A 288,358-nucleotide genomic window follows, 5' to 3' on the forward strand; every position below is an offset into this window, starting at 1 on the left:
TCCACCTTGGTTGAGGTCTCCATGCACGCAGACACACCCTAAATCTCATTCTAACCCATGGGCCAGAGGACAAGCCTTGAATCAACATTTTAATATCTTTTAAAGCATGATTGAAGTCATTGAAACAATAAGGATCTTATTTTCCATAATCCAACTTTTATGTCCAAGTAAAGAAATGCACAATATACTTACGCAATAACTTGTAAAGGAAAACATGAACATTTTAATTAAGCAATATTCCTCAAACAAAGAACAAACACAATTAAAGAGAAAGTTAGGCATATAACTTAAAAGTTAAAACATTGATTACCTTGACATGAGAGAATAGTAATGCAAGACTATAAGTATTGGAAACTGCCTCAAAATTTGCTAGTGTATTTTTAGGGTATATTGCCTAAGTAAATAGTGAGAAAAGTAAAAGTGTCATTTGATGTCCACTCAACCTTAGAGAGCTTGTTTCTTGAAAAATCCTGGACAAGAGAGATCCTATGTCTTGAGAATCCTTGTGCCTCAAATGCTAAAAAAATAAAAGCCTAAAAATTGAGTAATTATCTAGTGATGCTAGCAATAACTAGGAATATAAGGAACAAAGACATGCCTTATTATAATATGAATGATTTGGTATAGATGATATGATATGTGCAATAAGATATGTTGTAATTTTTTTTTGGCTATGATAGTGGTTGTAGAAAGATTCTCCAATGAGACAGCCATCATGTCAAGAATTGGACCAGCATCATCAACCTGAAAACCCAAAAGTTATTGTGATGAAACTCCTTTACTATCTAACGTCTATGTTTTTCTAGGAAAAATTGCACTTTCCTTGTCTAAGGGCATTTCTTATTCTTTCAAACAATTTCTTGGCACCTTTTTAGGATTGTATATAAACAAGTTGAACTTTACAATTATATTGACCAAATCTACATATTAGTGGATATTAAGTGGATGTTTAATACTAATTTCATATGTGTCTAACAACATGTGCATTCAAGAAAGGAAAAGGACTATTAAATTTATCACCTTTTTTTACAAATTGCACTAGACACTCTCCAATTGCAGCCTTAAAAGACTTGTTCCAATTGTTTACATCATCACTGATATTGGAAGCCTCGTAAGTACAATGCATGATCTTGTGCAAATGTCTTGCTAGATCAAACATGACAGTAACCATTGCTAAAAAAGCTTGTGATTTTGATTATTGTGCAAGGATATTAGAAATTTCAATGATATTAATTTGCATTTGAGGTTGTTGTACCACATTCTTGTGATCAAGATGTTTAATGAGTATAGACCTAGAGATGTAAAATTCAAAATTCAAATTAGTCGATATAATATATAAACCTAGAGATGTAACCCATGAATTTTGACTTTTGCATATTGTAATTTGCAACAAGGATTATAAATTGTGAAATTATAAATGTTACCTTCTTTCTCCATTAAGAGTTACCTGTCATATAGAACACATAGTGCGAGTCCATTCTAAAGAGACCACTGTTTCCCACTATCAAAAAAATGAAACATAGGTTCAAGTACACGACGTATTATGGTGACCTACTTTGCTTAATTGGCCATGTTTTGAAGACAAATCTTTGACTAGACTTTAGGATCCTCTTCTTCCTCCCTGTAATATTGTTCAACATATCACCACATTCAAAAGAAATAATGAGAATAGTTCATGAGAACACTGTGAAACAATAGAATGCATAAGCACATGAATTATGGTGTATTCATATACCCTAGAAGATTTGTTCTGCCCTTTAAGTATACTACCTCCCAACATATCAAGTCAATTTGTATGACAAGATTCATTTAAAAATTATAAAAATATATCATGAATCAATGTGTACTTTGATCCAAGACGTTGATGCAAAAATAACAACGCAACCAAACATGATAGTAGATAAATGGAAACAATAGAATGCCTTAGAGATGAATAATTTAAGGCAATCTCATAGAAAGCCATTCTTTCAAATACTTCATACACTGTAACTAAATTTCATAAATCAATGAGTTTGACTATGGCGTCCTTTTGCATTGCTGAAACTAAGAGATTCACACAGTTAGTTGTCATGCAATCATAGGTTAATGTTGAGCTTCACTTGGTTTCAAGAATAGTTTAATATTCTCTACTAATCAGGGCCAACCACGTGAAGGTGGAAGCTCCTTTACGCCACCCCCCCCCCCCCCCCCCCCCCCCCGCCAACCCCCAAAAAAAGAATCTAAATTTCCCATTAACATCTAAACTTCGTTCATTCTATTAATAAAATGTAACATAAGAACATTCAATAGAACATAAAAATATTCATTCATTCATTAGAACATGCACATTAACATTAAAACATAAGATTCATTAGAACATTCACACGAACATTCAATAGAAATAAAACATCTAGACATAAACATCAATCATTATCAAATAAGTTACATAAGTTCACATGAATCATTTTTTTTCTTTTTTTTTTTTTTTATAAATTTTGTCTTTCATTATATTGTTGTAGAGGCATATCCATGTTGTCATAGATATTTCTTCTCACCGTGGACATGCACTCGTTGTCCTTTGCAAAGGTGGTCCTCTGCAATAACAAATAAAAGGGTTAAATTATAAAAAGTTGTGACTTTAAAGATTTTAAAGAACATTGTAGTGCTCTTTACCTTGTCCAACCACAACATCTTGTCCGCCAGCTTGAACCTCAACACACTCTTCAGGAACAACCTCTGCATCCCCTACAACTGCAAAACAAGATGTTTTCTTAATCCTAACACATAATATAGTTAAATTTGTATTACTACACCAAATTCAATTTAAAATGTTTACTTGTATTAATAATTCAGAAATAAAAAATCAAATAAAAAATATATACCTTGAGTATTAGGATCCACATTTGAATTGTTGCCTCCATGGTGCTCGGCTGATGTATCAAGATTGGCAGGCTATAATCCAATGTAAATAATTAGTGCATGTACCAACAATATATACATATAAATACAAGACAAATACTGAGAAATCTTAATCTTTTATTTTAGTACATATAAATATATTCACTTTAAAGTTTTAAAAAAATATACAATAATTATTTCCTTACTTAAAACAAATATAACGACTTATATTTTTTGAACTTAATATCAAATACAGTAATTGCTAAAGTATTCAATTTGAAATAAAAGTCATTTGACTTATTTACCTCATTGATAGATCTAGTAGAAGAACCTTGCGTACTCATTGCTTGGAATCGTTCAGCCATAGCTCTATAGCCCTTTGTGTAGCCTAATTTCTCGTCCTCTTGAGAACGGTTTTTTAAAATCTCCATGGCCTACATTTTTGCTTGGTATCATGAATTGTTTTTGTGATCAATTTTAGTAAAGACCAAATTTTTTACAATTTATAAATATTTCCATATAATTTTTCATTTACTTATACTTACAATTCATGCATAAAGTTTTGAATATCCACCCAAGTTAAGCTTGTGCTACCCATGCTTTTCTTTTCTTGCTTTGGTTACCTTTGATGTGTCAGGCAACCTATGTGAAGTTTGAAATATGTTAGATCATCATAAGTATTAAGAGTAGTTATTACATAATTTCATTCTTAATATTATGACATACCTTCTTTCCTCAGGTGGTAACATCTCTCCATCATCTATTGCTTTTATCTCAATGACATCCTTTATAAGATTCTCCCACTCAATAATAGGAATATTGGGGGGTTTCTCATAAAAAGGGTTTTTTTGTTCATTTGAGTCATGTAGTTGTACCTAATATACTTCAAAGCTTGGCCTGATTTCTCAAGGAGCCTAAGTCTTTGAAAGACGTTGGGTCCAAAAAGTATTGTCATGACATCAACGAGTTGGTCCTTTAACTCTTTCACTTGCAAATTCCACCTTTTAAGAAAAGAAAAAAATTGTTAGATTCATAAATGAACTGAAGCTACCTTTTAATTTACTCGAAGAAATTGATTAAATTAAGGAAAATGATCTATCAAATGAAATCAAAATATGATACTCAGTGCGTATGGTTGGCCCAAATATACACAAACATTCATTATTAAGTTTTTCATAAAATATATTATTCTTTGCAAAATAGTAATGAGATTAGTAGTTATTGTAAGGAATTGCATGGGAGGTTAGTGCACTTGATTATGAGTATAAGATTGTATAGTAAAAGAAAGGATCAATCTTTAAAGTACCTGGAAGTTGGGCTACTTTCAAGGGAAGACCATCTTTATTGCTAACGAGCAATTGATCACAATTCTTCATTATTATCATACATCTAACACAAGAACACCCAAGAAGGTCCTCATCCCCTTCTGCATAAAATGAATCCAATATTACAAAATGCCCCCTAAGAAATAATAGATCAAGTGAAATAAACACATGAGAAATGAGAGAGAGAGAGAGAGAGAGAGAGAGAGAGAGAGAGAGAGAGAGAGAGAGAGAGAGAGAGAGAGAGAGAAGAAGAATCTACTTACCAATAGGTGGTACCCTAGCATCTGTTGTCGAGCTACGTGTTGATGAATTTGTAGTCAGCAATGCCTCTTTAGTTTTGTTCCTTGTGATAGGTGGTGTAGTGAATAGAGGATCAATGGTAGGAGCTAAAAAATAAGATTGTTAGAGCACAATAAAACAAGATTGTTAGAGCTCTTAAAAAAATATTGTTCGAGAAAAACACAAGTGTAGGACTAGAAAATAGGTTAAACATCTAGCATACTATGAGAAATCACTAAACTCAATCAACATACACTAAAAACCATCTAGCCTACCATGAAATCCAACCAAAATAAAGAAAGAAACATAAAGTAAAACTCCCTCTTAAATTGTAACTCCCATGTCCTTTCTTCTCCATATGATATAGCTCCAATTGTCTATAATGCACACAATTGAAAAGAAAAATCCTATGATATTATAATGCTATGTGAGTACAAGAAGAGTGATTTTAATCTTATATGCCCAGGGTCTCCAAAAGATTAAGGATGAAGGGATCAGAAATGAGAGCAATGTGGCTCATTTATAGCCAACATGCAAGAGGAGAGCATTGAACTTGTCACCTTGAATGTGCAACTTGGCAAGAGATTCCTTTAGGAAATCCATGACACAAGATGCCAAATGTAAGATTGTATAATGCATGGAAGTCAACATGCCTATAAATGGAAGAAGATCTATGATGCATCATGTGACACCTCAAAGCCACTTATAACCAAGAATCTATGATGATGAAGGCTAAATAAAGATATGTGTAAGAAATAAGAATATATGGATTATGACATATCTTAACCAAGTGTAAATGGAGAATATATGATGTGTCATGTCCACATATCACGATGATTTCAAGATTATGTCAAGATTACATGGAATGTCTGAATTAAAAACTCATTATTCCACACAAATGGAAATTAGAGTTGGAAAGTGGAACTTAAGAAATTGTGAATTCACATAGTTTGAAAAGAAAAATCAATTAACTAATGAATATCAATTAATTGACCATGTTAGTTAGGAAGAATGATTAGCAATGCGAGATGAAAAATGATTGAAACAACATAGGATTAAATCATGGGTTATTTAATTTTATAGAGAAAATTACTAGATGATTGGTCAAATTTATTAATAAATGCGACAATATCCTTTGATGAAATGTGATGATTATGTAGATCGGCTAGGATGATGATGGGTAGACCAAAGCCATGGTCAAATTGAATGACTGATTTAGATTGATAACATGCCAAGGACACACGACATGGATTAAGTACATGGAACATTTAACTGACATTGTAAATGCCATAGGATCGAGATTGATTGATAAGGTTGATCATAATAACGTTGACAAAAACTGTCAATTTTATTAAATTGATATGATAATGCCATGATCTGACATTGAGAGACTCAACAATGTCAAAGATCAGATGATGTGAATTACAGTTTGACCTAACACTGAGAGCCATGATAGTACTAAGATCAAATTGACAGGTTTGATATATTGATAGATTTCCAAGGCATTGAGAGACGCGACAATGCCTAGGGTTGGACAAATGATGATAGGTTTGGGATGTTTGGCACATTTTGAGTTGATTAGGACTAATTCTGAGTGATTCCAAGTAGATTTTGGGTGATTCCAAGTTGATTTGATATAATTCTAATGATGTTGAAATGGTTTTGGGTTGAGTAGATGAGATTTTAAAATGATTTGCAAATGATGTCAAAGGGGATAAGAATGATGATGGACATTGTTGAGATATAATCAAGTTGGCCAAAAGATCAAAATTAGTGAAATGAGAAAATGGGATGAGTTAGTATGAAAATGTGATTAAATTGTAGATGCAAACCATTTTTGAGTACTTGAACCACCTGAAGTATCACCCTCTAGGGGATCACCCCTGTACATCCTCAGCATCCTTTGAAAAAATAACACATGAATTTTATTTAATGACATAAATAAAACACTATACTATAAAAATCATTATTGAACTTTTGTTATAATTAAAAACTACATTAATACTTATTGTATATGTGTGAACTAGGTTCATCAACCTATCCTTCGTCTTTTGTAATACAAGAGTCTAGGGTTGAGTTGATGCCAATTATGATATCCTTCTTCTTATATTACAAATCAACTTTTTTAATGTAGTCACAAGATCAGGGGCTAACTCAAAATAAATAATAAATTCATCTAGCTTGTCGTGTGACTCCTCGTCCTCGTGGACTAGTTTTTTCTTTTCCTAATCAGTAGCAATATTATTAGCTCTATATTTAAAATCAATCCAAAATAGTAGTGAAGAATAAAACATAATTAAAAAAATACATTAACATATTTCTTGTATCTAATTTGCACAACAACAATGAGTTTTACCTATCAGAAAGAAGAACCATCACCGTCATGCATATCCTATGGCCGTTGATCCATAGTGTAGCCCTGCATTTCAAAAAAATAATCATTGAGACATGTTAAAATACATGTGTTATTATTCTAAGTTAGCAAAAAAAAAATACAAATTTAATGGTGTGTTGGATTTATTCATTGGAGTTGATTTTAAATGTACATAGTATGAACCACCTCACCCATGATAGTGGCTTTATTTGTATCTATGTGATTCAAATTGTAATAAAAAAGAAGCTCTTTGCCTCCATGTATTGATTTTATCACACATAAAAATACATGATTTTACTCGCATGCCTCAAATATGCAATTCGGTCACTTCTTAGTTGACACAGGTTATGTACTATTTATAAAACCTACAATATTCCCTGATGCTTTTGGCCTTTCGTAAATGTATATAGCTATTTTTTTTCTTTGTTCACTAATTTTTTATTGTATATAATTTTCCACAAGTGCATACCTACACATACTTTTTTTATATCTAACAATCTGCATCCAACTACTGTAATCATAGCAAGGTCTGACATACTCCATCAATTCAACAACCTTGTTGTAAGAGACCTTTATGCCATCCATGGAAAATAGACCCAAACCATGTAATGAGGATGGTGTTATGCGATATATCCTCTCTCCAACACAAAAATTAGTGTTTATTGGAGGAAGTTCATTGGGGAACCATTTTTTCTATAGATGTGTGTACCTAAACGTAACATTGGAGTTGCCTACACTCTCATCATCATAAGAACATGACCCCCCTTGAGAAAGGAAAAATTTAATGTTCTTATTTAATTTATTTATGATATTTTGACCTTGAGTCAATCTCCTTGATTTAGACATGTACTAAATGTCTCACTTTCTTCTTCCATTCCTACATTTTCCTCGCTTGAGAAGGACAAATCTGACAAATACCTATTCACCAATACCCTATTTTGATCAAATTCCCTTGTATCATCTGCCATAATCCTTCTTCACAGGAATAAATTATTCTTGTATGCTTATTGAGTTGGTTGTGTATATCTACAAAAATATTGGACATGTTTTACTTAATGTTTATATTTGCACATATGGTTTTGAAAGAAAAAATTGGTGTAATTAATGTGTATCTGCAAAAATATTAGACATGTTATACTTAATGTTTGTATTTGTACATATGGTTTTGAAAGAGAACTTTGGTGTATTTATGCATCTTCATTTTGATTTTATCCAAGGGAAGCCTATCAATGGTAATAGAAAACAAGAATGCATTTTCTAAGAGTTTACAATTGTTCAACAAAATTAATGTTTTACAAGAAAATGCACCTGAAGAACTATTAACTTAGAAGCAAGAAAATGATGTTGAAATAGTATAGAAAGTGCTTGTTATGAAAGGTCCACAAGTGAGGGTGTTGATCAATCTTGAAAACTTGAATGCTGAAATAAAAGCTATCGAGGATCAAATAGCTATGCCAAAGTTCATTTGGTTCTTTTGCATCTTTCATTAGTTCATATTTCAATGGAATTATTTTTTCCTTCAACTTAGCCATATATAGGTTTATCCATGTGTGAGTGAATGGTGTTAAACATGAATAATTATTGTGTTAAAACTTCATCTTTGTTTGAAATAGTAGATGATCGCCTTGGAATTTATCATGTAATGCATCTGCATTGTCTTTGTCATTGCTTAGAAGAGTGTTTCAAGGTTGGGAACCACTTCAACATCCTTTACATGGTTTAGAGGTAATTTCATTGTGGCAGAGGCTTCTTCAAGGGAATGAGCCTCATGATTATGGCATTTACACAAAAGCAGAACTTACTTCTTCAACTCCTTTCATTCAACTCTTCGTTGAAGTTATTCTTCCAGTAGTGAGAATAACTACTTCAAATTCCTGGGAGCCAAGAGACCCTCAACCTATGCTACATTTTCTAGAGACATGGGAGAAGTTACTATTATATTCAGTACTTTGTAACATTGTGGATCATATAGGATGCCCAACTTAATAGCGATAATAGATACTTGGGATCCTCATAGGGAGATTGTACCAATACATAAATGGTTACATCCTTGGATTCCATTGTTGGGCTAGCATATGGAGCCTTTATATCCAATCATTCATTATAAATTGGGGAATGCACTTCATGCCTGGCATGAAAGTGATGCATCTGCATATGCCATTTTATCACCTTTAAAAACTGCATTTGATCCTGCTAGCTAGGAATAGTTGATTGTTCATTTTATTGTACCTAATCTGATGATAGTTCTATAGGAATTTGTAATCAACCCAACTAATCAACAACTAGACCAATTTAACTAGGTTATGGCTTGTTTCTTTCTAAAAATATTTGCTATGATATGTTCTTGTAAAATTTCTTGCGAACTCTACTCATTTTTCGTGGTCTACATTATTTTTGTGTAGGATCTTGAGCTAAGTCACTTAGCATGGGTTGAGTGAGTTTTATTGTTTTATTACTAAGATTTTGGAATATGTATATAGCTGTATCATTTTTTATGTTGTGCTAGTATGTAATAACCACCTTCAAAAAGATCACTTTGTATATATAAAGACTAGGTTATGACTTATTTCTTTCTAAAAATATCTACTATGATATGTTTTTGTAAGATTTCTTGCAAACTCTGCCCATTTTTTGTGGTCTACATTATTTTTGTGTAGGATCTTGAGGTAAGTCATTTAGCACAAGTTGAGTGAGGTTTATTGTTTTATTATTTGGATTCTGGAATGTGTATACAACTGGATCAATTTTTTGTTGTGAGATAATATGTAATAAGCACATTTAAAAAGATCTCTTGGAATATATAAAGAGATACATGTTTATAAGGAAATATAAAGACATACATATTTAGAAGGAAAAGAAAAGAACATTTACATAGGTACCTTTTCTTGCCCTTGAAGAAAATCACAAAGCAAGGGCACGTAGATCACAAGGGTATGACATGAAAATGAAATCACAGAGGTGCAAAGGCATGACAATAAAATACAAAGATCACAAGGGCACATCAATGAAATGCACTAATCACAAGGGCATGACAACATTCACAACTCTCCACCCTTGTTTAGAGCTCTCCACCTCTTTCACATGCAACTCTCCACAATCATAACAAATGGGGAATTATTTATGTCATTTTTTTTAATGATCACGCAGGTGTTGCAATTACAACGTCAACATCGATATTGCGATGACTTCAGGCTCAATTGTAAAAAAACACATTCAAATGACTACAAATTACACTGTCATCGCAATTTGACCCCAAATGTACTAGTGTGTTATGTGTCTAATTAGGAGAAAATGAGATCTAAATATTGTATGCAAGATGACTATAGATCTGGAGTATACACAAACAACCTAATTTAGATCTAAAAATAAGTAAACAATGAAAGACAAAATCAGAGATAAAGGACTCACCTTGAAATATACTTAAAAGAGTATCTTTTTGCTCAGAAAATAATAGATTATATTCGATCGTGAATCCCCAAATGGAAAGAAAAACCTCGGAAGTGATTCTTTTAAAAAGCAATAGAGAATAGGTCAACCTAGTTGTAACTATTCAAAACAATTCACATAAGGTCACTATGTTCCATAGGAACTATAATGAGGTCAAACCAAGTTATCCAAAAATCTCTCAGAAAAGAGTTTCTAGGTCCCCAATCACCATTTTGATATCTTGTTATCCCTTAATATATTTGGTGTGTATTGGTGATTATAAAGAGGTTTGTCTTAGTCAACCCCCACTTTTGGTGATATCCACCTCCATAAATAGTCATGAGGAAAGACATTGTGTGTGTATGTATATCCTAGATTTGTAGGTCTAGAATGTAAATATGATAAAATGCTAAAAATATACTCTATGAGTGAAACCCTAGCATGCCAATGTAAATGTAAATGTATGAAGGTGAAAATAATCGGATATGAATATATTATAGAAATCATACCAATCCCCCAAGGCTAAAGCACTCTAACCACCTTCAAGTCCCCCTTGCATCTCCTCGATAATATATCTTGCTTGAATGCTTGATCTAGAATGATAAACTCACTTTGCAATGAAGAGTAAGAAACTAACCCTTTTCTCCCACCTCATAGTTTCTTTATGTCAGATTGGGATCTCCGCACATACTTTCCTCTTACTGTCCTTCACCATTCATGTGCAAAATGAGGGGTTTGATGTCCTTTTATAGTGAGTTTTCTAAAATCACCCTATACAAGCTAACTCCAATGAGACAAGATTTTACCAGAAGAGTAAATAGCACTAGGGATAGAATCATAGGATTCTCCCATAACATGTTAGCCTAGGTCAACCTGGATAGAATAGGTCAACCTAGGTTGACCTAGTCTTGGAGGTTAGCCTTCTAAATCTCATTGTTCTAGTTTTCAGCTTTTCAAAAGTTACACATGTGATGAATGTCAAATTTTGATAATCTAAGACCAAATATGAGATATAAGGTGATGTAGGAATATCCAAGACTTGCTTGAAATCTTGCATGGTTGGAGGTATTTTGGCTAAGAGTTGTGGACTTGGTCACCAAATAGTGGTGCTCGATCGCTGAAGGGTGTAATTATGGCCGAGGAGCTCAGTCATTAAAGGGGCTCGGTCATTGAAGGAGCTTGATAGATACAATTTTCTTGGCACTCTCTGTGGTTCTCAACTTGTATTGGGTTGCTCAAAATTCACTATAGTGCTCAACATTTGTTGGTCGCTCGACATGCACTAGCAACTCGACAATGTTGGCATTTTCGCTGATATTCAACTTGGTTTTCCTGACGTTCGATTTGCTCTTGGTTTCTATAGGTGTTGAGTTGTCTGTGAGCCAACTTTGGGTATTTAATTTGTGTTGTGGTTGACTTGTGGCTCAACATAGATTTAATGTATGGGTTTTAATTTAATTTTTAATGAACTGGGTCGACTTGTGGCTTAGTTGGGTATAAGTAAGGGGTCTTGTGGAGTCTTTAGGGATTATTTTGATCCATCTTGGAGAAGAGGATGTAAAATTTTAAGGGTTAGTAGCTATGGCATGAGAACCAAGGAATAGCTTGGTAGACCTCAAGGTACAAGTGTAGATTCTTCTTGGTGTTCTTATCGAGTTGTGGATCTAGACTAGTTGGGATTATTATTTGTAAGTTGGATCTTATTGGATCTTGTAGAACTGTTATTATAATTGGTCTTTTATTTTTCCCTCACCTAAAAGGCCTTAGAGTTGGGCCTATTGCATGTAAATAGTTATTTATGAATCAAGAGTTGCATTTGGTATTAGATCTTGCATTGTTGTTGCTTTATTATTGTGTTTTCGTTGTGTGATTATTTGCAGGGATCTAGTTTACCTCCAATAGGGGTACCCTCATATTCTTGTTGCATCAGGTGGTATCAGAGAAAAGGTTTTCCTAAGTGTGTAGACAGATCACCGAAGTTGAGGCAGTTTTCACCAGGACTTAGGTGAAGGCTAGAAGAGAAGGTTGATGTAGTAGAGTTGATCAATCTTCTGGATTTATGGATGTATTGTTTAGGGTTTTCAAAAATCTTGAAAGATGCCTCCAAGAAGATTGGACCCTAGGTTAATTGATGATCTTAGTGATGTTGTGGAGGAAAGGATCTTAGAGAAGATTAGAGCAGAATTTAAATCTAAGATTGCATTGATGAAGAGTGACGTGATTGTTGAAATTGTGAGTGCTTTAGGTGGTGTCCCTAGGTATGTGGGTACTAAAGATGTTTATGAGGAAGTTATTGAAAACTACTAGATCTAGCGATGAGGACATAAATAATTGTGTGGAGAGACCTATTGGAACTAGGGTTGGCCAGTTTGCTAGACCTAGATCTTAGTTAAAGATGAAGCATAAGATGGAGGTTTCTAATTTCTTAGGTACTTTGACTCCTAAAGACCTGATTGATTGGATTGGTGGATTGGAAGACTACTTTGAGCTTGAGGATATTGAGGATCCACTTAGAGTGAGGGTGGCACAAACTAAGTTGAAAGGACATATTGCTCTTTGGTGGAAAGAAAAACAAAGAGACATAGAGGAGGAAGGTGAAATGAAGATCACTAGATGGAGATTGATGGTGTCTAAGTTAAAGGCTAAGTTCATTCTTGTTGATTATGAACTTGATTTTTTTAAAAGGTTTAAAAATCTAAAACATAAGGATATGTTTCTGAAAGATTATGCCGAGGAGTTCTACAAGTTGACTATTTGATCTAGGTGTAGAGAATCATCAAAGGAGAAGGTAGCTCAGTACATTAAAAGTTTGAGATTAAATATTTGTCATGTCCCCTATTCAAATAATTTTAAAAAAAAAAAAAACTTTGTTAAGGCAGGCAGGCTCCAAAAAGGTGAAATTTTGGAAAAAGAGGCTAATCTTTGGAAACCAATGGACTAATAAATAAAAATTATTATTATATTATATTTTATTAACCCCTCTTGGACGTGAGTTAGGGTTATGCCCTCTTTAAAAGGGGTTTGGAGGCATTTTGGGCTCATTCTACATCTTGATTCTTGCTAATTTTCTTGTTGTTCTTCAGAGGTTGCCAAACCTGTGGAGAAGAAGACCTAAGAACGGGAGTTTGCAGGTTTCCAGGAAGGCTAAGGATGGGAGTTGGAAGCCATTCCATGTGCATGCTCATACGGAGTTTGCCTTTGTGCTGAATAGTGTCAGTTTGGGTGTTTTCGGGGTTGTTTTTGGTTTGAGTTTGGGTTTTCAGTTGAGTGTTTCATATCAGTTTGGTTTGCTGCTGTATTTCAGACTTTATGATGTTAAAATAGAGCTGAATATATGTATTGGGTCGTGATTAAACTTCTGAGATAGTTTATGAGTGTTTTGTGGTGTTTCTGGGCATTTTTGTGTTAATTTCGGGAGCCCAGTTGAGCATAGTTTTGCCCTACATTTGTGAGTTGTTGTGTAAAGGCTATACAAATATGGAAATGTCATTTTGTAGGCTGTTATGCTGCTGAAATTTCTGTAAAAATGTCCATTTTTAGATTTATTAATAATTTGTGAAGTTGTGAAGTTTTTGGCACTAATTTGGACATACCCGATTTGGGTTTTATTGGGAAATTGGCAGATCTTTGTAATATTGGTTGTTTGATTTTAAAGTTCTGATTTGAGGCTGAAAATATCATAAAAAATTAGTAAAGGGACATTTCAGTGGTATCAGAGCCGTGATCTTGCCAGCCTGAGGGTTTGTAGAAGTTGCATGTCAGTTTTAACAACTACCCAGATCTTGCATGTCAAGTTTTGATAACTACCCAGATCTTGCATGTCATATTTTATGATTGCATGCAACTAAGTGAAAGAGAAAAAAGATATTTACAGCGAGAAAAGAATAAAGAAATTTTGATCAAAACCCCAGTTGAAAGCATAAGTACAAAATCCAAGGAAGAAAAAAGTATGGCTGATCCAGATGAGATGGCAAAGAAATTCTTCCAAGACATCCAAAATACTCAGAAGCAAACAGTGGATGGGTTGGCGGAAACTAGAGAGGCTTTGCGAATATTGACAGAAAAATTACAAGGAATTGCATCTATTAATGAGAAAGGGAGCACTTCAGAGGAGCCACCAGTACCAAATCCAGCCATTAATCCAGTGGAAGAGGTTACAGGTAATTTGATTACATTAAGAGCTACTTACAATGGCTTAGATGATGACTTTCGTAGTTCAGTTCCTTTTAGAGAATATGTGGATATGATGAATGCTTTGATGCCCAAGAAAGAGAACAGGAGGGAGCATGACACAAGTGGAAGAGAGCTCAAAAATAAAATAAGCAAGTTTACAGCACCTACTTTTGATGGAACAAATAAAATTTCAGCTAGAGCATGGCTACAAAAATTACAAACTTTCTTCACACTTAACCCCATGACAGAGAGTGATGCTATTCAATTTGCAAGTCTACACTTGGAAGATGCAGCCTATGATTGGTGGTATCATGGAATGACTACTCAAGGTCACGATCAGGTAACTATATTTGAAGATTTCAGTCAAAGGGTGATAGATAGATTTGACCTCAAGGATGATGAAGAGTACTTTAAAGAATTGTCAAAGTTGAAGCAAACCAAATCAGTTAATGAGTATATAGAAGAATTTCAAAAAGTGGCTGTTATGGTACCTGATATGAGTGAAAAGAGGATCATTTATCTATTTCTTGATGGTTTAGAAGATTCTGTTAAGGGTTTGGTTAAGGCTTTCTCACCCTCAACCTTACAGGAAGCTATCAAAAGAAGCTTGCAACTTGAAACTTGCGTGCCTATGAAATCAATCACTAATCAAAAACCCCCAAATCTTTGGCAACATAAGGGAAATTTTCAGAAAAAGACTTTCCCAACACTACCACCAAAAGATGTGACAAATGTGGCAAAAAAGAAGGTAGATGAAGAGACTAGGAGTGAATTACGAAGGAAAAAGCTTTGTTTTACTTGTAGAGAACCATGGGTTCCAGGACACAGATGTTTGGGGAAAGGTCAAGTGCACTATATTGAAGTTGCTTCAGAATCTGATTCAGATGAGCATGAGGAATTTCATGATACTAGGGAGGAGGTAGAAGAAGAGAAAGTAAAAGAAATCAGCAAAGATGGCACTTTAGCAGCATTATCCGGAGTCCCAAGATACCATCCCTTCCGAATTCGAGGGGTACTAGCAGGGAAAAGGTTGACTGTTCTTCTTGATAGTGGGGCAACTCACAATTTTATTGATGAGGGATTTGTCATGAAAAGAGGTCTTAAAGCAGAAGATTTTGAGGGATTCAATGTTACTGTAGCTGATGGATTCACTATGCCTTGCACACGGGTGGTGAAACAACTCAAGATGACCTTAGGAGATTATGAGTTATGTGATGACTTCTATGTGGTTGGTATTGGGGAGACAGATCTTGTATTGGGTGTTCAATGGTTGCACTCTATCGGAGGCTATTACATGAACCATCAAACTATGGAGTTTAAATTTCATTCCAATGGGAAAGAAGTTATATTGAGAGGGTTATCAAATGGAGCACCTAAGGCAGTCTCTGCAAAGAGGATGGAGAGGACTTTTCGAAGAGGACAAGTAACATGGGCAGCAGGAGTCATAATCCAACCAACAAGCTCTCCAAAGAATCAAGGTAATTTCCATTTTGAAATTCAAAATATTCTTGATAAGCATAGTATAGTTTTCAATGATTTGCCTCCAGGATTACCACCAGATAGAGGTTTTGAGCATGTTATAGAGTTAGAACAGGGTGCCAAACCAGTTATAACAACCCCATACCGCCATCCAAGAGGTTATAAGGAAGAAATTGAAAAAACTATTAAAGAACTCCTGGACATGGGATTCATAAGGCCTAGCTCTAGTCCATTTGCATCATCTGTGGTACTTGTCAAGAAAAAGGATGGTACAATGAGAATGTGTATAGACTACAGGGCTCTAAACAAGAAGACCATAAAAAATAGGTATCCCATACCACGCATAGATGAACTCATTGATGAGTTACATGGTGTTGTATACTTCTCAAAAATTGACTTAAGATCAGGCTACCATCAAATCCGAATGAGGAGTGAAGATGTGGAAAAGACTGCTTTCAGATGTCACTATGGGCACTTTGAATTTCTTGTTATGCCATTTGGACTCACTAATGCACCTGCAACATTCCAATCTTGTATGAATAAGGTATTCAGTCAGCATCTTCGAAAATTTGTTTTGGTATTTTTTGATGATATCTTGATATACAGTAAAACATGGGAAGAGCATCTAAAGCACATAGACACTGTTTTGGGAATCTTGGAGCAGCAATCCTTCTATGCTAAGCTATCTAAATGTGAGTTTGGTTTGACAGAGATCCTATATTTGGGACATATTATAAGCTCTAAAGGAGTACAGGTTGATCAACAAAAAATCCAGGCAATTTTGGATTGGCCTCCACCCACTAATCTTACACAGTTGAGAGGTTTCTTCGGGTTGTGTAGCTACTATAGGAGATTTGCCAAGGGATTTTCTCAGCTTGCTGCCCCCTTAACTGATTTGACAAAGAAAGGAGCTTTTGTTTGGACAGAAGAGGCACAAAAAACATTTGATAAGCTTAAGGAGGTAATGAGTTCATGCCCTGTGCTTGCAATTCCAGATTTCTCTTTACCTTTTGTTGTTGAATGTGATGCTTCTAGAGAAGGTATAGGGGTTGTCCTAACTCAAAGGGGACATCCAATAGCATTTGAGAGTCAAAAATTAAATCAATCAGAGAAAGGGTACTCCATCTATGATAAGGAAATGTTGGCAATCATGCATGCACTTCATAAGTTTAGACAATATTTGGTATGTGGGAGATTCATTGTAAAGACAGACCATAATAGCCTCAGGTTCTTCTTGAACCAAAGGGATTTGAATGATCGTCAACAAAAATGGGTAAGCAAATTGCAAGCTTATGATTTTGATATTGAATACATGAAAGGAAAGAATAATGTGGTTGTTGATGCTCTCTCAAGAAAGCCCACTTTGTGTTCCTTATCATCTATCTCTGCTTATTGGAAAGTCTCCATAATTTTAGAGTATGCTAAAGATTCATTTGCCACCAAGATTTTGGATAAGTTAGTGGATGATAACAGGTACAAGGTTGTTGATGAATTGATTTATTACAAGAACAGGATCTTCTTAGTGCCAGGGTCAAAAACTAAGGAGAGGATATTGAGGGCCTTTCATGACACACCTTTGATTGGTCACCAGGGATACTTCAAGACATACAGGCAAATTCGAGAGCGGTTTTCATGGAAGGGTATGAAGGAGGATGTCCTTAAACACATTAAGGAATGTATGGTATGCCAACAAAGCAAGAGTGAGCAAAATTTTCCTGCAGGGTTGTTGCAGCCACTTCCTATTCCCGAACAAAAATGGGAAAGTATTTCCATGGATTTCATCACTGGGTTGCCCAAGGTTCAAGGTAAGGATTGCATATATGTGGTGGTAGATAGACTAACTAAGTATGCACATTTCTTTCCTATCACATCTGATTTCAAGGCATCACAAATGGCCGAATTGTTCTTCAAGGAAATTTTTAAATTACATGGTTTGCCTAGAAACATTGTTAGTGACCGAGATAGTAGATTCCTCAGCTCTTTTTGGAAGGAGCTCTTTCATTTGGCAGGAACTGAACTCACTCCCAGTACTAGCTATCACCCTCAAACAGATGGACAAACAGAGATAGTTAATAAATGGATAGAAGGATATTTGAGGAACTATGTTTCAAATCAACAACATGCTTGGGTGAAATGGTTACACCTAAGGGAGTACTGTTACAATACATCTCATCACATGTCTATTGGTATGCCTCCTTTTCGTGCTCTTTATGGTTATGATGCCCTTTCCTTTGTTGATCTAATACTTTTCGATAGCAGAGTACCCGCAGCAAGTGATTTCATCAAGCAAAGCCAAGACATAATAAGGTCCCTCAAGGATAATCTACAACATGCACAAAACCAACAAAAGATATATGCTGACAGGAAAAGGATTGAAAGATCTTTTGAGGTGGGAGATTTGGTATTTGTTAGGTTGCAGCCATATAAGCAAAGCACCTTGAAGAGAAGTGGGGCAGAGAAACTCAAGCCAAGGTTCTATGGGCCTTATAAAATCATCAAGAAGGTAGGAGAGGTAGCTTATGAATTGGAGCTCCCACCAAACAGCAAAACACATAATATTTTTCATGTATCTTGCTTAAAGAAGGTTCTAGGCCAGCAAACCATAGTATCTACAGAATTACCACCTCTTGATGATGAAGGGAAATTAGTTTTGATACCAGAAGAGATTTTGGATACAAGAGAGAAAAGGTTGAGAAATAGGAGCGTCATAGAGCATTTGGTCAAATGGAAAGGATTACCACTAGAGGATGCAACTTGGGAAGGAGCACATATTCTTAAAAATTCCAACCTTCATTGCTTGAGGACAAGCAATATTTGGGAGGGAAGGACTTGTCATGTCCCCTATTCAAATAATTTTAAAAAAAAAAAAAAAACTTTGTTAAGGCAGGCAGGCTCCAAAAAGGTGAAATTTTGGAAAAAGAGGCTAATCTTCGGAAACCAATGGACTAATAAATAAAAATTATTATTATATTATATTTTATTAACCCCTCTTGGACGTGAGTCTGGGTTATGCCCTCTTTAAAAGGGGTTTGGAGGCATTTTGGGCTCATTCTACATCTTGATTCTTGCTAATTTTCTTGTTGTTCTTCAGAGGCTGCCAAACCTGTGGAGAAGGAGACCCAAGAACGGGAGTTTGCAGGTTTCCAGGAAGGCTAAGGATAGGAGTTTGAAGCCATTCCATGTGCATGCTCATATGGAGTTTGCCTTTGTGCTGAATAGTGCCAGTTTGGGTGTTTTCGAGGTTGTTTTTTGTTTGAGTTTGGGTTTTCAGTTGAGTGTTTCATATCAGTTTGGTTTGCTGCTGTATTTCAGACTTTATGATGTTAAAATAGAGCTGAATATATGTATTGGGTTGTGATTAAACTTTTGAGATAGTTTATGAGTGTTTTGTGGTGTTTTCGGGCATTTTTGTGTTAATTTCGGGAGCCCGGTTGAGCATAGTTTTGCCCTACATTTGTGAGTTGTTGTGTAAAGGCTATACAAATCTGGAAATGTCATTTTGTAGGCTTTTATTCTGCTGAAATTTCTGTAAAAATGTCCATTTTCAGATTTATTAATAATTTGTGAAGTTGTGAAGTTTTTGGCACTAATTTGGACATACCCGATTTGGGTTTTATTGGGAAATTGGCAGATCTTTGTAATATTGGTTGTTTGATTTTAAAGTTCTGATTTGAGGCTGAAAATATCATAAAAAATCAGTAAAGGGACATTTCAATATTTAAGATGAGGATGACATGTTGAAGATTGATTTGGTTAAGGATGCTTATCAGTATGACCTGAAGCAGAAGATAAGTTGAAGAGGAAAAGTTAAGGTAATGCTAGAGGAAAAGAGAAGCAAAATAGCTCGACAAAGGCTAAAATGAGTGCAGAAGGTGAACCAAAACCCATTGATCAGAAAAGGACAGGTGGAGGTGGGTTTAGTGGCAATTGTTTCAATGTGGTGAAGAAGGGCATAGATCATTTGAATGTCCTCATGGTAGGAAAGTTGCTATTGTGAATGAGGTTGTAGTCCAAGAAAGTCCACCTAAGCAAGGAGATAGTTTACTAGCTCGACAAGTACTAGTTGGTCAGAGGACAATGGATTCTTGTTAGAGGACTAGTTTGTTGAAGACTTGTTGTCAGTTTGGTGGTAAAGTCTACAAGGTGATTGTAGATGGTGGTAGTACTGATAACCTTGTTGCTAAGGAGATGGTTCAGAAACTTGGTTTGAAGAGAGTAAGAGATCCTTATCCTTATAGGATTGGTTGGTTGCAAGGTGAGCATGCTTTGGAAGTGAGGGAGCAATGCCTTACTTATTTTCAGATTGGGCAGTATAAGGATCAAGTGTTGTGTCATATTATGGACATGAATAGTTGTCATGTGTTGCTTGGTAGACTTTGGCAGTATGATTGCAGGTTGTGCATGTTTGTGTCAAGAATGTGTTTACTATTGTGAAAGGTGGTAGGAAGTATTCCCTGATTCCTTTGTAGAATGAAGAATTTGGTAGAAGGAACCTAAGTATTGGTAGCCAAGTTGAGTTGAGGGATTTTAAGAGGATTGGCGATCAGCATGGAAGCAAACCTGTAACACACCTAGGATTGATGTGAAGAAGAAAAAGAACAAGGGAAAGAGTGTGCAAGTTGATGACTTGGAGGACATGTATGTGAAGAACCAATTTGGGATTTATGTGCTAAATCCTAGAATATGTTTTTCTAGCTATTGAGAACATCTTTTCAAACTTGGAGTGTTTGATGCAAGAGCATCCTAGGCTTTCTTGAAATACTACATGATTAGAGGTATTTTGGCTAAGAGTTGTGGACTTGGTCACCAAATAGTAGTGCTTGGTCATTGAAGGGTGCATTTATTGCTGAGGACCTCGATTATTGAAGGGGAATGGTCACTAAAGGAGTTGGACATATACAATTTTCTTAGCACTCTCTATGGTGCTTGACTTGTATTGGGTTGCTCCACATTCACTGCAATGCTCAGAATGTGTTGTTTGCTCAGCATGCACTGGGAGCCTGGAAATGCTAGTGTTTTGGCTAATGCTTGGCTTGGTTTTCCTAACACTTGGTCTAGTCTTGGTTCCTATAGGTGTCAAGTTATCTATGAGCTAAATTTGGGTATTTAATTCATGTTTTAGATGACTTAGGGTATTTAATATGTGTTGTAGCCGATTTGTGGCTCAAAATATATTTATTGTATGGGTTTTAATTGAATTTGGAATGAATTGGGCCGACTTCTGGCTTAGTTGGGTATAAGTAGGGGGTCTCATAGAGTCTTTAGGGATTATTGTGATCCATCTTGGAGAAGAGGATGTGAAATTTGAAGGGCTAGTAGCTATGGTTTGAGAACCAAGGAATAGCTCGGTGGATATGAGGGTACAAGTGTAGATTCTTCTTGGTGTTCTTATCTAGTTGTGGATCTGGACTAGCTGAGATTAATGTTTGTAAGTTGGATCTTATCGGATCTTGCAAAATTGTTATTGTAATTACTATTTTGTTTGGCCCTAACCCAGAAGGCCTTATAGCTAGGCATATTGCATGTAAACAATTATTTATGAATCAAGAGTTGCATTGGGTATCAAATCTTGCATTGTTGTTGCTTTTTTATTGTGTTTCTGCTATGTGGTTATTGTAGATGCTTAAAATCGTCCCTAAAGACTATATTAATTTATTAACATTGCCCGTGACATTGTAATTAATTATTAATTAATTAATTATATTGCTCACATTCTTCTACTTATTTTATTTAATTAATTAATTAATTAAGTTCATTCTCTTAAGTATTTAAATCTAATTTAAATACTTCTAGCTCTAATGTGTTAAATTAATTTAACACATGATCCTCCATGTCTCCCCCTTTTTAAATAAATTTTATTTATTTAAACCCTCACATCCCATTAATTCCTCTAAACCCATGATTAAATTAAATTTTATTTTATTTAATCTTAAGCCTAACCTAGAGCCTAGCCTATAACCATCATTTTCATCCTCTTAAGCCTATTTCTTCTCTAATCCCACTTAATCATTCCTAATCATCTCCCTAATCCCCCTCGTTAGCTTAAGAGTGTGCTCACACATGTGTGGGATGGCATGCCTACACACTCGTCTCCCACTCTTCTTCTTAAGTTTGCTCACATGTGTGAGAAAACTTTGAATTCTTGACCATTTGCATGGCTTGCATGTCACCTTATGTGGCGTCTACATGGATGCCACCTCACCAAGCCCTCCCTCAAGCCTATAAATGGAGGGCTTGTCTCAAGCATTTGCATCTCCTATTATTGCATCGTTACCATGCCATTTTGAGTTTTGAGTTCTCATGCTAAGAGTTTGCATTGTAGTTTGATTTTCATAGAGATTTCTAGGATCATACTAACAATTTGGTAGCTGATTTAGTTTGCTTCATGCATTGTTAGTCTAGTTTCTTCATGTATTAGCATATCTATTTCATTTACATCTTAGGTTAGCTTGCGAATCTCATTAGTTTCTTAGTTGCATTCCATAGTTTCATATTTGAATAGCTTCAAGTATGGCTTTCTCCATAGTCATTTCTTGAGGTGTTCTTCATTTCATCTAGCCTAGGTTTATATTTCATTTTCACTCACACTTGCACATCCACTCAAGAGATTCACTCCATTGTTGTGTTTGGGAGAGCACACCAAACATACCCCCCCATCTTAACACACCAACATGGTCTCTTATGAGTGTCCTTGTTGAGTTGTAGAGATGGCCGGAAGATTGGGTTTGTTAGCTGCTCAGGGTTGCAAAACCCAAGCAAGTATTAGTTAGTGTTTGTTCCTTTCATTTTGATGAATCTTTGATGCACTTTTAAGGTTTTTAGCTAATGTTTGTTTGTTGACTCATGCTACTAATAGGTCACATTTTCTAGCACACATTTTGGCACGCCCAATGGGACCCACGTATCTGGTTTCATTTCAAAAATTTGCAAACAACTATGGTTTAATTGTAAAACATCGCATTGTCATCTTCAACGACCATAACGTCGTTTGGGATTGTCGTCTGTGCAGACCAGCATCTTCGCAGACTAGCATCTGTGCCATTCAATGTCTCCGTAGTGGTCCAAAACCATACTAGTTTGTATTTCTGCTTAAGCCATTCTATCATCTCCGAAGTATCTTCTGTCGTCTCCGAAGTTTAATCTGTCATCTTTGAACTTAGTTCTGTCGTCTGCAAAGTTCAATATGTCGTCTCCAAGGTATACTTTTTCGTCTATGAATTCATTTTGTCGTCTGCGTTGTGTGTGGCCCTTAGTTTGTCATCTCCAACTTTTGGCGTCTCTACACTTCACATTGTCGTCTTTGTCTGAAAACCACATAGTTTGCCTTAATACCGTACATAGTGTTTGTTGTCATCTCCGATTTTGTCGTCTGCATATTTTGGCGTCTACACATTTTGTCATCTGCGCTGATTAGTGTCTGTGCCTGTATTCTAGTGTCTTCGCATTTTAGTAGAATTGTGCAATTTTTAACAATAATTTTAGCTAACTAGTTCACTTGCAGGTTTTTGCTAATAGTTTTGATGCAGAGAATTAACCTTAAAAACCTAAAAAACAAAATCAATTGTGATTTTTATCACTAAAGGAGATTTGTAGTGATTTTTATCACTTAACCTTAAGGGGCTAATGAACTTGTATGGATTAAACACTTTCATTTGAATGCATGAATGTTTAGATTAGCCAACATTTGGACTTGGTGCTTAAAATTGACATGAATGTGTAGAGTAGCAAACATTTGGACTTGGTGCTTAAAACTGACATGAATGTGTAGAGTAGCAAACATTTGGACTTGGTGCTTAAAATTGACATGAATGTGTAGAGTAGAAAACATTTGGACTTTGGTGCTTAAAATGGACATGAATGTCTAGGGTAGAAGACACATTTGGATTTGGTGCTTAAAAAGAATTCATAGTATCTTGAATGCTTTAAAGGATAATGGACATGTATGCCTAGGCTAGACAATATTTAGAATTGGTGCTTAAAATGGACATGTATGCCTAGGCTAGATCACATTTGGGTTTGGTGCTTAAAATGAAGTCATACACTCTTGAATGCCCTAAGGTAAATTGACTTTATTTCTTGCATTTTTATTTTCAGCATTTTATTTTCATGCACACGCTTTACTTTCTTGTTGACGAACCCACGTTTTCATTTACGTTGGCACTATTTCAAGTTGAAAAGAACCTTATATGTTTTAATCATGAGTGTCTTCAAGTAGATAGAAAACTTAAAGCTTCATTGGGAAAGAACAAGTGTCTTTTAAACCCCAAGACCATTTATGTATTCTCTCTCCTCATGCCTTCGGGCGATCTTGGGTGCACAAGAAATAAGTGGTTTTGCTTTTCTTTTTTTTAAGAGGCCTGCTTAGGGATTTCATCACCCCTTGGGATGACTTCAACTCCAGTGTTCTAGCGGAGTATAAAAATTGGGATGTGAATCGAAAGACACCTCTCTTGGAAGTGGAATATTGTCACTCTTGGCTAAGCCCCAAAGAATTTTATACCTTTGGAAAGTGAAGGAGGAGATTTGGGTTACCATCTCCCCCTGGCTATGTGGCAGTATTTCCTTTCATCTACAAATTTGGGCCTCACGTACCTTGTGTATATCAAGGATGCCCTTTAGATAAGCCTTGTCCATCCTAGAGATAGCCTTATTAGGGTTGTTGGTGTGTTCAGCGTGCTTGTTCAAACATTCCAAAACATCAAACAAGCTCTAAAACGAGTGAAATTGTGAGGTAGCCTTTCATTGAGTGAGATAGGTTAAGTGAAGTTTTCTTGACTCACGGTTACTTTTGGTAGTTTGCATTTTGAAATTGGTTGAGTCTAGTCACTTGAAATTTGGGTCTTGTTTTATTCCTACCATGATTGATAAAGTCAACCAAGTCAAGCATAAGAAAGTGAAGTTGTCCAAACCACCCGTCTACAAGGAAAGGAAGAACCTAGCACACGGTGATAAGCAGTTTTGATACGCTATCAAAGACATTCAAAAGGAAGAAGCTAGACAAGATCGTTATGATAGAATTGAATACAATGGAAAAGTTTGACACTGGTCTACTTTCCGAGGAGTGAACCCAACGTTTTTTTTTCCAGTGAACGAGGATTGAGTTAACTGCATTAGTGACCACAACACTCTCACCTTTTCATATCTACCTCCATCTTTCCAAACTCTTAGTCTTCCATTTTCAAATTTTCTTCTAGAGAGCTTAAACCTTAAAACGTCTTTTGACATTGCAACATTAGACCTTTCATCTATAAGCAAACATTTATCCTAATTATACTTACTTATTTGGGATCACAAGGCCATCTCCAAATAGTGAGTAATCAACTTGGTGTCCTATATTGCCTACAAGATCACTTGGCTATCTTTGGTAGGAGAAAGATACTACTATCCTCTAATCACACTTTGTTTGCTAAACCCAAGGTCTTTTGTTCACACTTGGGTAGTTGACCCTTTAATTACATAAGGTCAATAGCTCTCATCCTCGCTTTCTTTTTCTTCCATAATCTTCCACCCATTGGCTTGGTCACTCTTGTATGGTAAACACACGATCAGGAAGGTTCACGTTTAATCCCATTTCACATTTGTGGGAATCATTGAGGCAATCAGAGATGGAGAATCCTTTTCCTCCACTCACAACTTCATTAGGGAACAAAATTCCCTCTAGTTCAAACCTTGGCATGCCTAACTCAACATCCACACAAGAACTAGAAGATCCCTTCCATAACACAACTTTGGGGGATAATGACGAAGAAATATACCAAGATGAAGATCCTATTGACCCTAATGATGTACCTAGTGATGTCAGGACATTCCTTGCAGACCCCTACAATGTGGAAATGATGGAAAAATCCATTAGGGCAAACAAAACTAAGATATTCCTAAATTTGGTCAAGGATGGTGTTAATGTTCCCCCAAGCTTTGATGAGAATACTTTGTTTAGACAAAGTACAAAAGGTGGTGCACCCGTGTTGCCCACTTCAAATGCAGCTTCAACTTCTAGCAAAGGGAAAGAAACCATGGTAACAACTAGTGCTATGACTACATCTAGCACTTCAACACAACCCACATTTCAATTGAGTGCAGAACATATTCAACAAATCATTAGTGCCATGCCCAATGTTACCACACATGCTAGTATTCCACAATCTACCTTGACAACTTCAACTGTAGGATGCTTAGGCATTGGACAAGTGCCTACTCAACCAATGGCAATTCTAACACAACCAATGAACTCCTCTTATTTACAAGTGCCAACCACTATGGCAAAGACATCCGTGCCAATTCCAACAACTGCATATCAATACATTGGCCAAAGTGGAGTACCTCCACCACCTCACACTACATTTGGGACTCCCTACAATTTAGGAGGTGGATTTGTGAACTCCCAACAATCACAAGTGCAACCTAATCAAGATTTGGCTCAACAATTCCAAGAATTGCAAAATTTGGTCCTTAACATGAACAACAAAGGGGTGAAGGATGTCTCTTTTGAGGAAATTTGTCCTTTTCCATTTGATAAATCCATTAATATGGTGCCATTTCCAACCAATTTTGAAATACCTAAATTTGACAAGTATACGGGAGAGGCATGCCCCGTCACCCATCTCAAGGAATTTTCCATTTTGTGCCAAGAAGTAGCCTACAGTGATGCCTATCTTAAGAGGCTCTTTGCACGAAGTCTTGGAGGCCCTGCACTTGAGTGGTTAATGAATTTACCTAAGGGATCCTTTACTTCTTTCAATGATTTGACAAGCAAGTTTATAGCACAATACTCTTACAACATTGAACATCATGCCTCATTGAGTGACTTGTGCAACACAAAATAATGAAATGGAGAAACTTTTGCCAACTTCCTACAAAGATGGAGACATCTTGCTAATCATATGCCATATAAAATTGAAGATTCCCATCTTGTGGATATATTTATCAAGAACTTGATACCCAAAATGTCTTTCCACATGAAAATGGCTAGCCCCGAAGACTTTTCCACTTTAGTCAAAAAGGGCAAGAATATTGAAAATGGACTTTTGGAAAAAGGTACCATCAAACATTATAATTCATCATCCTCCAACAATGAGTCAAACAACAATAGCACACCCAAATTCTGGTCCAAGAATAAGGTTGTTACACATGATGGTGTTATTGACGTCAAAAATCTTCAAGGGGGGAACAACAACAACTACCACAATCGAAACAACAACAATTCAAATCACGACAATCAAGGCAATCAACAATCTCGTAATCAAACACAATTCTTTCCACGCAACAACAACTATAATTGTGACTATGATCAAAATAGAAAGTTCACTAACTTTCATGAACCTTTGGGGGCCATCTTTCAAAAATTAGTGGATCACAACTTGATGGTATTTCCTAACACACGTCCTTTTGATGAAAATCAACCAAAGTAAAAGTGGTACAGGGAAAATGTATATTGTAAATACCAATGTATCAAAGGACATGACACTAACAAATGTATCAAGCTCAAAGTTTTTATCCAAAATCTTGTTGATGATGGGGAAATTGAAGTAGAGGGAGGTCGAACCTCTAAAAATGCTAAATTGAAGATATTTCAAAAACCATTTCTTGATCACAACAATGATAATAACAATACCAACAATGTGAATCAAGTGTCCACATCAAATGCATTATCTTATGATTACTCTACTAACCACATATCAGGGTTTGACTCATTGTGTGGTCACGTTGAAGAAGTAGATGCTCATGTGAATACCCTTGTCTTACAAGCAGCTGATTATGATGCCACCACTTGACGGGGAAGACTCACTTTGCAAGCTGCCACTCCCAGTAACACTAATCCACCAATGCCACATACGCCTACTACACCATCCACCTCACAAAGGCCCACCTCTCGCTATGATGTGTTGTCCCAACGAGGTAAGACTTTTGCACAAATCTCCATTCTTGAGCTTCTTACCAGATCACCCATCCATAAAGAGATCTTGGAAAAGGCTCTCTTAGAGTCTCGTGTTCTTGAAAATATTAATGCATCCCAATTCGCTGCCATGATTGGAAACCTTGCTACCCAACAACACCCTATCTTCATCGATAAAGATTTCCAAGGTCCTGATCCCCACCATAATTTGTTGCTCCACATTGAAGTCCTTATACAACGACATAAGATTAAAAGATTCCTTATAGACAATGGATCCGATTTGAACCTTTGTAAATTGAAAATGATTCGTTTCTTGGGACTTCCAAAAGACCTCCTAGATGTCAATAAGAGGATCACAATAAAAGCATATGATGAAAGGGAAAGAGAATCAAAAGGAGTCATCATGTTGCCTTTAAAAGTTGGATCGATCATCATAAATAATGAATGTCATGTCCTAGACTTGGATTTTCCCTATAACATCTTGCTTGGTAGACCATGGATACATACACTAAAGGCGGTCCCATCTACCTATCATCAATTCTTGAAATTCCCCCACCAAGGACGAGAGGTCACAATCCCAGGGGATCCCACTCCTTTTGCATTTTGTAAAAGATTAGAAGGTGCACCAACAAATTTTTGTCCAATCAGTGAGTTTGCCAAAGTTATACCTAAGTCTCTCACCATAACGAAACCACCTTCCACAATAGTACCAGAATTAGCTAATGAGGATTCAAATGCCCACAAAGGAAAAGAGAAGGTTGAAGATACTAAAATTAACACCACAAGGAAGAATGTTACTTTTGTTGATTTAGGAATGGGAGAGTATAAGTTTGAAAATGCCTTGTGTGTTGGACAACTACCACTCTCCCCTCGTTCCTTTGGAAAACCTTCTCAATTATCACCTTCTACTAATAAGGAAACCATGCAAGTTAGCAAGACAACATTTGAGCATTGGGGTTCACTTAGTGATGAGCACATGGAAGATAATATCCTAGATTGGTTATATTATGATGGAAAAGATGAACCTGTGGAGTTTCCTAAGGATAAATATGTTAAGCACCTCCAATTATTGAAAACATGGGATATCATGGTACCGACCTTGGGTCGAAAGAAGATGGAATTAGACAACCCTTAGAAGCTAATAGCTATCCTAAAGGACGTGGATTGGGCTCCATTAAACCTAAGGTATCTTTTGCTAACAACTATTGTACAGTTGAACTTGATTCTGAGACTGAAGAGGAGGAATTCTTTGAAGTACCTTTCCAATACATTGAAGATGACCTAGATAACTATGTCCATGTCATTACCATAGATGAACTTTCATCCAGTAACCTACGTCTCACCAATCCTGACATGATAGACTGGGACCTTCAAGATACACCACTAGCTCTTGACATTTGTAAGACTAATGAAGCAATGATGGCACTTTTTGGCCTTAAGAATCTCTGAGATTACAAACATGAGATCCAATACAATGAGGAAGCCTACTTTGGTAGCCAAGTCAACTCTCTTAGTCGCAAAAGTGAAAAAGAAAATAAAAATGAAAAAATAAAAGAAACATCCTCTAGTGAAAACTCCTCTGGGGCACTTTTGGATGATGAAAAAGATAAAATAAAGGATGCATCTTCTGGTGAAAATCTCTTAGAGGTGCTAGAAGAGGGAGAGATTGACTTGCCATTCAGATCTTTTCCACCAAAAAAGTCACCTATTTTGAATGAAGACACAATTCCAGTCAATTTGGGAACAGAGGATAATCCAAGAATCACCTACATTTCTGCTACCTTAAGTCTTTAGGAACAAAAAGCCATGATTGAATTTTTGTTGACAATAATCCATTTTTAATTAGGTGTAGATTCACTAAACTTTCTCCCTATTATTTGTTTAATTTTTGAGATTATGTGTGTTCACATTACATAATATTATTTATATTGCATTATTTTATTTTATTACATAATATTTCCCATAGGATAACCTAGATGGACGTGCAACATGTAGAGATTCTCATGGAATATCTTTGACGAGTTGTATTAAAACATTGTGATAATATTTGATGTAATTATTTAACATTGAAAAAAAATTCAATTCAATGACCACTATTAAATGTGTGTCAATAGGGGTTAGGTAGCACATGGTTTATGTAATACCACATGGTGGTTTTATGGGAGCTTTCTACTATAAAAGCAACCACAAGGGTAGTAGTTGATGAGCAAGATAAAGTGAGTCAAGTTAGCCAAGGGAGTATTTGTGGAGTTTGGAAGCATGGTATGGGATGTGCAGATTCATGCTTGTTCACATGGATTGCTTGGTTATGGCTATGGCTTTGAAGGCTTCCATGGTTCTATTGCAATGGTATTTTACGGATGGATGCTTTTAGAGGTTGGGTTTTTTCCCTCAATGAGGGGTTTTGAGGATATATCTTATGTCACATTTTGTGAATATGTTGTCTATTCTCTTGCATGTAGATTCTAAGTATTTATTTATTTTAGATTTATATGGGCTATATGAAAAATTTGATATTTTTATTGCAAATTTCCTTACAAGTGGCATTAGAGCTATTGTTTTGTTATTGCAACCCTTGATTGAATCCATGTGAATGCATAAACTAATGAAAGAGAGGACAAGATATATGAATTTTGTAGGTTCTTTATTGCATATCTAAGGGTTTCTGGTTTGTTGTTATGATGGGTTGTTGATCAATTTTGGGCATGTGAAATAATTGGTCAATAGGTTTTTTTGGATGTTTCATTTAAATCAGGGGTTTTAGGGGAGAGTTTGCATAAATGACCTCCCAGGTAAAAATAGACCTCGCCATTGGATCCATGTAGGATTTTCCATAAAGTTTGTTGTATGATTTGCCCTAGTTTGGCCATGTTGAGAGAAAATGCAAAAGGTTTTTTAGTTATAGGTCATGACAACTATCATATTTAATCTTGTCAAAAAAAAAAAAATGATTTATATGAACAAATAGTCTCTCTTGTTCAAATGACCATAACTTTTACTCAGGATGTCAGATTCTAGACTTCTTATAGTCATTAGAAAGCTAATTCAAAGCACTACAATTTGGTATATGTTTGATTCTATGATTTTGATATTTTGTTAAGTTTTATGGACCTAAAAGTTATATGTTGTTTATTTTTAACACAATTTTGGGCATAACTTGGGCATATGGAGTCAGATTTTGGACTTTGAATAGTCAACACAAATCTCTTGGAGAGCTCTACGCATTGGTTCAATTTGGTGCAAGTTTGACATGGTTTATTTTGTGGTATATTGATCTAAATAATTTATGATTTATATTAACTATGGTGGCATTGTGAGTATATGACATTGTATATTCTTTATATTTGTATTTTGATGACATTGTATTCTCAAGATGTATTATAGATTGGTCTCTTGTTGAAATAGTTATCAATATTTGGTTTAGATATGTATGATAAAGTCTACAAGTTATCTAGTGTTGTAAGTGGTCTATACTTATAGGTTACATTTTTTACATGGATATGGGTTGTCTTTACCCATTTATCTTTTTATTATTGATGCATATTCAGATTGGTGGCTTGAATTTGGGTTGTATATGCCATTAATCATATAATTTTTTGATTTCTCTTCATGTAGAGGGGATGAGATAATGTTACCAGGTAAAATTATGGTGGAGGATTGTGTTTGACTATTTTTCTAACAAGTTGGACACTTTAAGAGTTAGATTTTTGGTTCATGGATGTGATCATGGTGTTATGGGTTTGGTATGACATGATTGGATATACACGTACTTCATTGATGTTCATTAGTTTAGATTTTTTATTTGGTTATGGTGTTATATCTTCTTGGTTGAGGATCATGATTATTTTATTTCTTTTGAGGAGCTCATGATGTGTACTTTGAGTTCTTTGATGATTTGATGCCTCGATTATTCTTGTGGGTACAAGATGTTTTTTCATCATAATGTCATTGATAACTTGGATATACAGTTTAGTGGGAGCTTCTGATAGTGATGATGTGGTAGTGTAGGATTAGTTCTTAGTTTTTTTTATATCTTCTTGGTTTAGATATCTTGTTTTTACTACTGACACTTTGGTTGTGTGTGTGTGTGTAGAACTAGAGGATCTTCATGTAGGAGTTGGATATCGTAGGTGACTCAATACCACAATTGAGTGAAGTTTTTGGCATTGGCATATATTTATTGAGTGTTTGTAGATGTTGGAGGATGTCTTAGATCTTGTTGTTGCATAAGAGTCTTTGACATTTACATGGTGCACTTGTTGGTGGTGGTTATCTTCATGGTTTGTGGAGATATTTCCATCTTGAGGACTCAAGGGGTTCTTGGTAGAGGTGTTGTTTATGTTTTCATTTGACATGTTAGCCTTGGTATTAGGATAGTTTCATTATTATATCACAGTATACTCTTGATACACATTTAGAGTTTTGACATTTTATGGTATGTTCATATGGAGCATGGTATCTCTCTTGATTGAGATGATTAGATCATGTTGTCATGTTTATGTTCCCGAGGCCACGATTGGAACTTTGACATTGATTTTGGTTTAGTTTCTTAGTATTGAGTACATTGATCATTTGTCAGATACTTCATGATATTGCTATGATGCATTTCGAGTTAGCATGTATTGATTAGTTATGGGTTCTCATGGATACTTAGAGATGGTGATGATGTTGATTTCTCTTGTGATTAGAGATGTATTTTTTGGGACAGTTGATGGTTTCAACACAAATTCCAAGGGGCATTCACCTAGTATGGACTTGAGAGGAGATTGTTCTTATATTAGTCTTGGTTGGAGACTTGGATATCTTGATGAGCTTTCACATTTCCCACTCTTGGTTTACTTGGTGGTTTACTACTTGAGAGGCAACAAAGAATATGTCGACTTGGTTGTAGTTGTTTAGAATAATTCCTGTGAGGTCACTGTATTCCAGGGGAGATGTAATGAGGTTGAACCAAGTTCTAGATAGAAAGCTCTCAGAAAGAAGTTTCTAGATCCACAATTGCCAATTCTGTATCTTGAAATCCCTTAACATATTTTGTGTGTTGGCTATAAAGGGTTTTTTTCTTAGTCAACCCCTTACTTTGGTGATTTCCACCTCCATGAATAGCTATTAGGAAAGATGTTGTATGTGTATGTAGTGTACGTGTATCTTAGATTTGTAGGTCTAAAATGTAAATATGCTAGAATACTAAGAATCCACTCTGTGGGTGGAATCCTAGCATGTTAATAGCCCATTGTTTCTCTTAGGTGCATTAAGTTGATGCTTGTCCTTCATAGATATGGATCTTGAGTTATGATACATGAGTTAGTTCTAGAGGGTTCATTTGAGAGATGGTAAAAGCATTGGTTATTTCCTTGTGCATATGTTGTTATGTTGGTTGAGTTTGGGGGATGGTTTATATTGGGCATATTCCTTGGATTAGGAATGATCATTCCTTGGTTTAGGAATGACTTATGAGTTTGATCTTCTTGTGAGAGGCTTATATCCATGATTAGTTATATAGTATGGTCTATGTATTTTTGTGGCTTCTTGGTTGAGATTCTATGGAGATCTTATTTCGAACAATTTATATCTAGAGGCGTGTGTAGAAGGACATGATAAATGTTATGATTTGCATGGTTTATTTTGGGTAATGGTTATCTTCATGGATACTTGGTTTCACTTGCATTGAATTTGGGATTGGTTAGATCTTTTGATCACTGGTTTGTGTTCATGTATGTCATGTGAGAGATGAAATGGTTGTTCTTTATCTCTTTCCTTTGTTGGTTATGGAAAACTTGGGAGAGTGTTCAAGACTTGTTATGAGATTTATTCTTGTAGTTTATTGATTTATGTGTTGTTAATGTCCTTAATACTACATGGATTCACTACTATGAGACATTGCGAGTGGATTGGTTACATATTTGACATTATCTTTGCAGTGGAAGCTTCTTGGTGTATATGTGGTAGGTATTGCTCTTGTGGCTTGTGATTACAAGTTACATATTGGATTTGTTGATGCTGTGAGATTCACTTGATATACCTTTGGAGCTATGGATTTTGATAGCTAGAGATACATGTGATTACCTTTGGATCATGTGGTTGTGCTTAGCATTTTAGTTGGTGCTTTTTAAATTCTTATGTGATAGGTTGGGTGGCTTTATCTTTGGATGACTTCTATGTATGTCCAGTGGCATTGGTATAATAGGAGGTGTGATCATTCATGTTTAAGATGGTGGATACTTTGATTTTGTTATAGGTACCTAGATGGAGCACATGGTGTACTTTGATCTATGATGGTGGTTTTGTTGGGAGTGATTGTTTCCTTGTTCATTTATGTGGCTACAAATTGACCCTATGAGTAGACAAAAATAAAGAGAGAACTAGGTATAATCAATTTTGAACTGATGACTTTCACCATGTTAAGGTGACATTCTACCACTAAGTTGTATCCCTTTTCTATCCTTATCTAGGAGGGAAATTGTAAGAACTTCCAATTCCCAAAGAATTGAGAAATTCAACAAAACTATATCATGATTCCTCAGAGGTTATAACTTGTTCTAACACCATTTCAAAACAACAAGTGGGAGATTGTTGATATTTTTTGTGTCATTCATATTGCATAGTAGAGTATTATTTTATTTTATTATGTAATGTTGCACCTAGGAGAACCTAGATGGACGTACAACATGTAGAGATTCCCATGGAATATCCTTGATGAGTTGTATTGGAACATTGTGATAATATTTGATGTAATTATTTAATATTGGGGAAAAATAAATTAAATCCCCAATATTAAATGTGGGTCAATAGGTGTTAGGTAGCACATGATTTATGTAATACCACTTGGTGGTTTTGTGGGAGCTTGCTACTATAAAAGCAACCATAAAGGTAGTTGTTGATGAGCAAGATAAGGCACGATAGGTTAGTTAAGGGAGCATGACATGAGATGTGTAGATTCATGCTTGTTCACATGGATTGCTTGGTTGTGGCTATGGCTTTGAAGGTTTCCATGGTTGTATTACAATGATGTTTTGTTGAATAATACATGGTGATGGATGCTTTTGGAGGATGGGATTTTTCCCTCATGAGGGTTTCCCAAGATATATTATGTGCCACATTTTGTGGGTATGTTGTCTATTCTCTTGCATGTAGATTATAAGTATTTATTTGTTTTAGATTTATATGGCTTATGTGGAAACGATGATATTTTTGGTTGCAAGTTTCCTTACAACATCCCCCCTAATAATCCATTTTTAAAACCAGGTGTAGATTCATGAAATATTTTGCACAAACCACTAAACTTTCTCCCTTTCATTTCTTTAAATATGACCATAGATATTTGAGATGACTATCTTAAAACTCTCATAGGTGTCATTGACTCTCACATGCAATACGTTCTAGGATAAATTGACCAAACTAATGAAAAAACATTAACTATCAAAGCATAGAACTAAACACCTTACATAACTAGTTAAGTCAACCATCCCTCACACTTGAGAAAATTATCTATTATCATTGCTTTCGTGTCTTCACAATTTACTCAGTCTCCTATAAAAAAAATCTATTAAAATTATGAATCTCCACAAGAAATTTGATCAGTTGACCCTTTTTAGGGGACTTTAATCTCTCAATGCTCCATTTGATTATTCTCATGGTTTCTTTACAGAGTGATGTGCACCTTCATTATGATAAAACTTAGCTATGGGTGATTATATCAACTTTTGTACCTCTTGTAAGGTCATTACCATGCCTTTTCTTACCTTTGTCTTCCTACTCCTTTTCCTCCCCCAACCCATGTTTACTAAAGGGGTGAATAGGTTACGAATAATAGTCTCAAAATAATCTTTCTTCCCTTTGAAAGGAGAAATGGTCCAATGTTTTCTTCTAGCCACCTTATAAGTTTACTTCACTATTTCCTCCTCACTACCTTCTTCATTATGCAAGCTATCATTTCAATCACAAGTTTCTATCAATCCCATCTTGCTATCTTACTAGGTTTTAAGGGGCATTCTTATCCTCCTCACCACCCCAAGCACTTAATATTATTGTGTTGTTGAATTCACTTTTTCTTACTAGGAAATGTCCCTAACTAAAATTTGAGTTCAAACAGTTTCTAGGCTCCTTTCCTCCCACACCCATCTATTTAGATACTAGGGTCTAAGCAAGATCTTTTCACCTATGTTATGGTTTTTAGCTATGACCTATTTGCCATCAAGAAAAGTATTGAATATATAGACATTCATAATCCAATTCTCACATCTAAATCTCAAATAAAGAGGGTCAAATTAGCTTACTTCAATTCTATATTGACATTAATCCACACATATGTTACTATTTTTATAGACTATAAAATTGAAGTTATACACATATTGTGTAACATCATTAATTATCTTAAGCCTTATAAGACCATGGTTCTAATAAAAAATTATACATTTAAATCCAAAATCATCTTTCTTCACCATAAAATTGAAACCAGACATCCAAACTTCCAAGCACAAATGAGCACTCCCTCAAAAACCAAAAACTCCCTTTCAAATTATTAAAATATTTAATTTATTCTCCCTCTACCAAGTCATAATGTACCTAGTTCAAGGAAAACTAGTTAATGTCGTAGGTGTTTCCTTATATGAAATGCTTAACCCAAGTTGGAGGACAAATAATTGATAGTGTTGGATAAGAGTGGACGACCATTGAAATTATCTTGGTTGTTCAAATTATCACCTGTTCAGATATTATTTTTTAAGGGAAGCTTGGGTTGGCAGCTGTCGCCATCAATCTCCCCACCCAAAATATTTTGAAGCCAAAGTGTGAAAGGAGAAACATAAGCAATGTGCCTCCTCCTACCTCAATACACAACATTCTCACTATTCTTGTGCAACATGAGGCCAACAACAACGTGAGACCTGTGACAGTGGGTGAATCAAACACCCAACACACACATTTAAATTCTATCCATGGCAATCAATCATAGCAACTTCTATTTGAGCCAAATTCAACATCTATTGAAGTGTAGCCTGTGCCTCCACTCCCTCACTGTCTCCCCTACTCATAGTTAGACATCCTCAACAACCATGATCCCTTCCATCAAGACTCCAAATTTTTTACAAAATGATTGTTGTAGCTTTCACAGGTTGATCCATGTATTTTAATTATATGATGTTTATATCATATAAACATTGTGAGATGTTGTTCAAATATACAATGCAACAGTTAAGCCAGTCGCTAGAATTTTGAGTTATAAATCACAAGAGTGGAAAAAAGAGCAGGTGGAGGACATGTAAAAGTGGCTCAAATGCCATTAAGAAGGAATGGATAGCACATCTGCCATCACAACATTGACTGGACAATTTCATTATTTTTTAAAATAAAAATCTATATGTACACATTCTCGATCGTTAATCACAATTTCCCTCTGTAATAGAGAGTCTGACAACATTTATATGGAATTAAAAGAGGTAAGCAGTTAGTGAGGTGGTGGTTGTAACAAAATAAGAAGAGACTTATAAGAAAATTGTGGTTTGATTTACTTATTGAAGAGGGGAAATATAATTATACAAATGGATAGTTACAATGTTAAGTAGTATTATTTACATAATAATCTACTAAAAGATATATATTATTAGAATGTTAAAAATTATAATTATAGGTTCATAATATTTATAAAAGATATAACTATTTTGATTATATATATTAGGAGTATAAAATTTAAAATGATCTTTTATTCTAAATTTCATGGTTAATAGTAACTATTATGGCATTGTTAATAATTTTAATAATCTTATTGGATAACTACCAAATTATCACAAACAAATATATTGTATAAAGCTTGACTCACACTCCTTAGAAATATAGAATTGATTAAACTAAGATATAATATAACTTGGGCATATTTAATTGTAATGAAGATTACAAAAATTATTGGGGTCTCTTGGAGAGATTAGGTGTAAGGAGAGGTAAGATAAGATATTTGGAGAAATAAGGAATTGTTGGAATGATAAGGGTTGTATATAGAGTGATAAGGAGAGTTGGGAAGATTAGGGGTAACGATAGATGGTGGGAGACATAAGGAGACTTGAAGTGCTAGAGTAATAAGGGGAGTGTGGAGTGATAAGATGTTTGGATCACATGAGCTTAAAGTGCATGTACATACATTATTTTGTCAATGTTTCTGACATTAAATTTCCTCTAACTATAGCCTATCCGGTACACCATGTTTAATACAAAATCCTCTAAGAAATTGAGTACTTTTTAAAGTTAGGGACATATGAAAATATTTCTCTCTCTTCTTTGATTTTCAAACCTAATATCAACAAATCAAAGTAGAGATAAAGATCTGAAGGACGGATTCCCCACCATGGAACTTAAGGATATATGTAGCTTGTTATGTAAGGGTTTGATTTTCCACGCAAATATCCTCTATATTTAGGAGACTCTCTTCTCATCATCACATTTGGTGACTCTTTTATCTATCCATTCCTTCAAGGACTACTTCAAATGTTGTTACCCATACCCCTTATTGTTGCTTCTTCTATTGTAGTTTATATGAATATTTAATTCCTTCATTTCATTTTCATTTAGCTTTGAATTTCTAAATACTCAATATTGGGAAGTTTTGGGCACCTATTTTGAAGGTTTTGAAGGAAAAATATGATTGCAAGAATGGTGAGCATGTTTTTTGCGTATGTAGTTAGTCACAATACCATTGACAAATGCATCATTTGTAGGCACAAAAGAAGATGTGGGTCTTGTTTTAGTGGCTTGCACATGCGCTTCCTTATATGTAGTTACAACTCATTAAAAATATTTATGGTGTGTTCTATTGATTGAGATAGAGAAGGGGAAAGAATATGAGACGAGGTAAGGAGATAGTGATAGAGAGGAAGACAAATATAGATTTAGATGGATATGTAGGAAGGGATGTGTAGAGAAGAGTAAGGGATGGAAAGAGATAAGAGGGGAAAATTATAGATATAAATGGTAGAGACAACTATATTTAGAGGAAACATAAGGAAAGAGTGAGAGAAGGATGAATAGAAAAATTAAGATTAAAAAAAAAAAAAAATTACAAAGAGAGAGAGAGAGAGGAATGATGTATAGGAAGGGGTTGATGGAGAGAGAGAGAGGGGAATGATGTATAAGAAGGGGTTGATGGAGAGAGATTGATAGATAGAGAGGGGAAGATATGTCTAAATATGGAGGGGTGTGGAAGATAGAGGTAGAGATAAATAGAGAGTGGAATGATGGTAAAAGAAGATAAAGAGATACAATAGATTTTGAGATAAAGATAGAAGGAGAAATAGATTTCTAGAGATATATTTAATTGAGGGGCCAAGAAAGAGAGAGGGAGAAAAATAGTTAATTGAACTTCCATACCTCTATAGTGTACCTATTGCACACTAAAGTACAATCACTAGTTGCTAGGAAGTCAATGTCTAGCCAGAATCGGTCCATGCTAGTTTTCACGAATGGATATGGGATAACATATATGCACCACTCCCAAGTACAAAATAGTGGAAGTCTTTTATACTTCTATTGAATAATAGTACATAATTGTTGCCCGTAGACAGCAACCAAGTTTTCATCTTATCCGTTGATGGCCCGATCATAATAAACTTCGATATTAACATTAAGAACCAAAATTAATTTGCATTGAATTTCTTATCAATTCCCCGTACTCGTTATTTAGCCCAGCTTCTTCAGGGATTTAACCGATACCTGGGGTGTATTTCGCTGCACATACCCAACTCTTGGCTCATTTGCTTCTGCTTGAAAATTGATTGTTTATGCTCTCCGACTTGATATTGGAAATGGTAGAGGTGTCGAATATCTCTGGCCATGCGAGGGCTTTAACTACGTATTGAAAATCGGATTATGACAGTAAGGTTGACCGTTGAATTTTCGCCCGGTGCAAATTAGATATATTATGATCTATTTTTCTTCCAATTAAAATACGATTTCATTTGAAACAAATTCGTAATCGACAAGTCCGATACTTTTCTCGTCTTAAAATGCAAGGGAAGTTCCCCAGAGCGTACCTGTCAAACACCAACCAAAAATGAAATTAATATTTCAGGGTTTACTCAAAACGGGTGGAATATGATCTATCTCTTAAAATGGCGGGCTGGCTCTCTTCAAAGCTCAAAGTTGCCGAGGATTTCCTTCAACAGGTAATAGATCAGATCAGATCAGATCTACTTATTTCATAATGATAAGCAACCTTTTCTTTTAAATTTTAAACATCAATACCCACCGTGCAAAAACCATTATCGACTATGATCTAGGTTACAATTGCAATTATGCGATTTTATACAATTATTCGAATTTCGACGCATTGCATTCAATGAATGTGTATGCTTCATTCAACTTAACCAGCCAGTCCAAGGCAAGTGAAAGTGAGAATCAATTATGAATGAGGTCAATTTTGAGGCTTTGCATGCTTCTTTTTAAACTCGAACAACCTGTCCACGGCGAGTGAAAACCAGATTCGATTATGAATTAGGTTTGTTTAGAATTGCCCAAAAATTTAAACACAGTCGGAATTTAATTTGACCTTGATCCGTGTCTCCTTCAAAAAATAAGAATTCTTAAATAGTCTCCTTTTCAACAATTGCGAGGGATTATCTTTGTCTTAGATGTTACGAACCAGCGGTTTTTCCAAGTTATGTACCTCCATTGCAGTGACTTACCTAATATGTCTTATGGCTACTTCAATGTGGGTTTTGTTCAGGAAATCCTGTTGTTTTTCCACTTGAGCTATTCCCAATTGTCAGCTGCTTCATTTAAGAATTATCTGTTTAGTTACTAAACAGTGTTCAACTTGTCATTTTGGCTAAACTTTTAGAAATTTTCCCAGAAATGCTTTTACTCCCATGTTTATTATATATGTACGGTATTGTGACTTTTGCTGAACTTAAAAGAGTTGTGGCACAACATGACAGATTGATCAACAAGCTGCAGAATCCCTGGGCAAGCAAGAAAAACCTGGATTTCATGATTTAAGTGGTTCTGCATCTGAAGACCAACGGTTTAAACCAAAAGGGTCACATGAGAGCCTTGAATTTTCAAAAAACAATAGTTCAGTGATAAATGCTGAGACAGACAAACCTTCACAGGCCAAATATCTACAAGGTGTCAAGAAATCCAGAACATCAATTACCCCCATTCGGCAGCAGGCACTGGCATCGGTTAAGTCCTCTAGCATTAGGACAAGGGTTGCAAAGCCTTTGCCAGATGACTGGACGGAACTTTTGGCATCTCCCGAACTTTCTACACGTGGGAACAATGATGGAACCTCAAGTAAAGATGCATACAGTAACAGTAATGGTATTTCAAATGGGTCACACTTCTCTACTTCTTCCAAGCATACTTCATCCAATTCTAAGCTTGTGAGAACTTCTCATCAGTCAGATGCCTCTTCTTCATCTATTAGATCTCAAGATTCCAAGAAAAATGTGACTCGTGATGGTAAATTGAGACAGCATTCAGAATTAGATTACAGAAACAAAACAGATCATCCACAAGGTGAAACAAGTCTCAAACATAACAATGAGGAGGACCCAATTCTTGATAGTAGCTCTTCCACTCCACCAAATGGATATGATTCTTCTTCATTTGAAGTTTCTGCAAATAGGTGGAATGGAAGACACAAAGTACACAGGAAATCTTATGAGAATTTAGAATCTAATCGAGATGCTAAGGGAAGTAATGAAGTGCTCTCTACTTTTAGCAGCAGCATTTCTGCTTCAGATGTGGAGGATCATGGCTTGAGAAGAGTGCAATCTTTAGAGAACTCTAGGGAATCTTCTTCAGAACTTGCTTCTGATTGTTATGATAAGAATTCAGATATGTTTTCCTATAATCAAAATAGATGCTTTGAACAGAAAGATGCAGAGTTAATTGGAATTGATGAGAATGATACACTCAAGGGAAAGAGTGACGAGTCCCCTCCATCACCCGAGGAAACTAAGACAGATGTGGCTAGCTTGGTGAGAGATGGTAAGTATGATCAATATCAGCATGATACCAAATCGGATGGAGTTAACACAGATGCTTCAGAGGTGCAAATTGATGACGTGCAAAGTCCCCATAAGCAAATGCAAGAAATGCCTACTGTTAAACTAGATGGTGTCCATTATAGTTCATCAGAAAGCGATGAGAGGTCAGAGACAGAGACAGACTCAGCTTCAGCATCTGATTCAGAGGGTGATGAAATTGAAAGGCACAGGCAATCACAGATGAAAAAAAAGGCAGCACAAGAAGCTGCAGAGGCAGCAGCTCTTGAGGCTGCTAAAGCTGCTATAAAAGAGAGAGAAGAGTTTGTGATGAGACTGGAAAGGGAGAAGGAAAAACTGGAGCAAATATTGGCTGAACGTGAAGAAAAGCAGGCTAGAGAAGTTAGTTCTCTTCATCCTTCTTTTTGATAGTATCTCATTGCTTTGATAAAAAGAGCTGTTTATTAAAGTTCATCAGTTATTTTTACGAACATATGTACTTATGAGAACCTTTTGTTGGGGAGAGATTAAAAAGAAATACTTTTTTCCTTCTGCTGATTGGTGTGCTATGAAGAATCTTGATTTATTTTATCCATTTGTTTCTGCTGCATATATGGACAAGGATGTTGTATGCAAGGCACCTTTTATTTTGCTGTTTTGTATAGCTTTTACCTTTTTGATAGGTAGTGGGTGTATAAGTCTTTTCTTTGACATTAGGTCAGGGCATTCTTAAGTTCGAACTATCTTTTGAAGTGCTTTATCATATATATTGTTATTTTTGTTCAGTTCTGAAAATATTTTAAATCAAAGCAACACATATAGATAAGATAGCATGGGTTTCTACTGGCACCCCACCCTTCATGTTTATAGAGTCAAACCACACCTCACTACACTACTAGCCTTAGACTCCTCAGGTGCAATCTGTAATGCCCCGCCCAGAGATCCTTGGAATTAAGGATAAACATAAGTCAATATTTTTCTTTAAAGGATAAGATGCAACAAGCAAGCACCCCACAAAGATTGCAATGGGTAACTAACACAAAACCAACATCCCCAAAGATCTCCAAACGTTCATAACTTACTAATGTGTTCTTTTAAAGTCCAAATCCAAAGTTCCCAAGTGTTTAGTCTGTACAAGTCAATTTTCCAATTACAATGTAAGCAAGAAGAGGAAACACAAAGAACAATCACCAGAAGGCATAGATATCCGAACTGTTATAGATTAGGAAGGTGTAATGCCGAAAAGGGTATTTGAAACACTAGTTTCCACATTCGGAAAGTGTCGGGAAGTACCCACTGTTTCTGTACGAAACTTCACATCAGAGGGGTCTTATACAAGGGTTCCCATTGTGCCATACGAGTAAATTCAAGTCCTATACGAGATTTCACATCAGAAGTGTTTCCTCGTACAGGATTTCAGAGGCAGCACAAAAATTGCCTTCATTCCGGAGGCCATACCTTTTGTGTCTGGACTCCAATTGACTTTGTTCAAAATGTGTTGGAAAGCTCTCGACGAGCTCTTTAACATGAAGGAGATAAAACTCCCCTAGGCTATGCACATAATTAATGCCATGCAAAGGAATACAACCTAGGTAAAACAGGTAATCCTAGTCACCAAGATATGCAACAGGAAGGTTCCCTGAACAATAAATGAACATACAACATGAAATGAAAGCGAACTCCACACCAGGGAGTACCAGATCCACACATAAAGACATTAATAAGAAACCATAACTCTAACATATGAACCAGTAAGATCCACACTACATTAATCCATAATAATCATTGATACAATAATGTAAGCATAAGCAACATGGCAAGGAAGGGAAAGATGCAAGCGAGATACAACCAAACTAAATTATCCATGCTCATTTCCTCCCAACCTTAATGGCATCATGAGACCTCAAGGATCCTAACCATACCCCCAAGCAAGGGGTTTCATTTCACCAAAAAGGTTATTGGGACTACACCCTCTTTTTATGAAAATACAGCTCGATGTGGATAGAGATCCTGCAACCATGGCAGTTTAACTTTTTTTGTTTTAATATGGAAGGAATTTATGTATAATTGTAGTATCAACAAATTTTGAGCACAAAAATTGTTGTTCTGTTTCAAGTTCGTTTTTTGATACTGATTGCTTCAAAGACTGTTGTTCAAATGAATGGTCACGTTTTTGTATATATAGGCTTTTTGCGAGGCTAAAAAGGGGATATCAAGGAAGGAGGAAAATGATAGGATATAGCTATGTAGAAAAAATCCTGGGATATAGCTTGTTTTTTGTTACTAAGATATATCAAGCTTTGGGCCATTTTGTTTTGGCATCTATAAAACCTGAATACATATTTCAAAACTGTGCATTTGTTATATTCTTTCTGGACTGTAAATTAACCTTTGAGTTTTGACAGTTGATCTAATGATGTTTCTCTGTTTAAATTTGTTATAAATGTGTTTACCTTGGGAACTTTGGGTTCTGAAGTACTTATTCTTTTGGGATTAAATTGTCACATCTTTTTCTATTTCATGTGCTGTATTAATGGAATGAAATTTGTGTCATATCTTTCCTTTTTCCCTGTTTGCACAATCCAATTCACATCTGAAGCATGTTTATGCTCATGCTAGTTAATTTTTTCTGCCATCTGCTTAAAAGCAAATACCCAAAAACCCCAATTACATCATAGGAGGTGTTCCTCAAAAACTCAATGGTGATTTCTTCAACTGAATGTCTTTAGTTTTGAGCATAAGAAGCTCTTTAGAGATTATTTCTTAGTTGCCGATTCGTGACACGAATCCGATTCGGGCACGTGAATCGGATCCGTGGATTCGGAATTTTTTTTTTTTCCAATTATGATTCGTGGAGGATTCGTGCATATATATATATATACACACTAAAAAAAAGAGAAATATACATAATTCTAAAACTAAATCATTTCATAGTATGAATCTATGATTCTAGTATGCATCTATGAATCTAGTATACTTGATCAATGACATTGATAATTAATCTATTTTCACGATTATAAAGAAAATCAACACATTCACATTGAATTACTGAAAGTGAAAGTTTGTAACATTCAAAATATAGATCATTAAACTTAAAGTTTATAACATGATTTACTCATAAAAGAGTCAAGAGTCAACACTAAAGTTTTTATTTAATCATCAAATGGATTTTCAAGAAAATCCGCATCAGAGGGGTATTGGTGAGTTGCAAGAGCTGCATTTGTATCAGTAGAGGAACCCAAACCACTAGTAGTAGAGGGGATTGTTAACTCATAATCCTCCTCCTCATCATCCACATCAATCAAAGTGGATCTAGCAAGATCCCGGATGGTCATATCTAAATCAGGAGTCTCGGGTGCTACATCCCAAAGCTTTTTGAGCCCCTTCTTGTACTTAGGATCCTTCCGTGACAACAAGCGCAAATTGTTGTGAATGAACACAAGGTCTTCTGATTTTTTTTGGAGCCAACCGGTTGCGTTTGACTGAGTGGATAAAGGAGTAAGTACTCCAATTCCGCTTAGCTGCAGAAGAGCTGGCAACCTAAAGAGAAATTAAAAATTATCAATACAACAATCAAGATAAATAAATTAAATAATAAATTCAAGGAATTGAGAATGTTAAGCTTAATTTTACAAACTTACTTGGGATGGGACCTTTATGGCAAGAGGTTGAAGGTACGCGAAGGCTTGCCCATGAAGGTACCACCATTTGATGGCACCCATCCTGCTTTGGTCTGCTATGGCAATAGGGTGGAAATCCTCACTTGAGTTGAAAGCAGCAAATTCACTCCTCACAATTGCCCCAATCTCTGGATCTTGGAATATCTTAGCTAGTGCCCTCTTATACCCATCTGCAACCTCTGCATCTCTAAATGGTGGCACTCTACCTGGAATGCGAAGTACATCTGCACTATAGTACCTGGGGATAATAGAAGACAATTGAACACTATCAAATATCAATAGCACAAACATTGGATTATCAAATAAGCACAAACATTTGATAAGAACTACAGTACCTCGGGGATAGAGCATATGCAAGGAGGTGCAAAGGTGTGGTCATCTTGTTCCATTGATGATGAACAATTTTTTCCACCTTCTTGTAAAGGGTGTCCTCAGGATCATTCTCCCTCCTCTGTATGACCTAATATATGAAATATGAATAATAATTATAATTAGTGAATATGTCAATTTAAACTTTAGAATCTAGATATCTCTCAAATAAAAAATTGTTGTAATAGAGCGTAAAACTTACCATTTTAATTTTTTCCAGCATACTATCCATGGAATCATAAATATCCCCAAGGCATGGCTCATCACTATCTGCGAAGCGAAGCATTGCCATTATTGGATTGGTGATTTCCAACACATAACTCACAAGACCCTACCAATCCTCATCTAGTATCATTCTTCTCACATTTAAAGCCCTTGCTGTATTGGAATTCTTCCAAACGCCCCATTGGGGGCTAATGACCATATGCTTCAATGCTTCTTTTACCTTCACAAGTCGTCTCAAGACGATTGTGTGAGAGGCAAAGCGGGTTTCAGCAACCTAAGAGCATGTTAAACTCAAGTTAGTAAAACATTTAAAAATTAAAACATGTTAATGTAAACAACAACAAAAATTAATAATTGTGGAATCCAATAATATTCAATTATATATTAAATATAAAAATTTACCTTCAATAACTCCAAGTCCGAGAAACTCCTAAAAATTGCTTGTGACATGTGGTGATTTGTCACAAACATTTGAATCTCTTCAGCTTCCTCATATATCCTTTTCACCCAATCTATTTCGGTGCCAATTGCTTTCATCACTAAATTGAGAGAGTGGACGGTGCATGGTGGCCAAAAGATATGATCATATCTAGACTCTACAATTATCCCTGCAGCCCTGCAAACTTTTGCATTGTCCGTGACTACTTGGACAACATTATCAGGACCCACTGACTCTATGGCATCAATGAGAATGCGTGAAATAAATTCTGCATCTTTCACTTGCCCTTCACAATCAACTGCCTTCAAGAACATTGCCCCCTTAGGGCATACAGCAATAACATTGATCAATGGACGGTTTCTACAATCTTTCCACCCATTCGAAATAATAGACACACCCGATTGAACCCAAAAATCTCTTATTGGTTGAAGTTGAGCCTCTACATTTTCCCTCTCATCATGTAATATGGTAGTGCACAACTTCTCATAACCAGGCGGTTTGTAACCATGGGGTGCATCATTTATTGCTTCCACCATCTCCCTAAAATAAGGTGATCTAGCAAAATTAAATGAAACACCATTTGCAATTAAACAACGTCCAACTTTGTGATCAGCAATGTCTCTCTTTTCAATTTGGAATGCCCTATCTAGTGGGCCTCTCTTGCGGGTGAGTGGAGATGGGTCTTCATCTTCATCATTTGTAGTTGGCATAGGCAAAAAAGGATGTGTTCTTGTGTTTGTTTGATTGGATGATGGTGTTGGTATATTTGTTTTTTTTGAAGCACCATGTTTTGCTTTTGCAACTGCTCTATCACCATCCTCTTGCTCTTTTGCTAACGCTGCTATTTGTGCAGCTGGTAATCCCTTCTTATCACTACCTTGACACATGTGAATTCCTTCACCCGCAGGGCCCAAAAAATGTAGTTTCACTCGAGAATAGGAGCTTCTATGTTGTATGTTGCAAAAATTACATTTCCATATGTATGCCCCACCCCCAGGACATTGTGCAACTCTTGTTGTGTGTCTCCATAAAGGAGACCCCTTATCAATTTTGAAGCTTGGTGATGCAGCCCCACCCCCACCCACTAAGCCTTGACTACTCATTGTTCTATTCTTGCAATCTAGAAAAAAAAAGTGAAAGAAAACCATTCTTCACACTTGCACAAAAACTTGAAAATTTGGAAAACTAAAAATAAATCAATAATCTTATGAAAGAACTCAAGAATATGGTTGAAATGCATACCTTAAACACTTCTTGCAAGGTATTTGAAGCTCCACAACCGTTCTCCTTCGAATCCAAGCACTTTACTTCAAACTAGCAAGTATGAGAGAGCAAAATAGAGAGCAAATGAACTTGCATTGTGATTTAGAGGGTCATTTTTAGGGTTTAGGGCCTTTAGGGAAAAAAAAAAACATAAAAAAATTGAAATTGGGCCCACGTTTTTGCTTCCTTACTATGTTATTGCTGCGGATTCACGCGGATCCGCGCGTGGATCCTCGAGGATCCGGGTAGGATTCGTAATCCTGCCCGGATCCGCTCGGATCCATACGTGGATCCGGATCCGAATTGGACCCGAGTCCGGATCCGACCATTTTCAGGCGAATCCAGTAACTAAGGATTATTTTAGAAAGGCAAATTTTACAACCAACAGATTTTTGGCGATTTTGTTGGGGATCGAAAGACTAGTACTTTCCTGTTTCAGATATGATTTTGTGTCATTTTATCTTTCCATATTCCCTGTTCGCAAAATCCAATTTTCACCTGAATCATGTTCATGCTCATATGTAAATTAATCTTTTCTGCTTTTTGGTTAAAAGCAGACACCCAAAAACCCTAGTTGCATCATAGGAGGGAGCTGTGCTAGAGGAGGTGTTCCTTAAAAATTCAATGGCGAGTTCTCCAACTGTCGATCTATCAATTTGTCTTTAGTTTTGGGCATAACGAGTTCTTTAGAGATTATTTTAGAAAGGCAAATTTTAAAACCAACAGATAATTGAAGACTTTGCTGGGGACCGAAAGACCGGCACTTTCCTGTTCCAGATATGAAATGGTGCCTTCCCAGAAATGAAGGCTGGTGACTCTGTTCAAATTAAAGACCTTAGAGAAATGGTTCGGCATTGTGCCAAGCTAGAAAATTAATCCCAATCTAGAAGATGACCTATGCCCACCTTCCAAGAAATATTAGCTGAAGATGATAAAGTTTTCCATTCATTTTTGAGTGCCTCTGAAGTATCTTTGAACTTGAGAGGAAGAAATTATGTCCATCTAACCACAAATTTGCATTGTTGTTGAGAAGCATGCATGATAAATACTATTTACTCAAGAACCTGGAACAAAAGGTTCAGCAGTTGCAAACCTTATTAGAAAAATTAAGGTCGTTGAAGGGGAATACAGGAATTGAAGAATTGGTTTCTTATAATTTATCTATTCCTGGTGAATGAAATTCTGTTCATAAATTTACTGAGCTTAATGAGTCATCAATGCTATGGAATGATGATAGTCAACAGCAAGAAGGAACATTGCACCTAGCTGAAGATAAAGAGCCAAAACCCTTCTTGACATGCATGCAAATAGGAAGAGAATTGAACAGCATTTAAAGAGAGGCATTGCCAGAGGAACGCAAGGGTGTATTTATCCCAAATTGGTGTCTAAATGGTTCAGATGGTCGCTTTTGGTGTGGAATGTAGACAAAAATGGCCGCATCACTAAGTGGGAATTGATGCATTCATCAGTGACTTCGCTAATGAAAAGGAAGGTGCGAATCGTATAATGTCTGTACTCTGGCTTTCTTCTGATTTTGAAACCTTCACTTTTGAGATTAAGAAGAGGGATCAAGAAGGGGACAATATCCTAATAAGGCTGCTAAGAACCTTTTAAACCATGACCTAGAAGTGGAAGTTTTTGTTTTTGATGACACTGATTTGTTCAAAGGGGAATTCAATATCTAATGATTGTAAAAGAAGTCAATCAGTTGAAGTCCATGATACGACTTGAACCCTTATCATTCAGATTTTTTGACCAAGAAGGAAGAAAAAGGGGGGCACAAGAGGAGGTGATGAGTTAGTTTACTCCTAGGAACCTTTTCCTTCGAAAGGAAGTTGTACAAATTCAAAGAGGCCCATTTCTTGGATCCTATGGTGATGGCTTGAGTAATAAAAATAAAGACAAAGGATTTGATGATCCTATCTATATAAGAAGAGAGTATCTTTTAGCAATCAAATTCGACCCCATGATTGTGCAATACCGCATTCTAGAATTACAATCAACAATCATGAGTATAAAGACTTATTTATCTTGCCTATTGAAAGAGGTATGCTTGTTCCTTGATATTCCTTTCCTATGGTTTGATAAATTTGATAATGTTGAACCAAGACCACTTTATCAAGGCCATACACAAGTCAAGAAGGTAGCCTATTGCGACTCAAAGGTTTTTGCCAATCTTTACATCTGCACAAACAAAATTACAAAAATGATTATCTTGTTTTGTACATTGGCAATTTGTTTAGTATACAAGGATTGCCATAGACAAAGTTGGCATACTATTGAATACAAGTCATAGCTGGTAGGAAATGCTAGTTTACTTTTTTTAGTAATGCAAAAATGTATCGATTATACCCATTATAGACAACTCAAAGAACATAACCAATTACTTTGTTACTCTTAGCCTTTCCTCTTTGTTAATGAGTTTTACAAGTCTTCTGGAATTTTTTAATAATAAATCCCTCACTTGAATATGCATGTCTATGTGTGTGTTTGTCTATATATTTATATGAGGCTTTGTTTTGGTTCCTTTGGATTTTATCCCTCTTACTAAAGTAATTTTATACTTTTTATTGGTTTTATGCTTTTTTCTTGGAATTTATTGGTTTTATATATTTTTTTGTTCCTTTTTTAGTTTTCAACCTTTGTTTGTTTATTTCTTTTTTTGTTTTGTTTACCCTTTAGTTCCTTCCCTCTCTTTTATTGTACTTGAATCTTCCTCCCCTGCTTCTATTTAATCTCAAGTTTGTAGCTACCTTCTGAGTTCTTCTCTCGATCTTCTTTCATCCTGATGATAGATCATGTAGTATAATTAGAAATATTATTGATGTTAAAAACACCACACACAATAGAAACCAAAAGTACATAGGAACTAATAAGCATGACATAGGCATGTCTTCATTAAGTCATGGTCATGTTTATATATAAAGAAGATTATAATTCCTATTCAATTACCCATGCTCACAAAGGTTCTATAATGTCTATGATGAATGCTTTTTTATGATTGTTATCATACAAATATTAGAAATTTCCATATAGTTTTGAAAAATGATTTTTAATTTAAATAGGCATCTCTTGTAGTGCCCTAAAAAATTCCAAAAAAATCTTGTTCTGGGAACACATCCGACATCCCTTGCCATCGTTGTCTTGGAAACTTGGGGGAGCACAATTTGTTTCTTGCCACTAAATAGTGTTCATGCAAGATTTTCTAGCTTTGATTGCTCCCATATCCATAAAAAATATAAGCCCGTCAAAACCTACAACAAGAGAGGCAAAGAGCCAAAGCCACATTTCCAAAGAATGGACTCTACACTATATACTAATACCTTGAGAAACACAAACATTCAGCCACTATACCCCACATGCTAAGTTACAACATTCAGCAAATATGAAGCATAAAGTTCAGATTTTTCAAAATTTCAAATATTTATTAAAAAATGATAGTTCACCATTTAATTCGTTTGAAAAAATGGGCAGTTTTTTCATCAGAGTAAACATGTAAAAAATGTTTTCCAAATTTCTGCCCATTATTTTCTACAACAGCTGTTCTCAGGCCCCTTGTACACACAGATTTCTTGAAGTTGATGGCAATTTCTGGGTGATTTACTTACAAATTTGCTTCATTTGGTAATTTGAGTGTTGAGTGGCTGAGTTAGAGAGAAATCTTTGGCGGATTGTGGTTTCTTTGGCAACCTGAATGTTGAGCATGTTTTGGAAAGGTCAATTCCAAAGGCTAAATGTAATCCTTGCTACTCCTATTGCATAATTACCTCTTCCCAAATGAGGCTGAATCTCTTCTTCTCTACCTCTGTGGAGTGCCCAAGCTCTGTTATGTCATGAAGCTCTGGGCTATTAATTGTGATTTTTATATGACTTCTATAGTTCATTTCGTATTATATTAATATATATGTATTAACGGTTGTGTAATCTATAAATCAAATATTTTAAATCTTATATTAAATTTGTAATAATAGAAAGATACAAATTTTAAAAATTTATAGATTTTCATTTCAATTAATTATGTATATAATTATATTATTATTTTAAAAAGTGTTAAATTAAGAAGTAAATATTACTACAATTGTTTTGTAAGCTGACTTTTAAGTGTATTTAATAATAGGCTTAAATTAATATTCCTAAACTTTTTAAAATATTTAATTTAATTATTAAAATGAAATATTCTTATATAAATATTAAAGTTAATATCATTTAACTTCAATAATTTTTATCATGATTTAATAAATTGAAATATCATATTGAAGCAATCAATTTGGATTTGAAGCTAGTATTCAACAAATAAATAAATTTAACAATTATACTAAACATTAATTTGTAATTTGAATTTAACAAAGAAAATATGATTATTTGTTGTTATATTATTTATTTAAAATTAATATATTTAAGTCATTTTTATACTTTATTGATTTGTTTTGTTTGTAGAGTTAAAAATAAAAGTGAAACTAAAAATAAAAATAAAAATGAATATGAATTAATAATGCTGACTATTTTGATAATTTATAGGATATATTGCTTATTTTTAAAAATAAATTCAAAAACCCCAATTTTCTTAGTTAGGAGATGAAAAATGGAGCTTTGAGGAGCAGCGAAGGGCAACTATGGTGGGTTAATATAGTTCTTGTTCCCTGTCGAAACCAAATCTAATTCCACTGAATCGAAGGAGGGTCAGGGAAGAAAGTTGCTGCGTATCTTAGCGACACTAGTGAATCCAAGTCATGAGCTATCCAGACTCAACACCAAAGATGACAGTTGCAAAGATGATGTAAATACACAAAATTTTGACTTGACAGATGTTGAGTGATTACCCCAACCATGTCCTCTCCGTTGGGCATTGGATGATCAAACGAAAGCAACCTCTTGTGATTAGGATTTATTTGATGAATTGTATTCGGATGATGGGCTGGAGATTAATCTCACTGTAGAAGTTGGAGAAGATATTGATTACATGGAAAAACTAGGGCGGAGATTGGCAAGTACAAAGACTTATAGATCTAAGATAATCTCGATTATGTTGATTTAGAGGGAGTAAACCTTGTTAAGATGGATTCTTCAGTGATCAATAAATTGTAGTTGACAAGAGGACTTTGATTCATGAATATACCTTGTGATTATGATTTTAATGGGCCTACACCTTGTGTACATCATGAGGAAGTGACAACTTCCAAATGATGTCACTTATATTTGTAGAGCTTATTGAAAGGTGATGATCTTACAATAACTTAATTTTCTACTATGATGGATATCTTACAATGTTTGCATGGTGGATGTTTATATGGTAAGCATTATGAGAATGCGTGTGTAGATACCTTATAAACATTTTTTGAGTACATAGTGAATGTTATGCATATTGATATTTTGGAAGGCCATTACATAGAGTACTGAGTACTTCATGAATATCACGCGTCTTGATGTTCTGGAAGGCCATTACTCACAGAGTATTTGGCGAATATCATGCAACTTGATGTTCTGGAAGGCCATTATTTACAATATTTGGTGAATATCTTGCATCTCAACATTCTGGAAGACTATTACTCAAAGAATATTTGGTGAATATCATTGATATTCTGGGAGGTCAATACTCATGATATCAGATGTGATATCAAACACTTTTGAGTAATTGGTGAATATCTATTCTGGGAGACCAATACTCATGATATCAAACCTTATTTGAGTATTTGGTGAATATCATGTGTTAATAAACTGGAAGACCAATACTCTTGATATCAAATGTGGTATCAAAATGTTGAATATCTTTTGATTAAAGATATTCATATATTACATTGAGGTAATATATGGTCATGTGTTTATCCTCTCTAGGTAAGAGGGAGTGTTGATGTTTTGTAGCTTTACTTGGATAAATTACATCAAGATATATATATATATATATATATATATATATATATATATATATGAAACTAAAGGATTTTAATTATGTTAATGAATAGACATGTCCCATGAAGGGACATGTCCATTCTCTGACTCTTTTATAAATATAAGAGGTGGCTTCAATTGGAAAACACATGCCAAACATTATGGCAATGCTTAGCACGTTTGCAGGGATCCCAGAAAACCAACAATCGTCCTCTTCATTGTCCTAACGAAATTTGATATCTTCTTCCACTTTAAATCTTCTCTATTCAAAAGGTTATAACTTTCAATATCTGATAACATACAATCTATAACATTTGAATATTAATATCCGATGGGATTATTTCTTTCTATTATAGTATTATTTTTTTTGATAGGTAACATTTTTTTATTTTCATTGATAATAAAAAGAGGAATTACATTAGAATGCCAAATGCAAAAGTTGGCCAAAAGCATTACAAACATATCATCCCTACCCCACAAACATATATAGCCGTTAAACGTTAAAAGGGCATTAACACCCTACCAAAATACCATAGCAACCCAACCCCCAAAAGATTACAAAAAAGAACGTTTAAATGCCCAAGGCATTGCCACCGTCCACCTCTGCCATCCACCTGTGCTTAGTCTTTAAACCACTGTGCCATCTCTTCCCTCGTGAAGTTGGGAATGGTCCTGTCATCCTGAATTGACCTTGGTTTGTCGAGAGGGTGAGTTCCATGGCTTTGCTTACTGCCCATATCACTTGTGCCCACCTCTTTAACCATGGAGATGTCCAGCCACGTCCCATGCATCGTGGACTTGCCAACATTCTTCTCCTCTCTCCTCTCAATTTGGTGTCACAACGGCTGTCCTAGAGTTGTCACACTCTTGCGTGGCGTCGCCTTCATAAATCCCCGCCTCTCCTCACTTGACACCCATATCTTCTCTTGCAGGAAATCCACAACCTTCTTCCACCCTTTCTCTGCTTGCGAAATATGCACACCTTGTGGATTTGCCAATGACCAAACAACCAGGGTTTAAACCCCCTCCCCGATTAGTCTCCATGGCTCTTGACCCATCTCCAACTCCACACCCAAAATGACACTGTTCACAATTTCATCCAGCCCCTGTAACCATTGTGGGTCAACACATGCCGCCACAACCCTTCGAACTTCCTCCTTGGTCTCACCCACAATCAGTGCCAGTGCAACAAAGAGCAAAACCACAACCAAGTTGGAGCGTCTCCTCCAATAGGAGTCCAAATACTCCATTCCATACATTTGTTGGATGCCTTCCAGGAACTCCGTCTCATCAAATATGAAAACGTTCTTCAGATGCCTAATCGTGATCTTTCCTTCATATGCTTGCGTATGATTATCCGACTCAAGCGCAAAATTGGCCTTCGCTTCCTCCTTGCTGTTGAAAACCCTGTGAAGTGCTCTGCCTTTTCTCCTTGGAAACACACACTTTGAACAATCTAGAAGCCTTTGCTATGCGGGGTGTCAATAAATAATTGCAAATTCTGTCACACGCGAGGGATTGATATTCCTTGAGTGCCGTTGGGAGTATTGATTGATAATTGTGTTGTACTCCCTTCATTAATCAACAAAAATGCTTTTTTGGCTTCTTCATTATGTTTTCCAATCTTTATTCCAGGTCAAGAAGTCTAAGGTCTTTAGATATTTCGTTCTGAATTCCCAAAGCTGCATTTGAATCCATATTCGCCAGCTTGTCCGCCACCTTATTAGCTTCTCTGTAGACATGGGAAACCTTAAAATCCTCAAATTCCATTAATAGACTTCTAATCTTCTTTATGTGTTTGTCAAGATGCCACGCTTCCAACTTCCCTTTCTTTATTCCATTAGTGATTATCTTTGAGTCACCTTCAAGGTGCACTCTTTGGATACCCAATTTAGCCCCTAAGACTATAGTCGTTTTAGCCGCTACACATTTTGCCACGTTATTCGTTCCATCCTTTAGTCGTTTGGCCACAAAAGCAAAAGAGTTGCTCTGATGATCTCTTGCTATACAACTAGATCCAGAGACCCTCGGATTCCCTCGAACAGCCCCATCAAAGTTAATTTTCACCCATCCTTCCTCTGGTGGTAGCCAAAACACCTTCTTCCTTTTCTATTTAGGGTTAACCCTTAAGGGCCCATTAATGGGCCTCTATTATAGTATTATTATTCCTCATCAAATCTTCTTATTTAATTATTGCAGCATTATTATTATATGTTATTATATTAGTAAGATTCAATATGTGTCTTATAAATCGTTATTTATTATTATTCATTATGTTTTATATATATAATGTGCATTTTAATATATAATATAAAAATCAATTATTTACGATCATTTTTCAATTATAATTTTTTTAATATTTCAATTATAATTATATTCTTATTATTTATTTAATTATCATTTTTATTATTGTTTATCTAATATACAAATATATTATTTATTTTATTTCTATACTATTTTCCTGCACTATATTAATTAACTAATTAATTATTTACTTATTATTAAATCGTTGTTTCCATGGGGACATTACATTTAATTATTCTTTAAAAAAAATCTTGTACGAATGAACCCGAACCCAACCCATAATTTTTTTGAGCGAATTTTGAATTTGAATGTCGAACCCGCATACAAACCACCAACGTCCGAATCGACAACTTAGATCTAGTAGCATTCTCAAAAGCTTATGCACGAACATCATTTTTCTATCAAAAGAGGTGATTGCTATATAATTACTCAAATTTAACCATGCACACTACATTAGAGATGTACTCAACTGTGATTGGGTCTTGATCTTAGCCTATATTTGCTAGATAATATTCAGCTCTATTAGTTATCCTTTGACAATGACTCGAGCTCATTTTGATAGTGCAATAAATAATACAAATTTAAATCTTATAAGTTTCAACCTAATATGAAAAATTTGAAAATAAATTTTTAAATCTCATTGACAATGTGAACAATGAACAATGAGCATTGCAATGAATTGATGAATACACAACCATGTCTATGGAATTATTATCAAAATTAAAATTTGGAAAAGGAAGTTGAAACTTACATAAAACAAATTGTTTCTTAAAAATAAGTCTTAGAATCCTACCTTGTGTTTGATAAATCCTTCCAACTTGGTGTAGTATCCTTCTCTTCCTCTTCTTGCTCCTTCTCACCCCTTTCGCACTCGCAACACCTGAATCACATTCCTCACCTCTCTTGCACTTGCAACTCCTATTCAACTTGGCTGATGAAATCAAATTGTGAGTGGATGTGATGATTCTTGAGGGTTTAATAGAACTTAGAGGGCATGAAGGCTGACCACGTGCTATTAGGGTTTGACTTTTGCCACAAGAATCAATAAAAAAGATTTTAAAAAAATCGTAATGGCTTTTTCTTTGCTTAGGGATAGTCGACACTTGGGCATCTTGTTGATATTAGTTTTGTGAGTATGTCAACATTCAAGCATCCCAAATTGAAACACCAAATATCAAATCCTCTCTTGAATAAGGAAGCTTAGATGCTAACATATGACAATGTGTGATCAACTAAGATAACCTTAAGGTTCCTTCTAACGCTAGAGTAAACTCAGTTTTGTGATGTGATTTGCAGATAATCGCTTGGGGACTTATGCTATTCCTATTCATTCGGATATCAACTATGCAAATGCAAATAATTTAACGATGTAAGCTCTTCAATTACTTCTTTCAAACAAAGTACAAAAACAAAAAGGTTTAGGAAGCGAGGCGAACTCTATGTATGTAAGACAATGTTGATGGTGAGGTGAGACTCTAACCAACCCTGCTTTGCCTAATCAACTATTCTGTGGAGGGTGCTTGCTTGTAAGGGTGCGTTTTTCATATTGTTAAATACTCATTCAAACACCCAATGATGGTGCAATCCAAATGAACATTTCCAATTGAAGCTAAATGCTTGCAATAAGGCCTAGACTAACCTTACTTTGCTACTTGCAATTGACAAGTACCAAAAGGTATATACACTAGTTTCACCATGATTCACCAACAACAATATCTTTCATTCATCTACTTATACTATTTAACATAAATGAAAATCCTTCCTTAAGCAAGGAAATGTAGAAACCATGTAATACTCCAAAACTACACAAACATTCACCATGATAACAATAGTGAAGAATGCATAATTTGGTAGCATTACAACAACAATCTCTCAAAGTCTCCATCTTTACTTTACTCTAATCTAATGAATTGCAAATGAGGAGGCTTGGCCTTTTAGAGAGTTTCAAGTACAATGAAGGGCCCTAATTGATTTGGAATCAATGGCCAATATTAAACTAACAAAACCTTGATCCAACTACCAGTTACAAGCATTAAATGTCTATTTGGGGGCCAATGAGAAAATTACATGGCATTGAAAACCAATGAGTAAATAGGATAGGTAGAAGAATTAAGTGGACTTTGCATGTACACTTGGAAGAATTTGATTGAATGAACTTGGACATGTGGAATTGGGATCCTTCGAATGGTTGAAGATGAATGGGTGCCATCTTTGTTAATGTTTTGCCCAGAAATAAATGGTAAACAACAATAAAAGAGATAACAAGATAGGTACAAATGACACAAGAGATTATCCTAGGAAAACCCTTCAACTTGAAGGGAAAAACCTAACCACACCCAAATATAACACTTTTATTGATCAATAAAATGTTTAAATGCCTTTATTACATAGCTGAAGGTCTCTTCATTTTCCAAATAAAACTCTTTATTTTCCATATGCATGCCTCTTACCATGTGTCTTTATATAATATTATTTCAAATATTATTACAAATGACTCTTTCACTTGAAGACGACCATAACAATTATAATAGTCATATATCTATTTTATAAAATTGAGATAAAGATCTCTACCACAGCTATAATCTTTAACACTCCCTCTTAGCAAGAGAGAGATCTTTACTATGGTAGGCACTCATAGCCGCAACAAAAAAGATGTTCATCACATAGATTCTCACTTAGAACATTTTATCTTAGCATAACATTATTCACCAAATAAGCACATAAAATTAAAGTCATGAAGTCACACACATGACTTCCACCATACCTACTCGCAGAGGGTGGAATGAGGGTTCTCACGTCAGACTTCTCCCAGAGAAGAAAATGTTTCCACCATGCCTACTTGCAGTGGGTGGTCCACCATACCTACTCACAGAAGGTGGAAAGAGGTCTCTCACCTCAGACTTTTACTAGAGAAGAATGCATTTCCACCATACCTACTTGCAGAGGGTGGAACGAGGGCTATCACCTCAAACTTCTCCCAAAGAAGAATGCATTTCCAACATGTATAAGGATGGTTAAGATTCCACAGGGACTCCCTCTCAGCAGGGACAATTTTGATTGTCACAAAAGGACAGATGATGCAACCTCCCTTTGAAGCTGAAAACGTCTCCCTCTATTACGTAACATCCCTTTGAAACTGAAAAAATCTTCCTTTGAATATCAATATCTTCCTTAAACAATCAACTTAGTCCCATGACTGCAAGTCCTCATGTTCATAATCTCACCTCATCTCTTTGCTTCTTGTTTCATCCTATAACCAATAGAGATTAATATAATCAACCTACGATAAGAAGATATATGAGATCAATGCTAAAAGGTAAACAATATTTCCAGTTATATGGTCATAGAATACTTTCTTTCATATAGACAGTGCTTGATTAACATATGAAATAAACTTCAATTTTTGATGGAGAGAAAGCAAATTTGTGCGACTCCAATTTAATTCCTAGATCTGTCCAACAGATCTGCGTTTATAAGTCTCATTGAGGTTTATAATTTGTCAACCTGAGAGCAAGCCTCCACTATCTTCCAGTTATTTTGTCCTAGAGATCGCATGGGTGCAACCAAAGCCCCTATGACTGCACAAGAAATTGATGGGCATCATCATCAAGAGCAGCAACTGAAACAAATCCCTTCAAAACACTGGTTGTCTTTTACCAGATGAGAGCCTGCACCTTGCAGTGCCCACACCAGGGTGCATAAAACTCTACCAACACAAGTTTTTCTGCACTCAATAACTTAGAGTTAAAATTGGAGGGAGATAACTGAAGCACATTGGATGAGGGCCCATACAGAGATTCTGCTATGCAGACATGTGACACTAACACAGTCACCCAAATCCATCTCAACTCCATTTTGCTTTGCGACAACAATTCTTAGTTTAATTACTTTTATTACTGAGGATCTGCGCTTAAATTCCTCTCTTTCCTGTAACACTTGCTTCGCCTCTCGCATTTGCCCTTTGCTAACAAGCCACCTTGGAGACTCAGGCACGTAAGAAAGGTTAAAACCACATATGCTATTGATGGAATGAACAAGACAGCTAACATTAATCAATGACATTCCAGAAACTTTATAGTATGACAAGAATATTCATTCCACTGGAACCGGCCATTTCCGGAAGAGTATTCAACTTTCCACAGATATCTGAAGGCGTAATGTCAGATATATGAGCGGGCACAAGGGTAAGGGCCAATCCAATCCCAAAGCCATTCATGAGCTGGGCCAGAAGTAATACATATACATTTGGAGACCTAAACATCATCAGTGCACTTGCATAGATGATACAATCAACAAGGTTCTTCATCCAATCTAATACTATTCTAGCGAACGTGGAAAAGATTGTGGCCGCAGTGTGTGCTTCTGCCAAGAAACAAGAAACAAATCCTGATAATGCATGCATATTATAACCATGAACTGAAAAGTATATGCGCTTCTTGTGAGCGTGAAAATGTATAAGCATGAAGTAAAAACAACTCTGTTAACAATGGCTATGTTGTAGATGATCCATATCCACTGTTGAAAGACCTGAATTCTTTGAAAAGATCCAATGAGTAAAGGAAAAAAAAATCAATGGAAAAAACAAGTTGGCATCTGTAACGGTGAAGAAAGACTCTTTTCTCTTCGAAAATAATGTATCACTTCCATCGTCAATAAAAAATGCATATAAGAATTCAATAGTCGTCATTTGCAGTAAATAATAGATTAGAAGATCAGCCCAACCAGAATAAAGAGAGCTACCGTGAACTGAAGCTTAAAGTCTCCGCCCAGATAACTTCTTCATCATGTTCCTGCTTGGTCTCGTTCTCATGCTATTTCACACGCTCATGCTCCACAAGCTCTAGACATTTGTCATCATCAGGTCAAGACTCTTGAATCAAACCATTATTTCAATTTCTGGTTCTTCCTGACCTGGGTGGAGATTTTTCTGAGAGAGTAGAGGAATTTCAATCCGTTTGGATGAGTTAGGTCTCAGATGCATTTGCACGACAGCTCATGAATATTAGGAAGAGCACGCTCAATTGAAAAGGTCCAAAGTTCAAATGTAATCAAAATACTTGAACCAATTTGAACCAGATATGCAAACTCTTTTATTACTGATATCCAACTTGGCTCTAAAATGTTCAAGTACAATGCTTTTTCCCTTGATGCAACATACATAAAGAATAGATAGGCTCTTCACTTTACAACTGAAGGTCTCTTCATTTTCCAAATAAAACTCTTCATATTTCCATATGCATGCCTCTTTGCATGACGCATGACACGTCTCTTTATATAATATATTAATATTATTACAAATGACTCTTTCAGCTGAAGATGACCATAACGGTTATACTGGTCATATATCCGTTTCATAAAACAAAGATGAAGATCTCTATCCAAGTTACAATCTTTAACCTCAACATACTTATCTTGTGGACTTGATCAATACCTTATATCTCTTGATACCTAGTGTACAGCCTGAGTTGGCCTAGTGGTGGAGAACTTGTACTCTTGAAAGAGAGGTCACAAGTTCAAATCCCATTGGGGGGTAGGGTATGTACATCTCGTTTGTAGCGCCAAGCGCCTCTCGAAAAAGAGTACGAGGTAGTCCCATATCACTGTCACCATACGTAAACCCAAAAACTATGGCATAGTGTCGTGGACTATAAAACCCCCTTTCCTTTCCTTTCCTTTTTACCCAACATTATTATGTCTTCCATTGATTGTGATGGCCCATATTCCCAAACTTCTTCATCTTTATGCAATCTTTCATCCTTCGAAATTCCTCACCTTGAAACCTTCTCATTGTCATGACCTTCAATCTGCTTGTATTAGTATTATACTTTCATCTTGCTCTTATGGAAGTGACCTAGCTGCCGCACGTAGTTGAACCATTCTTATTGAACTTAGATTTTTGAAAAATTCAAGACTGATAATTTTTCTTCACTTGTAAACTTGGTCATGATGTGGCACAACTTGTTCTTCGAATTCCATCTTTGCAATCTTGAACTCGAATTTGGGTTAAAATCTTGATCTTCAACTTTGATCCTCAGCTGGCCTGTCCTCTTGGTGAACGACTTAGGTCTAGATGTTGTTCTCGGTGTTGAAGTCATTCTCACACTTAAACCACTTAGCTCCTTGCCACCGCCATGTTGAAAGTCACCTCTATTTCTTCTTGCATAAACAAGAAAATACTCATGTTAAATTCATCAGATGGTAAGTATAAAAAAAATCAAAACATTCTGATAATAAAAGTTCACACGGTTTTAGCTTGACTTTAAGGCTGCACTTGTATGAATCCATGCAAAACAATATCCCATTATGATCTGAATTCTTATTAGTATTTTATGAGTACTTTTAGGTGAAATCAGGGTTAGCAATGGCCTAGATCTAATGAAGCTCGCCCTAAGTCTAAAATCCACACTTGTCTTCCAATTGTTGCCCCTGATTCTTACTTGATTTTCTCCTTCTGATTTTGGTCCGTCCAAGCTGTGCATTTGTGTTTATGTTGTCTTGAGTTGGAATTAAATTGGTGATTGAAAGGGGTTGGTAACTCATATATGTAAGCATGCAATCAATAGACAACATTTTTCAACAAGTTTCAAGTACTCAAACATCCTTTTTGGAAACTAACCCTTTCTTGGGCTCATAAGACTTTCGAATTTTACAAGCCCCTTAGGCTCGTTCTATTTGGGCTTGGGCAGAGAATACATTCCTCTTGGGTGCCTTTAAAATACAAAGGTGAGGTTTTCCGTTGTTGGGTGAACATTGAGCATGGAGCAGATAATGTATATGTTTAGGGCTCCATGCCTTAGTGCAATTTGGAGTTTGACATGAACTTGGGCTCTACACCTTGGCAAATCAGAAAATGCTCTCTTGTTGGGCGCATATTTTTGGTGGAATATGACTAGTCCTTGGGCTCTAACTTAATGTTTTTGAGTGAATTTTGTCATTATTTTCTTCACCAAAATCAGAATACTTATCGTCTTATCAATCTGTACTTCTTTGTTTCAAGATTTTGAATCACCATACTCAGAATTCATTTTACAAATCTCAACTTTTACCCATAACATGTTCTGATTTTGTCTTGAATGCTGGGGGAAAGTGTGCTTGGATGTAGAGCGCCAAGGAGGTCGGAATTCTGACATGGGCTTGCCTTGGTTAGACTCATTGAAAATATACTTAGTTCTAGTTAAACCTTTATGATCCCAACTGACTTTTCCTCCATTCCACAATCCTTTCATCAGTGAATTGACTTCATTTTTCCCATAATTATGTCTTTAGCAAGCTGGTTGATCTTTGTTTCATCATCACAAATTGGTTGATACTTCCTCTCCTTACTTCGTAAGGGTCTTTGTTTCACTCTTGTTGATTGGAGTTTTGTTCCACTACAACATACATAATCGAACACTCAATATCTCAGAATGAAACACCAAATATTCTATCCTCGCTTGATATAAAGTCATCTTTCATGCTAAGCTTGCAGAGTAAGATCATGAAATGACTTCAAGGTTCCTTTGATTTGTGGACACTTGCTCAGTGAAATAATGCGATTTGCTGGAAACCAATTAGGGGACTTATGCTATTCATTCAAGGGATATCAACTATTTGCGGTTCTCAAGATTTGGCTTCACAATGTGCAATGAAAATATAGTTTTGGTTTTCCAACTTCCTCTTAAAATCTAAACTTGCTAACTTTGACTACTTCTACTCCTAACTATGAATACAAGGAATCATGGATGGACTTGAATTCTACTAGATGCGATCTTGTCTGCAACTCCACCCATCTAGTGCAAGCTTCTAAGGAATACTCTTATGGTTTTCACATCAATATCTCCTCTTCATTCCCATCAAATGGACACACAGTAAATATTGAATATCAATTGAAGCTAAGTGCTTTCAATTATCAGTTAACCACAAGGCACACTTACAATCAGCAAGAGGCTAGTGACCCAGTTTTGTTTGAGTCAAGCAAGTAAACATCCTCAATTGCTTTCATTCAACTAGGCTACTTTTAAATAACATGAAAAGAAACCTACTCCAAGTGAAAGATTAAGGAAACCACGCAGCACTTAAAAGGAACATTAAGTAATTCACCATGAGAATTATCAATCACTTTGATAGCATTATAGCAACAATTTGATCAGGTCTCTCCCTTAGCTAACCTAGTTTAGTCTAGCCCTTTAATCTAATGCTTCTACAATCTCCAACTATTAACTCCTCTGTTAACTCTTACAAATGAGATGGCCTTGTTCTTTTATAGATGTTCAATTACAATGGAGGGCCAAGATCGATTCAAGATCAAGTGCTGGAATTAATTCCTACAAAACTTAATTGGAGTTGTTAAATTGTTAATCAATTACATGAAGGCACCATCCTGTGGCCTATGAGAAAATTACGGTGCCTTTGATAGCCAATGATGAAATTGTACACTTGGCACAATGTGATTGACTGTTCTTGAAATTGGAATTTTCTGATTGGAGCAGGCAACTAGGTGCCACCTTAGCATCCTCATCTTGTAGACCAGATCAATCTTCTTGGTGACGAGAAAATATCTCTTGATACTCAACATTACAAAGCTCTCCAACATGATGGCGTATTCCTAAAGTGCTTCATCCTTTCAAATCTTCTTCATCTCTTCCCTGAAACTTTCTCGTTTACATGATTTGAATCACTCACATCTTCATGAACTTGGTCTTCTTCCCCAACTTTGTCTTTGGCAACTTGAGTACATTTTGCTGCTAAAACACGGGGAAAAGTTGCTATCTACTTGCAGGAGCAGATTTGTCCTTATGCAACATTTAAAATGAATCCATCTTGCCTCTATTATATAGGTGGTGAGGCCTTGAAAACACAAATCTTCAATGCTGGCTAACTTGGCTATAATTAGCCAATTATTTTAATTGATTTGTTTTTTACTTAACAATGCAGGCTGGGTCGCTCGTGGTTAAAAAAACGATTTCGCAGACTTTAAATTTTTCCCCCAAATTTGCTGCTATCATACATCTGAAGGATCTTCATAAGAGGGCAGAAATAAGGCGCTTCCAATGAGGAATTTTCATTTGTTTTTCTTAATTACTCATCAACTCAATTCATTCATGTTTTTTTTTCCATATTCAATTGTTTTCGCCTCTACTTACTCTTCACATTTAGACCTCCAAAACAAATTTCCATCATTAATACTGTGGCAGAAACTTGGGGGGGGGGGGGGGGGGTGTGTAGAGAATCTGTTTGGGAGGCTGGGCGGAAATTACGGTGCAAGGAGGATAAAATCCTTGGGTTGGGGGTGTAGAGAATCAGGGCAGGCTGGGCAGAAATCGCAGTGCAAGGAGGATAAAATCTGGGGTAGAGGGTGGGTTCCACCCCTACCCAAGGATTTCTTTCATCTTTGCTTTATAAATTTACTTGCTTATCCTCCTTTGCTTCATCATTGAGTGCCCAACTTCATTCTAATCACTTTAACTTGTGCAATATCATTGCCTAAAGGTTGAATTGAGAAAGATTTGAAGGGCAAAAAATGATGTTTGGCATGACAAAATGCTCATGGGAGGGCAGATTCCACCTTGCACTGAGGATTGTCTCATTTTCCCCTTTTTATTTTCAATTTACTACTTGCTTCACTTCTCCATCAGTCTTCTTCATCTTGCAGGGAGTTGGGTAGAATTCAGCTAGTAGAGAATTTTGCATTTCCCTAGTTAGGTGGAATTCATGATGGTTTGGGGATTTTCAATCCACGTTACACACCACTTTCCATTCATCTCCAAGCTACCCCAAACTCTAAGGCTTAGCTCTCAAGTCGCTCAACTTCATCATGCCTATCAAGACTTTTCCCTTCACTTGACTCCATTATGTCATCACATAAAAGGTAAAAATGTATGGTTCTAGAGGTCGAAAACATGGCCCCTTAGAGGATTTTTCCTCTTTCCACCCACTTTTCCGCCAGTGCACATGTTGTCCTCCAAATTTGTTCAATCATTCTCTTTATATTACAAGGTCTTGGTTTCATTCTTCCGCTCCTTCATTGATCTAGTTGTCTCTACCCAAATTGACATTCTCAATTTTGCATATGAGTGAAGGTCCTACATGAAGGAGGGAGGAATCCTTCTTAGATAGTAGAATCCTCTACCCTTAGAGAATTTTCCGCTTCCTTGCTAAATTTCCACCTAATAAAATTGGCTACTAGACCATGCTGGACCAATGAATGTCTCATTTTACTAAGTCATTTTGTAGGTTGGTAGGGGAGAGAATCATGTTTCAAGCCTTATGTTCGTTAATGTGCATTATATGACCACCAACAGTGCAACAAAATGTCGAGATATGTTATTCTCTCTTGATCAAAGTCCCTTGTATGCTAAGATTGCAAAAAGATCATAAAGGTGGCTCCAAGGTTCCTTTTGTGTCAGGTCTTGAGGGTGGATAAGCTCAATTGTTGATGTGATTGCTGTTAAGCAAGAGGGGCCTTATGTATGCATAGTGAAGTTGATTTCAGATCATGTTGAATGTGGGAGTGGGAGTTGTCGAAAGGTGTCGCAATTGAGTACTCTTTTTGGATTTACGATTATTCAAAAAGCGAAGGGAATAGGGTTTAGGAATTATACTCAAAACCTAAGGGTATTGACACCTATGGATATTGCTTCGATGTACATATTCTAAAATAATTGAGCTTCATTTCGCCAAGTCAAACTATAACTATGTGAGGATTGGTGCAATCTTTAAGGGCTTGTGCAAATGATTTTCATATAATGACAAACTCCATCAAAATGAGTAATGTATAGCGAATGATAGAGGTTGAGCATACATAGAGGTGAGGTTTAGGCTAACATTGTACAATGACTTACAATTAGTAAATCGCCAAAAGTATGAACTATGAAATTAATCTAAACTAGGGACAACTTTAGGAAACCCCCCTTTGGAAAAATGTATAAAATCGTGGCGAATCCAACATTATTTTAGCGGCAAACCCCCCTTTGGTAAAATGTATAAAATCGTGGCGAATCCAAACATTATGTTAGGGGCACAAAATTAATTTGTATTGGCGATTTGTTTTTTCGAAATAGGAAAAAAAAATTTTACTGGCAATTTTTTTTCCATTGTATGACAATTTTGTAAAACCCCGACGAATCTTTAATTATTTCAGAAAATTGCAACCAGAAGTACAAATAGCTAGAAACCATAATTTTATATCATCCAAAATACAATAACCTTTTTTAGTAACTATTAGATGATCCTAAATCAATGGTATAAATCCTATTTAAGGCTAAAATGTTAAAGAACAACAAGTTTCAGAGAAAGTTTCGGAATAATGACACTTGTCCACAATAAAATCTATTTCGGGCCAGAGATTAGAAGGATAAAAAATTCCTTGGAAAGTTGTTGGAATAGAGACTTGTCAAGTCTATGTACTTTACATATAACCTGACTTAAATTCTTACCATAGATTGGCGAATGTGATCATCGAATAAGACACGCATCAGAAATTGTAGGCAAAAATATTTAATTTATCATGTGGAAAGATTAGATTACATTGGCAAAGTCATCACCAAAATAAAAATAATTATGTATTGTTATTGGCGATTGGCCTAAGCATGGGACCCAATTTTCATAAAGTGTGGGTGACATGGCCACCCCGAAAGTGCAATTGTTTTTTTACCAAATTCAAGCTCCTCGATGAGAAAAATTCGCCATTTGGTGAATATTCGCCACTAAAGTTATCCTTGATCTAAACACCATCACATTCTCCTTTGATATCAAACACTTGATCTAACAATCTAATCTAAATGAGGGAACTATGAAACCAAGCAAGCCCTAAGACACTTCAAATGATCACCAAGCTTCAACGATTTTTTTTTGGTCTCAATAGCTCTTAGCAACAATCTTAGAATTCCATTGCTTACAAAAGAGAAACAAGGCCTTTATATGGACCCCCAATTACAGCGGGTGGCCTGAATCAAAATAATAACTGATGGACTAAAATATCCACCTCAACTCTAATTAGGGTTAGGGCAAGAAAATCTACATTAATTTGCGTGTCCACACAGACCAATCAAGAAGAAACTACCATCTTAGTGGGGTAATAAATGCCTATTATGCATGTTTGTTCAGTAGGTGAGTGGGGAAAAATAAAGGCCCACTATACATTAAATGCTTTGTCGTCCTTGAATAGATTATTCTTGATTCTCTCCCTTAAATGCATTGATCTTTGACTTGGGTATCTTTTACTAGCAGGTGGAGTTGATGGAGTGCCATGTCAAAATTCTAGGTGCAGTGTAAGTTCCTGCCTTTGCATTATTTTTTAACTCAAATCCAAATTTGACTACTTATGAAATTAGCTCTTTTCAACCATTTTCTTCCTTCCATGTGCCTGCTTGGGATTTCAACTTCTTGAGATGGATTGGGCTCCCTTGTCAGTGATTTTGTCATTGTAATTTCTTCACATAGGCCTTCGCCTTGGGCTTGGATTTTCAGATTGAGCTTAGATCTGTATAAGGTTTTGAACCTCGAATGCTTTGAACTGGGTCACTTGAAACTTAGATGTCTTCAACACTACAATTGGAGCTTTGGAACTTGAATGTCATCCTTGATCATGCGGAACCAAAATCCTTCCTCTTGAAAATGAAATAAAATGACATAACAACATTGGAAGAATAAAAACATATTAATCTTGTTACTACAAGTTTTGCTTGTGGAGAAGAATAAACTTGAAAATTAATTGAAATTTCTCCACTCTCTCATCAGAAAGAGACTTTCTTTCTCCTCAAGAAATCCATGTCTTCTCTCTAATTTGTTTTTAAATTCTCTACAAATTCATTTTCTTGGAGACATTTTTTCTTTCTCCAACATTCTCTCTCATCAAATTTCTCGGTCTTCTATTTTCTTTTCAAAATTTTCGTACCTTAATCCTGTTTCTCTCAAAGCCATTCGTCTACCTTTTTCCTTATTCAAGCATTCTTTCTCAACATTTATCTTCACCACTATATTTCCATCACGAGTACAAACTTAAAGGGGGGTCAAAATTTGAATATGCCGCAATTAAATATTTGGAACACTTGAATAATTAAATATTAAAGTATTTTCCAAAACTGATCAAAATGTCTCATAATTTCCAAGTTTGAACTTGATATGGACTTATTTAATTCAATGAGTTTTAAATTTGTCATTGCAACCTCTCCATGGGCCCAAGTTATTTGTAATATTTAATCCATTGGAATTAACATCAACATTTATCAAGCCTCAACCTTGATGGAACCCAGAAATTCGTTATTCTATTCATGTGAACGAATGTTGTGGAGAGGTTTCTTTCTTATATTTTGATGAGGAAATGATGTGTAGAAGAAGCACGCTATGATATTTGGTCACCCACTTAAATGGGCATTACTTAATTCAGTTTGCAGCAGGGGCACCTACATTATTAGTCTGAGAGGTTTTAAGTGTATTGTTCATATATTTCTCTTCAAAGGAAATATTCAGTTAAAGAATAATCATGAAGAAGCTTCTTCTCAGCTTTCAAATCTGTTGTTGCAAAAGTTGGGTCAAATCTGAATCACCTTGAAAGGATGTAAAGATACTCTCATACAAGAACCTGCAGGAGTTAGGAATCATCAGTCAATTAATACACTGGATTATTTATGATTAAGTTAGCATGTTGATGTTGGGTTGACTAGATTTCGATTGGTCAAAGGAATAGTCTGGCTAGGCCTCTTATTGTTGATAAAGTTCATCTTAGAAGGTAATATAGCACGTACAGAATTATCCATGGTCTGAGAGAGCACTTTGTAATTGTAGTTCAGTACAAGATGGCACTACGGAGTTAATGAAAACAGAGAAAATGTGTGCAAAATCCCAGTTTCTTATCTCAAGTTTCAATTATGAAATAGATCTACTTTCCCACTTTGGTGGTTTTATGCGCCAGCAGCAGTGGAAGAGGTATTCTTCTTTCCTGAAAGTTAAAGGACCATGCGTAACATTGCTAACAGGAGTCGGGAAAAGATGATTACTGTTTTGCTAAAAAGCCTGGAATTACTGCCCAGAAAATAGTTATATACAGTACCGTTAAAGATTGAGATTAACAATATTTAAGGAGCTATCATCGAGAGGGGTGCCAATATGTGTTTTCAGAATCGCACAGTGATTATAAATGGTGAATGACTGCAAAGTCAGAAATTTAAGCATTGACAGCATCAGATATATCTGCGATAGAAAGACACCCGAGTCTGAAAACATATGGTTGAGGGGAGATCTTTATTGAAGATTGAGGAATTTTGATTAATATTTTGCGTGCTTATTTATGTGTTGTTTGATCGCAGGTCTGTGCACTGCAAGGGCAACAGCAGATTGCGATTGGAACTAATTGCCGGCAGCTTCAGTTTGATCGCAATTGTTTGAAAAGGGATGAAGGCCTCCTTGCGTATGAGAAACGTCATAGTTCTGGTCGCACATGAGGGGTTTCGAGGCATGAGCAGAATGTATGCACGTTTGGGTGAAGGATGCCATCTGTGCAGATAATGGTGAAAGTGCTCACATAATGTTGAGCGATTCAGAATGCAGTGCGAATATCAATGGCAGAGGCAAGCGTTGGAGTTTATCGGCATGGATGGAAATGTCCATATTCGAATTTTGATGATTTAATTAGCAGGCAGGCAGTTGTGAAATATTAGTGTTTTAATAAAAATTTATTACAATGGGCGGTTAGTCGTTAGTTTTGAATAGCTATGTTATTAAAACATGACTTTTCAAAGAGACGTAACCTTTCAAAGTATGACTCTTCGTAGTCTATATATATGTGAAATGTAAATCAAGTAAGATATCATAAAAAGGGAGGAATTGGTCATTATTCAGCAAAAATGTATTGAAATTTTTATCTTCTAAAGGAGAAATTAGAGTTACGAACTAAGCAGAGAGAATTGTAAATTTTCTGAGCATTAATTCAAGCATTGTGTGGTTTGAACTGTGCTGAATAGAGCATCAGAAAGTTGAGTGTCTTCAGCACGATTTGTCCAGCAATTAAATCAGTAAGAAATTCTATTTATTTTAGAGTTGAAAATATATAGAACTCGTCCTTTATGGTTTTATTGTCCATTTGTTTCTAATTTATCAATTTGATAAGTACATTAAATTGTTTGCTGTTATTCAGATTTGATCAATACAAATAGTGCAGGATATAATTTCAATCCCATTGTTTGTAGCTATTGTGTCCGCATAATGGTTAAACCATAATAGACTAGTCTGAATACGTTACAGTGTGACAATTTGTGGCATTAAGTTGATTAAGTTATTGACAAATACTTTATCATCAATACTATAAAGTTGTATGTAAGTAATATATGTTTGACTCTATCACCCAATTAGAATTCAGCACTGATCATAAACTTGCTCATTAATTTTGAATCTAATGCTGGCGTATCTCTATCCTTTTTCTTTGAAGATCTGATTTCATATAGTAATTTGTTTTAATTTTTCTATTTTCAGCATACAACTCTCATAAATAATCAAAGTCTGAAGTTATTAATCGCAATTAGAAGTCTTCCTTGATGCTTGCCAATTGAGGAGTCTATTTGATTTCAATAATCTGCTATAAATCATCTTGGAATTGAGTTTTGCCATCCAGGATTTAGGTAAACAGGCCTTGGTCCAGCAGAACCAAAAGCGCAGAGGATTGAAGTCAATCCTGTCAAGTTGGCCAAAATCAGTTAGATACCTAGCATCGAGCAGGCAAGGCTCGTAGGTTTCTAACCAGTGATTTTGATTACCAACAGATTGGCGACTCTGCTGGGGAACGTCGCAAGTAAGGTTTACTTACTCCAAGATCAGTTTAGAGTTTCATTTAGGCAAAAGCCTAGAGGTGAGATTTCCAATTTCGTCTTCTTTCACTTAGATATAGATACATTAATAAGTTTTCTTTTGTTTCCATTTCTCGTTTATAATTTCCAGATTCCAACATTCAGACTTTTAATCATCATTGTGATAAAATCTACAAATCATTTCTAAAATTTCAAAGCTATGCTTAAAAGTCTTAAAGTTTTAGCTAAAATTTTCATTTTATAAATCAGCAACTAAAAGGAGATCTCTTTTCTTACTTTCAGCAAATTGTTTTTCAAGTTATTGGCATAAAGCTCTGCTGGATATAGAACCCAAATTTTTATTTCTTTGTGTTTAAAAGAAATTGGCGACTCTGTTGTTTAAATTTTGCAAGTGTATGTGGGGTAGAAGATCGGTAAACCCCCAGCCTAAAAGACTTGCGCAACTCACTTTTGAAAAGAAGCCAAAGAATAAGAAAGGCAATAATCAAAAGGCAAAGATGTTTTATACAGGACATAGAAATTTTCAGGAAAGAGCTAATAAACAACCTGAAATTTGTGAATCAAGCCATAATAACCCAAAAAATGAAGAAGAAAACCCATTCTTTCATATTCCTAGAATTGATGAAGAGCCTCAATGTGAAGTAACTCGTATAGAAGACGATGAAGAACAAGAACAAATAATGCAATGGGACATGATAATAAAGAAAATGGCTGAAACTACAAGTGGAAATAGCGCAATATTGGCAAAAGCATTAAAAATGCAGCCGGATGATATCCTAGCAAAAATAGGAATGTCTAAAGACCTTATTATTTCCCCACCTAAAACTCCTAATGAACAAAGATCAGATAGGTGGAGGGAAGAAAAATCAGATCAAAATACTCCGCCTAGGTATAATCCGCCTCACAGAAAAAATTTGGAGACACAATATGCTACTAATCATGATAATCCGCTATTTGAGAATAGAAGAGAGAGAAATCAAGATAACAATTTTAATAGATATAATAATCAGCGAACATGGAACAATGGACAAAATAATAGGGGAATTCAGCAAAATATTGGGAATACTAGACAGCCTTATGGTGCAAATCAAAATAACAATAATCAAAACTGTCAGGGATATGTGGCTCAAAATCAAGGCAATAGAAACCAAGTGATACGGCAACCTATGGCAATCGAACGATATAGGCAGCTTGATTTTATTGGGATCCAAGGATATCCGAATCCTATTTCAAATGATTTGAGGAATGCCATCCCAAAATTTTCAGGAAATGGAACAGAATCAGCTGAAAGACATGTTATCAACCTGAAAAATGTCATTGAAGATTTTGAAGAAGAACATGAAGATGTGTTCATGAAATTGTTTGTTCAATCATTAACTGATGACGCTGCGGAATGGTATAGAAGCTTGCCAGACAGATCAATTTCTGGTTGGTGTAATTTCACAGATCAATTTATTGAGCAATTTGGGGATCACACTGATACATCTTTCGCATCACATGAATTGACTAGCATTAAGAAGAACTCAAATGAATCAGTATCAGAGTTTAACAAAAGATTTAATAAAGTCCTCAACAGAATTCCAAGGGAAACTAGGCCCGTAGATTCATTCTTGATTGATTTTTATTTAAGTGCCTTTGATAGCAAAACCCACTATGAAATAAGATCTCATAGACCTTCCTCGCTACCCCAAGCTTTCAAAGTTGCCATGACCATTGAAAATGATAGGAAAGCGGCAGGAAGAGTTGATAAGAGGGATGATTCAAAATTGTATAATCCAAAAAATCCTAAGAAGGATGAGCTCAAAGAAATAATGGATATGTTGAAAAAGATAAAAGTCAAACAAGGTAGAAATGAGAGGCCACCTTTTAATAGAAATGACAGAGTTAGATTACATGATATGCCTTATAACACAAATTGGAAGGATGGAAAACCGGAGAGACCAACTCATGCTAAAAATACACCTGATCCCTTGAAGAAAGTGAATATTGTTGATGATGACCCATGGTGTGATGTGTGTAGGCTGCCCCACGATCCTAATCATTGTATTGTTGCGCAAGCTATTTTTGAAAAAGGAAATCAGGAAAGTGAAGAACAACCCGTGGTCAACGCAATATCGTCTGAACCAATATGGGGAGGAGATGAAGATGATTCTGGGGATGAAGATCAGAATGCTGATTATTATTACAGAGGCTCTAACCAACAGCGATGTACTCAACAAATCTTTTCAGATGAAGAAGATAATCCTACTCTTCGTAGATTAACACCAGAAGAAAGAAGAGCTTATACTATTGCAGTAGTTGAGCACGCTAAACATACATACCAAAGAAGGAACAAAGATAATAATACTGACCTAGGAACTCCTGCTGGTATATTTGTAAGGAATCAGCAGCATATTGAAACATCTAAGAAGCCTGAGAATCAAGCTCAAACCAAACAGAAGGAAGGTAACCAAACTTATAGAATGACCAAGCAACCAATTGTGCAAACTCATGGTAAGAAAATATCCGATTGTCATAGTTTTATGAGTCATGCTTTATCTCAATTAAAGATTACTGTGCCACTAATGGATATGATGAAATTTGCTGATTACAGGCATGAAACGGTGAAGATATTGTCTAATGTGCAAGATATTAACAATAAGGATGATGATAAGAGTAATGAAGAAACGCCCATTGTATATCTAGGAACAACATTAAATAAAAGGGCAAATCAAGTAGATCCATTCTATTTAACATTGTTGATAAATAATAAATTGGTAAAAAATTGTATGATTGATTCTGGCGCAGCAGTCAATATTATGTCTGCTGATGTAATGAAGGAAGTAGGACTAAAAGTTGATACCCCTTATGGGAGGTGTTATGCCATGGACAACAGATCTGTACCTGTAGTTGGAGTAATTAAAAATATTGAATTTCGTTTTCCATCATTTCCACATATATCATACAGAACTGACATTACAGTAGTTGAAATATCAGCAAATTATGGTATGTTGTTATCTAGGCAATGGTCAAATTTGGTTGGAGGTCACGTGCAGTTAGATATGTCTTATGCTACTATTCCTGTCGGAGGCAAGGAAATACGAATCGAAAGGGAACCCCAATCGTATTATTTGGTTGAAGACTACATTTTGGATCCCGAAGTCAACTTTTGTCATTCGGACATGGACAACTTTCAAGTAAGCATAACCAAACCTACTTCTAAGATTGTTGATCCAATTTCAATTTATGCAAAAGAAGATTATAATGATATTTGGCAAATGTTTTTTGATGGCGCTTGTAGTAAAGAAGGAAATGGGGCTGGTATTATTTTTATTTCACCGTCAGGTAAAATTTTTAAATTTTCTTTTTTACTAAACTTTGAATGTACTAATAACATTGCTGAATATGAGGCATTAATTATTGGTCTTGAGATCGCAAAAGCTTATGGGATTAAACTTCTTACTGTCTCAGGTGATTCGGATTTAATTGTTTCACAGATTAGGCATAAATTTTCAACTAGGAACCCTAGGTTAAAACAATACCGAAATTATGTGTGGGATTTGCTAGAAATTTTTGATGCCTTTTCAATTAAATGGGTTGATAGGTCAATTAATTACCTAGCTGATATAATGGCTAACATGGCTATTAGGCAAATAGATATCCCTTTTGATGAGGTCATTCAGGTGGAAATGAAAAATCGACCTTCGATACCAGACAATGTGCAAAATTGGCAAGTTTTCGAAGATGACAAGGATATTATTAAATTTTTAACTTGTCAAGAAGATTATGAAAATCAATTCATTGATTGGAATGGGTGTGTAGAGGAGAAAGATGATAAGGAAACATTGTTTGGAAAAGAAATAGTGCAATTGAAAACAAATAAAATACCAAAGGGTTTAGTCGCTTTAGAACAAATTTTTGATGAAAAGGAAAGTCCAAAAAACAGCAAATCTACTAAGATCCAAAATGAAATTGAGGAAATAAATTTAGGAAGTGAAAGTTCTCCCAAAAGGATTTACATAGGAAAGAAATTGTCATCAAAAATAAGGGCTGACTTAATTGCTTTGTTGAGAAAATATAGGCACGTCTTTGCTTGGAGTTATGATGAGCTTAAAGCATATAGGGAAGATTTGTTTCAGCATGAAATACCTCTAAAACCTGATGCCAAACCATTTAGACAAAGACAACGTCCTATAAATCCAACCTTAGCTCCAAAAATGAAGGATGAACTCATCAAATTAAGAGATGCTGGAATTATAAAACCTATAAGGCACTCCACGTGGGTTTCGAATTTAGTCCCAGTTAGAAAGAAGAATGGAGACATACGGTTATGTATAGATTTTAGAAACTTGAATATATCTTCCCTTAAAGACAATTATGCATTACCTAACATGGAGATTTTATTACAAAAGGTAACCGGAAATGAATTACTATCTATGATGGATGGATTCTCGGGTTATAATCAAGTCAAAGTAAAGGAATCCGAACAATACAAGACTGCTTTTACCACACCCTGGGGTACCTATGTCTATGCTAGGATGCCTTTTGGGTTAACAAATGCAGGGGCTACCTTTCAAAGGGCAATGGATGTTGCTTTCGATGGATTGATTGACTTGATCATGGTTGTCTACCAAGATGACCTTACTGCTTATTCAAAGAAAGCAGATGACCATTGTAAGCATTTAGAAAAGATCTTCATAAGGGCTCTTGAATTTGGAATCTCCTTGAATCCTAAAAAATGTCAATTTGGGGTGACTGAAGGGAAATTGTTGGGTCATATCGTCTCCAAGGATGGGGTTAGAATTGACCCCGAACGGGTAGCAGCCATTGATAACATTCAGATACCTAAAACAACTAAGGGAATCCAATCTTTCTTTGGGCAAATAAATTTTGTGAGAAGGTTCGTCTCTAATTTTGCTGAAATTGTTAAACCTATTTCTAAGATGCTTAAGAAGGGTGCTAAAATTGCTTGGGATAACGAAGCTGTAGGGGTTTCGAGGCATGAGTAGAATGTATGCACGTTTGGGTGAAGGATGCCATCTGTGCAGATAATGGTGAAAGTGCTCACATAATGTTGAGCGATTCAGAATGCAGTGCGAATATCAATGGTAGAGGCAAGCGTTGGAGTTTATCGGCATGGATGGAAATGTCCATATTCGAATTTTGATGATTTAATTAGCAGGCAGGCAGTTGTGAAATATTAGTGTTTTAATAAAAATTTATTACAATGGGCGGTTAGTTGTTAGTTTTGAATAGCTATGTTATTAAAACATGACTTTTCAAAGAGACGTAACCTTTCAAAGTATGACTCTTCGTAGTCTATATATATGTGAAATGTAAATCAAGTAAGATATCATAAAAAGGGAGGAATTGGTCATTATTGAGCAAAAATGTATTGAAATTTTTATCTTCTAAAGGAGAAATTAGAGTTACGAACTAAGCAGAGAGAATTGTAAATTTTCTGAGCATTAATTCAAGCATTGTGTGGTTCGAACTGTGCTGAATAGAGCATCAGAAAGTTGAGTGTCTTCAGCACGATTTGTCCAGCAATTAAATCAGTAAGAAATTCTATTTATTTTAGAGTTGAAAATATATAGAACTCGTCCTTTATGGTTTTATTGTCCATTTGTTTCTAATTTATCAATTTGATAAGTACATTAAATTGTTTGCTGTTATTCAGATTTGATCAATACAAATAGTGCAGGATATAATTTCAATCCCATTGTTTGTAGCTATTGTGTCCGCATAATGGTTAAACCATAATAGACTAGTCTGAATACGTTACAGTGTGACAATTTGTGGCATTAAGTTGATTAAGTTATTGACAAATACTTTATCATCAATACTATAAAGTTGTATGTAAGTAATATATGTTTGACTCTATCACCCAATTAGAATTCAACACTGATCATAAACTTGCTCATTAATTTTGAATCTAATGCTGGCGTATCTCTATCCTTTTTCTTTGAAGATCTGATTTCATATAGTAATTTGTTTTAACTTTTCTATTTTCAGCATACAACTCTCATAAATAATCAAAGTCTGAAGTTATTAATCGCAATTAGAAGTCTTCCTTGATGCTTGCCAATTGAGGAGTCTATTTGATTTCAATAATCTGCTATAAATCATCTTGGAATTGAGTTTTGCCATCCAGGATTTAGGTAAACAGGCCTTGGTCCAGCAGAACCAAAAGCGCAGAGGATTGAAGTCAATCCTGTCAAGTTGGCCAAAATCAGTTAGATACCCAGCATCGAGCAGGCAAGGCTCGTAGGTTTCTAACCAGTGATTTTGATTACCAACAAACCTTGCATAGGAGAAATAATAATATTGCTACCATTTAGTTTCATCAAGACCTTATTTCTCCTCACTCGATCATATTCGTTGAGCTTCAAGTTATATTTTTGTGTAATATCCTTTTGAAGATGTGGGAACTTAACTTTTGTGAGTAGCTTATATTGTTAGAAGGATCTCCCACTTGGACTTATATTGAAAGACTCTTAATGTTCAATTTTTTTCACAGCCTGCGCTCTTTGCGTTGGAGCAAGCATAAACCTTAATAAAGGACATTTCAAATCTTCAAATTTTGAATGAGTGTACATTTGCTAACATGAGATACTTTCAAGTTCTGCCATCTTTCCCTAACATTTCCAGAGTTGCACTCTATGCGTGATAAGAGCTTGCTTGTGGATTTTTCTATTTTGAACTTTCTTGCACATGGGTCGATTCACGTTGGGGTGCGATTTGAGCATCATGGAAGATTTTTTTTCTTTTCATTTCTCTACATTTCTTGAGCAAAGTGGAAACACATTGGAGTGCATTTTTTGTGCCGTTGTGGACTTATTTTTCTTGGCAACATTTTTTGACTATGCTCTTTTCATGCTTGAGCACGTTTATTTCAGTTCCCTTATTTCTTGACTGTGTGTTTTAGACAAAGTGACAGTTTTTTATATTTTTAAAAAATTTTCTTCATTATACTAGAATCGCACTGAAATGCATTTGGTCTTCCTTTATAGACTTGGACACTTTGTTATCTCCCATAGTTAGACTTTGTATTCTGGGGTTCTTTGGTTTCCAAAGTTGATGGTTTCCTTCACCATATGCTAAGGCATGATTGAAACCACGATCAATGTGCATTTGAGGGCATTGGATAGATTATCCTCCAAAACTCTCCCTTCTTTGTTTGCTTTCAAGGGTATTTTAACAACCATGGTCATCTTTCCCTTACTCATATCATTCTCAATACAATGCATTCAGCATTTTGATATTGGAAGTGGACATTTGAAGTCTTCCCATGGACTCATTCTTCTGAGTAAGTCCTCCAGATGCTAAGTTTTGCACTTGAGCGCATGTTTGCATCTATGGAGGACAATACCTCCTTTTGAATGCTTCCTTCAATATCTTATTTTGAACGTAATTTCCAATTACTCACAAACTAATATTTATTGTTTCCTTTGTTCATTGAAATATCTCTTTTTCGACTTAGTAGCATGTGTGGTGGGTGTGTTCTGGAATGCATTGTACTCTTTCATTTTGAAACAGTTCTTTCATCGCTTGGTATTTGAAACAAAATCCATGATCAATGGTTTTAACGACTCATGCTTTCTTAGCATTTCATGATTCTTTATTTTCAACACAACTGAGTGTATGTGCAGATTGTTGAGAAAATCCTGTAGCGCTGACAAGGCCCTAGGTGTGATTTAGTATCTTGTGTTGCTTTTTTTTATTGCAACATTCCTGCATATTTGTTGAAATGCGCTTGGTGCACTTAGAGTCTGCGATTGTTTTTTACCGTATTTGGCAATCCTCAATGCTTTGGATGGGACTTGGGAGCTTTTTGTATGTGTGAGTTCTTGTGCTATTTCAGGGATCACTAATTGATTTCCTTATGCATTTTATGCTCAAAATGCCTTTCACCATATACAACTTGTGTTTGAATGTGCATGACTCAATGAAGAGTGAGAATTCTCCTTTGGTGAAATTAGCTCTTACCTTTGTGTGAGTCTCCATAGATGACGACCTCTTTTTTGCAATGAACCTATGGCAACTTCATACCAATAATCAAAGGGTTACATTACTACGATATGAGGATTTCAAGGATTCATTGCACATAATGAGTTCTCTCTACTTTTGAATCTCTTCTACTTCTCATCGTTCCTTGGCTGTAATGGGAGAGCTGTGTGAGGACTAATTTTCTTCTTTGACTGTACTATTTTAGCGTTCATGGTGCATTCCCAGCCACATGGTGGAATACAACTTCCTTCACTTTCATAAAATCGAGCCCAAGCGTGATTTGTAGCAATAGGCCAGGAATTTCCTTTTAATTTTGAGATTCCTTGACTCAATCATTTATGTGTTTGAGGATTATTCACTTTCCAAATTTCCTTGACGAGCGTTGAAACGCACTTGGGTGCGATTTGGGAGTTTTAGCATAATTTTTTTGGTTTGAAAATTTCCTTTATTTTGCCATTTCCGTGTTGGGCACTTTGGAGGAGAGGTGTTGGAAAATTTCTCCTTTATACCAGTCCTTCGTTTTATTCAAAACATGTTGGACTAATTATGATAGACCTATGGGCGAGCACTATTTTGGCACAGTATGGGAACTTGGTTACTACAATCACCTCCTTGGTCATGCCTACAAATATCAACTTAGAAGATGCTTACCCATGTTGATTGTGAATGATCGGGATTGTAGTGTAATCCCCCTTTAGGCTTGACTTAAGGCTTGTAGTGGGTTTTCAATACCTTGCACTCTGAAATTTGGTGTATTTGTTGCTCTTAAATGTGGATTCTTCAAGTCCTGAACTATTTCCATGGCATAATGAAATTGGCCCTCAAGATCATTTCATTTATAGAACTTTCAGCCCCCTCTTATTTTGATTAAACCCTTAACCACATTCCAATTATCCGATACCCTCTGACTCAGATGAATTGGGCCCTTACAAGAGGTTTTGGGAATCTCCGACCAATGCTTCATTCAAATTCATAAGTTTGAATGGGAAATACTCGAAAAGTAGAGACTTTATTTGCAAGGAAAGAACTCAAGATTTTGGACCTGATTTAAAACACCACATCCCACTAAAACAAGAGGAGCTTCCAAAGACTGGAACTAGAGCTACTGAGAGAACGCAACCCAAAACATACCAAGAGGACAAAAAGAGATAGGGGTCCCATCTATCTTTGATGGGCGATTGTGAAAATGTGACAACAATGTCCAAGGCTAAAATTAGAGGTGCAAGAGAATTACAAAAAACATAAACAAAAAAACCTCTCTTCATTTGGTTTACATAAATTTTCACTACCCTATCTCACTTCACTTCTCAGATATGATTTCTACTTTCTCATATAGTTCGGACTTTGCATACCTATCAAAATTACCCCAAACTGGCCCAAGATCTCACTCATTGTTGAATTGAATGGTGGGCAAAAATCTGAGATAGGCGAGGATTTTGAATCTTTAAGGGTTGGTGGATTCTGCCCTACCTTGAGAATTATTCCTTAGGTTTCTTGCTACCTTAGATTTAGTAATTTTTTTCTCTTTCAATGCCCCTTCAAGCCTAAAGTGTGGATCCTCCTAGATTTGCCTTTTCATTTCCGTATCCCTATACTTAGTCAACTTTTAGCTTTCCTTAAGCTTCCACTAGGTGGAATTGCAAGGGCTGTCTCATTTATTGGTCATACGTGATCTGACTTGAGCACTATCACCTCTAATCATCCTTGCTCGAATTGAAGCTTAGGACCCGAAGACTCAAAATTGTTTCTATCTAAGACCCTAGAGACTAACTAAGAGTGATCACTCCTCTTGGTAAACAAAAAAAATGAGGGCATTCCCATTTGCAATGGTGCAATGGTGTGAAAACTTGACAACTCTCAATCTTGTCCTATGCCTTGGTGTAGTCTCTTCATTTTCCCAATGGTTTGAGTATCAAGTGGTGTCATTGGAGATGCAAGAAGGGGGTCAAAGTGGTGGCCAGGCTATGAAGCCTCGAGTAGGTTGAAATTTCGAATTGGTTTGGGCTCCTTGAGCCCTAAGGAGGTCTTAATACACACCTGCCTTGGGCTTAGCCTAAGGGTCAAAATCTTGTAAGTATTTACCCTCAAACTTGAACATGCTCTTACCTTGACCTTCAAATTTGTAATTTGATTGCCCTTAGCAAGTTGATTTCTCAATTTCTTCACTTGCAACTCTAGACCAAAGGATTACAATTTAATTTTCCTTATTAAACTCAAACTTGTCTTCTTTTTTGCTTAGATTTCCATTTTTCTCACATCAAATCTCTTGGCACTTTAAAGGTTCTAATTGGAACCTTCCTTCTCTTTACACTATACTTCATCCTTTCAAAGATTAACACTCAAGTCCCTATTTGCCTCCTAGTTTATTTTCTTTCCATCCTTTAACTAAGGCTTGTTCAAATCATGGAGGGGCTAAGTATTAGATGCTTTGATCTAACCGTCCTCTATGACGTTGACTCTCAAATGAACAAAGGGATGGCATCTAAGGCTTCTCAAACCTAGCTTGAGGGCTTGAAGACTTCGAAATTGCCACCAAATTAAGGTTACTTGAGACAACTACCCTATAGCAAAAAGAGGGAGTCCTTATTTGCAATGGGGTGATGGTGGGAAAACCTCAACACATCTGTTGGATGGTTGAGGGACACTTGGGCATACTTGAGACATTTTGACATCACTATGCCATTCTTGACATCCTCATAACGGTGGCAGTTTAGTGGAGGAACATCCCCATTCCCGTTTGGCATCCTTGGGGTGTCCTTGTCCCCAAAACGACATGAAAAAGGGGGGTTCCAAATACAATATCATAATTAACATGTATCTCTTACAATGATAATCTCTGTCAGTTATGGATACATCCTCTTAAATATAATGGAAGGGTAAACCCTAATGAAGACATGCTCAACTATTAATATAATTAATTAGACTAATTATTCATATGCCCAATATAAATAATTTAGAAGATCTGTGCCATATGTTGGCATCTCTATCCATCCAAATACCTTATAATATCATATTCCTAGTTGCATAACAAATTAGCACTACTTGTGACCCCGTTTGTGAGGTCCTACTATTGCGACATCATATGTGTTATCCTTACTCGTGCAATAATTGAAGTTAGAGACTTGAACCTACAACCATTGTTTATGTATTTCAATGGTTTAATCATTCAATCTACACCTCATGGTGTTTTTAACTACTATTTTTGTTCTTGCTTTATTCTCCAAACAATGACTTAAGCATTACTTGAGAGGCTTCTCATTGTGGCCTAAAATGTCCGACAAATGCCATTTGATGTGGTAAATGCATGTATTGCATACAAGGCCAAAATAATTGCATTTTACTTTGTTTGTATTAGGGATAGGTATATAATATATCCATATAAAATGTCTCATGTAGCATGTTGGCCAAATTTAAACAAGAATTAATGTGTAAGGTTTTAAACATTTATCACTCAATAGGAAATCTCTATTGCTTGAACCTTATCCCTCATCCCTTTAGATATACCCATCTCTTTGAGAAGACAAACTACCATATACACCACAATTCCCTATATACTCGAAAGTATGCAGAAGAGTGATGGTGCAAAAGAGCCATACTTAATATATCAAACCTTTTGATATAGCTTGTGATACATGAAAATAGAATGGCAGAAGAAAGTAGAGTGGCATTGAAAGAGATCTATTGATGCTATTCGAGGCTTAGATGTCAAAGTATCACCCTCACTTGCCTTATAGGGAATCTAGCTTAGCCAATAATGATAGATCACCATAAGAAGAAATAGAGAGAGGAGAGATAAGAATATTTGAAGAACATATCTGCAAGCCAACATTTCTGCAATCTCCTCAACCCTCAATTTCTATAGCCTTCAAACATGCCTTAAGATCATTTACTTCTTGGGATATGAGAGGGTAGTCTTGTGACATGTTTTTGATACACTACGAAGGGGCTCAAGAACTAGGAATACATAATATTTTAGATACCTTGAAATATTTTTAGGGTAGAGTGTTGTGGATTTTATTTTGACTTAATATGCCTTAGTCCTAATTTCAAACCTTGAAAAACTTAAGGTTTAGTGTTAGTGTTACGATACATCAAAGCTTAAAACCAAGTCCTAAACCCTAATTTTTTGGTTTAGAGTTAGGTCATGTGTTCTAAATCCAAAAAAGCCAAAATCAACTCCTCAACTTGGAAAAGAATTCCAGGAGTTGGAGTAGTGTGCACTTACTAAGAGAAGAAAAGCCTAATCCTTACCCTCTATAGGGTATAATGTTTGAGTGTACTTATAGAAAATCCTAAGAATAATTCTAAGCAACAACTTTTTTCAACATTTAGGTTTAGGTTATGGCATACTAATAAAATTAAAAAACTCTATCCCCAAATCATGTAAAGTAACCAAAGTTTTATTGAAGGTTTAGTGATAGAGGTAGGGTGTGGTAAAAATAATATTATGGCCTAAGCCTAAAGCAAAATTGTCTTTTGTAAAATATAAAAAGAAAATTTTAAACCCTAAATTCAAACCTTAAAAAAATAATGGCTTAACATTAGGGTTAGGCTGCAGTACAAACTAAAGCAAAGCTTAGAAATTAATTTCAATTATATAATAAAAATCAACCCTTACCAAAGGCTGAAAATATGGGTAGATTCATAGAATATGCAAAGTTGTTTTGATTTGATGGAAAAAACCAAGTTTGCATGATCCAATGTTGTTTTATTTGAAATTCAGTTTAAAAAATGCTGTCAAAATTTTGAAAGTTGAAATCAGAATTAGAAAAAAGTAGAAACTTTGTTGATTTTTTTGGCATTAACATCATCATGATCATTAAAATTTGTTATTTCTGCTTCTTTGGTTCATACTAGTACTGTCACCGTAAGTGAAATTGGATCCCATATGTCTCGTAAATTTCTTGGAAATAGCCATATAAAAACATAGTAATAATTTCCGTCTTTGGGTGTTGCAGAAATGGATGAGAGACTCATAATTACTTTTAAAAATTAAAATACTAGGATCATAGAAATTGAAAAATTTGAGTAATACAAGTGTATCTAATTGAGTTGTTTCATTGTTGGAGTAAACCTAGAAGAATACACAAAATATGAGTAAACCTAGAAGAATACACAAAATATATACATTGTTGGAAAGCTATTTTTTAAATGAGTGCTCAACAAGTAAATTTGTGGTTTAGAGGTGCTGAGTTTTTGGTGGGTTGTTACAAAGAAAGTCAGTGATTTCTCGCTGAAACTCGGTGACTACTTACTGAAGTTCATTGAGTCTATGAAAAGAACTTGTTAGACATTGAACAATCCTCTGGAAAAGATGTGTTGAAAATTAGGCCTTTCTAAAAACTGTGAAATAGTGTGCACCATGAAGGTCTATGTGGTTTTGAAGGTCTTAATTTGGGTTTGGTGGAGTTTTTGCTTCTTAACCTCACCTTGTATTGTAAATTTGTAATAGAGGGTGCACTATTGGTGTTGCATAAGGACCTTGTGGCAGGCACTGCCTCCCAACCTTGCTTTGTGTGCTACTCTTACAGCCTAGTGAGTGGCCTTACCTGTGAACTCTGCTGTGGCCTTACTTGGCAGAAATGGAACAATCGTCTGTGGAAAAGACATGTTGAAAATTCAGCATTTTTAAAAATCTGTGAAAATAATGTGCACCATGAAGGTCTTTGCATTTGGTGGTGGGGATTTTGCTCCTTAGCCTCACTTTGTATTGCTATCGAGGATGCACTATTGGTGTTGCCCTAGGACCTTGTGAATGGCTCTACTCCTCAACCTTGCTGGGTGTCAGCTCTTAGACCACTCATGGAATTAGGTCATTGCAGATGACACGTCCTACTCCATTTCTAAAATCCCACAAAATAATAAAAATATCCAAATGATGCTCCTATAATTGCTTCATTAAATCAAACTATGAAACATACAGGGTTTGATTTCTCCACATTGAGGCAAGGCAGGCTTATGAGGTATTCTATGCACCAAAAGCTTTGCTAGTATTGAAGTAGGCATTGGGATGGAAGTCCCTGGGTAGATGTGCTTGCATCCTCTTCTTGGAACTAATATTGTTTAGAGGTTCTTCTATGCTTTGTGGGTCTCCATGCGTTGTGAATTTTGTTTGATGGACATGAGAAATGGTCAGAAAAGATTTATGTAAATTATTTCTTGTGGATGATTTGTATCTTATGGTTAAAATCTCTCAAAATTTAAAATAGTAAAATATGCTGGATCATGATAATTTGACATGATAATAATTTTTAGACAAGACAGTTGTATAAGGCATTTGATGCAGCAGAACCTTTGCCATGTCAGAAGCAGGCTTTGGAGTGAGTCCTTGGGTTGATGTGTTAGCATTCTCCTCCTCTTGAGTACCAACATTGGTTGGATATGTTTTTTTTCTTTTTAGGCCCCCTTGCATTCTGACCTTTGCTGATGATCGTGAGTCACAGAACATATAAGAAATGGCAAAATTGATGCAAATTTGTTATTGCAGCTGAATTGTGTTGCGTGGTTGAAATCCTAAAAGACTACAGATATTTAAATGTGTGAAAAAATCAACTATTGCAGTCACTGATTATTAATCTCCTATCACAAACGATTATTAAACTGCTGAAAATAAATTCCCAGCTAATATCGAAAAATAACACAACTGCAATTTCGCTTATAATACGGAAAGAAATGAACAACACAATGAACACAATATTTTCGGACAAATTGTCCCTGGAAAAACCCCTAAGGGAAAACCAGTTCTACAGATGAGGAATTATATTAAACTTCAGCAAATCAAGAGATACAAAATTCCTTGCCTCTCACTGGCAGAACTCCGACAACCTCCTAATTTCTTCCGCTGATATTCCCCACTGCTATCCCCACGCTAACACTGCGCCCTTGCTAACACTGCAAGATTGTTTGCTAACATTGCAAACTGCTTCTTCAAAGCTTCTTCCTTTGCTCTCCAAATGCCCCCTAGACCCCTTTTTATACTACTCTCGTTGGTAAACCAACGACCGAGATTAAATCAAACCAACGGCTGAGATTAAGACAACTCAACAGCCAATAATAGAATTGGTTGCAAGGTGTCCAAAAGGGAATCTCTAAAATTAGTAAATAATAACCATTTACTAATTCTTGGCAAGTGGACAAACAGCTGTCCAAACTACCCATAAATAGTGCTGCTATACATAGATAAGGACGAACAGCTGTCCAAGCTACTCATAAATACAACTGCTATTTCCGGGTCAGAAATAACAGCTGTCCAACTAACAATAATTAACAAAATGTTGATTATCACTCAAGAATCTGCTTTTGTATTTATTCCTATGACACCTTTTTCATGATTGGTTTGGTGTTTCCTGAAGATGCCGAGGTAGTGAAGTACCATGAAGTCCTCAAGGCATTGTTATTTTTATGTTCCGCAAGCAAGTAGCCTGTTATAGTGAATCCTAGAGGCGGTGTTGGATAAATCATCCAACAGCAAGAGGCATCAATTACATGAAGCTTTTGATCCCAAGAGGCATTATTATTTGTGAAATTCTATTCTCGACTGGACATTGATATGTCATTATATCTCCTAGGCATGTGATAGTGATGTATTGCTATCGATAAAGTCCTTAGTTCATGGAAGTCATTGAGTCCCTCAAGCTTTAGAATTTTAATATTATTGGTTTTATGCTACACAATGGAGACAAGATGGTCAGACTCCTCATATAGTGTTATTTTAAAGAGTAAGTGTCATGGGACACAACTTTGGATGCTGTGTGGTGACGGTTTCCCTCTGTACTAGATCTATTATATTTTCATTCTTGAGTGTTAGTTGTTTTGTATCTTTCCTCATTTGCAGGTATTTGGGTGAGTAGGATACAGCTTGTCATTATTTGCTATCATTGAGGGTGCCAAGGGTGAACATAGAGAAGTCTATCGCTTTTGGATTTCTGTTAAGACTTTTGATACAAATTTCCAAACACTTGTTCCAAAGGATTCCATTCTTGATGTTATATGAATGTGCTACTGAGCTGGTCCACACTTCTTCAAGCAACATAGAGGGCATTCATCTCAGTAGTATCATCTTAGCAGGCTCTGCATTCTCACTCACTAATCTCTAAGATAGCTGGTTGCCTTCCTTGTAGTTTACTGACCACTATTGTGGTTTAGGCGAATGATGTTATTGCGATGGGTCATAGAGTTGCATGTGTTTGGTGCTAGCTAGATTTTCTATACTTTTAGATATTGTTTTGTTGTCATTTGCAACTTGCAATGCTTGTATCAGAATACATGTTCAAGTGTTCCTGTGCATCAACATAGTTAAATAATTTGATGTATTCTTTTATTCTGATTTATTTATTTCAAATCTTCTTTTATCCCAATGAACATGAATAATATTCACATTTATTTGGTATGTTCAGGCTGTGGAACTTCAGATGAATATGAAGGAGACAATGCAAGCTGTGGACTTGGAGAAGCAAAACCATAATATTACCAGAATGGAAGCACTTGCACGAGTGGCTACACTAGAGGTTTTGCTCTTTACTTAAGACGTGTGTTGTGGTTTGTTATTTCTGTCTAATCTGTCACATTCAAATTTCAGACCATCTAAACTGCAACGTTTTGACTGAAGCTGTGGTAATTGCAGACAGAAAATGCAGATCTTGCCATGTCCCTTGCTGCAGTACAACGGAATCTTGAACTAGAGGTATGCAATACTCCATTGTTTAATTGTAGAACTATCCTGGCATAACACAGTACTTGTATTTAATATTTTTCTTAGAATAACTGCATCATTACAATATGACTAAGACCACCATTATTATTCTATAGTGGAAAGAAACTAACAGGCTAATTGCATTTTATAATATCAAAGGGAGAAGAGTATTTAGGTGGCAACTCAACTCATTGAACTTTTTGGTCCTTGTCAATCCCTATCAAGATATCTTTCTTTTCTGTTGTTGGATCAAGGGGCAGTGTCGTTGACCCTTCTTGGGGGCCATTTAGGGGAACCGGGAAAGTGATATACCAATATATGGATTTGAATGTTCACTTGGTATATTGAATCCTTACTACATTAGAGGCATTTAAACTCAGAAACAGATTCCCTAGGTAAGGGCATATATTTTGAAGATGACTATGTACCTTTGAGATGAGGAGACTGGAATGATGTGTATTCTCAATGCAGGAGCTGTATTAATTAAGGACTTCGGCTTAGACATATGCATGATTATGCTGCAATATAGGGCCTCACCAACTTTTGGGGCACAATGTATGGATTATCTAGATTACATATCGAAAGGCTTAATGGTTTATGGATGCTAGAGCAGATCTGGGGTCCGTGTAATCAATGAAAACTAAGCTGACTAATGATGCAGACTAAATGAACTTTCTATATGACTAATTAATCAAAGTCAAGTTTTTCTGACTTTTAAAAGCAAGAAAACTACTTTGCAATTTGGGCAGTGGGCTCAGCTTGTATTTTGTATTGTAATTACAATTCCTAACAGGGTTGTGTGCTTGAATTGTCTGCAGATCTGGTTTAATCAATGAAAACTAAGTTGACTAATGATGCAAACTAAATGAACTTTCTAGATGACTAATCAATCAAAATCAAGTTTTCCTGACTTTTGAAAGCAAGAAAACAACTTCGCAATGTGTACTTGGTGTGCTTGAATTGTCTTGATGTAGGAAGGAGTGACAGTGGCTCTTAGATAGCTTGTATCTATCCATAGTATTGTGAGGTTGCTTGTCTTTCAATGCCATCTCAGTATCTTCGACTTGACAAGTGAAAGTTGGCCTCTAGTGTGAGAGGGCACTCTAAGAAGCTTAAAAGAAACCAGAGAGAGACCATGTGCTGGGCCTAAGAAGACTACTATTAATCCTTGATCAAGGCAGATGTTGATAGAAAATAATAGATGAATTATGTTGGTTAGTGAAGATTTATTTTTACTATATAACCCTTTTAAGGTGTTTCTAATAGAGAAATATTGACGAAGGTGGATATTGAAACAAACCGTTTGCTCAGCACTTGTGTGTTTAATAAGGATAATTGTTGATTGTAAATTGTTTTTTTAATGCATACTATATTTATGCTAAAGGGTGGGTTTAAGGACAAGTTTTTGAAAGGCAATAAGTTTCTTTTGGTGCATGGGCACCACATAAGAAAGTGTAACAACCATCTTCTCTACCCCTTAATTTCCCTATATTTTAACATTCAAAAATAAGTTATTTACATATTTACATGCACGGATGAACAGTTATGACAGATTAACTGATTTCCATGAAATGCCTTAAACAAAAGGAGATTTCCTTCATTTATTCAATTAAACTAAAGATTAAATTTCAGGAAAGAGAGAGATCTTTAAATAGCTGATACATTTAAATATTACTCCATATAACTGACAGGAAATAGATGCAACTGCAACATTTGTATCAGGCTAAAAATGCAGACCCATTCTGTCTTGTGCAAGTCTTGGCTTTGGCGGAGAGGAGAAGCATTGTTAGAGGCTTAACCACCCAACTATGGACCTAGTGTATCCCCCTCTTGCTCTCAACTGAGATTGGCCCTACTTTGCACGAGATAAGGCACAGGAACACCATCTCATCATGCCACTTGTAGAGTGTCTATCCATCCGACTGCAAGTTATCCCGACCTCTAGTGATCACAACAACATCATTTGCCACTATTCCTACCTTGGCCAGGGATTTAAATGGACACTATGCGCCCGATCACCCACCACCCGACTTGATAAATAAGACTACACCCAATTGCCCACCATGAGCTGACTCGATTTACAAGTTCAGTCTTAAGTTTCCTTGTCTAATGTTTAATTTGTTACTGGTCCAATCTCTTAATTTGCAAGTATATTCCCACAATCCATTGTTCACGGTCTACACCGTTCGTCTCGACCATACCCGGCCTTCCTCAATGATTTTTTATGTGATGTCCATTATTCATGGAATTTGCAGGCTGTTTATACATTAATAAGGTTCCCTGCCCATGAGGGATTTTATAATGACATCAAGAGTATAACATGGTTTTCAAAGAGTTCATTATTATACTTCAAAGGGCTCCCCTGCTTGTCTCGGAGGCATATGTAACTTAATGCCCCTGTACAAGGGCGTACAACTTATACAGATTTCCTTTTTTCAATTTTGGAAAATATAACCTCATTTGTATTAAAAGACTAGTTTAAAAAAACATGTCACAGCTCTGAGCTAGGCCAATGTATTCATTCCTCATCCATTTGTGCTTGGCCACTAGAATTCGTCGATGGTTTGCTCACATAGGCAAAAGAAATACAGACACAATGTTTGAATACCAACTGGCAGAGATTCAAGATATAAACTTACTTTGACATCAAACTGACAACTTGGTTATCATGCTATATGAATTTGAGAATTGAAAAGGAATAATAAAAGATATTTATAGGATACGACTTGACGGGCTGTTTATGCAAGCAATTTGTATCCTAAGATCCAAGCTGCGAGCTTCCAATGTCGAGCGTGTGCCCTATGATGGCACCACTTAATATGATGAAATTTTACTGAGATGAATATAGCAGACGTAAGTATAGAGTTACATGCGTATTTTTGTGAGCAAGCCTTTGAGTGGCTGCGATCTTGCTCTTAATAAAGCAATGCTCGGTTACAAGGGAATTATGCCCGAGGAGAGTTACGTGCATGAGAGAATTTGCAAGGTGGCGAGCATGAGTTACATTCTTGAATAAAAAATGCAAAGGGCCAAAATAATAAGGAATAGATGAGAGGTTGATAGACTTCATGCAATAATTTAATTTGACACAAGGAAAAAGGAAAAGAATAAAATCCTTTCCATGATTTATTATAATATTACCTGTAATATTTACACATGTTTGTATGTGTTATTTATACATATACATACATGTTATATTCAAATATATGTATTCTTACACATATGTTATATTTAAATATACACATACATACATATACATATATGTAACACGTACAAATGTACACAAATGCTATGTGTATAATCATAATAAATCATGTTTGACATCACAAGAAGTATTGCAGAGCATCCAAATTCTTATATCAAGGTAACAATTGGTTTTACTTTGTTTAATGTTCAAGTGAATATATATTTATGTATCTTTTTAGACTTGATGACCTAGTTAGCTCATGGTGGACACTTAGCATAATCTAGTTTTCCCAGCTTGCTTTCCCTTGACTATGGTGGTTTAGAGTCATACATGTTAGCTTAGTGGCATGTTGGTGCCCTCGTGCCCTATTCCCTCTCTACCAATGCTTCCCCCCATTGCTGCACTTCATGCTAAAGGAATTAACTTGGTGAAATCATACTTCAACATCATTCAAATGAAAATTAGTTATCATAGCTATTAACCATATCAACTAACTATTTTCCATTCATGTAATAGCTTATAATTAACCAACATTTTCCATTCCATATGACAAATAATGAATAACCAATATTCCCATTCATATGAACTCAAAATGAGTAACTAATTTAACTCAACATTTTCGGATTAGCTTGAAATATCAACGTCTAAGTAAATTTTCAAGAATTAACAAAATTAGCATGTAACATAAATCCTGGAAATGTGGAGAGCCCCTTTGGGGATGCCAAGAGTTACACATGGATGGTCCCGTGACTCTTGGGTTTCATGGCTTCGGGAAACCATTGTTGGTTTCTTGTTTGCTCCTTACTGGGATGCAAAGTGCTTTGGTTAGGGCTTGACATAAGTAGAGTGCATATTGTTATGACAAGATTTAGAGGCATGACATTGGATTTATGGTTATATGACATTGTAATAAGTCTCCATATGCTTTTGGACTGACTAGATGAAGGAGAGCAATACAACATTTATTGAGAAGATGTTCTTTGAGAGTGTGGGTCTTCTTTGAGGATAAGTTTTTTAGAGGTGCATATTGTGGGATTTAATAGTAGTGAAACATGGGCGCAAGGGTTACTTTGGGATGAGTTTTGGGTGCGGGAAAAAAAGGCCCAAATTTTGGAACGTCGGTTGGGGGGGGGGGGGGGGAGTGCATACTATACATATATAACATGAAATGCTAATTATGAAAATATGTTTTAATATAACTTACTAAATACAATATACTTGAACATAGCAGAATTGCAACACAAACAAGAACCATTGAACATAGTAACATTTAAACATACTAAGTTACATTTAAGCATTTGAATCATGTTCTAAACTTCTATCAAAGATTAAAAACTCATTGTTCAAATATGAAATATGATATATCATAAAGAAGATCATGATTAAAATGAGCAGAGTAGCATGATATGATATAAATTTATGTTGAATCATGATCAATATCAAAATGAGTAGAAAATGTCAAAATCTGAAATCATGTCAAAATGTAAGAATGAGAGGTCTCTAATCATTCCTCAAGTTAAGGTCCTCATCACTAGAACTATTGGACTCAAAATCCTCATTGTTAAGGTCCGCCAAAGGAACACCAACTAGCCTGACATCGACTTTTGCTGCAGTTTTGTCCTCATTGATCTGAACTGGATCCTTTGGCTCTACATCTCGTCATGCTACTGGACTCTACCCACGTGTCTTAATATCTGTGATACACAAGAAACTGTGTACAACAACTAGCTTCTCTGCTCTTTTAGATGTAAGTTTGTTCCTCTTAACAAAGTGAATGAAGCTATAAGTAGACCATTTCCTCTTTATAGCCAAGTAACTAGAAACTTGAGATAGCAAATAAATGGTCATTGTGAGAAAATCAGAAAACTATAACTCTAAATTTTATAAAATAATAAATATTAAAATTTAGAATTTTAAAAATTGAATAGGTTTTGAAGATGAGGAACTAAGAACGTGAGAAAGCAATCAGATGGCTAGTGTGGTAATCTTTGCCCCTGTGCAATCCATGACATTTCCATCACAATGTCAGATGTTTTTGTGCCATAGTTCTAATGTCCATCTTTGCCAAATCTCCTTTCTTCAAATCACCACAAGAATGAACAATCATGCTTCTTTCTCCTTGCTTGCTTGATCATGAGGGCCACAAGATCTTCCACCATAGGCTTCACATATCCATAATGATTCTTTATGCATACATTAAATGCATCATCTGAGAAGGTGTGCACTTAATCTTGATGATCAATCTCCCCAACTACAACAATATCTTTGCTGTGCAAATCCTGATAAAAATGACCGAATTTGAGGTGAACTCAAAATTGTTCCTTGTCCACCATTGTAATCTAATAGAAAAAAAGAATATTGGTTGACAATTGTGGAACACAAAGAACATAATTAAACCATGTTTCATAGACATAATTAAATGATATTAGTTCTTTTCCCACAAACATGCATAAATGCGTTATAGCCATCAGGATGTGTGATGATGAACAAGATTCAAATTAAGAGAACATATTTTGTGATGAAGCCATATTATGAGAAACACCAAAACCAAGTATCCACCTCTCAGACTTCAAATTTATAATTGCAAGAAGGCCTTGCCCTTTTGTTTCTTTGACTTTGAAAAAGAAGATGTTGTACCCCTTGACTTAGTTGAATGCAAATTGATTTGATTCTCCTTGGGAAGATGCTTAAACTCATCAATTTGTTTGAATAACATTGATGTTCATTATGCCTTGATTTCTTGCAATATGTACATTTGGGCTTCCTGTTCTTAAAGGACTCCCCTTGAAAGGGAGAGGATTCAAAACCTTTGTGCAACTTTGTTCTTTTTCTTCTTCTGTTTCATTTTAGGTTCCCAATTATTTTTGTACCTTAGACTCATTGTCACTAATGCTTGTGAGGTCCATTTGAATTAACATTGCTTATTCTTGGATTAGACAATTTGAAAAGTCAACGAAACTAGGTTCAATAAATGTAGCTTACATAGAAAGCTAATGGGTGTGAAAGATGAAAACAAATACCGAATACTAATTACCAATGTTGGATGAAACATTTAGAATCAATTGTAAGCTCTACTTATTTATTTTACAATTTTTTGGCTGGGTTCATAGTTGCTTAATCTTGGAGATAGTCTTGGATTTGGTGAAAACCTTTAGGATCAATATTTTTAAGATCATCGTCAATTTGATATCCCATAATGTTGTTACTTTTACCATATAATATTTCAAAAGCCTTTCAAGCCTCCTTAGGTGTTTTGTATGATTTAAGGTGAAAATGTAAATCAATAGAGATTAATGAACAAATGCATCCAATTTTTTTTTTTTTCACAATTGATCTCTATATTGTCTTTGCACTAACATTAGTAGGTTTGAAAATGTTTTCTTTTAGATATCCTAGATGATCTTTTCCTTGTTGAAGATTGTAGTTGCAATCGAGATCTTTATCTCTGTTTTTTAGAAATATGATTGTTATAATTGTTATGGTCATCTTCAATTGAAGAAGACAATTGTGATAATAATTGAGATAATATTAAAAATAGAGACGTGTCATGCGTCATGCGTAGCGGCATGCATTTGGAATATGAAGAGACTTGTTTTAGGAAATTGAAGAGACCTTTGGTTGTGATGAGAAGAGTCTCTTTATTTGTTATATATTGTATCAAATGAAAAACATTGTACGCTTGAACATTTTCTTTATCAATAAAACTGATATTTTTGTTGTGTGGTTGGGTTTTCCCTTTCAAGTGGAAGGGTTTTACCAGGGTAATCTTGTGTGTCTCTTGTATCTATTTTTGCTCTTATTGCTATTTATCTTTATTTCTGGGCTAAATTTAACGTAGTATCAGAGCTAGGTTCAGATAACAAAAAATAAGGGAGTCTTCGTGTTCGTTCTACTCTGAATGTATGTTTGGCTTCTGTTATTTCTCACCATAGTTTCAGAGTGTTGAATTCTGGTGTGCAAACTTTGTTTCATTAAAGTTTGATTATAATGGATGTGGAAAAAGGTTGTGGAACTCTGGCTTCATGCCTTTGAACATTTTGGCAAAAGATTTTTGGGTGCTATTCATTCAATGAGATGTTTTTTTTCTTGCTCTCTGTTAAATTTTTCTAGCAGACTGTGAAAGATTTCTCATCATTTTTGATCGCTTAAATTGCATTATCTGTAGTTCTCATTTCACATGTTTATTAATTAGTGGATCTCGTGTTCAATTTTTTTGTCAAAAGATTTGGCACGGGCAGACATTATTTTGGCAAAGTGAATACTCTGCGACCATGGAAATGGGTGAAGCCATTTTACCTTTGCCTGAAGCCTCTTCGAGGAAAGTCTATATAATCTCATTGCTTGTTTGGTGTCGATCAAGCTTGAAGACTCATGCTCATGCTAGTTGATCTCCTTTGGGTTAGGATCCTTTGTGTTTTCCCGACTTGGAAGTCTCAGCACCTTGTTTTGTTTATTCACAGAATGGACTGTTTCCATCTTATTGCTGCCACCTTATATTCTCATCAGTCATTGATGGTATAATTAATGTCGTGTATCACTTTCATCCGCTCATGTTACTTGTCCATTTATGTTATGAAGGTGTTGATAGTTCTTGGTAACCGTCGATCTCTTATCTTTCATGCAACCTCTTAGGTCTAATGCGTTGTGGAGTAGAAATAAATATTCATGCTTGCGTCCCCTTTTTTTTCTTTAGTTGGTTTAGTCGTATTTTCTATCGTGTGCTTTTGGTAAATGTATGGGTGTAACAACAAACTGTTCTTTTTCCTTTTCTTTATACCGTGGCTTCATGGTATCATAATTATTGATTGGACTCCTTATTATCAAATGGTGTTGGTATTACTGGAATCATGCCTATTCATTCTTAGCATACATTTTGTAATTAATCTCTGACAGTTTGGAGTTGTTTGCATGAAATTTTGTGTAATTTTGAAAGTGGAAAAATTGTTGTGTAACAGGGCTTTGGTTTATTCAATCAGGGTGCTCGCTTAGGCCATACAAGGTAGAGTAGAGCTGCGTGCAGCTTTTCGTGACAAACTTTTTTTGGGAATAACTTTGATCCGACAACTTCCTTCTCAACAAAAACTTGGAAACAATGTTTGTCGCTCGTTTGCAACATCATTGTTTATTGAACGTATTCCCGAATTCAACAAGAAGCCTCCCCAGGAGACCATTTTGCAAGATGGTTGCGACTACAAGCATTGGCTCATCGTTGTTGAGCTTCCCCAGGAAAACATGACCAGAGATGAAATCGTCGATCTCTATTTGAAGACTTTGGCCCAAGTTGTTGGAAGAAAATGCTCATGGGCTACTAAAATTGGGTGATCTTCTTTGATAATGTTAAAGTTTCAAGGCGTTGAATACTCAGTGATTGAGACAAGGCGATGAATTCTTAGTGACTGAGACAAGGTGATGAATTCTTGGCACAAAAATTCACAGAAATTCAACTTATCGAACTTTATTGCAGACATTGTTTAAGGACCTAAGCATTCCTTAACAAGTTATAAGCATCATTAATATTGTAGGTTGATTCTATCACTTCCTGAAAATCAATAACTACAAAAGAGGTGTAAGGAACGAAGGCCGTTCTAACTATCAAACACTAATTGCAGTGTTGTAATACACAAATTAAGAGCTATTATATCAATTTTGAGATTAGAGATAAGTATTATTGATAATGAATTGTTATCATATCACTGAGAATTATTTATGCTTTTAGCATTAATCTATATAATGGGTTGATTTTATGATCTCTCTTTGTTACAAGATGAAGTAATGAGATGAATATTGCTTTGCATTCAGAGGGAGATGTTTCAGCTGTAGAGGGAGGTTACATTAGCTATCTTATTATGGTGATCAAAGCCGTCCCTACTGAGAGGGAGTTTCTGTTGAGAGAGAATCTCAGTCATTGTACATCAACTATCTTATTCTGGTGTTATTCTTTCTTATTGATTATGAGTTCTTATTCGTGTGAAAAAAAGAGTTGTCAGGACAGCTATGATAACTCTTTCACTTACGAGGGAAATCATAGTGAATATCATGTAGAGAGAGTCCATTATGTCATCACGTTGAGTGAACCTTCCAGGCTTTGCATCAAAGTGTGACTGCTATACTAAAGATCTCTCTCTTGCTAAGAGGGAGTGTTGAAGATTGTAGCTGCGATAGAGATCTTTATCTCTATTTTTAGAAATATGACCGTTATAACTGTAACGGTCATCCTTAGTTGAAGATGACATTTGTGTTAATAATTGAGATAATATTAAATATAGAGACATGTGTCATGCGTAGAGGCATGCATGCATTTGGAATATGAAGAGATTTGTTTTGGGAAATTGAAGAAACCTTCGGTTCTGATGAGAAGAGTCTCTCTATTTGTTATATATTGTATCAAGCAAAAATAATTGTACGCTTGAACATTTTCTTTATCAATAAAAGTGATATATTTGTTATGTGGTTGGGTTTTTTCCTTTCAATTGGAAGGGTTTTCCTAGGATAATCCTGTGTCTCTTGTGTGTATTTCTGCTCTTCCTTATGGCTGTTTATCTTTATTTCTGGGCTAAATTTAACATTCCCATTTGAGAGTTCCATATTGATTGTTTCTATGAAACATGATTATATGGAGTTGGATATTCAATTTGATTCTACCATGTTGCAAGAATACACTTAAAAGTAATGAAAGCAATCAACCATTGTAAGGTTACGCTCCTGATTTCACTCAATACAGGATCCTGCCAACACTATATGATCTTAGCATTTTATGCTTGGTGTGATTAAATGGGCCACTTGTGAAAACAACAAAGTGGTCTTGATCTTAGTACATGCCAATGTTTGGGCTAAAATTGAAAGTACATTTTTTTCTATAAAATGATACACAACTGCAAATGACACGAAAAGTTAAGCAGTTCTAAAAGAAATGTACAATTTTTTTTACCATGGGAGTCCAAATGGAGGCCTTAAAATTCCTAAAATGAGAACTGCTTAGTAACACCTATGGGAATCTACAATCTCTATAAGAAATATATACCAACATCAAAAATCCTCTATGTGACTACACAACTTGTTAAATAATGCTCTAAATTAAAAAGATGCTTACAAAAAGGAACCTCTGTGGTTGAGAATAGTTTAGGTATACAAAAAACATAAATAGAGAGGGGGACAGGTTAAGGGAAGGGGTTGATGATGTCATGTTGACATCAACTTACATAGAAAATAGAAATTTTTCTAGGTGACAAATTACTCTTTTTGAAATCCAAAACCATTGTTTGGTGTATGAAACCATTGTTGATTGTTGAATACAATTTTTTTTTGGGAGGAAACTACCTTGAACCCATACACTTAATTTGAAGTACTCAAAATGGTTTTTGTTGGGCTAATTGCTAATGTCTCTAGGTTGTATCGGTCATTAATAGGCCGATCTTTTGGTGCAACGAGAACCACCACTCTAACAAGTGGTATTAGGGCTTGGTCACATGTTCAAATCTCCTTGGGTGATATTGAGGGAGGGATTGTTGGATTAGTTGCCAAAGTACTCCTTCGGGATTCGTGACATGGTTTAACAACCTTCTGTAAAGACTTGTGGTTGTATTGGTCATTATTAGGTCGATCTTTTGGCGCAACGACAACCACCAGTCTAACAATTTTGTGTAGACCAAGTTGCTATTTTGCATCAAGCTTCTCTTGGTGGTAGCTTATGTTGGTGTTTGTGGCCGACATGAGCGGAAGGCAACATGGGGCCTCTTGTAGGGCCCTAGGATAGGGTACTTAGCAATTGGAAGGGGTTGATGATGTCACGTTGACATCAATCTATGTAGAAAACAAGATTTTCCCTTGGAGGAGCATTCTTTTTACAATCCAAATCCATTTTTGGGTGTATGAAACTATTGTTGATTGTTGAGTACTATTGTTTCTGAGAGAAAACTTCCTTGAACCTGCACAAAAATGTTTTTCAGCACTCAGACTGCTTTTGAATATAGGAAGTGCTATTAGGCAGCAAGCTTCTTGTGATGGTGGCTTATGTTCGTGTTTTTGGTCGACATGGAGGGAAAGACAATGTGACACCTCTTACAAGGCCCATGACTTATTGTGTGGGTATAGGGTACTTAGCCTACAACTCATGGATATGCAAACTGCAAATTTTTAATTAAATCTTGAATTTTGAAACATTTAATAAAACACAAGATTTTTTAAATTTGTAATATGAATCTTGTACAAGTGCGAAGGATGATGCCAATGGAATATTTTGTGAAGATTATTACAGTATGATGCATAGGTTTAAAGCGGGGAAATCTTGCTCAAATTGCTTGGGGAAGGGGGATTTTGATGAAATGAAAGTCAATCCTAGGTTCTTGGGCCTTTTCTATGTGATGGAAGGGTTAGATTTGATCCAAAATGCTTTTACATTGTGGCTACGTTTTGAATTTGGCAACCACCTCCAATATTTAAATAATTGTACGTTTGGTTTCACTTGTCCAATTTGGACAAATCAAAAGGCTAAACTGATTTTCTTGGACATCTTGAACTCAATGGCGAGTTTAGATTTGGACCAGCATGCTGTAGAATGAACTACATCACAAATCCGCAAAGAGGAATCCACCTAAAATCTGGTATTTCTATCAAAATATTTTTGATTTTCTAGGTCATCATACGATGCTAGAGAAGAACATACTCAACTTTCAAGATCTATCTAGATTGCTCAATAAAGTGATTCGAGAAATGCTATTACCACATAAGAGTTGGTATAGAATTCTCTTTACCGCACAAGATTTGGCTGAAGATGTAGCTACCCAATATCTAGGAGCTTCAAAAGTAGGAGAGAGATCAAATATGAGAGAACATTGCTATTCTATGTAATGCCCATTCTAGGCATATTTTGATTTTTTTCCCCAAAACAACAATTCCAATTTAAGTTGAAGAATGCTATTTACAAATGTAACTTTTATAATGATTTTACCAATCATAATGCACTATATAAGATATTTCTGGTTTAGGTCCTACGAACAGTAGAGATTGATTCTGAAAAATCATAAAGTATTGAAAATTCTTGATAACATCTAAATCCACAAAATATTAGGTACCAAGAATCAATAATAACTTTTAAAGCAATATATTTCATCACTAGTATCTAATTTAATGCAACATATATATATATATTTTGATCAAGGCATATTCCTATAGTCATTTGCATTAGGAGTTTATTAGGAAGCCCTTGTTTCATGAAGGGCTTGTGTTAAGGAATCCTTGGATCAAGTGGAACCCATTTGCTCAAGGGGAGCCTTGAAAGTACATGGGAGATTGGTGAATTTTGATGTTGGAGAGGGTTTGGGAAAACCCAAATCCACAGCTAGAAAGGATGAGAAAGTGATTGTTGAGGATGGGAAGGATTTTGAAAATGAGTTTTAGGATGAAGAGGAAGTCATCTTTAAACGTAAGCACAAGGAAAAGGGTAAAATTGTGAAGCGAGGACACAAGTGGTGATGTTGTTTTCTAGAGGTAGAGGGGATAAGCCTTGGCCTCTTCCTTGCTTCTACAGACAACTCTTGCCTTTCCTCCTCAATAGACGATGTAGGTCTTATTGTGACAATGCTAGTTGAGAAGTTTGTTGATATGCATAAAGAATTTGTGTCATCAATGCAAAATGCTGAAACAGCTTCACTCTAAAATCCATGTATAGTGAATATTAGGAGCTCTCTATTGGCCAAGGAAGTTGGGGGTAAAGTGCTTCCCATTGGAATGTGTTGGAGGAAATGAACAGACTAAAAATTGTTAATACTGTGCACCATGCTGGATGAAAAGATATTTATTTTGGAAAAGGACATCTAGGAAGTTAAGGTCAACTTAAGGAGGGTAGTTTATGTCAACAGAAACACCATAAAAACCAGTACCAATGATATCAAAATGTTACAATGAAAATAAGATCCCACTTTATTCAGGGAATGAAAGCCCAAGGTCTAGAGCCAAAATCCACAAGGTAGAGACATTGAAGTTCTGGAATAGGAAGTGACTGTGGCTCTTAATCAACTCTAATCTCTGTGGGATCTTGTGGTAATTATATCTGTTGGTTGTTTTGTTAATTGTTTTTTTTGGCCTCCTTGTTTTTGAGGCTGTCTCTTTGCTTTTCTGTTTGCTATTCTCTTGCTGTACTTTGGCTGTTATTTTTCTGTTTGTCTCTTTAGCTTGTAAAAGGGTGGCAGCCCTTCAAATTCACTTATTAAAAAGAGACTAAGGCAATGGAAATGGTATTACTTCATTGAATGCCCTATCAACATCAGCATGAACATATTATTATTTCTTTCTGTTTTCAGTATGCTTATAACAATTATGAACTTTGTTAGCCGTGGGCACTAAATATTATGTAGAATATCTGAGTACTCTGCATTTTTGTCAGTCTTAATTTGTTATTAATAGGAAACTTGTTAATAGCTTGACTTATTAAAAAAGGATTTCAGAAAGCTAATGAAATACTTTGGGCTATTCCTGCTGTAAACCTATTGTGAATACAATTTGCTCTACATAGATATGGCTCACATATGCAATGTTATATGTGGATCTTATCCAGATAGGAATATTCATATCTGGGCTGTATCCACTTCAATAGTGAGAATCTTATTTCTACAGTGGATAAAGTGATTTGGATTTTGAAAACAGGTTACTGATAAGTAGATATGTTTATCAGAAAGTCAAATTGTGATATTGCTATCAGGATTCAACTGTGTGGTGATATTGCTATGGGGTAGCAAGCTCAGAGGGCTTAACCTTGGAGGAAACTCTATGGTTGAGCGCACTTGAGTTAGATCAATACTGGGATGGGTGACCGCCCTGGAAGGCCCATTGCTTCACCCCCCTGAACATCACCTAGATGCAATGAGTGTGAAGTGTTCCATACATTCTCATGAGAGATGGGTTCTTGTGAATCACTACTCATGAAACATGGGTCAATGAGTTTGACTTGAAAAATCCATAGTTGAATATTGATAGCAATATCACAAATAGATTACTATCATCTGAAGAATTTCTCATTTCCTAGGCATATTTAAATAACTTAATCAGAAAAAAGTATCTGAATTGTTTTGAGTAGTATCACTGTATTGTAGAATATTCAATTCATAGAGTGCATATCATTTAAGCAGTTATTCTTTGATTCACTTTAGACATGCATGACCTAGGCAATTTATTGCAAATAATATTATCTTCATCTTGAACTATTCTGTAGAATGACTTTTATATGAGAGAAATAACTAATATGTAGTTGTTATAGTGAGATGTTCATCTTTTAGTAACAAGCATTTTGATGAACTGGAAACAGAATGTTTGCTATAGTTTGGTTAATATATTTTGTTTTTATCAATGCTAATGGTTTTAAATTTGGATGGTTTGGGGAAAAATGAAGCTAATTTCATGCAATTAGTTCAGGTGCCTTTTTTGAGATGTATTTTAATGTAAATTGCAGTCAGATCATGTTGCACATCTACGGCAAGAGATAGAGTCAGAAGAGGTAGCTCAGGCAGGTATACATTCCATTTCATCTTAAAAAGTTGTCATCGCATTTTCAAAAGATGAAACTATGCCAACCTAATGCATCAGATTATTTTTTGGTTTCATTTGTAGTTTTCAATAGTCTAGTGATGATTAATATACAACCTGGGACTAAGCCTTTATGTGGATTTTCGGAAGAGTGTTCGAAAGATGACTATTCAATTCGATAATTCTGTATATTCTATCTTAGATGTTTAAATGTATAATTTTTGATGTTGAGAGGTATCTGGCTTGAGGTGCATATTTTATATTGAGATGTTTGAAAGACATGTTTGATAATCAGTTCTACATTTGTTTAGTCGCCATAATTGATTATTTAACTACTAACTAGTCTTCAACTTTCTAATATAGTTTGCTTAATTGGTTCTTTATTTAGACTACTTTGCTTTTTTGTTCCCACTATTATTAGCATTTGTAAACTCTATTTAAGAGTTCATTGTTAATACAATTATCATCCCTTTTTTTTATAATTTCACCTTATCCCTCCACCCCACATCATTGTACTGATTTGACATCTAAAATAATGGGATGGTAGGGGTTCCCCCCATGTATTTCTTTGTCCATGGGAAAATTAGAGACATGGATTGGAAACACTAGCGTTTGGGACTTGACATCTTAAGGATACTTGTCACATTCTACCAGCCCAGGATGGTTAGCTATCCTTTTGTTGTTAAATAAGAAAGGAGCTTTAAAAAATCATTAGTAATGGGAATTGGGATATAGGTGGCGCATATAACATGTTAGACACCACAAACCTCCCTTGCCCCCCTATGAAACTCTAATTGAACTTTTCAGAACTTTTTAATGGATTTTGTGCTTGGTCTAAAGCAATAAAAAATTGAAAAATGATGTACCATGAGGATCATGTGCCCACAAAGGTGTTTACCTTGGACTTCATAAGGGGCGCAATCCCCCAAACCTATTGAGGGCTACCGCCCCCAAAATTGTTTTGGGTCTTACCAGATGGAAAATCAACAGGTTTGGTATAGAGTTTTTTCCATTTAAACTCAAAGTAATTAAATTTAATTCTTTTGATTTTCCAAGTCAATCAGTTTTGATATTGATAGTTTAGGGGCATATCTATGTTAATGTTTATATACCAGAAAAGAAATAAGCTGCACAAAACAAAATAGTGAATCCTTTAGATTAATGAAAGATCAGAAAATCTTGAATCCAACAAAACATATATATGCTTGTGTTTGACCCTTCATTGTCTTGATAGTGAAGAGTCAGGCAATTACAACAGAGAGTGAATTTTTAGATTACAAATAAAATGAAGAGATACCAACGATAAGATAACTCCTGATGCTATAGCATCAACACTCCTTTTTTTGTGAGGTACCTTTTCAGATATACATGTCATGGAAATTCTCAACATGACGTCCACCATGGCTACTTCCATGTGTCAGAAAGCAACATGTATCTCACATTTCTTCCTCCTAGAGAAAAATGCATTACAAGGGCTTTCACCTCAAATTGCTCGCTCTCAGAGCAAAATGCATTACAAGGGCTTTCACCTCAAATTTCTCCCTCTCAAAGAAAAATGCATTACAAGTGCTTTCACCTCAAATCTCTCCCTCTAGAGAAAAATGCACTTTAGCATATAATAAGAACAATTGATGCCAAGACTTCCTCTCAGCAAGGGCAACATTCTCTGCAATGCCAAGCTTGTCTTAAAACTCTCTCCAAAATAATGTAAAGACTAACTGTCAAGTGATCTGGCAACAAGCTCATTTTTCAAAGGATACATCCACAAGGTTGACTCTGGTTCTCCAGCCTTCAGACACATATAGTGAAGCACACAACATGCAACACCTGTCTAAGGTGCATGACAATAAAAGGCAACAGTGAAAACCAGTCACATCTTTCTAACACAAGCATAAAATTCAATTGCAGAAGCTGTATTCATATTTGTAAGCCACCAATGAATGCACAAATGAAGTGGATGTAGACAGATCTTAGCTCTTCCAAAAATATTTCTCGCAAAGCTTCTCCCTTTTTGAACTGAGCAGAAATTGCTCTGCTTCACTGTCAAGTCAAACTCAAATCAGAAAACTAAACCATCCCATCACATCAGAAATATAATTTTAAGTAGACTGAATTATAAGCTTGGATTTGCATAAACAAGACAGAATTAGAAAACAAAAAAACTTCTCTCTGAGGTGTTATAACAATGAGGAGGTCTCGAATCTAACAAAGGCTGTCAATAGGATTGCAGCTGGTATCATAGTCTGCTTGATAATCTGTTTGAAGACTGGAATCCCAGTGAGCAGTAATATAAGTGAGCCACAAACCAGATAGATGGCTCTGATCTTTACGCAACCACTAACAAATTGCTAGCTACCTACGAGAAGGGGCGATGCAGGTAACCAACTAGGCTATCGCTGATCTCTGTAATATCTGCTATGTATGTGATCATCACTCCCAATAAAGAAATAGCTAGCTTAGTTACTGGTTTGAGCTTGATTCGAGTTCAAAACCGGCAAAATTCTGGAAAGGTTTTTGGGTTCACTTGGGTTCATTCGTACAAAAACATGTAAAAATTATAAAAAATTATATATATATATATATATATATATATATATATATATATATATATATATATATATATATATTTATGAAGCCTAGAAGCATAGAGTATCATAACATCATATGATTTAATAATTTAAACAACAAAAACACCATGTGCATAAACTTTAAACATGTAAGTTGTAATCATAGTGTTAAAGTGTAGCTTCAGTAGAAGTGAAGTACACAATATACTTACTAATTACTATTATACTAATTGTCATATACTTACATTGCAATATTGTGTTGGTTATCAGTTTAACAAACCATCGGCACTCTAATATGAGTTCATGGGCCCGTAGGGCCACTACTCCCTACGGGCACATGACTCTCCATCTTTATACATATTACTGATCGCTGGTGGTTGAGTAACATCAATACTCTTCTGAATATAATACAGTCCTTACATATACAGTTCAGTTTGGTAGTAGGAAATAATAAAAAATACTTGAAATCACAAGTATATATATTCAAGGTCATCATTGTTGTAGAACTGTAATCTAAATCAGATTCAGTAGCATATAATTATACTGATAATTCTATATCAGTATATTGCAATTACTAACCAGAAGTTTAAGGAAGATATCTGTATTTCTTTATCAGAGATCCTATAATCTTTTACATGGTATCAGAGCCACCTTGATAGAGAAAGTCAAATTTCATAATTGTTAAATATTAGACTTTTAATATCTTCAATTCAAAATGGTGAATCACGTAAGGTTAGAAGATAGACTTGAAGGGGCTGCAAACTTTTCTTCATGGAAGATTCGAGTAACGATTAATCTATGAGAGATGGAATTAGAAGAATATATAGAGACAAATAAATCGATACCAAAAAATGATCCAGACAAAACAACATGGAAAAAATACAACAATAAAGTCATGAAGATTATCATAGATTTTGTGAAGGATCACATTCTGCCCTCTATATCAAGTCTTAAAACAGCTTTGAGATGTTTTCCACAATTAAGAATACTTTCGAAATTAATAACACTAGTAGATCGCTAATATTGAAGCAAGATCTACTATACATCAAAATGAACAATGGAGAGTCAATTACATCAATTTTATTAAGAATTTTAGAATTGAAAGATCAACTTGCGACTATTGAAAATCAAGTAGATGACAAAGAACTTAGCATTCTAGCTTTAAAAGGACTACCACTATCTTGGGAAACTTTTATTCGCGGTCCAAGTTCTCAACTTGATCTTCCTAAATTTGAACTACTTAAAAATGAATGTACTCAAGAAGAGTCAAGATTAGATTTCTAGAGGAATCAATTTAAATCAAGAGAGAGACATTCAATCTCTTCAAGCCAATACCAACAATAAAGATCAATCAAATGGCTTTTCCACGAGCTCAAGGAGGTCAAAGATCAGGTGAAACATATTGAGGCAACAAGGAAAGGGATGGATGCCAACAGGAGGATGGATTCGGCTGACAGGCTCAGTCTAGCAGAAAAATGGATTCACAACTTGGAAAACTACAATCACAACCTTGCGAATCAGATGTTCTCCTTGTTAAGCTCCATTAACAACAACATCATCTCTCTCATGGGCTGGATCAAAGACAGAGAAATGCACGAAGATGAGGATGGTAAAGACAGGGATGAGTCCAGAACGGAGGATGACTCTGCAAAGGACAACTCTATTCCTGATCAGGACCAGGGGAACCAAAGGGCGCAACAGATGGAAGCGGAGGAGAATCAACTGGCCTTTGAGGCTGCTCAGGTTATGCAGGATCTGGAGCGAAAGAATGAGGAATAACTCTCGCCTGTTCTTTTGTTTATCGTTGTCTTTTGGCTTTTTGTTCTGGCTTTAGGCCGTGGCTTTGCTTGTCTTTTTTCTTGGTCTTTACTCAAAGCTCTTTCCTTTGGCTGGGCTTAATGCTTATTATCAGCCTATGAACTTAAACTTTTTTGGCTGGGCTTTCATGCTTATTATCAGCCTTTTTTTTCTATTAACTATTGGGTTTCAGGTTCCTTGTAAAACCTGTTTATCTAATAAAAAACAATAAAGAAAGAAAGGTAAATTCAAGCGAAATAGAAAGAAATTCAACAAATCATACAAGAAAGGAGATTGGTCAAAAGTACAATGCTTCAAATGTGACAAATTTGGTCACACTCATAACTTTGCCTAGAATGAAAAAAATTTAAGCAACCCTAGCATAAATCAAAGAAGAAAAAGATGAAAACTTTGCATTCTATCTAGCACTCTAAAGTGAATTAAAATCCAACAAAAACACATGGATTATAGACAGTGGAGCATCACGTCATATCACAGGCTTTAGATATAAAATTGAAAGCTTCAAAGGATACTCCTCTGAAGAAGTAACCATTGGAGACAACCCTACACATCTAGTAAAAGGTATTGGATCATGTTCAATTCAACTAAATTCAGGGATTACTCTTCAACTTAAGAACGTTTTATTTGTACCTGGCATAAAAAGAAATTTGGTCTCCATCTCCGGTCTTGTTGACCAAGGGTATCTAATCAATTTTCAAGAAGATTAAGTACTATCTTGGCCAAAGAATTCAAATATCAAGAAAGCTATATCCATTGAATTTAGAGATGGAAGTTTATATAAACTTTGTAACTAACAAAATTTAGCCCTAATCATGAAGCATCAAATTCAAATGAAATAGGGCATAGAAGACTAGGTCACCTTCACTTCTGTGCCTTATCATCTATAGGAAAATAGTAACAGGGTTACCTAGTCTTAAACCTGATCATTTAGGCATTTGCAAAGGATGTGCCCTAGGTAAAAACACTAAAGGGTCTTTTCCCAAAAGTGAACTCAAAACTAATTTTGTACTTGAACTCATACATATTGATCTTTGTGGTCCTATGTCTGTACCTTCTCTAAATGGATGTCTCTACTATGTGATCTTTATAGATGGTTATTCTAGGAGAAGTTGGATTTACTTCCTTAAACAAAAGGAATCAATGGAAGTGTTATCCAAATTCAAAGAATTCAAAGCCGTAGTTGAAAACAAGTTTGGATAGAAAATCAAAACCCTAAGATCAAATAATGGAGGTGAATACATCTCATAAATTTTTAAGGACTTTTGCATTTCTGTTGGGATTAAGAGGGAGTTTTCTGTACCATATAATCCTCAACAAAATGGAGTTGCAAAACAGAAAAACAGATCCATTATTGAATCAGCTAGAGCTATGATGCATGATCAAAATCTTCATACCTCCTTTTGGGTGAAGCTTCTAATACTGTAGTTTATATCCAAAAATAGATGTCCTCACTCAATATTGGAAAATATAACTCCCGAAGAAGTATTTATAGGCAACAAACCAGACCTTAGTCACCTAAGAATATTTGGGTGTCCTGTTTATATTCATATTCCTAAAGAAAAGAGAACCAAATTGGAACCATCTGGAAAGAAGGGTATACTCATCAAATACAGTGAATCAACCAAAGGCTACAGGATCTATGTCCTTGGACAAAGAACCATTGAAATTAGTAGAGATGTAAAATTTGAAGAAGACATTGCCTTTAATCTTTCTAAGAACATTGATGAATCATACTCCGAACCAACTACTGAACTAGATGAGAATCCTTCAGTAGAGAATGAGGGAGAATGATACAGATCATATTACACCTTCTATCTCAAATTCAGAAAAATATTGAAAATTCTAACAATTAAAAGAGACCACTTTGGGCGAGAAAAATGATAGTCTCTTTTTATTGTTAGGATTTTTAGGATCCGCTACATAGCATGAATGATTCCTTGTTCTCTTGTTTTCTTTGACAAAAATAGATTATGAAGAAACATTTGTGCCAGTCGCTCGTTACACTTTTGTCAGAACCATCATAGCTATTGCAGCATCCAAATGTTGGAAGATACACCAAATGGATGCTAAAATGACATTCCTAAACAATGAAATTGAAGAAGTATATATATTGAGCAACCAGAACGATTTATCACTCATGACAAAAATTCTCATGTATGCAAACTCATGAAAGCACTATATGGTCTTAAACAAGCACCCAAAGCATGATATGAATGAATAGACAACTATCTCTCAAAATTAAGGTATTCCAAGAATGAAATCGATCCTAACATATACTTCAAATTAAATGGAGATGATATGATTATTATTGTGCTATATGTTGATGAGTTACTAATAACAGGTGAAGAAAATCTTATAGCTAAATGCAAACAGGAACTAACAACGGAATTCGACATGAAAGACCTAAGACTTGTTCATTACTTCCTAGGTCTAGAAGTCTAGCAAAAGGAGAACTACATCTTCTTAAATCAAGGAAAATACATTGTTGATATTTTAACTAAGTTTGGAATGATGGATTGTAAACCAATAGCTACTCCTATGGAAGTTAATTTACATAAACTGAAGAATGATGGATTTAAAATTGAACGTACTGATTCTACTTACTATAGGTAGATCATTGGGTCACTAATGTACTTTGTTAGCACTTGTCTTGATAATTGTTATGCAACTAATACTTTAAGTCAATTCATGTGTGAACCAAAGAAGAGACATCTTATGGCAGCTAAGCACATCTTACGATACTTGAGAGGTTCAGTTGGTATGGGACTCAAATATGATCAAGTTGAAATCAATCTTCATGGATATTCATGATTGGGCAAGCAACTCTACTGATCGTAAGAGTAGCACAGGATGTTTCAGTCTTGGGTCATCAATGATTTCTTGGTTCAGCAGAAAACAATCTTCAGTTGCCTTAAGCTTCACTGAAGCAGAATATATAGCCTCCTCCATGGGAGCCAGAGAAGCAGTATGGTTGCGAAAGTTGCTAGTTGGGTTGTTCAAGAAACCTTTGAAGCCAACTATGATTCACTGTGATAATCAAAGTTATATCAAGCTTTCAACAAATCTAATTTTCCACAATCGATCTAAGCAGATGTTCTTTCCAAACCTCTTGCCAAGCTCAAATTGGAATATTTCAGAGGAAAACTTGGTATGATCAAATTGTAATTATGAATATTGAACTTAAGTTTCAATTTAATGAATGTGTGTTTATGCTTCTAATTCAATAGTTGCATTAGATATGGAATGAAAGGTGACGATCTTTCATAGACATATATGTTCAGAAGGTAATCATTGTAAGGTGAAGATCTTACAAATGATAGGCCTGTTATCATGATAGATTATGTTGTTCCGGATAAGCCGGAAGTCATTGATAACAATTGTATTATGATCAATTTAGTTGTTGATCCAGAATGTTGGAGATCATAATACTTGTTATGATAGAGTTCATAACATTATGGTTACAATTATTTGACAAGCCACTATTTCTGAGTGTTAAAGTCAGATAATCTGATAGGTATCATTAAATTGATACTAATTTGTATATCTAGAGTATCTGAGAAGTTTGATATCTCACTTCTCCCTCGCTAAGAGGGAGTGTTATAGTGTAGCTTCAGTAGAAGTGAAGTCCACAATATCTTAAGTATTTAAATCTGTGATTCCATCACACACACACACACACACACACACATATATATACATGTATATGTATGTATGTATATATGTATATATATAGGTAATTACTGTTATACTAATTGTCATATAGTTACATTACAATATTGTGTTGCAAATGATTGCGTTGGTTATCGGTTTAACAAACCATTGGCACTCTAATATGAGTTCATGGGCCCGTAGGGCCATGACTCTCCATCTTTATACATATTACCGATCGCTGGTGGTTGAATAACATCAATACAGTCCTTACATATACAGTTCAGTTTGGTAGTAGGAAATAATTTAAAATACTTGGAATCACAAGTATATATTCAAGGTCATCATTGTTGTAGAATTGTAACCTAAATCAGATTCAGTAGCATATATATTATACTGATAATTCTATATCAGTATATTGCAATTATTAACCAGCAGTTTAAAGGAAGATGTCCGTATTTCTTTATCAGAGATCCTATAATCTTTTACACATAGCATCATGAATCTTTGTTTCAAGTTCAAGTTTGTTAGGGCTGCGGAAGGACTACGAGAAGAAGAAGGAGAAGAAGAAGATGACGAAGAAGAAGAAGATGAATATGATGAATATTAAAATTTAATACATCATGATTAGTTGAAACTTGAACTTGAAACAATAATACTTGAACTTGCTGTTATAAACTATCCACACCAGAAAGACTCACTGCAACCACTGACTTCCTACTCACGTCCGCCAAATGATGTTCATTCATAGCCACAACAGTAGCCACAGATCACAAACATTAGTAGACACTCCATCATGAAGACTCTGAGGTAAAGCAAAAGTTTGTCGTTTACCAGATTCCCACTTGAGAACATTGTGCTGCTCATCCACAACAAAATAATATATAGTCGCAGGAGAAGTCGTGTGCAACAGTGAGGGTTGCAGGCTAGTAAGGAATGACCCCTTGATGATATGGCACCATTTGCACCACCTTATTCACATTCCAACCTCAGCGCCAGATCAGAATCACATATCACCAGATTTTCCCCCCTTGTCTGAATTAGGGAATTCTGAACCTCAGGTTTATCTTGCGAATGCACTTGAGTGGAGTTTCGATTCCTCAGAGTGTGTTGTTAATGGCAGCTGACCCCAAAGCCACAGAAAAAACTTTTAATTCTCAGGCAAATATTAAGTCAAGTACCTCATCCAACTATAAAACTTATGGAAGCTCCAAAATTCTTTCCCTGTTCACTATATACTGCGATTAATAAAACTCATCGACACTTAATAAATGGAAATTTTTAATTGCAGCTTATTGTAAAATATCGCAAAATTTCATGGATTTGTAATAAGCTGAACAAATATATATTTCAGGACCTACTATAACATAGGTGACAAATAAATGTGAAGAGCCAAGTTTAATATATAAATCAACTGCAATTGAAAAATATTATAGACTCTAGGAAATAAAGACATTCTGTTGTTAAATAAGCATTAATTTTCCAGATTGCCGAATATGACAATCAAGATTTGAGTTCTTATAAATCTACAGAACAAGACTAGACCAACTTGCTCTTAAGTAAACCCTGCTGTACAACCTGGCTCCATCCCGCTCTGATACCATGTTAATGTTTTATACCATAAAAGAAATAAGTAGCACAAAACAAATTAGTGAATACAAAACACAGTAATTACCCTCCGAAAATCTCCCCCTTCAAGGGAAAAACCCAGCCACACCAAGAAATATCACTTTATATTAATGCAAGATAAGGAAATTTGATTCACAATATCAAAAGTTCCACACCCGTGCAAATCCATCAAAATGTATATATGCTTGTCTTGACCCTTCATTGTCTTGATAACGAAGAATCAGGTAGTTACAACGAAGAATGACTTTTCAGATTACAAATGAAATGAAGAGACACCAACGACTAGGTACCTCCTGACACTATAACATCAACAAGCTTTGCTTAGTACTAATTTCTTAAATATCTACCATTTTAGTACTCCCCATATTGTTAAGCATTTTTGTCATTTGTGATTATTTAGCCTTGGTTGCTTTTGTTTCAATGAAAATGATGAAACTTCTAATTTGTCAATGAGCATTGAACATCGATTACAAGTTTTCCATATGTTATAAATGTCTACACTTGAACTTTGTTGTCATGTGTAACCAGTAAAAATTTGACTTTATAGCTCTCATCATCCCTTAAATTTTTTCACTTGGACTACCATCCTTGAAATGTACTGTGGAACATGGTAAAATGATTCTTTTTCATGGCCTTCACTTCCGAGAAAAATAGGCTCAGAAATTGCTAGTTTTGGTTTAAGTTAGTTATGTCGGTTGATCAGTTATTCTTTATGTGGGTTTGACATGTTTGAGCTAAAGTATGGCTTTATCCGGGTACTGTTTTGGTTCTGATCAGGGTTCACGTATGTGCAGGCTCCTCAGTTTCTCCCCATTTCTTTGCCTTCTCTTGTGTGGGCTTTGCACTATGCAATGGAGTTTTCTGGACTAATGCCCTCACACACCCATTTGGATGTGAATTAGGCGGAACTGATTGTAGCAGCAAAAATTTCAAAATCATTGCCATCTAAGAAACAGCTGAGGGAGCTGGTTGATTATTGTTGTCTATCAGACCCATTTTGCAGTATTGCTACTCATAATAAAGCCGGAAAGTATTATATATATAAATAGTAAATTAAATTAAATATTCTGTTTTGCATTATTAATAATTATAATAAAAGTAGGAAGCATTAAATTTATAATAATTAAAATACTAGTTTACTAAAATTTAAATACTTGTGTTAATGTTGTAGCTTAAGTCAGATTGAATTTAATGTAGAGACAATTCTTTTATGGTTAATGGTCAGTCATCAATCAGACAAACCCTCTTATGTCTACTTATATATTTATTATATATGTTATATAATATTATATATTATTATATATAATATATTAATATTAATATTGTCTAATTAATGATTGATTAGTTTATTACCAAGAGACATGTCTTTTCTATGGATATTTATATATCCTTCAAATCTGCATTTGGAACACAGAAATAAACAGTAGTGCTTAGTACATTTGCAGAGATCCTTTAACTTAAACATGTTAGCAGAGCCTAATTCGAATATCTGGGATTTAGCAACCTGTGCTAGGCAATGTTAGCCTGTTGCATGAATTATCAAGTCTGCTATAAAAGGAAGTCAGATTGGAAATACATTAGATCCTTGAATATAAGTCATGACAAACATCGACATGAGGCTATATTATCAAGTGACGATGATATAAATCACACCGAGTTTGAGAAAGTGGTGGATAGTGGTATTGACAAATTCTTACAATTATATACACATTGTCAATGTGTCTCTGAAATTAAATGAAGTATCTTGCTAGAGCCGAGTGTGTGCTCATCAAAGTCTGTAGAGTAAATATCATGTTCAAAGGAGCAATTATGTATACTACCGGTTGACAATATTTACAGGAAAATTTCTATCATTTTTGACAAAACATTCTTATTACTGCAAATTGTGTAGTTCAGTTCGTGAGAAGGTAATTTCCAATCAATCACATTAAGGAATATGTATTCAGTTTGAAATTATCGTGGAAATTCTATTACTAAATGAATTTCACGAAGATTACTATAAGAGCTTGAAATAAGTTTTTAGTTTAGTGCAGATTACATCAAGCACGGATACTTTGCCTGCAACATAAGTTTATTTGGTTGCTTATTTTTTTATTCTGTTTCAATATACAATTGACTGCATATTTGGGATAAGAAGAAGAATGATACCGACTGCCAAGCTGTGCCTGTAGATGCCAAGAAACATCTATATTCTTCTTTTATGAAATTTCTTGCACAATGCTCCTCCACACAGTCGGCAGTCTGATATAAACAACATTGCAGTCCAATAAATTATATCCATGCTTCATATTCCTTAGGTGCACGGTGCAAAAGATATCCCTAGCAATATTTGTAATGTTCGCGTAAGGAAACATATTGTGTCGATTGTTGCTGACTGGGTGATCAAATGTCGTATTGGCTATATCTATTTTCTGGTCAATCCCTATCTTCCCCACTGACATAAGCAAGTGCTTTATTAAATAGCTTCATTATATGGATACAAAAAGAGAGAATGATATCTATTTGTCTACCTTTCTTCTGTTTTTATAGTCATATTATATCTGTCATTTAACAAACACCAATAAGAAAGATGTATTTATCACAAATACTGCTGTAAATAATCGAGGAAAATATTTATACGCCTAATGCTATTGCTGTGAAGGTGAAGGAGCCCTGAATGTTTGTTCAGAGCTTTAACCCAACCCGCTATTATATATTCTCTAATTATGAACCGAATGAAGATTGCCAAATTTTCCGCGCAGAAAAGTTTGGAGCTTGATATTTCATAATTTTGGGAGCTTGGTGTTATTGTCGCCTAGAAGCCGTGGAATTCATCTTCTCAAGCGCCCAGTCAAAAATGACAAGTCACATCCATAACTTGAAATGGAACCATCATTACTACAATAAATTGTGAGGGGTGCTTGAAGGCTCTACTGAAATCTAGATACATCTCTGGGCACTCAGTGTGCAAGCATTCATTTTTCTTGTTGGAGTTGTGGATGATGTCTCAGGCATTGTTGTATGTTCATGGCAATCTGTTGATTGGCGGCAAGGAAAATATATACTTTCCACATAACCAGTAAGGTTTGATGAGTTCCATATTTCAAACTTTTAACACATGTGCAAGAGAATAGAAGTCATGGCATTGAAATGTCAAAATAATAACAAAAACATATTTCAAATAACTGAAGAAATACATGTGTTTATGAAGCATGCTGGATGCTTATAGGGCCAATGTTTAACACAATAATCTCAAAACAAAAGGTGAGTTAAAATTCAATTAAGATATATTGGGTTGAATGGACTGATAGGGATGCCTTCTAAATGTCATGATGTTGAAATATAATTCTATCAGTTTGTTTTTCAAAACCATGTGGGACATTGATAACTGATTATATTGTTCGTCTTCATCGCTAAAACTCTCTAAACAATATATCACTGATGAGCAAAATAGTTTCCACGATGGATAGAGGTTTATCTTTGGCATGGCAGATGATAGTTCCTTCCTACAGTGCCCTTTATAAATATTCTCTTCATTCGAAAGGTTGGGAATTGAATACATCAGGTGGAGTGATTCTGAAGTCTCTACCTCGCATTCTTAATATCAAGACTTCGCTATCAAAATATTAATATTGAAGCATCAAGAACCAATGGGATCATACCATAAGATCAAAGGATTACTAAAACTACCATATGATGATGGAATTTTAATTATAAGAGACAAAAGACATAAAATTTGTGATTTTTTGGAAAGAAGAAGTGGCACTTTTTCGAGCCATGTCGCCATATTCATGACTAACAATACATTACACACTCTACTAAGGGCCATGTGTGAGAGTGGCACTAAGTTGAATCATCTAACGAAGAGGAAGAATATATACAACTTGTGATCAGTTTCTTCCAAGAGGAGGATATGGTGATTGGTGGAGAGCTTGAGCAGTAGAGGGAGAGATAAGAAAATGGCATTCATGTTCTCCACACCAAGCATGACAACAACATTATGGCCATCTCAAAAGCATCTCGGCATAAATTTGATGCAAAGATCACTGGAAATGAATTAGAATAAGATGTTGATGCCAATACAATAGACTACTGGATACAGAGTGGGGCAAATTTTTGTACAAGCTTGTGATGATGCAGTAGTTGATTTTGATTATGAAAGTGATGTGTTTGTTGGCCAAAGTTGAAGGCTAGGCCTGATCGCTCTATTGCATCTCCCCATAGTGCAAAAAGACTAAGGTCCCGAGATCTAAATTAAACATAAAGAATTTTTCCATTTTTGATGTGATGCAAAACTGTTTAAATGATATAAAAAGTGGGAATTTTACATTGTGGGGGGGGGGATAATAACCAATGTTCCATTCCCATTATTTGACAAATGCTTATATGAAGACATTTTTCTGATTTGACGCATATGGACTTTCATTAGAGCAACTTGTATCAAGAATGTTGATGTACTGATAAGTATTTATTATCCTTAATTATTGCATGTATCTACTCACTGTAGTCTCTATCTTATTTGTATACATGCTATAAAGAGCTATTTGACTTGATTTTTTTTTCATTGGCTCTGGGGATGTTCTTTCAGGAAAAGAAGATTGGTACATTAGGCATACTGCCAAATATTGTGCAGGAATTAATCTTATGATACTAGCTCCACAAAATTTTTGATCTAGGATTCACTAGTCAATTGATGATCATAATGGATATAGTGAGGCTTTTGAAGTGAATATCCTTGATGATTGAGATTATGATTCTTCCATTATGAGGGAGTTAGACACTTCTTTAAGGCAACGCAGGAGCTTAGAAGATTGATACTTAGAAGGAGTCTAGAAATACATGTTTGTGACTGCATGGGCCTACTCTTATGTACATAATGAGGAAGTAATGACTTATCACTAGAAAGTCGGAAGATCAATATCAAATTTAGAGGGAGTTCGATAGACATCCTTGGGCGAAGTGAGCCTCTAAGGGAGTAACTACATGATCTAACTTCCCAGGATCATTGTTCGGAGGAAGAATTTTAAGGTGCAATCCCTTATGAATGATATCTTCTCTATGAGGGAGAAGTTCTAAGTGAAATTCCTTGTAATACATTCTTCTCTTTGAGAGAGAAGTTGAGGTGAAAGCCTGTTACATCCCAAATTTTTGCCCTAAGTTTTAAATTGATCATAGCCGTTGGTTTAACAAATTATTTTCATGTGAAATGAGTTAGTTAATTATAGACGTTGCATCAATTTATTTCTTTCCTGATCATGTGAAGTGAGTTAGTTAATTATAGACATTGTATCAACTGATAATGAGTTATTTCATTCATGATCATGTAAAATGAGTTAGATTTTATAGAGGTTGATGAAATCTATAAGGTCACTAGATGATCGGCAATGGTTTTGAATTAACAATTAATAGATCTTTGAATTAATGTCTTGGCGAGAATGTTTGTTTGAGTGATTGCAAGAAGAAGACTGAAGAGAGGGGAATCATTGCTAAACGGGATCATCGGAAGGGGATGGTCGAATGGTCCAGTCATCAGAATTGACAGGTTTGACCTAAGACTACCCTGATAAGGATACTAGGACTTGACAACATGTTGCATTGTGGAACCGCATGAGCTATTAGAGAAACAATATAACAAAAAACTCAAAATAATATAAATTAAACATAATTCATACCTTTGATGAATTATTAATGAATTTATTATTTAATCATTATTATACACTCTCAAATACGAACATATGTATATAAAAATAAGGTGACACCAATAAATTATAAGTTATAATCTAATGATGCCGCTTTATCAATACATTCACATGAACGTATATAAGAATGAACAATAATAATAAAATAATAAATTCAAACTTTTCAACTTCTTATTCTTTCCCTCTTATTTTCCTTCTTTTAATTCGATTGAATTAGCATTCGAATAGTCTTCTTTGTAACTGAAGGTAGTCGAAGAGCCAAACCATCTTATTAGAGACTCTTGATCGTATTTTGGACACAGTCTATTTTCTTTCTTTGCTATCGGTGGCTCTCTGTTCTTTGTCTATACGTTTTCACATAGAGTGGAGAAACTGAGAATTATTTCCGTCTTCATTCATAGCTCTTCCATTTTCCCATATCACCTTCGCATTTTCATATCCGTGGGTTCTGAGCAAGGAGGAGCGGAGTCCATTCTTCTAGCCGCGAAGTATTAGGAGCAGATTGAGGTGTCACGTAAGAAATACTGATACTGCCGAACAATGTTATTATTTTCTTTCATATTGCTATGCCAGTCGTGAGTCATGTTTATCATAAAAACCAAATACTGATACCACCGAACCATGTTGTGGTTTCATATTGCTATGCCAGTCGTGTATCATGTTTTGCATGAAAAGCAAATACTCATGCCAATTTATTACTGACTGAATCGGGGTAGACATAAAATAGATTTCTAAGTTCATAGAGTCTGTCTTTTATAACATTGATGTTCTTTATTCATAATCATGTATCAACCATGTATGTGAAGGATGGAAATGCAATGATAACCATGAACAATTAATTCTGCTCAGAATTTAATTCATTCCTTTATACCCATACTGAGATGAAAATAATATTATGAAATCCAAGCATCCAGGAATTTACTAGGCAATGATGCCATTATAGGTGAAGAGGTGTAAAGCAAATATAGTGGATATAAACTCGCGAGCACCTAGGAATCACCGACATGGTAGCCTGAAAAGGTGACGAGGTGTAGAGAGTCTGCACAAACAAGAATGAAATCAGAATAAATAAATAATAGACAAAAACTATAATAGCTCATGCATGTTCCAGTTATGAAATATGTTGTCAAGTCGAGTGGTGGAGATTGGGTTTACAAACCCAACTTTGAAATCCTTGGCCAGGGTAGAAATAGGCAGATGTGCCGAACATGTGATCTTTGTTGTTTGTCCAGATGCTTCAGTTATTTTGGAGAATAATTGTTGGGACACTCAAACCACCTGATTACTCAGACGGGTGGACTTATGAACATCCCAAGCTCGATCCTGAGGTAGGGAGGGTCATTCTATCGAGTTAGGATGTGTGGGGATAAGTAATGGTCCGTGGTTGGGAGGTTAAGCCTATGTCAATGCTTCTCCTTTCACCAATGTTGAGGCTTGGACAACGAGATAAAGAGATTCTTTCATTATTACTGTATGTTTCTTTTACTTTTAACCCGTAGAAGAATAGTTAGATATTTCTAGATAGAGAAAACATTTACTTTTATGTTGAATAAGCATTTTAGTTGATATAATTAGTCGTTACTTAATTTCAGATGAATATGTTATCAGTTAGAAAGAGTTAAATTGTTAGCGATACATATATATTTCTTTTTGTTTCTTGTGAAATCAGCTTAACATGAAAGACAATTAGATTGGAAAGAGTTTCTTTTTCGGTTATAATCAGTTAGTAAAAGTCATTGTCATGTGAAATGGAAATAGTTACTTATTAAATCAGATTATTAGGAGTTTAAAATTGGTTATGAAAATTTGTTTGTTACAAAGCCCTTGTTCCACTCTCTGACTTAGTTCATGGTGGTTACTATTTTGCATATGTGGATTATGTCATGAAATGTGACATTGATATATATATTGTAAGGTGACGATCTTATCAATAGCTTGACCTGATATCATGACAGACTACATTAAGTTGCTGTCCCGAAGTGCTGGTAGTCATGATAACAAATATACGATGATCAAATTACATTAACTTGTTGTCCTGGAGCGGCGGAGATCATGATACTTGTCATTATAGAGTTCATGACATGTTGATTACTGGTTATCTGATCAACTTTATTAAGTTTTCCTAGAGTGCCAGAAATCAGATAACTCATATCCTACTAGGTTATACCATGTTCTTTTGGTAGGCATCAAAGATTTTTATAAATATCATGTGATTGATATTTCTTGTTGAATCATACTTCGGATTATATTGAAAGATAATGGATGTATGTTGATATCCTTAAATATGCCATTCCAGGAATATCATACTGAGATGATATCTCTTCATATACTTGAGAGTGTGACGTGTTCTATTGTTACATCCCAAATTTTTGCCCTAAATTTTAATTTGAACTTAGCCGTTGGTTTAACGAATCATTATCATGTGAAGTGAGTTAGTTAATTATAGCCGTTATATCAATTTATTTCTTCCTGATTATGTGAAATGAGTTAGTTAATTATAGCCGTTGTATCAATTTATTTCTTCATGATCATGTGAAATGAGTTAGTTATTTTGACGTTGATGAAATCTCTAATGGTCACTAGATGATCAACGATGGTTTTTGAATTAACAATTAATAAATCTTGAATTGATGTCTTGGTGAGAATGTTTGTTTGAATGATTGTAGGAAGAAGACTGAAGAGAGGAGAAGCATTGCTAAACGGGATCATCGGAAGGGGATGGTCAAATAGTCCAATCATCTGAATCGACAAGTTTGACCTAAGATCACTCTGGCAAGGATACTAGGTTTGACAACATGTTGCATTATGGAACCGCATGAGCTATTAAAAGAACAATATAATAATCAATTAAAAATTAAAACTATAATTCATACCTTTCAAGAAATTATTAATGAATTCATTATTTAATTATTATTAGTCACACTTAAATATGAACATATGTATATAAAAATAAGGTGACACCAATAAATTATAAGCTATAATCTAATGATGCCACTTTATCAATACATGCACATGAACGTATTTAAAAATGAACGATAATAATAAAATAATAAAACCAAACTTTTCAACTTCTTACTCTTTCCCTCTATTTTCTTCCTTCTTTTAAAAATCCAAATTGTTTGCATTTGAAAACTCTCTTTGCAACCGATGGCAGCCGAAGAGCCAAACAAATCCTTTTTATTAGAGTCTCATGATCATGTCTCAAGACAGCTTCACCTTTCATCCTTCTCAGCTATCGGACTCTCTGTGATTTCATAGAGTGAAGAGACTGAATTTCAAATCCGACTGAAACCATTACTATCCGTCTTTTCCCGTATCACCTTCACACTCATATCTGCGAGTTACCGAGCAAGGAGCGGAGCTCTCTTCTTCCGACCAGAAAGAATCCGAATAGAACAGTCATGTAAGATGCTGCCGAGTTTGTTTCCTCATTACTTATATTCTTTCTTAGTGCCAAGTCTATCGTGGTTCAAATAGAGTATAAAGATCAAGTTTAGAAGCCGCCAACCATGTATGCAAATCTTCCTTGTTTTTGCACTAGTCGGTTATTCCTTTGAACATTAAGTCCCATATACTGTTAACAAATTATTGCTGACCGATTTCAAGGGAATGATAAACAGATTATCGAATATGGACTCTGCCATCTATATCATTGATGTTACTTAATCAAGATAGTGTATCATTCATGCATGAACAATTATTCAGCTCATAATTTATTACATCCATTTATATTACTCAGGAATGAAAATGATATCATAGAAACTGAACACCGAGGAATTCACTAGGCAATGATGCCATTATAGGTGAAGAGGTGTAAAGCAATGCAGTGGATATAAACTCGTGAGCACCTAGGAATCACCAGCATGGTAGCTTGAAAATGGTGAGGAGGTGTAGAGAGTCTACACAAATAAAATGACATTAGATTAAATAAATAATAAGCTAAAACTACAATAGCTCATGCATGTTCTAGTTATGTAAAATGTTGTCAAGTCGAGTGGTGGAGATTGGGTTTGTAGACCCAACTTGAAATCCTTGGCCAGGGTAGAAATTAGGCAGATGTGTTGAAAATGTGATCTTTGTTGTTTGTCCAGACGCTTTAGTTATTTTGGAGAATAGCTATTGGGACTTTCAACCCACTTGATTACTCACATGGCTGGGTTTATGAACATCCCAAGCCTGATCCTGAGGTAGGGAGGGCCGTTCTATTAATTTAGAATGTGTGGGGATAAGTAATGGTCCGTGATTGGAAGGTTAAGCCTATGTCAATGCTTCTCCTCTCACCAATGCTGAGCCTTGGACAACGAGTTAAAGAGATTCTTTTGTTTATACCGTATATTTCTTTCACTTTTAACCTCTGAAAGAATAGATAGATACTTTCATTTCAAGATGGAGAAAACATTTACTTTTATTTTGAATAAGCTTTTCAATTGATATAATTAGCCGTTACTTTAATGTTAGCAATACATAAATATCTCTTTTTGTTTCTCGTGAATTCAGCTGAATATGTAAGATAGATTGAAAAGCGTTTCTTTAAGTTATAATCAGTTGGTAGAAATCATTGTCATGTGAAATGAAATTAGTTACTTGTGAAATTAGATTAAATTGAGATTAAAATTTGGTTAGAAAATTCGTATGTTACATCTATAACAATCCTCCCTAGTTAAGAGGGAGTGTTAATGTTGTAGCTTCAGTCAGATTGAATTAATGTAGAGACAATTCTTTTATGGTTAATGATCAATCATCAATTAGACAAACCCTCTTATGTCTACTTATATATTTATTATATATGTTATATATTATTATATATGTATATTATATATAATATATTAATATTAATATTGTCTAATTAATGATTGATTAGTTTATTACCAAAGAGACATGTCTTTTCTATGGATATTTATATATCCTTCAAATTTGCATTTGGAACACACATAAATAAACGATTGTGCTTAGTACATTTACAGAGATCCTTTAACTTAAACAACTTGAACATTGCATTGAAATTTGAACGTGAAAGTGGAACATTGAACAATTATTTTTTAAAATTTTAAATACTTGAATTAGCAAATGGAAGAGTTCTAATTTCTATTATATGAGTATCTCATCATAAAGATAATTACATTGAGCAACATGATATGATGTTCAATGTTCATATATTAAAACAAGTACACACTACAAAATCAAAATGCGAAGGCCCAAATCGTAGTGAAGGAGGCCTCTAATCATCCCTTGGGAGGTCAGCAAACTTGTCATCATCAAAATTATCAGACTCTTCAAGGTCAAGAGCCACGAAAGGAACACAAACCTTGCATTTGAAGTATCCTCAACGTCATCAATTTGTGATGGCTCCTCTCGCTCTACATTCCACCATGCTGTGGGTTCTCCTTGTACACACATGTCTTGTGATTAGTGATACACAAGGCACAAGGTACAACCACTAGCTTCTATGCTGTTTGAGAGGTAAGCCTGTTCCTCTTGAGAGTGGATGAAGCTATACTTAGACTAGTTCTTCTTAGAAGTTGAATAACTAGATACCTGAGATAGAAATCAAATGACTAGTGTAAGAAATGTTGAAAAGTAAAACTTTTAGGGTCCCTTAAAGTTAAAAAACTTAAAAACTTTAAAGTTAACACTTCAAAAATCAAAACATTTCTTGAATACATATAATTTGGTTCTAAAGTTGAGGAACTAGATAGCTGAGACAACAAACAAATGGCTATTGTAGTAGTCGTTGAGCTCGATCCATGACAAGTCCACCACAAAATTGGATCCGCTTGTGCCATATTAGGTCAGCCTTTGGTGCAACCCTATAATCCCTAAGAGTAGCGAATTTGGTCCACTCAGTGCGAACCTTCCCAACAGACTCAAAGTCATACATCCTGTCAATGCACTTAAAGAACCCTTCCTTCACTTCAAAAATTCAAATTTTTGGCAAATAAAAGATGCTAGTTAAGAAAAGATTCAAGAAGAAGATGCATAAGACAGAGAGATGATTAAAATAAGTAGGCATGATATGAATCACCTCTTCATCCTGAATTGGTGTAACTCTATTAGGCCTATGTATGTACCACTTTGGATTCAATGCATAAGAAACGATGTGTAGGGGAGTCTTTAAGTTGTCCCATTTGTGTTGGATGATAGGCTAAATGTGCTCATTGTAGAATGCTGAACTGGAGTGCCTCTCTTGCACAACTGTCACCATTTGGCTAAGCATAGAATCAATGTTCTTGTACACCTCTCCAAGGTTAGGTGCACCCCCTTCCCCATATCCAATGACCTGGAAAACTGGAGTGATGATAAAAACTAAGTATTTTGCATCATTCCAAAATACATCACTCTTCACTATCTCCTTCACCCTCCTCCCCTGCTCTATGGACCCATCCCACCTATTCCACTCATTTCTCACAACCATGAGTTGCAGTGGCTCTTGCAACCCAATCATTCTCTCCAAAAGAATGAAGTAGGATGCATGTCTATTCTCAACTGGTTTTAGGAACTCTTTCTTCGCAAAACTTTTGAAGAGTGCATGTGAAGTGTGGTGCTTGCAGATACACATTTGCACATCTCTAGGATCGCTGATCACTCCTTTAATTCAGTCAATCATCCCTATGGCCTCGAGTGCATTGTTCATGACATGCACAGAACATGGAGTCCACTAAATATGTCTATATGTTCCCTCAATAAGCCTTCTTGCAGCTTTGCACAAGTGGTGCACCAGTCAAACTTGGAACACATTTTGTGGCCCAATCTCCGCTATAGCTGTCTAAAGGAGGTCAAACTGAAAATCAACATCCTTTTGATGTCCTGAACTATGAACAGCCTTGAGAAAGAATGAGCCATCTGAGTATGTAAGTATGATATTGTTGAGTGGATGGGTCCTACTGTTCGTTGACCCATCCATGATAATGCTGCATCCTGACTCCTCTCAAACTGTCCTCATGGTCTTCATTATACTGATCTTGGCATACTCTCTATCCAAGATTGTGGTCCTCAATTTATGCTCACCTGGTGGGGCAAATGATGCTCCTCCCCACTTCGCAACCATCTGCATGATCTTATTTAATATATATCATATTTTCTCCAGCACTGAACATTTTCTTATTCAATATATATCATATCTGCTATTCTATGGAAGAATAGCAGATTATGTATACACTTATTAGTCATCACGAAGGAAGGAGGAGTTATATCACTGAATATAAAGAAAACATAATGATTATTATCAAAGGAAATGAATCATCTGCAATGCGGGCAAGCACTGTTTAACAACAGTTAATGTTGTAACATACTAATGAGAAATATTGATCTACAAAAAAATTACTAAATCAGGATTATTTATATTCATCTATATAAAACTCACATTCATAACAAATTGATAAACTTATATATATCCAAAATCCTATTACTATTGACTTATAGAAGGAAAGCTGTAATGTTCCCAAGGAGGGGCTTTTATAAATCCAAGCAATGAATCTTTGTCCCAAGATAGGGTGGGGATCAAAGGCTCCAAGCACCTTGTGGGCATCGTCCCAAGAAAGGCTTAAGGGCCTGGACCTGAAACTTTGAGGGAATCCATTGCAAAGTTGGTATCTAGGCAACTTGGTTAACACCTACTCCTACTCCTTCCATCTTGAGCTGGAATGGTAATAAGGTTGGACATGAGCATTAAAGATAACTTAAATCTAGTAAGATGAATGACAAATACTATTAGGGATGTTATAATTCTCACCCTAAGTGAGAAATTTAGGATAAATTAAGTCCAGTTCCAACAGGGGACATTGCAATCTTGGATATATCAAGGTTTTCATGGACCATGCATTTGTATGACTTTGACTTGGGTACATTTTGTAGGCACTTACCTAAATGCTAGGTCTTTTTTCTGCAATATATGTTTATCCACTTTAAGGAATGATACCATTACAGCCTTCAGGCTATGGTCAGCTCCTATGTGTACAATGAGGGCTTATCTGTTATGGTATACCTTTTCTATTGCATAATGAATTTCATTGTAAATTTTTTCTAGTCTTATCTCTTGACTGCATTATGTGGGCAGTCAATCAATCTTGCTACTTTTACAATATCAGAAGCTGATAGCTAAGTAGTGGTAAAAAGTGCTCTTGTTAGCAAATTGGGTATTGCAGAAGATATGAGCTGTAGTGAATACCTCTTGCAAAAGCTAACTGATATTCAATGGGAACTTTATAGAGATAGCATCTCAGTTAATGAATATATAGATTAGCTAAACCAACACTCTTAGAACATTCGCTAACTCTGCCAATTGCTTCGCTTCTTGGAAGTGTTAATTTCTAGGATCGTTTCTGCAAATGTAGAATCATAGCCATTGTTATTGATGATCTCCAAATGCAGATTTGGAGCTCATATAAATATACAACAATAATATATATATATATATATATATATATATATATATATATATATATATATAATTAACATAGATAAGTATATATAGGAAATGATGATTACCAATAACAATAATGTATGTCAGATCGAATCAATCCGATTGAAGGTACAACTTTAACACTCCCTCTTGGTTAGGGAGGATTGATATAGAACACATTATGCTTTCAAGTATATGAAGAGATATCATCTCACCTTTTATAACACACAATTGAAACAAATTCCATAACTTTAATATAAGCTTAAACACCACTTTAAGTGTGGTCTATAATAGTAACTATGTCATGGTGTCCAACAAGATCCAGCCAAAAGAACCATAACAAGTTGGTTCTCATGGTGTCCGGCAAAATCCGAGCCAATGAACCATGATTAGTTGGTTATCATGATTACCTTCTATCTGTTCGTTATCATGACTTTCAGCACTCTTGGACAACAATTTAATGAAATTTGTCATGATAACAGGTCTACCATTTGTAAGATTGTCATCTTATAATGATTACCTTTTGTTTATATATCAGTGAAAGATCGTCACCTTTCATTCCATATCATATGTGAAATAGTAACCACCATGAACCCAGTTAGAGGGTGATACAAAGGCTTTCACCATAATTTTCTCTCACTAAAAGGAATACATTACAAGGAGTTTCACTTAGAACTTCTCCTTACAGAGAAGATATCATTCTCAAAGGATTGCATCTCAAAAAATTCTCCCTTTGAATAGTGATCGTGGGAAGTCAGGTCTAGTAGTTACTCCCTTAGAGACTCTCTTCCCCAAGGATTCTTGTCAGACTCACTCTAAATCTGATATCTAATTTTCTAGTGATAAGTCATCACTTCCAAATGATATACATAGGAGTGGGTCCATCAAAATCATGTAGTTACACACATGTATTTTTAGACTCCCTCTGAGTATCAATCTTCTAAGCTCTTGTTCCCTTAGAAGAAGTGTCATACTCCCTCTTAATGTAGAAGAATCTCATAATCTCAATCATCAAAGATGTTTGCTTCAAGACCTTCACTTTATCCATCTTGATCATCAGGGTCTTTGGAGCTACTATCATTAGATTGAGTCTACACAATATTTGGTAGCATATGTAAAGTACCAACCTTTTCCTGTAAGAATATACTCAAACATAAAGGAAAAAATCAAGGCAAATAACCCTTATAGTATGTATAGAATTACAAATAAGAGAGACTACAAAGATTAGATAAATGTAAAAGATAAAAATACTTATCTGCACATGAAGATTCAGTAATTGTCCTTTTAGATTGTTTGAGAATGGAACATCTCCCCTCTAAATAAGATTCAAGTGGGAATGAAACATTGACTATTATTCCCCCCACAGTGTAAAATTTCCACTCATTCTTATATTGTTGAACAATTTTGTATCAAATATGACAACTCCTTTTCTAAGTTCCAACTTGCTCTTTTCGTTCATCGAAGGTCCAAACATTCATTTAGTTTAATAGTAGAAGCGAACATGTCCTTCCATTTTATCAAACTCGTCCACAATACGCCAATATCTTGATCAAGTATGATTGTGCCACATGAATGACTCTACAACACATACGTCAAGTTTCATTCATCAAGGAGAGACTCGTAGATTGTTCAAATGAATTCTTAAAAACTTCATTAACATCTCACAACAACTCAAATTTCTTACAGTAACTTCTGTAAATATAAGTGACATCATTTAGAAGTTGTCACTTTTTCATGATGTATACAGGGGGTAGGCCTATTAAAAACATAGTCACGAGGTATATTCATGAAGCATATTCCTCTTGACTGCTATGATTTATTGATCACTAAGGAATCCATCACAACATGGTTTACTCCCTTTGAATCAATATGATTGAGATCACCAAAAGTTGACTGAATCATACCATCTATTTGCTCCCTCTTTTTTAAGGTTGCTTGAAATGTCAAACTCACTCTTTATCTCAATCTTCCTCTTCTTTTTATAACATTCTCAGAGGAAAAGATCAAGGGACATAGCTTTCATAGTAAAATAAAATAAAAAGAGAGAAACTACTATAATACTCAATAATAATAATTTTGCATCAATCCGATCTAAGATAGATAAATATCTAATTTAAATATATATTCTCCTAAAGAAATATAAATCACTAATATTTATTATCCTTTACAAATCTCATATATTTATATATGAGAATTATAGTCTTATAAGCTATTTATCAAATTAATCATTAAATTATCAATGAGGAACACCTACCCTCATATATAGTAATTTATCAATTTAAAAACATCTATAATCAATGGTAAATATATAAAATCATATTTAAAAACAGTGAGGAAGGACTTAATGTATTTCTTATTCCTCCATACAGCTCGATTCCTAGAGAATCCATATCGTATTTTGTAGCAAAACCGAGTTGCAGAGGTAAATGTTTCTGGCCTGGCTAACGTATAGTAGATAGTATGGAGTAATTTGAAAAATAGTGGACTGAAAACATTCAAGTAAATCCATGTTGATAATTTTTCTTCTTTATACTATGTTACACTAATGTTCGAGGTTTTATTGTCATCTTGAACGGATGGAACTAGCGTTGAAATATTGTGTGTATATGTTCAATGGCATTCTATACTCGGCATCACATGTATACATAGAGCTTATACATTTGTTCTCATGCTGAAGGACATGATCTCTAATTCTCATAGCTTTCTAGATTAGTAAACAATTTCCTTTATGTATTCATCACTTTGATTAACATGAAGATATTTTATTAATTTTGGTACTTTCAACAGGATGTCACATACAATAATTAGTCTTCAAAACTTTAGGGTTATATCATTCTACAACCCTCTAAATCTTCTCACTGCGATATGGTGATGTCATCGTTATTTAGCAGCTTGCTCAATAAAATGCTTCGGAAATAGAGACACTCCCTTCATCTTTCAATAAATATATCTATTGTGGCAATTGGATATACAGATTGAATTCTTACAACATTATAAAGTTGTTGTGCGCCTCTATTTTATCAAATAAGTTGCGCTGGATATTATAGGATAGTCTTTGGGCTATGTAACTTCCACATGTATTCATTTTGTCATTGTTATATATCTACTAAATTTATTACTTAATGGAACTGTTCCACTGTAGTCATTGTTTGATGAAATAAATATTTGTAAGAATTTATACTCTTGCATGGTTGAATATATCATGACGGTGATTCTTGTGTGCATTCTTATTTGTACACAATATCAGTGCAAGTTCTGAACATTTCCTCATCGTTTGAAAGCTCTCAATCCATAATGCACCAATAAGTTGGCTCTGGATGCTTCACTAATGGCCTTTCTAATTTCAGAAAACACTTGCACACTTTCAGAATTAGTCCACATAGTGAATGCTCAAATTCAATGCAGATTTATGGACGATGATAAGATTTAAAAATGCTTTGAAGAATCCTCCTGCATTATTCAGCACCTTACAGTAGTGTTTGGAAGAATTCTTCTAAAGAATTTTGGTCCAATTATTAATGCAATCATATTTGATTTGGACGGTTCACATGTGTTTCAAACTTGTTTCTTTAATGTGTTCACTTGTATTAATCTACGCCGCTTTAGAATGGAATTTGCCTGCACAGGTTCAACCAGGCTCATAGTCAAAATGAGGCCCACGTAATTCTCCCTCTTCCTCTGCACTATGACCGCTGCACTCTCAACCAATGTGGCCTCAAGTCATGCAGATCAGAAACAAGACCATGAATCTCATCAAGCATGGTTTTGTTGATACAATCTGGGCTGTAAATAAATAGTGCTATCCTTATCTATAACTTCAAAGTCAAATTATTTCATATTGTTATTTCTTACATTTGCAGTCCTGATCGTTTCTGCAAATGTAGAATCATAGCCATTGTTATTGATGATCTCCAAATGCAGATTTCATATAAATATGAGAAGAGGAGACATGTCTCTGGTGTAATCATCATTTAAATAATATTATATTAACATGAATTTTATATATATATATATATATATATATATATATATATATATATATATATATATATATATATATATATATATATATATATATATATTGTTAACATGGATAAGTATATATAGGAAATGATGATTACCAATAACATAATGTATATCAGAGTGAATCAATCCGAATGAAGCTACAACTTTAACAGGAAGTGTTACAAGATTCAAGAAGAGTTGGCAGATTAACGGATTTCTGGATGATTCATTGATTAACAGAGGAACAAATGTGTTCCTTATAAAGAATTACAAGGACGTTGTTTCTAAAAGAAACAACGTAGACTGAAGACGGAATTAGAAACAAAACTAGAGACAGGATAGGAAACATTCCTATTTGGACTGAAGAAAAAAGAGACGGGATAGGAAACATTCCTATCTAGACTGAAAGACGGACTATAGACAAGTAGTTGACTATTATAGAAAGTATAAGATATTATCTTAATACCCTCCCTTAATGGTCAACGTACGGATGACGAAACATTCTGTGATAACTGAGACCCTCCCTGGATCTACAGAATGCTGAAACCAAGAAGCTTTGCCAGAAGAGTGCTATGACTCAAAATAAGTTGCAATTACAAAACTTCGTTTTTGTGGAAAAAATGGTAAAACCCAGAATCTCACACAACCTTGCGTATTACAGACAACTTGAAATGATTTTTGAGGAGAAAATCAACAAACCCAGAATCTCACGCAACCTTGCGTATTACAGACAACTTGAAATGATTTTTGAGGAGAAAATCAACAAACCCAAAATAAACAGAAATAGATTCAGAAGGCGAAAAATGCAGCTTCGCTTTGATCAGGACCCGGAGAAGTCGGACGTTGCGAACACCCAGAACAAGTTGATCGGTGTTTCGATATTTGAAGATTGCGATGATGCGCTGCTTCCAGGTTCCATAATTGCGACCATTGAATTTGGAATTATGTTCGAGTAGAATATTTGTCAGCGATTCCATGGCACGTTTTTCAATGAAAATCTGTGAAAATCTGTGAAGGCACATTTTTCGAGGCAAAAATACGAAAGACCCAGAAGAATCAGAGAATGACCCAGAAGAGAGCTCGAAAAACCCAGAAGGAATCTGCTGTCGCTTTCTGGATCCGCTGGCTCAAAAATCGAGGCACCCAAAAAAAAGGACAACCCAGTTGAGCCCTAGCTGAAAAAAGCTTGAAAAAACTTCAGATTTCTTGATAAAAAATGGCAGATTTTTCTTCAAGGATCGATGTGCATGGACGAATGGGGCTAGAGTGTGCTGAACAAACACAGGCAGACCCGAGTTTGGGAATTTCTCTAGGCCGAAACCCTAAGCGGGTTTTAGAGAAATTCAATAGAAAAAATTTTGAAAAAATTTAAACAAATAATTTCACGAAGAAATTATAAATTTTTTCGAAAAAATTCAAGTAATAGCTCTGATACCATGTTACAAGATTCAAGAAGAGTTGGCAGATTAACGGATTTCTGAATGATTCATTGATTAACAGAGGAACAAATATGTTCCTTATAAAGAATTACAAGGACATTGTTTCTAAAAGAAACAACGTAGACTGAAGTCGGAATTAGAAACAAAACTAGAGACAGGATAGGAAACATTCCTATCTGGACTGAAGAAAAAAGAGACGGGATAGGAAACATTCCTATCTAGACTGAAAGACGGACTATAGACAAGTAGTTGACTATTATAGAAAGTATAAGATATTATCTTAATAGGAAGTGGTCCATAGATTTGATCCATGAACTCTCAAAATAGTATAATTTAAGAACTCAAAATAGTATAATTTAAGAACTACAAAGATTTGAAACTACCATTCTAGTTGCCCCAATAGATGGCATTTTTAAAGACATGGATGTTTTGAAAAATCAGAACTAAACATGCTGGTAATTAAATGAATTAACACAATAACTCAAGAGTTTACCAAAGATGCCTTGATAGGGAAAAATCAACTTTGGTAATTACAAATGCTTGTCCATTTTTTATGGAATTAATATAAGAAGAACAGATGCTGTAACAATGATTGTTCTTCTACTACTCTAACAAGCCTCTACAAACTATGAACAATTATGTTTCGCAAATTCTTCTCTCAACATGATGCTAAAAATGTCCTCTCCACCACTAATTATAGTTATTGGTGATGTTGGAACGTCCACCAGACCATATCAGAATCCTCAAGAAGATGGAAATGGGAAGAACATTGTTTTGATTCAGTTTTGAGTTTTTAACAGTTCGGTCACTTCTGTGGGTGTAGATTCATATCAAAAATGTGGATTTACCCTTTTTTGTGAGCAAGTTTTCTGAATTTGTCATTTTATTTTTGTCTGTGTCTATTTCAGAAATTCAACTTATGTTTCAAGTTTTATTATTTTGATCCTTATGGATCACAGCTGCCATCCTAGAAAGGCTTTTGGTCTCACAAAATGATGAAGTACGGCTCTGATACCACTTGATGTAGTACGCTCTGATACCACTAACGAAGGGCCACACCACCCTTACCAACTCACAACCAAGAATGCAACAATATGAAGACAAAGAGAGATAAAATGCTTCCCAAGAAATTTTATTAAATTTGAAAATCCTTAGCAATTACAATAACATTTCTACAAGATCTCTCAAGATTCAATCCAAGCCCAAGCTAGTCCAGATCCACACTCTGGTAGAAACCTCCAAGATCTCAACTTGTGCTCGCAAGCCACCAAGCAACCTCTTTGTTTCTAAACCGCAGTCACTAGCTCTTCTCCAACTTTATCCAAGATCCAAGCGTAAACTGCCTCACATTCGGCACTCTGTCCACAGACTCAGGAAAACTCACTCTTCACTTCCTCCTTCTCTTTCACACCTTGAAGCCTTCCAAGCTTTCCAAGCTTCACCTTCCACAACTTTCACCTTTCCAAGCTTTCCTTCCAAAGCTTCTACTTCCCGAACTTCTCCTTCTCGAGCTTCTCCTTCTCGAGCTTCCACTTCTCAAGCTTGATTAGAAATGCTCATATGCTTTGCTTAAATAGGCACTTACCACCCAATGCATGACTTATCCACAACCTTCTAGAATTCCACCTACACAATATCCACAACCTTCTACAACTTCCATAACCTTTTACAATATCCACAACTTTCTACAATATTCATAACTTTCTAGAATTCTTCCCACACACCTCGATAAATGGAATGACAACCATTTATTTTTTATTTTTTCTATTATGCCACCTATGCACCTCGAAAATAGAAATCCCCTTTTCCTTTCTTTTCTCCTTTTTTCCCCTTTTTATTTTTTTTATTATTTCTCCTTTAATTTTCGTCACTTTCTCTCTCCTCCAGTTTTTTTTTTTTTTTTTTTCAATAATTTTCCCATGCAAGATGCTCCTGCATCACAAAATCTTGATGAGACACTATGTTCGGGAAGAGTTATTACACATTTTTAATCAGTAAATTGGACAACGGTGGAGCGTAATGTTTACTTATATAAGGTACAGCTTTATATATTATGGCATAATAAGACAAATTTCAGTGGGCTAATTTAAACTAATTAATAATAATTAAATATGCACCTTAATGAGAATGTATCACCACTAAATTGTAATGGGTGGTTGCATCCATCCTATGTTGAATGAAATTGCAAGTGTTGGAAAAGTATATCATTGGATATATGCTTTTGCATTTGGTAAATATCTGCATGAGGAAGTTGAGGTATGTGTTTGGAAGGAAAAGAGAATAGATTCAAAGCTAGTTTTTAGGAGTCCGTTAATCAGATAATGTGAGTTTTCTCAATGAAATGAATCAGACTTTTGTGGTGTCTTTGATTGGAAGGTTTTTCTTATCAGTCTCCATGTTCTGTGCAATTTTATCATTCTCTTTTAGTTTATTTTATTATTTGTGCAATGTTCAAATTCATATAATTAATGAATTTTTTTATGGCTAAACAATTCACCCTGGTTTTTCTAATAAACAAGTTGTATAACTATAGAATTTTCAAATATTCAATGCCTTATTGAATGCTACTGCCATGATTGCAGATGGGACATTGTAGTATTGTATGCTTATCATCCTCAGTTCATTCTTGCTAGGTGATAAAATCTTTTGTGTGAATTGACAAATTATAGTAACGTGTGGATTTTCTAATTTTCTGAACAAAAATATTCAACCACAAAATTAATGATTGCACTTAGAGCCAGCTAAGCTTTGACTAATCAACATGAAGTGGATGAGCTAATAATAATTTTCAAACATTTGCTATCTAGTGCTGAATGAATGCACATTCAATTTGTATATGTGAGGCACATAGTTGATACTACTTTTACCTGATAAACCTGATGATTTGAAACCTTTTTCAGTGAGTGGGAAATTTTACTGCTATTTAGGTCTAAAATGCTGGACAGTGTATACTTGCTCCTGAAGTATGTTTTGGTTGCAATGAGGTTATGTTAAATACTATTAGTTGACATTAGATTTGTATTTTATGTAAACTGGTAAAATGTGGTGAAAAATACTGTATCTTTGTCTATTCTTGGAAGAATATTAGAGTAGTAAACGTCTCTTTTTTGTTGACTCAGAGCTTGTGAGAAAGGCGGCACTTCTGCACCATAAGCTAGCAGGTTCTGATCAGGTTTACTTGTCAATCCTATCTACTAGCAACATTTCCTGTATACATGTATATATATTTTTTGTGTCGTTCTATTGAAATGTGTTTTTATGAGTAAAAGTTTGTTTGTGGATAGTAACTTTATTGTATAAATTGGTTCCATTTGATGGGAAAGGAGTTGCACTAAATTAGCCATTCGGTGCTGAGTCTGCTGACTATTTGGCTGGTTTGGTCTACAGGTTGATATTTCAAAAGAAATTCAGATGGAGCTAGAAGGATTTGATGAAAATTTGTTAAGTTTATGTGAGAAAATTGAGCAAGTGCAAGTCAAGGTAATCTCAGATAATTTCGATCTAAACAATTATTGTCCTGTGCATTGCTACATGCTGATTCAAAATAAATTTATATCAAGCTCAAATATATGCAGTGAAGTTGCCACTATTGAGAAACAGCCAGAATGTTTTCTATGGTTTTCTCTTGTGGAAATGGCTGAACTGTAATAAAATATGGAGATACTGACTGGTAACTAACAAACAATTAAATATTTAATATGTGACTATTGTTTAGTAGACACATACCTAAATAATCCTTGATATTGATAAATATCTACAAATGAACTGCAATTCATCATAATGTATCCTATTTTCAGTGAAATTTCTTAAGGTTTTTTCAGGTTATAGGCTCTATAAATCGTTGTGTGAATGCAGTTAGGAAAGGCAGAAGCATACTCACTCCATCCCGTCTATTAAGAGAAGGCTTTTTAACTATATGCTCCAGAGTTTCGGGGATGGGAGCGTTTCAGGGAACAAGGACGTGTTTCCAGTGCGCGTACAGTTCGAAGCCAAATTTTAGGGGGACGACAGGGGACAGCTATTAAATAAATACTAATAGGGAAATTTTAATTTTTTAATGTATAGAGAGAGAATTCAAATATGCATATCATAACAATGATAAACCATTCACCACAGACATTTTAGATGCTCAATACAATGATTACATACCAAATAACTAGATTCAGACACTTTCATGTAAAAATATGGCATAAATATAATAGCAAAATTGTCCAAAGGCTCCAAGCTTCATTCAAAAGATCAAAATGGCATAAAGAGAAGTTTAACTAAAATACTAAACAATAAAACTGTAAAACTAAACAATAACATAGACGTTCAACTTTGTAATCATATTTCCATATAAATCAAATCAATAATGATCTTCAAATGATATATGCCAAATATATGGCTGTCCTTTGGTAATCTAAGTCAAGATCAACATCAGAGCTAGGGTCTAAGTCACTGGAAGGGGTAGGCTGAGGGGTAGCTTTGCTACTGCTACTCTTTCTTCTTCTTCTTGCCAAGAATGAATGAAATGAAGAAAGGAAAGAGAGTTGGCCTTTTTAGCATCCAAAATAGGCTTTACAATTATTTATTTGATATTAGAGACCACGTGGGGCCCATCCATAACAAAATTAAAAAAAATGAACTTTTGCAATTCAGCTGACGTTTTTAAATTTTTGGGAATTCGGAGACGGATTTTGTTACTAGCCGACCATCCCCAATACCCGGCTCCATCCCTGAGTTTCGGAAACTTTTCGTTCTTGCAAAAGGAAACATCCCCTTTTGGGGACAAAATTGGCACGGATTGGGGATGTTGAAAAACTGTACCCGCGTCCCTTGTGATGGATCCCTAATTTTTAGGGTCTTCATTTATGCACTATCTTTAAATTTTTAAGTTTTGCCTCAAGGGACATTTTGTAAATTTGATGAAGTACACCAAATGTTAAGGATTGTGCATCTGGAAAATGAAGAGGAAAATGGTTATGAAACAGGGGCAAGTAATAATCTGCAGCTGGAATAATTTAGCGATCAACCAAGCCTAAGCAATGGAATTCTTGATGACGAGTTTGAAAGTTTGTTAAATGATGTTGATAATGCCCTACCTATTTGTACATTATCTAATGAACCTTCATTCTGGTAATGCCTAACAGATTAGAAGAGAGCTATAGTTGTCAATATTATGCAGTCCAGATTGCAGATGAAAATAGTGACTTCATTCAATATAAGGCAGTGATACCAGCGAGGCTGGAGTGTGCAGATAAATCTTAAAAATATCCCAAATTGGATCGATGCCAGTCTAATACACACGTCGGGACTCAGAGCTATTTATTTATTCCTGTCACTGTCAGAGAATTGCAGAGAAAACAAGTTTTGCAGTAGCAGATAAATCTTTTTAAAAAACTAATACCAAGACACGGCAAAACTATTATATCTGAGTCACTCCACGTCACCTGATTAATTATTATTTACGAAGGGGTGTGATTTATTTTTATAAGGAAGTGACTTTTGAGTTAGAAAAGTCACATTCTTTTAAATATTCTCATATAAATAATAATAAGTGGTAAAATGAAAATTAAGAGACATATTTGGAGAAGATATTAAAAGAGATATATTCATGTCTTGTAAGGGAATTGTAATATTAAAGCATGACTTTAATATAAATTTATATATATTATACTTCAATAATAAATAAAAGGCCTTTTTGTTCATGTTTATTCAAAGCAGAGAGATTTAAAATTATGATTAAGATTTGTCCTTTACGATCAGTAAGAACTTATGCACTGGATTTTTCCCACATTCTTTGTACGATTATTAGGGATAGGCATGAAATATATAGTGTTTCCTCATCTCTGTTTAACTGGGCTTTTTGCCAAAGAAATTAAAATTCCTTTTAGACTAACGTTGAATTGTATACAAGAATTATCTTTTGCATTTGGAGTATAGTGATAATTGATGATATTTTAAATAAATATTGTCTCATAAAGTTGTACATAGTAATTTTGTTGTGGTTGACTCGGTTGCCCGGATAAGTTATTAAGTAGAGGCACTGGTCTTTTAAAATCATTGAAATATAATTATTGGATTTATAGTTGAAGTCAGAAATCTATATCTTTCTTCTTGCAAGCATCTAATCTATTATTGATAAATATTACACAAACATTCAACCATTTCAAGCAATCATATCACAACACATTGATTGAGTTCGAGGACCTTGCCAGCCTAAGAATTCACAAAGATTTAAATTCGCTATAGAAAAGCTTTGAACCATGTGATCGGTTTTGAAGTGAAGGGTCACCCACCTAGGTGTAGCGAAGCCTGAAGCACAGGGGAATATGAATTATTCCTGTTTGTTGGCTAGAACTAATTTGGGATCCTATTGGAGAATTGGAAAGCTCTTGCATTTCCAATTTGTGGTTTTGGGAACCAACACCGAGTACGATATGAGGACGGAAATGGGGTTCCAGGCTTGGGGACGTGTCCCCGTGGAGCACAACTTTTTAATTATTGAGATATAACTTGAAATGCTAGTTAGGAAATGATGTTTTAGTATAACATACCAAATTGAAAAACTTGAACTTAGCAAAATTGCAATATGAACAAGAACGATTGAACATTCAACATAGTAACATAGTACATACCCAATAGTAACATTAAAAAATCAAAATTCATATAAAAATTCAAGTACCTATCTTGGCGGCAGTGTGGTTGTAGAATGGTGGAGGTGGGGGTACTTGGGTACGTAGTGTAGGGACATCTTGGGGATGGGTACTTCAAGCTTTTGGGGGAGGAGTGCAAGTCCTCGGGTTTTAGTAGTATCTATATACACACACATACATACATAAAGATACATAGACAATATGTGCAAATATACGCATATGTATTTGTATGTATACGTATTTTTGTGCATGTAACAAAGCCTAAAATAATTTGACAACTTAAAAATTTGTTTGATTTTTATTTGAAATGCATTTTTTTGGCAAAATTTAATGAGAAGATGCATCCAATGAATAAATAATTGAGTACAAAAATGAAACAGGCTGAGTCTAGATATATTTGATTGATTTAAATGCAAATTGGGTACAAAATGACAACCTCATGTGGAATGCTGATGGCTAGTAGCCTGATAGTCCGAAGCAATATTAAAATAGAAAATTGTTTTTGTAAAACTGTAAGTAAATACAACAGTAAAACAGTTTGCATCTTCTTATTCCCAACTCTACTAAAGACTAAGGGAGAAGTAGAGGTTCTAGTCCTAGGAGTCTGCTGTGGCTATGCCTCCTTTCTCGGCATGACTAGTCATGGCTTGACTTCCATCTTGGATGTAGATGCGTTTGGCACTAGTGATGACTCATCATCATCCTTAACCTCCTCACCCTCCTCAACATCATGTAGTGTGAATTCAAATCCACCCCCTCCTCCATAGCTCACCTCTCCAAATCATAGATCTCATCTTTTGTGAAATTTGAACAATGAATGTTGCTGCTGTGAAGTCACTTGCCAGACATTAATAGATTTATCTTATCTTTCTTGTGTGCAATCAAAGATTATGTTGCACAGAGACAAGGTCTCTGAAATTTGAGGTGATTCTGGGTTACTTGTTCCTTTTTATCATGTGGATGGCCTCAAACAAGCTCCAAATGCATCCCAAGCTTTAAAAAAAGCACATAAAAAAGTTTTAGAACTCACTTTTTTGTGTCTTGAGCCTTGTATTATATAGCATGATTGAGTTTTTTCACAAAAAAACTCGGTAGTTAATGACATAAATACTCGCCAAGCATAAAAATCTGCATTTTTTTTGTCTATGTGTGTACGTGTGTCTATAACACACACACACACACACACAGAGGCATATATCTTGCTTATTTTGCATGCTTGATGTTCAGGTTGTTTTGAATACAGTCCTTTATCTTTGAGTCTTTGTTTTAAATTTGGATTTTGTAGATATTGTTTTTTAACTGGTTTCTTAATGTGATATGGTAGCTCCGATTCTACTTTTGGATTGCTTTTCTCCTTGTATCCGGGACAAGAAATCTGCAACCACATTTTCTTGACTAGGCTTATCAAGTATAGTGACATCAAATTCTTGTAATAAAAGCAACCATCTAATAACCCTACCGGTTACTACAAGTTTATTCATCAAAAATCGAATTGTTGAATGATCAATATGAACAAACACCTTATAACTAGTAATGTAGTGCCGAGATTTATTAATGGCATAAACAACAGCTAAAAATTCTTTTTCAGTTACCGTATAATTTACCTCAGCACCAGTGAAGTTCTTGCTAATATTGTAGATTGAATAGAAGAGGTTATCTTCCTTTTGTCCAAGTACTGCTCCCATTGAAAAGTCAGAAGCATCAGTGTGAATATGGAATGGTAATTCCCAATTAGGACCTCTGAGAACAGGAGTAGTTACCAACTTGGTCTTAATGGTTTCAAAGGCCTCTTGACATTCGGGGGTCCAGGTGAAAACAACATCTTTAGCTAGCAAGGCAAATAGAGGAGAAGCAATCTTACTGAAGTTTTGAATAAATCTCCTGTAATATCCGGCATGACCAAGGAAACTCTGAACATCTTTTTGTGTCAAAGGTGTGGGGAGGTCTTGAATTATTTGGATCTTTTTGGGATCAACTTCTATTCCTTTTGATGAGATTAAATGGCCTAAAACAATTCCCTCTGTCACCTAAAACAATTCCCTCTGTCATCAACATATGACATTTCTTATGGCTTAGAGACAAATTAGTGTCGATACATCGCTTGAGCACTTTCTCTAAGTTGTCTTTAGCTTCATCAAAGGATTATCCATGAACAATAAAATTGTCCATATAAACTTCGACACAATCATTAACTAGATCAGCAAAGATACTCAATACTGCACGTTGGAATGTTGCAGGAGCATTACATAACCCAAAAGGAAGAACATTGTATGCAAAGGTTCCTCATGGGCAAGTAAAGGTAGTTTTGTCCTAATCTTCTGGGGCAATGCGGATTTGATTGTACCCGCTAAATCCATCCAAGAAGGAAAAGAATCGCTTCCCTACAAGAGTAACCAAGACTTGATCAATAGAGGGTAATGGAAAATGATCTTTCTTAGTAGCTTTATTCAAAGCTCGATAATCAACACAAATAGGCCACTTACCATTTTTCTTTGGAACGACAACCAAAGGAGATATCCACCTGCTGTCTGAAATTGGATAAAATGAAACCAACATTCAAGAGTTTTTGGAGTTCCTCTTTGACAATATCACGCAAGGCAGGATTGAGTCAGCGCTGTGGTTGTTGAATTGGCCGATTTCCTTCTTCAATGTAAATGTGATGGGTACAAGTGTCAGGATGAATACCTCACATGTCTTGATACTCCCATGCAAATGCATCTTTGTGTTCTTTAAGCATACTTATAAGATCCTTAACCTGGGTTGGTGTTAATTGTGGATTAATATTGAGGCTATGCTCGGGTAGGATTTCCATAGGTTCTGAGGATGTAGGTTTGGATGATGTTTCAGGTTTGTCTAAAGACAATAATGGGCTATACAAACATTGATGTGATAGGAGCTGATGTAATGTGAGGAAATGTTGAATAGATCTGGGATTGTCAACTAAAGGAAAATTCCCGAAAGGACAGTCAACAGTTGCATGAGAGGGAAAAACCATAGTTTCTAGGATATCATTAGACTCATACCCATTTTGAAGAAAGTTTACTAAGATGGCCTCATTAGTTTACTAAGATGGCCTCATTAGTTAGGTCTTCAGAATACTGTACCTGCTCAATGGTAAGGACTGCAACATAATTATCTGAATCACTACCGACCCATGTTGGGTCCTCGGTATCCAATAATGGTTGAGCAGGAGGATATAAGGTCAACTCTTTTGTTTGCTCACCATTAGAAATAATCATGTTACCTGACCGATAATTAATGTGGGCATTGGCTGCTGCTAACCAAGGCCTTCCAAGGATGAGAGGACATTCCTCCAACTTAGCTTTGGGTTTAAGGATCATGAAATCGGTTGGATAATCCCAACTATTAATGGAAATAATGACATCTTCTATAACCCCTTTTGGTCTGACTAAGAATCGATCAGCCATTTGAAGCACTGTAGGAGTAGGTCTAAGTCCCTCTAAGGATAATTTTATTTTTGTTTCATTTGTCATTACATTTATAGCAGCACCTAAATCCACAAGTGTATTAGGAATAACAATTGTACCGATACTTACCTGGATGACAGGACTGCCAGGATCTGCATATTTTGGAATGCTGATATTTCCCAACATTAATTTTGCAAGTTGTCCGATAACTTGAACAGTTTTTGGATCCTTCTTTTTCTGGCGTCGGGTACATAATTCCCGTATTGTCTTGTTGTATACTGGCACATCTTTAAGAGCTTGCAAAAAAGGAATTTTTATATTAATATTGCGTAATTCATTTAAAATATCAAACTCAGAATGTGTTGGTTCTTTAGGCTCTGGCTTATGAATGAATCGATCGAGAAAGGGTGGTTCTTTTTCTAACTCCTCATCAGGTTCATCTGGGACCTCTGTGATAGTAGGTCCTTTAAGAGCTTTCCCACATCTGAGGTGTACACCATCCAACTCAACTAAGTTAACAGGATAAGTGGGCAAATTAGTCACTTCACTATGATAGATTGGTTGAGGAGGTTTATTATTGGGATTTGGATTTGGTTGAGTTGGCATGGATGTGGGTTTAGGCGGTTGTGGTGGATTTGAAGCGGATTTGACGAAGATGGAGGTATGGGAGGAAGAAATTGTTGAGGTTGTTGATAGGGGCTTATTATTGGTGGTGGAGAAAAAGATTGTTGTGGAAGATAGGGTTGCGTATAAGGTTGTGAAGGTAGATACGATGATTGTGGGGGTGGATACGAAGGTTGTGGCCTCCATGTTTGATGCCATGGTTGCGTACTAGGTTGAAAACTTTGGGGCCATTGTGAATAAGGTTGAGGTTGTTGATAACCTCCATACCATGGACCTTGGTTAGGGAATTGCTAAGGTGGTTTGGAAAAGTATTCATTAGAGAACCCTCTAGGTAAAAACTGGCATCGTGGAGCCATATAATAAACCGGTTCTTTGGTATATTCCATAGGAATCATCCCTTTAGGAAGAGGTCGTAGCGTTGAAGTCTTACCAGCTTCCTCGAGTGATGCTACATGGGTTCGATTATAAGGGCAATCTTTTGGTCCATGCTTCTTACGACATGTTGGACAATATATTGCCAAGGCCTTTTCAGCTTCCTCATGTTTCCTGCGAGAATACGTGTCAATTTATTTGCCCATATGATTTAATAAGTCAATTTTAAGATCTTCAAGTAAATTACCAATTTCACGTTTAGAAATACTTGATGTATTACCCATGGTGGAAAACTTGCTTGAATTCCCGCGAATAGATCGATGAGACCGCGAATAGTTCCTGCATATATCGCAAATATCTTCAAATGACATTTTAGAAATATCACCTTTTCCAATCAAATTTAAGGCATCCATGGTTTCATCGTGAATCCCTCTTAAGAAAAGCATCTTGATGGTTTCTGAAGTTAAATCAGGACGTCGTGAGCGTTGTAAACTAAAGGCAAAACATTCCAAGAAATCTTCAACTGACTCTTCTTCTCGTTGAGTCATGCGAAAGATTTCATCCCATACTTCCTTGGTCTTATAGTACTCCTGATATTTGGATAGAAAGGCATCTTTCATTTGGTTCCATGTTCTAATGTCCCTGAGACTCAAACCATCGTAATGCAGCATCCTTTAAAGTAGCTGGAAATAGCTTTAGTTTTTGTGCATCACTTTGATAATCATAGCTATTACAAAGGACATCAAATTCAAATAGGAACATATCAGGATCTTTGGAGTTTGACCCTCTAAATATGGGAAGTGCGGAGTGAGGGATATTTTTCATAGGGGCATCATTTGCAGGAGGCTGAATAGGGAACTCAAAGATCATATTGTGTTGAACAATTTCATTCCTATTGTTTCCAGCATTATTTCCTCTTACATTGTTGTTTTCGACATTGCCAGCCAGGACTCCTTCCAAAACTTTGGTTGCCCAAGGGTAAAATATGTTTTAAAGGGTTGTTCCTGAGGTTTTGGAGGCTCACTACACCTAATCTCGTATGACTTTGCACACTGTTCAGCAATTTCAGAGGGTGTAGTAGGAGAGGTGAATTGAGAAGATGGCTGGATTTTAACTTCACCTCTTGGTTTGATTTCAATAGTTGATGGATTTTTCTCTTTTTGTGGTTTTTGATTCTTTAAGCTAGCTACGGATTCCTTCTTAACAAATCTACCTTGACTATCTCTAAGCCTATTCATGCACCTAAATGATTTACTGCAGTGGAAACCAAGGTACTATCCTAAGCAAGGTCGACAATTGCTCAAGATTTCTCAAGGGCTCACTATTCCTATCTTGACTTATTATAGTTTCAGGCCTTTAATATCTCTCCCCGGCAACGGTGCCAAAAATGTTGGGTAAAACTGAGGTTCAGCTTGATGGTATATGATTGAATCAACAATACCCTAAAAATGTTAATCCAGGATTCGTAAACTCGTGAGAGATATAATGGCTATTTGCACAAGGGGTGAAGATAATAAATCAAGAGGTTTATGAATGCAATTATTACTTGCTAATGAATTGAACTGTTCAAATTACCACACATCTAAGATTACTTTTGCAAATAGATTCTAATCTAAAGTTCACACTTAAACAATTGAACACAATGTCTTTATAAATGCTATGAATGTTATTAACACACCTCTAAACAATTAATCACAAATACTATTAACACTCCTCTAATTAATCACTATATCTTTACGAATGCTATTACAAAGTTTTGTCTGATTAAAAGGTTGGTCTGATTTTACTTGGATTGCGACAGGAGGTTTAGTGGCGGCAGGAGGTTGTTTACAACGAACTGGTTCTAATATAGAGTGCGGTAGGAAGTATGATAAGAGTAGCAGGAAGTATGATTAGTGCGATAGGAAGTATGATAAACAAAAACAGGAAGTGGTTCAGTAAATGAATGTAGATTTAAGCAGTAGCAAAGCAATGATATATAATAAGCAAAACAGATATGAATGCTTCAGCCAACTACTTCATCGGACAATTAAATCCTTGATTAACAATAACAGACATTATATAGATTAACAAACATACATGCAATGAATTCAGATAATTGAGAAATATGTAAATACACACATTCAATTTAATCTACAGAAAGATGCATAAAATCAATCAATGCTGAATACTCACAAAATAAACTAAAGTGATCTCACCAAGTTCCCCGAGAGGGGGCCCTCCTCTGGTTCACAGGGTGAGAGATATCTAAACAGAAGCTTCACGTTCTTAATATCACAGGTTTTCAAAGATAATATAAAGAGAGTATTTTTCATATATCATCTGTTATATGTCTTGCAATTAACATTCACTTATGTAGACTTAATATGTTTTAACCGAATCAACAACTAAGCTGGAATGACCGACAGCCTATTCCCTGAATGTAGATGATGATTTGTTTTGGCCGCTGGCCATATAACTGTTTACAAAACAACTTGACTGAAATAACATATGGCCAATAACTACTTTGTTTAGCCGTTCAGAACTACTTGCCTAATAATATAACAAAACTACAGCTTCCAAAACTATTCTTTCAACTAGACAGCTAACTCCATACCCTCGCATCCTTGGTTCCTGTAGCAAATGAGCCAAAATATATCAATTTTATGCATTAACCTTCCACTCTTTCAAGAAATAATTCAAATCTTAAGACTTTATCAAATGCATTATATTCTTTAATAATTAATGGCATAACAGGGGTTAGGACAAGCTTAAGACAAGGCAAAAATGTATAAAGAATATACAAAAACAAAGCAGTTTGCACACCCATCACCTCTCCCCCTAGAATGGTGTCATCCACTAATTGTTGATGGGAGAAGATCAAGGGACCAGAGGAAGGTTTAAAGCCCACAAATTCGCCTCTGCTCCTTTTGTCATGAATAAGCCTCCCAGGCCTTCAGCCAGAATGATAAAGAGGATAGGTGAGAGAGGGTCGCCCTGCCTAAGCTCCTTGGTAGATTTAAAGAAGTCAGAGGGTGTCGTATTAACCATGACCGCAAAGGAGGGGTGGAAATCAGTTGAGAAAATTCTTTCTAACTTAGGCATTGAAACCAAAAGCTTCCAGAATTTTATCCAAGAACCCCCAGTCCACCCTGTCATAGGCCATTGATAGATCAAGTTTGAGCAGAAAACCCTCCTGTTTACCTTCCTCTAAGGAATGGATCACTTCATGAACAGCAATGATGGAATCCAGGATTTGTTTGCCAGGTACAAATCTCTCATTTCATTTGTTTGACAAATAGGCTTCATTAGGTTGATTTTATCACAGAAACAGCACAAGAAAGAGAGTAAATAACACAAGAAATACAAGACACAACATATACCCTGGCAAAACCCTCCAACTTGAGGGGAAAAACCTAGCCACACCAAAACATTGCTTTTGTGATTAATAATAGAGTCTGAATACAATGCTCACAAACTGAAATAATGATAACTCCTCCGAGTCTGCAGGTACTTAATAATCAATACATAAAATCCTCTCTACAATGATATTGAACCTGCAATGCCTATACTTCACACAGAAAAACTTCAAATAATGACAATGGATGCTTTACACAATAATCACTGCAAGAAGCACATCTAATAAATTGTAGATGTAACCCACATGATGAACGCATGAGAGAATATATATTTGATCATCACCAAAAATGACTAAAGGTAAAAGAATGCTGAATGTGAACATCTGTAACTGATACAAGAATGACCTGCCAATTATAACCCGCAATGGTCGAAGAATAACCACTGCAGCAGAAACAAGAATGACCTCCACATCACACAAAAGATAGTGCCTTCAAGTTTTGTCTTCTGTGAATTTTTAGTGACTCTATCGTGACTATTCAAAGTCTCCATCACATAGAATTTGAAACAAAAGACTGTACAATACCTTAGACCATCGAAACACGTGAAAGAAAGAATCGCTGGCAATAGAATGGACAGAAGAACAGCAACTATATTCAATTAATAATAAATATCATATACGGCAGAGAAATCTCCTGAATCGCCAACACTTCAAAATGCATCAGCAAGTGGATGCTGAGGGTTCAACCTCAATTTAGCTGGAGGATACCGTTTTAAGTTTGAGAAAGGAGCTAGGGAAGACTTGGAAAATATCTATTCCAAACATAGGTTTAATTTGAACTTTGTGCTAAGCGATTGTGATTTTTAATGAAACATAAGTAAAAGGCTTGAATTGCTTCTTAGAGGTGACAGATACGATTGGAATTAAGTTGATCTAATGTTTTATACTTCAAACTATCATCCAGAGTTGGTTCCTCTTGAACTATGTGGCAGAATCTGTACTTTATTATGGTGATACAAATTTAGATAGAAGTGTCTTTCAAAACAAAAAAGCAGCAGGTTGCTTGGGTTTTATATTTCTTATCAATGTTTTCGGTTTTATGCTTAGCTTCTAATTGTTTGTTCTGATTGATGATAATGTTATAAGAAGATTCATGTATTTTGGGTGCGAAATTCTGCTATATGGATTATAAACTCCATTTCTTCATAAAAGCACATTTCATCTTCTGCCACATTCTTAAAAATTACTTCCATTTTTGCTTAAAAAGAATTGTCAATGTAGATGTTGGCATCCTCCATTAGCTCAGAAAAACATAGCCATTTTCAAACTGAATCATCCGACTCACAGATAAGCACAATTTAACCTTACTTAAGGAAGGCGTGATCTGATTACGACCTAGGATCTAGGCAATTATATACTAGTGAAAATTGCATCAAAGTGTACAGATACTCAATGCCTAATCTTTAATTAAAAAGACATCAAATATTAAAAATGACATGATCAACAGAAAGAGAGAATTAATATCACCAGATATAAAGAAGAAAGGGAGAGCATGAGAGAGAGAGAACCGATTTGATTTCGGAATTCATCCGGCTAAGCGGACTACGTCTCTGGGTCTAACTCAAATGAGTGACCGATGTATAATTGATGCTCCAAAAATTGATTACAACATGCTGTAGTCCATCCACAGTCACAACACAAATCTCGACTTGAACCACTTGCCTACAAGCTCTCACAGTGCAAGACTGGTTACTGAAGAGCAGAGAAGACTTTGCTTGAAAAGACGTTACTACAGAAACAGAACATCACTATATCTCATTCTCCTTATTCCTCCTACAAGAATTCATCTTGCCTAGAGAAACCCTCACATTCCTTTTGGAAAAATGCACAATGCATTAAAAAATGCCCTTGGAATGACTCCTGGAAAATGGCTCCGGAAAATCCCCAGGAATGCCTAGGAATAATCTCCTCTGGAATCGCCTATTCAGAATGGCCACAAAATTGGAATGAATGGGAAACCGAGATGATCATAAGAAAAGCCCCCCCCCCCCACCCCCCCTCTCTTTATATACAAAAATTTAGCCTAAAATAAGCTATAACAAAAACATATAAAAATAGGGCTTATTAATTAATTAGATTATTACCCCCTTTGGCCTTTTATAAATTTTGCCCTAAACCAATTTTGGGGGTCGAAATCCTAACAAATAACAAATAAACCTATTTTTAAAGGGGGGCAGTTTTGAGGATAAAGTTTAAAATTAATGTTTGCCATATATATACTAAGCGCCGCGAATGGCGCAGTGACAGTTAAATCTTTTTAATAGGGTGCCGGTCGGGGGTTCCAACCCTGCCGGTGGCCCTCTCTCTCCCCAATTTTCAGTGGGGATTGTTTAAATAGAAAAATGCGCCCATGGGTATTTGGAGACAGCCAGCGGCTCAACGGCCACCGGCCAAGTTTTAGGAACAGTTGGTCGTGGGTTCGACCCCAACGACCTCCGCATGCACATTTTTTTATCAAAAATGAATATTCACCCCTTCCACCATGCAGAACATACCAAAGGCTGCCACGTCAACTTGCCAAGCTAACTCTTAAGGTGCCACGTGGGCTTCCTTGCCATACACGTGGCACCACATTTTTTTGCCATGTAATGCCATGTCACTGACATGTGTTGTTGCTGCCACATCACCCTTTGACTGCCACATCATGTGATCTGCCATGTGTCATCATCTAATTAGCTTGCTGACGTCATCGTACAGACTTGCCATGTCATCAGTCATTTTAGTCAACCAACTTCGACCAAGCATATCTTTTGCATATGAGCTCCGTTTTCGACGAAACAAACGTTTCTGGAAAGCTCTCGACGAGACCTTCGCCTTGATGCCATTTTCAACCAATTTGGTGATGGTCAAAATTTCATGCCTATTTTTGGTACTCGAGTTTGACCCAACTTTGACTAACCATAACTTGAGCATACTGACTCCTTTTTTGCCTGTTCAAGTTGCGTTAGGTCTAGAATTCCGAGGACTTCAATCTGACGCCGGTTGCTAGAGTTTTGGGGATACTTCAAATTTTGATGAAAAATATCCCTTGGATCAAGCCTCCCCACTGAAAAAGGCTTTTGGTCCGCCAAAAGCATATACAATTGAACCTTTAGCTTCTTGGATACAGAGCTTAGTTCTGTTGCCATTTTTGTAGCTTCACTGCAATGCTTACATTTGACTCGTACTTGAGTCACACTAGGACTTCTTGAAGAAAAGGAACGTAGTTCAAACGGAACTTGACAAACCATAATGTAAGAAGAAAAATTGAGCATGATAATCCTGTCACTTAGTGCTTCTGACGATGGTAGTTCACGTCTGCATTCCAGCCTAGTCACTTTTCATGCTCCTTCCTTGCAAATTGCACGAGCGATGGTAACAAAGCCTCAGCTTGAAACATTCCTTCACCTTTGTACTTTGGAAAAGTTGACTAAAGGCGTCACCATAAAGCTCCAAATAGTTGCATATGCATCAAGGTCATGATAAAGACCCGAAGGAACATTGGTCACCAACTGACCATCTTTAACGGAGTCATAAAGTGAAGAACTTTAAAGGCATTAGCTAGCCGTTCTTTGCAACTCGGAATCACAATAGTTGTAATAGGTGCTTCTTCTGAAGAGCCTCGCACCAAACAAATTCTGTAATAAGAAGTTCAAAGTATTTTCCTTTTTGGATTACAAGAGATATGGCTTTTAATAGCCGTACAAACATCTCATCCCTAGGATTATACAACTTCATTACATACAAATTTATTTAGAGTCATATACTCATAAACACACTAGCTTTCTATCAACATTTACCCTACTAAAAAGGTAATACCCACAAAGCTGATATTTCTAGTTAGCTGAAAATTGTTCTTAACTCTTGCGGAGTTGTTCAATGGAACCTCCCTTCTAGGGTTTCTCACTGCTCTATTGCGCTTCCACTAGGATTGCTTCAAGAGTGGTAGAAACTATTGGTGCTGCTTCAGGAGTGGAGGAAACTACTGGCACTGCTCTTGCCTTAGTCTCTTGCATGGTGGTGTCAGGTACCACCTTGATTCCTTGTCTGCTTTGGGCTGACTGGATTCTGCAACGAACTTAGGGAATTGTCGAAGTTCTGGGTGCAACTTCTAGCACTTCTCTATCCAATGGCCACTTATCTGACAATGGCTGTAGAAGTTTTGGATCTTTTCAGGTGTCTTGACCTTCTTCTTCATAGAAGACTCAGCCTCAACATGGTCCAGAGAATTTGTCTTCGACAAGGCTTTAGAGTTCTTGTTAGTTTCTCCGAATCCCAATCCTTGCTTTCGTGGCCTCTGCTTTGCCTCAATGGGATGGGTAATGCCTTGGTCATGGATACCCAGGCCTTTGCCACTATATCCCATTTTGGACATTAGTTTATTACCGATGCCCTTAGTGTGCTTTTCAAAACTCCCAATAGAGTGATGATCAGGTTCCTACTTCTTTTTTGATGCAGAAGATGCCTCTATCCAACCACTGTGGTTGTTAGGGGCTTGAAACTGTCGCAAGTACTCCATTTGTTCGCAAAAAGCACAGTGGCTCGCATTCTCCTTTGAGCCATAATTAGCCCATCTGCCATGGCCACAAGGGAATTCTTACTTTGGCAAAGACTTCACAGCTGATGATGCAAACATACTTCCACGAGGGGTGAGTGGAGAGTATGAAGAAGTTCCTTTTGATCGTGGGCTCAATGCCCACATGCCAACACTTTCTGAACGAAGAGGACTTCTTCCACTATGCTCCCTTCGGAACATCTCATGCAAGCTTTGCTTTTCCCGATTAGCCTCCTCTAGAAGCCTTCGGAGATTTGCATTCTCTAATCGAAGCTGGTGATTAGCTTCTTCCAATTCTTGGATTCTATCATCTTCTTCTCGACAGCCTTGAATGAGTAGTTCCACTTTCTCTATGATGGAGTGAATACTCACCATCATAGATGGAGTTAATTCCTCCCTTTCTGGTGTCATCGTGAAAAAATACACCTGCAATCACTTCATATACAACTTTCCAAACTGGGCTTTGATACCAAATTTGATCTGATTACGACCTAGGATCTAGGCAATTATATACTAGTGAAAATTGCATCAAAGTGTATAGATACTCAACGCCTAATGTTTAACTAAAAAGACATCAAATATTAAAAATGACATGATCAACAGAAAGAGAGAATTAATATCACCAAATATAAAGAAGAAAGGGAGAGCAAGAGAGAGAGAGAACCAATTTGATTTTGGAATTCATCCGGCTAAGCGGACTATGTCTCTGGGTCTAACTCCACTGAGTGGCCGATGTATAATTGATGCTCCAAAAGTTGATTACAACATGCTGTAGTCCATCCACAAAGTCACAACACAAATCTTGACTCGAACCACTTGCCTACAAGCTCTCACAGCGCAAGATTGGTTACTGAAGAGCAGAGAAGACTTTGCTTGAAAAGACATTATGACAAAAATAGAATATCATTATATCTCATTCTCCTTATTCCTCCTACAAGAATTCATCTTTCCTAGAGAAACCCTCACATTCCTTTTAGAAAAATGCACAATGCATTAAAAAATGCCCTTGGAATGACTCTTGGAAAATCCCTAGGAATGCCTAGGAATAATCTCCTCTGGAATCGCCTCTTCAGAATGGCTGCAAAATCGGAATGAACGGGAAACCGGGATGATCATAAGAAAAGCCCCCCCCCTCTTTATATACAAAAATTTAGCCTAAAATAGGCTATAACAAAAACATATAAAAATAGGGCTTATTAATTAATTAGATTTTGTATTACCCCCTTTGGCCTTTTATAAATTTGGCTTGAAACCAATTTTGGGGGTCGAAATCCTAACAAATAACAAATAAACCTATTTTTAAAGGGGGGCGGTCTTGAGGATAAAGTTTAAAATTAATTTTTGCCATATATATACTAAGCACTGCGAATGGTGCAGTGGCAGTTAAATCTTTTAATAGGTTGCCGGTCAGGGGTTCCAACCCTGCCGGTGGCCCTCTCTTTCCCCAATTTCCAGCAGGGATTGTTTAAATAGAAAAATGTGCCCATGGGTATTTGAAGACAGCCTGCGGCTCAATGGCCACCGACCAAGTTTTAGGAACAGTTGGTTGTGGGTTCGACCTCGCCGGCCTCCGCATGCACTTTTTTTATCTGAAATAAATATTCGCTCCTTCCGCCATGTGGAACATATCGAAGGCTGCCATGTCAACTTGCCAAGCTAACTCTTAAGGTGCCACGTGGGCTTCCTTGCCATACACGTGGCACCACATTTTTTTGCCATGTAATGCCACGTCACCTCTGACTGCCACATCATGTGATCTACCACGTGTCATCATCTGATTAGCTTTCTGACATCATCGTACGGACTTGCCATGTCATCGGTCATTTTCGTCAACCAACTTTGACCAAGCATATCTTTTGCATACGAGCTCCATTTTCGACAAAACGAACGTTTTTGGAAAGCTCTCGACGAGACCTTCCCCTTGATGCCATTTTCAACCAATTTGGTGATGGTCAAAATTTCATGCCTATTTTTGGTCAACCCCTAATATGCCTATTTGACCACGACTTTGACCGGGCATAACTTTTGCGTCTGGGCTCTGCTTTTGACGAAACGAACATTGTCCGAAAGCTCGTGACAAACCCTTCAGTTTGACGCCAACTTCGATTGATTCCGGAGAGTTTGAATTTTGGACTTTTTGTCGGCCTTTGTACCCGAGTTTGACCCAACTTTGACTGACTATAACTTGAGCATATGGACTCCTTTTTTGCCCGTTCAAGTTGCATTGGGTCCAGAATTCCGAGGACTTCAATCTGATGCCGATTGCTGGAGTTTTGGGGATACTTCAAATTTTGATGAAAAATATCCCCCGGATCAAGGCGGGATGCTGAACTTCGAGTTGCAGTCGGGAACAAGTCCAGTATCAATCTTTCTGTTGTGTATAATTTGAGCAAGCAAACAGATTTTTCTGATCAAGAAAACATCCAAGGTCATCCAAGTGGAAGTCTTGGACAAATATATGAAGATTTCACTTTTTTTAGTATATTTTCTGTGTTTTTTAATTTTACATTTTTTTGAGTTCCTTTTTAGTGGAATTTGGTGAGGTCAATTTATTATTTCGTGACCTGAGCTTTCCAACACATGTGGACTACCAAGTTTACAAGTAATTTCTAGACTATATGGTCCAAAGGAGGAGGGTTACCACATTAAATAGCTTTAACAAACTTTTCCAGTTTTTCCATAAGTTTGTTCCCGTCTATTATTTATTTAACTTCTGAGGAGTATATAGGTCACTACCAAGTGTGATGACTTGTCAATTCTCATCAAGAACCCTATTTTATTATTATTAGATTTTCAATAAGTTTTCATTCTCGTATGAAAAGATATATGATGTCTAGATTCAAAGCATGTCATCAGAATAAAAGACATACACCTCTCATATAGAAATTTTCCATTTTGTATAAGCTCTCAATTGAAATGAAAGAATTTATTCTGTTAAGGTTTCAGTCACTCTCAATCTTTTGCTTGAGATTTTTGCAATAGCTATTTATAATACATGAATGTCCTCAACTAGTGTGTTGTCTTCTGGATTACGAGATTAAATCATATCAATATCTTGGCCAAAAATAATGAGACGAGTTAGAAAATGCATGCTAAAGTGGCTATCTGATATACATTCCTAACATTGGAATTTTCATTTCTATATATATTAGCGTGAAGAGTTTATCCACAGTTTCATATATTGCAGGTGAAACAGCTGGAAGAAAATATAGAGAGAACTACTGAAGCATGGGAGGGACCAACTGAAATAGAAGTGGAATTGGAGAACAGGCTTTCACAACTTACTGATCATCTCATCCAAAAGCAAGCACAGGTTTGAGGATGCAGAGTTAAATTTGTTAGTGGAAGGATGGATGTGATACTCACACAAGCAGCTAACTTATGATGCTCATGCATGGAATGGTCGAACATGTTTATGTTCTTGTTAACTTGTATATTTAGTTTTCCAAAAAAACATTTATAATCAGGGATTCTATTTTTCTAGAAAATGCTTGTGTAATGTTAATTTCCTCACTATCTGCATTATCTGCTTTGGTCTTTATGTTGTATCGCTAAGATTTGCAAGTGTACTCTTAGGCATTGTTGAGGAAGATTTTGCCTTTGAACAACTTGCAGGAGATCTACAATCTACCTTCGCTGCTTTCCTTTTGGTTCAGATTAAGATAGTAAACTGATTGTTCACTGGAAAGATTGCTATCATTATTACTTTTTTTTGTTTGGAACCTAATATTTTGCCTGTAATCAATTATCCTGCTTACACACCAAGCATTTGTCATTTCTTTTAAGCTTACCACAAGTGTGTAGATAAACTCTGTTAATCAAAGCCAGAGCAAACCAAGGAAAGCTTTGCATTGCAGCTCTGATATGCGATATTACATTGTGCTCAAGGCTCACAATATTACTATTAGTCTCCTTAGTGAGAAATGTGGTGTTGCCCATTTGTTATCTCATTTTATCCGGGTCTGTGCAGATTGCCATTTCTTATGCTATAAGAACAAATAGTTCAAAAGCATGAATAGTCATAGCTCAATAATAATTGTTACACTTTTATAGCTTTTGTGAACCGACCCTGTGATTTCTTGATTAAGAATTCTATTAAATTTGCACGTGACAGCTTCTTATAGGTCAATTTGTCAAAAAAAAAGAAACTGTTTTGCCTTTCAATGTCGGTTATTGTAGGATATAAACTATAATAGATAATTTATTTTCTGAAACTTGGGACATCTCTTTCAACATGCTTTCTGGTATTAACATATTCCACTTTATGTTCAACTTAGCAGTACAATTTAGGTGCTGCCATGATTTTGCAAGGAATTTGTGTTTTTCTGGGACCTATGTAGGCATGGGGTATAGAATAGCCAAGACATAATCTATTTGTGGTGTCATGAAATGATTTATTCCTTATGCAGCTGTTTATGCTACCCTAAGACAAGAAGATAGCATGCAATACATAACATCCGTTTGCATAGTGTAGCATGTATTCTGATTTTCTCCCCATGATTATTTGGCAGGTTGAAACCCTCTCTGCAGAGAAAGCAACATTGCTTTTCAGGCTAGAGGTATGTTTTCTTGCATGAATAAATGAATCCTCTATTCATCCACCATTGCCAGTCTGGAAATTTTATTTTCGATAAATGTTATTTGTTAACTCTTTAAGTATTAGGTTAACTTTGAGGTTATCATTTTGTCATGTAACAACAGTCACTTTCCAACACACTATATGAAGAGAAGTACCTTGCACAATCACAATCATCAAAAGGAAACAAGTCAAATTATTTAGATTCAGTTTCTATGGATGAAGATTTGGAGTTTGGATTGGCAAGACCATATGATCTGAGAAGAGGAATTTATGAGAATGAAGACTTTGAAAGAAGCCCTTTTTTCTTTCTTCTCCGCCAATTTGATATGATCTTTTCTGCTGGTGCTTACTATCTTCGTAGGCATGGGATGGCAAAATCCTTTGCCTTAATTTACCTTTTCGCTTTGCATATTTGGGTTATATTTGTTATGTTTTTACGTACTGGAGAAAAGCAAGACACAAAATCTGGTGCATTATTCTCATTAGAGAGCATTAATAATGGGACAAATTCTTTAAATTCTTCTCTGTCTTAGAATGTACATGCTGCAATTTTTTAAAATCCATAAAATTATGGTCTCGGTGTACTGTATAATGATACAATATATGAAAACTTCCTTGATGCTGTGGTGCCAATTTAGGTGCTGCTTTCTTATTGCTTATACAAAGGCATCAGAGATACCAGTTTCATGGGATGCCACTCAATTCCTTGTATCCTTTCATCTTCTGCAGAGATGTTACAAAGTAATATTCTCTACACTCTGTAAATAAAACCATTGAATATTGGACAACATTTTATATAGAGTAAATTTGATGATACTATTTTCAATTTTTATTTGCATCTGTGAAACTAGAATCTGTAGTGTGGAATAAGTTGTGGGTGCTACAGAATAAAAGGCATTTTCTATGCGATACCCCTTACTGCTTAGAAAGTATATATAGATGATTAATTTCTTATCTTTATTTGTGCCTAAATATGATAGTTTTCTTTGTGGGATATACTGAATAAGAAATTGCAACTGATGATTTACGTTAAGCATTGATATTTAGAAGTTGTGGTGTTGTATTTCTTCTTGCTCTTACGCTTCATGAGAGGACAGATGCAATCCAAAAAGCCATAATACTAGCAACGGGTGGTGCCATGCTACTATTTGTGAAGCGTGGTATGCTTTTAGTGAAATTTGAGGCCATTTATTGTTATGGTTCAGAGTAGATGCTAGGGTAGCCAGAAGGATATCACTTTTCCTTGTACCATTCACTTGTGCAGCTGTTCCTTTTTCCTGTTTACTGTTTTGCATTCCAAGTGTGGGTAATTGATATAAGGTAGTCAGATTCTCATTTTGAGAACCAAAGAACTAAAAATTAGATCTATTGATAACAAAGTAAAAATTGAAGACAATTGTTCTATCAGCATATGATGCAAGATGTAAAGTTGCAAAACACAGGCACTGAAGGATGTGTATGGTAGTTTATTGAATTGTGGTTCATGTTTTCAATGTCCTAGCACATTAGAAATAATTATGGACTTTTAATGTGGGATTGTCCTTGTACCTTTTTGCAAGAAAATTTGTCTCACGCAAACTATTTAAAAAGCTACAAAACCATCTTTTGAAAACAGTAAAACCATTTTACGATGGTTAACATTATTTATTTCTAATTTTATTTGAAAAAACTCTTATCTATTTAGTAAAATAATCATTACTAATTTTCTTTTTAATTAACTATAAAATTAAAAAAAATTCCAAAAGTGAAACATTATAATTAAATTATAATCAATAGAAATTAAGTTTTATTTATTAAGTAAAATAATCATTATTAATTATCTTTATATAATTTTTTGATTGGTAAGAGGCCAAAGTCAAGATTAATTATTATTATTATGTTTTGTGATTAATTATTATTATTATTTGTTAAGCTTGATTAGACTCGAATCCAAGACCTCCCACATAAGAAGCTCACAAGTTACTGTTGTGTTGTAGACTCTTGTCTAGTAGTTATCTTTATATTAATTGAACAATCTAAAAAATAAAAATTCTTTAAGTAAAAAATATAAATAATTTATAATCAATATAAACTATTTATTTTTATTACATAACAATTTGAGAATTTTAAAAATATCAAAATTAAAATATAGAATATTATATATATAATAATAATAATAATAATAATAATTTATATATTATACATATGGTTATTTATATTATTAATATACTAACTAATGATGATTATCTATAGAGACACGTCTCTTTATGAGACATGTCTTCTCTCATATTTATGAGTTCTCAAATTTGCATTTGGAAAACATCAATAACAATGGACATGCTACTTACATTTGCAGAAGACGATCCATGCTACTTAACAACTTTAATCTGCTCAACCATCTCCTTCAATGTAGCATCAAAGTTGAAGGTTTCATTATCTTATGTTTGAACCTCATACTTGACCCCTTCATCTAAGAGTACCATGGTGCATGCATTAGTGACTTTCAACAGCTCCTATTCATCTTGTAGTTGATATTGATTTGCATACAAATTTTATGCATAGTGCGTCTTCAAAGAGATTTAGTAAGAATTCAAGACCTACCTTTAAATATGTCATCATTCCTAGGAGGGTGATCCCACAATAATGGGTTCCACTTTTTGACCAATTTTGACACTGAAATCAATATTTTTGAAACAAATTTCACATTCGAGTGACCATATCTTTAAAACAATAAATAATTTCAAGATGACATAAACTAGTGATTTTTAGTACTCTGTTCCTACTTTGTAACCATATCTTTTAATCTAAAAAAAATAAAATTATTGATATCAATTTTTTCTTCTCTTCCAAAAAGTGGTACATAATAAAATTCAATATTTTTAAAGAGTGACAGTCCGCTTGACACATAACTTTTTTTTCTAGAAAAGATAATGGAGTAATTCTTTCAACGTTGGATTTGTAACATCGATATCTAGAGGATGCATTTGGTTTGATTCAATTTGGTTGAATATTATATACTTTATGAAGTTTTGAAGTGACACCAATCGTAATTGAGACATACATTCGTTTTGACATAGATAACTTGAAGTCAATTTATCATAAATCTATTTTTTAAAATTTTGAATAGAAAGCTATCTCAATAAGCTATTTCTTAGATATTTTTCAATTTTTTTTTGACTTAATTTATTAATTTTTCTGAAGTGTCAAAGTCAGTTGATGTTCAATCAGTAATGAACCTATGATGAGTTAAACTCATATTTGAAAGTCTTAATGAATAAAATATGTATTACAATTATAGTCGTTGGAAAGCTTGCTCCGAGCAACACAAATTGGCATTTTTAATTTTATAGTAGGAGATCATTCTTCTGCAATTATGGGTGTCAAAAGAGCCAAAATTTATTTTTTTTTCAGAAAAAAGGGCTAATTTTTTAAATTTTTGGCTCAAAAATTTTTAACCGTCAAAAATTCAACGAAACATGTTCGCTCAAACATGTCTATTTTATGGCGTTTGCACAAACATGTCTATTTTATGGCGTTTGCACAAACATGTAAAAAATAGAAAATGCTGACGTCACCTGCGGACAGGTCAGTTTAAAAATAGTGAAGCCACATTGCAAATCCATACTACGACATTTTTATATAGTTATTGTGCAAAATTTATTTTAAGGCAAGGGCTAATTTTTTTTTAATGATTTTATAATGGGAAACAAGCAAGGAAGACAAAACAAATACGCAAGGAAGAGATATGATGAAGCAAAACTAAGAAATCTTTAGAAGACTATGGCACGTTATCATCAAATTAAACAATGTGTGTAATTATATGTATTAATTTTTTTTTATGGTTTTGAATTTAATTATGTTTCAATCTTATTTTTATTTATCTAATTTGATTTATTTATAAATTTGTTGCAGACAATCAACAAGGTGAAGAAAATGTTGAAGAAGGCTCAACATAAGTAGAAGAAGTGCATATGGGAGAGAGGTCAAGAACGCTCCCTACGGAATCTCAAACAATGAATGTTGAAGAAGGTTCAAGATCATTCCCTACAGAGGTTCAAATAATAGAAGTTGGAGAAGGGTCAAAATCTTTTCCTGCAGAATCTCAAACAATGAATGTTGGAGAAGGCTCAAGATCGCTGCCTATAGAAATTTCAGTAATAGAAGTCAGAGAAGGGTCGGGATCAGGTGTAGGAACTGGTATGGATGAACTCCTAAATATTGCCTAATCTGTAAAGAATGTTATTTCTCAAAAAAATTTAGACCATTTACTTAAAATGGATGTGGATAAATTGAGAAGACTTGCAACTACTGTTCAACCATTAAGTTTGTCTAAGAAAAGGTCAATGAATAAGAAGATAAGAGAAATTATGACTCAGTTTGATAATACTGAAACACTTGAACAAGCTCAGTTACTTTCCCTTTTGCTTACACAAAAGAAGTTGCAAGCGACATTGAAATTGTTAGGTATAGACACAACATCAAAGAAGAGAAGATTTTCTAGCATGCAAACTGATCTGATTGAAAATGTTAAACAAGATTTGAGAAACATAGGAAAACACTCTCGAACTAAAGATAAGTCCGTGGCAAGAAAAGTGATGTTGATGTCTGTTGTAAATAAGAATATGACCCAAAATAGACAAATATTTTCAATTTCATCTAAAATGGGTTTTAGTAGGAAAACAATGAGAAAATATTTTAATACAAGATTAATTGTGAATGCCAGTACTATGGAGGGCAATTGGGAAATCATGTGTAGAGTACCTCGTTCTGATAGGATTGAAGAGTCATTAAAAAATTTAGTCATATCATTTTGGATTGACAACACTCGTCCTTCATCAAATAATAGAGATGTTATCAGCATAAGATTGCATCTGGTCAATATGAACATCATACAAAACATTGGTTGGACACAACACAGCATGAGTTATATGTGTCGTTTTGTTGTGAACATCCTAATGTAAAAGTTGGGCAAACATTGTTTGAAAAATTGAAGCCATATTTTGTGAGGTCAAACAAAGTGTTTGAAACATGTTGTTGTCGTCATCATATTGAGTTTGATCTCTACTATCAAGGATTTCGAAAGTTTGTAGAAGACACATGGTTTTCATGCTGTTCCTAGTAGGAGAAGTGAGTTTATATCATCCATTCTATGTGACAAAATAGATGATCCAATTGGTCAAATAAATTGCATCAAAGGATTATGTGGAACATGTGGTGAATTGACTCTATTTCCTTTGAAAATTGAAAATATTGATGTAACAAAAAAATTGAATTGCAAAAGTTACAAGTATGTCAAGAATGAAACAAAGTTGGGGAAATAGACAAAAAGATTGGAGTATGTTGAAGAGGAGTTACATATTCTAACATTTATGGACAGATTTAAGAATTTGATTCAACCTTATATTCATCACGCATTTTTTGCAAAGTGGCAAGCACAACAGTTTCAAACTTTGAAAGATAATTTCCCACTTGGGACGATTGCATCGGTTGTTGATTTTGTAGAGAACTATTCCTTTGTTCACCAGAAAGCAATTCAATTAGATTATTTCTTTTTTAAGCAAGTCATTATTATAGTACATGTTTGTTATAGACATGCACAATTAGATTTGGATGGTGTTTAGAGTACAGTTCAAGCACGAGTAATTAAAAATGAATATCATTTTTATATAAGTGATGATAAAGAACATGACATTCACTATGTAGAATATTGCTTCAATATGTTCTTTTCTTATTTGAAAGAAAGAAACATAAATGTTGATAAACATTATGTTTGGTCTGATGGATGTGCCACACAATTCAAATCATTTAGACCATTTTATGTATTATGTAGATATCATCGCAATGAGAATATAAAACACATATAGAATTTCTTCGAGAGTGGCCATGGAAAAGGTGAACATGATGGCGCTGGAGCTTGCATCAAACGTGCTCTGCGAAAATATCAAATGAATATCCAGGGAGTTCGTGTAAATGATGCACATGATGTTGTTGAATGATGTAGGACACATTTTGCATTAGATGAGGTCAGGACATCATCAACAACGAGTCGACAGGTACCATATAGAGTCTTTTGGGAGATAATAGGTATGGATGTGTACATTTGTTTAAATTTTATGCAATTAAGTTATAAAATTTTATTGTTAAGTTTTATTTTTCCAATCATTGAAGTTTAAATTTAATTTGTCCATATTTTCAATTTAATGAACTTTCAGGTGTTAATAGAAAAAACATGCATGGTTGCAAGAGGATAAAAAAGACACGTTCCTTACATTCAGTCATGAGTACAGATAATTGCAATTGGACTTTTTAAAAAAAAAAAAAAAGGGGTAAACACTTTGACCTGGAGCTATGAACCAGTGAGGCCACAAATGGGGGACCTCATCCCCATGAGATTTGAACCTTGATGGCAATGATAACAATGCAACAACTTAACCATCACAACATGCCACTATTGGCAATTGCAATTGGACATTGAAGACAAGAGAATACTCATGTTTTTGTGACAGTTGCATTGATGAAGACTATCAAGAATGCATCAATCAAACACATGGATATACAGGTGCATGGATTTCGGTACGACTTGATGTTACTAATACATTTGATAAAGATGATGAAAATTTTGATGATACTCCATTTATTTTTGATGATCATAATCATATCTCTGGATTGGTAAAAGTGGGTAAGTATCATAAAAATTAATCTCAACTTGTTATTTAATTATCAATTTGAATTGTCTTATATATAATGTACACATCTATGTATGTATACTTGTTATGCAAGAGATGTCTTTGTAGTGATTGTCGAGCCTGGAAATCATGAAGGTGTCAGTTATTATTTATTGCGATGTACTGCAAAGAGGTCAAAGTTATATGACCCTAAAGAAAGTGATGGAATGTTGTTACCCATAAGTAAATTATACATACATGTGTGCATGTACACATATGAATAAATATATATATCTAGGTAACTTTATATCTATCAAATTTTAAAATACTTAAATTTGTGGCGCAGGTTCTGTTGTGATAGAGGGAACATATTTGAAGCAAGACAAAATAGTCCAACATGGAATACACTTTGTTGATTATCAACTTGACAACAAAGTTTTACAATACAACCACCTGGTCGTTGCTACCGGGCTTTGTCTACATCTAGTCAAACTTAAGCATGTACGTTGCAAGTGGAGACTAGACAGTGAAGATCATGAGAAGATATTACATGTTATAAGTGTACATCATGGTTGAACTGACCTTTGAGATTTATTTTATAATAGTTTGAATATCAACTTCTTTTCAAACTATTGAATTTCATTTTGAATTAAATGTGTTTTTAATTGTACGATCATACTCTTAGTTATCGTTAGTTTATTAAAAAACTATATAAATTAATAATATTAATTGTACCGTGGATGAATTTAATAATTTAACAACTTGATATAAATAGGCAATACAAGTTAGTTCGAACTTACACAATCATTAGATAGATATGTATCAAAGATAATTTAATATGTTAGAATTCTTAAATATCAACTTCTTTTCAAACTATTGAATTTCATCTTGAATTAAATGTGTTTTTAATTGTACGATCATACTCTTAGTTATCATTAGTTTATTAAAAAACTATATAAATTAATAATATTAACTATACCATGGATGAATTTAATAATTTAACAACTTGATATAAATAGGAAATATAAGTTAGTTCGAACTTACACAATCATTACATAGATATGTATCAAAGATAATATTAATATATTAGAATTCTTAAATATCAACTTCTTTCCAAACTATTGAATTTCATCTTGAATTAAATGTGTTTTTAATTGTACGCTTATACTCTTAGTTATCATTAGTTTATTAAAAAACTATATATTAATGTTTGTTTATTGTCTAGGGTCATACTCTTAGTTTAAATTAGTTTATTTATGTGTTTTTAAATATTATATTTTGTAAAAGTTTTCTAAAATAATGTATTCGCTTACCTAATTAGCATATTTTTATCCACATAAAACTAATATTTATCTTTAGCGGGTTACTAATTGATAATTTAATAAATATGTATCTTTCTAACAAGTCCTACTAATTGATTTAACAATTTATTTGTTTCTTTATTTCTACTAATTGGTTTACCAAATTTATGTATCTTTAGTTCTACTAATTGTTTATTTCATATAATGATTACAAATAAATATAATTTTTTAAATTTGTAATCTAAATCATTTGGGTTAATTTAGTAGTTTGAAGCACCTATATTAATTCAATTCAATCACCCTATAAATTATTATTATTTTTCAAAATTTTAAATTAGGTTCATAGATCAATTTTGAACTTCTTTGAATATTTAACTATTGAAGTAGGTATTTAGAGAAGTTAATTTGATTATTTTATAATGATCACAATAAAATCTAAAGTTTAAAAGCTATAATCTAATTCATGAAGAATGTTCTACTAGATAATACAAAAGAAAAAACACATGTATATACATGCACACATCTCAAGAACATGTTCTAGCTATAATACAAAAAAATACACATACACATGTACACATCTCAAGAATAAACATCTACATCTAACATATCTGTAGAATTGAAATGCATACATATGCAAATTGTAAATCTCAAATAAATACATGTATGTAGAAAAATATAAAAAGTCATATATACATGTGACCATCTAACTACTGAAGTACTAAATAGTCAAATAAATAGTGAAACATGTCATCAAGGTAGTAAAATACACATATGTGTATGTAATTCTCCGACACACACACACACACACACACACACACACACACACACACATTAGAGTTCTATCTAAACATATATATACATGTGTGTACATTCAAATTAAATACGAGTGCATATATATCTAGTTTGAAACATTGTAAATAAATTTAAACAAACTATTTAAAACTTGCACCTAAGCACTACTGGGTGCCTCAATATAATCATCTTTCTCACATACATGCCTTGACCCAACACTAGATGTAATCATGTGCTCAGCGACCTGTGCCTGAATGATTTATTATAGTTAGATTAAATTAAATGTTTATTTGAACTAAATTTTTAAATTTAAATTCATATTTTTTAATTTCATATATTTAAATTAAAAAATAAATTTTATATATATATATATATATATATATATATATATATATATATATACCTGAGTCTCCGGAGGTGGAGGATGATCAACAGACTCCATCGTATCATCTATCGATGCACCTCCTGAAACTCTGACACCTACTGAACCACCCTCAACACCATGTCCAACTACTAGTAATGATGAGTGAAGTGGATTGTGTAACTAGCTGGGTAATGGTGTAGAATCAGTGCTGTCAAATCGGAATAACATGTCCATGTACGATGAAATACCCATGCTTGAACTAGTATCAATCTCATATAGCCTTCGTAACTGCTCACCAAAATCATTAAGGCCCTCAGCTGTGATCCTAACATCTCCAACTCGTATGCCTGAGTCATCTGTAGAGTGTCATGAGCCTGTGCAGAATGTTGTGAACTATGCACAGATGTATCGTCTATCATTGGTGTGACCTGTGCTTATAGAACTACGAGGCTCTAATGGTGTCTAATGGCGTCCATCACTAAGTGAATTGACATCCCCTGTGTATTAGAAATATAATTGATACTCTACAACAAATCCTCCAAAAAATACAGTGCTAAATCCATATGTGTGTGTTGTCTTGAAAGAGCACGAATATCGCCTAGTAGTGGTAGTCCAATAGCTCTGTATGCCTCATCAGAGGAGGTTCCTGAAGTGCTACTAGATGCCTCTGAAGATGGTCGACCAGGTGGAAAACTCCGTCAACCATGAATATAACAACTAAGAGAATCAGATGTGATATTAGCAGTCGCAGATGCAATGTGTCCAATAGTGTCAATTGTTCCCCTTTGGGAAGCAATGACAACTCTATCTGCAATAGGTGCTAGTGCTGGAGTCCCTGGAGGTAGTCTCTGTCTAACGAACTGTTTGACATCTGGAGGTGGTAGACACTGTGCACTGCGATACTGGTCACGATTTGCGATTCGACCATACCCTTGTCCACAATAATCTGGAATGTCTAAGTAGTTGACGTTGAGCCCCACGTCGAACTCAACATACAACTGCTGTGCAAAATAAAGAGGTATCTAGTTGTTATTAGGATAATGACCATGTGCGGCTGAAAAATGACGATAGATCATGCTAGCAATAACAAGATCTCTGCATCGTGTGACTCAATAGCCTCTCACGCTACCCTATGCTCCCTCATATGATGGAAAAAGATCTTGTTTGATGATGTCTTTGGGGGCCACCCTCTTGACGTCATCAAAAGATGCATCTCCTAAAATCTTAGCCCTAAGCTCCCTAGATATGGAAGCTAATATGTCAGGAGTAAATGAATGGTAGCAGTCAAATCCTGTAAACTCCTACATATAGTAGCACATATGTCTCTATATAGACCATCATCAGAGGAAAATATAGACTACTATAATCTAGCAACTTCCTTTGAAAATGCAAATAATGCATCGATATATCAATGCGTGGAGGTGGTGCAGCAAGACCTCCAACAGGAGTTGCAGGTCCAGCCTAACCTCCAATAGGCGCCACACCAGGAGCCATGCCAGGACCTACACCACCTGGAGCTACACCAGGAGCTGCATGATGAGCCCTACGACGAGGTACAATAGGAGCCACACCACGAGCCCCACCAAGAGCAACATGACGAACTACACAAGGAGCCGAAATAGGAACTACATCAGGTGCTACAACAGGAACCGCATTAGGAGCCGCAACAGGATGATGAGCAAGCTGATCGTGTGAAGTCATATCTATACTAATGTCTCAAGAGCTAAGTCTACTGTACACACAATTTTTTATTTAAATTAAAAATTATATGTAATTGAATGTACATCACATGTCTCTAAGATAATATGTAACATGTACATATCAATAAAATTTAAATATGATCACATATACATACATGAGAGTTAGACTTAGAGTTAGAGTTATTTAGGGAGTTCTTGAGTTTTCAGAACTTTAGGAATTAAAAATTAGTACCTAGGTTTGACTTAAATGGTTCAATGAGTTAGATTAGGGTTCAAAGTAATTGCATGCAAACAAATTGTTTAAGACTAAGTGTCATTTTTAATGAAGATTCAAAGTAGCTAGTGAGTGGTTCATCAAAGTGCTATGCAATTAAAAGTTTGAACAATGCAAAATATTGCTCGATTTCATGATTAGACTTTCATTTTGTTGAGACATCATGGTGTCACAAAGGTTGGTTTGTCAAAATATTAATTTGAGGATGAAAATGATAAAAACTAAGAATGTTTGAGAAGTATGAAATGGTGAGAATTTATATGAGTGATGATCACTCACCAAATTTTAGGTATAATAAAAACATAAAAACCTCAAGAGGCTCAACCTCAAACCAAAAGTGAATTATAACACCCAAAATGAATAGAGGGGTTCTAGTGCAAGATATAGCTTCAAGGATGAGGGAGTCAAGGATGCATTCCTTTCAAGATAAATATGTGCTTATGATATATAAAATTATTAAAGTATTTTGTGATACTGTAAAATGTCCCTTTTCTGATTTTATATGATATTTAAAGTCTCTAATCGGATTTTTAAAATCAAACAACCAATATTTCAAATATTTGCCAATTTTTCAAATAAACCCAAATCGGGTATGCTCGAAGTAGTGCCAAAAACTTCATAGCTTCACATATTATTAATAAATCTGAAAGTGGAATTTTTTATAGAAATTGCACTAGCATAACAGCCTATAAAATGACATTTCCAGATCTACATAGAGTTACACAACAGCTCCCAAACAGAGGACAAAAACAATGCTCATCGGACTCTTGACAATAATACAAAATAGCTCGAAAACACCACAAAAACACTAATAATCTATCACAGAAATATAACCATGACCCAATACATATATTCAACTCTATTTTAACATCTAAATGTCTGAAATACAATAGAAACCCAAACTGATATGAAATACTCAGCCAGACACACCAAACTCTTACAAAAAACACACCCGAAAACTCACAAATTTGCACTGTTTAGCACAAGGGCAAACTCTGCATGAGCTTGCACATGGAATGGCTTTAAACTCTCATCCTTAGGCTTCCTAGAAACTTGCAAACTCCCGTCCTTGGGTCTCCTTCTCCACAAGTTTGGTAGCCTCTTTTTGAGCCTGCTTGCCTTATCAAAGATTATTATTTTTAATTATTTGAAAAGGGGACATGACAAGTCCTCCCCTCCCAAATATTGCTTGTCCTCAAGAAATGAAGGTTGGAATGCTCAAGAATATGTGCTCCTTCTCAAGTTGCATCCTCTAATGGTAATCCTTTCCATTTGACCAAATGCTCTATGATGCTCCTATTTCTCAATCTTTTCTCTCTTGTATCCAAAATCTCTTCTGGTATCAAAACTAATTTCCCTTCATCATCAAGAGGTGGTAATTTTGTAGATACTATGGTTTTCTAGCCTAGAACCTTCTTTAGGCAAGATATATGGAAAATATTATGTATTTTGCTGTTTGGTGGGAGCTCTAATTCATAAGCTACCTCTCCTACGTTCTTGATGATCTTATAAGGCCCATAGAATCTTGTCTTGAGCTTCTCTGCCCCACTCCTCTTCAAGGTGCTTTGCTTATATGGCTGTAACCTGAAAAATACCAAATCTCCCACCTCAAAAGATCTTTCAGTCCTTTTCCTATAAGCATACAACTTCTGTTGGTTCTGTGCATGTTGTAGATTATCCTTGAGGGACCTTATTATGTCTTGGCTTTGCTTGACGAAATCACTTGCTGCAGGTACTCTGCTATCTGAAAGTACTAGATCAACAAAGGAAAGGACATCATAACCATAAAGAGCACAAAAATGAGGCATACCAATAGACATGTGATGAGATGTATTGTAACAATACTCCCCTAGGTGCAACCATTTCACCCAAGCATGTTGTTGATTTGAAACATAGTTCTTCAAATATCTGTCTATCCATTTATTAACTATCTCTGTTTGTCCATCTGTTTGAGGGTGATAGCTAGTATTGGGAGTGAGTTCAGTTCGTGCCAAATGAAAGAGCTCCTTCCAAAAAGAGCTAAGGAATCTACTGTCCCGGTCACTGACAATGTTTCTAGGCAAGCCATGTAATCTAAAAAATTCCTTAAAGAACAATTCAGCCACTTGTGATGCCTTGAAATAAGATGTGATAGGAAAGAAATGTGCATACTTAGTTAGTCTATCTACCACCACATATATGCAATCCTTACCTTGAACCTTGGGCAACCTAGTGATGAAGTCCATGGAAATACTTTCCCATTTTTGTTCAGGAATAGGAAGTGGCTGCAACAACCCTGCAGGAAAATTTTGCTCACTCTTGCTTTGTTGGCATACCATACATTCCTTAATGTGTTTAAGGAGATCCTCCTTCATACCCTTCCATGAAAATCGCTCTCGAATTTGCCTGTATGTCTTGAAGTATCCTTGATGACTAGCCAAAGCTGTGTCATGAAAGGCCCTCAATATCCTCTCTTTAGTTTTTGATCCTGACACTAAGAAGATCTTGTTTTTGTAATAAATCAATTCATCAACAACCTTGTACCTATTATCATCCACTAACTTATCCAAAATCTTGGTGGTAAAGGAATCTTTAGCATACTCTGAAATTATGGAGACTTTCCAATAAGCAGAGACAGATGTTAAGGAACACAAAGTGGGCTTTCTTGAGAGAGCATCAACAACCACATTATTCTTTCCTTTCATGTATTCAATATCAAAATCATAAGCTTTCAATTTTCTTACCCATTTTTGTTGATGATCATTCAAATCCCTTTGGTTCAAGAAGAACCTGAGGCTATTATGGTCTGTCTTTACAATGAATCTTCCACATACCAAATATTGTCTAAACTTATGAAGTGCATGCATGATTGCCAACATTTCCTTATCATAGATGGAGTAACCTTTCTCTGATTGATTTAATTTTCTACTCTCAAATGCTATTGGATGTCCCGTTTGAGTTAGGAAATCCCCTATACCTTCTCCAGAAGCATCACATTCAACAACAAAAGGTAGAGATAAATCTAGAATTGCAAGCACAGGGCATGAACTCATTACCTCCTTAAGCTTATCAAATGTTTTTTTTACCTCTTTTGTCCAAACAAAAGCTCCTTTTTTTGTCAAATCAGTCAAGGGGCAGCAAGCTGAAAAAATCCCTTGGCAAATCTCCTATAGTAGCTACACAACTTGAAGAAACCTCTCAACTGTGTAAGATTAGTGGGTGGAGGCCAATCCAAAATTGCCTGGATCTTTTGTTGATCAACTTGTACTCCTTTAGAACTTATAATATGTCCCAAATATAGGATCTCTGTCAAACCAAAATCACATTTAGATAGCTTAGCATAGAAGGATTGCTGCTCCAAGATTCCCAAAACAATGTCTATGTGCTTTAGATGCTCTTCCCATGTTTTACTGTAAATCAAGATATCATCAAAAAATACCAAAAAAAAATTTCGAAGATGCTGGCTAAATACCTTATTCATATAAGATTGGAATGTTGCAGGTGCATTAGTGAGGCCAAATGGCATAACAAGAAATTCAAAGTGCCCATAGTGACATTTGAAAGTAGTCTTTTCGAAATCTTCACTCCTCATTCGAATTTGATGGTACTCTGATCTTAAGTAAATTTTTGAGAAGTATACAACACCATGTAACTCATCAATGATTTCATCTATGCATGGTATGGGATACCTATTTTTTATGGTCTTCTTGTTTAGAGCCTTGTAGTCTATAGACATTCTCATTGTACCATTCTTTTTCTTGACAAGTACCACAGATGATGCAAATGGACTAGAGCTAGGCCTTATGAATCCCATGTCCAGGAGTTCCTTAATAGTTTTTTCAATTTCTTCCTTATAACCTCTTGGATGGTGCTATGGGGTTGTTATAACTAGTTTGGCACCCTGTTCTAACTCTATAACATGCTCAAAACCTCTATTTGGTGGTAATCCTAGAGGCAAGTCATTGAAAACTATACTATGCTTATCAAGAATATTTTGAATTTCAAAATGGAAATTACCTTGATTCTTTGGAGAGCTTGTTGGATGGATTATGACTCCTGCTGCCCATGCTACTTGTCTTCTTCGAAAAGTCCTCTCCATCTTTTTTGTAGAGACCACCTTAGGTGCTCCATTTGATAAGCCTCTCAATAAAACTTCTTTCCCATTGGAATGAAATTTAAACTCCATAGATTGATGGTTCATGTAATAGCCTCCAATAGAGTGCAACCATTGAACACCCAATACAAGATCTGTCTCTCCAATGCCAACAACATAGAAGTCATCAAATAACTCATAATCTCCTAAGGTCATCTTGAGTTGTTTCACCACCCGTGTGCAAGGCATAACGAATCCATTAGCTACAGTAACATTGAATCCCTCAAAATCTTATGCTTTAAGCCCTCTTTTCATGACAAATCCCTCATTAATAAAATTTTGAGTTGCCCCACTATCAAGAAGAACTGTCAACCTTTTCCCTGCTAGTACCCCTCGAATTCGAAAGGGATGGTATCTTGGGACTCCTGATAATGCTGCTAAAGTGCCATCTTTGTTGATTTCTTTTTCTTTCTCTTCTTCTTCCTCCTCCTTAGTGTCATGAAATTCCTCATGCTCATCTGAATCAGATTCTGAACCAACTTCAATATAGTGCACTTGACCTTTTCCCAAACATCTATATCCTGGAACCCATGGTTTTCTACAAGTGAAACAAAGCCTTTTCCTTCGTAATTCACTCCTAGTCTCTTCATCTACCTTCATTTTTGCCACATTTATCACATCTTTTGGTGGTAGTGTTGGAAGAATTTTTTTCTAAAAATTCCCCTTATGGTGCCAAAGATTTGGGGGTTTTTGATTAGTGACTGATTTCATAAGCACACAAGTTTCAAGTTGCAAGCTTCTTTTGATAGCTTCCTGTAAGGTTGAGGGTGAGAAAGCCTTAACAAAACCCTTAATAGAATCTTTCAAACCATCAAGAAAAAGATAAACAATCCTCTTTTCACTCATATTAGGTACCATAACATCCACTTTTTGAAACTCTTCTATATACTCATTAACTGATTTGGTTTTCTCTAACTTTGACAATTCTTTAAAATACTCTTCATCATCCTTGAGGTCAAATCTATCTATCACTCTTTGACTAAAATCATCAAATATAGTTACCTGATCATGACCTTGATTAGTCATTCCATGATACCACCAATCATAGGCTGCATCTTCCAAGTGTAGGCTTGCAAATTGAACAACATCACTCTCCTTCATGGGGTTAAGTGTGAAGAAGGTTTATACTTTTTGTAGCCATGCTCTAGCTGAAATTTTATTTGTTCCATCAAAAGCAGGTGTTGTAAACTTGCTTATTTTATTTTTGAGCTCTCTTCCACTTATGTCATGCTTCCTCCTGTACTCTTTCTTGGGCATCAAAGTGTTCATCATATCCACATATTCTCAAAAAGGAACCAAACTGCAAAAGTCATCATCTAAGCCATTGTAAGTAGCTCTTAATGCAATCAAGTTACCTGTAACCTCTTCCATGGGACTAAGGGCTAGATTTGGTACTGGTGGCTCATTTGCAAGCAGGAAAATAGTTTTTGTTGATTTAGAGGGTGTGGGTTTCAGATTTCTTGGCTCCTCTGAAGTTTTCCCTTTCTCATTAGTAGATGCAACTCCCTGCAATTTTTCTATCAATATTCGCAAAGCCTCTCTAGTTTCTGCCAAACTATCCACTATTTGCTTCTGAGCATTTTGGATGTCTTGGAAGAATTTATTTGCCATCTCATCTGGGTCAGCCATAATTTTTCCTTCCTTGGATTTTTTACTTTTACTTTTAACTGGAGGTTTAATCAAAATTTCTTTATTATTTTCTCGCTGCGAATATCTCTTTTCTCTTTCACTTAGTTGCATGCAAACTTCTACAAACCCTCAGGCTGGCAAGATCATAGCTCTGATACCACTAAAATGTCCCTTTTTTAATTTTATATGATATTTAAAGCCTCTAATCAGATTTTTAAAATCAAACAACCAATATTTCAAAGATCCACCAATTTCTCAAATAAACCCAAATCGGGTATGCCCAAAATAGTGCCAAAAACTTCACAGCTTCACATATTATTAATAAATCTGAAAGTGGAAATTTTTATAGAAATTTCACCAGCATAATAGCCTAAAAAAACACATTTCCAGATCTATATAGAGTTACACAACAGCTCCCAAACGGAGGACAAAAACAATGCTCATCGGGCTCCCGAAAATAACACAAAATAGCTCGAAAACACCACAAAAACACTAATAATTTATCACAGAATTATAACCATGATCCAATACATATATTCAGCTCTATTTTAACATCTAAATGTTTGAAATACAATAGCAACCCAAACTGATATGAAATACTCAACCGAAAACACCAAACTCTTACACGAACACACTCGAAAACTCACAAATTTGCACTGTTCAGCACAAGGAAAAACTCTGCATGAGCTTGTACATGGAATAGCTTTAAACTCCTATCCTTAGCCTTCCTGGAAATCTAAAAAATCCCATCCTTGGGTCTCCTTCTCCACAGGTTTGGTAGCCTCTTTTTGAGCTTGCCTGCCTTATCTTTAGTGCAAAAAGAGGGGTAAAAATTTATTAAGACAGAAAGGAATATAACAAGGAGAGCTCAACAAGGAGCTCAATCCTGAGCAACAAGATCATCAAATTCTTGCACCATCTCAAAGGACAGTTGCCTCCTATCCCTAATATTCCAACCCGGATCATGACTAGAAGCCCATTTGGCTAAACAATCAACAGTTCTATTCCATTCACAAGGAATATACGTGAACCTAATGAACTGAAAACAGGAAGAGAAGAAAAGAATTTGCTTAACAACAGTGGCCAGCTGCCAACTAACATCCTCAAGCTCTTGCGAAGAAAGCATGTTCACCACCACTTGGGAATCAGATTCACAGATAATCTTACTCCATCCCCGTAAGCAACACTGTTCCACAACATATAAAATAGCCTGAGCTTCCATGAGATTGTTAGTATAATCACCCTTATGAACTGAGAAGAAAAATTTAACATCCCTAGAACTACAACAAGCCACTCCGCCAATACAAGCCGGACCAGGATTCCCACGGGAAGAACCATCAGTGTTAATTTTCAGAACTCCACAGGGAGGAGTCGTCCAGTGCCCATCCCGGTTAACCCGACCCTTCCTCTGATGGTAAAGCTGCCTGGACATAGAAGGAAACCTATGAGCTGCAGACCCATCCTGAAGATGAAAATTGAGGTGATTACAGATAGCAAGATCAACTAGATCCATACCCCCATCAAGCTCACACTTCACAAGAATAGTTTCCTGAAGAGAATGTGATATTTTCCACCAAAGATGCAAAACACCAAGTCGAACATCTTGGAATATGCGATGATTTCTCTCCAACCAGATATGCCAAAGCATGAAAGATGGGCCAACAATCCAAGCAGCATGGAGAGAAGAAGACTTGGAGGGAGCACTACCCAAGCAGGCCCAGAACTCAGGCAAAGAGGAAGCATGCCGACAAGAGCAACCCCAAGCGCTCCATCAAAGGTGCCATATCTGAGTAGAATAGGAGTAATGGAAGAACAGATGGGAGACAGACTCCTCTCCACTACCACACAAAACACAATAAGAGGGGCCCTGAAATCCACGTTTACAAAGATTATCCCAGGTAAGACAACGGTTGTGAGCCACTAGCCACATGAAAAAATTGCACTTGGACCAAGAAACTTTATTCCAAACTTGCTTCCACCAAGGGACCTCAGCATCCCCAAATAATTGTCTAGTTATCTCCTGATACCCAGTAGAGACATGATATTTACCAGACAAGGTACCACCCCAAGCCAAAACATCTGGACCAAGCAAAGAAGAACACTCTCTAGAGGCCAGAATTTGAGAAAGCTCCTGACGATCTATGTATGTACCTCCAGGAGGCCAATCAGAAGAATGCTTCCATCTGTAACCAACAACAGGTCCCAATTGATAAGGAGTCTTGTAATGAGCCACTTTATCCCATCCAGCGGCAAGAAAAGAGTCACAAAGAGGCTGAAGATGAGGGTATATGGATAAAATGGAAGGGAATCCATCCCAAGCATCAGACCAAAACAAAGCCTGAGAACTTCCTTTACATATCCAGAACAGACCCCTCTTCACCAACATCGCACCTATCTTCAAAGTATGCCAAACCATTGAGCCACGACCTTCAAGAGGAAGTGCAGAAACAGAGCAAGGATCAGCACCATGAAAATATTTATGAGTGATAATACGAGCCCAAAGTTGATGTTGTCCAGAGCACCATCGCCAATAAAGTTTAGCAGCCAAAGCTTGACTACTCAATAGAGCAGATCGAAGACCAAGACCACCTCCTTTTTAGGCCTACAAATTGTTGCCCAATTAACCAAACTCCATTTAGTACTACGCAAATTACCACTCCAAAGGAATTGTCGAGAAAGAGCATCAAACTCCTTGACAGCGTGAACCATGCTTCTATAAGTAGGAAGAGCTTGGATAATAGCTTGAACAAGAGTAACTCGGGCAGTAGTAGAAAGCCATCTATGAGTCCAATGATTTACCTTATCTTGAAGCTTGGTAATCAAATTTTTCCAAAAGAGACGTGGCTGCCTAGAAACAACAATAGGAATGCCAAGATAAGTCAAAGGAAGTGATCCTATCTGGAATCGTAGGATACCAACAATCCTGTGCTGAATAGAATCAGGAGTGTTAAAAAAGTAAATGGAAGATTTGTTCTCATTAACTTTCTGGCCTGAAGCTGCCAAATAAATTTCCAAAGCATGTCGAAAGGCTTCAGCTTCCTTGATCCTAGCAAGATCGGCAAGAGCAAAATCATCAACAAATTGAAGATGGGAAAGAGAAGGTAAGCCATTACCCCACCGCCAGCCTTGAATAGAATTCTGGGACACCTGATGCTTAATGAATCTGCCCAAGCCTTCAGCCATGATGATGAATAGATATGGGGAGAGAGGGTCACCCTAGCGGAGGCCTCTAGAAGCACCAAATAGTTGAGAAGGTTGACCATTAATAAGAACAAAAAAAGAGGCAGAAGTAACAGAACTCATAATCCAACTCACCCAGTCAAAGCTAAATCCAAAAGAAAGAAGAATACTCCTTAGGAAGCTCCATTTAACTCTATCATAGGCCTTAGCCATATCCAGCTTAACAAACATGGCTCTCTCCCTTGAAGTAGCCATAGAGTGAATAGCCTCAGTAGCAATAACCACCCCATCCAAAATTTGTCTGCCAGCAACAAAACCACCTTGTTCTTCTAAGATAATAATGGGAAGCCACCTTTTCAGTCTCTCAACAATCAACTTAGTAATAACTTTGTAAACCACATTACATAAGGCAATTGGTCTAAAAAACTCCAATTGATTAGCACCCTTTCTCTTAGGAATAAGAGTCAAGAATGTAGAGTTCAAAGCTCGAAGCATCTGCTTGCTAGCATAGGATTCTTTAACCACCTCCAACAAATCATGATTAATGATGTCCCAAAATTCCTGAAAGAATTCAACTGGAAAGCCATCAGGACCAGGAGCCTTCCCCTTAGGCATGCCAAAGACCACCTCCTCTAGCTTTTCCAAAGAGATAGGATGCATGAGATAATCATTCATTTCCTAAGTGATAAGGGAAGGAATACAAGACAAAATAATATTTTCTTCATTATCAGCAGGAGGAGAGTCCTCAGAGAAGAGGGTAGAGAAGTACCAAATAGCCTCCTGGAACAAAGCTGGCAAGGAATTTAGTTGGATACCTTGAGAATTAACCAAAGAAGAGATAGTGCTATGATTCCGACGAGATTGCACTGTTTTATGGAAAAAGGAAGTGTTTCGATCACCTTCCTAGAGCCAATCAACTCTAGCCTTTTGCTTCCAAAAAATTTCCTCTCAAAGTTCCCATTCTTCTAGAGCTCTAGAAGCAAGGGATTCAGCCTTGCCAAGATCCTCTGAGAAACCTCAATCTCTAATCTCCCTTGTGATGACATCAAGATCTTCTTGAGAAAGCCTCTTCATAAAGTGAAGGTTCCCAAAGCATTCCCTATTCCATATCTTGAGCTGCCTTTTAACATATTGAAGCCTTTTAGAAAATGAGAACATTGCAGTACCATATGCAGGAGCACCATCTTTCCACCAACAAAAAACAAAATCATGAAGAGAGGAGTCATGAAGCCACATCAAATGGAACTTAAAAGGAGGATGCTTCAGAACATAAGCCCCTATAGCAAAAAAATTGATTGGCCAATGATATGAACCCCTCCAATCAAGGATTTCTGAAGAGATAGTAAGGGTGCCACTAACCTAGAAGCAAGAAACAAGAAATCTATCCAGATGTTCTGAGATAGCAGCAACACCAGTCTTGCGATTATTCCAGGTATAGAGGCCATTAGAAGGCTTAACATCAAAGAGATGCAAAAGAGATATGTGTTGCCGAAGAAGAGCAGAAGAAGGCCCCAATCTAGCCAAATCACCATGCTTCTCCTCCAGACTTTAAACTGAATTGAAGTCCCCTGCTAACACCCAAGGATGATAAGGATGAAAATTTCTAACATATTGAATATGTTCCCAAAGTTCCTCCTTTCCCAAAAGATCAACAGGTGCATACAGATTAGTAACCATGATTACCTCTCCTGAGTCTAGAGCAGAAGCTATCATAGAGAGAGCTGAGCGAGAAGACATCCAGCCAAGAGGAGAATTTTTTTGAGGATCCCAAAATATAGCTAAACCCCCAGCACTGCCTATTGCCCCAACACACTGGCATTGGCCACGAGACCAAATACTAGAGGCATGTTGGACCATAGACTCAACAGAGAGCTTAGTCTCTTGGATACAAAAAACATCAGGACTATGATCAACCACCAAGTTATGAATAACCTTTTGTCTAGGGATGCTATTCAACCCCCTTACATTCTAAGAGAGAATAATCATCATTGGGTAGAATTGGGAAAATGAGAATCCAAAGGTTTCACTGAACCAGACTCAATCAATATATCTCTTGTGAGTTTAATCTTCTCTTGGTCTGTTTTGCGCCCACTCCTTAGAGGGGGAGTAGAAGAAGCCCGCTTAAAGGGTCGAGGCAACAACCCCAAGGGGAGAGGAGATCCCTTGCCCTTACCTGATGGTAGCACATCCTTAACCAAGTCAACCAAAACAACATCATTATCCTCCAACACTGCAGGAGTCACCAGAGCCTCTGTCATAGGAGCTACAAGGACCTCACAGTTCTGATATAATACAACTTGGGATGCCCCACAAGCATCATTAGGAACAGATCTCTCATCTGGGAAAACTGGATCAGAAGAGATAGGAGGAGGAATACCCTCCTCTAGAACCATACTATCCAACACCTCAAAGTGGTTAAAACCTGAATCAGATAATCTTTCTTTCAAAGGCCTCTTTTGACCATGTCCCTTAGCTCGAGGGCGAATAGGGGTAAATCCATCCTTATCCTACATTTGAGCCTTACCCTTACCTGTAGCATCTTGCGGATTCATCCCCTTAGTAGTATTAGCCATTTGAGATTGTCCTTTCCCTGTAGTATCTGCCAAACCACCAACATTGCCAGCTGTAGAACCATCCACTTCTTTGAAACTTGAGTTACGGGGGCACTGACGCTGTAAATGACCATACTCATGACAAATCCGGCAATGGAAAGGGAGGGATTCATAATCTAACTGCTTCACCCAAGAAGAATCCCCCAGACAAATTTTCAAAGAATTTGGTAATGGGTTATTCAAATTAATTTCAATACAAATTCTAGCATAAGAAATAAACTTTTTATCGAGGGATTGATGTGCGATTGCAGTCGGCTTCCCCAAAAAAGAAGCAATTTGTAAAGGATGTCTTCACGCCAAAATTCCAAGGGAAGACGAGCCAAGCGAACCCAAACTGGCACTGTTGAAGGGAGATCCTTAGCAGAATTAAAACCTGAATGCCAAGGTTTGACAAATAACCCCACATGGTTGTAGAAATAAGGGCCTCCTTCAAAAACACGATCATGATCAGACATGCAAGAGAATACAACAAAAAAATAACTATTCCCTACCAACATAATCTCCATATCGCCTTCCACCTGCCATGAGCAGCGGATCCATGCCTCAAGAGCGGATAGGGAAATTCGGATTCCAAGAAATTTGCATATCAAAGCATGCTTGGTCCAATAATCAATGTCCTCCATTACAACCATTGGAGGAATAACCAGAATAGGGCGATCATGGCTACGCGGAAAACAACCATTAACTTTTTTCAGATTGGAGCTCTCCCCTGAATAAAACGATTCAGATCGCATTGCATGCATAGTTGGAGAAGAACCATCTGTTCCCACCAACAGAGAAGAAATCCCATGCCCTACCATGCAAACAATAAAACCCCAATCCAAAATTGACTGCAGAAGATTTCCAAAAACATTGACGCAAATTATGTCCAATAGCTAGCAATCCAAACAAAACAAAAAAAATAGTAAAGATCAAACACCAAGACCAAGCTAGGGGAAAAACCCTAGCCCAGCCGGTAGCCAACGCTTCTCCTGTTAGTTAGTTTTGCCTGCCTACCTTATCAAAGATTATTATTTTTAATTATTTGAAAAGGGGACATGACATACTACAAAGGAAATGGAAAATAGCAAGGTATGATATTACATCTAATGTATAAAAGTAGGCACAAGAGGTGAGATAGAAAGAGTAAACTTACCTTGAGATGGATCTTATTTTTACTATCATAGAGATGTTAGATTTAGTTAAAAACATGGATCTAGAACATTATTGACTATAAATTATATCTATAAAAATCTAAAACCCAAAGGACAATGATCACATAGTCAACCTAATCCTAGAAAAAATGTCATGATTTCAATCTTAACCCTTCAATCAAAAACTAATGAAACTTACAAAGATCTTGAAACTATGACTGATACTCTCAAAGCTAGAAATGACATCTTCTTAATAATTCAAGTAACTCAAAATACTCATGAGGTTAATTAAAATTACATCTATCTATATCCTGTATCTCTTACATATACTTGTTGTGTGGTTCAACAAGCTTGAGGGAATAAATAGGACATTCCTTTGGCTAGGAGTTAAAGATGAGAAGAGGTTATTTATTACTGACTAGGAGAAATTATACACTCCCAAAATCTTGGGGGATTAAATGTTTGTAATTTTCATAACTTGAATTTGGTCATCCAAGCTCTAAATATAGTCTAAACATAATTAATTATTATTCACATTGGTCCATAATCCATCATTATATATATATATATATATATATATATATATATATATATATATGATCTAAGGATATTAGATCTTATTTTATCCCCTAGATCAAATATTTGGAGTAGTTATTCTAAAATATATAATTTTCCTGTTTTGTAGTTTGATTACTGATTGTATAAGAAATATAAAGGGTTCATCTTATTCTATTTAAGTAATATGTTTTTATATTTTTCTAAGAAGTACAAATCAAAACATTTCTATAGCTCTCTTGTTTGGTATCAAAGCATGTTTATTGAATCTAGTTGAGGATTGAAGAAGTACAGTAAGGAATTGTGAATTATGGTCTTTGGTGAATGATCAGGTATATCAAATACAACTCATGCATACTCCATTTTGACTATTGTTTTTCTAGGGGCAACATAACACTGGTAGTTACAATTAGATCATTCATAGCCATGGGTATGATGGTGATGACTAAGTTAGGTCTACAAAAGAATTAAAATGGATAGACAATGTTGTGAACCTTGCATTCTTCTTGTATCTTCTTCCTTCTCTTTGTTAACATATTTAATAGAAGTATAGGTACCACTCTTTGTTTTCTCTACTAGTGTGGATGTATATAATTGGCCTTAAGAAATTGTAATATGTAGGATTGTCTTGTTATACAATTCTTTTCCAAGTATTTCATTATGCATTCTCCTACCTTTTAAGTTACATCCCATGTGATCACATATGATGAATGCACACATGATTGATAATTTTTTGCATGAATATGTGATCAATACATGTGGTTTTTATTAGAATATTTTGGTCAATGTCGAATATTCTCGATAATATTTTTAATGTGGAGAGAAGTCAGGGAGCACAAAAATGAATAACTAATAGTGCAAGTCTTTATTTTTATTTGGTTTGACACTCTTTGAAACATTGGAAATCTGAAGTTTGATGAGATTATTTTGAAGGGGCTCTTTATTGTTGTTAGGTCTCGCTCTTTGAAACATTGGAAATATTGCGTTTGATGAGATGATTTTGAAAGAGATCCTTGAGTATGTATTATGTTTGATTCTTGTTGCCAAGCCAAGAAGATAAGTGTACAACTTAAACCTGGTTATTATGGAGACAATGAAGTTGAGGTAGAATGGCCACATAAATTTCCCCATCCTATTGTATATTAATATCATGTACTAATTTTAATTATCTCCATTCTCCAAGGATATTTTTAGTTTTTATAAAGTGTATGTTGGCTTCCCCTAATAAAAGGTATCAATAACATATATATCTATTGTTTAGTTTGTATTTTGATTTTGATGTTATCATGTCTACGTTGAAAGTGATCTTGTTAAACACTAATTCTCTCAGAGGCACTAATTATTTTAGACACAGGAAGACTAAGATGTGAAATATTCTTCACTATGAAGCATTGTGGAAGATTTTTAACATCCTATTGGTTTGATTGAATGGATATAAAGTATGTTCAAGCACGTACAATGGAATGGTTAACAATGTGCTACGTCCTATTGATTTGGAGTTTATTAATCAAAATTTATATAGCTGCACATGTCTGACATTTGACTTGATATTGCAATAACACTTGCCTGGATATTACAATTTAACCTTCTAGATTAGGGTTTGAGTTATCTATTCTAGGGTTTGATTTAGATATATACAAGGAACCTTCATTTAAAGATTAAAGTGTTTTTGTTAGATTAGATTTTGGTTACGTGGTTTGTTTTCAAGACAAGTTTGATCTTAGATTAGGGTTTTCAGTTAGATTAGGGTTCATGATTAGGGTTTGAGTTAGAGATCTAAGGGTTTCGATTAAATTTAGTTCATATTAGATCAGGGTTACAATTAGATACCTAGGGTTGTACATTACCTCGTTTCAGTTACAAAATTGTATGGTTAAAGAGTTTTCACTTGAGTTAGGGTTAGAGTTTTCAAGTTAGGGTTAGAAATTAGGGTTAGGGTTATGGTTAGTATTATCTTTTAGGGTTATAGTTAGTTTTAGGGTTAAATGCAGATCTAGCTCGTTCTAATATTTCTTAATTTTCTACACTAATTTGTTTTTTGTTTTGTTTTTTCTAATGTTAAATTCTAATAATTTTCAAGTTTAATGTTTTTTCTAATATTTTGTAATTTTTTTTCAAATATTTTATAATGTTTTTCTAATATTTTCTAATGTTTTATATGCTAATTTATTTTCTTTAATGTTAAATGTACTAATATTTACTAATGTTTAATACTAATTTATTTTTCTAATATTGTACAAGAAATTCACATTTTTTTAATATTTCAGTTATTAATGTTTTCCTAATAATTCTACACTGTTATAATGTTTTTCTAATATTTTCTAATTTTCAAGACTAATATTTTTAAAAATATTTTCCAATATTTTCTAATGTTTTTTCTAATATTTTTTTCTAATATTTTTCTAATAATTTTCTAATGTTTTTTCTAATATTTTCTCATAGTTTTCTAATATTTTTCAAACTAATATTTTTAAATATATTTTCTAATATTTTTCTAATATTTAAAAATGTAATATTTTTTCTAATGTTTTTCTAATATTAAAAAATGTAATATTTTTTCTAATTTTTTTTAATAAAACTAATATTTTTCTAAATTTTTTTTTTCTAATGTTTTTATAAATAAAACTAATATTTTTCTAAAAAAATTGTTTCTAATTAAACTAATGTTTTTCTAATAAAACTAATATTTTTCTAAATCTTATTTTCTAATATTCTACACTATTATTTTTTTAATATTTTACAATGTTTTTATAATATTTTCTAATTTGCAAGACTAATGTTTAAAAAAATATTTTTTAATGTTTTTCTAATATTTTTTTGGTAATGTTTTTTCTAATGTTCTGGTATTCTAGATTAACGTTTTAAAATATTTTGTAATGTTTTTCTAATATTCTAAACTATTGTTTTTCTAATATTTATCTAATTTAACACTTTTCTTTTTCTAAATTTGTTTTCTAATGCTATATTATTATTTATCTTATATATAACTAACATATACAAAAAAAACTATAAACGTTAAATTAATAGAATTAAGTAACATAAAGAAACAATAAAAATATTGAATTAACATTAAAATATGCTTTCAAAACATTAAAAACATGAAACATAATTTAAATAATAACATATCTAGACATACCTAAAATAGTGTGAAGACGAGAATCTAGAGGAGAATGATGGAGCACGCTAACCAATAGGGGATGTTCGCTCCAACCTCTATGTCAACAATTGACGCCATAAAATGAACAATCAATGCTAAAAAATGGCTTTTAAAGTGGATGGAAATCACCAATAATATGTTCATGCGAACATATTTATCGAATATGTTTGAGCGAACATTTCTCATATAAAGGAAATATGTTCACGTGAACATAGTTTGTGACTATGTTTGCGTGAACATACGTTAAATGCGATTTCCTGATTTTGCAATTTTTTTTTTGTTTTCTTCGTCTCACTAAAGTGGAACCCATTACTGTGGGTTCACCCACGAATCCAAATAAACCAAAGCACATAAGTAGAAATGATGGCCCAGAAAGAGTTCAAATGTTTGGAAATACCATGGAGATGTCCAATGAAAACTTGGAGGATATGAATATGACTTGCCATAGGGATATCGAACCAAACCCAAAACCCCTTAGCAAAATAGCAATCAACAAATAGGTGGGAGATATTCTTATGTTGAGAGAAAAAATTATAGAGAAAAGGGTTCACCATAAGGTTGGGAAAGAGGGGACTTGTGAAGAAGGGCCTGCAGCTAGAAACATTGGATCTTGGGTTCAACTTTACTGCGCCAAACAGAAGAAAGAATTTTGGACCATTTAGTGGTGTCAAGATTTAGGGTCCATCTACCATTGAGGTAAGAAAAGACATCATCACTATCAGAATGAGACCATAGAGATATTTGGCTTTAGTGGAAAAAAGTGGGGTACCATTCGACCAAGCTAAAGAGGGGAGTCTATCAACAATCTCTACAAGAACATTTGGGAGTCTAGCCTTAACCTAGACATCTCTAATCATGGAATAGGTTCTCTTTTGAGTGAAGGGGATGTTGAACTTATCAACCAAGTAATTCCATAGAATCAAATCCCCATCTCTAATAAGGTAACTGACTTATTGATTCCATGTCTAGACCACACCATCTCTATTTGATCACATGCCTTTTCCTATTCCCTTTCCCATAAGACCAAATGAAGTTTCTAATGGTTTTTTGGACAATTGATCTGGGCTTGATTGAATAACGAGGGTGAGGAATAATAGACTGTATAAGTTGATAGCATATCCTTAGCCTTTTTCTTCTGCATTTTTTGAAACAATCTCCTTCAATTGTCCATCATAGTTGCCCATCTAATTGTGGCACTAGAGTATTTTTCAATACAATGGTTATACCATCTAATCATGATGGTAGAAAAATTAACATCCGCATCTTTGAGAATGGAGGTGTTGAGAGAAAACCCTGAAGATTTGACAAGGGGGAGAGTCTACTGATCAATCATTACAATGGTGGCCACAATTGGGTGATGGTCTAGAAGCATGAATGGGTGAACTTGAACATAAGACCCATCCTCAATTGGCTGGAAACTAAAGGTGGTCTTGCTTACATAGAATCTGTCCAACCTACTACAAATCCTTTTGTTGCCCTTTTGGAAATTGGTCCATGTATACCAAATACCTATATGATCACTCTTACTTTCAGCCAAGGGATCAAATAATTGAAGTTTGTTCATCAATTTGGTCTAGAAGAATTTCTCATTCCCTTTCCATTCAAATCTACATCCACCACTCTTATCTTGCTATCTTTCCACCATATCGAAAATCCTGTCTAAAACCCAGGGAATATCCTTAAGCTGACACATCCAATTCCATAAGGGCCCGTTTGGTTGCTAGAATACAACTGGAATAGGAAGACAAAATTAGAATATATTTTGTATTCACTGTTTGGTGCATCAAATTAGAATTAACAATAGGAAAACATATTCCCATTTTGCCCCTCAAATGAGCATATGTTCATGCCAAAAAATACTTGTTATTGGAATAGACCATTTATATTCCCAATCTAACTATTTCAGATTGCATTATATTTTTGGATTTGTGGTGGAGAAAGAACCACATATTGACAATGGCTATAAAGAGGGTGAAGATGTGTAACACGATGAATGCTAGAAACATTTGTTTATGCTTGGAAATCTTAGGCATATTGATCTAGTTTCTCTCATAACCTAATTCCATACCAAAGATGAAAGCCTCCTCGTTTGTCAATAATTTGGTAGAGCAAAAGTTGCACAACTCAAAATTGTCGATTATGATTTGAGGCACATCAAACTTGGCATATTGTTGTCATAGCCTCCTTCCATTGTTGACTTTGCCTCAAATTCATTAAATCCATTCTTGATTGACACTGGACATGCTCTCGACTATCAGATCAATGCATTGAGCAAATGTTTTTTTTTTGCATTGATTGATCAACACATGTGACCTCTTCTTTATTGTTCATGGTCAATAAACCAAACCGGTTCTTCCCCATATTAACTCCTTTTCAATGCTGTTGGGAATGTTAGTTAGGAATTCCATTATTCTTTGAATTTGTTGCTTCTCTACTCCGTTCATCTTCCTGTTTTCTACTGAAACACCAATTTCTCTTGGGTATTGGTAGTTTATTTACTTTTTCAGATTTGATGCATTCAATTTCTTTGTGTAGACACGCCATCCATGGAAGGGAAGGCAAAGCTTATGGACATCATGGCCAAATCTTCCAACATTTTGATGGGTTCAAGTTTGGAAGCTTGCATTACATATTAGGGTTTAACTATCTTGGGCTTGGAGTGTTAATTAGTGGTCACCTCCTAGTCTACACTTGTAGACTCATTTTCACTTAACCGAGCATGGAATGCAAGTGCACTCTAACTATGTACCAAACAAGGGATTAACAGGACTTGAATTAAAATTTTCTATTCCTATTCTCCATTCTCATTCCCATCCTGATTTTCTATTCTAATTTCTAATTCCTATGCCAACAACCAAACGGGCCCTAAGGGAATTCTCTCTGGGTATTCATTTGGTACGTAAATTGAACACTCCAAATTCCTTACCTTGACAATTCAAAGTCACCCATACCACTCTGTTATAGGGTGAGGTGCTCCAATTTGTAATTTTATTCTTCCATTTAATGCTTATCAGAATAGCAGGGCCTCCTTTTCCTTTTGGATGGAAGGTATAAAAGGGTAAACATGTAATTCTTATCAGAATAACAAGGCCTCCTTTTCCTTTTGGATGGAAGATATAAAAGGGTAAAGCATCTTTCAAGATGCACTTTAGGGCTATATCCAATTGGAACCATGTATCGTTTATTTCTTGCAATAAAAGGAAATCAATATCTTGATGTGATCTCAAAAGTCTCTTTATAACATACTTTCTATTGTCCTCTAACATTCCATGAGATATATTTAGCCATATTAACTAAATGGTTTATTGTTAGCTTCTATACTAGGTTTAAACTTCTTGAAGCACTTAAGTTGATCTTTGGAAGGAATGCTTGAATTCCTAGGTCTCTCTCTCTTCGTTTTCCCAATTTGATCTACTTCCATTTTTCCTCCTTCAGCTGATTGTAGAGCATCATAGTTTTCTATTTAACCTTTCCTAGGCTTCTTCTTCTTCTTTGCACTAAAAGTGTAACTCATTTCCTCTCTGGCAAGGTCATCAAGAATTGAACATGCCTTCCCTACCCACAATTGTTCTCCTTTACTATCCCCTTCATATTATTCATCACTCAAGATTCTGATTTCAGAAGCAATCTGCCTATGTAGTTTATTGTTTGTATGTTGCAGGGGGTGTCTACTTTAGCTGAGATCACTATCAGGTCAAATCCATTGAGTTTGTCAGCAGAGTCATATGATTACATGATAGCATCTAGCCATTCACTGTTGTTATCCTTAATGCAATCTTGTGTAGGATTAATAGAGGAGAGGCATTAGGAGGGGTTAGGCCTTCTTTGGCCTTCTTTTACTAGGGGGACTGCTATGGATATTCAAAATGGGGGGGAGTTGTATTTGGGTCATTTTTGTACTTATGCCTAGACCACCTCTTTATTTTTTCTAGCACAATCTCTTGTGCTTTGATGGTTTTGTAATTATATTTCTTTTGATGAAGACCAAATTTTTTAGGGGAGAGTGGAGGAATGTCGATATACATAGGAGTACTAGAAAACTTTGCAGGGTCTATCTTGGCTTGGGCTTTAAAAGAGGATCTCAATTCATCAAGTTCTACACAATGATCCATAGAAACACATGGGGTATCAAATTTCAAAGAGGATAGAGTGTGAATCAACATAACCTTCTTTCCTTGATATTTTTTCTAATACTAAGGAAAAATTCTGCCGAACAATCTTGCTAAGCAGGTAGTTTTTCCTAAGATAGCCTTCTTTCCTACATAGAAAGCATGAGTTGAGTCCACCCAAGAATGAAATAGGGATTACGAATTTCTGTTCCTAGATAAGGAAGGAGATATCTTTAGGAAGGTCTTTACTAGGGTCCATAGTGATCAAAATTCTAACATCTGCATGCAAAAACAGGGTGGATGACCTATCCATCCAAATGACTTTCCTAAGGGGTTCAAGGGCTTGTGGAATGAGGTTCCAAAGGAAGGGAGGGAGGTTACTGATGGTCACCCATCTTGGAGAAGAAAAGGCAAGAATTTCATCATTAACAACATTCAAAGACCAAGGAATGACATATAAGGTGGAATTTCATATCCTCCAGAATTCCCTGTTAATGACACTATTGTGGCTTTGGGTTATCGAAAAAGATTAAGAAGAGACCCTCCTTAATCATCCTAAAGAAGGAAAGACAAAAGCCTACTTTTTTGCCCCAAATTTTTGTGGAGCCATTCGTTAAGAAAGGGAATTTTACTAATGTCTTAAATAGAAAGAAAAATGGTAGCATCTTAGAGCCTTAAAATTTCATTCTTGATGGCTTTGTTCACTTGCAAGTTTGGAACAAAAACATACTCTAAGGGGTTCAAATCCTTACCTGAATCTCCTCCTCGTCATTTATTGTCGCTAGTGCTTTACCTCTAGAACTTGAACATTGCTCCATTTGGTATCATTGGTTCATTGCAACCCTTGAGAAAAAGTTTTTGGATGATCAACATTCTGGGTGGGCTATTTTTGGGATGGGAATGTGGCATCTCCAACGAAATACCACCCGACAAAGAAACACTCATCTATGTCCACCAACTTTTTTATTCATAAATAAGGGTTGGTTGGCAGAACAGAGGGAGGATGACCCTCCACCTTTTAGAAGGCCTCATCAAGATTGAGAACTATACTTTTGACTGAGTTGGTGGAGTTGCAGAGCCAATTTGTCATTAAGAGCCACTAAAAATGTTTTGGAAGTATTCCACAAGTTATGTAGTTGACAATCTTCTCATGTGTTGAACTTTTTCCTATAAATATAGGACTATAAATATAGGGTTAGAGTATTTCAAAAAAGCAAATTTGAGAAGACTCGCACAGTGAAAGGTTTTTGACATATTCATATGAATGAGCTTCAAATTGGTTTTTCAATTGTCATTATTTTGTTAGTTGTCTATTGTGTATAGTGTTAAGTGTCAATTGTTCATTTAATATACTGACTGTTGTCTTCGCTAGCTTTTCTATAGAAAGGGTTTGCATTTATTGTTTCAAAGTAGAGGAGATACAAATAGAAAGAGGTATGTATTTTTCATCTAATCTTTAGAGAAAATGTTTCTTTTGTCATTATGTTATTGCACTGATGCTCTCTAGGTGTTAGGGAATATTTACATGTCAATTATCTGGTGCTCTCCAAATTCTCTTTGTTCAACTCTTATTTTGAATTAATCATCCACAATAGTAAGTATAACAAGGCCCCAAGGAAAGGTAATGAGAATGGGTCAGTTAGCCCCCCAAGTAACTAGGAACTAATTGACTATGTTTAGTATTTTCTTACCTATGGTTATCCTACAAAAAAATGTAGGCTACTTATGAAAAATTAGTTCAACAATATTCATACTGACAAGATTGCATATTATTATTATTTATTAATTAATAGTGACTATTACAAATAAAATACTAAGTACAAACTCTTCTAGATTAGGTCACTATGCACTCTTAATTAGCCAAACTACTCATTTCACCACTATACTGAGCATGAAAGGGAGAAATACAAGATTTACTGTGCGTCTAGAAAAAGGTATATTGCCACACTACGTTAATGTCTCCTCAAAATTTATAGATACATTATTTCAAAATTTTTAGAATGATTTTTAGAAAAAAAAAAACATTTTCAAGGTTACTAACAAAAGTAAGGCAATAACCCATAGTCCAAAAAGGCGTGCTTGAGAATGATGGGATACCAAATGATATGATGCCATGTTTACAAGAGTGTACTCATTCCAAATACAACACATCAAGGAAGACAAAGGTACTATAAAAAGGACCCCTAGGCATGGAAAAATATTGTTTTAGTATTCATACTAACAAGTTTGTATATTGTTTGCTTCTTTATTACTTAATAGTTACTACTACTAATAAACTACTAACTTAACTCTCTTAATGATCAAATAACAATAATAATAAAGGGAAATATTGGAGATCTATTATGTACCTCTAGAAATAGTGGTCAATATCCTTGACACTTAAATGTGTAATACAAATTTACAAAAATAAGAATTATATTTAAATTTATTTGTTTTCAATGTAGATAGGGTTTGACACAACTTGCAAAAAAGGAAACAATACAAACTAAAAGAGTTAGCTCTCCTTCAATTCAATATCAATTGGCATGGTTGTACAACCTAAAAAATCTCCCAAAATGAAAAGCATAGAAGGAATAGTTTCCTTCTTGAAAAAAAGATGGTATTTTTCACAACCACCCTAATGCCTATTTTGTATTTATATATTCATAATTTCTATTATTTTACATTGATTTTTAAAAATAGGATAATTTGAACAAGATTGACAAAAGGAAGACATTACCAAACATGACGAAAAATCTTGCCTCTCACTGGTGGAAAGCTTGGATATGAGTTGAAAAAGTTGAATCTATTGCAAATAAACCATCAAAGTTATTCATAAATAAGGATGCACAACTAAAAATTGACTACTTCAATATGTCCTACAATTATAGTTCGCCAAGTCATATAACATGCACAAATTCTTGTTTTATTGTAAATAAATTGATGAAGCAATCCTCATGCACTAGGGGAATATACCCAAGGAAGAAAATATCTTCCTTGATACCCAAGTTTGGCATTGGATTATCTTTACAATGTGTACAATTATTCCTTTTTCCAAGCTATGCACACCAAAGAAGTGGCCTTTCTTAGTTTGTTTATGACATATAATTTTGTTTGACATCGTTAGCCTACAAACTCTTACATCATTTGAGTAGACTTATTATGTGTTACATCACATCTTTTATACTTACATATTGATCACACCCAAAAAATATTTCATATTTACAAATTATTTCAATCATTAAAATATTTTCAAAGGGATTAATTCATTTAATAAGTTACAATTATCAAAATCGTCACATCCAAAGTTGCCTACCAGTTGTTCCCTTGCACCTCCTATGGCACAAGTGCTAGTTATAGTATATTTTGACTTTAATGTTATCAAACATTCTACCATCCTTGATAATGTTTAGATGCTGACAAGATGGTTCTCATATGATTCTCAAAATTAACTTTGTTATAGGGTTGTATAACGATGGGGTCTCTAAGAGGGTTTTACTACACCCATTGAAGATGAAATTGTATAGTTGGTTGTTGATGGGCACTACAAATGTTGGGATGTGATCAAGTTTGTAGATTATGGAAGACAAATGGTTGTTGCCAAAAAAATCACAAATGATGCTTGAGATGCCAAGAGGCACTGTGCACATTTCCATCTTCCATCACCAATTGGTTACACATATTTTAGTGGGTGATATGGTTTGGTGGATCTTATTTTTGCCTATACATCTACAACTTATTGTACATGCTGGGGTTATATATTTATGTATTCTTCCACTAGTCTGTTATGTTGGTAATTCTTGCTTAAAGGGCGATAAGTTGCACAACCCTCAATCGAATGCATCATAATAGATGTTAAAAATGCAACTACAATTAGAATGATAGATTGTCAACTTAAAATACTTAGTTATGATGCAACATCTCTAGAACGACTCCATTTTTTAGTGGTTGGGATAATGGAATATGGTTCTCCATTTTGATCAATTCACAAGTTTAAGATGATGATGCAAAGGTATCAGGTATTCTAATATTTGAACATTTTAGGGCTATTCTCAAATAAGCCTACATTTCTACGTATAGATGGTTTAAACAAGAACTCTAACACATGCATTGTGTTGCCTAGACTTTTATTGATTCAAAAGTTTAATTTTTTTTATGCCAAATTCAAAATCCTTAGTTAATTATGTGTAATATTCGTGGTCTGATGCCCATTTGTAAACTCTATCATAGGTGTTTTGATGATTTTTAATTTTCTTTAAGCTCATTATGATCAGGATTGTTTGTTTTAAATGAGAAATTATTAAAACATTTTTTAAAAATAATTTTAATAATTTCCATAAATATTCCTCATTTTTTTAATTAGAATTCCTTCAAATTATCCTTCCATTTTTATGCAAAAAAATATTAAATATGCTCAAACATTGAGTAGGCATAACAAAAAGGGTTAAAAATGTTAAAAAATTAAGCGCAACATATCAAAATAGTTTTGAATGCTCAAAATTGAGCACTTAATGTCAAAAGGTTACGAATTCTCAAAAAGTGAGCATTAAAATTTGTTAAGAATGCTCAAAATTCGAGCACTTCTAACTTTCATGATTGATACTTATTTCAAGAATGTGTTATAATTACTTGTAGACAGTGTGGATGATGGTTTGAATCAAACTATGGCAAAATGACATACATGGTATGGTTTTTGTTTTTGGAAACGCTTTAGCAACGCTCAACTAAATGCAATAAATGGAGAAGGAAGCCCACAATTTGACGTATTGTGTGTGTGACTTGAATAAGAAAGAGTATTTATTTGGGCATTGGAAAGATGATTGCATCACCTCGCATGGGAGGAAGGTTACTATTGATGAGAAGTTGATTGTGGACGTGAAGGGGTTATCCTTACAAGACATTAAGTTTTACAAAGATCGTGAGTACTCCAAGATCGTGATGCAAAAATTTCCCAAATCAAATAAAGAGCAAGAAAAATTTGAACACAAATCACATAGTTTCTATAATAGTGGGATCATCAAGCTCATTTGGAGACAAGTGTTGAAGGTAGTTTAATGCCATATTTAACACTCATTGGTCATTTCACTTGGGCCTTTTGACACCACTTAGTTTTGTTGAATGATTTTAGGCACCATACTAGACTTTGTCCCCTCTACTATTTGATGTCTTCTCTTACTACACGTATCAATCATCATGCATTTGGTCCTAGTCCTATAGGCTGAATGGCCTCGTGGATGCTATTAAAACTCATTCAATTCAATTCATAGGGAGAAGCTGAGAAAGTACCCTATTTTACATGTGACAGTTTTCTTCTTTTAATTGATGACCATTTTAGGCCCCTCCCAACTCCTTCAAATCTTATTCCTATTTTTGGAGGGGGAAGATACAAGTGTGCATAAAACTAGTGGTGATTCGAGAAGAGTACATTAATAGTTAGGAGGAAGAGTTTAACCCCTAAGTGGAGGTTAAACCTAAGAAACTTGTTGAAGGCCCCTACTAATAAACGAAAGGGTGAGAAGAAAAATGTGGTTTCTTCTAGTTCTACTTTTGTTGTTTATACTAAGGATTCAGGTAAGTTGGCTTCTCTCAAGGTCCTTGATGAAAAGGAAGGGTAAAGATAAAGGAGTTATGATGTGTCTTGAGATTGTCACACATCCTCCTCCTATCCCTAGTCATCAAATTCCAACCTTTTCTCCTACTTCCAATAAGCATTTCTCAGGGGATGTGGGTGTGGTTGGTGCTAAGTCCCCAGAGAACCTTAATGCAGATCTATTTTGTTCAAAGCATGAGGAATTGTCAGATGTCCTTGGTATAGCCAAATATAATTCTTTAGACTCATTTAGTATGTTCAAATGTGTCTTTCATGAGATGAAGGAATTGCAAGTTAAACAAAGAGTAATGTAAAGTAAGATGGAAGTGATGAAGTCTTTTGCACAACAATCCTTAGGATCCCCAACAAAGGAGACATGAAAGGGAAGTTGACAACACAACTTTGGTTGTTGATTGCCTCAAAAAAACATAAGAGGCCATTGAGAATCTTAAGGAAAACTATGGGGCTAAGTTTTCTAAGATTGAAGAGGATGCCATTAAAACTTGGGTTTTACTCCAAACTATTAATGTCAAATGTATTTTATGCATGGATCAAAGGGCTTGTGATGGACAATAAAGTGGATTATACATTAATTTCTATTATGCAACAATAAGGACTAGTTAATGTTGAGTTATGAGAATGTCTCCAAAAGGTATCAAAGGTACAACTAGTAAAGATTGAGAACTACCTCAATATGATCAGTAGCTTGTTTTTTTTTCAAAGTCAAATTTTTTACTTATTTTAAAAAAAGGTAAGTTATGTCATTTGTTGTAACCAAAGCTAGAAACTAGCAAGCACACCTCAATGTGCAATAGGTATGCCACATAGGTATGGAAGGCAAACTAAGTATTTGTTTCATTGTTAGTCTTTTCTTCTCTTACTCTCAATATCTCCTTATCTCCCCATCAATCTATTTGACTAGCTATATATTTTTCTTATTCTTCATGTCTCACACTTTATGTATCTCTTGATATCTTCCTAGATCTCTTTCTATATTTACCTCTCTACCTATCTATATCTTTAAATCTATATTTCACTTATTCCTATCATTGTATAGGGTATGTGCAAGATCATGGTGTACCAAACTATGGCCTCAAGTGGCAGTGAAAAATCAACAAATCAAGTTTATGTCAACTTGACACATAATTTTGAAGTGGTTATGGACTTTATATCAAAAAGTTGTAAGAAAATTATCTATTGGAAATTGAATGTAGTTTCTAAACTACTAGGCCTTATCAGGAGAAAAAAATAATCGATTGGTCAAAAGTTTGAATTTTAATGCAGTACCACAAAAATTTCAGAGCGAAAATAAAAAATAGGTGTATGTCTAACCACCTTAATCAAAATCAAATGATAATATTTTTTTATATAATTATAGATATGAAAAGTAGACTTATGCCCGGATGTGACACATATTTTTCGGTATTTTTATTCTAAATAAATAATTAAATATGAATTTTCTACCAAAATTTTTTTGAAAAAAAGAGAGTCTTATGTCTGACCACCTTAACTAATAGAAAATTTTACCAAATTTATTATTATTATTTTTTTCTTATTCTAGGCGAAGCATAGAATGTGACACAACTTTTCTATTTAAAAAATATACCGTTTGAAAGTTATACCTATTTTTCAATCAGTATGTCAATCAACAATTTACAATAATCTTCATTGATAATTAACTAATAAATACTTATCAAACTTAGAATTTGACAAAAATTATATTGATGGAATCTCGAGAGCGATATACAAAACCCCTTTTCGTTTCATTTAATTTCGATCAAAATAACATTGTTAGACGGCTACTCGAAGTCTGAGTATCACTAAAACCCTCTTTAAACACGCCTTTTGGGTTGACCGAGTAGGCTTGGTAAATACCAAGCCTAATCGGATATCCGATATAAAATTGGATATTTGATATGCTTTGACAGAATTTGGGTGGAAAATTTCAAATCCCAACCCATTTTGGAGGGAAAATTGGGTTTAAAAGTTATAGCTTATGATTTATAAATTGTTTCACTTATATTACTATGTAAAAAAGTATTTTAATATATTATATATATAATAATGTAATGTAAAGATATAAGAAATAATCTATTAATATATAATAATATATTATGTTAATCTTATTACAATCTATAAATATAATAATATAATATATGTATAATAACGTAATATATTATATATAAATATATAGTATGAATTATATATTATTATATTAATATGTATGTTATTAATATATATATATATATATATAACGTAATATTTTCATTAAATATAATAATGTAACATATATATATATATATATATATATATATATATGTTATTAATAAATATAATAATGTAATATTTTTATTGAATATAATAACGTAATATATATATATATATATATATATATATATGTTATTAATATATATGTATATTATTAATATATATGAGTCAATGGGGGTCATAGGTCAACCATTGACCTCCTTTGACGCATTAAATGATGACATATGTCCCTAAGGGTTCTAGGACCCCTAGCGACATATTACAATGGTTAATATGGGTCAAAGGGGGTCATAGGGTGACCTATGACCCCTTTTGAACCATTAAATGACGACATATGTCCCCCTAGGGACATATTAGAATCATTCATAGTGGTCATCCTATGACCCCCTTTGATCCATTAAATGATGACATATGTCCCTAGGAGTTCTAAGACCCCTACAGACATATTAGAATCGTTCATATGGGTCAAAGGGGGTCATAGGGTGACCTATGACCCCCTTTGACCTATTAAATGATGACATATGTTTTAGGGGTCCTAGGACCCCTAAGGACATATTAGAATTGTTCATATAGGTCAAAAGGGGTCATAGAGTGATCTATGAACCCTTTTGACCCATTAAATGATGACATATGTCCCTAGGGGTCCTAGGACCCCTAGAGACATATTAGAATAGTTAATATGTGTCAAAGGGGGTCATAGGTTGATCTATGACCCCCTTTGACCCATTAAATAATGAGATATGTCCCTAGGGATCCTAGGACCCTTAGGGACATATTAGAATTGTTCATATGGGTCAAAGGGGGTCCCCTACGACCCCCTTTGACCCATTAAATGATGACATATGTCCTTAGGGGTCCTAGGACCCCTACATACATATTAGAATCGTTCATATAGGTCAAAGGGGGTCATAGGGTCCTTTGACCCATTAAGTGATGACATATGTCCCTAGGGGTCCTAGGACCCCTAGGGACATATTAGAATGGTTAATATGGGTCAAAGGGGGTCATAGGGTGACCTATGACCCCCTTTGACCCATGGACATATTAGAATAGTTAATATGGGTCAAAAGGGGTCATAGAGCCCCTTTGACCCATTAAATGACAACATATGTCCCTAGGGGTCCTAGGACTCCTAGGGACATATTAGAATGGTTAATATGTGTGAAAGGGGGTCATAAGTTGACCTATGACCCCCCATGACCCATTAAATGATGAGATATGTCCCTAGGGGTCCTAGGACCCCTAGAGACATATTAGAATGGTATATATGGGTCAAAGGGGGTCATAAGGTGACCTATGACCCCATTTGACCCATTAAATTATGACATATGTCCCTAAGGGTAACCCCCTTTGACCCATTAAATGACAACATATGTCCCTAGGGGTCCTAGGACCCCTAGGGACATATTAGAATGGTTAATATGTGTCAAAGGGGGTCATAGGTTGACCTATGACACCCTTTGACCCATTAAATGACAACATGTCCCTAGGGGGTCCTACGACCCCTAGGGACATATTAGAATGGTTAATATGTGTCAAAAGGGGTCATAGGTTGACCTATGACCCCCTTTGACTCATTAAATGATGACATATGTACCTAGGGGTCATAGGACCCCTAGGGACATATTTGAATGGTATATATGGGTCAAAGGGGGTCATAGGGTGACCTATGATCCCCTTTGACCAATTAAATAATGACATATGTCCCTAGGGGTCCTAAGACTCCTAGGGACATATTAGAATGATATATATGGGTCAAAGAGTGACCTATGACCTCCTTCGACCCATTTAATGATGACATATGTCCTTAGGGGTCCTAGGACCCCTAGGGACATATTAGAATGGTTAATATGAGTCAAAAGGTGTCATAGGGTGACCTATGACCCCCTTCGACCCACTAAATGACAACATATGCTGGACCCCTAAGGACATATTAGAATGGTTAATATGGGTCAAAGGGGGTCAAAGGGTGACCTATGACCCCTTCGATCCATTAAATGATGACATATATTCCAGGGACATATTAGAATGGTTAATATGGGTCAAAGGGGGTCATAGGGTGACCTATGACTCCCTTTGACCCATTAAATGATGACATATGTCTCTAGGGGTCTTAGGACCCCTAGGGACATATTAAAATCATTCATATGGGTCAAAGGGGGTCATAGGGTGACCTATGACCCCCTTTGACCCATGAAATGATAACATATGTCCCTAGGGGTACTAGGACCCCTAGGGACATTTTAGAGTGGTTAATATGGGTCAAAGGGGGTCATAGGGTGACCTATGACCCCCTTCGACCCATTAAATGATGACATATGCTAAGACCCCTAGGGATATATTTGAATGGTTAATATGGGTCAAAGGGTGTCATAGGGTGACCTATGACCCCCTTCGACCCATTAAATGATGACATATGTCCCTAGGGGTCCTAGGACCCCTAGAGACATATTAGAATGGTTAATATGGGTCAAAGGGGATCATAGGGTGACCTATGACTCCCTTTGACCCATTAAATAATGACATATGTCCCTAGGGGTCTTAGGACCCCTAGGGACATATTAGAATCGTTCATATGAGTCAAAGGGGGTCATAGGTCACCCTATGACCCCCTTTGACTCATGAAATGATGACATATGTCCTTAGGGGTCCTAGGAACCCTAGGGACATATTAGAATGGTTAATATGAGTCAAAGGGGGTCATAGGACCCCTAGGGACATATTAGAATGGTTAATATGGGTCAAAAGGGGTCATAAGTTGACCTATGACCCCCTTTGACCCATTAAATGATGACATGTTTCTCTAAGAACCCCTAGGGATATATTAGAATGGTATATATGGGTCATTTCGACACATTAAATGATGACATATGTCTCTAGGGGTCCTAGGACCCTAAGGACATATTAGAATGGTTAACATGTGTGAAAGGGGGTCATAGGTTGACCTATGAACCCCCATGACCCATTAAATGATTAGATATGTCCCCAGGGGACATATTAGAATGGTTAATATGGCTCAAAGGGGGTCATAGGTTGACCTATGACCTCCCATGACCCATTAAATGACGAGATATGTCCCTAGGCATCCGAGGACCCCTAGGAACATATTAGAATGGTTAATATGGGTCAAATGGGGTCATAGGTTGACCTATGACCCCCTTTGACCTATTAAATGATGACATATTTTTTTAGGGGTCCTAGGACCCCTAGGAACATATTATAATGGTTAATATGTGCGAAAGGGGGTCATAGGGTGGGCTATGACCTCCCACGACCCTATAAATGATGACATATGTCCCTAGGGGTCCTAGGACCCCTAAGGACATATTAGAATGGTTAATATGGGTCAAAGGGGGTCATAGGGTGACCTATGACCCCCTTTGATCTATTAAATGATGACATATGTCCTTAGGGGTCCTAGGACCCCTAGGGACATATTAGAATGGTATATATGGGTCAAAGGGGGTCATAGGGTGACCTATGACCCCCTTCGACCCATTAAATGATGACATATGTCCCTAGGGACCCCTAGGGACATATTAGAATAGTTAATATGTGTGAAAGGGGGTCATAGGTTGACCTATGACCCCCTTTGACCCATGAAATGATGACATATGTCCTTAGGGGTCTTAGGACCCTTAAGGACATATTAGAATGGTTAATATGGGTCAAAGGGGGTCATAGGTTGACCTATGACCCCCCACGACCCATTAAATGATGACATATGTCCCTAGGGGTCCTAGGACCCCTAGGTACATATTATAATGGTTAATATGTGTGAAAAGGGGTCATAGGTTGACCTATGACGCCCCACGACCCATTAAATGACAAGATATGTCCCTAGGGGTCCTAGGACCCCTAGGGACATATTAGAATCATTCATATGGGTCAAAGGGGGTCAAAGGGTGACCTATGACCCCCTTTGACCCATTAAATGATGACATATGTTATAATGGTTAATATGTGTGAAAGGGCCCACGACCCATTAAATGACAAGAGATGTCCCTAGGGGTCCTAGCACCCCTAGAGACATATTAGAATCGTTCATATGGGTCAAAGGCAGTCATAAGGTAACTTATGACCCCCTTTGACCCATTAAATGACGACATATGTCCCTAAGGGTCCTAGGACCCTTAGGGACATATTTGAATCGTTCATATGGGTCAAAGGTGGTCATAGTGTGACCTATGACCCCCTTTGACCCATTAAATGATGACATATATTCCTAGGGGTCCTAGGAGCCCTAAGGACATATTAGAATGGTTAATATGGGTCAAAGGGGATCATAGGTTGACCTATGACCTCCGCGACCCATTAAATGATGACATATGTCCCTAGGGGTCCTAGGACCTCTAGGGACATATTAGAATAGTTAATAAGGGTTAAAAAATGGAAGGATATATATATATATATATATATATATATATATATATATATATATATATATATATATATATATATATATATATATATATATATATATATATATATATATATATATATATATATATATATATATATATATATATATATATAACTCTAAGATATTAATAATAATAATAAAAATAAATACTAAATATTAATATTATTATATCTATAGTAATAATAATATTACTATTATAGCTATAATAATAATATATATTAAATATTAATACTATAATGGCATAGTATTAATATATATATTAATACTATTGTAGCATAATAATAATAATAATATAAATAAACACTAAATATTTATACTATTATATCTATAGTAATAATATTAATACTATTATAAGTATAATAATAATATTGATACTATATATTAATACTATAGCTATAATAATAATATATATATTAATACTATTATATATTAATACTATATATTAATACTACTATATATTAATACTATTATATATTAATACTATTGATACTATATAGTAATACTATTATACTATTAGTACTAATAAACCAAAGTCAGTTTCCCTCCAATGAGTTTTATAATATTAATATTATTATAGCAAAGGAGGGAAATTATAGAAATTTTTTCCCACCAAAAGTTATTTTAGAAAATCGGATATCTGATTTTACTAGTACCAATTTCCAACATATCCTTGTCCCTACAAACCTGACAACATCACTTTTTCAGTTCTTTTTTCATGGGTTTTGTAAAAAGTCACATTTTTGGGCCCAACCAATCGAAAAAAAATTGAAAATATAACTTTAGGTGTTCGAATTTGTCATTTGAATGGGGAGCAGTAGTCATTGAAAGGATAAACGCAAAAGGAAGATATCCAATGAAGACATTGCGACATATAGGGAAAGGGACAAAATGGAACATCGAAGAAAAAGATAAGGTATGCTAAATATTAGTCAAGTTGATGATGAATTAATCGAAGGTGAAATCATAGAGTTAGATAATGAATATGTACAGTTGGGAAATGAAAATGTACATATTGAAAACAATAATGTCGAAATTGAAAATTTATAGAATAAAAATTTTGAAGATGAAATGCTACCAAGTCATAATCCAAATTGCATAATTGACCATGTCGAACATGACAATGCACATGAACCTAATGCACAAGAACCTTACATATCTCCTAATTATAATTGACATGAAGGTTCTAAAACACCAAAATGGATAATGAAATTGATGAAATGATTATTACTAGTTTGGAAGGAAAAAAAATCAGAAAGAACCATTCGGTTATGGGCTTCAAGACTATATCCGATGTTTTTCGGCAATAAGACAATGGTAGAGCAATGTCAGCTTTTCATGCACTTATTAAAGATGCAAAAGATGAGACCTATGCTTTCCAAATTGAAGATTCGTGTCAATAAAAAGTTTGAAAGAAATACCATTATTGTGAAGAATCTTTTTAGTGCTCTCAATAGCATTGGGAAAAATAGTAGAGAGAAGGATAACAGAGCTACTCGAAGGGTTATTACAACCTCTTTGGTAAGTCATCATTTGAGAAAGGGTAGATATATGAGACAAACTTGTATTGATTTGAATCTAAATCATACTACTTTGAGAAGAGTACTTAGTCGATGAGAGAAAATTGATGATCCTCTTCAAAATGAAACATGGGCATTTGGTGGGAGACTTCCATGTTTTGATAAGAAGCTATCCGATGATGTGAAGGAAGAAATTACACAATTTTGGCACTCTAACTCACGAGTATCACCCAATGCTAAAGACGTGTTAAAGTTGAAAATTGGCATCAAAGACCGCATGCCACATCCTAAACACTATTTGGAGGTAAGTCAAACTATGTTGTTCAAACAATTTAGAGAGAGTCATCCAAGTCTTCATATATCACAAAGGGCTTTTGAATCTTTGAAGCCATTTTATTGTGTGCCACTCAAAATTTGAAATACATGTTGTTGCAAATATCATGTTAAGTTTTCTATGCACCATGAACTATTACTCTCCATCCGTTCTACTTTGCATAGTAAAGAAATGTTGGAGGATTGTGGGGCTAGTGGGCTTCCAAAATCATCAATAGACTTGCTAGATCAACTCTTATGTCATAGAGTTGATGGTTGTTCCTTTTATAAAAATGCTTGCTTAAATGAGAAGTGTTCAGAATGTGGTGGCTTATCCAAGTTTGGCACATGTTTCCATGAAGGGTGTGAACAAGATCTTGAAAAGATAATAGTGAAAAAAAAGGTATATGAAACGGTGAAATACACATTGAAGAGTGGGGGTGAGAGCTCTAGATGTGAATTGGCTAGAAAAGATATCAGTGTGGCTAGTTTTATTTCAGATTTCAAGGCGAATCTTTTTTACAAGTATGCAAGACATAGTCACAGGTCTCAGTGGTTGGATCAACAATTTAGAATGTGTAAGGAGACTTTTCCCATTGGCACTATTATATTAGTTGTTGATTTTGCTGAGAACTACACATTGCAACCTCAAAATGAGACACAATCTCAGTATTACAACTCCATTCAGATTGCTATTTTTGTTCACATAACATATAGACATGCCCCTTGTTGGGTGATGCGACGCGCTCCCCTGCCCATAGGTGGTTAATTATGTGGTGTTCCATGTTCACTAACAATCATGGCTTTTGGTGCAACGACAAATGGGCCCTAAAATTGGTATCAGAGCTTGGTTTTGGCTTGGTCATGGCTTCAAATCTCCCCGGAGCCTTCCTGACCCACGCAAGCACCTGGTATGTACGTCGAGGGGGAGATTGTTGGGTGATGCAACACGCTCCCCTGCCCATAGGTGGTTAATTATGTGGTGTTCCATGTTCACTAATAGTCATCGCTTTTGGTGCAACACCAAATGGGCCCAACAATTGGTATCAGAGCCTGGTTTTGGCTTGGTCATGGGTTCAAATCTCCCCGGTGCCTTCCAGACCTGCATAAGCACTTGGTATGCGCATTGAGGGGTATTGTTGGGTGATACGATGCGCTCCCCTGCCCACAGGTGGTTAATTATGTGGTGTTCAATGTTCACTAACAGTCATGGATTTTTGGTGCAATGGAAAATGGGCCCTACAATTGGTATCAGAGCCTGGTTTTGGCCTGGTCATGGGTTCAAATCTCCCCGGTGCCTTTTTTACCCACGTAAGCACCTAGTATGTGCATCGAGGGGGAGATTGTTGGGTGATGTGATGCACTCCCCTGCCCACAAGTGGTTAATTATGTGGTGTTCCATGTTCACTAACAGTCATGGCTTTTGGTGCAACGGTAAATGGGCCCTACAATTTGAGAAAGTGTTGTACAAAGATCTGTTGCAACAACATGAGAAGAAAGAAGATGATTATGTAATGCTGGATGATACTCCAAAAGCTAATGTTCCAGCCATTCCTCATGATGTACAACAACAAATACCACACACACCAGTGAATGTTAGACGGGGAACGAGGCAAATTAGACCTCCACAAAGATTTTCTCCCTCTTTGTATTCTATTTTACTTACTGATGCTAGTGAATCTGAAACTTATGATGAAGCTATGCTGGTGGATACTAAGATTCAGTAGGAGTCTGCAATGAAAGATGAAATGGACTCTTTGCTACTGAATAAGACATGGGATCTATGTAAGTTGCCTGCAGGTAAAAAGGCTTTACAGAATAAGTGGGTTTACAGGTTGAAAGAAGAGGAAGGAGGTCAGAAAAGATTGAAGGCTAGGTTAGTTGTAAAAGGATTTGCACAGAAAAAGGGAATTGATTTTGATGAGATATTTTCTCCTGTTGTTAAAATGACTTATGTCCATACTATTTTAAGTCTTATGGCTACTGAAAATTTGCATTTAGAGCAGTTGGATGTTAAAACAACCTTTCTTCATGGTGATTTGGATGAAGAAATATATATGGCCCAACCACAGGGATTTGAGGTCAAAGGTAAGGAGAACTTAGTGTGCAAATTGAAGAAAAGTTTAAATGGCTTGAAGCAAGCACCTCAGCAATGGTATCTAAAATTTGACAAGTTTATGCATGAGCATGGCTATACCAGGTGTCATTCAAATTCATGAGTGCAATATTCACCACCATTATCAGATCTGAGACATTTTAATTTCTTACCAGTCTCATTTTCAACCAAGCATTTCCATTTCTTAAAAGTTTGAAATACATCAGATTTCTATCTAAGGAAATAAACCCATACTTTTCTAGTTGCATCATCAATAAATGTAACATAATAATGAGAGCCACCAAGGGAAGATATCTGAGCTGGTTCCCATACATCTGTATGCACAGGCTCTAATTTCTCTTTTTTGTTTTCCTTCCCAGTCTTTACAAAACTCACTCTCTTTTGTTTTCCATACACACAACTTTCACAGAAATCCATATTAACACATTTCAGACCTAGTAAAACTTTCTTTGAAATAAGTAATTTCATACCTTTCTCACTCATGTGCCCAAGTCTGTTGTGCCACAACGCTATATCAGAATCTACAACAACTATTTGTTCTCCCTGCTCAACTGCGACAATTGTTTCTGAACATTTATTTTTCTCTGAAACAATCAAAGTAGTAGGAATAATATGACCTGTATAAAGATATAAGGTTCCTACTTTCACACCTTTTGCTACTACAAGGGAACCTTTTGAAACCTTCCAATTTTTATCATTAAAAGTAACTACACAACCCTCATCATCGAGTTGCCCGACTAAAATTAAATTTCTACTCAGCCTTGGAACATGTCTTACCTCATGTAGTAGCGAATGATTCCCATTCTGCAACTTAATCTTAATTTTTCCCTTTCCAACAATTTGATAGGGTTTTTCTGATACCAATTGTTGAGCCCATTTGCCGTTGCACCAAAAGCCATGACTGATAGTGAACATGGAAAACCACATAATTAACCACCTATGGGCAGGGGAGCACGTCGCATCACCCAAAACCCCTCATAGTGCGAAAGATAATCGAAAGATGATTAGAGAGTATCATTTTTATATGAGTGATGATAGATCTCTCTCACGAGTTTGTGCAACATTGTTTCGAGAATTATTTTGATTTCTTACATGAGCATGCAATTGCTATGGATAGACATATCATTTGGTCAGATAACTGTATAGGTCAATTCAAGAATGCTCGCATGTTTTATTGGTTGTGTAGGATGCACGTAGAGAGATCTGTGCCTCATATTTGGAGTTTTTTTGAGTCCCGCCATGGAAAAGGGGAACATGATGGAGCAGGGACATGTGTGAAGAGAGCTCTAGTTAAGGAGCAACTGAAGATTTCAACAGTAGAGCTTATTGATGCTTGTAGCATTGTTGATTGGTGTAGTTTAGCATTATCACAGGGGGGGGGCTCTTAATTCAGTGGTACACATGTTCTTTTGGTTGGTTGAGGAAGGGTCCATAGCTGATAGATCAGATTGTTCTACAATGAGAGACTTATCAAAAATGCATTCATTCTAGAGCTCTGATTCTAGTGCATAGACCATTTGGACATGACAACTAGCTTGTTTTTGTCCTAGTTGTTTTTAGTGTGATTGGGATCACTGTGAGTCAAGTGAGTGGGTGGACACATGGGCTTCACATTATCTTACTCCATTGTCTATCATACCCTCTATCAAAAATAATAACATGGAAAGTTCACTTGAGCATAACCATCTATCAGATCTACTTCATCCAGGACATGTCTTTGCATTGTTTGCACCACAGGAGATTGATGAGAAATCCAATTATTGGTTAGTCCATTGTGTAAGAGGTAAACAAAAACTTGCACAACCGATCACAGATGATGATGGATTCACATATCCTACTGGTTCATTGGTTGTTGTTGGAACATGGCTGCAGACATATATGCTTAGAAGGAACATAATTCTTGCATTCGAAGACTATTAGAAGCACAAAGTAATTCTCATATATTCGCATCTTACTATAGCAACAAATGTAAAGTTATTGAAGCATCAAGGAAGACCAAAAGTAAAAGAACTTTTTACTATTGCTAATGCTGATCATGAAGCCTTGTTGAAGACCCTAAAACAAAGAGAGGACCCTATTGGAACACTTGACTAGGTATATTTACTTATGTTATTTTCTTAATAATAATTTAATGAATTGATGATTATCTTGTTTAATACAATAAGTTACTAATTTTTTTTTGATATTGGAATGTAGGTACATCATGAAGAGTTGGAGGGGGGTGGTATTAGGAGGAATTTCTAAGATTTATGATGTATTATGATGTAAAATGTGAACTTTTTTGTATATATGGTTTTTGTAATAATGAAAAAGACAGGTTAAATTAGTTGCACATTCTAATTTGTATTTTGGTAGGTTCTTTGTAAGGAATTATAAGAGGAAGATATTGAACAAGTTCTTGCAAATCATATTTGCATGTGATACAAGGCTATAAGGACAATTTTAAGAGCATTTATAACTATATCAAAGATTATTGCTTGCGGATATCTTATTACAAGTTTGGCTTTTTCCTTATTTGACATAAAGCTAACATTATGATTATTAAAACTATTTTTATCAAACTAATCAAATAAGAAAAATCTAGAAAGTAAGGATGAACAATTAGAATATTATGTGATTTGATTTTTTTAAAAAATTTGATGTGATTCTTCCCAAATTTAATTTGAAAAAGATTCATTATTGCAATTGTCTACAATTTTTTGGGCCTTATTGAAATGACCATGTCCATGACATATATGACACCAAAAATTCAATACTCTCTTGATATAAGGTTATCTCTCATGCTAAGATTGCTAAGTAAGATCATGAAATGATTTTAAGGTTCCTTTAATTGTGGATGTTCACTTAGTGAAATAATGTGATTTTCTAGTAATCACTTGGGTGACTTACACCATTGAGTTGAGTACTTTCACTAACTCACCACACAAGGCACTCCTACCATCAACAAGAGGCTAATGATCTAGTTTATATTCGAATTGAGCAAGTGCATCCATAATTCTTTCATCCAACAAAACTAATACTAAACGGCATGAAATGAAATTTAAAGCTAAGTGAGGAAATAAGGATCATTATGCAATAATGCAAACTTGATGCATGACATCTTGGGTTCTTTGGTAATCCTACATTCTATCAAGGTGGTTGGTGAGTGCTCCCATGAAATCATTCACCCATTCTACCTTGTGTCAAAACTTGATCACAACAATTTTCCATGCAATACACAACAATAAAAAGTAGAGCAAATTTGGCATTTAATTGACAACAAATCTCCAACAGTCTTGGTTTACAAATGAGAGGGCTGGGGATTTAAATAGGAGCCCCAATTACAATGAACTGACAAGATTGATTCGAAAATAATGATCTAGATTAATCCATTACAAGCTCTAATTAGGGGAACCAAAAATAGCTCTTAGGAATTTGTTATCATTCTAGGATTTCTTTCTTTTGGATAGGTGGACTTCACAATGCTTGAACCCTTGATATTTCCATCTTCATCGTTTGTAATTCTTCTTTTTCATCTTCATCTTTGGGTTTGATCCTTGGAGAAATCCCTTGCATGCATTAACATCTTCCATGGCATATTAAATCCATTTCCTTGCACAACTTGATCATCATCAGGATCACTCCGTTGATGGGAATCTTATCTTTGCATTCTTTTGTGCCCTCAACCTCAAACTTCGCTTTATGTCCTTGTTCATGCTCCTAAGCTCACTTTGGTGGTAGATCCTTGAATATTCTTGGTGTACTTGTTTGATCCTTATAGAAAATTGATGTAAATAGAGACAAGTTGATCTCCTTGTAAGATAGTTTTTGTTCTTCAAACATTTAAGTTTTTGACCAAGTGTAAAGGTGACTTGCATTGGGACACATGAATGCCTATGAATTGAATCCTTGAACTTGTCCATGGACCTCTTTAAATCCAAAATTGTCCCATGTTTTTGACTAGTGAAGGTTTGGTCTTGGGATAATTCCTTCAGCTTGATCCTTGAATTTTCTTTCCTTTGCTCCACTTTCAAAGTGTATTATCTTGAAGTATTTTCCTTTGAACTCAAATGCTCTTGATGAGTAACCTTTTATTTCTTTCCTTGGCCTTAAGCTTGAACTCATGTTTCACCTTGCTTCGTTCTCTTCTTTGTGGCTATCCTTGATTTTCCTTAAAGAGGGCAGTGTTTGTGAGTTGATTCATGTTTATGGTGATAAAACATAGATGTTTGAATTTTGAATGAGTCAAACATTAATGAAATACAGGGAACACTAATGCAAAGCACCTAATCATTTTTCTTTTCTTTATGTAATAAGGTCTAGGGATAGATGTAATGATCTCCTTGTGACCATCTACATTTGTAATGGACACAAGACCCATGGTGCAACTATAAGCCTTGGTCATCAATTGGTCCAATAAAGTGGATTTTTGGTAAATTCCATGTTTTTAGGCAATTCTGGATGTTGAGAACATTATTAGGGTACCTAGGAGTTTTTAGAGTCCATTTGCAATCAAATTTGCAATAAAACTTGTCTTAGCGCGAAAATTGCAAAAAGTTGCTTAGCAACTTTTGCAATTTTCTTGACAACTTTTCAAAATCTAACTTCTAATGGCTAGAACTGTTCAAATTATTAGTACAATTAGCTTCGGTTGGGTGGGTGAACCTTAGTGAGACCCTTTTTCTGGCCATGGAGACCATCCATCGTCCGCAGCCACCCCGTACCGAGGAGTCCCCAAGTTTCTCTAAGTGCATTTTAAGGTCGATCTTTCGAGTGTCATAACTCGGAGCTCGTGAGGGCTATCAATGAACTATCAAATGCTAAAAGATGGTGATGTTGAGGCCTAAAATAATTTATCTCATTTTCAAGTGATCACATTTCATTTGGATTTAGCACAACGATCTCGCTCGATGCCAAAACTCACAATGTGCCTCAGTTCATAGGTGCACCACAGCATAACTTTGAAACCGCTGATCTTGGCATTGAATTGTCAGTGCCATTAGCTCAAGGTGGGTGGGTGAACCCTAGTCACATCCTTGTTCTAGCCACGGAGACCATCCGTCATCCGTGACCACCCCGTACCAAGAAGTCTCCAACGTGCTCTAAGTGCATTTCGAGGTCAATCTTTCGAGGGTCATAACTTGGAGCTCATGAGGACTATCGATAAACTATCGAATGCTACAGGATGGTAATATTGAGTCCTAAAATAATCTATCTCTTTTCAAGAGATCACATTCCATTTGGATTTGGCACAACGATCTCACTCGATGCCAAAACTCATAGTGTGCCTCAGTTCATAGGTGCACCACAACGTAACTTTGAAACTGCTAATCTTGGCATTGAATCATCAATGCCATTAGCTCTAGGTGGGTGGGTGAACCCTAGTCATACCCTTGTTCCAGCCACAGAGACCATCCATCATCCGCGGTTACCCCATACCAAGGAGTCTCCAAGGTGCTCTAAGTGCATTTTGAGGTTGATCTTTCGAGGGTCATAAATGGGAGCTCATAAGGACTATAGATGAACTATCGAATGCTACAAGACAGTGATGCTAAGACCTAAAATTACCTATCTCATTTTTGAGAGATCACATTCCATTTGGATTCGGCACAATGATCTCGCTCGATGCCAAAACTCGTAGTGTGCGTTAGTTCATAGGTGCACCACAACGCAACTTTGAAATCACTGATCTTGGCATCGAATCGTCAGCGCCATTAGCTCTGAGTGGGAAAGTGAACCCTAGTGACACCCTTGTTCTGGCCACGAAGACTATCCATCATCTACGGCCACCCCGTACCGAGGAGTCCCCAAGGTTCTCTAAGTGCGTTTTGAAGTTGATCTTCCGAGGGTCATAACTCAGAGCTCGTGAAGGCTATCGATGAAATTTTGAATGCTACAAGACGGTGATGTTGAAGCCTAAAATAAACTATCTCATTTTTGAGAGATCACATTCTGTTTGGATTTGGTACAACAATCTTGCTCAATGCCAAAACTCGCAGTGTGCCTCAGTTCATAGGTGCACCACAATGTAACTTTGAAACCGCTAATCTTGGCATCGAATTGTTAGCACCATTAGCTCCAAGTGGGTGGGTGAACCCTAGTCATACCCTTTTTTCAGCCATAGAGACCATCCATCATCTGCGGCCACCCCGTACCAAGGAGGCTCCAAGGTGCTCTAAGTGCATTTCGAGGTCGATCTTTCAAGGGTCATAACTGGGAGCTCGTGAGGACTATCGATGAACTATTGAATGCTACAAGATGGTGATGCTAAGACCTAAAATGAATTATTTCATTTTTGAGAGATCATATTCCATTTGGATTAGGCACAACAATCTTGCTCGATGCCAAAACTCGCAATGTTCCTTAGTTCATAGGTGCACCACAACACAACTTTGAAACTGCTGATCTTGGCATCGAATCGTTAGTGCCATTAGCTCTGGGTGGGTGGGTGAACCCTAGTCACACTCTTGTTCTGGCCACAGAGACCATCCATCGGCCACGGCTACCCCGTATCGAGGAGTCCCCAAGGTTCTCTAAGTGCATTTTGAGGTCGATCTTCCAAGGGTCATAACTTGAAACTCATGAGGGTTATCAATGAGCTATCAAATGCTACATGATGATGATGTTGAAGCCTAAAATAACCTATCTTATTTTTGAGAGATCACATTCTGTTTGGATTCGGGACAACGATCTTGATCGATGCCAAAACTCATAGTGTGCCTCAATTCATAGGTGCACCACAGCGTAAATTTGAAACCACTAATCTTGGCATCAAATCGTTAGCACCATTAGCTCCAGGTGGGTGGGTGAACCCTAGTCACAATCTTTTTCTAGCCATGGAGACCATCCGTCATCCGCAGCCACCCCATACCAAGGAGTCTAAAAGGTGCTCTAAGTGCATTTCGAGGTTGATCTTTCGAGGTACTTATACGTCTTTTGCTCCTATTATTATCTGTATAAGTCACACATCTTTTTTATGTTATTACAATTTATGTTTAAAAGAAAAAATATATGTTAAAAGAATTTGGTTAGCTCAACCACTCAGAATAAGACTTTTCCAGTGCTAGGTACGTTGAGAATAAATATTGAATTCATATGATATGAATTCATATGGAATGTGTTGTGTATAATTGGAAGTTATTTAATTCATTGTGTCATTGTTTTGGGTTACTTCTTATATGATTATTTTTAGAAAGCTCTTAAATTAGTACTAATATGCATTGAAGAATGATTAAAGGAATATGAATTGAGGAATACTCACTATAAGAATTTTATGAACGATAAAGGGAAAAACTCTTACCCACATTCATAGTGATGAAGATCTCTCGGATTCGGGAATAATGAACATTCATTCCTACTACTTTAGTTAATCTTGGAATTTTTTTTTTAATGTTTAACTAAATCGTCTAATATATTCAAACTTTCAATTTCTCCACTTGCTAAGATTTTCAAATAAATCCTTGAAATATGGGCATCAATAATATGAATCATATAATATTTACAAACTATTACTCATATAATATGAATCAATAATAAAATTTTGAACTGTAATATACCATTTATTAATAATGAACATATCAAAATAGACTAGTGTATCCATAGACAAATAACTCAAATATATTTCAAAATACATGGATCCATATACAAAGTGTGGCTGATCATGCCATCAAAATGTGTATAATATCAATGTGGCATATGCCATCTCAAAATGTCTCATGATGCAACCTACAATAACTATACTATCCTAGAGTACTGGTGGATGATCAAAATGTAGCCTCTTTGCTGCACTAGGTGGACCGGATGCCTCCTACATAAAAAAAAATGGAAAACCCAAAGTTAGACTACTAAATTTATATGATTCTTTGTATCTAACATTGAATTACTCCAATGCATAATGATATTTTTTGTAATAAAAATTTATACTATCAAAATTTCATAATAAATACCTCTCTCGTCGACCTCCTGCACCGGTTAGGAGTCCTCTCATGTTCCCTTGGCAATGCTTCTACCTCTCTGATTGTGGGCTGTATATGTTCAAATTATAGGTTTTGTCAAATGAATCTACAATTTAAACTATAACATTATAATTCATAGCATGCTAAATTTATAACATATTTAATCATGAATTCAAACTACAACTTACTATTGTAGGCTCCTCCTCAAGAGAGAGTGCTCGCATCATCAAATCTACATAACTCTCTCGTCAGACCTCATGTGCACTAGGAGTCTCCTATGAGATACAAAATAGTAGTTGTTAATATTATGGAAATCAGTTTTGAATTTATTTATGAAGATAAGGATAATAAAAAATAAATGATACTTATACATACAGTGGGGCTCTCAGTGCGAATGGAAATCCCCGATGGTCTATGATGCAAAATCTTTACATGGTCATCGCCAGTAGCCATGCCCTATATACAATAAAGAATGTAATTAAATGAGATTACCACAAAAATGTTAGAAGAATGCATCGATATTTAATCAAATAGAAAGCACCTAATTGTTAGGAATAAGGTGTCTCAACCTTGTATAATTCCTATTCATTATTATTTGTTTTGTAAAATGTATTTCTTGCAAATAATGTTGATGTGTCAACATCTTGAATTGTGTGTAAGGAGATCATGACTAAAACGATTATGACGGATTCCTATGACATGTAAGAGCTATCTTAGGAAGATTCAATGATAGGTGAAGACATGTGGCAACTAAGATATTTGAGTACTATACACTCTACCCCAATAGTGGGGTTTGGGGCATCGGCCCAAATTTTTTTTTGGGGTTCCTATTTTCTCGGAGAATGGTAAAACCCTAATACGGTTTACCTTTGGAAGTAGCCCTAAAGTGAAGCGCATGTTATAAGCATTTTTTAGGTTTGCGAAGAGATGTGATGGGAAAAAGTGTATTATTGGTACTGCATGTAGTTACTGGAGTCTTCTGTTGTTGATGTTGAACTTGCATTGCAAGTGTATTGTAACCTTGTGTTGAAGATAATACATTGTGCAGGTTCTGAAGGGGTGGGGTTGTTTTACTGAAAAGTTTTTCCCCACTGGAAAATCCTTGTGTTAGGTGTTCCTTTCTCTGTCTATTTTCTGTATGCATGGTTGGCTGCAATATTGTTGCTTACATGATATTAAATCTTTAAGTGTAGAAGATTTTAATAGGATTTGCATCATACTTTTCTTATGAGATTAGTGTAGGAAGCTGTTTCCACACCTGAGTTTCCTTACACTAATTACCTTTCCTTTGTCAATGCGCACTGGTTCACCCTTCGCACTTTGTCCCCCTGGGACAACTGCTACCTGCAAGATAAAAGAAAGTTTACCAACCATATATGCTACAATATCAAATTAAAAAAATGTGAACACAACATAATGTACCATAGATGGCTCAAGGCCAAATGAAATGGCCGAGAGCATGGCATCATCAATCTGTCTGAGCTCCTCCTCGGTCATCAACTAAACATGAATGAAGATCACATACATATAAAAGTCAATATGGCTTGAAAATTAAAATTACTCTATTATAAAAATTAACTTTAAATTGCATATGTCATAACAAAAAAATGTATACACGTATCGACATTGAAGGAGTCCATGCCTCTACATTCCCCTCCTCTCTTGCATTAGGGTCTGTAGCCTCTGCACATGTGTCTGGTGTATCCTCACCTAATACAAAATTATACTTAGGAAGATCACCTATAGGACCCCAAAAAATATTCTTGCATGTAATGCAAGTGTGAGACACACAAACGCGTGATGAGCTAGTCGATGATGAAGTGGCACCAGCATCATCAACATGAGGAGGCAGGACTGACCTAGCCTGAGATATCATTAGGCTACTTAGCCTATGAATGGCTCTGATAGTCTGAGAGCCAGTCTTTTTCATAATATCTAGATGCTACACTCAAGGAGGAGGGGAGATATCAGTGGGGGGGACAAAAGTGCCAGCTTTCTTCCGCTGGGAAGAGGGTCTATCCTAAGGAGCTCCTAGTCCTAAGCCCATGTTGGGCTTCATGCTCTAATAGTTCACTTTAAGTTTCAACACAAATTTTGCATATAATTTTCTAAGGATATAAAATGGTATGTCTAAATTGCCATGTGGAGGGATATCAAAGACCATCCACCAATGATCCCAAAAGTTTTCACGTATGGCATCATTTGTGTACCATTTAATGGATAGTTTGGATTTTTTTGGGTCGACTGGTAAACCCATTTTCGGGTTTGCAAAAAGGCTAGCCAAAACTTCTTTGGTTATGTTCAGGGCCGCAATCTCATCATAGTCCAAAACATCATCAAACATCGCATGCATTTCATCACGCCAACGAAGAGCAGCATTTTGTTGGTTTTTAAGGGTTTAAATGTTATCCACTATGGTGTTTAACGTGGATAACATTATTATATGTTCTATGCAAACCTCTCAACTCGGTGAGATTCTCATTTATCATATCCTCAATTCGAGGAGGGTTTTGAGGGGGTAGAGGATCATTTGGTGGACGATTTTGTGGGGGTACTGGATCGTTTGGTGGGGGGTTACGAGGAATATTATTCTGTGTCTCAGTGTCATCATTCCGATTAGCCATTCCTATTGAATTGCAAAATGTAATATATATTAAAAAAAACCTTAATTTTAACCAATTTTTTCAAAAAAACCCTAGATTCAACTAAAACAAACAAAATTATGGTAAAATCTATTCAATTTAGATTAAAAATGAATTAAGAAAACAAACAAAACTTACTTGGATATCTGATATCTGATATAGAATCCAATATTCGATGTAGAAATCGATATCGGTCGCGCCTGGCCTCAAAATTCAAAAAATACAAGGCCGCGGGTTTGTGTTTTTTTAATATATGTGATGGCAGGGATCAAATATCCAATATTATATTGGATATCTACTTCAATATCGAATATCTAATTCAATATCGAATATCCGACATATTGGATATGATATTTTATAACACAATCTCATATTTTATAACGCAAATTATTTTACATAACATATGATATTTTATATTACATTATATTATATTTTACATTATGTTATATTATTATATTATATTATATTATTATAATTTATAATTTATATTATATATTACTTTTTTATTATATATTATATTATAATATATTACTTTATTATTATTATATTATATATATAATATATCATTACTATATATTATAATATTAAATATTATATTATATTATTATAATATAATATTATTATTATAGTATAATAATAATATCATATTATATTATAATACATAATGTATTATAATATAATATAATATAATATAATATTATAATGTATTATATTATAATATGCTATTATAAGGTAATATTTTTATATTATTATAATATAATAATAATATTATATTAGGCTCCCTGGCATATCAAATTTTTGATATGTTTTCGACTATCCGATAATATTGGATATTCAAGTTGTAATAAGATATCCAATAAGGTTCGGCCTTACCTTCCAAGTTTGGTACTTGGATAGGTGGAAAAAAGTCAGAGTGAATTTTGAAGCGCTTTTAGACATTTTCAAACTCTATTTTTTTCACATCACCACTTTTTGGCACACCATGATCTTGCACATACCCTATATTCACATTTCTCTCAATCTTCCTATCCTACCTCCATATTTGAGACATATCTCCATATTTCTTCTCTTATGTGTGTGTGTGTTCCTACCTCTATCTTTATCTTTCTATTGGGTAAAAACACAAATATGTGTCATCTTTTAGGCCCTCTAAACATGTTTTGGTCAAATCTCAGTTCTCTATCAAAACTTAACTTTTTTCAAAGACTAAAAATATATTTTTATAGATCTCAGAGTCAATATCATCATTATATAATTTTGACATTGTTTTGATTAGTTATACTATGTTATAATTTCTAAATATTATAAGTAGGTATTTTAACATTTGAGAGGATGCTACCTCAAAAAAGGAGAAAAAAAGAAAATCATATAAAAAAATTAAAATTTATATTTATCTATAGAGGACAGAGTCATTTTCAAGAAAATGTAAATTTTTTCAAAAGGTGTAGATTTGATAGGGAAGTTTTGATGGGACGAAAAAATTGTCGGTTTATGATAAGGTCAACCTTGAGTACTTATGTAGTAGCCACCTATAGTTTGCTTTTTCATTATATTTACCAAACTCTTTTATGCCTATTTCATGGATGTGTTAGTTTGAAGGATATTATTTCATAACTTGAACTAGAGACATATCAATGATGATTACTCAGCTGACTATATTTCATGTGTTATTTAATGATTATGGTTATTGGTGCATTAATGATGCTTTAATAATTCATAGTTAATAAATGTGATTTCTTTCATAGCAATGTCAGATGATGCTTTAATGATGACTACTTCATATTTGTAATGATGCATTATTCTATTTGAGAATTTGATGTTTGACTTATAATTATTATGGTACTTACCCCATACTTGCATGTGTATGGTGCATGTGTCTATTTTATCTTTCTGTTTGTTGTGTTTGATGTGGTTAAGGGAGAGAGTCGTAGTCACCTGCTAGTTGAGATCCACATGATGTACCACTCTTTGCCATTGCTTGTTTAGTTTAGATATATTTATATACATATATATGCTTATCTTTTATGCAGAATGTAGGTACTGGGCATCGACTTTCTTGAATTGGCAGGATGAGCGTGCCCTATCATAATAATTCAATGGTAAGAATGGGGAGATAATGTTAAGGTCCAATCCCTACCATAGCCTAAATACTTGTCTTGCAAGGAGGACTTGTAACTGAATTTCCACCCTTTTTAAAACCCATGAGTTTATCTTTGTCTATGCTGTTTAATTTTGAGTTTCATTCTATTTTGGTAATGTTGCTTTTATGTGGATTTCACTATGTGAATTATTTGGTAAATGATTTAATTATAATATTTAGGTTAATCATATAATTAAATATTATTTGATTAAAAAAATATTAAAGGATTAGAATATTTAATTAATTTAAAACTAATTACATATGTGATTTATTTTAAAAGTTTTAACTTAGGAGTCTAAATTTAGAAAATTGGTTAAAGAAAAAATTTGAATATGATGATATCTAATTAATTATAAAATAATTAAATATGTACTTCATTTAAAAGATTTAATTTAAAAGTCTAATTTAAGAAGTTAGACAAAAAGTTAATTAAAATATTAAAATATTAAAGATTTAATATTTCTTCATTATAATTATTTATTTAATAATAATAAAATTAGAGTTGCATTTAAACAATGAGCTTTGATAATTATTATTAATTTAAATAAAAAACTATGCTATAATTAGTGCTTGCACTAATTAATAAATTGGAGGAAAATAAAATATAAAAGAATAAATTTTAAAGATAAAGTTATAGTTCTAATTGTGTCATAGTTATATTTATTTAATTTAATGATAATTATTTAGGAGTTTTATTTTAATAATAAACTCTAAATAATGTTATTAATTAAATTAATAAATATATTATAAAAAATGCTTCGAAAATTAATTAAAGAGAGAAAGCTAATTATTTAAATTAAGATATTTTGTAATTAAATATCTAAAAGAGTTATGGATGGAAAGATAAAATGTAATAATGTAATAAACAATAATTGATTAGTGAGTTCTCTCTTGTGATTGCACAATTAGAGCCCTAATTTAAGGGAGAACTCTTTATCAGAGATCTAGGGCTTATTTTGCAATGACAAATTTTGGGGAACAAAATTCAGAATTGGATCAAAATAATTGTTGAAAGTTTCAGAGGGTTTGGATTTGCATGCATTCACAACTTGTTTGAGATTTTTGCTATGGTTTTGAGGTAGGATTTAAAAACCCATTGTAGAATTCTATTGAAAGACCTGTCTACTTCGTGTCTTCTTGGGTGCTTGCATATTGCTTATTAATTTATTGTATTGATTGTTGAAAAAATAATTATGTCGTAGATTTTGAAAAAGGAAAACTTATTAATCAAGAAAACTTGATTGAGAAAAATTATAGAAAAATTGTAGAAAATTATTGTGACTATATTCTTATAAACCCCTTTCCAATATATCGAAAATCTTGATTATTGAAAATTGGAAGAAAATGATAAATTGAATAGTTAGGTTTTCAACTTTAAATTTGTCATTAAGATCTTGTGATTACAATGATTTTTCTAAATATTGATAAATATTATTCTTATATCTCAAATAATATTCATTAATGTAAGAGGGAAGTTAATAAATAAATATTTATAATTTTATTATATTTAAAAGAAGTTGTGGTGGAGTTCACCTTGCAATTATTTAGTTAATAACTATTTGAATTTATGAGAGAATCATAAATAATTTTATTTAATTAATAATTTTATCTATAGTTGCATTATGAATTAAGGGAAAAGTAAATGTTACTATTGGACTTAAATAGAAGTCAAGAATAATAATAAAAAGAAAAAATCATGGGGACGCACGAGAAAAGCTGCATGCGGTAGGAGCAGAATGAGGTCGAGTTGCAGGAGGTCATTTTGTGCTAGGGCCTGTGTGCCCTAGCGTCTGTTCCTGATCCTTCTTGCATTTTTGGTTGCAGTATCGATGTGTTAGGGGATTTCCATTGGCGCTTGATGGTGTTTGAACGGGCTTGAGGGCCCATTTTCTCTTCTTAACGACAGGCAAAAACATTCATTGCTTTGGCTGTGATTGCAAGACTCTTGGTCTTGGTACGGGGCTTTGCTCTTGGGGTTGGAGACTAGGGGTTTCTTATCCCCTTTTGCTGGTAAGATTGTTGAGTCGACCCTATGATGAATTGAGATCTTGTTTTATCTCAGATTGCCTCTAAGGATATGGTGATGGCTGATCCATCTTCTTCAACACATGTAAATGGTAAGGATCAGATGAGTAAACCTACAATAGGAGATGGCGTCTTCTCCTCCACAAGGGTGCCTCGAATTAAAAAAGTTAATGGATGTTTGGAAAGATCTGAGGACCGACCTATTCTAGTTATTAAACCTAAGCAGATTTCAGAGGATGTTGAATACTGGCAGAATCATGCTCTTATTTGCAAATTTTTGGGCCTTCATCTCTCCTTACTTGTGTTAGATTCTTGGGCTCATAGGGTTTGGAATCTCAAAGGCGATATGGAGATCATTTTGGCAGCGAATAATTACTTTTTAGCTATCCTTTCTTGCATGGCGGATAGAAATAGGGCTTTTGAAGGAGGCCCTTACTTCTTTAACCAAGTGGGGCTTTTCATCAAGCCTTGGCACATGGGCTTCAATTCAGCTGAAGAGATTCCATCATGGATCCCTGTGTGGGTTCGTCTGTCGAGGCTTCCGTTGGAGTTTTGGAGGGATGATATTCTTCATTCTATCTCACTACTACTTGGAAAGCCTGTGGGGGCGGCTACACAAACTCAGGATCGTAAGGTAATTTCTTATGCTCGTATTTGTGTTGAGGTAGATTTAACTAATCCATTACCAGATTCTATGGAAATATGTTTGGGATCCTCTTCTTGGATCCAACAACTGGATTATGAGACCCTTCCTTTTAGGTGTCGAATTTGTCATGAATATGGTCACTTGCTCTGTAAATGTCCTAGATTCAAGCCTGCTACTTTGGATGCACCTAGACCTCTTAGGGGAGACAAGGGGAAGGCTCCTATATCTACTGGATCGACAGATGATGAGGGCTTTACTCAGGTCAAAACTAGGAACAAAGGCAAGGGTAAGAAGAGAACCTGGCAGGAGAGACACAATGATGGTACTTTCAACAGATTTGATGTTCTCGAAGACCTTGTATAGTAGGAAGGTATTCTAGTTGAGCTTTCTTCTGGGGATAAGGGCTTGCATGAAGTTTAGGAGGATGAGGAAAAGGGGGAGCATTAGTTACTATTGCTAGAGGATCCTCAGAGTGTACAAATTGATATGGATCTACCTCCTCAGGGTCAAGATACCAGGGAGCCCCAGGGATCACAGGTTCTAATGAGTTCAAGTGTGGTGGTTCCTGACCCCCCTATTCCCAAGGGGGCCGTAGAGTTGGCTAAGGGTGGTAAAGCCCATCCTACTTTAGGGTTATAGTAGAAATCCTTCAAAAAGGGGTCTCTGGAGAAACCATCTAAGAGTGGCAGAAAGACTGATCAAGAGCGGATTAAGATTATGGGAGATACTTTGGTTGAGTCTGGGTCTGTGCGACCCATTGATTCCCACTTCACCCACCCCCACAAATGATTATTTTATCATGGAATGTACGAGGGTTGAACAACATCCCTAGACAAAAGGCTATTCATAAATTAATTGAATCTCAGTTACCTGATGTAATTTTTATTCAGTTAACTAAGCTTACAGTGGATGGTTTGGCCAGTCGTGCTACGCATATCTAGCCCCAAGGAAATTGGCAGGGGGTTGGAGCTCGAAATAGTTCAGGTGGGGTTGCTTGCTTCTGGAACCCAAGAAAACTTCTTCCCTTATGGTGGATTTCTAGTCGATCCTCTATCTCTTTGGTTGCTTCTTGCTTGGCAACTGGGGAAAGGTGCCTTCTATCTAATATTTATGCTCCTACAAATATTTTGGGAAAGTCAAGTCTATGGGCTCATATTAGCTACATTTGGGCCATGGACCCATTTCTTCCATGGATTTTGGCTGGTGATTTTAATTCTATTACTAACTTAGATGAAAAATGGGGAGGAGTTGCTAGGTTGGATCCCTCTGCAAATATTTTTAGGGATATGATTGACTCTTTGCATCTCATTGATATGAAGCCAACTAATGGTGTCTTTACATGGAATAATAGGAGGTGTGGTGAGGAGGCTATCTTAGAAAGGCTTGATAGATTATTAGTTTCCTGTTATTGGATGAACAACATGCTGATCACTAACTCTGAAATTCTTGATTGGAGAGGCTCTGATCATTGGCCTATCAAGCTCTCGGTTACTACTCATGGTGTCACCAAGAACCCTCCTTTTAAATTTTAGTTAATGTGGTTATGAGATCAGTCTCTGCAAGATCTTATGATGGATTGGTGGTATGAGGGGATGCCGGCCCATGGGATGGCAATGTTTACTTTTTGTAAGAGGCTTCAACATGTTAAGTACAGGCTTAAGAAGTGGAATAAACAATATTTTGGGAACCTACAGGCTCAAAGGATAGCTGCTCAGGCCAATTTAGACAGCATCACTCGGTTGATTCGGGATCAAGGGAGGACCTTTGATCTAAGTGAAGCAGATTCTGTGGCTCTTAAAGGATTAGAAGAGTGGGAGCTTCGTGAGGAGATCTTTTGGAAGCAAAAATATCGTATTGATTGGCTTTAGGAGGGGGACAGGAACACTGCATTCTTTCATAACTTAGTCAAAGCTCAAAGATAGGGGAATTCTTTACCCTCTGTGATCTCGCCTGAAGGGATTCATCTTTCTTCCAATATTGACATTTCTAGAGCTGCAGCCAACTATTTTTCAAATCTATTTTCTAAGGAGGATCTTGATGCTAGGACGGAGGAGAGGGAAATTTTGGATGGAATTCCTCACTTGGTCTCTGTGGAGATGAATGAGGCCCTCTTACATCCTATTTTGTTATCTAAAGTGCAAAAGGTGGTGTTTAACATGAAAAAAGGTAAGGCTCCTAGCCCTGATGGATTTTCAATTGAGTTCTTTCAGGAATTTTGGTAAATTATTAAGTTAGATCTCCTTGAGGTGGTTCAAGAGTCTCATAGGAATAAGCAGATGCTCAAGTCCATGAATTCTACTTTTTTGGTTCTTATACCTAAGCAGGAGGGGGCTAATCAATTGAATCATTTTAGACCTATTGCTCTTTGTAATTTTGTCTATAAGATCATCATCAAGCTGATTATGGAGAGACTTAAGCCACTTCTCAACACTTTGATCTCCCTAGAGCAGGGGGGATTGTTGAAGGAAGAAATTTTTTGGATGGTGTTGTGGTTGCTATGGAATCCATTCATTCTATGGCTAATTTGAAGGAGAGGGCTATGTTCATAAAGCTAGACATGGCTAAAGCTTATGATAGAGTGAGTTGGGAATTCTTACTGAAAGTTCTTTTAACGTTCAATTTTGCTGAGGAATGGGTTAATTGGATTCTGAGTTGTGTGACTTCCCCTTCCTTTTTTGTCATTATAAATGGGGAACCATCAAGTTTTTTTAGTTCTTCTCGAGGGCTACGGCAAGGGGATCCTTTATGGGTAAAAGCACAAACCTGTGTCACCTTTTTATAAAGAAAAGTGATATCAGAATGTGACAGTTCAACATTAATGACAAAAAAATGGTATTTGCATTTAAAATATGAAGATGATGTAAACTGATGAAATGTGTAGAATTGTATGAATTTTATGCCTATAATTTTTATTATTTTTTTGACTAAGAATTTATTCATTTTATTTTATTTTGAAGTCCCTTTTTTAACTGTAAAAAATATAGGATGTAGTTCCCGTCAAACAAGTATGTGCAAATCATCTTTTTTTGTTATGATTTGAAAATATTTTATAGATGACATGTATAGCTAGTGCACAAAAAAAGAATTTTTTTGGATGGTGTTGTGGTTCCTATGGAATCCATTCATTCTATGGCTAATTCGAAGGAGAGGGCTATGTTCATAAAGCTAGACATGGCTAAAGCTTATGATAGAGTGAGTTGGGAATTCTTACCGAACGTTCTTTTAACGTTTGATTTTGCTGAGGAATGGGTTAATTGGATTCTGAGTTGTGTGACTTCCCCTTCCTTTTTTGTCATTATAAATGGGGAACCATCAAGTTTTTTTAGTTCTTCTCGAGGGCTACGACAAGGGGATCCTTTATCTCCTTATTTATTCATTATCATGGCGGAGAGTCTTGGTAGATTTATCAAATCTCAAGTGAGGCGGGGCCTTATCCAAGGGTGGAGTTGGCATGACTCTCTCCCTTCTTATTCTCATCTCCAGTTTGTGGATGATACTACATTGATGGGCATGGCCAAAGTTAGCAAAGCCATAAATTTTAGGAGGGCCCTTGACATTTATCTGAAGGCTTTAGGCAAGTGTATTAATGATGAAAAATCTTCCATCTTTTTCTTCAATACCCTCCAGCCTATTCAAAACAGGATTGCTAGGATTTTCAAATTTCAGATCGATGCTCTTCCCCTATTATATTTGGGAGTCCCCTTGGTTTTGGGATCTCAGTTTAGAGGGTATTGGCAGGGAATTCTAGATAAATTTTAGAGTAAAGTTAGTCATTGGATGAATAGGTGGCTTTCTTCTGCTGATAGGGTGATTCTTCTTAAGACGGTGGTGCAGTCTCTACCTATTTACAGGTGTTGTGTGCAAGTTCCCCCTTCCACCTTTGTTAGGGATTTTGATGCTCTTTCTCGACAGTTTCTTTGTTTTGGTACCCTTCTCTCATCAAAGTGGAGTTTAGTTAAGTGGGAGTGTGTTTGTAGGCCAAAGTTTGTTGGGGGCCTGGGTCTTAGATCCATGGCACTTTTTGTCACGGATCTTGCTGCTAAGGTATATTGGAGGTGGTGCAACAATCAACACTCTAATTGGGCCAAGATTATTACTCACAAGTATTTTCTTGGTGCAGATAGTCTAGAAGTGTCGCGCCTGGATTTTTTGGTTAAAGGGTCTTGTGTCTAGAACACTCTCAAGAAGGGAGCTCAGCTAATTAAGGAAGGCCTCTTTTGGATTTGTAATGGAGGCCTGGATGCTCTTTTTTGGTAGGATTCATGGGATGGCCATCCACCCATGATCTCTTGCTTTCCCCAGCTTCAGCCTCTCTGCCACATTTTCACTAATGCTAGCTGGTTTAAGGTGGAGCATTTTAAGACTATCAAGCATTTGGGATAGGTGGAGGTGACTTGTTGGAAAGATCCTCATGAGTGGCCTACTGGTGGCTTTGATGAGGATCGCGCTCTTCTTGCTCATGTGTTGGAGAGTAGGTTTTGTAGCTCTCTTAAGGGGAGGGATGTTCTAGCTTGGGATCCTAGCCAAAGGGAAAATTCTCTATAGCTCAAGGCTATGCTATGCTAGACAGGAACCTGCATGAAATAGTTGAAGTGCACTGGTGGAAGAAGGTTTGGAATAAATTTTCTTGGCCCAAATGTAATTTCTTCATATGGTTGCTGGCCCAGAAGAAATGTCTTACTTGGGAGAATCTCCATAAAAGAGGCTTTCAGGGACCTTCTATTTGTTCTCTATGTTTTCAAAATGAGGAATGTATCTCTCACTTATTTTTTCTTTGCCCCTTTTTGAAGGATATTTGGCATTGATGGTGGGAGGCTTGGAATCATGGTTGTATTCATGCAACTTCTCTCATTGACTTTTGGGTAAGTTTGGGAAAACCTCTAGAAAAGACGTCTTTCTTGCAATCTGCCTGGATGGTCGAGCCGATTTTTATTCTCTAGAACCTTTGGCTGGAAAGGAATCGCAAGATTTTTTTTGACTCTAAGTTAGATAGCCTGTAGTTGTGGAGGAAGATCCTTAGTAGGCTGCAGGAGACTATTTCTGCTAAGTGTGACATGTCCAAAAGTATAGATCCTATGGAACAAAATATTGTGAGGAATTTGAACCTAGATGGTGGTAATTGGGGACACACTTTGGAAAAATGATCAGGCCATGGCAAGCAGCGTGTTTGTAGGGATGGGCGATGGACCCCTCCCCCAGCTGGGATCCTGAAGATTAATACTGATGGGTCTTCTTGGGGAAATCCTAGTCATGCTGGGATTGGAGCTATAGGTAGAGGCAATGATGGTGGTGAGATATTTATGATGTCCATCTATAAAGGTCAACATTCTAATAATTTGATGGAGGCCCTTGCTATCAAGATTGCTGTGGAGAGAGGTTGCTCTTTAGGCTGGAAAAAGATCATATGTGAGTCTGACTCACATATTGTTGTTGATATGTTGAATAATCAAAGCTTGGAGAATGTTAATTGGAGATTAGCCTCTTTGGCCAGATAAATTCTGAGTTTATGTGGTTCCTTGGATTATTTTTCCTTTCGTCATATCCCTCGTGAATGGAACATAGTTGCAGATTGTTTGGTGAAGTGGGGTTCAAAGAATGTGGCTAGTTGGGATATTAATGGAAGGGATGAGTTACCTTGGGAATACCGAGAGATTGTTGATCAATTGATATTGGAAGATACAAATATTTAGTGTTGATGTGGGCCTTTGGCCTTTGTTTTGTAATCTGGTTTTGAGTGAATAAATTTTTACCCCTTTTCAAAAAAGAAGTCAAATTAATATTTTAGAAATGGAATTGATATTAATATTTAATGTAATCATATATATTTATGTCTTTGATTAAATCATTTATGATTTACTATAATTTAAATTAATAATATGATAATATTGCATGATATTTTATATGCACAAAAGATTAGATATTTAAATTATTATTATTGTAAATAAGTATATATATATATTCTTACTTTATTTCTAAACAAATCCTTATGACCCAAACTAAATAAGAGAAATTAGTGGAATTAAATCATGTGGCTGAAAACTATATGTTTTCTAATATTCTATTTATAGTCTTGTGATATTTATTTTCTTGATAGTTTTTCTTTGTGAGTTGTTTAGTTGGCCAAGTTAGGATGTGCACTAGAGACATTTTTGAGATTTCTTTTATGATTATTTGACTGAATGTCATGATGATATTTATGAGCTTTATGTTATTGAGCATTTATGAGAACTTAAGTTTTGAGAACCAATGTTATTTTTTCGGTTGCCTGTTAAGGAACCAAATTTGATCAATATTACTCTTGTGGTATGGGACACTATTGTGGCTTGTGATTTTTGGGAAGGTAGTCTAGTTGCATGTCTATGGGAGTGGCTTGCAATGGGGGCCGAGGCCCAAAGTGGCTACCAGGGTAACTTATTGTAAGTTATGTAACAAGTGATAACATAGTAATTAAAATATCTTTCCTAGCCCTTTTCCTTGAGAGACATTAAAAAGTTAAGTTAGAGATTTTTCCTCATACATGCCTTGAGTACTTGTATAGACTAAGGATGAGATGGAGATGATGCCTTGAGATGTATGACTAGTTTCCTCGTCATCATGAGAGGGTATTCTGGTTCCCCATAGAGTCACCAAGGGGTCAGGGTCCTGAGAGACTGCCAGAGTGACCCTAGAGTTGGCTCATGTGATGACACTCCATAGTATGTAGCCTGAGTCTCCCTCATGATTTTTTTAAAAAATATTTTCCTCTAGTGGTGTACTTGTTGGATATTACTTTTGATGGTGTATTTATTGTGAGTTGTTACTCATTGATTGGATGTTATTTATTGTTGACAGTTGACTTTTATTAATGAATGATCAGTTATTCATTGGTGGTGTTTTTATTGTTGGAGTTAGTGATTGGTAGTTTACTTTTATTGATGACAATTTTTATCTATTGGTCATTGTGCTTGTGACACTTGACATTGATTTTGAGGTGGTTGTATATTTTGGTCTTGGTATTTGTATGTTGACTTGGTATGAGATGTTAGTATAAGAATGAGTGTCCTTTCAATTTTGATTATCTCTTCTTCCTGAGTAGTTTGTGTCACATTTGAGGTAGTTTTGGCTATTAGGACTCCTTGCCTAGGACTATTTTATGATTTGATTATCTGTGTGTGGATCGTACATTATCTCTCCTACACGGTGGGAGTGGGAGCCTGATTAGGTGACTACGTGGTTGGGAGGTATTGTGTTCTTACTATTTGGGTCCCCCTTAGATTGACAAGTGTTGGATGCTCCTTGATACAGTGGTACTGCTATCATTCTTCCTCTTATCTTGAAGACTTCTATTCATTCGATGTACCTATGTATCATTGAGATCCTATGGGATATTGTATTGTATAGTGATGTACTTGTATCTACTTTCACATACCCTATGACATGTGCAGTGGATGTTATTTATTAGATGTGCTTTCATATTATTAGTTGTACTTATGCTTTTGCTTATATGACTATGTATGTGTTTATTCATTTTATGATTATGGACATTGTAATTGAAACTTAAACTTATTAATAAAACTTTCTTAACTGTGACTCAACGTAAAGGAACCCTTGAGGAATTGAAACTATTTTTGTAATAGTTTATGTGTTCATGATGTGTATGTGTATATTGTTTCTACATTATTGTTACTTTGATGTTGTTTAAACTTAAAAAAATGATAGTTTAGTAAACTTTGTAACATATTAAGTTTATTTCTTTTGGGTTCCCGAGTGGGGCGTTACAACTTATAACAAAGAGAATATACATAAAAAACCAATATATTTTTTCTCTAGCTATAGATGTCATCTATTATATATTTTCAAATTAAAGAAAAAATAATAATTTCTATATACTTGTTTGATGATGACTACACCCTCTAATTTCCATAGTTAAAAAAAGGACTTCAAATTTTTTATTTTTTTATTTTTTAAATTCTTACTTAAAAAAGTATAGGCATAAAATTCATCAAATTTTACAAATTTCATTAGTTTACATCATCTTCAAATTCTAAACACAAATACTATTTTTATGTCATTTAAGTTGAACAATTTATGTTTCGAGATTCTTTTTCTTTATAAAAGGTGACACATATTTGTACTTTTACCCTATATCTCCCTCTTCCATTATTTCCATTATTTATCTCTACTCTCTCTATTAATTCCCTTCTCCTACCTCTTTATCTACCTCTCTCCTCCATATCCATCTCCATCTTAGTCTTCCTCTCTATCATTTTCTCCTTACCCTTTCTCTCACTCTTTCCCATTTTATTTCTAGTTCATTTTAATGCTATATCCCCCTCTAAATCTCCCCCTCTCTCCATTTTAAAAAAAAACATGACCTTATTGGTATTCATAAATGATATCATTAACAATTTAATCCCTATACTTTATTGTGAATAGTTATTAACATGACTTTATTGTAAATAATTTTTTTTTTGTATTAATTATTAATATTATTTTACCTATAAACTTAAAAAATACCATACTAATGAAAAAATAACATCCAATTAAAAGGCTCCTCTAATCAAATTTCTATATAAAAAGTGTTGTATGCAGCTGCATTCCCTGCCTTCGATAGGAGCATGGCAGAGCATTTTGATGTGGCATAGGAAACTAGTAATGGGTCAAATATCTTGAAAGAAATAGAATACTATATTACCAAATATCTTGAAATAAATGGTATACTGTAAGTTCCTTCTAATAATTTGTGAGCATAAGTGCTATCCAAGGATTGCTTTGCTCTTGTTGGTAGGTTAACAATCTAAACTAAGTTCCTAACTAGGGAAGTAAGTCCGAGGTAGAACAAAAAATTACATTATATGCCCTATCTAGATAAGTGTTGAATCAAATATAATAGGAATATTTTCAAAACCTAATATTCCTACCTATATATACCGAGTGGGAGGAAATTCCTACCTAAATATGATCTGGTTTGATATAGACAGCTAATGCAATAAGCCATGATTTATATGAAAAACACAACATCCATGATTGTTCTATAAACTGGTCAAAATTATGAATCTCAAATGTTGAAGTCAAGATTTATAATGGCACAAATATGGAAAAATAAACTCTATGTAGGAATGTGCCTGAATATTGGCAAGTACCATAGTTTTATATTTGATTAGAACAATCATTTTATTTCTTTCTAGTTGGACTAACCATGATGGATTAACTTTAGCAATCAGAAAGAAAAATGGCGAGTTGTGAATGTGAATACTTGTTTTGGGATGAAGCTTGCAACTCATGGTAAAACATGATTTTAGCGATAATGGGATCGATACCAACGGGTGGTTATCAAGGTGTCTACTTTGGAGAAGACGTGAATCATCCTAGAAAATGAGATGAAAGTAACCTACCAATTACTATTGCCGTAATGAGCATCAACTAGCCCTATGATAACCATTATGTGGTCAAAGTTTGATGCTAGGAGGAAAGACACCCAAAAAATATTTTAGAGCTAGGAGACATGTCCATGGGAATGATAGATGTGAAAGACAAGGGCGATATGAAACTGTATATTTGTAACTTCCACTAAAGAAATGACACTCAATTGATGAGGGTTACATTCAGAAAGAAATATTAGCGAGACATAGGGGCAAGTATATGCAATAGAACATGCAACATCACTGGTCTTGGAGAAAAGACTATGATCTAGCATACAAAAATACTATTGTTACACATAAACTAAAATGATTCGGTTAAGATAGAATACTTCCCAAACAAGAAAAATGAGTACCTAAAATCCAAGTGAAATTATATCATCCAAAATTGATTTGATAGTAAGTGAAGGTAATAATAGAAACACTTCTAAGGAAATCAATTAAATTAATTAGAAAGAGTGGAAAAGAAAGGAATGCACCATAGTACTGATGTAGCATAAAAGTTCTACCAATTGATCTATGAGATCTACTAATCGACATCTTTCTTATCTATCCAATCAAACTAGAGACAAATGGTCTAATGCATTACCATTTAATGTATGGTGATATCATAGACAATAAATTATTGAAAAATCGGTGAGAGACTATGTTGCATAAAAATGTAACTAAGGAAATAACACTAAGCAACTAATGCACATTCTTATATTATCATGCAAAACCTCAAAATATGAAAGAAGACATGTAAATGAACAACATGAAACAAACAAGAGTACTAATGACATCAAAATAGCACTATGCAAACCTCATGAAACCATCAAGTGTAGATGATTTCCTTACTCATGGGATGTGGTTGCTCACAAGTTTAGCAACATAACAATAAGGTAGATAGTGCTTCATGGAAATGAGGAGAGGGCTCTCCTTTTATAGGAAAATGGATGCAACGGATGGTTAAGATTGAATACAAGATGGAGGGCTAGGATCCCTCAGGATTGATGAGGTGGAGGCCAAGTAGTCTCCACATGGATTAGGGTTTTGACCATTCAAAGGGGGCAATATGCTCACACATGTGTGAGCAACCTTTGATGGTGACATGATCAATGAGGTGTGAGAAGCATGGCTTCTCACACATGTGTGAGACAACTTGATTCTCATGCAAGAGGACAAGTGTGCAAGAGGTGTGAGAAGGATGGCTTCTCACACATGTGTGAGACACCTTGACTCTCATGCAAGAGGACAAGTGTGCAAGAGACATGCAAGACATGAGGGATGAGGAAAGTGTGAACATCTCTCACACATTTGTGAGGATTCACTTAGGATTAAGAGGTGATTAGCTAGGTGATTATGCAAAGCAAGCATGATTAGGGAAGTGGGTAGGGTTAGCATGATGGGTTAGGTAGGCTAATGAGGTTAGGTGAGGGTTAAATGTAGGAACCATGTGCTAAAATAGGATTAAATGTAATATTTAATTTCTAGTGTGATTAGGAGGGAATTAATTAAGTAAATGACATACTTAATTAAAGTGAAAGGGGTTAGATGAAAGTGGGAATTGGTTAGGATTTAAATAAACCTTAGTTTATTTAAATCAAGGTAAGGCAAACATAATTAAATAAATGTAAAATTTATTTAATTAAGGTAGGGGAATTAAATAAATAATGAATATTTATTTAATTGGCTAGAACAGGTTTTGGAAAAATTTAGGTGTCTACATTTTGCCCCTCTTTGATATAGCATTAGTAATGTTATATCAAAGAAGAATAAAATATAGTGGCTGAAAGGATAAGACTAGTAGCATGATGCCCCAGTCATGGAAGGATGAGGAAGGATGATGAGGGTGGAAAGGTATGCCCCCTCGAGAGGACATGTAGGTTAGGAGAACACGGATGTTCTCTCGAAATGCAAGGAAGATGGAAGGGAGTTATGCTGCAATGGTGTGAACAACCTAAGTTTGATATTGTACTCAACACTATGCACCAAGGTATGAGGAACCAAGATGACAATGTGTCCAGTACGTGATAAAAGGGGTCTAATCAAACCATATGCCTTATGAAACCATGATATGGAAGACCATGATTCCTGGGACAGTAGGATGCAAAGACCATGATAAATGCAAAAATACTAATGCAGACAAGTAACAAGCAATCATGCACAATTAACCAAAAGCAAACCAACATTTTTCCCCTAGTCAAGCTGAAAACCCATTAATGGATTGATTGATGATGATTGATTAAGGATGGCAAAGCTAATGCTAAGTGTAATGCACATCCAAGGATTGGGAAGGATTCATCCCATGATAATGATGTTTGAATATGGTTAATGGATGATCAGCTGATTGGGTCAAAGTAATGAATTGATTAGGGATTGACGTACAAGATTACAAGATTAGATTGATTGAATTAGTATTGATTGCATAGTTGATATGTTTTTTGATTTTTTGATTTTATGGTGGATAGAAGAATGAACGTGGATGAGATTGGAAGAATAGATGTTGATAGGATGAAAAATGATGATAGTAGAATTGATTTGATGTGACAGAAGTAGAAGAATTGAAAATGGATTGAAAAATGAAGTTGATTGAAGTGAGTTGGAAGAATTAGATTGAATGTGATATAGAATGAATAGAATGGATAGAAATGAATTGATCAAACAAATGTGAGATAGAATGGAACCAATGACAAGGGAGGGTCAAGGTATGGTAAATGGAGGAAAAGCAATGTGATGTTGGTGGATACAAGGAATAGTGAAAGGATATGAGGGGCCAAATGATATGGTGGTGAAAAAATGCAGGGCCAAGGATCATGTTTCGAAGGAGTCCAAATGCCCCATACAAAGGATAGGAAAATGGAAAGAGATATGGTGGGAAAGGATGCAGGAAAAGGGAAGATGGCATGAAGGCTAGCATGTGGAGGAAGAGAAGGCATGTGCTCTTCCAAAGCATGAATGAACATTTTGTTATTGTGCCTCTAAGGGTGATCACGAGCATGGGGATGAAAGCGGAATGGATAAGGAAAATGTGAGGGAGGGAGTTTATGAAAAAGGGATAATGATATGAAGAGTATGAATGAAATGTGGGATATGAAGGGGAGGAAAGGGATGGGATAACCAAGATCAAGGATAGGAGTATGGATGGGAAATGGATGAAATGAACTTGACAAGGAGTATGGAATGTGAGAGATGGATGGTATGTCAAGATCAAATGCATGAAAGGATGATGGAAGCATCTAGGAAAATGTGTGGATAATGCACAAGGGATATGGAAAGTGAGCATGTGGATGGATGAAAAGAAAGTGAAAGTCAAGATCAAAGATGGAAAGGGATAATGAATGGTAGATGAAGGATGGAAGAGATGTAGGGAAGTTTGGTAGGGATGGAGCTTGCCCCCAGTATAGAGTGTAAGTGGAAGAGGAAAAGTGAATGGATAGATAAGTGGAAGAGGAAGACATTGGATACATGATAGGGAAATGAAGGGAGGACTCAAGCATCTATTTACATGGATGGTATCCCTTGATATTTTTTTCCTTTTTTTTTTTTTTGTTTTCAAGGAATGTTTACTATTTGCTCATAGATGTTGATAGGATAGTGAACGGAGGAAAATGGCTTATGAAAAAGGTTGGATTAAGAGGGTGGAGGGGGTGGGAGAAAGGCATGGTTGATGGATGCTAGGTAGGAAGACTTGTGAGTGAAGGGATGAAGGAGGCAGAAAGATCATCATCGACACACACCTTGAAGGGGGATGGAAAGGAGGAAATTGTGGGGGATACGTGGGAGAAAGTTTGGATTTTGGGATATAGGGACCCAAAATGGATGAAGGAGTTGATGGATTTAGGATGGTGGATTTTGGGACATAAAGACCCAAAATGGATGTTGAAGCCTTTGGATTAGCAGAATTGGATGTCATTTTGAATCTTTCTTTGAGATTCATTGCTACATTAAGTAGCTTTGATATCCACAAAAATTTTGCATTTTTGATTTTCTGCCTTTGTGGCCTTTTGATTTTGCTTTGGATCAGATTTTTCTTTTCTTGGACATGTCTTTTAGAAGGGACATGTTGATCCTTGGGCTTTGGTGGATATTTGGCTTGATGCTCATTTTATTTTGCATCCAATTTGCTTCCATTGGCTATAGTATGGGTGGATGAAGGTAAATGAGATGAAGAGTGTATGGATGGTGAATGTGGGAAGGAAGTCAAGGATGTGTTCCTTTGTTGATCTTTAGGAGCATGGGGGAATGAAGTGGAAAACATGGATATGGTGGATGGATGTATGTAAGGGCCCATAATGGATGGAAGGGATGAAGGGTTTGGATGTGGAACATAGGGACCTAAGATGGATGGTAATGAGGAAGGAAGTAGACTATGGATATAAGGGCCCAAAATGGACTTGGAATGTAGAGGACGAGAATGTTTAGGTTTAGAAGGAGTAACTATGGAAGGTGTACCAACATCTTGAGATATTATTTCTTTAATGGGATACTTATCATTTTCAACAAAAGATGCGAGTCCAGGTAGATGGGACACATGAGTGGATTGGATAGGTATGATAGGGTCATGTGGAGGATTAGGATTATGAGGGCTAATAGGATCATGAGATGGAGTGGGATCATGAAATGAAAATGGAGAGGTGCTTTGATCTTGACTTGAAAGAGGATCATGTGGTGGAATGCATGGATCATGAGATGGAATAGGTTCATGAGATGGAGTGATTTGATCTTGACATGGAGGAATGTTAGTGGAAGAAATGGAAGAAACCTCTTCATGAAGTGGAGGATCTACGGAGGCTAACTCATGAGATGGAATGGAAGTGGTAAGGGGTGTGCTAGATGAAATGCCTTGATCTTGATTAGGAAGAGAATCAAGAGATGGACTAGGAGGGATAAATGGATCTTGAGGGATAGGGGAAGGATGGGATGGAGAAATGCTCAGATCTAGAGGAGAAGAGGCATCTATAATGTCGTGCTTTTGAGGAAGAACTTTGGGTGCTTGGCTCACTTTATCTTGTTCTTTATACTTAGCCAATAATGATGAGAAAAACCCCTTACAAGGTGGGGATGATGTTTTTGGAGGAATAGGATGAGGATTGTGGGAAGGTGTAACTATGGGTGGGGGATTGCGAGGAGGGTTGGGGTTGGATGGGACATGAGGACTAGGATCTTTGAAACATGGGGGAAGAGGACACATGGCATGGAAGGTGGCCTCTTGCTGTTGGCTTGCCAAGAGATAATTTTTTAATTGTTCCATTTCCATGGCAAGGTCATTTATGTTGGAGGAAGTGTGTGGGCTATGAATAGAAGCATATGTAGGTGTAGGATAATGAGGTGGATTTCCCTTGTCAAAGGTAGAAGAATAATGCACATGAGATGGATGAGAGTTGGGGTATGAAATGTTGAGGATGAATTTGATATGCTGGTTGAATAGGAGGTATAACTCCATATTGTCTTTGAAGATTGTCAACCATTTGATTAAGAAAATTCAAATCCATAGATGTTAGAAGAAGAGTGATGAAAGATTTGATGATGAAGGAAATATGAACTTGGGACTAGGAGTGAATGTTGGACTTTGACTTGATTCAAATTAGATTTGACTTGATATTGATTTGATTGAATTTGATATTGATTGGATTGAATTTGATTGGATTTGATTTTGATTTGATTGGATATGATATGGATAAGGGTTTGATTTGATTTGATAAAAACCCTATGATATTGCAAACAAGTGAATGTTAGATTTGAAGGAAAGTACAATGTTCGTGACAATGCTCCTATGTCTAAAGTAGAAGATGTGATGCAAAGTTGAATTAGGATATGTGAATGGATGAAATTAAAAAGATTGATTATGAAGGAATATGTAAATGGATTAAATTAGAAATTGATTAGAAATGACTGAATTTGACAAGGGATTGGATTAGAAGAATGATGATGTAGAGGATTGAATTAAGAATGCACTATGAGATTGGCAGAAGAAATTGAAGCTGGATGATGATGAATCATGACTAGGATGAAGAATATGAATTAGATTGAATGATGAGGAAATGATGTGGACAAATGGAGATGATTAAGATGTGGAAGAATGGTTTGAATGATGAAGATGAGATGTATGAGGGTGATGACTTGGATGGAAAGAAGATGTGATGTGGAAGTGATGTGGACAACTTGATTAAGAGGTCTTAAACCAAGACTTGTTTTTGTTGTTTTTGAAATTGTTTTTGATTTTTTTGGATTTTTGAAGTTTTATGATTTTTTGGATTTTTATGTTTTATGATTTTTTTGGATTTTTGCGTTTTATGATGTTTTTGGATTTTTGCATTTTATGATGTTTTTGGATTTTTCAGTTTTGAGATGCAAAATATATACAATTAAATATGTACAAGGCAAGTGTGTTTCAAACACTCAAGAATGTCAAACACACCAACAAACCTATGAGGTTGCAACTAGGCTATACAAGGATCAACTGAAGGGTGTCCTCGATATATGCAAGGTATGTGAAGCCCAAATCTGTAGATGAAAGAAAATACTGCCACACAGCCGGGGGGTGATGGTAACCCAAATCTCCTCCTTCACTTCCCAAAGGTATAAAGTTCTTTAGGGCTTAGCCAAGAGTGACAATTTTGCTTCCAAGAGAGGTGTCTTTCGATTCACCTCCTGATTTTTATACTTTGCCAGAACACTAGAGTTGAGGTCATTCCAAGGGGTGATGAAATCCCCAAGCAAGCCTCCTAAAAAGAAAAACAAGACCACTTATTTCTTGTGCACCCAAGATCACTTGAAGGTGCGAGGGGAGAGAATACGTAAGTGGCCTTGGGGTTCAAAAAGATACGCGTTCGTTCCCAATGAAACTTTAGGTTATGTAATCTACTTGAAGACACACATGTTTAATGTTAGGTTAGGTGAAAAACTAATCTCCCAAGAACACCTACATGCATAACCCTGTCACATGGATGAAGCAAAGAACAGAAGCAAGAAAAAATTATGGAGGCCAAAAAGCCAGATCCATGTTATGGACATGCAAAGAGAAATATCTCATATAATCCAATAAGTGAATGAAAAATACAAAGAGGTGAATCCTTATAAAAGGAATCACGAAACCCTAACTAGGTTTGCACATTATAATTAATATAAAATATTAATTATATGCACCTAAAAGCAAGCTTAAGAACTAGAGTAATAAACCACTTAATTAATTAAATCAAGATGATCTAATTAATAAGTGAAGCAAAATAATTACTCTAACACCCCCCCTTAAGTGAAGTTTGGGAGGAAGCTAACTTAGCAAAGCTATGAAAACAAGAAAAATGGGTCTCGACAACAAGGCTTGATCAGGCACCCAATACAAGGAAAAGAACTAGATGAAGGAAACAAAGCCTCCAATCTAGGAAATTTCCCAAAGAAAGGAACAAGAAAGAGCATGAAGCATCTCTGAAGCATGAAGCTGCAAACACTGTCAGAAGAAACTGCTGGAACCCCACTGAAATAGTGCATGACCAGGTAGAGAAGACAAAGTCTGAAGAGCTGATCAATCGAAGAGGTGACCTCCAAAAGTAGGAATGAATGAGTGTCTATATAGTAGATGAACCATCTCACCAAAATGCATAGGTGCCTAGCCACTGCATCCGCCTAGTACATAGGAACAAAAACTGAATACGTAGATCACTCAATCGAACCAAGGAAGCAATAGAGCCAATAGGTGAACCCCCTATAATGCTAAACAGGGAGAGGGGTGATAGGAACACTAAAATGCAATGCCAAAAACATCTGCAAGAAGAAGAATCAGGAACACCAACAGTGCAATAGGAGTACAAGTACAAGATAAAGGGCGATGTCACCGACACACTGCATGGGCTAATGTCGTGGAAGGAACACTCACTTGACAAAGGTGGATGAGGAAAAAATGGAAAAACATCATGACCCCCCATGGCACTTTATAACTGAGTGCAAGTACAAACAAACACAAGGTATACAAGATCCTAGATATGCAAAAGCAGACACTTTATCTCAATGTGTTTACAGAAAAAAAATACAACAAAATAGAAGCATACAATGCTCAAAAGTCAGAAAGAAGAGTGAGCCAAAAGAACAGAAGAAGAGATCCCAAGACCTGTAGAATCCAAGTAATTCGCCAGAGTGCAAAAGTGCAAAACTCAAAGGAGAAAGAACCTAGAGCAGAATCTGGATAAAAGACCTCTGTAACTGAATAACTCATAGAACCAGCATTCCAACGATATCTGGCGAGCCCAAAAAAGAGTCTGGATGAGCGAGATATGGCTCCCGGAAGGCAAAATAGAATATTCAGCTTTGACTACCAAAATAGGCAACCAAACTGCATCAAAACTCAAAAAAACCTATACCATCATCTTTGTCTTGAAACTAGCTTTTCGAAGCATTTTTTGGATCGAAAAAATACGTCTGTATGCTCAAGTTACGCAAAAAAAATCCAGGGCCTCTAAAAATGCATGAAAAAATATTTTTTTAAATAAAAAAATAATAAAAAAAGCAAAAAAAGCTACGCCACCCCCGCACCGCCGACAGAGTGACGGATGGGCGGAGGGTGGGCGGTGGTTGGTCAAAACCCACAGAAGCATGGCCACAGTGGCGGAGGTGCGGTGGAGGGTGGTTGGGAGGCGCCACTGGGCAGAGTTGCGGCGGGAGCCACCAGCGGAGCCGCTATGGGCCGCTGGGTGGTAACCGCTAGTAGTGACTGCGGCGGTAACCGTCAGTGGTTCCGCTGTAGTTAGTAAACTACCAGCGCTAAAACCTGTGCAGTAATTATTTTTTTTGCAATTTTTAAAAAATTTTCTACCTCGATCTGCGTGCAGGGGACCGTACGACCCTATTGGGCAAAAAATTTTGCATCCCAGACTAACGTTGTCCAAAATGGACAAGTTTTATATGGATTTTGGGGTTTTTGGGCACTCTGAACGCAACGGTGAAGTCTGTTTGAGCCCAAATTGACTAGAAACAAAGGTCCCCCCTAAATCCACATAAAAAGATTCTGAAACCCTTGAAAAACTCCTCCTTCTGAAACACTTCAACAAACATGAACAACGAGCAGCAAGATGGCTCTGATACCATGTTAAATTAGGTGAAAAACTAATCTCCCAAGAACACCTGCATGCATAACCCTGTCACATGGATGAAGCAAAGAACAGAAGCAAGAAAAAATTATGGAGGCCAAAAAGCCAGATCCATCTTATGGACATGCAAGGAGCAATATCTCATATAATCCAATAAGTGAATGAAAAATACAAAGAGGTGAATCCTTCTAAAAGGAATCAAAAAACTCTAACTAGGTTTGCACATTATAATTAATATAAAATATTAATTATATGCACCTAAAAGCAAGCTTAAGAACTAGAGTAATAAACCACTTAATTAATTAAATCAAGATGATCTAATTAATAAGTGAAACATAATAATTACTCTAACATTTAAAGCATACAATGTTCTTTCCAACTTGAAATAGCGCCAACATAAATGAAAATGCGGATTCGTCAACAAGAAAGTAAATCGAGCGTGTGCATAAGCAAAATTGTTGAAAATAAAATCAATTTCCCTTAAGGCATTCAAGATTGTGTGAGTTCGTTTTAAGCACCAATTCAAAATGTTTGCTAGCCTCAGCATACATGTCCATTCCCTTAAGACATTTAAGATTGAATTTGATTGTTTTAGCATTTAACCATGCATTCAAAGATGAATGTTTATGCATACAAGCTCATTTCCAAAATAAAATTAAGGCAAAATCTGCGAGCAATATGATTAGTGATAAGATATCCCTACAAAAACATAAGTTAGTGCATCAAAAATGTAGAGCAAACGTGAAACAACCCTGCAATGAAAAGGTTAGCACAAAGTTTGGACTTTGATAGAAAAAATAGAGATATAAACACCATCAAAATCTATGAAACCAACACCATGACGACAGGCTCGGAATCAGCTTTTCGACAATATTTTGTTTTGCAAAAATGGAGTTCGTATGCTCAAGTTATGAGCAAAAATGTGAAGGTTGCTCCTTATGGTCTAAAAGGGCATGTGGATTGCTGATGCAGTGCTAATGTCAGCAACCTGTGAGGTTAAATTTGACAATTAGGTGCACGTCAAGAAATTTATTTATTTATTTTTTAACATTTTGGAAAACAAAAGAAATCTGATTTATTAAAAAAGGAAAAAAAGTTATATTGAAAAAAATAAAATAGAAAAGACTATAAACTTTTTTTTTTGTGTGTGTGGTTTGTTTGCACCTTTAAAAATTAAAATAATAGTAAGATTTTAAAAATCACAGACAGGGGTAGAGGTAGGGTTTCGGATGGGCAGAGGGTTTGTAGGGAGGTGAAAGAAGGAGCGGCTCGGCCACAGGTGGTGGAGTGATAGCGGCGAGCTAGGTTTTTTTAAATTTTTGTTTTGAGGGGAGTTTGAGGTGCAGTGCACAGGGAGTGGAAGTGAAGGTGGAGGACGAATGGAGCAGCGAAGGTAGGGCAGAGAGTGATCTGAGGACGCAAAGGAAGAGTTGCTTTTGGGTGCAGCAAAGTGTTGGGTAGGCGGGAAAGAAAATATCGCCGCAGGAAAAGCTCGACAGGGATTGGATTATAGGGGGTTGCCGCAGGTGGCGGCACCACAGGGAGGGTTTGTAGAGAGCAGCGATGGGGCATTGGTGGAGGTGAGTCAAAGCGGCGGTGTAGGGTGAACCGCAGCCGCGAGATAGAGAACTGGTGTTCGCAAGGTGAGCCACGGAAGGTGGTAAGCGAGTGGAGGGGGAAAAAGCGGCCACCGCAGGCGGTGGAGGTTTGTAGCGGAGGTTGGAACAGCAGAAAATGCCGCAGGGAGGAGGTAGGCGATGGTGGTGGGGGTCACAGGAAGTGGTGGGGAGGAATGGCGGCAGCTGAGCAGGAGGAGAGTTGCGGGGTGCCGAGAGAAGGGGAAGCGCTGCGGCTACAAGTTTTGGCATAGTGGCTGTGCTAAGCGAGAGGCTCGACGTTCGGTGGAGGTAACGGCGACGGCGAAGTGGAGCAGCACGGGCGCCGCCGCGGCGGTGGCCTGCGGCCACAAAAAAAAGGAGTTAAATTTTTTAAAATTTTTTATTTCTATTATTATTATTTTAAAATTTTTTTAGATTTTAGATTTAAACTACCCCATTCATTTTTTATTTTTATTTTAAATGCTTTTTAAAAAGATCTTCCCCCCTCTAATATGCAAACATAAATGATTTATTTATTATTATTATTATTTTTTAAAGCGCATAAACAAAACAAAATGAGATGAAACAAAAAAAATCCCCCCACTTTTTTTTTAAAACAATTTATATATTAACAAAAAGGGAGTATTTTTTTTCTTTCTAAATTTTCCTAATAACGTAGAAGATATTCAATGCATATGTACCTTAAAACTTGAAAACAAAGCAATAAGAAAAATATAAAGTGTTTTATGTCAAAAAACTTCCCTTAGGTCCTCCAAATGCAATGATGGGTTCATTGACTTGATTAGAGGCTCCTCATGAAACTTGATCTCCAAATGCATGCTTTTGACCTACAAGCTTGAAAACTCACAAGACACTCAAAAAAACATTAGATGGTTAGTTCGAACCCGTGAAGTGGGTCCCACCGATCGTGCCAAAATGTGTTACATAAAAATGTAACTAAAGAAATAACACTAAGCAACTAATGCACATTCCTACATTATCATGCAAAACCTCAAAATATGAAAGAAGACATGTAAATGAACAACATGAAACAAACAAGAGTACTAATGACATCAAAATAGCACTATGCAAACCTTATGAAACCATCAAGTGTAGATGATTTCCTTACTCATGGGATGTGGTTGCTCACAAGTCTAGCAGCATAACAATAAGGTACATAGTGCTTCATGGAAATGAGGAGAGGGCTCTCCTTTTATAAAAAAATGGACGCAACGAACGGTTAAGATTGAATGCAAGATGGAGGGCTAGGATCCTTCAGGATCGATGAGGTGGAGGCCAAGTAGTCTCCAAATGGATTAGGGTTTTGACCATTCAAAGGGGGAAATATGCTCACACATGTGTGAGCAACCTTTGATGGTGACATGATCAATGAGCTGTGAGAAGCATGGCTTCTCACACATGTGTGAGACAACTTGATTCTCATGCAAGAGGACAAGTGTGCAAGAGGTGTGAGAAGGATGGCTTCTCACACATGTGTGAGACACCTTGACTCTCATGCAAGAGGACAAGTGTACAAGAGACATGCAAGACATGAGGGATGAGGAAAGTGTTAACATCTCTCACACATGTGTGAGGATTCACTTAGGATTAAGAGGTGATTAGCTAGGAGATTATGCAAAGCAAGCATGATTAGGGAAGTGGGTAGGTTTAGCATGATGGGTTAGGTAGGCTAATGAGGTTAGGTGAGGGTTAAATGTAGGAACCATGTGCTGAAATAGGATTAAATATAATATATAATTTCTAGTGGGATTAGGAGGGAATTAATTAAGTAAATGACATACTTAATTAAAGTGAAAGGGGTTAGATGCAAGTGGGAATTGGTTAGGATTTAAATAAACCTTAGTTTATTTAAATCAAGGTAAGGAAAACATAATTAAATAAATGTAAAATTTATTTAATTAAGGTAGGGGAATTTAATAAATAATGAATATTTATTTAATTGGCTAGAACGGGTTTTGGACAAATTTAGGTGTCTACAGAGACAAATATAAGTTTTGATTTTCTATTGAAATTGAGGACTAAGGTACCTCTCTATGCAACTACTTAGCTTATTTTGGCTAGTAGGCATTGCTCAATATTTCAAGGAGCAATTTGTGAAGTCGGCGACTTGATGAATATTTAAATTTGTTTCTTATTTTGTATTGAATTAAATTAGTATTTTTTTCACTAAAAGTTGGAGGAAAAAGAGGCCAAGAAAATGAGGAGGGAAAGAAATATGTGGAGTCACCTCATATAATTTTAATAAGCAGTTGCTCCTTGTTTTCAGTCCCCCACTTTTTCCCAAAGCTTAATTTCAATTCCTATAATTTAGCTACTCCACTTTAATAGGAAAAGATTTAGATTTATGCTTTTTCCTATAATTGAAATTTAGCATGGTAACATACAACTAAAATTTAAGCAAAAATTGCATTTAAGAAGCTACATGGGGACATAGGGTAAGTGTTGATTGAACGAATACAAATATGCAGGAAAATATTGAGGAAGACAAAGAATTGCCAATAAAAAAACATGTAGTTAGCTGCATCTCTCCATCTCTCCACCAACAAGTTAGTTGTTGACTTATGTAGTTCCTAATTTAGGCAACTTGTTTAGGCCACCTATAATATAGAGGAAAATGTTGTATTGTGGAGAGGATAGTTCTATGTAGAATCTTTAGGTGTTGTTAAGGCCTTGCTATGTTTTTTCCTTTTTCAAGAATATTTACACACTAGATCATGCTTGACATTTTTTTCCCCTTTTAATGAACTTTTATACACTAGATCTTGTTTTCTTGTCTTTTACTCCATTCTAGAATAATTGTTCCATAATGTTTATATATACATGCCCTATATCTTGAGCTAAGACACTTGGCATGATTTTAACTAGAGCTATAAATATATACACAACAAGCTATATTATTTTAAGAAAGAAATAATCAAACTCTAACAATGGCTAGCTTGACACAAATGCAAGTTTAGCAACATAATTGCAAGTGCATGTGAAATTAATGAATTTTGAATGCCTGTGAAATGTTTATACAAAAACCTTCCAAAAATTTATTGCTAGACATTGCTAAGTTCCATAATCAACATTTAGGGTATAATTTTGTGGAAATGATATGTACTAGACATTCACCAACTTTTAATTTAAAAAAGAAGAAGTAAGAATTGTTAGCATCACACAAATTATATATGAAAGTGAGTTCATCTATAACATGAATTGTTTATTTTTCCAATATCAAATTTACACTTTTCCACTAAACCAATCAAAAAGCTTTGGGTCCCTAATTAGAGTTAAAACCCCAAATTTAAAAAGTAGGGTGGACAACAGGGATAATTCAATTTTTCCAGTTTACTACTAAAATTGACACAACATAGTTCCATATAATTGAGAACATGAAAATTATATTAAGAGGACCATAAAATATCAACTTTGAAAGAAAATAAGAGATAAAGAATATTGGAAGAATAAGCCTCTAACAACATTTGGATAATTTTGAAGACCCTTATAAAATATTTTTTGATTTTCCGTAAGAAAAAAACTCTTCTTTAGATTGATGCCAATGGGGAAAAACAAAGGCCATAAATAAAATTAGAGCTAAAAAGAGTTGTAACAAATAGGTATATACACCAAAATGACATGGGTTTCAATTTTTGAATGCAAGCTACTTGCCTATAGATTTTACTGGCCTTCAAGAATACTAGAATTAACAACGGTGTTCTTGATTTGGCAAAATGCCTAGCCATTTGTTTATTGTATTATATATGAAGTCCTATATAGATACAAGTGTGTGTGAGAGTGAGTCTAAATAATACAATTTGTATATCATATTTATCAGTACAAGTTAAAAAAAATGATCGAGAATTTTGTATTAAAAAAAATTGATGAATGGTAGATATAACTTACAAGAACTCTTGAATTTTTTTAATGAGGGGATTGTTTTGGTTTCACAATGCATGCCCTGTTTCTCCTAGAAATGGGGACCCCCAAGTACTTTTAAAAGCTTTCCAGATCCCTAGTCTGGGGTTTGAGTCTTTTTTAGGGTTTTACCTCATGTTTTGTTTAGTCTGGTTCTTAGTTGGAAAACCCATTATTTTTGGAGTCTGGAGATTTTAAGGAGAAAAGTCAATTTTTATGCTTAGGGGCACACTAGTGCACCCGTAAAGATGTGCTAGTGTGCTAGTCACACTAAGGAAGATCACATTCCTCTCAGAAGTGTGCACTTGTATACATGCACACCTCTAAGAGGTGTACTCAGTCGCGGGCCTATAAAGCCCAGGACCCCACCCCTTTCCTTATTTCATTTTCTCCTTTGAGTCTCTAGTGAGCACACCTCCATACATTGAGAGGTGCACTTCATCACCTACACAACTCAAAAAATGTTAAAAAAAACAAATGACAAGGTGCGCACCTTGTGCACCTATCCAAGGTGTGCAAGGTGCACACCTTTTTTTTTGCACACACCTAATAAAAAACCACAAAAAGCCTAACTTAAACAAAGTTTTCACTTTAGTGAACACATGCACACCTTTGAAATAGGCTAAACATCCCCCCAAGTATAGTAAGTGTGCACCCCACAAGGTGCGCTATGTGTGCACCCTTTCCTTTTGCATTTGACATTCCTTTGCACATTATAAGGGTGCACACCTAGTGCACCTTGTACACACTCTTAGTGGTGTTTTTGTTTTAGCAAATGATGCAGGAGCATCCTGTGTTGCCTTGTAATCCTACACCTTTTGTTCATTCTGTTAGATATTGTCAAGCACTGGTTTTCAGTTAATGTTGAGTTCTTAGTGGATGCCAAGTCATTCCTTTGGTTATCGAGTTATTCCTTTGCTTGTCGAGTTCCTTTGGTTGCTAAGTGATTTCATTGGTCGACGATTTCCTTTGGATGCTAAGTCATTCCCTTAATTGGTTACTGAGTGTTGGGGGGTATTGAGTTTGTAGTCACTACTGAGTGATTCCTTTGGACATCGAGTTCATGCAGATGTTGAGTGCCAGTATTTTGCGAAGTCTTCACTTGTCGAGTAGTTTGTGTCTAGTTCTAGTTTGGGCCCACTTTGTTCACATTTAAATTTGGTATAAGTAGTTAATATTGGTTGTAAGTTGACTTATGGCTATGCATGAATTTAATGTAAAGTTTAGTTTGGTGATAGGCCAACTTGTGGCGACACAAGTATTTAAGGAGGTCTTGGACTAAGTTTTTAGGTGTGACTTAGAGTAGTAAGAAGCAGAATGCAAAGTGGGATCATCAAGTATTGTAATTGATTTTTATTTGGTTATAACCTAGAAGGCCTTATAGCTGGGCATGTATGCTGATATCTTCATGAATCAATAAAGTATTTTTTTCTCCCTCTCTGTGGTGTTGTTCTCTTTATGTGTTTGCTTTCATTGTGTTAACTTTGCAAGGTGGGTTTGGATTGCTGGGTGTGCCTTTTGCCTTGATGATTCTTCCTTGCCCTCCTTGCACCAGGTAGTATCAGAGCTTGAGGTTCATTCTTATGGTGATTGGATCATGCATAACCCTAAGTAAATTTGGTTGTGGGATAGCAGATCTATGGATTTGACATATAGCTTGTAGAGGGTTACGATCTTGTAGGAACTTGATTTGTAAAGATGGTTCAAGGTAGATAAAATGCTGATAATACAATATTGGATACATTAAGACAAATTGTAGCCAGATTAGATGCTGTGGAGATAGACCAAAGGAGAGGAGCACATCTTGATGATGTAAGTGATGATGAAGTAGTAGCACCAAACCCTAATCCATAACCTGAAGAAGACCAAGATGAAGCAAGGTTGTTGAGAGTGTTATCTAGGGTAAGGTCAAAGCTTATTGTCAAATTTGTTCCTTACAATGGGAAATTGGATATCAATGTTGTGTTAGATTGGATGTTTGAAATGGAGAAGTTCTTTGAGTATGAAAAAACTCTTGGTAATAGGAAGGTGAAAATTGCAGTTACTAGGTTGGAAGGACATGCCTCATATGGTGGAAGAATTTACAAAATGATAGACAAAGGAGAGGAAAGGAGAAGATCAGAACTTGGGTGAAGATGGTGAACAAGGTAAAGAACAAATTCCTTCTTGCTGATTACCAAGTTAGCTTGTTGAGAAAGATGTAGAATTTGAGGCAAAGAGACATAAGTGTGAAAGAGTATACTGAGGAGTTCTATAGGTTGGACATCAAATCTAGACATGTGGATGATGTTGTTAAGAAGATTGCAAGGTATCTAAATGGATTGAGATCTATAATTCAAGATGAAATAAATTTTGCGAAGCTCTTGAAAAAGAAGCATGAACAAAGACAAAGAGGTAGAGGTGGTAGATTCCAGAGAGGCAAAGGTAGATCTTATGGAGAAAGTAGCAAATCTGACAATTTTGTGCAAGATAAGGGCAACTCTAACTGGAAGAATGATGAAAGAAACAAAACTGAATGGAAAGGTGGTAATCCTTACTAAGGAGATACTAATTCTTACTGAGGAAGAGGTAATTATTATTCTAGAGGTGGTTTTCATGGTAATTATTTTAGATGTGGTAAAGAGGGACATAGATCTTTTGAATGTAGATCCTCTAAAAGTGGGCAAGGTAAAAAAAAAAGTTGTGATTCAAGGAGAAGATGAGGGTTCACAAAGTGGACCTGAGGCTGGAGAAAATATGATGGTGAGAAGAACCTTGTGTAATAAGGGAAGTGATGAGGAAACTATCCTTAGAAGAAGTCTTTTCAAGACAAGATGTAAGATGGCTGGAAAATGTTGCAAGGTGATCATTGATGGTGGAAGTTCAAAAAATTTGGTGTTAGAAGAGTTAGTTACAAATTTTTAGTTATAGAGGCTAAAGCATCCCAAGCCTTATCATGTTTCATGGATCAAAGATGAGCATAAGATATTGGTAAGTGAGCAATGCCTTGTGAAGTTCAAAATTGGACATTACTTTGATGAAGTTTTGTGTGATATTATGCCTATGGATTGTTGTCATATTTTATTGGGTAGACCTTGGAAATATGATATATATGCTATACATGATGGAATATTGAATCAATATACTCTTTGGGTAAATGGGAAGAAACAAATATTTTTTCCTTTGATTGAAAGTCTAGATGAGGCCAGTTGTATTGCAATAAAAGTTTCCATGGTTAATGGAAAGAAATTTGAAAAGGAAATAAAAAAGAATCAAATTTGTTTTGATATAATCCCAAGGAGACTGAGTTGTGTCAATAGTAACCAACTACTAGAAAATAGTGTTGGCCGAGTGCTAGTCAGTGGTTAATGAGTGACAACTAGTAGTATTGACCGACTACTAGAAGAAATCATAGAATTATTGAATGAGTATAAAGAGATTGTTGCAGAGGATATATGTGATGGTTTACCTCCAATGAAAAATATAAGTCATTGTATGGATCTGATTCCTAGAGCTCATTTTCCAAACAAAGCACCATATAGATTGACACCTACAGAGAATGAGGAACTTAATAAATAAGTGCATGAGTTGTTGCAAAAATGTTTGATTAGAGAAAGCTTGAGTCCATGTGTTGTACCTACTATGTTAGTATCTAAAAGGAATGGAGAATGGAGATTTTTTACTGATTCTTGAGCTATTAACAAGATCACAGTGAAATATAGGTTTCCCATGCCGAGGATGGATGACATAATGGGTTGTTTGAGTGGAGCAAAGTATTTTACCAAGATTTATTTGAAGAGTGGCTATCTTAAAATTAGAATCAAAGAAGGTGATCGATGGAAGGCTACTTTCAATACAAAAAATGGTTCGTATGAATGGTTGGTTATGCCTTTTGGTTTGACTAATGCACCTAGTACTTTCATGAGGTTGATAAATGAAGTTCTAAAAAGATTCATGGGTAAGTTTGTGATTGTTTATTTGGATGACATTATGATATTCAGTAAGAGTAAGGAAGAGCATCTTGAGCATATTAGACAAGTATTGTAGAGCTTGAAAGAGGAAAAGCTATTGATTAATCTGAAAAAGTGTTCTTTTATGTAAGAGGAGATTATGTATTTGAGATTTTCTAATCTCAGCTAATGGATTGAAGATGGAACCTGAGAAGGTTAAAGCAATTTTGAAATGGCCTACACCTGAGAATGTGGGTGAGGTAAGATCATTTCATGGTTTGGCTAGTTTCTACAGAAAATTCATAAGAAATTTTAGTTTTGTTTGTAATGCTATGACTGAGACAATGAGGGGAGATAAAAAGGAATTCAAGTGGACACATGGAGCTGATAAGAGTTTTGAGACTTTGAAACAGAAGGTTGTTGAGTTGCCTATATTGTCTTTTCCTAATTTTAATAAGGTGTTTCAAGTTGAATGTGATGCAAGTGGTAGTACAATAGGAGCTGTATTGAGTCAAGAAGGTAAACCTATTACTTTTTTTAGTGAAAAGTTGAATGATGCTAAAAGAAAGTATTCTATATATGATCCAAAGTTTTATGCTATTGTTCAAGCCTTGAAGAAGTGGAGACATTATTTGATTCCTAAGGAGTTTGTGTCAAGTATACTGATCATAAAGCTTTATAGTACTTGGGAAGTCAACATAAATTGAATCAGAGACATATGAAGTGGGTTGAGTACTTACAAAATTTCACATTTGTGACCAAACATAACAATGGAGTTACTAATAGAGTTGCTAATGCATTGAGCAGAAGACATTCTTTATTGGCTGAGATGAAGGTTGAAGTTCTTGGTTTTGATGAAATGAAAGAATTGTATGATACTAACCCTAATTTTTCTGAGGCATGGAGAGAGTGTAGAGCACCAAATTTAACAAATCACATAAGTAAGTATGATGAGTATTTCATTCAAGAAGGCATGTTGTTCAAAGATATTTAGTTGTGTATTCCTAGAAGTTATATGAGGTTGAATTTGATAAGGAAAAACATAGTGGTGGATTGGCTGGACATTTTGGAATTCATAAGACATTGAGTTTGCTGAAGGAGAAGTATTATTGGCCAAAAATGTATAAGGATGTTCAAAAATTTGTGAAGAGTTGTGAGTTTGTCAAGTTGCAAAAGGGGTGAGTCAGAATACTAGTTTGTATACACCTATTGATGTTCCTAAGAAACCTTGGAATGACATCAGTATGGATTTTGTTCTTGGATTTCCTAAAATAGTGAAGGGGTATGATTCTATATTTGTTGTGGGGAATAGATTTTCTAGAATGGCTCATTTGATACCATGTACATTAGAAATTGAGCATGTTACTAAACTTTTCTTTAAAGAAAATTACGAGATTGCATGGATTACCAATAAGTATTATTTCTAATAGAGACAATAAGTTTGTTGGTTATTTTTTGGAAGACTTTGTGGAAGAAGATGGGTACTGAATTGAAGTTTAGTTCTACATTTCATCCATAGACAGATGGATAGACATAGGTTGTGAATAGAAGCTTGGGTAATTTGCTAAGATGTTTAGTTGGGAATAAGCTAAGTAATTGGGAGATGGTATTGGCACAAGCCGAGTTTGCATATAATAATTCTATGAATAGGAGTACAGGGAAGACACCTTTTGATATTATTACTAGGATGAAGCCTAGAGGAGTATTAGATTTAAGGGATGTTGCTAGTGAAGAAAAGAGAAGTGTTGTAGGAGAAGAATTTTCTGATTTTATGGAATCTTTGCATAAGGAAGTGAAGTTGAGGTTGGAACAAAGTAATAATAAGTATAAGGAGAGTGCTGATAAGTCTAGAAGATATCATGATTTTCAATTTGGTGATGAGGTGATGGTTCATTTGAAGAAATGAATATTTCCTATTGGAACATATAGTAAGCTGAAGACAAGAAAGTTTGGACCTTGTAAGATCTTGCAGAATTTTGACAGTGGTAATGCTTATGAAGTTGAGTTATGTGATGACATGGATATATCTCCTCTATTTAATGTTTCTGATTTATATAAGTATCATGAGTCTGATGATTAAGTTGTTTTTCTTGATGATTATCCTAAGAAGTAGATTGAAGAGGTTACACAGATATTGAATCAAAGAGTTGGTAAGAGCACAAGGGGAAATTATTACTATGAGTATTTGGTGAAGTGGTAGAATAGACCAATTGAAGATGCTATGTGGATTTCTCAATTTGAGTTGGGTTTAGCTCAATTATGACACTTGCATAATTCAGGAGAATCATTTCTTCCAACCTCGGTTGTTAGATGCAGGAGCATCCTGGGTTGCCTTGTAATCCTGCACCTTTTGTTCATTCTATTAGATATTGCCAAGCACCAATTTTCAGTTGATGTTGAGTTCTTAGTGGATGTCGAGTAATTCCTTTGGTTGCTAAGTTCCTTTGGTTTTCGAGTGATTTCTTTGGTCATTGAGTTCCTTTAGATGCTGAGTCATTCCCTTTGGTTGCTGTGTGTTGGAGGATGTTGAGTTCATAGTAGCTACCAAGTGATTCCTTCGGATGTTGAGTTTGTGTGAATGTCAAGTGCCAATATTTTGCAAAGGCTTCACTCCTTGGGCAGTTTGTGTCTTGTTCTAGTTTGGGCCAACTTTGTTCGCATTTAAATTTGGTATAGGTAGTTAATATTGGTTGTAAGCCGACTTATATCTATGCATGAATTTAATGTAAAGTTTAGTTTGGTGATAGGCCGACCTGTGGCTGAACAAGTATTTAAGGAGGTCTTGGACTAAGTTTTTAGGTGTGACATAGAGTAGTAAGAAGAAAAATGCGAAGTGGGATCATCAAGTATTATAATTGATTTTTATTTGGTCATAACCTAGAAGGCCTTATAGCTGGGCATGTATGCTGACATCTTCATGAATCAATAAAGTGTTTTGTTCTCCCTCTCTCTATGGTGTTGTTCTCTTTATGTGTTTGCTCTTGTTGTGTTAACTCTGTAAGGTGGGTTTGGATTGCTGGGTGTGCATTTGACCTCGATGATTCTTCCTCACCCTCCCTGCACCAACAAAGGCACACCTAGTGCACCCTTAAGGTGTGGAAGGTGTACCAGTATTTTTTTGTCTTCTAGACATATAAAATAGGCTTTTTAGTATTTTTTTTTATAAGTTTTAGGGTTTTTGGGTCATTAATTTTTTATTAATTAAGGTTTAGTTGAATTATTATTTTTTGCCTTTGGACTAATGCATATTGGTTTTGAGAAAATTAAATAGCTTCATCTTTATCTTCCCTCAGTGCAAAGATGGCTCTAAAACTAGTGGTCTTCAAATTTCAAGGTGTTCCATCAAAGTCACACTTCAAAGATGCATATTCAGAGATTTGAGACACAGAGCTAGGCCATATTGACTGAAACACATTCCTAGTCTTATGCAATAAACCAACTAAGAGGTCTCCAATGGTATTCACACTCACCAGATTAGGGCTAGTTAATGTAGCATCACACCTAGTTTCAATACAGTCTTCTGAGTTGATTATGGCATTGGCAAAAAACTATGTTTCAGTGGAGAGAGTTATAAAAAGCATAACTAGAGAGATTGTCCTAGATCTGAGGCCCATGAACATTGAGAAAGTTTTCCATCTTCCTAGGGTAGATCAATATATTAAACTGATATATCATCAAGAATAAAGGTGGTATAGAGAGCATGAAGAGGAAGCATAAAAATGTATCCAATCCTCCTATTTCATCAATAAGACTCCTCTTGGGAAAAAGGCAGACAAAGTAGATATGACAAGAGGTTTATGGAATATGATATTAGATATTCTATAGTGCTCCTAAGCAGAATCATGGCATTGCTAGTAGCATGAAACTTGAATATATGAGTGGAAAACTTCATTGAAACCATCAAAATGATGAATATGCCAATTGATTGTGCTTCAATTCTTAGTGAGAATTTAGATGAACAACTAGTGGTGGTTAAAAACAACCAAAGGTTCTATATGACATCTTATTTGGTATACTTGTTAGCTACAAGAGCAACAGATTATATAGGGTTGTTCAAAAGGGGCAACTTGCAAGATTCTAATGCATGGCCTTATGTGGTATATCCCCAATTGGTGAAGAAAAATCTTTCAGATCATAGCAAGGAGCACAAAAGAGTGAATGATGCCTTCATTTTTTCAATCATCCAGTTCATCAAAGGAGATTATGCAAAAAGGATGTTAGAAGAGGCATCATCAAAGATTGTAGAAATTAGTGCCTACTACATCCAATTTAAGACATTCACCTATTTGAGAATAGAAGGTACAACTATGAATCCAAAGAATCTCCCTAGGTATCTGTGTGATAGATTTATATTGCTAGAAATTGCATGATGACTCTCATCTGCATATGAGAGAATAAGAAAGAAACATAAGAAGACCTAGGTATGGCCCATCAGTATATGTCTTTTTGGTGTTAAAAAAAAGTAGGATATCACAACTTTTGATTCTAAATGAGATCAATATCCCTTGGAGGTATATAATTCTCTTCATCCCTATTTTGATAACATTGGAATAGTTTAGTATGTGGTAGGAAGACAATTCCAACATGAGGATACCATAGAGGATCATTGGATGAATGCAGTAGACAACTAGGAAATCCAAATAAGAGATTATTGTAGGATGACTCTCTATTTTGAAGGTAGTGCCTTGAAAATGAAGGTCCCATTAAAGATCATGCAACAAGATACTAAAGAGGTCTTAGATCCCTTGTATAATAGAGATAAGATAAATGATCAGACTATCATGAATGTAGAGATTGATAGAGAAGAAAATACAGATATCAATCATAGGGTGAGGCATGTCATCTAGTTAACCAAGGATTGGATCAAGAGACCATTCAAGCCAGATCCAATTCCAAAAATTGTAGTTTTCCAAGCTACAACGCACCAAGTGAAAGGTGGAGGAGAAAAGTTGATAGTTCCAACATTCACAACTCAATCTCTAGTAAGGAAAAAAATTGTACATCATCTTGATAGAGAAGTTGGATACTTCAGGGCATAGAAGGGTAAAGGTAAAAGGAAAAGAACTTCCCCTCAACAAGCTGAGCTTGAAGAAGAGGCAACTCAAGTACTAGAGCACCAAGGGGCAGAGAACGTACAAGGGGTAGAGAATGTAGAAGTCACTCAAGCTTAGGATAATTTGCTAGTGCCACTGCCAAAACAAGGGCAAGAAGCTGAAGAAGAAGTATAGGAAGTATCTTTGCCTACTCAAGAGGAAGAAGCCTCTCCATCATCTCCCAAGAAGAGAAATATGAAAACCTCAGTTAGGAGGACAAGGAGACAAAAGGTGATAAGAAACATTATTCCTTTTCTGTTAGTTGTAGAAGTTATTCTAGAAGAAGAAAAATAGGATGATGAAGATGAATAGGATAACCTTCCATAAAGTCAAAGGACTCATCTTCCTAGGGATACATAGCTATAATGGAGAAGAAGATCCACTATAACACCACCATACATTCCTACACAACCTATTTAGGCTATAACTTTGGAGGATGAGTTACAACAATGGATTGATGCGCAAGAGGACCAAGGGGGTAATGTCTTTAAGATATCATATTTTGATTTCGTGCCTATAGACACTGAGCTAGTAGGAGACAAGATAAGGGATACACTGACAAAATCAACCTCAAAAAGAGGATTGGAGTTAATTGCTAACTCATCCACAAGGACCTTTAATTGATCCACCATCACCAAATCAAGATTCATTGTGCATGGATAAAGGTTCAATTACTCCTCTCCCTCCAGTTAATGAAGAACATGTACAAGCTAAATAGGAAAAAGAGCCACAATAAATACCCACTAATTGAGTATCATAGGAGGGACAAATATATAAAGAACCTCAACATACCTCCAAGATATAGAGGTGAGGACTATGGACTCAATAGACACATAGATTCCTAATGTGGATCTCTCAAAAAAGGAGAAGACTCAGGAGAGGGGTGATAAGGGAAAAGGCTTAGTGGTATAAGGTCCCTCTTCATCTAAGTATAAATCTTTGATGGAAGATACTCTGAGATGGTTGAGAAAAGAGGTGATGGTTAGACACAAAAGGAAACTATATTGTATTGAGGAAGAGGGAATGAGAGAATTATTTGAAGCTCTCAAGAAACCTGAGCCACCCATTGGTGATGCACAGACATTGGCCTTTGTTATGAGTGATCAAAATTGGGACTTGTTCGCCCATGTTGCTATCCCTCCTCTACATGTAGATATTGAGGATTTGACTCCAAAATATTATCAAATCAAGGAGGTCTTGCTTGGAAAACCCACTATGGATACTGCCAAATTGATGGTTACTACATGAATCAAAGAAGTGTTTAAGCACTTAGAACATGATAAGTCTAAAGTGTTAAAGCTCTAAAAGCAGAATGAGATCCTAAGAGGTTATCTAAATGAAGTAGTTGGTCCATTGGATCTTGAAAATCTTGAGGAGACTTTAGGTGTGGCACTAGAAAAGATGGATAATGAGACTATACAATTAGATCCATTTTTGAAGGCTTGTCAGCAATGGTGAGAAAAAATTGAAGAAAAAGGTGTGCAAATCATACAAGGAAATATTAAATTACTACACTACATGTAGAGTAATATAGATAAGTTAGTTGCTATATTGAATCATGATTTTGGGTTAATGGACAAGCTACATACTTGGGGAAATGACCTTCGAGCATTGCAATCAATAAAAGGTCAAAGGTATCGAATGCTGATGGATGCATATAGGACAGATGAGTTAGATAAAATAGATGACTAGATTGAGAAGATTGTGGATGGAAATAAAGTAATGGATACATTACATGCAAATATTCATAAGCTCAAGGATCAAATGCAAGAGCAAATTTTGGAAGCAGGGCGACATTACAGTGATGCTTGTATTGACATTTTTGAAGATGAGTCAAGGGATAGACTTATGATTGTGCAAGTAGTTGTAGAAATTTTTTGGAAGACTTTTGAAGAAGCTTCCATTGATGATGATATTAGACAAGTATTTAAGATCGAAGATGCATTGCTAGAATTAGATATGAAATTGAGAGATTTTGCAGAGAATCACATAGAGGTAGGAAATTATTGACAAAAGGTAAAGAATAAATATGAAGCTTTAGATTTTCTAGATGTGACCCAAGTGATGGAGATTATAGATAAATTCAAGAGAAAATACCCAGACATAGCTCTGGTATGAATGGGAACAAAACCCATAAGCTAGAATTTTAGTTTTGACACTTAGTAAAATTTTGCATTTTTTGGACCTATCTTCCAAGGTGTGCTTCTCCCAAGGTGTGCAAAGTGCACAAGGTGCACTTCTCCCAAGATGTACTTCCCCCAAGGTGCACCAAAAGTTTTTGAAGAATTCAGAGGTGCACTGACAATTAACTATCAATTCCAAATTTAGAGCTTTCCATGCATCAGAAACACATTCTGATGATAATTTAACTCCTACAAACATCCAGAAAAGGTGGAGCTTCTATTTTTGGCATCTTCAAAGGCTCTTACATCATCTAGTGGCTTTCTTCTTATTTTGTCATGCTTTCTTTGTTTAAAGACATGTAAAGGCTCATGCACCCATTAAATGATATAAACAAAGGTTGGAGTCCTACCTAGCACCAGTTAGAGAGTTAGTTTGTACATAAATAGATTTGTTTTATTAGTTTAGAAGCATATTATTGCATAAAGAGATCTCTCACTCTCAACACACATTGAGGAGATAATTTCTTATAAATTCAGGAATGTAATATGTATTTCGAGCCGTTATTTTGATGCAATAATAAATGTTTTTGGTACTCTCATTCGAAGTGTAGTTATTCTTGCCTGAGTGTGTCATATTTTGTGAATGTATGTTCATGGAGTGTAATTGAGCCAATAGTATTATTATGTTATTTTGATTGTGCGATCTTTTAGATTTGATGTTTGCCACATGTTTATGAATTTTGATGACATACTTAGTTGGAGAAGAGATCACCATATTATTGTTGCATAGCTTTTATCTTGCACGAGCACACTTTCCATGGCCTTGCAATATGATGAAAAGTGAAACATCTTACGCTTACTAAATTCCCATAAACAATTACATTTGTGGAATAATAAAGTGTTGCTCCTATTTTCATTGGTTACCTATTGATCTTTTCAAAGGCTTAACTCACAAATGTGTTGTTTTTGTGGCGTATGTCTATTAGGAATTTAATTTTCAAGTCATTTGCTTAAACTTCTTGTTACCTTATCTTTGTTATTTTCTTTTACAAACACTTGGTTGATTTAGGAATTCATATAGTTGCATAGTTAAAACTGTATTCATTATAAAACATAAAAATATAAAAATATATTTCTTTTTGTGTGGTTATTTGTTTTCAGATAGCAAGTAGATTCAACATCTTATCCAAAATTGGTTAGAACCAGCAAAGGCCTCCCTATGAAAAAATACATTTATCTTCTACTTAATGGATTCTAGTAGGTTGCAAGATCACTCAAAACCTTGAAGTTGATCCCAAATTAGCTTTTCAAGAGAGGAGTTTGAAAGGATTCCTCTCATTAAGCATCGTGAAAAATGACTGCTTAACAGGGACCAAACCTATGAAGAGTGATAGAAAATATCTCAAATAAAACTATAGATACAATAGTTTCACCTATCTCATGAGCTTATCCTAGTCTTGATCCCCTCGAAAGGCTAAGATTAAATGAACAAAAAGCCAAAAACCCTCTATTGTGGATTTATTTTTCCAAGCAAGCTCCCTAGCTAGAAAGAGTGAATGAACCCTAATTCAAATACCTCTTATCCCTACAATGTAAGCTCCATAAAGAGTCAAGGAACTTTATAAAATTAGGGTCAGAATACAATTGTGTGACATCGTAACAACGCTAGTGGAAATGACACCAACTTATGAGAGGCACAAAGTGTTAGAATTCTTTAGAGTAATTGAGAGGGGGGGGGGGGTGAATTAGTTACTCAAGGTCCAATAAAAAAATTCATTTATCCTAGTGAGCCCATTAAATATTCATGCATCCAAGCTCATCAGTCTAAACTTGCAGGTTACTGATAAATCAACATGCAACGATAAAACATTAAAGATTAACACATAACACAATAATTTACGTGGAAACCCAATTTAGGAAAAACCACCAGTAACATGCTACCTTGTTTCTCACTCTTCTAAAGCGATGCCCTGTGAAAGGCCTACCCTATTAAAGGCTACAAAAAGCACTGTTAAATGTGACCTGGTTAAGGGATTTCAACCACCTTGTTAGGAGTAAGCCTAGTTAAAGGACTTTAGAACATTCACTTGGAATGTCACCCTATTAAAGGATTTCTCAATGGCTATTAGACCAACCTAACTCCATAGGATTTTCCCTAATTGATACAATTTCTAGAGAGTAACAATAAAGGATTTTTGACCTGATTAAACTTACAACATAACTTGCAAATTTTAGATCTCTATTCAATTCACAACTTTGCTTGGCTTTCAGTCTCTATAGCTTTGACAACTTGTTCCTTCTTCAAGCTTCTATCTTGTTGAGTCTCCTTGCTCATTGTGCCAATACAGTCATCCCTAAGGTCACTTGTCAAAGTAGAGTCTCTATACTCTATTCTTCCTTCTTAATGCCTTCACCTTGACACTCACACTCTCTCCAACCTCTTCTACTTCTTGACCTATCATTCCTTAAGTAGGAGTTTGGAATACTTTTCCCGCTCTAATCTTCCCGCTCTTATTTTGGGTTTGAATGGATTAGTTAAGATACAATGTATCTTCCCCTTATCTTGTTTCTTTTAGAAACATCATGTAGAATCCGCCTGTATTCACCTAAAAATGATTGACGTAGAATTCTGTACCACTAGATCAACATCCTTATCTTCCATTTGGTTCAAAAATTTCAAGGTAACAAACTTATTGGCTCAAATCTGGCGAATCTTTGACTTTTCAAATAATGCAACAGCTTGACACTATTGACTTTCTGATGCTCGGCACATACTGTGTTACTCGACACATACTACATTGTCACGCTGCATCAACTATGTTTTATTGATGCTCGACACCTATTACATTTTTCTCGGCACCAAATAAGTTACTCAACACACACTAGATTTTTAATTTACTTGGCACAAACTAGCAATCTGCTTGGCATGAACTAACTTTTCTTGGCATCCACTATAGACTTTGTTCAGGCTTTGCAAATAGTCTTTGTTACAAATTTTTCTTCTTAAGTTCTTAAGTGTAGCCAACCTTTGTATCTTCAAGTATATTACCAATACATTATTTTACCATTATCTTAACTGATCCTTGCACTTCATTACAAAATCATAACTCAACCTTTCCACTAGGTGTTGTTGTTACATCTTATTGATTAAATCCTCTTCATCAATCAACTAAGTGATGGTGCTTGGATCTTATAAGCAATTTCTTACTAGAAAATAACAAGTTTGACATCAGTGACAAAACAATGATTGAAACATACTTCTTCATCAATGATCTTTTCAATTAGATTCTAACAATCTCCCTCTTTGGCATTGATGGAAAACCAAACTGATCAACCAAGTTACTTAAATGAAAAACATAACTAAGATAAAACAGTAAGATACTACTAAAAGGAATTTTTTGTCATTTCTATTTTCATCAGCTTTCATATCTCCCTCTTTGCTTATACATATTATGTCCTCTAATTTTCTCCCTCGTAGATTTGTTATTTTGACTGATTTCTTTGCTTCTGCTTCTCCCTCTTAGCTGTTGTATCCCTTTTTGCTATCTTTTTACTATAGCTCTCTCTTCTTTGGCTATTTCTCCCTCTTTTCTTCTATGTCTTCAAACTTGATCAATTTCACCCTTATTAGTTTCTTTTTCATCTATTTTGATCAATTTTTCTATTTCTCCCTCTTTGACAACAATGCCAAAGATTCAATGTATTAGCATCTTCAGTTATGCTGATGTAGACCTTACAGTTTTTAGTTTCTCCCTCTATCACCATGCTTGTGATTGATTTGGAATTTTAGTATTGTAAGTACTTCAGGCACAACCTAAAGTATGATCCTCTGCATCAACTTTTTCATTCAACAATTAGCCTATTTGATGCAGGGGAATTCTGCTATTGCTCAAATAACCTTTGATGGGGGTATTACCCCTATCTTACCTCTAAGATATTCATATGCATCCTTAGGTAATAGTTTTGTGAAGATGTCAGTAATTTGTTCGTTTGAACTCACATATTCCATCTTCACCTCTTTTTCTTCCACTAATTCTCTGACATAATGATACTTGATTGCAATATGATTTGTTTTGGTGCGCATCATAGGATTCATTGATATGTTGATGGCATTGGTATTGTCACAATAAAGTATTACTAGTTTAATTATCTCTTCCTTCATACCTTTGAGTAGATGCTTGATCCAAACAATATTTGTACAGTTTATGGCAGCAACAACATACTTAGCTTGAGCTGTGGATTGTGATGTACAACTTTGCTTTTTGCTAATCCAAGTGACTAATCTTCTACCTAAAAAGACTTCTCCTCCACTGGTGCTTTTTCTATCATCTACATTACCTCCCCAATCTACATTAGTGTAGACCTTCAACTCAAAATTTTCAGTCCTATTGTAGTATAAGCCAAAGCCATCTATTCCTTTTAGGTGCCTCATTATTCTCTTTACTACCATAAGACAATTTTCTCTTGGGTTTGCAAAAATCTTGCCACTATTCCAATAGATAATGCAATGTTTGGTCTACTGCATACAACATATTGTAACTTTCCAATCATTGATCTGTACATTGTCTAATTCACTTTAGCTGATTTGTCATTTTTGGATAATTTATGTCCTGTTATCAATGGTGTACTGACTAGTTTTGAATCTTCTAAGCCAAATGTTTTGAGTATCTCTTTGATATATTTTGATTGGGTCACAAATATGCCATATTTTAGTTGATATACTTTCAATCCAACAAATAATTTGATTTCCCCAAATATTGACATCTCAAACTCATGTTTCAACTAATCAACAAAATCTTTGCATAGGGCATCCTTTCCTCCAAATATTATATCATCAACAAAGATTTTAGATATTAGAATATCCTTACCTTTTTTAGTCTTGATATACAGATTGTTTTTGTCATCTATTCTCTTAAATCCAATCTTTACAAGATATTTGTAAAGTCTCTCATACCAAGCTCTAGGTGCTTGTTTCAAACCATAGAGTGCTTTATGCAGTTTGCAAACCATATCCTTGTTGTCATCATCAAAAAATCCCTCTAGTTGTTCTATGTAGACTTCCTCTTCCAATATACCATTCATAAAGGAACATTTAACATCCATTTGGTAGACTTTAAAACCTTTGTAAGTAGCATATGCAAGTAGAGTTCTTACTCCTTCCATCCTTGCAACAGGGGAAAATGTTTCCCCGTAGTCTAGTCCTACTTCTTGAGCATAACCTTTACAAACTAGTTTGGCCTTATTTCTTGTGATCTCACCATTCTCATCTAGCTTGTTTCTAAATACCCACTTGGTACCAATCACATTCTTATCAACTGGTCTTGGAATGAAATTCTAGGTTTTGTTCTTCTCTATCTACTCAATCTCCTCTTCCATAGCTTTGCACCAACCATCATCTTGTAGTGCATCTCTCACTATCTTGGGTTCAATCTTGCTCAATAGAAATGATTTGTTTCTTAGTCTGTTCCTTGTCATTGGTCTGGCTTCCTTGTCACCAATGATTTTTGTAGTAGGGTGATGTCTCCTCACATACTTAGATAGCTTTGGTTCAATCCTTGTTTCCATGTTTGGTCTTTTAGCTCTAGAGTCATTGTGCACATCTCTTTTAGGTAGCTCATAATCTCTTTCATGTGTACTAATTTTAGTATCATAATGTGCATTTTCTTCATTCTACAACTCAGCATCTAAATGCAACTCGACATTCACTAGTTGTGACTCAGCAGATACTGAGACTTATTGCTAGTTTGCTATTGCATTGATAGCTTCTTTTTCAACATGGATTCCTTCATAGAAGTATAGAAAAGATATGTATTCTTCTAGTTTCTTGATGGATTCATCATCTTGAACTTCTGTATGCTGATCAAAGTTTACATTTGCACTCTCCACAATTTTGTTAGTGTTAGTATTTAAACACTTATATGCTTTACTTCTAGTGGAGTATCCAAGGAATATAATTTATCACTCTTTGCATCAAACTTGCCATTTCTAGAACCTTGAAAAATATAGCATTTACAATCAAACACTTTAAAATGTTTTACAATGGGTGAGTTACCATACCATAATTCAAAAGGTGTTGCATTTGTACCTTTCTTGATCTAAACTTGGTTTAGGGTGTAGACAGTAGTGCTTACTACTCTCCAGTATTTTAGAGAAACATTCTTCTCCATCATCAATGTTCTAGCACAGTCCATTACTGATCTATTCCTTCTTTCTACAATTCCATTCTATGGGGGAGTCCTTGGTGCTGATGTTTGTCTCTTGATTCCTTTGTCATTACAGAACATCTCAAATTCATTTGATGTGAATTCTCCTCCTCTGTCTGATCTCAAGCATTTCATATTCTTACCTGTCTCTTTTTCAACCCTTTCCAAATACCACTTAAATATTTGAAAAGCATCAGACTTTTTCTTTAAGAACATGGTAGTCATCATCCTAGAGTAATCATCTACAAACAACATTATGTATTTGTCTCCCTTGTAACTGTGTACTTCAATGGGTCCACACAAGTCAATATGAACAATCTCTAAAACATCTTTTGAAGTATATGTTTTGCTTTTGAAACTAGAATTGGTCATTTTGCCTAATTGACATTGTTTACACATTATAGTTTTAGGCTTCTTTAGTTTAGGCAAACCTCTTACTTTCTTCATATTGTTGATGCTAATCAAGTTATCAAATTTGACATGACAGAGCCTTTTATGCCATAGCCACACATCATTAGTTTTAACAATAAGACTAGTGGCATTGTCAATATCTAGGTAAAATAGATTGTTCCTAGTTTGGTCTCCTTTTCCTATCAGATTTCTATTTGTATCAAAAATCTTGGTAGTTTTGTTTCCAAATTCAACTTTGCAACCTATATTGCTTAGTTGTGACACACTCAACAGATTGTAATTCTATCCTTCAACATAATATGCATCATCACATGTAATCTTTTTTGTGAGCTTAATGGAACCTTTTCCTTTTATTAAACATGGAGCATCATTACCAAATCTAACATTGTTTCCATCATAATGGGTTAAAGAAGTGAACTTACCTTTGTCTCCTATCATGTGGTGTGAGCAACCACTATCAATGATCCATTTGTCATTCTTTTTCACATAGGTTACCGATGTAGTTGCTTCATCTTCATCTAATTCATCCTTCATAGCAACATAGACTACTTCATCATCATTTTCATCTGAGTCACCACCTTCTACAATGTAGCACTTTTTGCCTTTGTCTTTGTATTCTCTGCTATTGTCACTCCTTTTGCCTTTGTATTTATCATTTCCTTTGAAGTTTCTCTTCTCTAGACACCTAGGAGCAATATGCCCTACTTCATTGCAATTGAAACAAATAATGGGTAGCTTACCTTTGAATTTACCTTTTCCTCTGTGAAATCTTCTTGCTAGTACTACTTCCAACTGTTAAACATCTTTTTCTTCAGTGCCACTATCACTAGACACATGCTTTATCCTTCTCTTCTTTCTTTTATTCTTTTCATTAGAATCTTTGAGCAACAACTTAGCCTTGATAGCAGATTCAAGACTCTTTGGTCTGTAGTTGTCAAAGTTGGATAACTCAAATGCAATGAGTCTTCCCACTATACCTTCAAGAGATAGTTTATTTTCTGGTATGCGTCTCAACTCTTGGATGGTTGATACTCTAATAGCATAGATGGGGAGCAAGGTTCTTAAAACTTTGCTAAGAACGGTTTCATCCTCTAGATGACCAACAAAACTTCTTATTGCACTTACTACTTCCTTTATTTTGGAGGCATATTGAGCAATGCTCTCACCTTCCTCCATTCTCATGTCATCAAACTTTCCTTTGAGGCTTTCTAATTTGGCTCTTTGGACATTCTTATCTCCTCCATAAATATTTGTTAGGGCTTCCCACATTTTGAATGCAGAGGTGCATCCGTTGATGTCATCAAATTTAGCATAGCTGAGAGCAGAGGCAATATCGAACATTATTTGATTGTGCTCCTTCTTCTTTTCATATCTTTAGTAGTAGGGACACCAACTAGATCAACATGTTCCACTTTAATTGAATTTTGTGCATGGTCACATGTTGATCCAAGGTGCAACTTCATTAAACTTTTCCATGTAGTGAAGTTGTCTCTATTAAGCTTGGGAACTTCTCTCTTTGATATCTTGATCTTTCTGCTTCTAGTACCTTTAAACTAAATTAGTAGATGGCTCTGATACCAATTGTTATAATTCTTTAGACTAACTGAGAGGGGATGGTGAATTAGTTACTCAAGGTCCAATAAAACTTTTCACTCATCCTAGTGAGCCCATTAAACATTCATGCATCTAAGCTCAATCATCTAAACTTTTAGGTTACTAATAAATCAACATCCAACAATAAAACATGAAAGATTAACACATAAAATAATGATTGACGTGGAAACCCAATTTGAGAAAAACCACCAATAACATGCTACCTTGTTTCTCACTCCTTTGAAGTGATGCCCTGTGAAAGGCTTGCCCAGTTAAAGGCTACAAAACACACTATTAAATGTGACCTGGTTAAGGGATTTCAACCACCCTGTTAGGAGTGAGCCTGGTTAAAGGAATTTAGAACATTCACTTGGAATATCACCCTATTAAAGGTTTTCTCAATGGCTATTAGACCAACCTAAGTCCATAGGATTTTCCCTAACTGATACAATTTCTAGAGAGTAACAATAAGGGTTTTTTGACCTAATTCAACTTACAACATAACTTGCAGATTTTAGATCTCTATTTAGTTCACAACTCTGCTTGGATTTTAGTCTTTGTAGCTTTGACAACTTGTTCCTTCTTCAAGCTTCTATCTCCTTGAGTCGCCTTGCTCATTGTGCCACTACAGTCATCCCTGAGGTCACTTGTCAAAGTACAATCTCTATACTCTATTCTTTCTTCTTAACGCCTTCACCTTGACACCACACATTCTCTTCAACCTCTTCTACTTCTTGACCTGTAATTCCTTAAGTAGGAGTTTGGAATACTTTTCCTGCTCTAATCTTCCCACTCTTATTTTTGGTTTGAATGGATTAGGTAAGATACGATGTATCTTCCCCTAATCTTGTTTCTTCTAGAAACATCACACAAAATCCACTTATATTCACCTAAAAATGGTTGACCTAGAATTCTGTACCACTAGCTCAACATCCTTATCTTCCATTTGGTTCACAAATTTCAAGGTAACAAGCTTATTGGCTCAGATTTGGTGAATCTTTGACTTTTCAAATAATGTAGCAGCTTGACACTATTGACTTCTTGATGCTTGGCACATACTGTGTTACTTGGCACATACTACATTTTTACTTGACATCAAATATGTTTTATTGATGCTCGATGACTGTTACATTTTACTTGGCACCAACTAAGTTACTCGACACAAACTAGATTTTCCATTTACTTGACACATACTGGCAATCTGCTTGGCATGAACTAACTTTGCTCGACACGCACTATAGACTTTGTTCAGGCTTTGCAAACAGTCTTTGTTACAACTTGTTATTCTTCAGTTCTTAAGTGTAGCCAACCTTTGTATCTTCAAGTATATTACCAATACATTATTTAACCATTGTCTTAACTGATCCTTGCACTTCATTACAAAATCATAACTCAACCATTCCACTAGATGCTATTGTTACATCTTATTGATTAAATCCTCTTCATCAATTAACTAAGTGATGGTTCTTTGATCTTATAAGGAATTGTCTTACTAGAAAATAGTAGGTTTGACATCAATGACAAAATAATGATTGAAACATACTTCTTCATCAATGATCTTTTCAATTAGATTCCAACACAAAGGTGGTATTGAAAGCAACAATTCTATTCAATTTGTATCAAATTTCCACAATTATGAACTACAAAAAGATAAACCAAGAAGTGAAAGGAGGGAAAAAAAAGTTTAATCATAAATCAAAAATCTAAATGAGGGTAGGCTCCATATATGATAACATGTCTTTATCTATTCCATTGTAGATGACCCTAAAAATTCATGAAGCCCTCGAAGGAACAAGCTATATAACAAAGTGATAGGTGTTTAAAATGCATGTTTAAATACAAGAAAACCCAAAGACAATAAGCCTACATGCACAACGCCACACAATTCCTCTTGTAAATGACACATCTAGTGCCTTGCAAAGCCCCATATGTGTAGATCCTCCTACATGGGTGCTACCATGCAAAGCGCCATATGTGGAGATCTAATTTTCATTAATTTTAGAAACAAGAATTTAAAAAGACTACCAGGTAAAGGGGGGGACAAGAAATCACATAGGAGAATATGATATTGAAAAAATCCATTTGATTGGATAATCGATAAAAACCATAGCTTAAATCTAGTGATGAACAAGTTGCACAAATATCGAGGCCCACATTAATTAGAAATAGAGAGGTGAAAACATTAGTCCCCACCATAAATGCAAGGACCAAAAATCTTATATTTTTATTCTAACTCTAAATGTTTCTTTTCTTTTCTTAAGACTATGAGTATATTTATAGTATGTTGAAAAATATACAATCAAAAGAATTGACATTTCATTGGTTTTAATTTAGTCTATAGTTTCTTTGAAATTTGAAACAAAAAGTTCTCATTCCATGATACAATACATTGTGATAGAAATAGATTATTGTTATCAAACAATTAATTTCACATGTGACAAAATTCTAATGTGCTTCCCTTTTGTTGAGTTTGGGTGTGAAAATAATATATATATTATTTTATACTATATATAAATTATAGAATATAGAATAGATATTATACTTTATAATTATTTTGAATATATATATGTAATATTTTACACTACGTAATATATCATAAAAATATATAACTTATATATATATATATATATTTTGATGAATAGTCCTGTTCTATTAAAAAATATATTTAGAAGATGATGTATAATAATAAATATCATTAACATATAATATAATATATATTTAATAAAAAATAAATAAATAAATAAATAATATAAATATAAATTTTAACTAGCACTTGCACCTTTGAAGGGTGCAAGGGTTATGCCGATAGTGTTATATATATTAAATGATGACTTTATGTTGTTGATGCAAACAAGTTTGGTCATAATATTTATTGTTAAATACTTGTAAAATGACTAAATTCTATTTTGAGCATTAGTGGAGTTATGAGAGACTGCTTTGTTTTCCATATAATAGTATATGAATTGTTTTACATTTTGGAGTACATATATAAAGACCATCTAAAGATTCACTCTAGACATAGCTATCAACATCATACATTTTCTATCTATTTTTCTAATATTGATTTTTGCCATCTATAGCATGATCCATATTGTGTATAGTAATGGCTCATAACATATGTGAAAGTTTCTCTCTTTACTCCCCTCCTTAATTCTATCCATGTAAAGCTATTCACCTCTATCTCACTTTTCTCTTTTTATTATTCATCTTACTCACTCTCCCTCCTCTCCCCCATGTCCTTATCCCTCTATCATTTTCTATATGAAATCATAGACAACTTGACTTTTTGAAAAATTAATAATTCAAAATTGACTTAATCTCATAATCTTTATCTTACTCTATCTCTCTTCCTTGCCATGTTTTTTTTGGTCTCTATATCTCTCTATATTTACATGTCCCTCTACCTCTCTTTATCTATCACATCTCATCTCTCCTCCCTTGTATGCATATTTCTATTTGTATTTGTATCATATACTACATTAGAGTCACAAGTAAAAGCTGTCAAACTACATTAAAATTTTATTTATGAATACTAAGAAAAGAAATGAAGCCCATTTATTGGATTGAGTAAAATACTCCATTATATGTCTATTTATCTACTATCTATCTACCACCTCATATATCTTGATTCTATAGCTATATATCTCCTCCCTATCCTCTTCTTATTCCTCTCCCTGCATAACTATTCTCACTTTGATTTGTGGCTTCTATTTTTTTATCTTCACAAGGCTCAAATGGCTTAAGATGTATCAATGGAATTTAAATCAATTCACTTTTTATTTCATATTAATTTTCAGTAGAAGGAACATTTTAGTATCTATAGTCACCAAGACAAAGGAAACCACTCTCATAAGAATTTTATTGCTTATATTTTTTATTTCCAAATAGCTCAAGCTAAAACAATGGAGTTTGAAACAATTTACCTTCTATGTCATATTAATTTTTATTGAATTTAAATAGGAGAAACATTTCACCAGATTTGAATAAGAGGGATAATTTCTTAAGAAAGTGACTTTATGAAAGTCTTTCAATATTATATTCCAACATCACCTTCAATTTATAACTATTTTGTATGAGAGTGGACAATTTTCAAAGGTAAAGAAACCAAAATTTTAACTTTCGAAAGGTTATTTGATACTATTTTAATAAGAAATATTCTCCAACTACTTTTTGCTTCAAGTTATCTTACAAGAACACAAATAGTATTGAAAACATAGTTTAAATTCCATTTTAATGTTATATATGGGAAGATAATATATTTACTATTAAATTAGAAAAAATATTTGTCTTATTTTTTGTCTCAATTAGCTATATAAAAATAATAAAAGTAGTATTAATAGAATTGCATTGAATGTATAAAGAAAACATAATGTATTTATTTTTTACTATTAATAGCTCACCATCTTTAATACTCTAAAGAATTAAATTAAAAAAATGACTTTTTTCTTTAATATAATGATTTCATTTTTCTTTTATAGTAAAATCTCTTATTTGAAAAGGTCTTGGGTTTGACTCCACTTGAGCTTAACTGATAACCATCAATTAATTAGTTACGAAAAATTATGATAATTAACCATGACTTCAAGTCTATTATTGATTTTAAATTTAAAAAAAAAACATATATATTTTTTTCAAATAAATATTTGAACATATGTAATGTTGCTTTTCAAATAGCTAATTTTTTAAACATCCATATATTAATTATAGAATGAATATAATATATGATATATTTGTAATATACAGTATATATAATTAACAAATTATCAACTACTTATTAATAATAATATAGTTAGTTTAAAAGTTGAACAAGTTTACAAAACATTGTGCTTTATATACTTTTCCTTCACTATAATTTTATACATGTAACTTGATTGTGATATTGATGTCAATAACTCAAATGTTTGAGGTTTTAATAGTTTTTGAAAATGTTGATATTTGTCAATGGGCCCTTGGTCTACTAGTGAAGTTGAATGACTCACAAAAGAGCCCACTAGGGATCAAGTCTTATTGAGTGCAAGGTCTGAAGACATTGCAAGGGATGAGGCCGGGATCGTGCCTCGGGTGAATTTGGTAGCGTGGATGCTCCTTGGTCCTTGGCTCTTAGCCGAAGAGGTTTCAAGCATGCATGGGGCCATATCGGGTACCTAAAACTTGTTTCTGGATGACCTCCATAAAAAATAAAATAAAATAAAAATGTTGATACTCATTAAAATATATTTATTTTAATAAGTTATCTTTTTAAAAACTCTAGTTGTTGGTATATATTTCTACAATATTAATCATATTTATCTTCTTAAAAACTCATTTTTTCTTTGTTTATTGTATGTTTTTATAATAAACACCTACAAGATGTTCATTTACAATCTTATATGATTAAAAAATTACTTTTATATAAAATAATATTGATATAATATATAAAATATATAATTACAATAAAAGACAAACATTAGAATACTTCTTCTAATTTTTAACTTTAATACAACTCAAATTTGACACAAGTGGTATGTCTTACTTTACTTTTTCTAAATAAAAAATATTAAAAAGTTAAATTTAATACAACATAATAATAGATGCTCATCGCCTCTTGTTATATATATATATATATATATATATATATATGATGAATAATTATTGCTCCAGTAGTTGTTTGTTTTATTTGATTCAAATGCCATACTACTACTAATTTGTCACATTATAATGTAACATGCTCATTACACTTTTGAGAAAATAACTAATCAATAAGATTTGCATTTTAAAAATTTACTAGGGTGGATTAAAGTAGGATATTAGTCCACTATTGGCTTAATTATTTCTAGGCATAAGACTTCTGATCAATCTCTTCCTAGGAGAGAAGCCTATAGGCTTAAATATATGGTCACAACAGTCATAATAGGGGAGACCATTATTAATGAATATAGAGATTAAACCTTTAGATAGTGAAATATAGAACACCTAGTAAACAAGGTTTTAACTACTAAATATATGTATCACAAATAATATCATGGAAAGATATCTATATGCACATTAATAAGAACAAAACAAACCCTCTTTCTCCTCAAAATTTAGTATAAATTGAAGTTGGGCAACATTCAGTTTTATTTCATACATAGTGGCATGGAGGATTAATAGAGTAAGATGATATGTGCATCAATAGGGAAAAAAGATAGAGGCCACAATATTCAACACAAATGAAGTAGCATTCAAAAATGAATATTTTTAAGAGTTTTTACAAAAGATGCTTGCAGATCGCAAAAAATACATACCATATTCAAAGAACTAAAGATGAATCTATGCAAAAATCCCATCAAGCATGATACAAAATTGGTAAAATATAAAAGGGATGTGTTCATGTTGAGCGAGAACCAAATAAAATCCTTAGTTTTCTTGTTGAATAATGATTAATTAAGGAAAAATGGTTGCAGGGATAGTGTTAAGTTGCAAGATTCTATTTTACCAGAATCTCCTCACATTTTTTCTCATAGGATTGAAACCCTAGTATGGTCCATGACAAAGAATAATCTCCCTAGAGATTTTGTTACAAGCTAGAGTTGTTGTTGCACCAAAAGATCGACCTTTTAATGCCCGATACAACCACTAGACTTATAGAACACAAGAGGTGGTTAAACCATGTCACGAATCTTGAAGGGGAAGGCTAGTGGTTAGTCCAACAATTCTCCCCTCAACGCTACCCAAGGAGATTTGAACTTGTAACCAAGCTTTGATACCACTTGTTACAAGCTAGAGTTTCCATCGCACCAAAATATCGACCTTTTGATGCCTGATACAACCACTAGGCTTATAGAACACAATAGGTGGTTAAACCATGTCAGAAATCTTGAAGGGGAAGGCTGGCGATTAGTCCAACATCAAACTCCAAGAGGGAAAAATGAAGATAGTTAAGGTTTTTACCCTATTCTTTTTAAACTACTATGCGAGACAATAGATGCTCTAGGTGATGCTCATAATGGTGAAGCACTGAGACTTCTTAGGAGCTTTTGAGTCAAACTCATTGACCCATGTTTCATGAGTAGTGATTCAACATGAATCCATCTCTCATTAGAATAAATGGAACATTTAGCACTCATTGGATCTAGGTGATGCTCACAAAGGTGAAGCACCAAGACTTCTCGGGAAGTCACCCATCCCAGTACTACTCCATCTTGAGCACGCTTAACTATGGAGTTTCCTCCATGGTTAAACCCACTCTTCTTGTAACCCCATTTGATTTTTATTAATGGCTATTGCATTTACTCTATTAAATAACTGATAAATAGGAAATATAATGCTAGGTTGATTATGTGAATTTTATTATTATGCAAGTTCTATTTTTTTATTGCTCAATCTATTTGTCTAATTGGCTAGAAATTTTTATTGCTCAATCTACCTTTCTAATTGGCTAAACATTTTCTTAAATCAAGATTATGAATATCACTCCTACTCAGTTAGAGGAGTTCTCTTCTAATTAGCTTGTTTCTATTTAGAAAGCCTAATCAAATCATGGTAGTTTATTCATGTAATCCTTTATTGTTTTTGATTAAATTAAGTGTGGTAGAGCCCTAAACTGTTATAAATAAATCAAACCATCTAGATTTGAATTCAAACTTAAAAGGAACGACATCCAAAAATAATATATAAAAGAAAAAAAACCCAAAAGAAATAGAACCAAACAAAAATTAGAATAAATAGAATGAAACAAGTTTATTTTAGACAAGTAATTTTAAGAGAAAATCTAGGAGCATCTAATAAGGATTAGATTTAAGACCAAGAATTATGCCCAACAGAATAGTTTTTCATTACTAGGTTGAAATAGATTGATTTTTTTTCCTACAAAGAACCATCCAAAGAGTTGCGTCAAACTTTGGAGCAGAAAGGTGCACAATGTTGTCAAAACCAATAGGAGTGGTGGACAAGTTAGACAAATGAGTCACCAAAAATAAAGAGAGATTATAGAATCCAAAGAAAGGGGGTGAAAAAAAATAATGGATCAAGTTGAAATTGAAGAGAGTACTAGAAGGATTAAAAATAATAAAAACTCATGAAAAGAAAGGACCACCATAGAAATATCAATATCTATTCAAGAGATAAGGGTCACTAGAGTATCAACTAGAGCTAAGATGATATGAACCATAGATGTAGGAGAAACAATTAGAGAAAGGGGCACCAATTCCATATTATAAATATAAATAGAAATTGATTCATCATAGTGAATCTCACCCTATTTAGTCCCCTATTCCTTCCTCTACTACTAACATATCACTTTACACACCCACAAATCTTTGTAGGCAGGGCATGTAGGCAGGTAGGGTTGTTTATCTTAGATCAGGTCGTCAATTCTCATGCTCGAGATTTTAAAAAAATTGCTATTGCTAGTGGTTCTACCCTACTATTTATAAGGAAATCTATGAATGAAATATATTCATCTACCTTTACGTGTGAGCTACCTTAGGGAGCTGATCCAGTTCCATAGTAAGAAGCAACATCTCTACCAATTTTTAAAGTCATCAATATATGAGCCAAATCTAGTAATCTACCACAAAACACAAGGGTAAGTGCACCAAGTTGTGGTGGAAAAAGGGGGTATAAGTGGCCACTTTTTTTTTTTCCTGAAATCAACAATTTATAAATTTTGACAAGAATTTGAAGATAGTTACACTCAAAATTTTAAGCTATGACAAAAATAAAAGTAGTAGTCCTTTGAATCTAGTTTCTAAATTACTATTTTTTTTTCAAAATGGTGTAGTTTTAGGTCCTCAAAAAAGGGGGCCACATAAAATGATACCATTTTTTAAGAAAAAAACATAACATAGTGCAAAGTGTGATCCCCCTAAAATTTCAACTTTTTCTTTGAAATTCTTTAATTGCTCTGGTCAAAAGTTACCTAACACCATGTAGTTTATCCTAGATTTTTTGAGTAATTTTATAATGTGCATTTTTTTTTTGAATTTTGTAATTGGACACATCCCAAAAATGTGAAATATCCATGTGCTCCCCCTAGAAATGATTAAAAAAAATCTAAAATCTAAATTTTTTTTTTCAAAGTGTGTTGAATGGAGTCTAGTTTCTAAAAAACTAAGTTGTTGAGAAATTTGATGAATGAGCTAAAATCTACACCCCAATTAGTACATGTTAGTTTTTGAGAGAAAATGGACATACATTCAAAATAAATTATAGTTGAAAGGCTTGAAATAATATAAAATTGAAATAAATTATATGGTTATATAGCTAACACAGAGATCTACAATATCATGTAACTTATTTTTATCGATGCTCAACCACGAGGAAACTTAAAGGAGAGCACAAAAGAAAAATCAAGTATTTTTTATATGTTTTCCGCAAAACATGTCTCAAACTAGTTTAGAGGCTCCAAACCTTTGGGTTGGATCCCCAAGAAAATTCCAAGCCTTAGGCTTGGTGGTTTCCAATGCTTTATATAGTTTGTATGTGCTATTGTGCGCATGTGCTATTTAAAGCATTTTAAAATTGAAGGCTTAAATAGCTTGCACACGCTATAGTGCGTATGCACTTTGTAAGCCTTGTATTTCAATAGTGAGGATGGATAGGGAGAGAGGGAAGGAGAGAGGTAGAGAGGGAGGGAGGGCAGAGAGTGAGAAATAGTAGAGGATGGGGAGAGAGTAGAGGATAGGATGTAGAGTGAGATAGAGGATGGAGAGAGAATGCTAGAGAGAGAGAAGGGAATGGGGAAAGAGTATGGGATAAGATGTAGAGAAAGAGATGGTGTAATGCCCTGCCAGGGAATTCAAAATAAATTAACCTAAAGTTCACGGAGTTTGTCAAACATTTTTTGTGAAAGATAATAACATCAATAGATAATATAGCGGAAGCAATAACTCACATACATACAACCATCAAAAACATATTACATCTCCTAAGGGTCCCATGACATTGAATCCCATTTAAGTTTAATTAATACTAAATCCACATCAAAGAGTAACTACAAGTATGAATCCATTTAAATAATATATAATTATAGGATGTCACTTGGCAGTAAACATAATGCATAATCATCCACTATACAAGTCACAGGGTATGAATGGGTGAAATAATATACATCGATAAGTAGGAGATAATTTTCACAAGTCAAGTTGTGATATTGCTATCATGATTTAACTGTATGATTTTGAGTCAAACTCATTGACCCATGTTTAATGAGAAGTGATTCAACATGAATCCATCTCTCATGAGAATAAATGGAACACTTAGCACATATTGGATCTAGGTGATGCTCACAGGGGTGAAGCACCAAGACTTCCTAGGAGGTCACCCATCTTAGTACTGCTCCAGCCTGAGCATGCTTAACTATGAAATTTCCTCCATGGTTAAACCCAAATATTGCAACCCCATTTGAAAAACCTTTACCAAGTGTTGTACCTTATTAACCATTCATTAGAATGCCCCTTACTCATCAATTGATAAGTAGGAGATAATTTCCATAGCAAGTCAAATTGTGATATTTCTATCAGGATTTAATTGTGTGATTTTGAGTCAAACTCATTGACCCATGTTTCAAGAGTAGTGATTCAACATGAATCCATCTCTCATGAGAATAAATGGAACACTTAGCACTCATTGGATCTAGGTGATGCTCACAGGAGTGAAGCATAAGAATTTCCTGGGAGGTCACCCATCCCAGTACTACTCCAACCTGAGTGTGCTTAACTACAGAGTTTCCTCCATGGTTAAACCCAAAGCTTACAACCCCATTTGAAAAACCTTCATCAAGTGTTGTGCCTTATGAACCATTCATTAGAAAGCCCCTTAAGCTCATCAATTGATAAGTAGGAGATAATTTCCATAGCAAGTCAAAATTTACATCATAAAATAGATTACATCATCTCATAATATCTCTGATAAAAAAACATAGTACAACATAATATAACCATCCAACAACAATATAAGATCAAATAGAAAGGAAAACTGTAAAAGTACATCCAATAACAACATCTTACAATCAGATCTCAATGGTATAAGAAAAATGCCCCACCACCCGACCTCATGTAACCTAAATGGCCCACTTCCACCATACTGAGGAGATAATCTCAAGTCTCAAATGGATAACAATACACAAGTTAAAACCAACATCTAGGTCAAGGAAACATCTAAAACAAAATTCTAAGACACAAGTATCATCTAAACCTAGAGGCAACACAAACATGTAGGAAATCTACTATGTAAGTGGGCAAGTGTCATCACATGAGCCAACTCTAAGGTTACTTTGGAAACCTCTCTGGACTCCACCCCCTAGTGTCTCTATGTGACACCAAAATTCTTTCATACAGACAAGGCATACTAATGAAGCAAGGTCACAACCAAGCATCCTCTCTACTCCCATCCTAGCCTGTTAGCACTCGAGGCATGGGCGAGGAAAAAAAACGACTCTTGTTAATTTATTTTAAAACTCATTTAATGAAATGTTATCACTTATTAAAATAACTTACAATTGGTTACCCAAGAAACCACTTTGGGCTTCAGCCTCCATTACAAGCCACTTCCCAACGTATACATAGATTACCTACCCTAGGCTTATAAAAGTACAAATCAAAGAATCACAATTTTCACCTTAGTCCTTTATGATCAATTGGAAAGTACCTATAGATAAAACACACAATTCATGTCAATCGTTTACAAGCAATTGGAAAGCACCTAAATACCAATCTCAATATCACCTTAGTCCTATACAAGCAACTGGAAAGCACCAAAAGACAAAACACAATAATCATCTCAATCCTATACAAGCAACTAGAAAGCACCAAAAGATAAAATACAATAATCACCTTAGTCTTATACAAGCAACTTGAAAGTATCAAAAGATAACTGATTGAATACTCAAAAGTTACACAAGAAAAGTCACACCATTCACCTCAGTTCTACACATGAAACTAGAAAGCAATAACAACCAATAAATCAAACTCATCATAAAAGGCATGTGACTACATCACAATGGTCAGGTATAAAAGATCGTATACATAACATCATCATAGAAAAAAACCCCCAAGCCTCTGGTAAACATTCAGATTTGGTCAAAGTACTAAGTCAAAATCTAAACCCAACATTAGTAAACCACACATCACATAAAGTACAAAACAATGTAACTTTCATAATTTTATTAGGTTTTGAAAACACAAAAGTTCAATTTTCACTATGGTTTCAAGTTTTCACTTAAGTTTTCAAGTATCAAAGTTTGACGGGGCTTTTCGATTACAAATAGGGTTTTAGTTTTCATTACCAAAGTATCAAATTTACTAAGGTTTCGAATAATAAAATTTTCCTAGTATTATGAATCATTTTCATATATCTAAAGCATATAAACACATTCAAGCTTATAAAAAAATATATTAATTCTCCTAATTAATTAATTAATTTATTTTTAATTTACTTTAAAATTACATTTAAATAATAAATTAATAAATCAAAATTTTAAATAATCAAAATAAAAAATTTAACAATAATTATTAAAATTAATAATAATAATTATCAATTATTACCAAAAATAATTTTATATTTATTAAACTTTGAATTTTTTTTTTTGAAATGGAGACCTACTAAAAATAGAAACTTGCTAAAAATGGAACTTTCCAAAAATGAAAACTTGCTAAAATTGGAAACTTTTCAAAAATGAGAATTTGTTAAAAATGGAAACCTATTAAAAATGGAAACTTTTCAAAAATGGAAACCTAGTAAAAATAGAAACTTTCCAAAAAATGGAAACATGCTAAAAATGGAATCTTTTAAAAAACTATCTAGAACACAATTTTCTAAATCAATTCAATCTATGAATTACCAAATTAATCAAAGGAGGGTTTCCAATCTCAATTTAACAAACAAGGATTTCAAGAAGATGAAATTCATTCATAGATGTCTTCAAAAATAAAGAACAATAGATTCACAAACAAGGGTTTCCACCCAACTGAAATTTTGAAAACAGTTTCATCCAGACATGAAGAATACAAAGAATTCAAAGAACAAAAATCAATTTCTTCTCAAAGAAGGGTTTCAACCCAAATATAATCTAAAACAATTTTAATCAAACACAAAGAAGACATGTCATTTCACAAATGAACTATTGCACAAAACTCACGAGACCCTACTTAGATTTAATGTTAAACAACGAATGCACAAAACACACAGGAATTTTTCTTTTCTTTCGAAAACTTCTTTTTTAGAAATTGGCTCCTCCAAATCTTGGCATGGAGAAATGAACTCTAATTTCCTAATAAAGAGTTTTTCCCCAAATTAGGGCTTCAATTGTGCAATCATGCGAAACCCCTTTTTTTAATTACTTTATTATATTTTACTTTTCATGCACAAACTTTTTGTAATTTAATTAAAGTAAATTTTATTAAATTAATTTTTTTGCTTTCTTATTAAATCATGAAACATTTTTTATAATATATTTATTAATTTAACTAATAATATTATTTAGAGTTTATCATTAAAATAAAACTCCTAAATAATAATTATTGAATAAAATAAATATAAATACGCCAAAATTAGAATTTTAATAAATTTTTTAAATTTAATTATTTAATTTAATTAATTTTTCAATTAATTAAATATAATTAAATATTAATTTTTTAATATAAAATTTTCATTAAATTATCTTTTCATTTCATTTAATTATAACATAAAATCACAACAGGCCCACAACACTAAATATAATGACTCAACTAAAGACAAAGAACATAATCAAACTTCAAGATCAAAATCATGAATTCATGTTAGTTGATGAATTCAAACGGTTAAACAACTCAAGTACTTGTCCTACTTTCTAGGACAATTGTCTTAGGTTAGGGTTTGGACTCAAGAATTATCTCCCCAGTTATACCATTGAGGTATTGCGATAGGGTATGCTCATCCTGACAATTTAGGGAAGTCAATACTTGGTACCTGTAATCTACATAAAATCCATGCATGTACATACTCATATATTCTAAACTATACATGAAATGGCGAGGTGTTGCATCATGTAGATCCTGACTAGTAGGTGACTACAACTTCCTCCCTCAACCACATCAAAAATGTCAAACATAAAGGAAACATACACATACACTATACACATGCAAGCATGGGGTAAGTAACCATTAAACTGCATATAAATCATTCAACTAACTAATCATCATGAGATAACTGAAATCATTAAATGAAAATACATATATCATCATCAAAATAATCCTGAACACATGAAATAACTGAGTAACTCATCACATAAATCAATTCAGTATGAAATACATCCAATCAAATTTGGTAACCAAGTAATGCAATCATAAAATATAATCATAAAAATGGCCTGAAAGAATCTGACAATCCAATAGAAAAAGTCAACTAGGGGTAGGCATTACTTCCACTCCCCCTAAACTTAGGCTTACTCCTGGAAGCCAACAAGAAAGATGAAACTAAACTAGAGGTAGGCATTACATCCACTCCCCTTAGACTTAGGCTTACTCCTATAAGGCCACAAGAAAGATAAAACTAAAGTACTCACTATGTGGGTCTCATTGAACCCTTTCCCCCCGTAGGAGGATATGACTCCACTAAAAATACCCAAGCAAGAACAAAAACAAAAAACTTACAAAGTCAACAAAGGAATACCACCATAAAGTACAATGATAAGAAAAAATGTCTGAAATCCAACTCACAAATTTGGGATTTTTTCATGTCTCAAGAAATCAAGTTTAAGTTTCATTTTAGTTCAGCTAGTTCAACTGTTCAAGTTTATAATAGATACATATAACAATTTTAGTTTTGTTTAGTTAACTAGCTGATAACTAGTGGCATTCCAATATACCTAGAGCTACCAATGTAGAAACTCGGGCTCTGATACCAGATGTAGTGCCCCGCCAAGGAACCCAAAAGAAATTAATCTAAAGTTCACTAAGTTTGTCAAACATTTTTTTTTTGAAAGATAATAACATCAACATATAATATAGAAAAAGAAATAACTGACATACATACAACCATCAAAAATAGATTACATCTCCTAAGGGTCCCATGACATTGAAACTATTGACATTATAGTCAAGTTTGTTTATTAATGACACACATGTTGGATACAATTGATTAATTGTGTGTTGTCTTTGATGTTACACAAATTTCATATCAGTTGTCAGTCAGTACATGCCAAGAACACTTGGTAAGTGAAGATAGTTTTCTATGTCTACCAAGCATTCCTATGCAGAAGACTGTGTCTACCAAGTTCACTCGAGTGTCAAAGGAATTCATGTAGAGAAAGAGTGTTAACCAAGCTCATTCGATTAATGAAGAAAAGTTGGATGATATTAGTGGTGACCAAGCTCACTCAGTTACCAAAGGATTTTCACAAGTTTGCAATATTAACTGAGCTTCTATTGGTTAACATAGGAAGTTGCTTGTCAATTAGTGTCTACCAAGTTGGGTTGGCTAACAAAGGATTTTCTTATTTTGGCATATGAGGATTAATTGTTTTATCTATTGGTTTTAGTCGACTATGGTGATGAATACTAGTTATTCTAAGTTATATTTGAGCTGAATTGATAATAGGAAAGATATAAATAAAAGGTCAAGTTGTGATTTCAAAGCGTACAAGATTGTGAATGAATTGCAAGTGATGAAGAGAGGAAGTGAATTCAAAGGATAAGAAAAATTTCCTTGATGAGTAGAAAGGCTATATTCGATCAGGCAGGATCAAGTACATGCCAAAATAGAGATCTATAATCAGCAATTCAATTGCATATCAATCAGGTCATTTCATTGTTACTTTCTAACCATTGTAGCAGCGATCTAAATCTCTTAACAGAGTTGGTTTAGCAGCCATTTGTAAATCCTCTAACAAGGTGGCTGTTCTATTGAATTTTTTGAAGACCTCTCACAAGGCCACTCCTAACAAGGTGATCAAATCCTTTAATAGGGTCACACCTAACAGTGTGTTTTGTAACCTTTAACAGGATTGGCTCCTAACAAGGCTCACTTTAGAAGAGTGAAAAACAATAGCTAGTTACATTGATGGGTTTTCCCATATTGGGTTTCCACGTTAAATCTTGGTGTCACATGTGCTCATTTATTTTCTCTTATGTTTGCAAATTAAGGTTAAGTAATTAGTGATAATATCTTAAAGATAATTGAGTGCTTTCAGTATATACCGAGTTACAACATTTTATGTATGTTTATTGAGCATCAATCAGTTTATTAGTCTATATTTTGTGTTGACATCTAAGGGATCTGGGATTTATTTTAGTAGTAATTGATTCAACCCCCCTCTTAGTTACTCCTCTTATATTTCCAACAATTGGTATCAGAGCTTTTTGTGCTAGCAGAGATGGTTTCAAGGACCTAAGCCAAAGATCAAGATGTCTTACAAGAGAGAGATTTCAAAGCTAAATAGAGACAACTTTGTAACATGGCACGGACTTACGAGGTTTCATCTAGCTAACATCAGTGATTCAGGTTGCAAGTATCTTGATGCTAAAGATATTGCTGAGAAGAATAACCATAACATCATGATGATTGATATTGCATCTACTCTTAGTTATGCTAAATTTGATGACGTAAAAGATTGTAAAACTACTCATGAAATGTGGACCAAACTGAAAGATATCGATGGAGGAGATGACAATGTAAGAAGAGCCAAAGCAGAAAGTCTTAGAAGATAGTTTGACCAAATGAAGATGAGAGAAGATGAAAACATTGTAAAATATGTGGAAAGAATCAAATCCAATGTAAGTGCAATCAAAGCATCTGGAGGAGACATTAAGGAGGAAACTATTGTAAGTAAGGTGCTCAAAACTCTTCTTCCTATCTATGCAATCAGAGTATCTACTATCCAAGAAGTGAGGTGTGATTCAAATAAAAAATTATCCTTGGATGCTCTAGTTGGAAGATTGATAGCCTTTGAACTAGATAACTATGACAATTATGTTCCTGGTTCCAAGAATATTGAGTTTGCATTTGAAGCAAAACTTTCAGTCAAGGAAAAGGGTAAGAAATCAAAGGAAAACCAATTAGAAAGTGAGGAAGAAATTGGAGAAAGTTTAGATAGTGATCTTGAAATTGTTGAAGCCTTACTTGCAAAGAAATACTCTAGAGGTAGAGGAAAACACAAAAGTAAAATTCCCCTAATCTATTTTTCCTGTGAAGAAATTGGTCATATTGCTACTAAATGTCTAAAAAAATAAAACGAAGATGAGAAGAAATCAAAATCATAAATCCTACAAAGAAAAAGGTAAGAAAACTTGTTTCATGGCTAAAGATTATGATAATAGTGAAGATGAATTGGTATACATTGCTGTGAAAGATGAATCTGATGATGAAGGAGATAAAATGACACTTATCTCTCATGTTAGCAAGAATGACACATGGATTATTGATAGTGGATGTTGACATCATATGACTGGAGATAAATCAAAATTTGAGCATTTTGAACATTATGATGGAGGCAGTGTAAGGTTTGGAAACAATGAACCTTGTTGTATAAAAGGAAAAGGTTGTATCTCATTGACCAATAAACTTATTTGTGATAATGCCTATAGGGTTGAAGGACCAAAGCATAATCTATTGAGTGTGGCATATTTGAACAACATTGGATTCAAGGTTGAATTCATGAATGGCAAGAAAAATTTGTTGGATGACAAAGGAAATCTGGTTGGATTAGGCAAGCAAACTAAAGGTAATCTATTTTATCTTGAACTTGGTGATTGCTTATGTTTTATTGCTTGAATAGAAGAAAGTTGGTTATGCACAGAAGGTTGTGTCATGAAAACTTTGATAATATAGTCAAGATAAAAAAACTCAAGAGAGTAAGAGACATTCCTAGTTTGAAGAAACCTAATGTTGGATTGTGCAAAAATTGCCAAATTGGTAAAATGGGAAAGACTAGTTTTAAGAGAAAAAACTATCAATCTGAAGAATTCTTGGAAATTGTGCATATTGACCTATGTGGACCCATTGGTATAGAAATTTATAGTGGAGAAAATTTCTTCATTCTTTTTGTTGATGATTATTCTAGAATGATGACTGTGATGTATCTAAAAGAAAAATTAGAAGCTTTTGAGAAATTCAAATTGTATATGGCAAGAGTAGGAAAAGAAACTAGAGAAAGACTAAAATAATTGAAATCAGATAGAGGTGGTGAATTCATCTTCAATGAATTTAATAATTTTTGCATTGAAAGAGGAATAAAAAGACAAGTATCAGCTCCTGGTACACCTCAGTAGAATGGTATAGCTGAAAGAAGGAATAGATCCATCATGGATTGTGCAAGGACTCTAATGATTGAAAAGAACATTGTTATCAAATACTGCAAGGAAGCTATCAGCAATGTAGTTCATACTTTGAACCAAGTCTAGTTGAAGAAGGAATCTAACCATACTCCTTATGAACTATGGTATGACTACAAACCCAATGTAAGTTACTTGAAAGTATTTGGTAGCAAGTGTTACATCTTGAAATAATCTAAGAAAGGAAAATTTGATGTAAAAGGTGATGAAGGCATATTTCTAGGATACTCATGTAGAGATAAAGCATACAAATGTTTGAATCTATCTACTCATAAGATAATAGAAAGTGCACATGTAAGAATTGATGGGTTTGCAGAAAGAAGTGAAGAAAAAAGAAAAAAGGACCCAGAGGATTACATAATATTTGTTTACTATGAACCTAACACAATGCCAAATCTATTTGAAAGAAAAGAGACTGCATCTCTCGAGCACCCCAAATCTCCAACAGTTATTGAGTTGTAGACAATGCAAACCGAGTCACATTCTGAAGGACCCAAGTTACAATCAAAGGCTACTAAGCTAGTTCAAACCAAGCTTGATGAACTTGAGTCATAGAAAGAAGGACACGAGCTTGAAGTTGAAGATCATAATGAAGATAGAAAAACTCACTCAAAGTCCAAAGAGCCTATATTAGCAAGATATGTTAGAAGGCATCATGAACCTGATCAGATCATTGGAGACAAATCAGATGGAAAAATGAGAAGAAGTAAATTAAAAGGTACATGTCTACTTGCTGAATTTGAACTTAGAAGTGTTAAAGATGCTATCGAAAATGAAAGTTGGATTGAGGCTATGAATGAAGAGATAGAACAGATAGAGAACAACAACACTTGGAATCTTGTTCCTAAACCTAAGGATAAAAATGTGATTGGCACAAAATAAGTATTAAAAAATAAGTTGAGTGAAGATGGAAAAGTGTCTAGAAACAAAGCAAGGTTAGTGTGCAAAGGCTATTCTAAGGAAGAAGGTATTGATTATGGTGAAACTTTTTCTCCTGTTGCAATATTATAAGGTGTTAGGACTCTACTTGCATATGTAACTCATAGAGGATTCAAAGTATATCAGATGGATGTTAAATTTGCATTCTTGAATGAAATTCTTGATGAGGAAGTCTACATTGAACATCAATAAGGTTTTGTTGATCCTAACAAAAAAGACATGGTCTGCAAGTTACACAAAGCACTATATGGTCTCAAAAAAGCCCCTAGAGCCTGGTCATATTGGTTTTCAAAGAAAAAATCATAATAATAGTCTATATATCAAGGATGGGCCAGATAAGATGATTGTTCTGGTAGAAATATTCGTTGATGATACTCTATTTTAAAGGAAATGATGACTTGTGTAAAGCATTTTTAGAGGAAATGAGTAAAGAATTTGAGATTTCCATGTTTGGTGAGATAAAATTCTTTGTTGGATTGTAGATTCAACAAAACAAAAATGATATCTATATCACTCAATCTAAGTATATCAAGGAGATACTAAAGAAGTTTGGAATGGAAGATTCAAGACCAATTGGAACTCCCATGTGTACTGGACACAAGCTTACCAAAAATGATGAGTCCAAAGAAGTAGATTAGACCTTATACATATCAATGATTGGGGAATTATAGTATGTAGTACATACAAGGCCTGACATTTCCCTAGCAGTTGGGATAGTGGCAAGATTTTTAGAAAAACCCAGAGAAAATCACATGATGAAAATTAAAAGAATCATGAGAATCTAAAAGGTGTTAATGTTTTAGCATTAGTAGAAGTAAATGATGCCTATTTGATATACTAATCTATGTTTATGTTTCCAGATAAATCTTCATTATAGTTACTTATACATACATACATATACATATACATATACATATATATATTTATATATTTATTTATATTGTTTGGATTAAACCAATAACATTATTGGCTAAGAGAACATTGACTGATTGTGTTATATATCAGCAAAGGTCATAATATATATGTATGAGTGTATGTATATGTCTATGACTTACATAAGCTTCGGGACATGAATTTGTTGTAGCCTCTATTGGATTGAGTTTATTAAAGCTACCTCATTGATGATAAATTGTCCTTATATTATATATAATATAATATATATTATATATTAGATATTATATATCTTATATATATAATATAAATAAATAAATAAATAAATCTATATATATACATATTTGATATGTGTAATATAATATGTATTATGCATTATATATTATTATATAATAATATAATAATATTATATTATATTACATATATGGTTAATATATTAATATTATATATATGTTAAAAGTGAGTTATACATATAGTTATTTATAAACTAAATGGTATTTAACTTTAGAGACATGTCTCCTCCTCTCATATTTATATAAGATCCAAATCTACATTTGGAAATTATTAATTACAATGGCAATGAAAATACATTTGTAGAAATGATCCATGTTACTTAACATGGTATCAGAGCCAAACTATAAATATAAAGAAGTAAATTTTACATAAACGCTTCATTGCTATTCTAAATACTTGGAGAGATATAATGATTCTTGTCCATTTGAATCCATTTACATATATATTTTGGGAGATGCAGTCAGAAATATGAGATGATCAGAAGATCATCTATTTTTAATAAAAGACAATCGCTGCGAGGAGAAACTTTTCATTTCTAAGAAAATTCAAGAGATTGGAAGTTAGAATTGATCATTAGCAATTTCCATAAGGATCTACATAAAAATATTAAGTCATAAACTACCAAACAATATAGCATGTTTTTTTTGTTTAGTAAACTAGATACTGTGTTGACCACCATTTTTGTTTGATGAGTACTCTTCGAATGTGTATACATGTTGTTTACTATATGTGTTCTACTATTTGACTATTCACTCATTCTCCTCTATAATGACAATATATTCATTACCAATATTTTTTATGAAGCAAGAACTTAGTACTTGTAAGAGCAAAAATGTTCATGTGCGTTAGGAAGAAAGTAACAGATACTCTCAGAACACCGGACTTGGCATGTGGGTAAACAAATAATTTTGGAGATGTGGCTTTGAATCCTAGGTGGGATGAGAGAAACAACGATATGTGTGTACTCATTTTTATTGACTGCGAAGATTTCCTATTTTCAATGTTACGAAAGGTCTATGAACAAGGATATAAGAGAGGCATTACCCAAAGATGTCAGGCAAAATCTCATAATAACAATAGTAATGAAAGTATAGATCGGGATATAGTATTAGTGGAGGATAACAATAATGATCATGAGTATCCTTCTATGGATGATATGAAAAGACTTCCTATGCCATCTTTAATGAGGGTGAAAATCACCTGCATGTACTGGGATATGACGATAATGACCAACACATTGAAGTGAAAGTGGAATCAGAAGGAAAGAGGAAACCATTTTGTGGTCTAGCAGTAGAATCAAGAAATCAAATTCTTTTGCAGGTATCTAACATAGAGGTTCGCAATGCCTCTAACATGGCATGGTTAGAGCAAGGATTGAAAATCATTATCAAAATGGGAGCTTTGCATTGTAATAGAAGGTCTCTTATTGTTTGATCTTCCTATGTTTTTTAAATATAAGAGAACACAAAGTCATATTTAAAAGGCCCATACTAAGGTAATGGACGATGGGCCGTATAAGGTATGTTATATATATATAAAAGTTTCTTTTAAATTTTATATTTATTTTATTTGATCTATATTATATTGGAAATTATATAACAATTAATATGAGTAACAATATGAATCATGATAATATTAATGAGAAATATAATTATGTTGTAGGAGCTATTTTTCTTTGATCTTTCTTTCAAGAATGCCCTTGTAGGAAAAAGAGGGAGATTAAAAATTCATGGCATGAGAGGTCAAATCGATATAGCATGAGAAGGAGGAGATGAAATATATGATAGATGAAATAAAGGAAACCATCAAACATTTATGAAGACTTGATATTGGTTCACGATACACTGGTGAAGTGATTAGAAGGGAGAGAAGTAATGTTAGCAAGGGCTAGTAACTATTGGTTCAAACTTATTATCACGGAATGAAAGGTAATCAAAATTACAACCAAAATATCATGGGATCCATAAGATAAAAGGAAAGGCACATAAATGCTTGCCACTTGTTGACAAGAGATCTCAAGGTGATAGTAAGGTGGTACTTTGATGATTGTATTGAGGAAAAGGAGGATTAATATAAGATTCAAAGAAAGTCTAACACTTTGTTAAAAGGAAGTTTATTTTAGAAGCTCAGAAGGTTTATGTTTAAAAGGATTCTGACACATCTGTCAAAGGGAGCAGATAGAGGATATGGTTTCATCAACTGTCAAGTGATCTCGATCATATTGATTTAGAGTGAGTAAGTCATGTTGTGATAGAATCTTCAATGATTGATAAATTATAACAGTCAAGAGAACTATAATTCACTCAAGTGTGGAAATAAAAGTGCTTCTACCATTAAATTTTAATGAATTTTTGGAGCTTCAATTGATGAAAAGAGAAAGTTGGAACTTAGAAGTTGTCAAATTCAATGTGATTTAAAAGTGTTCAATGATATAAGAGTGGGAATTTTACATTGTGGGAGGAATAATAGGCAATGTTTCATTTCCACTTGAACCATCCTTAGAGAAGGGGATATTGCATGACCCTCATGGGATAGATAAGTACTTGTATCTTTTACATTTATCTATTCATTTAATTGAAATTCTATACATAACATAAGGGTTACTTTCTTTGATCTTTTCCTTTATGTTTGAGGATATTCTTATAGGAAAAGAAGGTTGGTAGTTCACATATGCTACCAAATATTGTGTAGACTAAATCTAATGATAGTAGTTCCAAAGATCTTGATGATTAAGATGGATAAAGTGAGGCTACTGAAGAAAACATCTTTGATGATTAAGATTATGAGATTCTTCTACATTAAGAGGGAGTATGACACTTATTCGAAGGCAATGTTGGAGCTTAGAAGATTGATACTTAGAGGGAGTCTAAAATACATGTGGATGACTATATGATATTGATGAACCTACTCCTACATATATCATGAGGGAGTAATGAGTTTGATAGGAATCTTTGGATAAATTTTTTTTGAGGAAGTAACAAGAGGACCTAACTTTCCAGGATCGATGTTCAGAGGGAGAAATTTTTGAGATGCAACCCCTTATGGATGATATATTCTCTATGAGGAGAAGTTCTAAGAGAAATTACTTATAATGTGCTCTCCTCTATGAGAGAGAAATATAAGGTGAAAACCCTTTGTACCACCCTATGACTAGATTCATGATAGTTACTATTTCACATAAGACATGTAGTGGAAGGTGACAATTTTTCATTGACATATATAAATAGAAGGTAACCATTATAAGATGAGGATCTTGTAAATGGTAGACCTATTATCATGGTTCTATGGGTCAGATTTTTCGAGACACTATGATAACCAACAATCAGAAGGTAATTGTTTGTAAGGTGATGATCTTGCAAATAATAGGCCTATTATCATGGACATCTGTAGACATTGCTTTGGACAATTAGAGATCATAGATAACGAATTCACATTTTTATCATGGACATCTCTAGAAATTGCTTTGGAAAATTAGAGATCATTAATAACAAATTTTATGTTATTACTATGGACATCTCTAGACATTGCTTCGGGCAATTAGAGATCATAGATAACATTTCCATTATGGTTACTCTAGATATTGTTTTAGACAATTAGAGATTATAATGTATACTATGATAGTGTTCATAACTCGATGATTTTTGTTATCTAACCTATAACTGTTTCATTGTGTGAAGATCAGATAAAGTGATTAGGTATTCTATACTAAAATCCAAATGGTGTATTACTTCTCCCTTGCTAAAGAGGGAGCATTAATTTTTTAACATCAATAGAAGTAAATGATGCCTATCTGATATACTAATCTATGCTTATGTTTCTAGATAAATGCTCATTATACATACATACATACATACATACATACATACATACATATATATATATATATAGTTTGGATTAAACCAATGACATTATCAGCTGAGAGAACATTGACTAATTGTGTTATACATTAGTGGATATAATATATATGTATGAGTGTATGTATATGTATATGAATTACATAAGCTTCGGGACATGACTTTGTTGCAGCCTCTATTGGATTGAGTTTATTAAAGCTACCTCATTGATGATAAATTGTCCTATATTATATATTATACATTATATATCTTATATAATATATCTATATATATATATATATATATATGATATATATAATATAATATGTATTATGCATTATATATTATTTTATAATAATATAATAATATTATATTATATTACATATATGGTTAATATATTAATATTATATATATGTTAAAAGTGAGTTATACATATAGTTATTTATAAACTAAATGGTGTTTAACTTTAGAGACATGTCTCTTCATGTCTCTTGAAGAGACATGTCTCCTCCTCTCATATTTATATAAGATCCAAATTTGCATTTGGAAATTATCAATTACAATGGCAATAAAAATACATTTGCAGAAATAATCCATGTTACTTAACAAAAGGTACTAAAGATTATGGCTTATGGTATAAACTTGAAGGCAATATGAACTAAAAGGCATTTACTGATGCTGATTGGGTAGGAAGTCTTGATGACAAAAAAATTACAAGTGGAGGAGCATTCTTCCTCGATAAAAGACTAGTATCCTGGACAAGCAAGAAACAAAATTGCACATCTCAATCCATAGCACAAGCAAAATATGTGGCAGCAACAGTCAATTGTTCTAATATTGTTTGGTTCAAACAATTGCTAGAAGGAATGAAGGTTGAAATCAAAGATCTGGTAGTCATATACTATGATAACACTAGTGCAATCAACATATCAAAAAATCGAGTGATGCATTCCAAAACAAAGCACATTGCTATAAAACATCACTTTGTAAGAGAACTTGTACAAGATAAAGAAGTTAGATTGAAATATGTCAATACAAAAGAATAGATTGTAGACATATTCACCAAGCCATTACCTAAGGATGCATTCTTGTATCTAAGAGGTAAGCTAGGGGTCATTCCCCTATCTGAAGCTCACTGAATAAAGTTTAGTGATGCATCAACCAGAACAAGTTGAAGATCAATCAGTTGATGCAATATTGATAAGGGCATATAGCAGATGAATCAATACTTAAGGTACATTGATATTATCATAAATTTTGTCTTTGGCATGTGTTGTCAAAGAGGAAGAAGTTCACTATCATATCTCTTTGAAATTTTAGAGGAAGAAGTTTTCTAAGAAAAGAAAGTTTAAGAGGGATAATGTTGTAAGAGGGAGAAGTTCTACATGAAAGATTATACTTGACAGAAGATTTCTCAAAGATTGAATATTACTGACAAAGGGAGCCTTGTTCTCAAATTTTTATTCTCCTATGACATGTTGTGTTTCCCTCAATGCCAAAGAGAGAGATTGTTGGATACAATTGAATAATTGTGTGTTGTCTTTGATGTTACACAAATGTCATATTAATTATTAGTCAGTGCATGTCGAGATCACTTGGTAAGTGAAGACAATTTTCTATGTCTATCGAGCATTCCTATGCAAAAGATAATATCTACCAAGTTCACTCGAGTATCGAAGGAATTCATGTAGAGAAAGAGTGTTAACCAAGCTCACTCAGTTAATGAAGGAAAGTTGGATGATATTAGTGG

General features: G+C 35.1%; 3 protein-coding genes across 3 annotated transcripts; 2 read left to right on the forward strand and 1 right to left on the reverse strand.

Annotated features, from left to right (window-relative positions):
* Window positions 1–39,454: 39,454 nt before the first annotated feature.
* GC2 (golgin Putative 2) lies at window positions 39,455–156,715 on the forward strand. Its single transcript, XM_089819040.1, has 10 exons — window positions 39,455–39,975; window positions 40,747–42,201; window positions 88,130–88,240; window positions 88,357–88,416; window positions 103,056–103,113; window positions 135,431–135,483; window positions 135,699–135,791; window positions 154,492–154,617; window positions 155,816–155,863; window positions 156,006–156,715. Exons 1-10 carry the CDS (start codon window positions 39,922–39,924, stop codon window positions 156,414–156,416), a joined length of 2,469 nt encoding a protein of 822 aa, XP_089675166.1. The 5' UTR covers window positions 39,455–39,921; the 3' UTR covers window positions 156,417–156,715.
* LOC149565531 (uncharacterized) lies at window positions 46,180–47,591 on the reverse strand. Its single transcript, XM_089823349.1, has 2 exons — window positions 46,476–47,591; window positions 46,180–46,347 (listed from the first exon to the last, which is right to left on the reverse strand). The coding sequence occupies exons 1-2, from the start codon at window positions 47,397–47,399 to the stop codon at window positions 46,180–46,182; spliced, it is 1,092 nt and encodes a 363-aa protein (XP_089679475.1). The 5' UTR covers window positions 47,400–47,591.
* Window positions 156,716–218,469: 61,754 nt separating the features above from the next.
* On the forward strand, window positions 218,470–219,420 carry LOC149565532 (uncharacterized). The gene has a single exon (XM_089816339.1). The coding sequence runs from the start codon at window positions 218,470–218,472 to the stop codon at window positions 219,418–219,420; it is 951 nt and encodes a 316-aa protein (XP_089672465.1).
* The last annotated feature ends 68,938 nt before the right edge of the window (window positions 219,421–288,358 follow it).

The sequence above is a fragment of the Cupressus sempervirens genome, chromosome 3 (assembly GCF_028749045.1).
Source record: "Cupressus sempervirens isolate cs-2001-9-10 chromosome 3, ASM2874904v1, whole genome shotgun sequence".
Classification (NCBI taxonomy): domain Eukaryota; kingdom Viridiplantae; phylum Streptophyta; class Pinopsida; order Cupressales; family Cupressaceae; genus Cupressus; species Cupressus sempervirens.

Bases quoted from the DNA above. Each gene is read 5' to 3' on its own strand.
- GC2 (XM_089819040.1), top strand. From the start codon at position 39,922: ATGGCGGGCTGGCTCTCTTCAAAGCTCAAAGTTGCCGAGGATTTCCTT. The intron at 135,484-135,698 runs GTTTACTTGTCA...TTTGGTCTACAG, and splicing joins AGCTAGCAGGTTCTGATCAG to GTTGATATTTCAAAAGAAAT. The intron at 155,864-156,005 runs GTATGTTTTCTT...ATGTAACAACAG, and splicing joins CATTGCTTTTCAGGCTAGAG to TCACTTTCCAACACACTATA.
- LOC149565531 (XM_089823349.1), bottom strand. From the start codon at position 47,399: ATGTGTCAAGGTAGTGATAAGAAGGGATTACCAGCTGCACAAATAGCA. The intron at 46,348-46,475 runs GTAAATTTTTAT...ACATGCTCTTAG, and splicing joins CGGACTTGGAGTTATTGAAG to GTTGCTGAAACCCGCTTTGC.
- LOC149565532 (XM_089816339.1), top strand. From the start codon at position 218,470: ATGGCTGATCCATCTTCTTCAACACATGTAAATGGTAAGGATCAGATG.